The sequence below is a fragment of the Myxocyprinus asiaticus genome, chromosome 6, assembly GCF_019703515.2.
Source record: "Myxocyprinus asiaticus isolate MX2 ecotype Aquarium Trade chromosome 6, UBuf_Myxa_2, whole genome shotgun sequence".
Lineage (NCBI taxonomy): Eukaryota > Metazoa > Chordata > Actinopteri > Cypriniformes > Catostomidae > Myxocyprinus > Myxocyprinus asiaticus.
The window spans coordinates 31,151,230-31,393,310 of NC_059349.1; the positions used below are offsets into that span (position 1 = coordinate 31,151,230).

At 39.4% G+C, this 242,081-nt stretch overlaps 2 protein-coding genes, 1 long non-coding RNA gene and 1 pseudogene across 5 annotated transcripts; 2 read left to right on the forward strand and 2 right to left on the reverse strand.

The window, feature by feature from the left end:
- The first annotated feature begins 28,687 nt into the window (after positions 1-28,687).
- LOC127442381 (uncharacterized) lies at positions 28,688-33,792 on the forward strand. Its single transcript, XR_007897476.1, has 2 exons — positions 28,688-29,236; positions 32,110-33,792. It is a non-coding gene; the product is annotated as an uncharacterized LOC127442381 (long non-coding RNA).
- LOC127442377 (carbonic anhydrase-like) lies at positions 33,356-42,279 on the reverse strand. 2 transcript variants are annotated; one of them, XM_051700363.1, is made up of 8 exons: positions 42,096-42,255; positions 41,264-41,461; positions 39,674-39,792; positions 39,322-39,414; positions 39,170-39,232; positions 38,893-39,048; positions 36,490-36,639; positions 33,356-34,928 (listed from the first exon to the last, which is right to left on the reverse strand). In XM_051700363.1, the coding sequence occupies exons 1-7, from the start codon at positions 42,127-42,129 to the stop codon at positions 36,505-36,507; spliced, it is 798 nt and encodes a 265-aa protein (XP_051556323.1). In that variant the 5' UTR covers positions 42,130-42,255; the 3' UTR covers positions 33,356-34,928; positions 36,490-36,504. The 2 variants fall into 2 exon arrangements, with proteins under 2 accessions (XP_051556323.1, XP_051556324.1); XM_051700364.1 differs by lacking the exon at positions 36,490-36,639 and having other exon boundaries at positions 42,096-42,279.
- A 71,017-nt stretch (positions 42,280-113,296) lies between these two features.
- LOC127443224 (uncharacterized) lies at positions 113,297-113,360 on the reverse strand (annotated as a pseudogene).
- Positions 113,361-116,670: 3,310 nt separating this feature from the next.
- Positions 116,671-240,692, forward strand: LOC127442353 (disks large-associated protein 1-like). Of its 2 annotated transcripts, none has more exons than XM_051700311.1 (11): positions 116,671-116,748; positions 172,702-173,763; positions 183,391-183,602; positions 194,260-194,437; positions 196,823-197,063; positions 231,185-231,579; positions 232,627-232,706; positions 234,069-234,487; positions 237,052-237,143; positions 237,581-237,733; positions 238,440-240,692. In XM_051700311.1, exons 2-11 carry the CDS (start codon positions 172,774-172,776, stop codon positions 238,653-238,655), a joined length of 2,976 nt encoding a protein of 991 aa, XP_051556271.1. In that variant the 5' UTR covers positions 116,671-116,748; positions 172,702-172,773; the 3' UTR covers positions 238,656-240,692. The 2 variants fall into 2 exon arrangements, with proteins under 2 accessions (XP_051556271.1, XP_051556272.1); XM_051700312.1 differs by having other exon boundaries at positions 194,260-194,317.
- Positions 240,693-242,081: the final 1,389 nt, after the last annotated feature.

Genomic DNA, 242,081 nt, shown 5'->3' on the forward strand with positions numbered 1-242,081 from the left:
CGGAAATTCAGAAAGCATAAACCAATTTTGGCATACAAATAATTCTACCTACTGTTGCAGATTGTTTGTGAGATTACACATTAGTCTTGTTTCAACAGACTGCAAGAAGGGCCAGTGTCAAACAAATAGTGGACAGAGAGAGAACGGAGATACAGTGCTGGGCAATAAAAAAAAACTTTGCTCTTCCACAATGAGCAGTTATCTCATGTTACTGATAATATCTTAAACTGTTGCAGAGTTGGAAGTGTTTAATGCTGCTTCTGAAGTCTGTAATCAGCTATAGCTTTTTCTTTCTCTCCACTCTCTCTCTCAACTTTTGCATTTCCTGATTCCAGATTTTATCTTGTTTTTCTAAATAGACTAAAGAGACTGATTTTCTTTAAAGTTACTGTATAGCTAACTCCATAGTTTATCTCTCTAACATCTAAAGTCATTGCCCTTACTTAAATTGTTTTTTACGTTTTTCTTTTTTTTTTTCTTTTTTTTTTTTTTTACATGAAATTGAATATATTTCATTCAGATTAAGTTAGTTTCATTGAGCCAGCATAATTCATGTACTATAGCAGTCTTTTATTTATTTATTTATTTATTTATTTATTTATTATTATTTTTTAGTTTATATATTTGATGGGCCTTGGTGGAGAAAAAATATCTCTCTTCTATCTCTCACATCTGGCTAAATTGTGGTGGCGCCTATCTAAAGACGTTATGCAACTGCCTTGAAATTACGAATTATACTGTTGATTGGTACTTTTTGATATTTAGTTTATTATCAACAAACCTCATTACTATGGCCTGTAAATGAGCTGTAGAACCATGAAATTGATTGGTATTTACACTGCTGCAAGCAAATTAATGGTTTTGGTGTCAAAAATGGTTAACAGAATCTACTGTATATCTGATGTTGCACAAGTTTCATGACACTTGTGTATGTAGCTTGTGTATGTAGCTTTCTAGCTTGTGTGTGTAACTTTCTAAAAATCTACATTTAGTGCAATTCTTAGTTAAGGCCACAAAAAGGTTATTTGCACAGTATTACAATTAGGGTGTTTTTCAGAGCTTTTAAAGCAAATTATTCCCTAAAGAAAAGGCAGCAATTATGATGATGACATAATTGTTTCCAGTGCTGACTGTAACTTAATGGGCTTTATCAGGGCCAGAGTGGGATTCATATTCAGCCCAGGATGTCATTTCCAAGTCAGCCCACACCCAAAAGGGGGGTTGGAGGTGAAGATGATAACAATAAAACAAGATCACAGCAAAAATATGCAATATATGTAATTACTTGAAAATTATTTAAGCTCTCCATGTCATTATACCACATACGGCATTCACTAAGATTTTCACTTTGTCATAAGACATCATTGTATGTGTTGTAAAAATAAGTGAATGTTAAAGAGATATTTGATCATTTCCTCACCCTCATGCCATCCCAGTTGAGTATGACTTTCTTTTGCAGAACATGAATGAAGATGTTTAGAGGAACTGTTGGTCCATTCAATGCAAGTAAATGAGAAGCAGTGAGAAACAGATCAATAATTAAGTAATTTTTTACTATAAATCTCCACTTTCACTGTCATAAGCACTCTTCTCTCTTAAGAGTTCTTCTTCTGTTTTTGGTGATTTACATAAGCATATTGCCCCCTACTGGGCAGGGAGGAGAATTTATAGTAAAAAAAATAAAAAACTTAAATATTGATCTGTTTCTCACCCACACCTTTCATGTCGCTTCTGAAGACATAGATTTAACCCCTGGAGTTGTATGGATTACTTTTATGCTGCATTTATGTGATTTTTGTACCTTCTGAGTTCTGATCACCATTCACTTGCATTGAAAGGGCCAACAGAACTGAGAAATTCTTCTAAAAAGCTTCATTTGTGTTCAGCAGAAGACAGAAAGTCATACACATCTGGGATGGCATGAGGGTGAGTAAATGATGAGAGAAATTTCATTTCTGGGTAAACTAAGTTTATTTTAAAGACTATCTAGGCACATAATAACACTATAGAACTGTAAATGTTTATAACTCTTTCAAGATGTACAGGCTCACACTTTAAATGGTCAGTGCTTTGTATTTTAGATAATTAAAATAGCAACAGATCCAGTGAAACAATTAAGTTTGAGTGATTGTTTTTACATTTTTACATGCCATTCAAAAATGTGCCATTTTACAATGATAAGAGTGAAATAAAAGACACAGTTGCACTTTTCTTTTACTTGGAATGTAAATGTTCAGGACAAAGGCAAAATGGTTACTGTCTCTTTAAGAGGGTTTTATTGCATGATACAACATTGAAAGCACTTTGTGCAGTTTGTTCCGTTGAGTTTATTCTTTTGTGAGCTGTAAAGTCCCATTATATTCGTACCGTGTCATGCTGTTGCATCTGTATTCTAACCTGCCCAATTTTTGACTGGCCCAGCGGGAATTCTCCTGATCTTCCCTATTGCCACTCCGGCCCTGGGCTTTATACTCTTTCATTCTGCTGTTTTCACTCTCTCTCTCTACCTCTCTCTCTCTGTGTGCGTGTGTGTGTGTGTGTGTGTGTGTGTGTGTGTGTGTGTGTTCTATATAATCATATTTTGTGCAAACAGCAATATTTTTAATATTTAAAAGCTATTTAAAAGCCATAAATGTGCTACACAGACATCTGATATATATCCTATAATCCTGAGTAGTATCAGTTGTCATATGGTTATTTGTAAGTAGGTGTTTTGTGTAAGAAAGGGGTGCTTAAAAATAGAGAACAATATTTCTGCACATAATGAGCTATTATACATTTGTGATTTGTAAACATGACTCAGGGTTATTATAACTGTCTCATATTTGTCCTATATTTAGAGGTTCAAACCTGAAGGGCTAGAAACCCTATTGTTTTGCTCGTATTTGCTTTTATTATTATTATTATTATTATTATTATTATTATTATTCTGCCGCAAAACTGATCGTGCAGACCAAAGTCCTAGAGACTTGAAAACTTCAGGGATGGTAGTACACCAGCAGAAACGGTGGACGCAAAGTTTCGCCCCAATCAGTCACACAGTGGCGCTATAGTGATCAAAACAATCAAATATGCAAAATGCCCATAACTTTTGAACCATATGTCACACTCAAGTGCCTTATATCACTGGATTCCTTGGCTCAAGATGAACAAAATTTAATTTCCATCATGAAATTTATTTTGCAATTTGCAATTTTTCGTAAAATCTACTTTTGCAAACTAGTCCTAGGCTATTTGACCGATCAGAAGCGAACCAGTGCAGAAAAATTAATTGGAGTCCCAATATAAATAATTATCAAAAACATGTTAAACTTCATGTTTCGCATGGCTATAATAGACCAATGAAATCTTGTGGGTGGAGTCTAAAACATGGTGGCACTATAATAATAATAAGAATTCTACAAATAGCTAACTGTGGAACCGTTGGTCTGAATTACTTGAAATTTTGCATGCAGTGTGTTTGTCCAAGGTTCGAGCTAGGTCTATGGGGAAATCTGCATATCTTGAAAAAACATAGTTGTCATTGACCAGCTATCTGAACTAGTCCTAGGCCATTCACCTGATCGGAACCAAATCAGTGCAGAAAGGATCTCTGGGGTCCCAATCTCAATAATTATCAAAAAAAAGTTAGAACTTTCGATGCACTGTTGCAACAATATGCCAAAACGTACAAAGTGGGGATGGCCACTTTTTCTGAAATGGTTCAAACTTTTGAACGGAATGATATATCATCACCAAATTTAAAACACTCATGTAGGAGGTCAATCGGAGGACACTTGAAAAACATTGGGTACCTCTTCCTCTTGGTGGCACTATAACAGAAAATTAAGACACTTTATCAATGTTTTAGTTGCTAACAGACTCTCTAATTAATACTTACTATCTGTTAAAAATGTACTAAAAGGACCTTAAAGACTTTAACCCTGCTAATTGCTGCTTGCAGCTATATTTATATAATTGTAATTGTCCTATACAATGATGAGCTTAAACATTATGACCACTTACAGGTGAATTGAATAATGTTGATCATCTCCTAGTCACGTTATATTTTTATTTGTATAGCACTTTTCACAACACACATCGTTTCAAAGCAGCTTTATAGAAAATCATGCATTAAAAAAAAAGAAACTGTAATATCTATTAAGTCTCAGAATGATCATTGTGTAGTTTGATTAAATATGATTGAAAATGTGTATAAAATTTAATTAAATAATAATTGTATTTAGAAAACCTGTGAGCAAGCTGAAGGCGACTGTGGCAAGGAACACAAAACTCCATAAGATGTTGGTTAATGGAGAAAAATAACCTTGGGAGAAATCAGGCTCACTGTGGGGGCCAGTTCCCCTCTGGTTGAACAACATGAATATAATGCCAATATTGATTATTTGTGTGCAGTGCAAGTCATGTTTTAAAATTTGTAAACTTAGTAAGTGTTAAGGTCCAGTGTTTAAAAAAACAAACAAAAAAAAAAACAAATATATATATATATATATATATATATATATATATATATATATATATATATATATATATATATATATTTACAGGTGCATCTCAATAAATTAGAATGTCGTGGAAAAGTTCATTTATTTCAGTAATTCAACTCAAATTGTGAAACTCGTGTATTAAATAAATTCAGTGCACACAGACTGAAGTAGTTTAAGTCTTTGGTTCTTTTAATTGTGATGATTTTGGCTCACATTTAACAAAAACCCACCAATTCACTATCTCAAAAAATTAGAATACATCATAAGACCAATAAAAAAAACATTTTTAGTGAATTGTTGGCCTTCTGGAAAGTATGTTCATTTACTGTATATGTACTCAATACTTGGTAGGGGCTCCTTTTGCTTTAATTACTGCCTCAATTCGGCGTGGCATGGAGGTGATCAGTTTGTGGCACTGCTGAGGTGGTATGGAAGCCCAGGTTTCTTTGACAGTGGCCTTCAGCTCATCTGCATTTTTTGGTCTCTTGTTTCTCATTTTCCTCTTGACAATACCCCATAGATTCTCTATGGGGTTCAGGTCTGGTGAGTTTGCTGGCCAGTCAAGCACACCAACACCATGGTCATTTAACCAACTTTTGGTGCTTTTGGCAGTGTGGGCAGGTGCCAAATCCTGCTGGAAAATGAAATCAGCATCTTTAAAAAGCTGGTCAGCAAAAGGAAGCATGAAGTGCTCCAAAATGTCTTGGTAAACGGGTGCAGTGACTTTGGTTTTCAAAAAACACAATGGACCAACACCAGCAGATGACATTGCACCCCAAATCATCACAGACTGTGGAAACTTAACAGTGGACTTCAAGCAACTATGAGCTTCTCCACCCTTCCTCCAGACTCTAGGACCTTGGTTTCCAAATGAAATACAAAACTTGCTCTCATCTGAAAAGAGGACTTTGGACCACTGGGCAACAGTCCAGTTCTTCTTCTCCTTAGCCCAGGTAAGACGCCTCTGACGTTGTCTGTGGTTCCGGAGTGGCTTAACAAGAGGAATACGACAACTGTAGCCAAATTCCTTGACATGTCTGTGTGTGGTGGCTCTTGATGCCTTGACCCCAGCCTCAGTCCATTCCTTGTGAAGTTCACCCAAATTCTTGAATCGATTTTGCTTGACAATCATAAGGCTGCGGTTCTCTTGGTTGGTTGCGCATCTTTTTCTTCCACACTTTTTCCTTCCACTCAACTTTCTGTTAACATGCTTGGATACAGCACTCTGTGAACAGCCAGCTTCTTTGGCAATGAATGTTTGTGGCTTACCCTCCTTGTGAAGGGTGTCAATGATTGTCTTCTGGACAACTGTCAGATCAGCATTCTTCCCCATGATTGTGTAGCCTAGTGAACCAAACTGAGAGACCATTTTGAAGGCTCAGGAAAACTTTGCAGGTATTTTGAGTTGATTAGCTGATTGGTATGTCAACATATTCTAATTTTTTGAGATAGTGAATTGGTGGGTTTTTGATAAATGTGAGCCAAAATCATCACAATTAAAAGAACCAAAGACTTAAACTACTTCAGTCTGTGTGCACTGAATTTATTTAATACACGAGTTTCACAATTTGAGTTGAATTACTGAAATAAATGAACTTTTTCATGACATTCTAATTTATTGAGATGCACCTGTGTGTATATATATATATATATATATTTTTTTTTTTTTTTTTATGAACTCCAAGATTAAATATAGCTGCAAGCAGCGATGATGGGCCCAAGCAGCATGGGTCCTTTCGGAAAACAAAGAATGATGGACACAGCAACAACTCAACATTAATGTAAACTTGGACCCTAAACATACAATGTGTAACAGATATATGCCACCATTCCAGTTTGACTACAACTTTGTGTAATTTAATCCATTGCCATGACAACACTATTAAAGCTATCAAGCATCCCTTTAAAATGTTCCATCAGCAGCAATTTGGGTAAATGTAAGAGAACTTTTTCAAAGTCTGTTGTAAGTGCCACTCTTCCTGCTGCCAGTTGGTGGCACTATGACCGTGACCCACAATAGCCACATCCATGTGATTAGCCCCCAAGAAAAAACATACAACACAGTTTTGATCTAAATCACACAATGCATGCAGAAGATATGAGACACTACCTGTTTGCCTATTTTTGCCATTAATTTAGTGAACTGCCGTGGCAAAACCATTCGATATTTAAAAATATGTTCGCAATTTAGCATCTTCGATGTCTTGGAATAATGTTGTCTAAATGTGGTGACGGTCTCATGAATCACCATTCAGAGAATCTATCTAGCTATCTATATAAATTCTTCATTCTAATTTTAAATTTTTTGCTAACTGATTAATTTTACATTTTTGCTATAATTTAATATAATAATTTATTGAAAAAAAAATGTAGATCTAAAGATTATGTTGCATTGAAATTATTTACCATTTTTATTTAGCCATAAACCAGCTTTAAATTACATTAACAAATGTAATTCATGGCATTAGATGTTAAGGTAGTCTAAGTAGATTTTAATATGAGCACAGAAGTCATTTAGGCGTGTAATTTCGTTGCAATTCTGTTGTTGCATTTTTTTTTTCTCTGTGCACTGTCAAAATAAATGAAGTACATTAAATCTGAGTCTGCATTCATTATTCATATGCACAACTGTTTAAATAGCCTCTAAATTAATGTAGGGCAAATGAGGAATTAGTTTAGAATACTGCATGTTCACAATGACCACACCCACAAGAACAAATAAATAAATCTGACTGGCTGATGAATCTGACAATCTGACTTTAGATGCCTATTCACTTGCACTGTTTAGGGATTCTGAAGGCATGGGGATGGAGCTCAAACTCATGCGCAGCTTTGGCTAATGAGCATGGCTTCAGGCATGCGATTTGTGAAACAGTTGTCACACTTTGCTTGTAAGCATCAGGAATAAATTCTGATTGGATAATTTTGTTTTTGTTTTTTTCTATTCGTTTGTAGATGAATTATGAGTGGAAAGCGATTGAAAATACACAGGCAAAAAGGTCAATGAGAATGAATGCATGACATTTTTTTTATTTATTAGGCATGTTATGCAGCAGAGAAGGCTTTGCTGGCCCTGAGAAATTGCCCTGAGAAATGAACACATTTAAATTCCACAAGTGTTTAACAAATATGTTACATATATGATAATTGTCATTTTGTTCATCATATATTGCCATTTTCAGATTCGTAGCCTACCGTATTAATAGCACTTCAAATTCTAATCACATTTTATTGTACACACAACTAATGGGGATTTTAAGTGAATGTTAGGGATTCTTTGTATAAATGTGGGTGTTTTGTGTTAAATTCTCAGCACGCAGGGTGAAGATGTGCAGTAACAAATAATAAAGAATAGGCAAGTGTGATCAAACTTTTCTACAAAGTTCTAGTCTTACACTGAGGGGCCATTCACATTGAGAGCATTTATGTGTCAGTCTGTGCTGTTTTATGTAATGATTTCAATGTAAACATGTGCTAGATAGATGTCTTTGACAGCTTGTTTGTATTTTTAGATGCCATGTCAAGTTGAAAAGAACTTAAACTGTTAAACATCTCGAGTTGAGATACATACGTTTTGCTCTTTTGTGGCGCTGCGTGTAATTTTAGGTGTAAAAACAAAGGCATTCAAGCATGTGAACGGCACGTAACATGATTTCAAACACTGCGCTGAAATTTCAAATAAATATTTTGAATATTAGCTAATATATAGGACTATGCAATTACACAAACACCGTCAACACAAGTCGTGCCAGCTTCTAGCAGAATTAAAACTAATAAACATATTCAGAGCTGAATAGCCTACTGTGGCTGTTCACTTGCGAAAAAAACTTGGAATAATTTCAGGGCTCCCAAAAGCTATCTTGTTAAATACAAAGAAATGAATATGTCTGCCACTGTATGTCAGTGGATGGGTGTTACACTTTAAAAATAAAATGCAATAAAAGATGTGGGGAGATGAGAGTAGCAGAAACACAGACACATTTATTGACCGTTCTATATTTGAAGAAAAAAAAAAACAGCAAACTCCGAAGATCAGACAGCGACAAACACAAACTCTATGCTCCAGCAGTGGGAATTTGCACGAGAGCATCGGTGACCAAGATGGCACAGCTCACGAACACCCATCGCACAACCCACTGACACACCAACAAGAACAAATAAATAAATCTGATTGGCTGATGAATCTGACAATCTGACTTTAGATGCCTATTCACTTGCACTGTTGAGGGATTCTGTGGAATTCTGAAGGCTTGACGGGGTGGAGCTCAAACTCACCCGCTGCTTCGGCTAACGAGCATGGCTTCATGCATGCGATTTGTGAAACAGTTGTTACACTTTGCTTGTAAGCATCAGGAATAAATTCTGATTGGATAATTTTGTTTTTGTTTTTTTCTATTCGTTTGTAGATGAATTATGAGTGGAAAGCGATTGAAAATACACAGGCAAAAAGGTCAATGAGAATGAATGGATGAAATTTTTTTTATTTATTAGGCATGTTATGCAGCAGAGAAGGCTTTGCTGGCCCTGAGAAATCGCCACTGGCCATATACAAACAAATACAATTAAAGTTCATATATTTGAGCTTTAATGTACACATTTAAATTCCAAAAGTGTTTTAAAAAAAACCATGATACATATATGAAAATTGTCATTTTGTCATATTGTCATTTTCAGATTCGTAGCCTAGGGGAGTGCAGGGCACAAACTAACACGGGGTTAGTTGTCATACACGTGGTTTAAATGTTTCCACACAGGCTGGTGAGACGAAACTTCATTTGTTTACTTGTTGCCATATCAGCAATGTGTAGATAAATATTGAGTTGGGACACATTTGTTTGCATTTTTCTATGGGATTCGACTGGAAAATTGCTCAAATTCATGAACTCCCAGCAAGGAGGAGCAGTCCCCGCCGTTCTCGACTGAGAAGTCTTATGTAGGGAATCACTGAACAATGGAGCTTGGATGCCCTCTATTGGACATTTCTTGTATAACCCCAATTCTGAAAAAGTTGGGACATTATGAAAAATGCTAATAAAAACAAAAAGGAGTGATTTGTAAATTATATTCACCCTTTGCTATATTGAAAACACTCCAACAAAACATTATATGATGTTTTACCTTGTGAATTTCATAGTTTTTTTTTTTTAAATGATTTTTTTCAAATCAGATGATAGCAACACACTCCAAAAAGTTGAGACAGTCGAGTGTTTACCACTGTGAAACATCACCATTTCTTCTAATAACACTTATTAAGCATTTAGGCACTGAAGACACAAGTTTGTTAAGTTTAAAAAGTGGAATTTTCCCCCATTCATCCATTCTGCAGGTCTTCAGTTACACAATTGTACGGGGCCTTCATTGCCGTATTGTGCGCTTCATAATGCACCGCACATTCTCAATTGGATATGGTCAGGACTGCAGGCAGGCCAGTCTAGCACCCGCACTCTCTGCTTATTCGGCCAGTATGTGGTTTGAAGTTGTCCTGCAGGAAAATGCAGGGACGTCCTGAAAAGATGGTGCTGGATGGCAGTATATGTTGCTCCAAAATTTGTACATATCTGTCTGCATTCATGGTGTTCTCACAGATGTGCAAGTTACCCATGCCATGGGCACTGACACACCCCTGGCCCATGTAGACACTGTCTTTTGGACCTGACGCTGTTATCTGCATGGATTGTCCTTTTCCTCTTTGGCCCGGATAACACGACGGCTGTGTTTCTCAAAAACTATTTGAAATGTGGACTCGTCAGACCAAAAAACACAGTTCCACTGTTCTACTTTCAATCTAAGATGAGACCGAGCCCAGAGAAGTCGGCAGCACTTCTGCACAGTGTTGATGTAGGGCTTCTTCTTTGCATAGTGAAGACTTAACTTGCATCTGTGGATGCAGCGGCGAGTGGTGTTGCCTAACAAAGGTTTACTGGAGTTATCCCAAGCCCATGTTCATGATATCCATTAGAGATGAATGCTGTTTTTAAGACAGTGACGTCTGAGGGATCGGAGATCACACACATTCAGAAGTGGTTTTCGGCTTGCTCTTTACACACCGAGATGTCACCAGATTCCTTGAATCTTTTAACTATATTGTGCACTGTAGAGGGTGAAATGCACCAAATCCTTCCAATTTGTCTTTGGGGAACATTGTTCTCATAGTGCTGGATTATTTGCTGAAGCATATGTTGGCAAATTGACAAGTCTCAAATGATCCTTGCTCCTGAAGGACTAGGCTGTTTTAGGAGGCTCCTTATATACTATGACATGATTGTCTGTTTAACATCTCCTGTTTCACATCACCTTGTTATTTCAACTCGTCAAATTGTAATTAGTCTTAAATTGCTCCTGTGTCAACTTTTTTGGAGCATGTTGCAATCATCTGATTTGAAATTACTGTACATTTTTTAAAAAACAATGAAATTCACAAGGAAAAACATCATATAATGTGTAGTTGTAATGCTTTCAGTATAGCAAAGGGTGAATATAATTTACAAATCACTCCTTTTTGTTATTATTAACATTTTTCATACTATCCCAATTGGAATTGGGGTTGTAATTGACACTCAGAACTATGTTAGACATCTGGCATGTTTTTCTAGTATTTTTACATTTCAGTTTTATATTTTGTTATATTATATTTGTATAAAATTAAGAAATATGTTTATTAACAATAAACTTGAAAATCCAAGCATGCCAAATACCTCAAAACATGTGAATATACACAAAAAGGAATGATGACATTTAATGCATTGTCATGGCAACAGTATTTAAGATATCAAGAATCCCTTCAGAATTTCAAATCTGCACTGTCTTGACATTATTCTAAATTGTTTTGAAGCAATTCAGTTTAACATAATAGGGATATTTCAAAGTCTGTTAAAAGTGACACACCTTCTTCCACCAGTTGGTGGCGCTACGACCGTGACCCACAATAGCCATATCAATGTGATCAGCCTGCAAGGACAAACATTTGGCTAAATTTTCATGTAAATCACACCATGCACGCAGAAGATATGAGACACTTTTTTAATGTAAATTTATCGCGTCGCCATGGCAACACCGTTTGATACATCAAAAATCCCTTCACAATTTAGCATCGTCAATGTTTTGGCATGATGTCGCCCACATTTGGTACCTGTAACATGAAATCCCTTGGAGGAGTATTTTAAATTCCAGAGCATGCATTTTTCAAACAATCCAAAATGGCAAACTTCCTTTTGGGCAGAGCTTATGACTGTCAGCACAAAAGTTGTCCAGCTTGATGAGATCTATATATGTACAAAGTTTGGTGACTGTAGCTCAAAAGGGATATGCTACAAAGCCCCCCGAACATGCCCGTGTTCTAGCATGTGCTACGGAGAGCATGTGTTGTAACTTAGCAATATTTCTGAGGTGGAAAATACTGTTCTACAAACACTGGAAATTAGATTTTCAAAGGACAGATTGGTGTCAAATATAACGCATAAGTTCTTCACGTAACAGTACATCCATCGAAAGTCAAATTATATTTTAGTGGCTTATTTTTAGAGGTTTTTGGTCCAATAATTAGTACCTCTGTTTTGTCGGATTTGAGTAGAAGGAAATTTCTGGCTATCCAAACTAATTTCATTGATACACTCTGCTAATTTGGAGAATTGTGAATTTTCGTTGGGTTTAGAAGAAATATAAAGTTTGGTATTGTCGGCATAACACTGGGAACTTATTCCACGATTCCTGATAATATCTCCCAGGAGAAGCATGCACAGGGAGAAAAGCAGAGGCCCTAAAACTGATCCCTGTGGCACTCCATACTTAACTTTTGTTTGATTTGACAATTACTCGTTTACACAAACAAAGTGGTAGCAGTCTGATAAATAGGACCTAAACCATGCTAATGCAAGTCCACTAATGCCAACATAAATCTCCAGCCTATTCAAGAGAATGTCGTGATCTATCATGTCGAAGGCAGCACTAAGATCTAAAAGCACTAGAAGAGAAATGCAGCCGTGATCAGATGATAAGAGCAAGTCATTTGTAACTCTGATAATTGCAGTCTCTGTACTGTGATGGGGCCTAAATCCTGACTGAAATTGTTCAAATATACCATTTCTCTGTAGAATTGAATATAGTTTGGAGGACACTACCTTTTCAAGTATTTTCGACATAAATGGTAGATTTTAAATCGGTCTGTAGTTAGACAATTCTGTTGGATCAAGCTGTGGATTCTTAATAAGCGGATTGATAACTGCCATTTTAAAGTTTCTTGGGACTTGTCCTAAGGATAGCAAGGGCAAAAGATGACAGAGATTTTTTATTTATATCTGACGGTGTCACATTAATCATTATTAGTTCAAAAGACTTCAACTTGAATCCTGTCATAACACCAAAAACTTCACTGCGCATTGTAGCAAAACCTCCTCCTTGACCCTTCAGATGAGGCTCATGTTTATAACAATAAACTGGGGGAGTAGATTAATTTAAGCTAATATATTAATCTGGTTTAAGCCAGGTTTCAGTCAAACAGAGCACATCCAAACTATGATCTGTTATCATTTAATTTACAATTAGTGTTTTGGTAGAAAGAGATCTAATTTTTAGTAGCCCTACCTTTATATGATGTTTATCTTATTTTTTTTTTTAGTTTTTCTCAAGTTTGAACTTAATCAATTTTTTTCTAAATTATTTAGTGAGGGGTTTGTGTTTGGTAGTTCGGGGAACAGACACAGTCTCTATATGATATCTAGGTGATATAGTCTCTATGTGGTCTTCATGTGACCTGTTTGATGTCTTAAGGCAGCTAGCAGACATTCGGATTTGACAGTTTGTCTGATTCCTGACCTGGGCCTCAGTTAGTCAAATACTATCACTGTTAAGACTGTAACACTGTTATGAGCCAAATTACTAGAGGAGAGTGCACCTTCCCTGGAGGGATGGTGTCTGTCTCTCTTTAGCAGGTCAGGTCAACCCCAAAAACTCTTCCAATTGTCTATAAATCCTCTGCTATAAATCCTCTGCTATTCTCTGGTCATCCAGCCATTCAGTGACACTAATCTACAGTACTATAAACCTCATCACCACGATGAGCAGGAAGGGGGCCAGAGCATATTACCATGTCTGACATTGTTTTTGCAAGTTCACACATCTCTTTAACATTATCTTTAGTGATCTCTGACTGGCGAAGTCAGACATCATTAGTGCTGACATGAATAACAATTTTTGAAAATCTATGTTTAAGATTAGCCAGCACTTGTAAATTTGACCTGATGTCAGACGCTCGAGCCCCGGAAATGCATTGAACAATGGTGGCTGGAGTTTCTATTTCCTTACAATAGAATCACCAAATATTAAGGCTCTTTCAGCACGATTCTCAGTGGGTGCATCACTGGGTGAAGAGAATCAATTGGAAATCCTAAAAGGAACGGAAGAGTGGTGTCGCTTTGCTGAGCGAGTATGCCGCCGAGACGTCACCCAAATGTCCTGCTGCGGGGTCTCTAGAGCCGGAACCAAAGTGTGTGTGTGTTGCTCGTTGTACTGTCCGCATCCGAAACAGTATCTACTGGCTTCTCTTTCTCACTGACCTCCACTAGCATTCGAATGCAAGCATCTCTAAAACGGCAAGGCTTGTGGGGTGCTCCCGGTCAGCAGTGGTGTGTACATACCGACAGTGGTCCGAGGAAGAACAAACCACAAATCGTCAACAAGGAGTTGGGCACCCAAGGCTCACTGATGCATGAGGGTAAGGAAGGCTATCCCATCTTGTCCGAACAGACACAAGATCTACTGTGGCACAAGTCACAGAAAAGTTTAATAATGGTTACGGGAGGAATGTGTCACAACACACAGTGCATCGCACCCTGCTGGGGCCTGTATGGGACTGCGTAGACTCAGACTGGTCAGAGTGCCCATGGTGACCCCTGTTCACCATCAAAAGTGGGCATGCGAGCATCGGAACTGAACCTTGGAACAGTGAAGGAAGTTTGCCTGGTCCGATGATTCCTGTTTTCTTTTACATCACGTGGGCAGCTGTGTACGTGTGTGCCATTTACCTGGGGAAGTGATGGCACCAGGATGCACTGTTGGAAGATGATAAGCCGCTAGAGGGAGTGTAATGCTTTGAGCAATGTTCTTCTGGGAAACCCTGGGTCCAGCAATTCATGTGGAAGTCAATTTAACACTTGCCAGCTACCTAAACATCAATGCAGACCAGGTACACAATGGCAATGGTATTCCCTGATGGCAGTGGCATCTTTCAGCAGGATAATGCTCCCTGCCACACTGCACACATTATTCAGGAATGGTTTGAGGAACTTGATGAAGAATTCAAGGTGTAGCCCTGGCCTCCAGATTCCCCAAATCTCCATCCAATTGTTCATCTGTGGGATGTACTGGACCAACAAGTCTGATCCACGATGGCTCCACCTTGCAACTTACAGGACTTGAAGGATCTGCTGCTAATGTCTTGGTGCCAGATACCACAGGACACTTTCAGGGGTCTTGTAGAGTTCCTTGTTCAGCGCTGTTTTGGATGTTCAATGTTCCATGGTAAGTAAAGTCAGTCAATGTAGTAATTGTAATTTTTTTTTTTATCTAAGCCTACTCCTTCCAAAAGTTATTGCTAGTATAACATCTTCTTTCAGTCCTGAGAGAAAACAGTACAGCAAATTCAATGCATTTCTTTTCTAGTCTTAAATGGGAGGCTATGGTTTTCTGCTACAGAGATATTTGTCCCTTATGCACCGGTGGCCCAAATCTGCAAACAAAGTCTCCTTAAATATAGGAGCATAAAAATGATCTTGAATGTTGAAAAGAATCACTCTTCAGGCTCTGATCTGCTCTGCTGTTCATTTGAAACCTTGTGAACAGGTGTGTTAAAATCTGCAACCACACCAAAAGTTATCTGAGCAACACTTGAACACGTGAACTTGTGAGCTATTCATACTGTATGCTCAAAGGCTGTTTTAAACCAAAATAATAATAAATGATGATTATTCCAACTGTACAATACATAGTGTTGTTTCTATCAGGAAGACTCACAGACTTGAGTAAAGTTTAAGATTACATTTATTTGATGAATATGAAACAGGAATATAATGTCTCTCTTTGGCATAAGACCCATCTGGCGGTCCGAAGAAGTTGTACTCAGAACTGTCAGATCCTGCCGGAGATAGGAGGCAGGGGCGAGGAGCCTGCCCCATGCAGGACGGGACTCAACTGGTGATGGTGGGGTGGTTGAGGTTGCCATGTTGGCACACTGTAGACTTACTGTAGAAAGCGATGGCTGATGCATGATTGCCTAGGAGTTACCTAGCTAATGGTGCGATGATGTACGCTGCGCTTACATTTCCAGTACACTACAAACACAATCTACCTGTACACAAAATATCTTTTTTTATCTGTTATTTTGTACACATTTTTGTAATTGCTATCCAATTAATTCAACAAAATTAAGATTTTAATAGGTTTTAATAGGTTCATCCTCATTCTGTCTTAAATCTCTCTGTGGAGACAGAAAGCTGTCATAACATGCATTACTTTCTTAATGGGGGGGGGGGGGGGCTCTATAAATGTGGTTTATGAGGACATTTCTAGTGTCCCCATTAGAGCCCGACCGATATAGGATTTTTGAGACTGATACAGATACTGATTACTGATATGGTGGCCGATATAGTTAATTTTTGAGCTGGAATGAAAATAGACCATTTCTGTGTGGATTGTTCACCGATTTTGCACCGATAGGACTATGCAAAGGTACTCAGAAGGCTGCTTTCTTAAACAAATATTTTTATCAAAGAATATTTGACATTATTATTATTATACATTGTCAACAAATTCTAGAAATGAACACTGAGAAAATAAAGAATAAATAAAATACAATAAATAGCTTAATAAGCATCAGTATTGTGTAGTATGTCAATTGCTGACCATTTAAATAAATAATAAATACAAATACAATAAATAGCTAAATAAACATCAGTACTGTTTAGTATGTCAATTGCTGACCATTTAAATAAAGAATAAATAAAAATACAATAAATAGCTAAATAAAAAACAGTACTATATGTTTAGTATCAGTCAATTGCTGACCATTAAAATAGAGAATAAATTCAAATAAAATAAATAGATAAATAAACATCAGTACTGTATGTTTAGTATCAGTAAAATGCTGACCATCAAAATAAAGAATAAATAAAAATAGAATAAATAGCTAAATAAACATCAGTACTGTTTAGTATCAGTCAAATGCTGACCATTAAAATAAAGAATAAATAATACAATAAATGGCTAAATAAACATCAGTACTGTTTAGTATCAGTCAAATGCTGACTATATTAATACTGCCAGTCAATTAGGGACAGGTTGTAAAACAAGAAGCATTTACACCTGCCAAAGCAAGAGATATACAATGGCAACGGTGTTACACCGTATTCTGCTATACAAGTTTAGGGGAAACTTTCAACAGCAGAAAACCAGACTTTTAATATTACATTTTATAAATGCAACGACTGGAATTGTTCAGTTGAATGGGGTACCAAACTGTGAATCCTGAACAAAACAGTTTAATGTGAATACATGTTTACACATTAGCTTCCACTCAGCTGACAAGGTATGAAAGTAGCTATGTGGTTAGCTAGTTAGCTATAAGCTTGTTGTCACAGAGAGTAAAAGACTGATGTTGTTTTTTTCCTTTCCAGCACTGCGTCTCACCAACTAGGTAACAACATAGTGTGAAATCAACACTCAACAGACACAATCCACCTCCGCACCATTGTCTGCTGAACTGCAAAAAAGATGATCTGATGCTTACCTTTCAATCTGCTACATTACTGACTGCACTGACAAACTATAGCTGGCTAACACAGCAAACAGATGTGATAAACATGAGTGGCATGGTTGTCAGGGACAGGGTTTACGTTATATTAGTATATTGAAAAGGGAAAATGATGGGGTCGTTGTTTATTAACTTTCCAGTATGTATTTCACAAACTAGTTAGCAACTTACCGAGAAGACACCGCTTAACTCCGTCCTGTCTGCAGAGCCACCGTCAGCTCAGAGTCAGCTCTGTAAACAATGGAGTTGGAGCGCGCTCTGCTGGACAAACTACGTTATGACACCAATTCTAAAGCATTGTTTTCTGCATTATATTTTCGGAAAAAAGTTTTCATATCTGCGCATATCGGTAAACATATACGCCGATACGATATATCAGTGAAAGGCTAATATTGGTCGACCGATATATCGGTCGGGCACTAGTCCCCATAATTCAAATCACTTAAAAAACATACTAAACGATGTTTTTATTTATTTATTTTTTATGTAAAAATGCAGAACGTTTTTTGTGAGGGTTAGGTTTAGGGGTAGGGTTAGGAAATATAATTTATAGTTCATACAGTATAAAAATCATTATGTCTATGGAGAGTCCTCATAAGGATAGCCGCACCAATATGTGTGTGTGTGTGTGTGTGTGTGTGTGTGTGTGTGTGTGCTGTCAACGTCACCAGTGTTGAAAATGCTTGTGGCAGATCTCCACTTGGGTGTGCATTTATTGCTAGGATACAAACTAACCCTAATAGCCTTATGCAAATATGTTGAACAGTATTTTTAATTAGACAAAGATTTAGTATTGTGCTTCAGAAAGAGTCAGTGTAATGCATTTTGGATAGTTCACCCAAAAAATTACAAACCCATATGACTGTACAGATATTATATGGACTGACAGCCTCAGTCATCTTTCACTTTCATTTCTTTTTTTTTCAATACAATAAAAGTGAAAGGTGACTGAGGCTGTCAGTCACTAACATTCTACCTAACATCTCCTTTTGTATTCCACAGAAGAAAGAAAGTCATAAACATTACTTTTTTGCTGTATTATTCTAATACATTATATTATAGGCCTGATTGAGTCTTGTCGCCACTTCACTGTACAATACTGTTGGGCTGTCATGGTGCTGCCCATTACATAAACTGTAGATGTAGGGGGCAGGGACAAGCTACATTGACAAGCTGGTGGTGACATTCAGGTCACGTTCAGAGTGTTGTGAGTGATTGCCTCCCTTCTGGGTCACCTCTAATCTTCAGACCTGGCAGGAGATAAAACATGAGACAATGTGTCTCGGGAAAGAAATCATAACTTCTCCAAATGCAGCATGTTCTGCCCTATAAAAAAGAACAAAGCACTGGATAATCCATGATACGCTGGATGTGTTTTCAAATGTACTAATGAACTAATGCAGTGTTCTGAGATGCATAATGGGATGGTATCAACTGAGCTTTATTGTCATTCCGCTATATGTAGAGACATACAAGGGAATGAAATGTCATGCCTCACAGGACCACGGTGCTACATATATAAACATATATTACACATAGACCTATCTAACATATTTGAGAAGTAATCTAACTGTACATGTACTATACATTTAGTATACATATACTTACAATATATACTTTTGGTTTACAGACAATTAACACACATAGTGCAGCAGTACAGAAAAACAGTACAGAAAAACAGTGCAAAGGAAACATTCAGGGCAAACAGTACAAGTGGAAACAGTGCAATAGGACATTAAGGGCATGAGGACATTAATACGTAATATACACAGGAAATGTATGTAGGTATAATATGCAATTCAAAAAGCCATGTGGCAAAAGCTGAAAAATATATTTAACCTCAAACCAAAATAAAGATAATCAGATTTGGAAGACATGAAAGATAAGCACATGGCTTTAAATTTTGTGGCAATCAAAAATGCTGTGTTGACAGATTAAACAATGACCCCATTATGCCAGACTCTTTGCATTATATTCCACAGTACTTCCAGCTCATGAGAAATTATGAACAGGCAGTTGCTATGACTACCGTCTCCAGTCAAGCATTCAGAGAGCAAGAGTAAGATAGAGGTGGTATAGAATTGAAAAAGGGGGAGGGTGTAAAATGGGGTGGAGAGGGAGACTGAGAGAGAGGTTTTCTGAGTCTTGGCTTTACTGTAGCTGGAAGAGGATTGTATTGTACAGTAAATGCGCAGGTGCTTCAGTTGCAATATGTCACAATATTACACTGAATTTCTGACACACTATCAATCTGTCTTAATTCCACTGATGAAGGGACTCACACACATGCAGACAGGAACACTCATATACAAACTATCTATAATTAGGACTCCTTGCTCTGCCCAAGTGCTTCTACTGTACTCATGTTGGGTTTGAAGAGGTGTTGTGGAGGAGGACTGTTCTTTGCAAGAATGTTTTGTCAGAACAAAATCAGCAGTTTAGAAATTTACCATTTGACCCTCACAGTGAGGTAAATTTGTTTCACTTGACTGGCCACTACTTTAAAGTTACCATGTTGCACAGCTGTACCTTCAATAATTTCCAATGGCCTAGCCATGTATTCTATTCTATTTTATTCTATTCTATTCTATTCTACATTATCCCCTTTCACACATGGTAATTTGCAGTAAAATTGTTGGATTGCCTTTACTGGTAAATGTACAAAATCTGCTATTCTCACATGCAACGGTTTCCGTCTTTTTTTTCCAATGAAACAATACAGTAATAAAAAGGCAATGTTTTCCTACATATATTTTTACAAAACATTTTGGTGAATGTACAGGGTGTGCACAAACGTCCTGGTTACTTTTGTAACCTCCGTTCCCTGATGGAGGGAACGAGACATTACTCTTGGGAGCCCCAAATACCTCTGCTTTTTGAAAAAAGGCCAATGGGAATTGGCGAGTGGAATTTGCATGTCACTCCCCCAGACATACAGGTATAAAAGGAGCTGGTATGCAACCACTCATTCAGGTTTTGTGCTGAGGAGACGAAACAAGGTCCCGGCCATTTCAGCAGGTAGTTCAGTGTTGTGGCAACAGGGACACAATGTCTTGTTCCCTCCATCAGGGAACGGAGTTTACGAAAGTAACCAGGACGTTCCATATCTGTTACTTACTCGACGTTGTGTCGATGTAGTGACACTAGGGGTCCCTATACAAAACGGCACAACTAGCTGAACTGTGTTACGTGGACTGGCGGTGTGAGACAGGCAGACCACTGTTTGCCTCGTAGCCAGTGCACCAGGCCGTCACGTAACCTCCCCCAACGCTCTTATGAGCATCGAACGGTCCTTCAGGAACAAATCGACTGCCCAACAAATAGGGACAGGCTAGCCCAGCCGTGGCCTCTTTTCCTCTTTTTTCCTCCCCAAAAAGAGTGGAATTTGTTAACTGACTGGGGGCCATAAATGTCTACGTCGGGGGGGGGGGGGGTTGTTACTCCAAAGGGGAGGACACCGCGGAGACCACACCCCACCCAGAGAAGGGGGGGAGGGGATTTTGAGTGGAAATATGTCACATGGTCTTACCGAGTCTTGTCAAAAGTATGTCATGTGGAGAAGTCACATGGTAGGTCCTACCCGAGGGGGGAGGAGTTTCTACAAACATGGTGACCGGGGGCAGAGGGGCCTCTGCCCAAGGAAGACGCAGTTTACCAACAGAGAAATGATTTAGTGGAAGATATCACATGGGGTCACCTACGGGGAACCAGCACATGTGGAGCACCTACCCCAGTACAGGGCCCAATTAGCACATGTACTGGGCCGGTAGCGAATTTCTCTGCAAACTCGTTTGCCAGAGGGGTAAGGAGGAAAGTCATCCAGGGATCACAGCTTGTGAACATGACTGGGAGTCAAAAGCGCACGTCTTCACCTCAAGGGAGGGGAAAGGCAATATGCGCAAGCGGTACACCCGGCCAGCTGTCCCGAAACTTACCTGCTCCTACCTGACAATACACGGGACAAAACCGGCTCAACCCGGAGAGTGTAGAACCTCGCAAAGTTGTTGGATGTTGCACAGCCCGCTACTCTGCAGATGTCTGCTAAAGAGGTGCCACTGGTCAGGGCCCAGGATACCGCTACACTCCTTGTAGAGTGGGCTCATAACCCCACGGGGGGCTGCACGTCCTGAGTGTGATATGCCATCACGATGGCGACAATGACCCAGTGGGTGATCCTCTGTTTGGAGACAGCGCTTCCTTTCCACTGTCCACCAAAGCAGACAAAGAGCTGCTCTGAGCTTCTAAAGCTCTACGTGCAATCCAAATAGATGCGTATAGCATGCACCGAACACAGCAACGCCAAGGCTGGGTCTGCCTCCTCCTGGGGCAGTGCTTGCAGGTTCACCACCTGATCCCTAAAAGGGGTCGTGGGAACCTTGGGCACACAGCCCAATTGGGGTCTCAGGATCACGTGAGAGTAACCCGGACTGAACTCCAGGCACAATTCGCTGACAGAGAACACCTGCAGGTCCCCTACCCTCTTGATTGAAGTGAGCGCAGTCAGGAGGGCACACGTGCAGTTACGTGCCTCTCCAATTTCCACAATGTGAATGGCTCAACCAAAATTACTAGGTTTGTAAAAAATGAGGGTGACTGGACAAAGAAGTAGCCATCCAGCCCTCTATCATCAGCGATTATAACAAAAACATGGGCGGTGTTGATAGGTCAGACCAAATTATAAAATCTTACAACATCCTACAAAAAACTCAGAAGTGGTGGAAGACACTTTTTCCACTTCATAGACATTGCTGTCATCAATAGTTTCATATTGTTTAAGGAGTGGCAACACATTCATGCGGCACCAGGGGATAAGCATAGACCGGTGAACTTAATCCAGATAGATTTCAGAGAAAACCTGGCTCGTCAGCTGGGAGGTATCGATATTCACGCAAGTTTCCCTTTGCATACACTAAAGCCTGTAGTCCCCCCTTCATCATCACTCCACACAGCCCATGTCCCTAAATTTGAAGAGTCATTTAGGAGATGTTGGCTATGCTATCGGAAAAGTAGGACTGAAAATAAAACTAAAGTAGCTTGTTGCGCGCAGGAATTTGCTTGGTTCGCGATAGGAACTATTTTAAGTCTTGGCACTCAGCTGAGTGTGACCAGTTTCGCGAAGAGGCCTAGGTTGGGCTGTGTTTACTGGTGTTGTTGTCCTCCCCCTCCCCTCTTTTCTCCCTCTCTTCTCTCCACAGGTATTGCAGTTGTTGAGTACTTATGAATTATATATTCTGTTCCTGCACTCTTTATTAAAAATGTATTTACTGAAGATATATAAGCTATATAGAAAACGTCATGGTTACATGGTTCGGAAGTTTGATTTTGTTTGTTTTGCTGTTTAATTTGTGTGTAATTCTAATGTTCAAATTAAATAAAGTGTGTGTTTTATTGAACATATAAAATGTATATTTCAGTGTCTGTGTCCTTCAATTTCAAATGCAATCTCAATTTATTATTACAGGTGCTCAAAAGGAGTATTTGAGGAGTGGTCATGTGAAATGTATCTTAACATTCTAAATGTTTGTTTTATTCCGTTATGGTCATAACTTTTAAACAATAGATTATATTTTTAATCTGTCTGCTATTCTATATTGCCCACAAAATTATGTATATTTCATACACTCTAAGTTTCCCTCTAGCTTGTAATTAAAATGTTTGAAAATGCAGTTGTCTGGTGAAGTATGGTGGCCGGAGAAGATTTTTGTAAAAATTGCTGTGTGAAATCTTATTGATAATGGATGATTAGGCTTAAATAATCATACATATATTTATATAATTTGAAAGCCCTAGTTCTTCTCTTCAATATGGTATATACAGTTCAGGTGTGTGATGTTATATGAATATTAATGTAATATGAATATGGATATGAATATCATATTCTGGCACAGAATGGAATTTTCTGAATTTTGGGCTCAGGCTTTAAAGGGTTAAGCCAGGTTTCAGTCAAACAGAGCACATCCAAACTAGGATCTGTAATAATTTCATTCGGATTAACCAGTTTGTCTGCTTCATGACTCTGGTACGCCCTGACAGAGGCACCTCTCGGCATAGACGCGCTGGCACAAAGCTGTCCTCCTGGCCTACGCAAATATGCATTTCCCCAGTTAACAGTGAGTCTACTTGCACAGACTCTGTGCAAGGTCAGGGAGGACGAGGAGCAGGTCGTCCTGGTAGCACCCTACTGGCCCACTCAGACGTGGTTCTCGGACCTCACGCTCATCACGACAGGGTCTACAGAGAGCCCTCTTTGAGCCTTTGCAGTCAGCTGAACTTAAGGCACTCTCCTTGAAGACTGCCCTCCTGACTGCGCTCACATCCATCAAGAGGGTAGGGGACCTGCAAGTGTTCTCTTTTAGTGAAACATGCCTGGAGTTCGGTCCGGGCTACTCTCACATGATCTTGAGACCCCAACCGGGCTATGTGCCCAAGGTTCCCATGACCCCTTTTAGGGACCAGGTGGTGAACCTGCGAGCGCTGCCCCAGGAGGAGGCAGACCCAGCCCTGTCGTTGCTATGTCCGGTGCGCGCTTTTCGCATCTATTTGGATCACACACAGAGCTTTAGGATCTCGGAACAGCTCTTTGTCTGCTTTGGTGCACAGCGGAAAGGAAGCACTGTCTCCAAGCAGAGGATCGCCCACTGGCTCATTGACACCATAGCTATGGCATATCACGCCCAGGACATGCCGCCTGTCACTATCTTTTGGGTAGTCGACTCGTGGCCATCGCACCAGGCCGACACGTAACCTCCCCCAACATAATTATGAGTGTCGAACGGCCCTCTGGGGACAAGTCGACTACCCAAAAGATAGAGACAGGCTAGCCCAGTCGTGGCCTCTTTTCCCCTTCTTTTTTTTTTCTCTCCCTAAAAAAAAGGGGGATTATCCGACTGGGCCAACCAGGTCTAGTCGGGGGGTGTCCCTCCCAAGGGGAGGACACCGCGGAGACCACACCTCGCCCAGAGAGAGGGGGGGATATTTAAGTGGAAAATACGTCTCATGGTCTTTCCGACCATGTGGAGAGTCTCATGGTAGATCCTCCCCATGGGGGAGGAGTTACTACAAACATGGAGACTGTGGCAGAGGGGGCTCTGCCCAAAGAAGACGCAGTTTGCCAACAGGGAAACGAATTAGCGGAAGATATACATCGCATGGGGTTACCTTACAGGGAACCACCACATGCGGAGCACCTACCAAAGAACAGGGCTCTTACTTAGCATCTCTGGGCGAGGTGTGGTCTCTGCGGTGTCCTCCTCTTGGGAGGGACACCCCCCGACTAGACCTGGTTGGCCCAGTCGGATAATCCCCCTTTTTTTAGGGAGTGAAAAAAAAAGAAGGGGTAAAGAGGCCATGACTGGGCTAGCCTGTCTCTATCTTTTGGGTTGTCGACTTGTCCCTAGAGGGCCGTTTGACACTCATAGCTATGTTGGGGGAGGTTACATGTCAGCCTGGTGCGCTGGCTACGAGGCACACAGTTGTCTGCCCGTCACACACCGCCAGTTCACGTAACACAGTTCAGCCAGTTGCGCCATTTTGCATAGGGACCCCTAGTGTCACTACATCGACACAACGTCGAGTGAGTGACAGATAGGGAACGTCATGGTTACTTGCGTATCCTCCGTTCCCTGATGGAGGGAACGAGACGTTGTGTCCCTCCTGCCACAACGCTGAACTACGTGCTGAAATGGATGGACCTTGTCTCGGCTTCTCAGCATAAAACCTGAATGAGTGGTTGCATACCAGCTCCTTTTATAACCCAATAGTGGCATGCAAATACCACTTGCCAATTTTCTTTGGCCTTTTATCAAAGACCAGAGGTGTCTCGTGCTCCCAAGAGTGACCCCTAGTGTCACTACATCGACACAACGTCTCGTTCCCTCCATGTTACGCAAGTAACCATGACGTTTTCTATATAGCTTAATGTGCTTCATGCAGTTTGCTTCTAACATGTCCTGTGTTTATTGTCTGTTGCACAGCTGTAAAACAATTTCCACTGTACCTGGTAATGTGGCAGTTCTTTTCTACCAAAAATTCTGTACTATTCTATTTTGGAAAGAAAAAAGAAAAAAGGTCAAATAAGCTAAAAATTGGATTACATCTAAATTAAATGGTTTAAGTCATATGTATTATTTAATATGACTAAATCAACCACAATGCATTACACTGTTTAAAATAAATAAATAAATAAATAATTGTCGGGTAACCTGAAAATTGTGCTTCATGAGGTAACATCTAAATTAAATTAAATTCAAGTAAAAAATATTATTTAACATGACTAAATCAACCTAACTACATTAGGTTACACAAGCAAACATACTTGTTAAGGGTTAGATCAGTTAGAAATAGATCCTTATTTTACATTACAATTTTTTACATTCCAGTTTAAGGGATTGAAAATTCAAAGAGCGTGACTTTTACTTTACAAATGGGAAAATCTTCCCCTTTTTAACACTTTGCATATGTGTCATGTGTGTTTTGACTGGGTGGGTGAATGTGGGTATATTAGTTTTTGTTTGCTTACACCCGGATCTGGGCTCTGCCTTTTGTGCTGTGGGAAAATAGCTTGTGTTTCAGAGGTACTGGTTGTTGCCTGGCACCACTAAATATGTAAGAAAAGGCTTTGCCACAGCTGGGCTCACTGTACCTGCAAAATTGCTATGATCAAAGGCATAAACGAGGAGACTCAGTCTCAAAGGGCATGCTTTGCACATGAAAAACACACCCTCCACACAAACACACACATCTGCCACACGTTTCACAATTTATTCCTCGCTGTTTTAATTTTATTGACTCATAAAACAAATGTAAATTTGTCAAGGGTCACATGTTTCCTGTGACACTGCCTTTAATGTGTTAAAAATCAGCATTGTTTCCTTCCATCAAAGTAATTACCGTGAGACAACAACTCTAAGGGCACTCACCTGACCAATACTGAAGTATTGCGGGTTAGAGTGGTGTGGTCAGCAAGATGCAGGGCTCTTGGTTTTATTGTGCTTGTTTGGTTAGGATTAAGTTTAAGTAATATTAATAAACTAAAGAAGACTTATCTGACTATTTGACACATTATAAACTGTTACATTAGCAAACAGTTTGTCTTAGCGCATCAGTCTCTGAAGGGGGAATTCACTAAGAATTGCAGTAATTGCTCCTGCTGTTTGCATGGTTTAACTGGATTGCAGATGGTTTAGTTTTCGACTGAAGTGCTAAAGTAATTCAACTGTTTAGTAAATTCACCCCTAAGTCTGTTTTATTTTTATTATTATTATTATTATTATTATTATTTATCATCAATGGAGCATGAGAATTCATTTATCTGCTTTCTGGGTTTATATATTTCTTTCAGTAGTATATTCTCTGTTTGTATGTTTACAGCCACTTTCCGTCTCACACTGCTAATAATTTCCCACTCATAATGCCACATGACTAACATGCAGAATTCAGTGCATGTCTGACCAACTTTAAGTGAACAGTTGGTAATTTACTCAATAATGTCGCATAATTACAGCTGTAAAGAGGTAATAGTCAATTTGTGGTGACAGTTTGGGCATAGATAGTGAAATTAAATTGTCTGAGCAAATGTGGATTTGTGCAAGCAGTGCCATCTGTAATCAGTCTTTCTCTGAACCCCAGGCATATTCAGTGGGCATACTAGCTGTCAGATGTTGTCTCTGATATGCATGTTGGTGCCATGAAAGGGTTTTGAGTATTTGAGTATGACTTTTCATTTGTTGCATTTGAGATTTGTTAAAATAAATTGGTTTTGTTCCTTGTTTGGAGAAATGTGCTTATTTACTGCATGGTTTCTTTTTTTATTTTTATTTGCAAAATGTAAACACTCAGTTTCTCTCATAGTCAACTCGTAATTTCTTTGAGTTATGCATTCATTTGAAATATTAATTGAAAAACATACACTGCAAAAAAAAAAAAAAAAAAAAAAATTGTAAATTTACTTAAGATATTACAGGTAAGTCTAATTTTCAGAGAATTTTAACAGCATGTTGTGAGGTTTATGCTAAAAGGTGTACTCATTAATTTTATCCTCATTAAAAAAGTTTAACTCCTAAAGACATGAATTGTAATTTTGCAATATATGTAGGAAATCATGACCACTCACATTAAAATGAAGACTCCTGTCATTTCAGTAACCTAATAAAAGCTGTTTTATTCTACATGGAGAGGGTCCGCACATGGGGCTGCCATGTTAGGATCACAAGACCAGCCAAATACTATTCGCTTAATCTCAGTAACTGTCCTGTTATATGATAATTTAGGCCCTTTCCCACTGGCAGTACTAAAGCTCGTTTTATACTTTCCCCCGGGACAGCTGGACGGCCGTATGCACTGTGCGTACCATGAGCACTCCGACTGACCTGAGAAATATTTACTCTCAGAATATTTAATCAATCATGAAATGTGTCCCGTATTTCTGTTGGCTGTTTAAAAGAACTAGCAATGCCCAATTTGCGAATGAATAATAATTTTGTGTTGGTTCTTTTCAGTGAATTGGCCAAACAGGCTTGCAAAATGGTCTGAATTGATTCGTGATTCAGTACAATTCGTTCGGTCTGTGCTCTCACTGAATCATTTGGAGAGGGTTCTCACACAGTAGAACAGTTTCTGGATATTTACAAATACTGAGAACAAGCAGCACTGGATACAGTGGAAATGTACCAACAATCAACTTAAACAAAAGTCTGTCTTTTTGAGAGGTAACTTTGACAAACTTGAGCTAGTGCTCAATAAGTCAATGAGTGAGTATTTCAGTACAGTCATTTATGTTGAGTCATAAAAGCCTTTATTGTAAAAGATAATGTTGATAAATAGGTTTATAGTACTTTCAGCATGTTGTCCACTAAACTCAGTGTGTGCTGCATGGTAGTCTGACTGCGCATTTCATCTCTCACTCCAGCTGTAACACGCACAACTCTCGCGCGGTTTAAACTATAACCTGAAGACACAGACTTCGTCCAAAAACAGGAAAATGCTGCCTTCGGGTGCTGAGGTAGGATGAAATAAGGTTCTTTTTAAACTATTCCGATACCAGCTTCCTTTAACGTCCATTCATCCAAACAAAAGTATAACTCCGATCCTGGCATCATCCATCGGTGTTGTTGATTACGTTGTTTTTGCTGTTGAATTTTGCGTTCCATCCACGAATAAAAATGGTCGATACTAGATTACGTCACTAAGGTGGTAACTTTTGGCAGTCTCCTTGGCTGTTCTATTCCATCTAGAAAGTTACTAAAGGGCCTTTTCACTCATTGATTAAAGTAATCATGGCTGACTGTGAATGCTAAATTTCGACAATGGCATCTGAAACTGAAAACTACTGATTATAAATTATGATGCATCCAAGCCGCTAGGTGTCAGTGCAAATCCAAGATGACACAAAGACAAAAGTTACTGAGTGCACCTTTAAAACAAGAAAAAACAGAAAAAAACAAGTTTATTTTTGTTACTCTACTGGCAAATAGTTTTGTTTTTTCTTTGAAGTACATTTAATATTCGTACCCACTTGGCATATATTATTATTATTATTATTATTATTATTCGTTTTTGCTGAAAAAAGTAATATCTTGAAATTCTGCTTCTCAAGTTAATGTATCTTGTATTAGGAATGTTCAGATATTTTACTGGACAACAAGACAAAAATACTTAGTAGGAAAAAAAATATTTTTATTTTTGTATTTTTTATTTATTTTTTTGCATTGTAAAGCCTTCTGTAAAGAAGAGGCTTATGTCTGAAAACTAGAGCCTCTACTAGGCCTGCCCAGGTGGTGCAGAGTGATTAGAGTGGAGAGTAAACCCCACCCTTTCCCACCCACCCATTCGGGCTCTGAAGAGAGCCTAGTCTGCATGATACACCTTCCAAACAGTGCACGGACAGAACATGGGGTGACTGTTACTCTAAATGTATGATCCAGTCATTTCCTGGACTCAGAAAATGCAGGTGCGAGTAATCTGACACTAATGAGAAAAAATGGTTGTAATGAGCCATGCTATGAGAGGGATGGCACAAAGGTTTTTTACTTGAAACAAGATTTATCACAGTTGAATTGAAACCTTTCGGCATAGTATGGGTACTTTGTGTTGTTTGTGGCCCTGATGGTAGCAATATTACAAATATAACAATCTTTTTTTCAGTCTAATTTTTACAATCTTATATAACAATGCATGTCTGCATGTATGTAACATCTTGTAGGCCAGTGGAAATTGCATAATTTGCCTTCGTCTGCCTTTGTGAACTTCTGGTTTACTTGTATTTGACTCCATTAAGTTATACATTTAAATGTCATGGGTAATGACTGCTAATATGCCAAAGACGTTTGAGGCAAAAAGCATTATAATTGCTCTCCTTACTCTTTTACAATGTAAGCTTCAGGCTCAATCGGAAATGTGTTTTATATTAGTGCCAGAACCCCCAAAAGAGAGAGAATAATTGCAAATTATTTTTTGATAAAAGGAAAAATGCAAAGTGCTATCTCTCACTCTAAGTGTTTCTCTAATTTAGTTGGCATCTTTGCAAGGCTTTTAATCCTGCATTATGGCCAAAATTTGCAGCCATCCCTTTGGAGCCTGTAACTATGACCATGGTGGCTTAAGAATATCACAAATGTAATGTTTATTTGTGGCACTTGTATTTAGAAAGACATAGTTTATGTAAATGCCCCAAATGCATAAAAGATCGTCTATAGTGGTACTTGCTTATGCAGATTAAATGGGTGACAGCATCATGAGTTATAGTAATAATGCAGAGTGATCTTTTGTAGATTAGCTGGCTGCTGTAGTGTTGCATAAGAGTAGACTTACAGTGACCCACCTTGCTAATCACACTGTTGCCTGCACCCATTATCTTCTGTCTGATAGCCATGAGCTTGGGGTTTCCTAACCTGGTAGGACTCTTTACAACGCACACCATGCATCACATGATTTCATATATAAAAACAGAGCTGCTAATATAAAACCTAAGCTCTTTTACATTTTAAGACCTGATCTCTCAAAATAGTGACAGCAGTAGCAGGATTATACCTGTCGCCATGTAAACATTCAACATGTGACCATGATTATTGTCAAAATACAGAATTATGCTCAGTCTTTAATCTGCAAATTGCATTAGATAAAACTGTTTGTATGTTTTTAATCTTTGCACAAAATTTGTTATATTATTTTTGCTTGTTTTGACCATATAAATCAGTTGTATATTGATCAGTTCCTTTTAAAACTACAAAATATACATTACCCAAAGAAGTTAGTGTAGCCAGTACTTCTGAACAAACAGTCTGCAAGATTACTCTCCTAATTTGTCAGCAGCATTTGTGCAAAGTCATTAGGTTGTATGGTGTCATTGCATGTGAGAGAACAAAAATCAAACAGAATGTGACCACATTTTCTAGTGGTTGTTTTCTGTTGGAGTTTTCAGATGGTGCTTTTAAAGCAGGACAAAATGAAACTGATCTGTCCTCTGAAATCCTGTTTTCAATGGATTTATTGTTTGGATAAAGAGGCTTTCTTCTGGACCACTCATCCACAGTTCCCCATAACTGCCTAATGTGGTGCCGCCTATTTCAGCTAAACTATTAGGATAATTAAAAAGAGGAATTTCACTGATTTAGTCAGTCCCTTTCTTCCTCCGTTTTTTGGTCTTTTTTTTTTTTTTCTACAAAAACAAAATACCTCTGATAGAGTAAATTGGTACAGTTCACATAATTGCAGGTAAAAACATGAATGTTTGGTAGTCTGCAGTGAAACCTCTACAGTATGTTCAGTGTCTACACTGAGCCTGTTATTTAGCCCTTTTGCACACGAAAAAAAGGTGCTAGAAACTGACGCAGGATGTTATTGAGTTTCAGCTACAAGCCATTTCAAGTTACAGCTCTGTTATTTAAAAAAAAAGCTAATATTGGGTTTGGACTTTTTGGTCCATTAAGAACACAGAGTAAACATGTGAAACATCTTGTATGTTTTACATTTTGCCTAGCATCACCAAATGGAATTGCAAAAATACTCACTGTTTTTAAACAGATTCCAAAAAATTCTCCCGTTTTCCATTGGTTGTACAAACAGATAGTCCTGCCCCAAACTCACACTACTGATTGAGCCAATTTTGTCTGTTCAGGCTGCTCAAACATGCCACAGTGTTACACTTTAAAATTAAATCAACCTACAAATGGCTTAGTTGACTCTGCAGATTAAACTGGGATACAAGAAATAATTTTAACATCGAAAAGCAAAAATGACACACATCAGCTTTAAGTGAAAATTTGATCAAATATCAAGTTCTTCCGTTCTGTAGCCAATCTTAACATCATTGTGTTTATAGATCTTTCTTTCATTTATTTATTTCTTTCTCTGAGTAAATTTGTACAGTTTACAGATTTACATTGCAACTTATACCCATGACAATGCCACTTTTTTGTGTGACTCTTACATGACCCTTTCATTTACTTTGGAATATCATGCTGTTGTACAGTACTTTGATTCATTTAATGAAAAAAATCCACACAACAGAGCAGGTGTACTTAGGGAACTACTTAACCATGTTCCCTTGTGGGCTGCCTATGCATTATTTCACCATGCAGAAATAATTATGAGAATTGTAAACACATTGCTGTCATATGTGTACAGAAACTTAACTATCAGTCATTTAAATGTTTTGCTTAGTTGTATGCAGTTTGCTTTTGTATGCAGTTGTTTATTAATTTATGTGCTCTTGTGGAAGAGACACTGGGATTCAGTTTTAATGTTTGCGGATATGCATAGATATTGATGCAATCATTTTTCAGCAATTCAATTTACAGGTATAAAGCTGCATTATCTTATCAGGTGGCTGCTGCACATGTGATCTGAAATCAAAAGGCAATTTTTTGGAGAAATGTCCTCTGGTCTAATGAAACAAAAATTGAACTGTTTGGCCATAATGACCATTGTTATGTCTGGAGAAAAAAGGGTGAGGCTTGCAAGATGAAGAACACCATCCCAACCGTGAAGCATGGGGGTGGCTTTGCTGCACTTCACAAAATAGATGGAATCATGAGGAAAGAAAATTATGTGAATCTATTGAAGCAACATCTCAAGACATCAGCCAGGAAGTTAAAGCTTTGTCGCAAATGGGTCTTCCAAATGGACAATGACCCCAAGCATACCTCCAAAGTTGTGGCAAAATGGCTTAAGGACAACAAAGTCAAGGTACTGGAGTGACCATCACAAAGCCCTGACCTCAATCCGATAGGTAGGACTGAAAAAGCGTGTGCGAGCAAGGAGGCCTACAAACCTGATTCAGTTATACCAGTTCTGTCTGGAGGAATGGGCCAAAATTCCAGTAACTTATTTGAGAAGCTTGTGGAAGGCTACCCAAAACGTTTGACCCAAGTTAAACAATTTAAAAGCAATGCTACCAAATACTAACAAAGTGTATGTAAACTTCTGACCCACTGGGAATGTGATGAAAGAAATAAAAGCTGAAATCATTCTCTCTACTATTATTCTGACATTTCACATTCATAAAATAAAGTAGCGATCCTAACTGACCTAAGACAGGGAATGTTTTCTACTATTAAAGGTAAGGAATTGTGAAAAACTGAGTTTAAATGTATTTGCCTAAGGCATATGTAAACTTCTGACTTCAACTGTATATGTTTGTTTTTTTTTCTTTCTTTTTTTTTTTTATGTTTCGAAATGTATTTTGGACATGACACGGGCCGAATTTGAACCTGTGTCCCTGACCTGTGAGCAAAATTATGTGTTGTGAGGACTGCCCACTGGGCTGTTGTTCCAATAAGAATATTGCCTTTTTACAAATTACACAGTTTTTAATAGAACTTTCACAGTTTAACATTTCAAAATATGACAGCACACAATGCTTCAATATGCAATGGTTCTTGAGAATTACGTCAAACCAACAGAAATTAGGAAGCGGTTCATTCTATCTGGCTTTTGGTCAATACCACATGATTCAGCACAGTGGGTTTTATGTGTGTTTGTTAAGATGCAGTAAAAGTCTACGTTTAGAGTTTTCACTGACCCTGTTATTTAACCCTTTTGTAAATGAAAATGAGTGCTCAAAACTTAGTTAGAATTTTATTGAGTTTATTGAGTATGACTTTTTCTTCTGCAAAACACAAAGAGGAATTTTAAAGGATGTCCTGTTCACAGATTTCCATAAAATAGCAGTTGATATTCATTTTAAAGCTTAAAAAGGATCCAGAAGTGTAATAAAAGTAGTCCATGTGACTTGAGCATCATAGTCCTTGAAGTCTATTGAAGGCATACCGTAGGTTATTGTGAAAAACAACTCAAGTTATTTACAATTTATTTAAATTAATTATTTTTTTTTTTTTTAATTATTATTCATCTGTTTGTGTTCTGCAGAAGCGAGAACGTCATATGGGTTTGGAACAACATGAGAGTATATGTAGGCGAGCCCGGAAATTTAATTCGCCATGGGTTCCCTCTGGATTTTCCTATGGGTTTTTATAATGGGGTTATTGAACTGAGTAAAATAAGGTCTGTGGTAAACATTACTCGACAATACGTGGATGTTTTGTTTTACAACATAAATTACACACTTTCATACCTCAAATGTGAATTTTGAAGTCGCAGTGTTTTTTTTTAAAAAAAGAGTGCAATTCAAAATGGCTTCAAAATTCATGTTTGAGGTATGAAAGTGTGTAATTTATGCTGTAGAACAAAACGTCCATGTATCGTCAAGTAATTTTCATAACAGACCTTATTTTACTCATAAGATCAAAAACACTGCAACAAACACAACCAATATGAAAACCCGGAGGGAACCCATGACGAATTCTCTACCGGGTTTTCGGACTACAACCTGAACAGCTCTATTCCTGTAACTAATTTATTTCCTCCATTGTTTGTGTGAAAGCCAATCTTCACTTCAGGATATGTGTATCACTAAAGCAGTGAGACATATTTAATTGAATGTTGAGCAGTGGATAGAAAACAACCTCAGAGAGTATAGTTTAAAATTCACCTATAGAAGCGCATAGAAGAGCAATCAAAAATGTACATTTTTGCAGTTTGTTTGTGATGATCAGAATTAGAAAAAAAAAAAAAAAAAAAAAATGACAGTGTCCTGACAGATTAACAGTGGTTAAAAAGTCTTACTAACCTGTTTCTGAGGAATTAAGAATACCAGGATAAACTGCTATCATTTGCCAGTCACCTTTTCAATTGAATTGTCTTACACAAAGCACCAAGTTTTTAAGCATTTTAGCTACTTCTCAAGTTTTAGTTTGTTATAAAGAATTTAAGAAATAATATGACATTTTCAATAAAGACAGAGAAGACATCTGTTATACTTTAAACATAAATCTAAAACACCAACTTCCTTGTTTTCAATTTCACATTGTCTTATCAATATTGGTTATGTAAGCAAGGGTTTGTAATGTTTCTGTGACAATTCCATTGGGAATTTGAAAAGGGTTTTTGAAAAGCAGTCAGAAAATGAAGCTCCATGATTATAGCACAGGCCTGTGGGAGGGTTGTGGCATTGATACTGCTATTTACTTGAAGGACGCACGGACTTTGCGTCCCTTGAGAGGTTGAGGGGGTCTGTAGTTGTCAACCATGCAGCAAGGTGTCTCTCCTTCAGAAGTGAATAACAGGCTTCGGAACTTAGCCATCTAAACAAAGACAGAGAGAGGGAGTTAATTGTTCTTCTTTTGGATTGTGGTGTTTAGTGTGTTCTTGGCAGAGTCTTATTACACCCTATATTTACTATATTTAGCTCCATGTTCATTCATAAAGCACTTGCCAGAATTCTTGTACAACCTCTAGAATAGGCTGACTAACCACTGAAGACTAAAATTACTTCTACAGTCTACCAGTTTACAAATGTTTTGTCAGAAAACTGAAAAAAATGTGCTTCTTGTGGTAAATTATTATTTTTTATCTAAATTAAAGGAATAGTTCACCCAAAAATGAAAATTTGCTGATCATTTACTCACCCTCAGGCCATCCAAGATGTATCTGAGTTTCTTTCTTCATCAAAACAGAATTTAAGACTTTAGGATTTCTTTTCAGCGTGAAATTAAATCTTAAAAGGCTTAAATTCTGTTTTGATGAAGAAATAAACTCAGATACATCTTGGATGGTCTGAGGGTGAATAAATTATCTGCAAATTTTAATTTTGGGTGAACTATTCCATTAAGTAAAAAAAATCTTGTTTAATATGGCTGAAGTAATTTTAATTGTTATCAAGTACAAATACCTCTTTAAGGTATCAGCCTCACATTTTCACTTTTACAGTTAAAAAAGACAATGAATGGCAAAAAGGGCAAAACATTTGCTCATTTTTATCTAACACTGACATAACACTGGTATAGATACTTATGCTTTGTTGTCAAGATTAAATTTAAGTTTACTAAGCTCATATTGTCACATGTTGGGAAGACACATGTTGGGAAAAGGAGTATAGGGCCTAATTAATTTAACACAGTGCACAATTATGTTAACACACGGCATGTGGCCTGTGATGTTATATTCAGTGTTGGGTAACATTACTTTTAAAAGTAACTCATTAGAATATTGCGTTACTCCTTAAAAAATAACTAAATTAATTAAAAAGAAATTTTTTATGGAAAATAAAGCGTTATTTTACTTTTGCGTTATTTTTGCATTACTTTTTTCACAGCTACTTTCTCTTCTGCTATGCTATGCATTCCATATAAATAAGCCATGCACTGCATACAATAAACATTACAGGTCATGCTAGCTACTGTACAACACTCATGTCAAAACAACATACTAAAACAAATATTTAGAAAGATACATCATATTTATAATAAAGAATCAATAACATGAATATGCACAGTGTTGGGTAAGTTACTCAAAAAAGTAATTAATTACTAACTACTAATTACATCTCCTACAGTGTATTTAGATTACGGTACTAATTACTCTGTCTGAAAAGTAATTGCATTACTTATTACTAATTACTTTCCAAAACCCTTATCAGCCTGTTTTATATAGAATTGTGTTATAGTCTATTCAGTATTTAACGCAATTACATTAGAAGTAACTGTAATTAAATTACTGAAAAATTAAGGGTAATCCATTACTTTCCTTTTTTCAATGAAAAAGTAATTACTTAGTAATGCATTACACCCAAGTCTGAATATGCATGATTTGTTTTTCAATCACATGGCAGCCAGTATGAATAATGAAGAATAACCACTGTCTTACCGAAAGCAGCAAAGTCTAACACTTGAACCTGCATCGTATGTCATCATGTGCTGTGCCCATTGACAATGTCAGAGTCAACTTAAGATGTTTTTCAAAAGTCAGGATAAAATTCAGTGGGGAATGCCAGCCCAACATGTTCAAGGAATGTGTCTGATAATAAAAGAATATTTTATATTAAGTCATCTCAGTGTAGCTTGTTTTGAGTTGATCCACGGTGCATACAGACACCACAACTTCAAAGGCGCATGTTGATACAACTTGAATGGAATCGTTTTTAATGCTACCAAAATGTCATAAAAACAATTTGTTTCATGAATCAAACTACTTTTTTTATTATAAAACAAAAATTTAGAATATTTTTAGAAGCTAAGACATATTCTCTGTGTACACAATCGATGTAGAACGTTCGGAGCGACTGTTCCAGAGTCTTTTCTCATCCCATTCTCCTAGTTACAGGGAGCTGTAACACGGAGCAGTTCGGCTGCATAAGCTAGTGAATTGAGCGAGTATTTCACCCTGTGTATCATGTCATAGCCAGTGGAAGACTAGTCTTGTAATCCCTCTGCCTAAACACATTGATTTTTTTTATGCAGTGTGTATTAACACATGAATCAATCGCGTTTCACTCAACTGAATGTTGACCTCATTTTACGCTAAAACACAAAATGCACATGCGTGTTAGCGAGTTGATTGACAGGCAATGTCTGTATCTAAAAGGTGATTGGCTATTTTACTAGCAAGGCGGGACTTCCTTTATACATCCATTGACTGTTGAGTGCTAGAGCTTCTTGGTTGGGCATTCCAATTTCTCCCATTCATTTAAATAGAAGTGACTCATCTCTGCTAAATAGTCTCTGGCCTCACACTCTATAGAAATACAGTGCCCATCATGCACTACGTCTCCTCCCCAAAGTTTGCACAATTTTACTCCTGATTTCTCGCAGTACAGGGACATTAGAGGTGTACAAAAGCAACGTGTTACTTTATTTAAAAAGCAACTCTGATATTATGGTCTAAAATAAAAAATATTGTGTTACTTTACTCGTTACTTGAAAAAGTAATCTGATTATGCAACAAGTTACTTTTAGCACGTTACCCCAACACTGGTTATGTTTTACATCTTACTAACATGAGAAGTTAAACAAGTAACTGTACACATAGGATACTTCCTCTTCTAGCTGAAATATAATTATAATTCCTCTTCTTTCTAAATTGAGTAATACCAGTGGTATTTTAATGGATTATAAAAAAGTGTCAGCCTGTAAAAGCCAAAATATTGCCTTTAATAAATACACAAATTAGAAATAACAGGATTAAGACTACAATAAAGACCTCATTCTTCCACAGTACTATATGTATGGGCATTAACTTCTATCTTAAAGGCACAAGCCTACCTCAAATATGTAACTGACAGTCAGGCAAGCAAAAAGCTTAAGATAATGTAATCTAGAAAGAGCAGAAACCTATGGGGAACTGATCTTCCTAGTTTCAAACTAGGTGTGACGTACAACTTTGAGACCTTATTATACTATGTAAGCAGACTATGTATTTGATTAAGGTAAGTATTTACTTATTAATTATCAACTCAGTGAGTGAAAAGTTATTCATTTAAACATTAAGTAAAACTTTAAAAGTAAGATTTCCCCTTCTTAAAGGAATATTCCGGGTTCAATACAAGTTAAGCTCAATCGACAGCATTTGTGGCATAATATTGATTACCACAAAAATTATTTTTGGCTTGCTTCTCCTTTAAAAAAAAAAAAAAAAAAGCAAAACTCTGGGTTACAGTGAGGCACTTACAATCGAAGTGAATGGGGCCAATTCATGAACATTAAAATACTCACTATTTCAAAAGTATAGCCACAAGACATAAACAATATGCATATTAACATGATTTTAGTGTGATACAATCACTTACTAACCTTTTCTTTGTAACGTTATAGCCAATTTTACAACTTCGTTTAAATGACAACGTAACTCCATAAACCAGACGATTTATTCAACTTTACAGCTCAAATTATACATAAGTTTTAACAGAAGAATTAAAGTAAGTGCTTTTATAAAATAATAAGCTTCACATTTCTGCTTTTAAACCCTCTAAATATTGGACCCATTCACTTCCATTAAAAGTGCCTCACTGTAACTTCGATTTTTGCTTTTTGTAAAGAAAAGGGACTAGTCAAAATTAATTTTGTGGTAATCAACATTATGCCACAAATGCTGTTGATTGAACTTAATTTGTATTGAACCAGAAATATTCCTTTAATTAAAAAAAGAAAGAAAAAAAAAGTGGCAAAATCATGTTGACTCTAAATGACCCTGTCTTTACCTTGAAATTTTTACTGCACAAATAACAGTACATGAATAACAAATTATGCTCATTTTAGATGCAAAATTAAGTACCTGAGTGGGGCTGACACTGATTGGTTCTTTCAGAACAATCCAGGTGACACTCTCCAGTAGAGGGGGTGTGGTCAGAGATCCATCATAAGTCCAGTAATCCTGAGAGGCAGGCAGCAAGGTCCTAGGATCAAAGTTGGCAAATGTAGTCTGCCTGCCCTGGAGGCAAAACATGCTACAGTTAGTTAATAAAATAATTAATGTATCAAAGTACAAATGAGAAAAGAAAATATCCTAATTCGTGAGGATAGGTGAGAAGTGACAGTTAGCATGTTAATACCTTAGATTTGATGTCATCAAGGGCATCCAGAACTTTCTGAAGTCTTGGATTGGCAGAACCGATCTAATTAACAGAACCACACAAAATATCAATCATTTCCAAAAAGACTCAATCATTGCAATTCATGACATGCTTTTGGCAAAAATCCTGACCTTGAGAAAAACTCCAACCACCGCAAGGCCATCAGGTTTACTGGCAGCTTCACCAAAGTTTGGGTACTTGGCGTTCCAGTGAACAAGATGAAGCTTTAGAAAGAAGGAGATATGTTATGATACATTCAGTACGTATGAATTTTTTTTACTGAATTAGCTTATCTCTGTATATTTAAAAGAAGGGATTAACAGATTTCATGAGGGTACATCACTGAAATATTCAGAGCAGTCTGAGCTATAATTAGTTTAAAGGAAAAGAAGTTCAAGAATTAGAACACTCTGAACCACACCACAGAAGACTGTTGTCTTTGGTTGCTTCAGTTGTAAAAAGGTACATAGAGAGAACCATTACCTCACAGGGGAACTTTGTTCCAGCAATAGTGTGCTCTGAGCCCCTGTCATCACTGGCTCCCCAGTGGAAATGGAACTGTCTCAACCTGTATGTCCCAGTAATAGGGCCTCCACTCAGAGCTACACACACAAACACACAGTTTACATTTCAGTCATTCTGTTTCTTCTTCAACAGCAGTCCATTAAAATAAACATTTATTTCTTTGCCATTAGAAAAGCCTTCATCACTTTGTAAAACAGATTTTTAAAAACTGTATTTCAGAATCACATTATCTATTAAAGGTAGAGAAATGATAGCCCAAAACACATCTTCTGGTACAAATGTTAAAAAGTCTTTAAATCTGGCTTGTCACACACTGACATTAAAAAATACTAGTCACTGCACATTAATGCATCTCAGCAAACAGTGTGTCAGGGTATGAATAGACTGGAGGTATATCCTAATTAACTAGTACAAGGACTGCAGAAGTCCAAAATATTAGAGGGGACAAGCTAGCATTTAAATGTCAAGACATAACCAAGTGCAATATAGACATAAGAAGAAGAAGAAGAAAAAAAAATTTCCATTGTAAGAAAAACTATTCATAAAGTCAACTACTTACATTTCCTGTTGGGCAATGTTAACATGAGTGGACTAATTTAGAGATTATTTGGAAAGTTCAGTCGCTATAGCTAGCTCTTTTATCTCTTTTCAGAATGCATGTTGTATGCAGTAAGTGTTTGTAAAGATTTTTTTTCTATTGTGTTTCTATGGTACTGTCTTTAAATGCATCTTTTCCAAGCATATGTATGAGCACCCTCTTGAAACAGTCATTAAAATTCAGCACATGGTTCTCTCATTGACCAACCATGGAATACAGCATTGATATGTGGACCTATTCTTTCTCCCATAAAAGAATACATTAGCACTTGAGTACACAGAGGTCTGAGTGCCTCATTGCCAATGGCAGAAGAAGGAAGCCTCATCCATTGCTCACATTTCAGCAGCGATACAGAAATATGAGAGTGATCTTTACATCAGCATCAGTCGCACTGAAACACATTTGCTGCCATACTCATTATGTTTAACAGAAGGTAAATTGGAGTTAAGTGAGATGGATCTCAGTGAGAGTCCCTGTGACAAGGACAGATAAACACTAACATTAGGACTGATTTCCAATATGAGTAACAAAATGCCACATTTCAAGGATGCAGTTGAAGAAATTTGTCATTACATTTTCAAAATCATGCAAATAGCCTTGCAGTGGGTTCAAGGGCAAATACAAATATGCTAACAAGGACATGCTAATAGAGGGGAGCCAAAACATTGTACATGCAAGCCACAGACATACCCCTAGATTATCAATGCACATGAAAGTCTGACTATGTCGAGATAACATATCTGCCTGCTCAAAACTGACTCAAAGGACAAAATAAAATAAAGTACAGCCATTGCTAATGAGCTGCATCAAATTTTTGTTTGGTAACAAAATTGCACAGTTCTCAAAAGGATGTAAAACAAGCACAAGTCTTTACATACATTGTAATAATATGTTACATGTGTAACACCTTTACTTGAGCTTCTGTACTTGAAATGCTGCGATATGCTTACTTGAGCTGTCATCGTCATCAGCAAAATCCACTTGGAATGAATGGCCGTTGTTGAGAATGCCCTTGGCGGTGGCAGGGTCATATTTCAGTTTAAGATGCTTCAGAGAAGGGTCGTGTTGTGCTTGGGTGGGTACAATATCAATAGGAGACTGCCTGGGTCCGTTTGCAATGGGAAAGCTTTCTCCCCACTTTTCCGGCCCTGTAATTACAGAATGATAGGGGAAGATGAAAAACACTAAGATACATTTTTTTAGTATTTTCATGCACAAGGACCTTTTCATAGACTCAAGGTCAGCTACTCTTTATCTAATTTAGTTTGCTATTGTATTTTATATATATATATATATATATATATATATATATATATATATATATATATATATATATTATTTATAAATAATTTTCTGCACAGAATAACCTAGTGGTCATAATCTATCAAAATAACTTTCCTGTGCTACACCTGATGTATGCATGGTCACTTTAAGAGGCTATTCAGCTTTTGAGTTAAGTTTTTTTCAGTATGTAAGATTGTAAAAATCTTCTTGACAGGCATGATGACTCAATATATTCCAGCATGGTTTGTCAGGTAACCTACAAATTTGATTAATGTGGTAACATCTAAATTAAAAGATTTTATTCAGGTAAAAAATATATAATTTAATATGACCAAGTTACACCAACAAAAATAATTTTAAGCGTCAGACAAGGTAAAAATATTTCCTTAAGGTAACAACTACATGTTTTGCTTTTTATTGTGTAATTTAGTCCTAATTAATTACTAAAGACTGAAAGAGTAAATAAAGAGAAAAAAGTATAAGTAAAATTGGTCCTACCATCATGTGATCCATAACCCCAAGAATGAGACATGATTATATGTGCCTTTCTTTCTTTTCTGCTTATAAGACCTGGATGCTTAGGAGCAGTATCTGCTAGTTATCCAAACTATGTCAGCCTTTATATAGATTTCCCTTGCTGGTATCTATCTCAACCGAGTGGGCTTGGCCACATCATCTCCGCGTAGCCCGTGAAGTATAGGCTACAGGAGGAGCCATTTAGAGGACACTTGGAACAAATCAAAAGATCTTCCGTCTTTTTAATTTTTTTTTTCCCTTTCACCATTGCGATGCTCCGATTGATGATGCGGCTCAGAGATGCTCTCGCGCAGGGAGAACTGATGGGATGCGAACATTCCAGATGAGAGATCCTTGACTGATCGTATATTTGTCAGTCGTTCACGGTGCATGTTCAGTATAGCAAACCTCTCCATTCTTGGTTTTTCCAGACAATTCAGAAACTCTTCCTGTATCCAAGCAGCGATACATGTTCGCTTGACCTTCTTTGTCCTTTTGCGATGCTGTATATTAACGCAGGCTGTTGTGGGAGGACAAACGGATGAAGGTCTTAACAGTTTAATCTGTAAACAAGGGTGCAGTTTAAATAAATAAATAAGTAAAAAAATAGAGATACTAATTTCAAAGGAAAATAAATGCACTGCATACCAGTTTATTCGCCTACATTTCATCTGATACCCGTTTAGTGAATTTCCTTCTCCGCGCTCATTTAAAGGGACCACTGCGTTCGATTAGTGAGGGTGTTATATAAATGATGTAGCGTAGGCTAATTTACTTACAAGAGCCGAGAACACATGCTCATTGTTTAAATGACGGTTGCATGTACATTATTTCTTTAAGAGTCTGAGTTAATTTCATGCTTTTGTCTTTACAATTTCAGATCAGCACTTGTTGATGAGAAGAAAAAACCTAGGCTAATGTACTTTATTGTAGCCTACTGCATGTTCCATTTTTATTTATTTTTTTCTAAAGCCATAGGCATATGTCACGGATTTGTCCAATGTTGGACTTGGATAGCCTGTGTAAAAGCGCTGAAATAGGCGCTTGTGTCGTCGTTTGACCTCATTGCATTATTCAGTTGCTGTCATCTGGTGGCTGAACTGAAAAACAACAGTTGAAGGCGATCAGAAATAGTTTGTCTCAGTCTGTTTACATCTTTGACCAAATGTAAATAAATATATAAATAAGTAAGGAAGGATTATCATCCGAAAACGTAGGCAGGCAGTTGACTTGCTGCCTTTTCAGTTACAGTCTAATAGATTGACCATCAGTATTTTTGAATGAATGGAACTCTTTGGAAACTGGTCTCCGAACAGTTTAAAAACCACCTTATTTTCAACCTACCTCCATATACAGCCTCCAAAGGCAGCATTTTCCAGTTTTCTGACGCAGCCAATGTGTTCTATCTTCTTCTTCTTCTTCTTCTTCTTCTTTTTAAGGACAGTGTAAGGGGCTGTTCACACCGCATTCTTTTTGCATCCGTTTCAAGTCCAAAAAACTTTAACAAAAACACATATCGAGACACCTGCTTTCTGTCTCTACTTTTTCAGCACAAGAACGTGCAGGGTTGGGAGGGTTACTTTTCAAATGCATTCCACTACAGATTACAGAATACATGCTGTAAAATGTCGTTTGTAAAGTATTCTGTTAGATTTCTCAAGGTCAGTAACTTATTCTAAATACTTTGGATTACTTCTTCAGCACTGGTAGATTTTTTCACTTGTTTTGACTATAAAAACTCTGCCAGTACAGTAAGACAAAATACACATGTTAAAAATACATTCTCTGAAAAACATAAATATCTTATGCAGTGTTGTTTCTAAAACAAGATCAATCAAACTGATCTTGTTTTAAGGATTTGTAGATATTTTTACAGGAAAACAATACAAAAATTATTATCAAGAATACGATTTTTGCCCCAATATCAAAGGTCTTACTAGAAAAAAAGAAATTATGATCCAACGTGAATTTTCTTGATAAGAAAATATGTTCGTGCCTGGTAACATGTGCATGTAAAATGACTAGAAATAGCATTTTATCTTAGCATAAAGCTGACAATTTACACAAGGTTTATTTCTATTTCTTCGGCTCCAAACTTACTTCAAACTTACTTCTCTGTCTGCTCGTATGAATGTAACACTTCATAAGAAAGTGTTTCACCGCTGTTCAAATGCACTTTCGATCGCATCATTTATATGTATACATTTTTCTATCTGAAAGGACTAAATATTAAATGAAACAAATGACAATAAAATGCAAAGTAATCTCTTCAGTAATCAAAATACTTTTTGAATGTAACTGTATTCTAAATGCCAATGATTTAAATTATAACTGTAGTGGAATACAGTTACTTATATTTTGTATTTTAAATACGTATTCCCGTTACATGTATTTCGTTACTCCCCAACCCTGAGAACGAGTTTATTATGAACGGCCCCTTAGGACTTTTATTTAGGATAAAACTACAAACGTAGATCTCAAGTGCCATAGGATTTAATTAGTTTTTAATAAAAACAATTTCTTCATCGTGCAGCAGGTGGATGGCGCGTCGTGCTCTCACGCTGGATATATGCAGCTGGGACCTTATGTGTAACTGCTCATTCAAACCACCAGGTGTCAGAGCAGAATCAGGCTTTCTCCAACTACAAACCTACAGTTCCACTACAAGTAAATTCAACTGTTCAGTTGTTGTATGCATAAATAATACCGATACATAAACTCAATAACAATTCAGTGACATCAGCTTATAAACAGTCTAAGGGCAGTTGTATTTGCGTTAAGCATTCCAGCAACAAATACTGCTTCATTTTGCAACAATAAAAGATTCATGTGTTTTGAGGGGAGGATTGTGGGCTACTTTTTAGATTTATGTAAAAAATAAAATGATTAACCTACAGTATACTACAGTGGAGCTGATGCTTTTTCAACAGATTAGACAACTGCTACATTTATTTGAGTCTTTCAGAAAACAAACAAATACAATTATATTGCAAATAGGGTACAATAGGGCTAAAGGCACACCTTAAGGAAAAAAAAAAATTTCTGGTCACAAAAGTGTATCAAGTTTGAAGAAAAAATATTATTGAACATTGAGGGAGCAACATAATTTGTGTGAAATTTTTTTTTTTAATTATTTTTATAAAAATAAAAATAATAAAAGGCCTCCAGGAGGATTAAATTGATATCATTTAAATATAGGGACAATAGTTATAGGGCAATTTTTTTATTTTATTTATTTATTTTTTTATATATAGGGAGAATACTTTTGAGACAGCAACATGCTTTTTGAGTAACAAATTAAGATAATACTTATTCAAAATAACAAATTAGAAAAGGGTTGACCATTTCCTGTTAATTTCAATCACATTTGTCATTTCATAACATCTCAAGTATGCTATAAACTAATACATTTTCATTGTGATTGGATCAGTCAATGTAAGCCCAATTTGAACATTTTTCATAACATATGTGTTCGCCCCACGTAAGAAAAAAAGTGTGTTTTATGGAGGCCTTTAGCCCCTGCAACAGGGGGGATTTTTACACAAAATACTATCCTTTTACTTATTGGGCAGTAATTAAAAATCTTTTGATTTAATCACCTTGAACAAAACTGAAAATGATATATTAGGATTATTATTTTGTCTAAAAATAAATGTGGTCATTTCAGGGATTCATGTTAGAAATGATCTCACTGATCAGGAATATTTTGCAGTGTATATAGTTGTAACAAACAGATGTTAAGTGTGGTGGTTTTTGTTGCTGTTTATTTTTTGGTAGAAAACTAAATCAAAAGTGCCTTTTACCCCAGGGGGCCTTTAGCCCCATTGTACCCCATGTGACATATATTACTTACTAAATGACATATATCATTCACAGTCTACATTATGTGATTAAACAAATTATGGTTAATTATTCATTCCTTTTTAAGTGACCCTCATAGATGAATGAAGGCTTTGTTATTTAAGTTGGTAACAATTATAGATCAAACCATTGCTGGGGTTTTAAGGAGTACATTTTTGGCATATGAGGCGGAGTTTTATTTTCCACATGAGAAAAGAGAACGCTTATCAAGCCACCATATGAATGCCACAATATGAATCAGCAATGAAAGGAAGAATGGGAAGAAAATGAGCTCCTTTCATGTCACAAATGTAAATTTGGCTCCCCAGGATCAAATGCATGCTGAGTCTAACTAAGAACAAGAATGGCAGTAGCAGAAGGAGCTTATGAAACCTCTCATTTGGTCCGATTCACTTCCCTGATTGGCAAGTGACATGTGAAAGGACCAGATCATTTTGACCTTCCCTAGACAGGCTGCGCAGCAGGGTTCCACCCATTTCATAGACAGAATCAGAGTCACTGATGGACCCCATTTAGTAATCTCTGATACTTTAAACGGGAACAAGGTGACCTAGTTGGATGGCTCCTCATAATTAATGTAATTTTGAAGCCAAGTAGCCTATTACATGTCCTGCAGAATGTTTTTATTTATTTATTTATCTTTTGCAAGTTATGGTGTTCCCATGTTTACTTTATTTTTCAAGGGGCAAGCTTGGTGCAAGTTGTTTGAAATGTTTTATTGTAAATACTTTTGATTCTAAAAGACATTGGGTCAACTTCAGACGCTTTTTAATTACGCTTGAACCCAATGTGTTGTTTGCACTCATACAGGCGTTGTAAACTTTTTAGTGTAGATATAGTATAGAAGCAGATTTTCAAACTGACATCAGCTTGAGGGACCGATAAGTTCAACCCTGCAACTTGTTTGGGCCCTGATAGCTTAGTTACAGATATGGATACCAGATTAGAGGTTCAAACACTATAAAGGGCAATTAATGAGTGTTATTGCGATCAACATTGTTTCCTTGAGCAAAGCACCTTCAGCAACAGATTTCTCCAGGGATGTACAGTAGAGTTAGTAACTCTAACCCTAAGTCTCTTTGTGTAAGAAAACGTCTGACAAATGATCAGCTCAAGACTATCATGCAAGTTTTAGCTCCATGCTGCTCTTAATATGGCCAGTTGTGAGAGTGTAAACATATCTGACACACTGGCCAAAGATTACAATATCATATTTATTGGCCAAATGTTTATATGAACCCATACGGTATTAAATTGCATGCCTTTTTCTGTTTGAATTCATGGAAGGCTAATTGGATGATGGTAGTCATTTGCATTCCATCCTTCTTTGGGAATATGTGTATTTTGCTTTATGTCAATTAAAATATATATTCATAATTATTAGTGTTTTAAGTCTGGTCGGTATGTAACATAATTAAGGACAACATTCTTTATATATTATATATATATATATATATATATATATTATATATATATATATATATATATATATATATATATATACTACTTTCTTACGTGACGGATCTGCCGTTGATGGTTCAAACCAAATGATGCATCCAAGCCTCTCAAAAACATCACTTTAGAACTACTAGTATCACGGCTTGGGCTGTTTCTAACATGTTATTGGAGAAACAAGGATGTATGTGTGTGTGTGTTAGAGAGAGAGAGAGAGAGAGAGAAAGATGGAGTATGTTCAATGAGATCACCTGTTGATGATGCTGTAGTCTGTTAGTCTGCTTTCTGAAGATAATGTCATTTTGGTGAAATGCATCCTATTTTTCTCAGTGGAAAAATAGCAGTCCAAGCAGGGGTATTCCTCTCTATTTCGTGGTAGCTGGTGTGCAAGAGTCTTTCACTATAGAAACCACAATCTCCTCTGCCATTTTTTCCTCTCCAATGTGGAAAGTCCGTTAAGTGGTAAGCACCTTGAGTTTGTGTAGTTAATCAGTCTGTTGTGTCTCTCAGCTTTGATGAGCCTTAATGCTGAAGTTGTTAGTTTAAAATCATTTAAAGCTATTTCCTAGATTTAGAAGTGTAGTAGTAATATGAGCAATCACAGAGTGCTGTTGAATATAAACACTGAGTGACGCTGACTCACTTCACATCACCAACTGGCTCATTTTACACACAAAAATGGTCTTTTGACTCCATCTGCTGGCTAAAATATGTAATGTCACAATAATAAATTTAGAGACATACACTATATTGCCAAAAGTATACGCTCATCTGCCTTCAGATGCATATGAACTTAAGTGACATCCCATTCTTAATCCATAGGGTTTAATATGACATCGGCCCACCATTTGCAGCTATAACAGCTTCAACTCTTCTGGGAAGGCTTTCCACAAGGTTTAGGAGTGTGTTTATGGGAATTTGTCACCATTCTTCCAGAAGCACATTTGTGAGGTCAGACACTGATGTTGGACGAGAAGGCCTGGCTCGCAGTCTTCGCTCTAATTCATCCCAAAGGTGCTCTATTGGGTTGACGTCAGGACTCTGTGCAGGCCAGTCAAGTTCTTCCACACCAAACTCGCTCATCCATGTCTTTATGGACCTTGCTTTGTGAACTGGTGCGCAGTCATGTTGGAACAGGAAAGGGCTATCCCCAAACTGTTCCCACAAAGTTGGGAGCATGGAATCTCTTGGTATGCTGAAGCATTCAGAGTTCCTTTCACTGGAACTAAGGGGCCGAGCCCAGCTCCTGAAAAACTACCCCACACCATAATCCCCCCTCCACCAAACTTCACAGTTGGCACAATGCAGTCAGACAAGTACCATTCTCCTGGCAACCGCCAAACCCAGACTCGTCCATCAGATTACCAGATGGAGAAGCGTGATTCGTCACTCCAGAGAACGCGTCTCCACTGCTCTAGAGTCCAGTGGCGGCATGCTTTACACCACTGCATCCGACACTTTGCATTGCACTTAGTGATGTATGGCTTGGATGCAGCTGCTCGGCCATGGAAACCCATTCCATGAAGCTCTCTACGCACTGTTCTTGAGCTAATCTGAAGGCCACATGAACTTTGGAGGTCTGTAGCGATTGACTCTGCAGAAAGTTGGCGACCTCTGCGCACTATGCGCCTCAGCATCCGCTGACCCCCCTCTGTCAATTTACGTGGCCTACCACTTCGTGGCTGAGTTGCTGTCATTCCCAATCGCTTCCACTTTGTTATAATACCACTGACAGTTGACTGTGGAATATTTAGTAGCGAGGAAATTTCACGACTGGACTTGTTGCACAAGTGGCATCCTATCACAGTACCACGCTGGAATTCACTGACCTCCTGAGAGCGGCCCATTCTTTCACAAATGTTTGTAGAAGCAGTCTGCATGCCTAGGTGCTTCATTTTATACCCCTGTGGCCATGGAAGTGATTGGAACACCTGAATTCAATTATTTGGATGGGTGAGCAAATACTTTTGGCAATATAGTGTATCTCTTAACACATCTGCACTGCTCTTACACTTTAGTTTAGAATGGCACGAACACAAGCGGAGTGATACACAGTAAAGCGTCCAAGTGCTGATGGTGTGAGACCATCAGTACTCATAGAACGTCTCTCATCCAATCAGATTTGAGGACCGGAACTAACTGTTGTATATGTATATATATATATATATATATATATATATATATATATATATATATATATATATATATATATATATATATAGACACACACTCTGGTGGCCAAAAGTTTGGAATAATGTACAGATTTTGCTGTTTCGGAAGGAAATTGGTACTTTAATTCACCAAAGTGGCATTCACCTGATCACAAAGTATAGTCAGAACATGACTGATGTAAAAAAACAGCACCATCACTATGTGAAAAAAAGTCATTTTTGATCAAATCTAGACAGGCCCCATTTCCAGCAGCCATCATAACACCTTATCCTTGAGTAATCATGCTAAATTGCTAATTTGGTCCTAGAAAATCACTTGCCATTATATCAAACACAGTTGAAAGCTATTTGGTTCATTAAATGAAGCTTAACATTGTCTGTGTTTGTTTTTGAGTTTCCACAGTATGCAATAGCACTTGGTCAATATATGGTCCAAAATGGCAAAAAAGAAACAGCTTTCTCTAGAAACTCGTCAGTCAATCATTGTTTTGAGGAATGAAGGCTATAAAATGCTTGAAATTGCAAACAAAGATGTACATTACAGTCTTCAAAGACAAAGGACAACTGGCTCTAACAAAGACAGAAAGAGATGTGGAAGGCCAGATGTACAACTAAACAAGAGGATAAGTACATCAGAGTCTCTAGTTTGAGAAAAAATGCCGCACATGTCCTCAGCTGACAGCTTCATTGAATTCCACCTGCTCAACACCAGATTCATGTACAACAGTAAAGAGAAAAAAAAAAATGGTTAGAGTGGGCAAAGACACACAGACATTGGACAACAGATAATTGGAAAAGAGTGTTATGGATCTTAACCCCATTGAGCTTTTGTGGGATCAGCTAGACTGTAAGGTGCATGAGAAGTGCCCGACAAGACAGCCACATCTATGGCAAGTGCTACAGGAAGCGTTGGGTGAAATGTCACATGAGTATCTGGGCAAACTGACAGCTAGAATGCCAAGGATCTGCAAAGCTGTCATTGCTGCACATGGAGGATTTTTTGATGAGAATAGTTCGAAGTGGTTTAAGAAGTTCTGAAATCTTTTTCAAATTGTAGTAGTAATTTTTTACATTATTATTGTCCCAACTATACATTGTGATCAGTTGAATACCACTTTGGTGATTAAAGGTACCAATTTCTTTCTATAAGAGCAAAATCTGTACATTATTCCAAACTTTTGGCCGCCAGTGTATATATATTTTTAAAAGATAACAAATCTGAATGAAAAAAAATCATAATTTTATTATTATTATTTATTTATTTATTTATTAAAAGTTAGGCGCTTTTACTAGGCTACATAATGCAACGATGGTATGTGATGGAGCCTATCCGTTTGGCAAAATCTAAAACCCGGTATGGATTGACTCCCGTTAGAATACCGTTAGAATCGCCGACATGATGATGGAGTTTATGAGCCAAAATGTTGGGTTTTAACTGCATTGTGCACAGATTAATATGTCATTCTTCAGGCCAGTATCTTTGGGATTTTTTGCAATTTTAAAGGGATAGTTCACCCAAAAATAAAAATTATCTCATTTACTCACCCCCATGCCATCCCAGATGTATGTGACTTTTTTCTTCTGCTGAACATAAAACATTTTTAGAAGAATATTTCAGCTCTGTAGGTCCATACAATGCAAGTGAATGGTGGCAGAACTTAAAAGGTCCAAAAAGCACATAAAGGCAGCATAAAAGTAATCCATATGACTCCAGTGGTTAAATCCATTGCTGCGTTCGAAACCTCGTAATGTCACAGTATGAACTGTATTTGATGAAGGATGACTTCTTTTAGGTACCCATGCAAGTAATATGAATAGATTTTGGACTCTCTTCACCCGGGGATGTTGGCATCGTCTTGTGACCCGAATATATGATGTAATAACAACAACCACGAAAACTGTCTGCTCTGGTTTTGTTAAACAAGCACCATTTAAGCACAAGGAACAATTATCTTGGTATGTATAGCACTTACAGTTGAGAAGAGCCGTCTGACTCACAGTTCACCGCTGTCTCTTTAATCCAGTGTTTCGAATGTGACGTTGAATCAGCTCCCGAGGGATTATGGGATCGTAAAGTGTCCAGTCGATCTGCACTTCATAATCTCACCGGAAATATTAGGTCATCCAGGTATTTCTCGCGTACTGCTTCATGAATACTGTGGATTCTGACATACCACTCCACTGGCATACTACACTGTGGAGAAGTATGGATATTTGGACACAGCGCATATCTTCAGTCTTTATTCTCCTCTCTGCCCAGTAGGTGGCGATATGCACAAAGAATGCAAATTGACATAAACAAAAGCACCTATCATATCTCTTCTGAAGATTTGGATTTAACCACTGGAGTCATATGGATTAATTTTATGCGGCCTTTATATGCTTTTGTGGACCTTCAAAGTTCTGGCCACCATTTACTTGCATTGTATGGACCAACAGAGCTGAGATATTCTTCTAAAAATCTTTGTTTGTATTCAGCAGAAGGGAAAAAAAAATCATACACATCTGGGATGGCATGAGGGTGATTAAATGATGAGAGAGATTTCATTTTTGGGTGAACTATCTCTTTTACATTTTCATGCAATCAATTCACAGCTGGTCTTTAAACCCAAACACTGGTTTCCTAAATACGACAAACAGAAAAAATACGATGTATGGTATTTAATGCAAGGTGTAGAATCAGATGCCATGTACAGTAGTTTGCCTTTCAGTGCTTAGTGTCATCTTCATTTTTTTTTATTAGAAAATAACTAATTAATAATGTCTCATTCATTCATTCATTCATTCATTCATTCTTAAACAGGTAGTTTTAAGTGTCTTTTTCTTCTTAATTTGCTGTGATAATTAAATAATGAACCGTCAAACTCGTCAATGGAGTCCACTAGCCAAATTCCAGGACGCATTTTCATTGTGTCCCGGCATCACTGAATACTACACGTACCACCTCTGCAGTAACGGAGCTCGCTGTCAGGTGCGGAGCGGACCGACTCCAGTATCATATCAAGCGACATACCGTCTGTACAGTGCTTTCTTTAAAGAATAACGTTTAAGGATTTACTTCTCCACGCTATGTTTATGAATTGTGAGTGATAAAGGTCCTAAGGTAATTATTTATTTATTCTGACATTCTTTTGGTGGAAAAGAATATATAATTGTTTTCGGGTTACAAATGACATTAATTGCTAAGACTGAAGACATCGTGCGTATCCCGCCGCTTTAGTTTACCATGCCTCTGAAATGCTGCCTTCAGAAACTGCAATTTCTGTCCGGTTTGTTTTTAACATCGACTGTTCAAATAGCTGTACACTTCATCTCTCAAGCATCTTATTCGGTATCGCATCTGCTGCGCTGGCGTGCTGGTGAAACGATATGAGTGTAACAAAGACCGGTGACAGCCTAAGCGACATGTATCAAAGTAACAGCTACTACACATTACTGTAAAATAAATGAGTATAATCGAATCAGACAATTGAAGAATTAAGGGGGATGCCTTATAAAATGCCATGGGTTATTGTTTGTGGAAGATTGAGGCAAGTGAAGACGGATTTACACTGAAATGTGCGCGATGAAACCATGGACAGGTTTTAAAATGACAGAAAGATGATATAGTGTATTATGGTGTCTGTCCTAAACTCAAGATGCCAAAAGTTTATCTGTATTGGTTATTTCATATGAGGAATACTTCTACTCACTGGTATATTTGATTGTTTGTTTATTCATTTATTTGTTTGTTTTTATGCATTCATGATTCATTATAAAAATACTTGCCTGCACATTTAGCTGTACAGCACTTTAGCTCAACTTTTGTTGTTTTTAAATGTGCATTTCAACTAAGCATGACTTGACTAAAAACCTGTAGTGTGCATCAGTTTAATGTCTCTATGCCATCATGTGATTCTGCTATTGATCAACAGAATTTGATCGACATGTGTTTTTAAATTGGGTAGATTCATCTGCAAGGAAGAAAGTGTCCTTTATTGGGAATGTCTTCAAAATGTATATTGGTTGTTTAAGGAACTGTAAAAAAAAAAAAAAAAAAAAAAAAAGGGTATGCTCTTGCCAATTACTTACTGTCTTTGAAGTAAATTTTATTTAGTTGTTTGATGTCATGCTTTAGGGGAAGCCAAAAAGCCCTATTTTGAGAGATATAGAGGAAGAGATAGAGAGAGAAAGAGAGAGACAAACTGCAGAGGTGGGTGCATATGAAATTTATTAGATATGAGTCAGTCCACTTTGTCAAGTGCTCTGGAACAATGGGACTTTATTTTTCAACAGCTTGTCTATAAAGCTTGAAACAGTGTCTGGCTTTGCTTTTAGTTGTAATGTGCTTAGATATACACACATATTTGACATAAATACATACATAAATTGAGGTTCTACGTGCATTTTGTCTTTCAACTTTGCAGTTACTTTGCAAGTGGCACAAACAATTGGGCAGAATATACATACAGCACTGGACGTTTGCTTTGATTGTCCATTGATTTTTACATGGGTATCTCTGTCACGCACTGTCGGGATTCTGTCACCTTTGTCAGTCAAGTTTATTGTGGTGACAGGATCCTAACACGTATGTTCTATGTCTCTGTGTGAGCGCACAGCTTTAGTTGTTTTCCTTGCCATGTTCTCTTCTGTTTAGTATGTATTTCTTGTTCAGAGCATGGTGTCAGGATCTTGACTCTTCGGTCTGGTTCGGTCTTGTTTCTGAGTCGGGATCCGGACACTCATGCTCCATGTCTTGTCTTTGTGTGCGCATGGCTTCGTGTTCGGTTTTGGGTCTCTTGTCATGCACTCTTGTCTGGTCTTGTCTCTTTGTTTGAGCACATGGCTAATGATGGCTTCATTGCCATGTGCTCTTCCTGTCCGGTCTGTTGTGTTTTTGTGAGGACATGGTTCTTGTTAAGTTGTTTGCCATGTGCTCCCCTGTCTTTCGTCCCGCCCACGCACCCTTGTTACCTCATTAGTTCATTTGCTTCACCTGCTTTCCTTATTACCCTCATCGTTTTCTTTCCTATTGAACCCCATTGTGTTTTTTTGTCTTTTGCCAGTTCGTTGTGGTTTATCACCCTGTTCGGTTCTCCTGTGTCAGTTCCTGTCTTGTCTGTTCCAGCACGGAGCATTGAGCCCAGTCTGTTCTGCAGTGTTCTGCCCTGCACTTTGAGTTTTCCCCTTTGGGGTAGTTTTTGTTTGTTTTGTTTATTTTTTGAGTATTAAATAAAAGCTCATTCTTCTCACTATCTACAAGTCCTCACCCTCTCTTCTACCAATCCTGACATGCACATACTGAGCTGTGTAACTGCCCATTCTAGCATCAGTGGGCATGGTTTGATGATGGCTTTGTTTGGTAATATGAAGGACTTAACCTAATTAGGAAGTGTTCCGTAAAGCTCAATTAAAGGCATTAATCTCTTTAAAATAATATGCTGAAAAGGCACCTTGAATCTCTGACCATGACTTGCCTTACTGTTGTAAGTCCATCTTCATTTTTATTAGCCAAATCCATTCCACACGGTTTAGTCAGACACGGTGGCACAGAATGACTGGCAAGATAGGGGAGGACATGCCAGCATGTGAGGAGACGATCATTCTAACAGAACTGGACTCTTGATTTGATCAGCTCATTTAACACAACTCAGCTGAGCTGATACACATTTGTAGCCAGTTATCTCAGATGGGTTACAAACCCCACATCTCTATTTTCACAACATGATATGCACTGCTATTCTAAATGCCCTGTGATATCCGATTGTTATAAATTGTTAATGTTTTAATCTTGTAATGCTTTGGCCAGTTCACTTAAGCTTTTAGATACATATCCATTATTTAGCAGCTCTCACTTTATGAAAGTCTTTTTGTATGAGTAAAAAACCTTTTTTTTTTTTTTTTAATCCCTTGTTAATAAATACTAATTAAGAGCTACTTTTTGGGTGGATTTATGATTTGATTAATGTTAGTTTCTGGACATATTTAAGTTTCTCAAAATTACTGCCCCTTATGATACAAGAAAGACCATTTGAGTCCTCTGTAGACAATTTTCTTCCATTAAGGCATCTAAATAATGCTAATAACACTAGATGTTGTGGAGGAAGTGTGTACAGTAAGTATAGGGTGCAGAATTAGCCGCAAGACTGTGGGAGTTTGCATCTTAATGAGATAGTTGTGTGATTTTCTGAGGTTTGCGACCCTCTGCACTCTCAAACAGGTGGTATTGATGCTGCGGAGGAGGCAGAATGATTAACTGAAAATGTTGTGCCATGTATAGCACTGCTTTTACGTCACTAAAATAAGGATGTGAATCACCAAAACTCAATGTTCCACATGTCATAACTATATAGTGATGTATTAATGTACTCATATATATGAACTTTTCTACCTATAGCGGCACTTCAATGGGTTCCACACACCCACAGCAAACTAAGTAGACTTGTTTAAGCAGATTTTGAATATATACTGTAGTGATAATGCTTAAAAGGACAGTTCACCCAAAATGAAAACTCTGTAATCATTTACCCACCATAATTTTTTTAAACCTAAATTACTTAACTTCTTCTGTAGAACACAAAAGGAGGTGATAGGCAGAGTGTTAGGGACTGACAGCCTTAGTCCCCATTCACGTTCATTGTATGGAAAATAGAGCAGCGTCAGCATTCCTTAAAATGTCTCTTCTTGCATTCATGGAAGAAAGAATATCATACTTATAATAATATCATTTTTTTTTTTTTGCGTGAACTAAATCTTTAATGTGATTATTTAAAAACAAAATTATAAAATGAAAATAAAAATGTCATAAACAATATCAGGCCATTGTCCATTAATTTCCCCTTTCAGCTATTTGATATTGGCTTTATCCAATTTTAGGTGCTTGCACCTAAACAAGGCTTCCTCATTTGCACCCACTTACCGAAATGGAAAGCTCTTCCTCTGTTTTCTACCACTGCAATGAAATGAAAGCTAATGAATTGTCCCAAGTGCATTTATTTTGTATTAATTGGAAAATATTTATTTTATATATTTCGAGAGGCGGCAGTCTGTTTTATACATCAGTACAACCACCGTTTCAGAACAACAAAAACTGATGCTGTTGTTAATTAAATAAAGAGCACTTGGCGAGGGGGCCTGGGTATCTTAGTGGTAAAGACGCTTGCTACGACCCCTGGAGTTTGCTAGTTCACTAGTTCGAATCCCAGGGCGTGCTGAGTGACTCCAGTCAGGTCTCCTACGCAACCAAATTGGCCCAGTTGTGAGGGTAGAGTCACATAGGGTAACCTCCTCGTGATCTCTATAATGTGGTTCGTTCTCAGTGGGGTGCGTGGTGAATTGAGCGTGGATGCCTCCACATGCGCTATGTCTCTGTGGCAACGTGCTCAAAAAGCCACGTGAAAAGATGCATGGGTTGACGATCTCAGACACAGAGGCAACTGGGATTCGTCCTCCACCATCCGGACTTAGGCAAATCACTACATGACCATGAGGACTTAAAAGCACATTGGGAGAAACTGGGAGAAAAAGGAAAAAAAAAAAAGAGCACTTGGTGAATGGCACAATTTGCAACACCGAGGATTCCCATCTGAGCTTCACCAACTCCTCTGCAAGTTATCTCAGTCTAACAGATCAACCCCCTCTCATTTTCTCAGCACGATATTGTTGGAACACACACACACATTTACCTGCCACTGGCCTGCCCCCTGAGTACTCTACCTCCTTTGGGCCTCCAATTCACTAGTAGGTCACATGCTGGTCAGTAGTCCTATTGCAGGAGACAAAACAATGTGCTAGCAGCACTTAATTTCCTGGACTATATTTAAGACTTTTGAAGCATTAGATGGAGGAAGAGAAATAAATGGAAAGGTGCTAATTTGTACTCTGTGTGATAGCTTAGCAGCTGTCTTTCACACTCCCCTCAGGCTAAAAACTGACTTGTCAATAAGAGATGACTTAAAAGGGGTCATAAAAAGAAACAGGAGCCCCATGTCATGTCATGTCATGTTTCATAGAACATCAGTCTCTCACTCATATTTTGCCATTGTGCGTAGGTGCATAGTTTAAAGTAGGCAAATAGCTTGTGTAGATATTTCTTATAATCAGTATATATATATATATATATATATACACACTCACTTAGCACTTTATTAGGAACACCTGTACACCTACTTATTCATGCGATTATGAATCAGCCAATCGTGTGGCAGGAGTGCTATACATAAAATCATGCAGACACGGGTCAGGAGACAGAAACACCTTGTTGATGAGAGAGGTCAACGATGAATGGCCAGACTGGTTTGAGCTGACAGAAAGGCCACGGTAACTCAGATAACTACTCAATTTGTACTACAATTGTAGTGAGCAGAATAGCATCACAGAATGCACAACACGTTGAACCTTGAGGCAGATGGGCCACAACAGCAGAAGGCCATTCTGTTGTGGTCCATCTTTATTAGGACCATATTGTTCCTAATAAAGTGCTCAGTAAGTAGGGTTGGGGAGTAACGAAATACAAGTAACAGGAATACGTATTTAAAATACAAAATATAAGTAACTGTTTTCCACTACAGTTACAATTTAACTAATTGGTATTTAGAATACAGTTACATTCAAAAAGTATTTTGATTACTGATGAAATTACTTTGCATTTTATTTTAATTTGTTTCATTTAATATTTAGTCCTTTCAGATGGAAAAATGTATACATATAAATGATGCGATCGAAAGTGCATTTGAACAGAAGTGAAACACTTTCTTATGATGTGTTCATAGGAGAGAAGTAAGTTTGAAGTAAGTTTGGAGCACAAGAAATAGAAATAAACCTTGTGTAAATTATCAGCTTTACGCTAAGCTAAAATGCTATTTCTAGCCATTTTACATGCACGTTACCAGGCATGATCATGTTTTTTTATCAAGAAAATTCACGTTGGATCATAATTTCTTTTTTCTTGTAAGACCTTTGATATTAGGGCAAAAATCTTATTTCCGATAATAATTTTTGTATTGGTATCCTGTAAAAATATCTACAAATCCTTAAAACAAGATCAGTTTGATTTATCTTGTTTTAGAAACAACACTGCATAAGATATCGAGGTTTTCCAGGGAATGTATTTTTAACATGTGTATTTTGTCTTACTGTACTGGCAGAGTTTTTATAGTCAAAACAAGTGAAAAAATCTACCAGTGCTGAAGAAGTAATCCAAAGTATTTAGAATACATTACTGACCTTGAGTAATCTAACGAAATTAACATGTAAACAGTTGAAGTCAGAAGTTTACATACACTTAAATCCACAGATTTCATATAGACAAACTATAGTTTAGGACATCTACTTTGTGCATGACACAAGTCATTTTTCCAACAATTGTTTACAGACAGATTGTTTCACTTTAAATCGACTATATCACAATTCCAGTGGGTCAGAAGTTTACATACACTAAGTTAACTGTGCCTTTAAGCAGCTTGGAAAATTCCAGAAAATAATGTCAAGCCTTTAGGCAATTAGCCAATTAGCTTTTTATAGGAAGTGTACTGGGGGTGGCAGCATCATGTTGTGGGGGTGCATTGCTGCAGGAGGGGCTGGTGCACTTCACAAAATAGATGGCATCATTAGGAAGGAAAATTATGTGGATATATTGAAGCAACATCTCAAGACATCAGCCAGGAAGTTAAAGCTTGGTCACAAATGGGTCTTCCAAATGGACAATGACCCCAAGCATACCTCCAAAGTTGTGGAAAAATGGCTTAAGGACAACAAAGTCAAGGTATTGGAGTGGCCATCACAAAGCCCTAACCTCAATCCGATAGAAAATTTGTGGGCAGAACTGAAAAAGCGTGTGTGAGCAAGGAGGCCTACAAACCTGACTCAGTTACACCAATTCTGTCTGAAGGAATGGGCCAAAAATTCCAGCAACAGATTGTGAGAAGCTTGTGGAAGGCTACCCAAAACGTTTGACCCAAGTTAAACAATTTAAAGGCAATGCTACCAAATACTAATAAAGTGTATGTAAACTTCTGACCCACTGGGAATGTGATGAAAGAAATAAAAGCTGAAATAATTCATTCTATCTACTATTATTCTGCCATTTAACATTCTTAAAATAGTGATCCTAACTGACCTAAGACAGGGAATGTTTTCTATGATTAAATGTCAGGAATTGTGAAAAACTGAGTTTAAAAGTATTTGGCTAAGGTGTATGTAAACTTCTGACTTCAACTGTATCTATATTATTTATCTTGTTTTGATATTTTTAGCGGTGGCATCTTAATTAGCATGCTAACAGTGAGCTGTGCTCCAGCTGTTAGATAGTTTTCATGGTTAAACCATGAGTCTTTAAATCCATTAAACCACACTGTTTAAGACAACGTGTCAAGTCCTTTTTAAAAACACGTCTCGAGACACCTGCATTCTTTTCCATTCTATTGTGAATGCAAAAACGGGTCTTGTGTAAACACCCCTGTAGAAATTCATCTGATCGTTGAGAGTTGAACTCGAAACCAACCTTATTAAAGAGGGCTTCCTTAAAGGTATAGTTTAACATTTAACATATTTTATGTTTGATAGAAGAATGTCTTAAAGGTTTGGAATGACATGAGGTTAAGACCAGTTAGTCAAATAGATGTTCAGGCAACACACTGACTAGTCGATTTTCAAAATATGTAGGCTAGTTTTGCATATTTGGAGAGAGCTGTGTATTTGTGGTATGACTGGGTTGTACTTTTTTTAATTTAGTTGGAAGTTTCTCCACAATAAGACTGGTACGAGAAATTATCTGTCACAGCCTGCTGTTCAGTCTGCCACAACTGAGCAGCCATTTGTGCGACTGGTACCCTGCCTCTTCCAGGGACCCTCCATCACTGCATACTAGATTGACAATTGGCCTGCCAACATCGTGGCAGGAAAAGACTCAAGGACAAGGACAGGTTGCTTCAGAATACTGCCAAACAAATAAAATCTAAGAGAATTGTCTACTCTATGGACTGGATTGAACTCCCCCTGTTTAATGGATTTGTTACTTTGCAGATCAAGCTGCACTGCTTGAAATTAGCATCACCCCATGCAGAGTTCTTCCTGTCAGCAGCACACATCAACTGACATGGCTCATCTTGAAACTTAGTGCTTTTACTTTTAATGCAGGAGAAATTAATTATCTCTGTATGGGAAAAAAAAAGTATTAAATAGTTATCTACAAAATGTAGGATTAGATGTAGTCTTAGCCTCTAATGGTACAGTCACAGACTGCCCACAATTTGTTCATCGACTGTCTGATGCATATTGAACGCAAAACTTGATATCAATCAATCAGCCTAGATTGACTGATTTTACTCAACTTCTGGGTGTTAGGGCACATCGGCTTTTTGTTTAGTTTTTTGTTTTTTTTCGCAAGGAAACAAAGCCCTGCTTTTTAAGATGTAATAATCATGAGACTTACCAAAGTTTGCAAGGTTAGTGGTTTCAAATCTTTAAAAGCACTTAGTTGCAAGTAAACTAGATATCCAAGAGGAGAACTGTATTTTCCACTTGCTTTCTTAGGGTGCTTTCACATTAGCACTTTTGGTGTGCGCACCTGGGTTCAAAAGACGTCAAGGTTTGGCTCGTTTGAATGATGTGAATGCTGTTTCCTAAATTGGGTGTGCACCCACTGGTCTAGGGTGCGGTTCACTTGAACTCTGGTACGGTTCACTGCTATTATGGACACAATCGTACCAAAATGCGGAAGTGAACCGCTTGTGATGATGTACATTTCGCGTCTTTGCATGCTCCCGAATCGCAATTATCAGGGTATAATGCATTTCTCATACCTGCTTTTCTCCTTCAGAAAGCAGCTCACATTCTTCACATCTATTAAAACATATCTGTGGGCTCGTGGCAGACAAAAGCTCACATTCATTACATCATTGCACATTCAATTTATCCGTGGCTGACAAACATAAGTGTCGTTCCTTGCATGTGAAGTTTTGGTGGTAAATCCAAATAGATGGATAATTTAATAACACAGCGAAGCTGATGTCTTCTTGAGTTGTTTTCTAGTTACAGTGGTAAACAGCTGCTGCTTGAACTCACGTTGATGACGCAATGGGCCCACGGTTTAGACCTAAATAATATGATGTGAACAGAGACCAGTGGGGTCAGGGGGAGTGGTTAGGAAACTAACTCAGGTTTGTTCCAAGCAATCAAACCTAGTGTGAAAGTACCCTTAGGTATATGTGTGAAATAATCTGTACAGTACTTTTTAATGGGAACAAATTCTCATCACAGAGTCTATTCATATTTTCCACTATTTTCCTTTTGCTTTCTGTATAACCATTCATGGAGACTGTCGCACCATTAGTTATATTCAGTGTTGGGGAGTAACGTAATACATGTAGTGGGCATACGTATTTAAAATACAAAATATATGTAACTGTATTCCACTACAGTTACAATTTAAATAATTGGTCATTAGAATACAGTTACATTCAAAAAGAATTTTGATTACTGAAGAGATTATTTTGTGTTTTATTGTCATTTGTTTCATTTAATATTTAGTCCTTTCAGATGGAAAACATTTAAACATATAAATGATGCAATCCAAAGTGCATTTGAACAGCGGTGAATGTAACACATACAAGCAGACAGAGAAGTTTGAAGTAAGTTTGTAGCAGAAGAAATAGAAATAAACCTTGTGTAAATTGTCAGCTTTACGCTAAGTTAAAATGCTATTTCTAGCCATTTTACATGCATGTTACCAGGCACAATCATATTTTTTTATCAAGAAAATTCACGTTGGATAATAATTTATTTTTCCCATAATACCTTTTGATATTAGGGCATCATTTTTATTCTTAATAATTTTTTTTATTGTTTTTCTGTAAAAAATATCTACAAATCCTTAAAACAAGATCAGTTTGATTTATCTTGTTTTAGAAACAACACTGCATAATATATTTAGGTTTTTCAGAAAATAAATTTTTAACATGTGTATTTTGTCTTACTGTACAGGCAGAGTTTTTATAGTCAAAAGAAGTGAAAAAATCTACCAGTGCTGAAGAAGTAATCCAAAGTATTTAGAATACGTTACTGACCTTGAGTAATCTAACGGAATATGTTACAAATTACATATTATAGCATGTATTCTGTATTCTGTAGTGGAATACATTTCAAAAGTAACCCTCCCAACCCTGGTTATTGTAATGATGAGTCAGCATAGTTGGGATCCATGTGCAGCTTTATTAACAGTAAATGTAGAAATATAGACAGACAGGGGTCAATCACCAGCAATAGTAGTATCCAAGGTAAATCAGAGAGATAGTCACAAAACAGGCAAGAGGTCAGGGCAGGCGGCAGGCAATCACAGGTAATATCCAGGTAAACAAAGTAGTAACAGTAGGCAGGCAGCAAAGGGTAAAAACAGGGTAAACAGGCCAGGATCATACACAGGTTAGGCAGTAAATACAGATAACGCTCAGAAATGTCAGCCAGGGCAAAACAAGACTTTGCAATGACAGAGAGTGAGAGTGAGTCTTAAATAGCTGAGTAGATAGGCAACAGGTGAGGAGGTAATCAGTGCCAGGTACGGGGATTATGGGAAATGGAGTCCGGAGAGTTAGAGTCAATACTCAGGTGGTGGAGCCCTCTGGTGGTGAGCGGGAGGAACTACAGCAGCAGGATTCATGACAGTTATATTATATATATTTTCCCATGCTAGCCTATTATTGTGGTATAATCTATTTACATTTAGATTTTGTATTTAAATGTAACCATTGAGCAGACTTTTTTCTTTTGTTTTATAAATAGCACGTAAAAACAAAGCAAATTGTGGTTAGTCGCTTTGCATGTTGGTCAGATGATCTCTTCTAGTGTAAGTGGGCGGTTCTTGGCCGAAATCTTTTCATTAGTTTTAAACCATCTGTTCATATAAACTTGGACACAACAACCCTGAAAGCATGTAGTGTTACTGTTTTTAACATTCACATCTCTAAGAAGCACATACTAAGTGTTATTCTACAGGTGCACCCTAAGGCAAGATTTTTCAAGAGATGAGCAAGGTTTGTGCATAACATGTTTTGAACTGTTGTGTGTGAAAATCCCAGGAGATCAGAGTTACAGAAATACACAAACCAGCCTGTCTGGCACTAACAATCATCCATACGATCAACCATCAGAATGAGGAAAAATGTGATCTCAGTGATTTGGACCGTGGCATGATTGTTGGTGCCAGATGGGCTGGTTTGAGTATTTCTGTAACAGCTAATCTCCTGGGATTTTCACACACAACAGTCTCTAGAATTTACTCCGAATGGTGCCAAAAACAAAAAACATCCAGTGAGTGGCCGTTCCGTGGATGGAAATGCCTTGTTGACGAGAGAGGTCAACAGAGAATGGCCATGATAACTCAGATAACCGCTCTGTACAATTGTGGTGAGAAGAATAGCATCTCAGAATGCTATTCTGAGATGCGGGTTGGCGCTGTTTTGGTGGCACAAGGGGGACTGACACAATATTAGACAGGTGTTTTTAGCATTGTGGCTGATCGGTGTGTGTGTGTGTGTGTGTGTGTATATATACATATATATTATATACACTTAGAAATATATTGCATTTAGAAAGTTTTAAAACCCTTTCATTTTTTCAAATTTTTTATGCTGCAGTCTTATGCTAAATGCTTTAAATGTTTTGTTTTTTTCTCACACCAATCTATACTTCATATCCCATAATGACAAAGCAAGAACCAGATTTTTGATAACTTTTCAAATTTGTTAAAAAGAAAAAACTGAAATGTCACATTGACATAAGTATTCAGACCCTTTGCTATGGTACTTGAAATTGAGCTCAGGTGCATCCCATTTCTCTGGATCTTCTATGAGATGTGTCTACACTTTGATTGGAGACCACCTGTGGCAAATTCAATTGATTGGACATGATTTGGAAAGGCACACACCTGTCTATATAAGGTCTCACAGCTGAAAATGCATATCATTATGATATGGAAGATATTAGATGAGCGCTCGAAGGGAAGAAAACACTGGATTATCTTGAGATTTGTGAATTACTTCTGTTTAAATGAGATTTCTGCATATTTGCAGATGGTATATAATAGAAGTTTTATTGATATTTGTCTTTTATCATTAGAAAAGAAAGTTAAAAGTTACAGGGAACTGTTGAGGAGAGACTGTTAGACAATCGTATACATGCTTCAGAGGAAGATTTATGAGTGTTCCACAGGATGCTGGATCTGCTCAAGTTGTGTGAGGTTGGTTTATTACATCTGTTTAAAAGAAATATGTGCTTATTTGCAGACGGTATATGATATTATTAGTATCAATTCGTTTTATTAATATTTGCCTTTTTATCATTAGACAAGACAGTTCAAAGTTACAGAGAACTGTTGTTTGGATCAAAATTGACCAGCCATAGGAAATGAGTGGGAAATACTAAAATACAGAGTTTTTTTTTTTTGTGTTTTTTTTTTTTGTTTTTTTTTTTTTGTCAAATAAAAATCAATAAAACATCCACAATGTAGAAAACATATGCACACCCACACACGTACAGGTTTGTTTGATTATATTAGTGATCTCTCATTGACTTCCATTGATTTCCTATCAGGCTAATGGTATTTTTTTTATTTCTAAATTCTACCCCTAAACCTAACCATCACACAAACATGTGTACATTACTAGATTTAAAGATCAACATCATCTGACCCGTTTAAGAGCTTTTTTATTATTACTTATTTTTTTTACTGATGGGGACATTTGGCTCTCACAAATGTAGACAAACCTGTCTATATATACCAAACATACCACACAGGTCGAAGTCTGAGTCTGACCCCTGTGTGATAAAGTGTATGGTGGAATTTTGATGTTTGATGTTTAAAATAAATTACAGGTAACACAATAATTACTCTGTCTTTTCTTTGTAGCACAATCAGATTTCACTGTGGCAGCATGGTCAGGTTTGACAGCATATTAGAGCATCAGTGCAAAATCTGACACTTCAACACAAGTGGTTATATATTATATATCTCCAGTGCGTAACTTGCGATAATATCTAGAAATTAAGTTTGTTACAGCATTAGCTTATAGAGATCAGCCAATGCATGCAGCACTGGAGCCATCTACTGATCATAGTTGTTATTTCATGTAATTGTTGTTTTTATTCCAGCAAATGTCACCAGAGACCCCCAATTCATGACAAATGTTGATGTTTTGACACTCTTTCAATTTACTGTAATGAAGTGAAGATAGCATGAAATGTGCTTATTTTATATGAAAATGAATGGTGTAATTTAGTAATTTAGAGCTAAATAAGGTCTTAATACCATAAAAAAGTGTTTTTACTTCAGTAAAATGTGTGTTTTACGTAGCTTTAATTATTTACATTTTCTTTTTTAATTCACAAAAAAAGTAAAATATTACACATTTATGTTCAGGTCATTTTTTACCCTAAAACACCACGAATGTGACTCACAAACGAACACCGCACAAGGGTTAATTTCATCATCAAAATGGTGTCTAATCAAATTAATTCTTAGAATTTAACAAGTTAAACATAGAACAATTACTTTTAAACATACCATTGCATTTTTAACAAACTTTTATTCAGTGCAACAGCACTCTTGCTTGTGATATATTTCTTAAAGTTATTATTATTATTGTTAATTATAAATCATTATTATTTATTGTTATTAATATTACTACAGTGAATATTACATTTTACTATAGAGTTGTAATATATTTCTGTTGGAATTTCTTTAATTTCAGGTGTCTAGCTTTTATTTTGAATCGTGATTTTATTTTGACGTGAGCTATGATTTTGACATGTGGTTTGATGGAAGTTTAATTTCTCTGAATAAACAGTTTGCTATATGGCCCAGTGTGAACAATAAAGCACAAATGCTCTAAGTTAATTATATGAATATATAACATAGTCTTCATGTGCTGCGCATGTCACAGTGGATTAGTGCTCTTCTTTGTCATCTCATACAACGCAAATTATTCTCAATGTCTGTGGAGTTTTGAATTATGAGAATCTATATTCACACATTCATTTAAAGCACGCAACTCATGCAGACTAAGATTGCAGGCTTTTGCGGTTTAATAATCACATTGTGCATTTCAGTGTGAAAGAAGTACCAGAGGACATGCTCAAATAAGCATGTGTGTATTTAAAAGCAGTTGTGTGTCAGTCAGACAGCATACTGCCTAGGACCGAATTAAGTTGGTGCTCTGTACTACTGGTACTGCAGAAACACTGGTATTGTGACATCTTTTTTATTTTGTACCAACTTGGTATGGAAGTACTGGTAGATTTGACACTAGTTTCACTAGTTTCTTCAGTTTCAGAGATTATAACAGGTCTTAAGATGAAAGGTTGACCAATAGAGGATTTTACTGATACTGATAACTAAGGTGGTGGAAAAGGCAGATAACCGATTAAATGGCCGGTAGTTTTTAAAATGATTTATAGAAAGTTAAAAAGATGTATTAGTCTGTTGTTACTATGACGGGCACAGACATAGAGGCTACAAGAGTTGAAAATGACTAAAATCCAAGATGCAGTTTATTGTTCAATTAAAATCCCATAATAACCAGAAAAAAAATGAAGATACCTGTATGGTACGTAACTTGGGACTTTTAACTTCAAACGAGCACGAAACTCTTATTTTGTAATGGAGACTTGGCTCTGTTACTATGATCTATATTCATTGACAAGTATTTACCAAATTAAGCTTTTTATAGCCTATATATTCACCAGATGAAGGGTTGCAGCCTATTAATAAATTATTATTATTATTTTTTTTTTAAATTTCGTAGCACCCAACGCACACATTAAATCTCCTCCTCCTCCACATCTGGCACAACAGTTTTAATTCATGTTTCACCTTTGCGGTTCAAATAAGCCATATTTGCGCACAATTTTAAGAATTGAGAAGCACACAAGATATGAAGAGACACAATGTATGTGCTAAAAAGGCACATTTTCTTAGTGTCACATTTTTCTTTGCATGCCCTCACTTCAACAATTGAACACTTGATTATCTAATCAAAATAACAAAATATACATTGAAGTGAGGACAAACATATGAATGAATATTGTCAATAATGAAAGATGTAGCCTAGATACAGCAAATCCCAACGTGATTGTTTTTATTTAACCTCTAGAGTCTGCGGTAGTACTGTAAATATAAAACAGGATAAATCTTAACCACAACATTATGCATTTTTCTTTATCATGGTTAAGATTAAAGTCAAGATGAAATAGCAATTCTGACCAGCTGAGAATTGATTTTGTGGAGCAGTCAGATCCAAGGCTGAGACACACGTCATTGATGCCATGATGAAACCATGAAAACACAATGGCAATGGCAGTAATGCTTTTCACTATCAGATTGTAGACATCTAAAGCTGTGTCTAAATGTGTAGGATTATTGTAGGTCTGAGTAGAACTGGAGGACTCATTATTTGCAAAGCTTGTCCGCTGCAAAGATGGAGCAGGCAGGTGGCCTGCTGGAGAACCAGAACTGGAGAAGATAAATTATATATTGTTCCAAAATATCCTGCAGAGATTATTTCATGTGTCTTCCTTACTTTTTTCTTCCACTCTGTCTGTCTTTACTGCTTTGTTCCAATATGAAAAATGTTATTTTATTGCAGCAGTGTCTGTAGAATGTGTTCTTTTACAAAGGGGTGAAGGTTTGGCTGGTTAGCATGACATTGTTAGTCACTGCTTGTAGATGATGTAACTACACCATCTGGACCCAAAAATATACTTATATTTTTGCTTATCTGCCAACCAACCAACTGCCATTGAGCCATTGGGAAAGCTAACAGATTGCTTTCTTCAGATATGATACACCTTGAGTTTTATAGGTTTAAGAGCTGTGGTGCTTTTCCCCCTGTCTTAACTGAATAACAGCTGATTTGGCTCTTTCTGAAGTCTAAAACATGATGAGGAGGTAGAGTAATTCAGGTGTGTAATAATGGCGAATTGACATTTTCTTGTGCACCTATGGCCTTATTTGTGTGGGGGGTTTGTGTGCAACACAACACTTTTTTCATATTCACTGCAGAAATGTTGGCTGCTTTAATGAGATGCAAATCCCTTTATGCTCAGCACATACACATGCTTGCTTTAATTACCCATAGACAGGTCAATTTTGCTGTTGTTTTCTCTAGAGCTCTGACACTGTTTATACATTAGCTCTTCTCAAAGTGGGCCTCCCTGTAAAACTGCTAAAACAAAAGAGTTTGTGATTAATTGGTGTTCTCTGATACAGTGTCAAGAAGCATCAAGTTTTGTTAGATTTTTAGCTAGTGGAGTTAGGGTGATTGGATAGCTGGTAGGCATAAATTATTCTTGCCATTAGTTTTAGAGAATCTAAGAACAACACTGTAACACAGTTCAGTGGAAAGGAGGAGGCGAGAACTGGCTTGACAATATAAATGATAATTTTATGATAAACTTAACCAAAAAGACATACACACACAGGTGTCGGGCAGCCGCCCGTAACTCTCTCTCTCTCTGTCGCACTGCCCTCTCCGGTGGCCTTTATCCCTCTCGGGCTTGATCAGCCTGATTAGGGGCTGGGTGTGCAGAATCACAACCCGGCCCCTCCCTCCGCCCTGCCACAAACACTATGTTGGGAAGATGTAACAAAGGGGAGGTTTATTCATTAACTACAAATAAAAGTAGACCCTTCAGGCCAATCAGTGCTCCTGAAACAGTAATCGATGTAGCTGTGAGACTTTGTGGTTGTCTTGAATTGAAAATTGTCCAAAGAAAACAATTGAATACCTTTGGTGTATGTGAAAACTGCTAACCTGCTGAAAAGCCTAAGCTGGTTTGCTGGTCTCAATTGATTTACAGTGGTCTAACTTGTCTCCCAGCCTAGCCAAGTTGATGTTCAGCTGGTTTAGTTGTCCAGCTGACTAAGTTGACCAGTTGTTAAGTGTTCAAAATCTCATTAAAACTAGCAAACAGAAAAGCCTGTCCAATCTAAGAACTTAGGCTGGTTTAAGATGGTTTCTTATTCAACAGGGTAGACTATTATCATTTGCTGCTATAAAGTTATTATTTTGCTCAATTCTGTGTTTTATTCATCTGCTTCCTGCAGATTTTGGAATAACTTTGGAATAACCTTACTTCCTTTTAGAGCAATGATTTGTAACTCATTTGAAGTTTATTCAACCTATGAAAAAGTTCTCTAAGTTGCCATACTGTGTGCAGTTATCAGTAAAGGGTTGTATTTGGCCAAATAGTGAATCCTTGCCGGCTTGCAGCCAGCTGAATCTGTCACTTGACCAGGTAGTAACACTTCAAGCAGAGGGCAGGTGGAGAGATGGGCAATTCCAACAAATGGACACAGCAGGGGAAGGGGTTCAGTGACTGCTCTTACTTTGATGAGACAATTGCAGCGGCAGTCATTCCGAACTGACTCCATTGACAGGATTTCCTAAGAACCCAAAGAGTTATACTGTAGCTTCTTGATACTCCTTAGATTTTCAAGAGTATTTTTTTTTAAATAATATAATAATAATAATAATAATAATAATATATATATATATATATATATATATATATATATATATATATATATATATATATATATATATACAGTACTGTGCAAAAGTTTTAGGCACTTGGGAAAAATGTTGCATAGTGAGGATGTCTTCAAAAATAATGCCATAAATAGTTTTCATTTATCAATTAACGTCATACAAAGTCCAGTAAACATAAAAAAAGCTAAATCAATAAGGTGTGACCATCTTTGCCTTCAAAACAGCACTAATTCTCCTGGGTACACCTGGACACAGTTTTTCTTGGTTGTTGGCAGATAGGATGTACCAAGCTTCTTGGAAAATTTGCCACAGTTCTTCTATCTATTTAGGCTGTCTCAATTGCTTCTGTCTCTTGTAATCCCAGACTGACTCAGTATTCAGTGGGGGCTCTGTGGGGCCATGCCATCTGTTGCAGGGCTCCCTGTTCTTCTATTCTATTCTATTTGCAAAAGAAATGTTAGGGAGAATGTATATTTCCTATTTACACACTAAAGCTTAAAATATAAATAACCACCTTAAGACAAATGTTTTTGTGAAGCATCTTATGTGCCTAAGACTTTTGCACAATACTGTATATATATATATATATATATGTGTTAATGGCAACACTTGTGTTAGCAATTCTAACACAATTGCTTGCTTTAGGTTGAAATACTATATACTGTATATACACTGACTGAGCACTTTATTAGGAACACTATGGTCCTAATAAAGTGCCCGATGTGGTCTTCTGCTGTTGTAGCCCATCCACTTCAAGGTTCGACGTGTTGTGCATTCTGAGATGCTATTCTGCTCACTACTTGTAGAGATTGGTTATCTGAGATACCATAGCCTTTCTGTCAGCTCGAACATTATGAGTAAACTAGAGACTGTTGTGGGTGAAAATCCCAAGAGATCAGCAGTTACAGAAATACTCAAACCAGCCCGCCTGGCACCAACAATCATGCCACGGTCAAAATCACTGAGATCACATTTTTTCCCCATTCTGATGGTTGATGTAATGAATAAATAGGTGTACAGGTGTCCCTAATAAAGTGCTTAGTGAGTATATATACAATGTATAATAACTATATATAGGGATTAGATTAATTTATTCTGAAATTCTTTGCCAAATGTCAAGTAATTATAATCATGTCCAAAATGAATGTTGCTGCATACAGAATAACTGGAAATGTTTAGAACATTTTTCGTCTTGCAGTTGGAAACTCTTGCCATGTCATTTTAACTGTCTTGTTAGTGTCAGTATGTCTTAATTACATTCATGGAATAATTATGTATTTTTCTTCCAGGCAGAGATGTTTGATCAATTCAGTTTAATAGAATACAGTTGTGCTCAAAAGTTTGCATATCTTGGCAGAAATTGTGACATTTTGGCATTGATTTTGAAAATATGACTGATCATGCAAAAACAAAACTGTCTTTTATTTAAGGATAGTGATCATATGAAGCCATTTATTATCACATAGTTGTTTGGCTCCTTTTTAAATCATAATGATAACAGAAATCACCCAAATGGCCCTGATCAAAAGTTTACATACCCTTGAATGTTTGGCCTTGTTACAGACACACAAGGTGACACATACAGGTTTAAATGGCAATTAAAGGTTAATTTCCCACACCTGTGTCTTTTTAAATTGCAATTAGTGTCTGTGTATAAATAATCAATGTGTTTGTTAGCTCTCACATGGATGCACTGGGCAGGCTAGATACTGAGCCATGGGGAGCAGAGAAGAACTGTCAAAAGACCTGCGTAACAAGGTAATGGACACTTTATAAAGATGGGAAAGGATATAAGAAGATATCCAAAGCCTTGAAAATGCCAGTCAGTACTGTTAAATCACTTATTAATAAGTGGAAAATTCAGGGATCTCTTGATACCGAGCCAAGGTGAGGTAGACAAAGAAAGATTTCAGTCACAACTGCCAGAAGAACTGTTCGGGATACAAAGAAAAACCCACAGGTAACCTCAGGAGAAGTACAGGCTGCTCTGGAAAAAGACGGTGTGGTTGTTTCAAGGAGCACAATATGATGATACTTGAACAATAATGAGCTGCATGGTCGAGTTGCCAGAAAGAAGCCTTTACTGCGTCAATGCCACAAAAAAAGCCCGCTTACAATATGCCCGACAACACCTTGACACGCCTCACAGCTTCTGGCGCACTGCAATTTGGAGGGACGAGACCAAAATAGAGCTTTATGGTCACAACCATAAGCGCTATGTTTGGAGAGGGGTCAACAAGGCCTATAGTGAAAAGAATACCATCCCCACTGTGAAGCATGGTGGTGGCTCACTGATGTTTTATGGGTGTGTGAGCTTTAAAGGCACGGGGAATCTTGTGAAAATTGAAGGCAAGATGAATGCAGCATGTTATCAAAAATACTGGCAAACAGTTTGCATTCTTCTGCACGAAAGCTGCGCATGGGATGCTCTTGGACTTTCCAGCACGACAGTGACCCTAAGCACAAGGCCAAGTTGACCCTCCAGTGGTTACAGCAGAAAAAGATGATGGTTCTGAAGTGGCCATCACAGTCTCCTGACCTTAATATCATCGAGCCAATCTGGGGAGATCTCAAACATGCGGTTCATGCAAGACGACCAAAGACTTTGCATGACCTGGAGGCATTTTGCCAAGACGAATGGGCAGCTATACCACCTGCAAGAATTTGGGGCCTCATAGACAACTATTACAAAATACTGCACACTGTCATTGATGCTAAAGGGGGCAATACACAGTATTAAGAACTAAGGGTATGCAGACTTTTGAACAGGGGTCATTTCATTTTTTTCTTTGTTGCTATGTTTTTTTTTATTTTTATGATTGTGCCATTCTGTCATAACCTGCAGTTGAATATGAATCCCATAAGAAATAAAATAAATGTGTTTTGCCTGCTCACTCATGTTTTCTTTAAAAATGGTACATATATTACCAATTCTCCAAGGGTATGCAAACTTCTGAGCACAACTGTACATTAGGTCTTTGCTTTCTAACAAAACATAAAAGTGCAGTTTAGAGGAAAACATTATTTTTATGGTGCATTTACATCTGCCCCCATTAATGCTTGGGTGTATTGCTGCCTCATATAAGGCTTAAGTGCAAATGATTAAATATTTTGTCTTTTTAATTGTTCAACCTGACATCTATAAGATTAAATTGATATTAAGGAATATAATACATACCAGAAGTGTGCCTGTACCAATCAAAAAATTGGAAAATTGTGGGTTAACAGGGGGTTCCTATTCAAATCAGCAAGATTGATTGTCTACATTGACTGACCTCACAGATATACAGTGCATCCGGAAAGTATTCACAGCGCTTCACTTTTTCCACATTTTGTTATGTTACAGCCTTATTCCAAAATTGATTAAATTCATTATTTTCCTCAAAATTCTACAAACAGTACCTCATAATGACAACGTTAAAGAAGTTTGTTTGAAATCTTTGCAAATTTATAAAAAAAAAAAAATGAAAAAAAAAAAAATCACATGTACACAAGTATTCACAGCCTTTGCCATGACACTCAAAATTGAGCTCAGGTGCATCCTGTTTCCACTGATCATCCTTGAGATGTTTCTACAGCTTGATTGGTTGATTGGACACGATTTGGAAAGGCACACATCTGTCTATATAAGGTCCCACAGTTAACAGTGCATGTCAGAGCACAAACCAAGCCATGAAGTCCAAGGAATTGTCTGTAGACCTCCGAGACTGGATTGTATCGAGGCACAGATCTGGGGAAGGGTACAGAAAAATTTCTGCAGCATTGAAGGTCCCAATGAGCACAGTGGCCTCCATCATCCGTAAATGGAAGAAGTTTGGAACCACCAGGACTCTTCTTAGAGCTGATGGAAGCCACTCCTCAGTAAAAGGCACATGACAGCCCACCTGGAGTTTGCCAAAAGGCACCTGAAGGACTCTCAGACCATGAGAAACAAAGATTGAACACTTTGGCCTGAATGGCAAGCATCATGCCTGGAGGAAACCAGGCACCGCTCATCACCTGGCCAATACCATCCCTACAGTGAAGCATGGTGGTGGCAGCATCATGCTGTGGGGATGTGTTTCAGCGGCAGGAACTGGGAGACTAGTCAGGATCGAGGGAAAGATGAATGCAGCAATGTACAGAGACTTCCTTGATGAAAACCTGCTCCAGAGCGCTCTGGACCTCAGACTGGGGTGAAGGTTCATCTTCCAACAGGACAACGACCCTAAACACACAGCCAAGATAACAAAGGAGTGGCTCCGGGACAACTCTGTGAATGTCCTTGAGTGGCCCAGCCAGAGCCCAGACTTGAACCCCATTGAACATCTCTGGAGAGATCTGAAATTGGCTGTGCACCGACGCTCCCCATCCAACCTGATGGAGCTTGAGAGGTCCTGCAAAGAAGAATGGGAGAAACTGCCCAAAAATAGGTGTGCCAAGCTTGTAGCATCATACTCAAAAAGACTTGAGGCTGTAATTGGTGCCAAAGGTGCTTCAACAAAGTATTGAGCAAAGGCTGTGAATACTTATGTACATGTGTGTTTTTTGTTTGTTTGTTTTGTTTTTTTCTCCGTTTTTTATTTTTAATAAATTTGCAAAGATTTCAAACAAACTTCTTTCACGTTGTCATTATGGGGTATTGTTTGTAGAATTTTGAAGAAAATAATGAATTTAATCCATTTTGGAATAAGGCTGTAACATAACAAAATGTGGAAAAAGTGAAGCGCTGTGAATACTTTCCGGATGCGCTGTATAGGTAAGGATAGTGGTAATCGGAAAAGGATAATTTTTATTTTAAAGTGACGTGTGCCTTCCCTAATATTTACTATATGGATTCAAGTTAATGGATTTCTGCTTCAATAGCCTCACTGCATAGTGTTAATGAGACTTGTGTAATGATGAATGGCCACTGCTTTAATCTCCGTTACATTGGCCCCCCTTTGTAAAAATCTATCTATACAATTGTCAAAGACAGGGTATCGTTATGGATATACAGTATACTTCCTCCTAAGAGAAAAGGTGCCTTGCATTTATTCATTATCATCAAGCATCATGATTAATATTAGTGTTAAAGACCCCATAATATAAATTGTGTAAAGACTTCATCTTTAATATTGTAATATGTGATATGTGAATATGTAATACTCCTGAGATGTCTCCACGCAGGAATTAATGTCAACTGTTTGAGTGAAGAGTAAAGAAAATGTCCTCACATTCATTGGGTAAAGAAAGTGCATTACCCTTGAACACGTCTCATCTGTCTTATATATATATATATATATATACAGGGTTGGGGAGTAACGAAATACATGTAATGGGATTACGTATTTAAAATACAAAATATAAGTAACTGTATTCCACTACAGTTACAATTTAAATCATTGGTAATTAGAATAGTTACATTCAAAAAATATTTTGATTACTGAAGAGATTACTTTGCATTTTATTGTCATTTGTTTCATTTAATATTTAGTCCTTTCAGATAGAAAACATTTATACATATAAATGATGCGATCCAAAGAGCATTTTAGCAGTGGTGAAACACTTTCTTATGAAGTGTTACATTCATACGAGCAGACAGAGAAGTAAGTTTGAAGTAAGTTTGGAGCAGAAGAAATAGAAATAAACCTTGTATAAATTGTCAGCTTTACACGAAGCTAAAATGCTATTTCTAGCCATTTTACATGCACATGTTACCAGGCACGATCATATTTTTTTGTCAAGAAAATTAACGTTAGATCATAATTTATTTTTTTCTCCTAGTAAGACCTTTGATATTAGGACAAAATTTTTACTCTTGATCATTTTTTTTTATTGTTTTCCTGTAAAAATATCTACAAATCCTTAAAACAAGATCAGTTTGATTTATCTTGTTTTAGAAACAACACTGCATAAGATATTTATGTTTTTCAGAGAATGTATTTTTAACATGTGTATTTTGTCTTACTGTACTGGCAGTTTTTATAGTCAAAACAAGTGAAAAAATCTACCAGTGCTGAAGAAGTAATCCAAAGTATTTAGAATATGTTACTGACCTTGAGTAATCTAACGAAATACGTTACAAATTACATTGTACAGCATGTATTCTCTAATCTGTAGTGGAATACATTTTAAAAGTAACCCTCCCAACCCTGTGTGTATGTATATGTATATATATATATATATATATATATATATATATATATATATATATATATATATATATATATATGTAGCCCCAGAAGGTCATGCCCTTCAGCAATCCACTGCAAAAAAAAACTTACGTTGGAAAAAAAAATAAAATAAAAAGCTTGTGACAGTGCACGTACAATTATAAATAAGGGTATTTCGTAACTTGAGGGGTCTTGCAGCTTGGCTCAAAGCTGTTGTTCACTGGTTTTATGCTTTTGAACACAGAACCACTCCTGCTCGCACTGAAATTTGCTAACCAAGTTATGTTACATATACTGTAGCATCCACTTGTTACAGTAAACGTTAATTGTTAAATGTGGTGGAAAATTTGGTCATACAAAAGGAAAATTTTCTTTTATGTTTTAATAATTTTCCATTGTTTAATCTATAAATTCATTCACGATGGCATTTGAAGGGAATTGTAAAGGGAATGTTTTCTCTATACCAAATTCAATGTGCATCTCTATAGTAATCCTACAGTCATTAATTTAAAAAACAAAACAAAAAAAAAAACAGATGTTGCCATGGTGGCTTATATATTGGCATAATCTTGGGATGCCAGCTGCGCCTTCCTATCATTATAGATCTCACTCTGTCATCTCTTTCTCTATCATTTGCGGGATGAGAGGGATGCAGGGTTTCTTATGAACCACAATGTATGTATTACACAGATTCTCTGTGGTCTGAGGCATGTAGAAAAATCCAGCTTTTGTTTTGGAAGGGCATTTTGTGGGCTGTACGCCCCCTCGGCAGAGGGATCTGGCATACTTAGAGGGAGAATAATGGAAATAGTAAAGACCCCCTTCTTCATGTCTAAATGTCAACAGAGTATAATTGACTACACATCCTATCTTCCCAAGCATTTTATGCTTTGTAAGAAATATATTGGGGTGGAGTTGTTTGTGGAAAGTACAGTAGACATCCAGACAAGCACAAGCTAAATCTACCACAAGACTTACAGTTTGAGTTTAATGTTTTTTTATTATTTTTTTTTTAATTATTATTATTATTAATTTTGTACATTTAAAAAATACAAATAGTATACTAAAATTCCAATTGTTTATTTCCAATATTTTGGTTGAATATTAAGGGAAAAAATGTAATAATCTTTTGAAATAAAGTACTATGAAAACTTTAAGAATTTAAAAGTTCATACTTCGTCCAAAAGGACCATTTATTGAAACTAAGCTACAGCTTGTTCCAAAGTCATTGGATTTCTGACATTAGAAACCCAAAAACATTAACATATGACTGTCTGACCCTAACAGTTTCAGCAGAACATTTAAGTGCATTTTTCTCATTTCACATGACGAGGGCATTTACATAGAAGTCTTTAAGGCACAGCAGCAGAAAAATGGTTTGTTTAATTGAAATGGTCAGAGAGAGAGTGGAAAATGGTTATAAAACAAAAGTTTTTGGCTGTTTTTGGTGTAAACAACACTGACCCCCCTAGCCTCTGTTAGGGATGTGGTGAAGCTGGGACAAAGTGACAAAAGAAAAGTGACAAGTCACATTTGAACACTGGAAACTGGCCTCCGCAGTGTTGTTGGCACCTCCGACTAATACAGATACGATTGAATACGATTTTAAAATAAATCACTGTGGGTCTCAGCAGGCCACTTGGGGTGATCCAGGAGGCTTAAATGTGCACACACAAATCAAGTGTGTCTGGGGTGGTACAAAAGACAGTGCAAGATGCAGAGAAATGCGATGATGTAAGCGGAATAATCTAGTGCTAACTGGGCCACTGCAGACAGAGAGGCATGGTGGGGTGGGGGGAGCCCTCACATGGGGGAAGAGCAAAATGTTGTCACAATAGCTGGAAGGGAGCAAGTGGGAAAAAAGGGTGATGGATGAGTAGGAGAAAAGGGAGGAGCAGTAGTTGCTGTATTTCAACACATCTAACATAGTGTTGGGCGGTATGACAGTAAATCAATGCAATGGTAGAAATTCGTCATTCAGTTCTGCTATACTGTTTATATCGTGGTAGATGTAACCATAATTTTATATATAAATAAATAAATAAAAATTGCGGTTACAATAAGGCAATTTTAAGTGAATGGGGCCAGTCGATAAATATTAAAATACACACTTTCAAAAGTATAGCCACAGGAAGTAAACATTATACAAGTTACCATGATTTTAGTGTTTTAAAATAACTTCCCTTATCAGTGGATGTTATATCCAATATTATAATTTGTTGCCATGACAAAGCACCACTGGTAAACCCTTTAAACAATTTTATAACACTAAAATCATGTAGAACGGAGATTTTATCACACTAGAGACATGTGAACACGTAAAGTGGTTATACTTTTTAAACAGCTTTGATTGTAATGTTTATTGACTGACCCCTTTTTTCTTCCATTTTAAGTGCCTTACTATGACTGCTTTTTTTTTATTTTTTTTTAATTTATTTTTTTTAGCAAGAGTGAAACGTATATTTTGTGGTAATTAATATTATGCCACAAATGCTTTCAACTGAGCTTAACTTGTGTTGTACCCAGAATATTCCTTTAATATACTGTAGAATTCAACTGATGTGTATACAGAGGTATGCATATGTCTACTATTCTGCAGTGGCTTCAAACATCTCATCTAATCAGATTTTAAAATCAGAACTGTCTGGTTTATGTTTTTTTTTTTTGTTTGTTTGTTTTTTACTATTGTCTTGTTTTTACTGAGTCTTTTGTTTACAACTTAGGTGTTATGTAATGTGAGACTTATTTATTTGTCATTTGAATAATTATCTTGGTTTGCACCTATCAAGTTCCAAATAAAAGAGACAATATTCAATTGAGATGAAATATATTTAATTTGTAAAGTATTTAATTCACTGGATTATCCAAATATTGGCAATACCACATGATTATTTAATTATTATTATTTTTTTTTTTTAGTTTTTTTTTTTTTTTTAGTTTTTTTGCATTGATTCTTCAAAAAATAAATGATATGTGTTTAAGTCGCCAAGAAGTTTTATGCTGAAATACTGTACACTGAAGAGGTGCAACTGTTTAGTGAATTCACCCCACTATATTTTGATTTTGATTGAGTCTCCCCTTTTGGCATGGAGTTTTAAAAGCAGGTTATTTTGTCCTACAGAAAAAAAATTGTATACAATATTTACAAAAACCAACCCACTGCCCTAAAAATGCAGACTTAATTTAATAAAAGATCTGCCAACTTGATCATCAGTGTTGTTTCAAATCACATTGGAACCATCGGCATGTGTTTCTGAACACCAGGCACCATTTATTCCCAGCAGATATTTTCCTATACCCTTTAATATTTTTTAGAACCAATCAGAGTTTTTTCTGGCTCCCATTTATATTGTTGTGCTCATTATGGCAGAAATTGAAACTAGTAGACTAGAGGAATGAGAGGGAGTGAGGCAGGTGAGGGTGGCAGTGAGACAAGCAAGAGATTGCTCAAACCTCTAATCACATCATATCCAGGCCTACTGAAGGATGCTGGGCTATTGCATTGTCAGCACAGCAAGCTGATATGCATTGCTTAAGAAAAAAAAAAAAAAAAAAAAAAAACCTTTATGATGTCTTTACTTTTCGGAGATGGTAAATTGAGCAGTCATGATATTAAAGACCGAGCAAATTACTGTGTAATGTTGTGGCCATTTTAGACAAGGATTGCACAAGGAACTTAATCCCTGTTAAAATTCTAAAAAGTTAAATAGCACAGCCTTTGTTAGATTAAGCTGTGGTTAGCATGCATTTGTTGGAAGTGTATCTTGCTGGACAAAGATTTAGATGTATTAGATTGGTCCAAACACACATATTCCTGCATCTTTTATTCATAATCTAGGTCACACTGGGATTAAATATAGCCTAGTGAGAGATCATCTCTTCCAATGATCTTGAAACAATCATTTCAATCAATCATTTGAGATTTTTGCTTGTCTCTCTTTTTTATAATAATCAACCAGTTCAATTATAGCTCTTTAAAAAAAATAATAATATGCATAATAGTTACCTTTCTAATAGCCTACTGATTTGTTACATTTTGACTATTTGTTTTTCTATTAGCATATTGAAGCATATGCTAGCATTTAGATGTGGAACCCATGCAATCATGTAAGGGTTTCAGCAGAAGTCACGTGACTGTGCAGTGGAATTTCAAAGGTTGGGTGACATTTGTGGGCTGTGAGCTAAAAGGTCAGCTTGAATGCAACACTTTCCCCCAATGTTGTGAAATGATGTGCATGGAGAGAGGCTGAGTGGAATAGGCCCTGATGGAGAAAGGCAATTTTGTTTTCTCTCCTTGTTGGACGTTTTTGTTAGTGTAGTTTAATGATAATTTAGTTTTTTAAAGAGTTTAAAGGTGCATTCAGTAATTTGTTTCCTGAGTAAAAAAGTTTAACTCCTAAAGACATGAATTGTAATTTTGCAATATAAGTAGGAAATCATGACCACTCAATTAAAATGAAGACTCCAGTCATATCAGTAACCTAATAAAAGCTGTTTTATTCTACTTGGAGAGGGTCTGCACACGGGGGCTGCCATGTTAGAATCACATGACCAGCCGAATACTACTCGCTTAATCTCAGTAACCGTCCTGTTATATGACACTTTCACTCACTGATTAAAGTAATCATGGCTGACTGTGAATACAACATTTCTACAATTTCATCTGAAACTGAAAACTATTGATGCTGCATCCAAGCCGCTAGGTGTCAGTGTAAATCCAAGATGACACAAAGACAAAAGTTACTGAATGCACCTTTTAATCGATGTGTGGTGTTACTGTGTGAGGCACATCATATCAAAGCTTGAATGTGCCTCTTTCGCTTATTTACACAATATATGGTATAGAGATTACAATTCTATCGAATTGACTGGTAGAGCTCAATACAAGTATGTATCCTGCTGAAATATAAAGGCATTAATGAAATATTTTTCCTCCTTTAGCTCTAGTTCAAAGGGAGTAGCTATGCTGCTAAGCCAAAGAGTACCATTCGATTTAGAGCATACACTGAAAAAAATGTGGAGTGGGGTTTACTCACACTTTGATTGTACATTTTACCTAAGCAATGTAACACTGAATTAAGCCATGCTTTTAAAACTGTAGTAACATTTCAATGCTTTTTAAACATATAGTACTTAGTCTTGTACCACATGACACATGGAAGCCTTCCACAGGGAAGCTAAATGCATACTATGCAGTCTATTAGACAACACCAAATTGCTTAAATGGTGATAGAAACATAATCCAGAGCTGTGTGGTGCGCACACAGACTTGAAAACTTGGTGCACAAAACACAATGACGGTAACAATCAACAGATAATATTTTTGATAATGAACGTGTAATTTTGAGTAGAAAATGAACTTCAGACTTTACAAAACAAGAAGTTCCTGAATGAAACAACAAAATCAACTATAAAAACAGTGTAAATGAACTTGCATACAAGTTCATTAATTATTCAAGCGTAGTGCATGCTGGGAACACCAGCTTCGAAAAGTTAAGTAAAAATTGCTTATTTCATTTACCTGTGAAATGTACTCAAATTTACTCAAATAAATAAGACAAGGCTTTCTACTTTATGATTGGTACATGATTACGCATTGCAAAGATAACAAACAATCATAAATAATATTAATTTATAAGCAAGACCATTAATTTTTACATGTTTGAATTGAGTACAAATTTAGAATTTACTTCGTATTTTCAAGTTCACGCATATGCCAGCTTACTGAATGTAGAAAGTACTAAATTGTTTCTGCTATATTTACTTAACCACAAAATATATTTTTTTTCAGTGTATGGATGTAGATATATTTTGAAGATCTTTTGTTTTGAAAAGATATACCCGACACCACGGTCATCAGCCTCATCCGCGACGGTGACGAGTCTGCATACAGACGGCAGGTTGAACCGCTGGTGGTCTGGTGCGGTCCCCCACCCCCTTACCATCCTGAACAGCACTGTGGCAGCAGTGGAGTCATTCAGGTTCCTGGGCTCTACCATCTCTCAGGACCTGAAGTGGGACACCCACATAGACTCCGTTGTGAAGAAGGCTTAGCAGAGGTTGTACTTCCTTCACCAGCTGAGGAAGTTCAACCTGCCACAGGAGCTGCTGACACAGTTCTACTTGGCTGTCATTGAGTATGTCCTGTGTACATCTATAACTGTCTGGTTTGGTTCAGCCACCAAATCAGACAGCAGGAAACTACAACGGACAGTCAGGACTGCTGAGATGATTATTGGTGCCCCCCTGCCCACCCACCAAGACCTGTACGTCTCCAGAATGTGGAAACGTGCAGGTAGAATCACTCTGGACCCCACCCTGCCCACTCCCTCTTTGAACTGTTGCCCTCTGGCCAGTGCTACAGAGCACTAAGTGCCAGGGGCCGGTCGCACCAGCTGTACGTAAGTTACAACTTAGCCTAGTTGTGCCGTAAATGGGCACTAAGTCACAATTTACGCACTACTAAATATCTGAGCATTGCACAATTAAACTTAGGGAGGATCTAACCCTACGTATAAACTATATATTTACTGAAGACTCCAACCAGGAGTAATGTATTTTATTTTTATGGTATTTTATGACATCAATGAGATCATGTTTTGCGTGACAGGCTTCAATCCTTTCGACATACATTATGATATTGACATTTACACTCATTTACATTTATGAGAGAGAAAACAAATGTACTTTTACGCGGCTCTTCAGCATGAAACCATTCAATCGGTGCAGTTTTCAGGGTGCATCGCCCAGTGTCAAGTTCAATACATTCAGAATATATATAGAAACCTTATCTGACCACTCTCATTTGGATCTCACAATTATGTCCCCTACTATCACTCCAGAGTTTAAATTTTGGTGATGTAGCAATCATTTACTTAATGATTTTGGGTGCATGATGTTCTTAAACACAAATATTGAGACTTTTCTGAATTTGAATGAAGGCTTTGCATCCCCGGGAGTAATTTGGGAATCACTGCAGGCTTTCTTAAGAGTCCTAATTATTTCCTACTCCTCTGGCAAACAGTAAATATATCAGAGTCAACTAAATGCTCTATCTAAGGAACTTATACAAGTGTTTCTAAGATTAAGCACATTGAAGCTAGAGTAGGACATGCTTACAACCAGACAGGCGGAATCCACCCTAATCAGAATCAAACTATGCTATTACGAGCATGATAATTAAATTGGAAAACCACTAGCCAGGCAAATATGCAAAAAAGATTCAGTAAGATCCATTGCTTCAATCCAAACAAATAATATTATCAAAGACCCCAAACTTATCAAATTTATCGAATTTATGCAATAAAAAAAAAAATAAACAAAATCATTACAGTGTATACCCCCCAAGGTGATGATATGGCAATAATTTTGCTTTTTCAGATAGATTAGACAAAAATTATTGCCTGAAGTGCCTAGAGGATGATTATTCTGAGGCTTAAATTCAGGAGTCCATTTCCTACCCATCCATAGGCTAGTAGCCTGGCCTTGATGACTTTCCTGTTGATTTTTTCAAAGCTTTTCTACCCAAACTAATTTACCTACTAATGAATGTGTATATTATAGAAGTAGAGGAACAACAGTTGCCAGATACACTGGAATATGCTATAATAATGTGTCGACTTGAGCCTGGTAAGGATACTAATCCCGATGGTTGTCTATTGGCCTATACCGTTGCTTAACCCTTTCATATGTACCGTCACACATACATCAACCATCACAAACTGGATGACTATTGATAGGGGATTGTGATTGGATAGTTTAATCCAATCATGTACTTCAAATAATGGAGTGATTTTATTGGTTTTACAAGCCGTATCCTTGGCTACCTTTGATTAGAATACTCATGCGACTGAGTCGCATAGGTGACATTTTAGGAGAGGGGAAATATGGGACAAAACATGCCTATACCATGACGGTTAATTACTGGACCCACAGAGTTGCGTCACACATATGTGTTTCTGCAACAGCCAGTTACATTACAAGCTGCCAGATTCAAATGGGCTTTTGCACGACACAGGCTGGGCTGGTCAAGCGTCTGTAATTTATATTTGCTCAAACAGTTACTCATACAGTCTTTAAACCACAGTATACGTTTATTTTATATACATACATCCAACTCATCACCAAAGTACCACGATAAAAAGATTTCAGCTCTTATCTGAATTTGATACATCAAATGTGATCTTCTTCCGATGCGTACTGCCATTTGTTTACATTAGTAGCGGTTGTCATTCGTCAAACAAACAGCTACTCAAAGAGTCTTTTCAATCACATAATATGTTTATTTTATGTAACAAACAGCCTAATTGTCACCAAAGTACCACGATATCAGTTAACAGCTTGTATATGCACAGCCATAATATCTAAACATGATCTTCCCATGCACGCAGCTACGTCTACTTATTAGGTGCAGATCCGGTTTTCATTCACACAAACAGTAACTCAAACAGTCTTTTCAAGCATATAATACATTTGTTTTCTGAAACAGACAGCCAAACTATCACAAAAGCACCACAATAACAGTTTAAAACTCGTATACTCACAGTGAAAACATGCTGATCGAGCGTGATTATCCGATGCATGCAGCCAAGTCTGTTTACATTAGTGCTTGTCACACCCACACACACATGCACGCATGCACACACACACACATACAACGTCTGAGAAGTCAAACAGTGCATATAGGCAAACCAGACTGCAGATATTATTTGTTCATTTGTTTTTTACAGCTATAAAATTTAAATAAATAAAACAAATACAGTACAGCAGACATAACCTTTTTGTTCACATGTTTTCTATACAGTATTTTATTTAATTTTATTATGACAAGAAATAAAACATTTAAATAAAATAAATGTAAAAAAAAAATACTCTACACTCTGCCCACATCTACCGTGTCACATGCAAAAATAACTCACTTCAGGGGAATTTAGACTCTACTCATGAAAAGGTTAACTCAGATTACTAAGTTTTTCTGCAAAAAGAATTTTGCTTTAAAGGTGCTGTAAGCGATTTTTTTTTTCATGGAAAGGTATGCAAAACAATGTCCTACTCCCTAAAAGATATTAATGAAATAAGTGTCCTGAGATGTCTCACTGGTCTCTGTGACAGCTCTAGATTTTGTAAACAGCAAACAAAAATGTGTCCACGGCCGTGGATAATGACGCTTTCTGCCTGTCAATCATTTTTCTCATAGTGTAGTTGTAGTTACAGCGAATTACTGAGGCTTAATTCCATTTTTATGCCATGTTGCTCATAACAGTTGTCAGTTGAGGATGCTATTTTGCTGCTGTTGTTTTTGACAACCGTTTCTGCTCAATATCGGTCTCAGTAAAGCGTCCTGGTTACTTGCGTAACCTCCGTTCCCTGATGGAGGGAATGAGATGTTGTGTCGATGTAGTGACAATAGGGGTCACTCTTGGGAGCCCGAGACACCTCTGGTCCTTGATAAAAGGCCAATGAAAATTGGGGAGTGGTATTTGCATACCACTCCCCCGGACATACGGGTATAAAAGGAGCTGGTATGCAACCACTCATTCAGGTTTTATGCTGAGGAGCTGAGACAAGGTCCCGGCCATTTCAGTGGGTAGTTCAGCGTTGTGGCAGGAGGGACACAACGTCTTGTTCCCTCCATCAGGGAACGGAGGTTACGGAGGTTACGTTCCCTATCTGTCACTCACTCGACATTGTGTCGATGTAGTGACACTAGAGGTCCCTATACAAAACGCCGCAACTGGCTGAACTGTGTTACGTGAACTGGCAGTGTGTGATGGGCAGACCACTGTGTGCCTCGTAGCCAGCGCACCAGGCAGACACGTAACCTCCCCCAACACTGTTATAAGTGTCGAACGGCCCTTTGGGACAAGTCGACTACCCAAAATATAGAGACGGGCTAGCCCAGTCGTGGCCTCTTATCCCCTTTTTTTTCCCACTCCCCAAAAAAAAGGGGGATTATCCAACTGGGCCGACCAGGTCTAGTTGGGGTGGTGTCCCTCCCAAGGGGAGGACACTGCGGAGACCACGCCTCACCCAGAGAGAGGGGGGGGTATTTAAGTGGAAATACGTCACATGGTTTTGCCAAGCTATGTCGGAAGTATGCCATGTGGATAAATCCCATGGTAGGTCCTACCCTACGGGCCCATTCTACACCCCTGGTAGAATGGGCCCGTAGCCCTGCCGGGGGCATGATATGCCATAGTTATGGCATCAATGAGCCAGTGGGCAATCCTCTGCTTGGAGACAGTGCTTCCTTTCTGCTGTCCACCAAAGCAGACAAAGAGCTGTTCAGAGACTCTAAAGCACTGCATGCGATCCAAATAGATGCGTAAAGCGATCACCGGACACAGCAACGTCAGGGCTGGGTCTGCCTCCTCCTGGTGCAGCACTTGCAGGTTCACCACCTGGTCCCTAAAAGGGATCGTGGGAACCTTGGGCACATAGCCCGGTCGGGGTCTCAGGATCACGTGAGAGTAGCCTGGACCGAACTCCAGGCACATTTCGCTGACAGAGAACGCTTGCAGGTCTCCTAGCCTTTTGATGGAAGTGAGCGCAGTCAGGAGGGCAGTCTTCAAGGAGAGTGCCCTAAGCTCAGCTGACTGCAAAGGCTCAAAGGGGGCCCTCTGTAGACCCTGAAGAACTACAGAGAGGTCCCATGAGGGAACGAGGCGCGGTCTGGAGTGATTCAGCCTCCTGGAACTTCTCAGGAACCTGATGATCAGGTTGTGCTTCCCTAAGGACTTACCATCCACTGTGTCGTGGTGTGCCGCTATAGTGGCTACATACACCTTCAAGGTGGAAGGGGACAGCCATCCTTCCAACCTCTCCTGCAGGAAGGAAAGCACCGATCCGACTGTGCATCTCTGGGGGTCTTCCTGTCGGGAAGAACACCACTTAGCGAACAGATGCCACTTAAAGGCATACAGGCGCCTCGTAGAGGGGGCCCTAGCCTGCGTGATCGTGTCTACCACCGCGGGTGGTAGACCGCTTAGGTCTTCCGCGTTCCGTCCAGGGACCAGACATGGAGATTCCAGAAGTCTGGTCGCAGGTGCCAGATGGTGCCCCGTCCCTGAGAAAGAAGGTCCTTCCTCAGGGGAATTCGCCAAGGGAGGGCTGTCATGAGGAGCGTGAGGTCCGAGAACCACGTCTGGGTGGGCCAGTAGGGTGCAACCAGGATGACCTGCTCCTTGTCCTCCTTGACCTTGCACAGGGTCTGTGCAAGTAGGCTCACTGGGGGAAACGCATATTAGCAAAGTCCAGGGGGCCAGCTGCGTGCCAGCGCGTCTATACCGAGCGGTGCCTCGGTCAAGGCGTACCAGAGCGGGCAGTGGGAGGATTCTTGGGAGGCGAACAGGTCTACCTGTGCCTGTCTGAATTGACTCCAGATCAGCTGGACCACCTGAGGGTGGAGTCTCCACTCTCCCCTGAGGGTAACCTGCTGTGACAGCACGTCCGCTGCAGTGTTGAGGTCGCCCGGGATGTGAGTGGCTCGCAGCGACTTGAGGTGCTGCTGACTCCAGAGGAGGAGACGGTGGGCGAGTTGTGACATTCAACGGGAGCGCAGACCGCCTTGACGGTTGACATATGCTACCGTTGCCGTGTTGTCTGTCCGAACTAACACGTGCTTGCCCTGGATCAACGGCCGGAACCTCCGCAGGGCGAGCAGAATTGCCAGCAACTCGAGGCAGTTGATCCATAAGTTGGGCCCGTCCATAAACCGGCGGCTGCGTGCCCGTTGCAAACAGCACCCCAGCCCATTTTGGAGGCGTCTGTCATAACCACGACACGCCTGGAAACCTGCTCTAGGGGAATGCCTGCCCGCAGAAACGTGAGGTCAGTCCAAGGGCTGAAGAGGCGGTGACAGATCGATGTGATGGCCACGCGATGTGTCCCACAGCGCCATGCCCATCTCGGGACTCAAGTCTGAAGACAATGCTGAAGCGGTCTCATATGCATCAACCCAAGCAGAGTGGCCACCGCTGAGGATGCCATATGCCCCAGGAGCTCTGAAAGAGTTTCAGTGGAACCGCTGCTTTCTGTTTGAACGCCTTCAAACAGGTCAGCACCGACTGTGCGTGCTCGTTCATGAGGCGCGCCGTCAACGAGACTGATTCCAACTCCAAACCAATAAAAGAGATGCTTTGAACTGGGAGGAGCTTAGTCGGCTGAGGTGCCCTAGTCGGCTGAGGTGCGAGAGCACCAGGTCCCTGTGTGCACACAACATATCCTGAGAGTGAGCTAGGATTAGCCAATCGTCTAGATAGTTGAGGATGTGAATGGCCACTTCCCTTAGTGGGGCAAGGGCTGCCTCTGTGACCTTCATGTAGACGCGAGGGGACAAGGACAGACCGAAATGAGGACCTTGTACTTATACGCCCAACCCACGAATCCAAACTGCATTCGGGTGCAGGATCTTGAGCCGCTGAGAACTGCTGGGCAAAGTCCTCGGTGTCGCCGGACTAGCCAAGTTGGGAAATGGGGGCAGCAAGGAACCGCGCCTTGTCGGCCTCTCCCATCTGGACCAGGTTGAGCCAAAGGTGGTGTGCCGTGACCTTCGTCACCTGGAGAGCAAGGTCGGTCGCCGAGCGCAGCTCCTGCATCAATCCCGGGGCGGAACTACCCTCGTGCAGTTCCTTTAGCGCCTTGGCATAGTGGACGATGTAAACCTACAGGCCTTGGACGGGAGCTTTGGGCGCCCGTGCCAGGTGGTGGTGCTCTGCGGGCATAGGTGCACTGCGAGCACCTTATCCACCGGGGGGATTGCCGAATAGCTCTTGGCCACCCCCACTTGGACCGAGCAGTAAAAAGTGCCTCCCACGATCTTGTCAGTTCTTCATGCACTTCCGGGAAGAAAGGAATGGGGCGGGGCATGGCTGTGAGCGGCGCCGCAAGCCCAGTAATCAGTCATTGAGCCGTGAGGGTTCAGGGGAGAGTGAAGGGTTCCACTCTAGCCCGATGCTCGCGGCTGCCAGGGAAAGCATGTTGTCATCTCCATGTCAGACTTTGACTGGGCAACCGCACCCAAAAGGAGGAGCCCAGCTGAGGTTTCCGCGTCCGACTGGATGAGCCTGCTCTCCGATGCTGCGCTCGAGAGCTCATCACCTTCGTGGGCTCTAAATAAGAGGTTGAACTCGCCATGAGACGAGCCGGCGGACTCATCCGGAAGCCCGAAGCGTGCTGGGGAATGGGAGGTCCGTGGGGGGGATACCTGGCGGAGGTTGTCCCATTGGGGTCACCAAATCACCCCCAGTGTGTGTCGCTCTTGTAGAGATATATACTCTTTTAGAGAAATATACTCTTTTAGAGAAATATACTCTTTTATTTCTGCCGAAGCACCCAGGGGCATTCTCTGCAGTGCACCAGTGCAGAGTAGGGGGAGAAGCCTCTGAAATGCGCCATCAGATCCAGCAGAGGTGAATGAACAGTCGTGGGAATTCAGCTCAGTGAGCATGACCGTTCAGCTCCGAAGAGAAAATCTGAATGAGTGGTTGCAAACCAGTTCCTTTTATACCCGTATGTCCGGGGGAGTGGTATGCAAATTTTCATTGGCCTTTTATCAAAGACCAGAGGTGTCTCGGGCTCCCAAGAGCAACCCCTAGTGTCACTACATCAACACAACATTGAGTGAGTGACAGATAGGGAACTAATTTGGTATCTTTGGAGTGTAGGTTTTGGAAAGGCTTGGCTAATCCAACGGCTCATCTTGTGGGAATTCTAGAATGGCTAAAATCGCTGACAGCACCTTTAAGGTTTTAAAAGGTAGTTACAGCTGCACAGCTCTCCCTAATGAATATCCCACTCTCATGGAACACTAATAAACTTGTGTATCTAGGAGTACCTAAAAAAAAAAAAAATACTTCAAGGACTATATCAAGCCTACAGTCTAAATTGTTTCCTTGCTCAAAAAAGTGGAAAAATATATGGAAGGCTGGAAATCTCTTTCTCTTTCTTAAACTGGCAAAATGAACTGTATTACAACAAATGTTTTACTAGTTATTTATTTATTATTATTTCAATGTGTTTCAGGTACTCCAATCAGTTTTATCAAGGTTATTTTTTGGGGATGTAGAGAGACTAATCTCAAGATTTTCAACATACAACGGGTTAAGTCACTGTGCAGGCCATTCTGTAAAGGAGGGCTGCAGCTCCCCAATTTATATTTACTTTATTGTGCTGCCCAGATAAGAGCTATGTATGTGGATTTGGCATGCAGAATATGCTGACTCTCCTACATGGCATCACACAGAAGAATTGCAAATTGAAGTTGTCTCTCTTGCTGCTACACCATTTATTCCACTCTATCTATATATCTATTCCAGAAAACAACTGCCAATCCATGTAGATAAATTTTAAGTTTGGATGGAAATCAGGTGAAAGTTCAGTTGCAAGCAAACTCTGTTTAGATCTAGGGATGGAGTCTCAGGGAGGATATTTGGTTGTTTTTTTTATTTTATTTATTTTTTTATGTTCAGGTTTGGCCAGGGTGGTGGAGATGTCTGATCTTTTTGACAATAATTTGTTCAAATAAATCAAGCTGAAATTACATCTGAACCAAATTTGCTGCCATTTATTGTGACCACAGAGATTACAAATGTGGAATCAAACTGCTTTGCAAACAGGGCAACAATACACAGCTAAGCCCTAACTGAAAGTCTCTGTAGAATTTTCAGATAAAAACCTGAAGAGCAGCCAGCATGCCATGATGCCATGATGCCATTATCAGTGGCTTTACCAATTAAGTGAGTGTGATCTGGCATGGTTGCATCAGTGTTGTTGCATTAAAGGGATGGTTCCCCCCAAAATGAAAATTCTGTCATCAATATCTCATTATCATGTTCTCCATGGAAGAAATTTATGGATTTGGATTTCTAGGAAATGAGAGTGAGTAAATGTCAACAACATTTACATTTTGGGTGCACTATCCCTTTAAGAACAGTTACATCAGAATGAGACTACGGGGTATGTGAATCATAAAACGGAAATTTTATTATGTCTAGCAAGCGTGTCTATATAGAAAACTCCACAGCTTCCTGCTCTTTTCTTATTCATCGTAGTCATTATGAGGGTGTGTATTTACTTGAGATAGATTGGAAGATTTGCTTTGCTTCAGGCCTTCACCCTTGTACAATGGGCTTGTGTGACTCACTCAGGCATCCAGAGGTGAGGAGGAGGTCGTTTGGGGTCAGAGAAAATGCTCGGTAGGCGTGCTACTGTGGGATTTAAGCTTGATGTACCCTCATTATTACACTGGCTATGGGTCATTACATCTCTTTAAAAAGAAAGACATTAGCTCTCTGTGTGTTGAGACAGTGCCTTTTACTTAATTAAAGAGATGTTTGTGTGCATGTCATTATGCTTTGGGTTTCTATTGTGAGCTGTCCCTTAAAGCATTTGTATAGTATAGCCAATTGGAGTCTCAGAGATGAGACCAAAAAAAGTGTACAAGAAGTGCTTGAGTGGTGTCACGCTTTCTAATTAGGGAGAATACAAGCCAGGCCATTATGGACAGGAGGATACTGAAGGCAAAGCAAGTATTTGTTTGATTGGTGAGGAAGGTGAGGGGGCATATTCTTTAACTTTGTAATACTAAATTTGGTGCCATACTCTAAAGCCTGCTTAAGTAATGCAACTTTGAATGTGCATAATGTTTCAATAACTGTTAGCATTGAAACTTCAGCTGCTTTATTTAAAATAGTAGTTCACCCAAAATGGAAAGATAAGTTCATGAATCGGACTGATTTATTTCTCAAGTTCAACTCACTGACTGATTATCCATTTGCAGTGGTTCGATATCATCAATTACTTAAATTTTGGTCTGTCCCTCACACAAAGTATGGTTTTAGAAGACTTGAAATGTAGCACAAATCATATAGACAACTTTTAGAGTGCATATTTATAGTTCTGTATTTATTCCGTCCCGTATTTAAGCACTTTTTCTTGTGTCCTGACTTATTTTGAAAAAATGTTTTTTCCCGTATTTCCCCTCTCCTAAAATTTCACCTATGCGGCTTTCTCAGTCATTTGAGTATTCTATTCAGAGGTAGCCAGGGATACGGCTTGTAAAACCAATAAAATCACTCCATTATTTTAAGTACATGATTGGATTAAACTATCCAATCACAATCCCCTATCAATAGACATCCAGTTAGTGAACTGATTGAAGAGTCAGTTTGAAAGAGCAAACAGATGAAATTGTCAAGGAAGCATGCATGTACATTTAATGAGGATCTTCAAAAAGAGTTTACATTTCTAAAAAAGAGTAGTAAAGGTGTGAGATTTTTGGAGCTTGCTTTTCCATCGTCCATTGAGGCTGCACCGACATCGTGCAGCATGTTCTTACAAAAAAGCATGTGGATGCTGCTAAAAGTAAGTGTGCCACACCAAGTGTTAGCGATTTTTTGTGTGTGAAGCAAATTTCCTAATCTGACAAGGTGCATGCAAGGGAAGGACTTTTTTCTTATCATTCTGTTGTGCATGGCCATAGATTTCGGTCGGCCGACTGCACTGCAAAATTGATCAAGAAATTGTATGATCCGAAATTTTCTACTGCCCGCATTAAATCTGAAGTTGTCATATGCAACAAACTTGTTTTTGTGCATCTGGACTATCAGTAATTACTGCAGCATGGCAACACACATTTCCTCTCACTTGGTCCAGCTCTTGAAAGAATACTACACATTTTCAATGGTCTGCATGCATACTTTCTTTCTCAAGAAAAATGCCCAAAGTTTCTAAGAGACATTTTCAGCGATCCTTGCACTAAACTTTGGAATGGCTTCGCACTCAAGCAAACAGCCACTTTTAACTGTGCACTGGAGATATTAGAGCAAGACCGCATATCAGCCACAGAAGTGGCTTTGCACATTCATGACCTGAGAAAAGTTTTGCAGGCCAGGCTGGAGGAATCATTCATACCCTCTGACATTAAAAAGCAGTTGGATGACCTGGTTGAAGCTGGTGACATGCGAGCGGATGATTTCTTTTGTGCAGTAAAAAACATTTATTCAGCATTGGTGGATTACCTCCAAAATTGGAGCCGCTCAACACAGAAAAACATGAGTGGGCCATACTGAGAGACATCCCAGAGTGAAAAGACATTCAGAGCAGCCTCGAACACTTCTACTCCAGAATCCCCGCTCTCAGTTTGATTGACGAAACCACGCTCTTTGATGAGTGGGCTTGCGCGAAAAACATTGTCACTCGTCGCATCACTGAGTGGAACATGAACAAGATGGCCATGCCTGAGAGATGGACAGACATATTTCGTGAGCTGGAGAGCAAGACCATCAACTTCAGAGTCTTAGCCAAGGTCGTGGAATTTGTTTTATGCCTGCCTGGGACATCTGCATCTGTGAAGCGTGTGTTCTCATTAATGAACGCAGCATGGACACCGGATAAATCTCAACTCAGTGTAACAGTCATGAAGGCAAAGCTTTTCGTACGTCTTAATTTTTTGGACTGGACTGCTCTGCATTTTACGATAAACTCTTGAAATACAAGCGCACAATGAGAAAAATTGCTGCCAGCGAAAAGTACAAGGTGACAACAGTTACAGATGCGGATGCACCCTCTACTTTGCATTGATCTGCGCCTAAGTTAGGATACACTACCGTATCCTACGGGCTCCGAACACTTACTCATTCTTTATTATAATTTTTTTTTCACATTTTAGAATAACAGTAAAGTCATCAAAACTATGGAATAACATAAATGGAACTATGGGAATTATGTTGTGACAAAACTGTGTTATATTTTAGCATCTTCAAAGTATTCACCCTTTGCCTAGAATTTGCAGACATGTACTCTTGACATTTTCTCAACCATCTTCTTGAGGTATCACCCTGGGATGCATTTTAAACAGTATTGAAGGAGTTCCCATCTAAGTTGGGCACTTATTGGCTGCTTTTGCAAGTCATCAATTTCAAAAACTTTTTTTTTATTTTGTTTTATTAAATTTTAGTTTTATAATTAAATAAATTAATATGGTGGCACAATTATATTTTTGTCTACATTCTCCATACAGTAAATCTGCTCCATGTTTATTATGTTCAGGATATGAGTAATGATTAAAAGAGCACTGCTCCACACAGTCAGTTTCTGTGCTAGGATGTGCAGACGAGTCGAGTGTGTGTCTTCTGGAAATTTATTTATGCCAATTTTAGCCACACGAAGTGGGGAAAAATATTAGTGAAGTTTCAGGAAGTAAAAAAAAAAGCTCAGAATCTTTTAATACGTGAAACAGTAAACTTTTAATAGCAGAAATTAACCTGTTAAATTCCCCAGCCCTTTATACTGTATACAGTATTGTTCTACTAAAGAAAGAAAGGCATACTGGTTTGGAACACCATGAGGTTGAGTAAATAATGACATAATAATTGTATTTGCATTACTGCTGAGTGATCTACATCTTTAATATGCTAATTCAAACAACCTAGAAAAAAGAGCTCCATTTACCATTTACATCTTAGTTGACGTCATTAATTGTGTGATAGTAGTGTCTGTCAAAATGCCACAGGCCAGCCTCCTTCTGAAGTAATAAGTCTTATCCAGAGGCTGTACAATCAGGTGTGTGAATCTCTTTGTCTCTGTTTGCCAGCAGTGATTATATGCTGGAATGCTGGCGTCAGTGAGGTGCCAGTCTGCACGCCCACTCGGTGGCCAGGTACAGCACAGTGCCGGGGGTGGTGGCTCTCTTACTCATCTAACTGCTGGAGAGCACATCTCATTCAGCCTCTACAGTTGTTTACAAGTCTTACTTACCCAAGCATGGTATCCTGCAGCTGATTTTTTTATGGATTGATAGGTCAGAAGTCATGGGTCCCCTTACAAAAACGTACTGTAGTGGTATCATGGTACAGTGATTTTATCAGATGGTAATACCATGGTACTTTGAGATATACCATGGTACTAAATGATTTCTGTATTAATATATCATCATAGTTACTGTGCATGGTATTCCAAGGCACTTGTGAATAACATGGTATTACAATCATAGTAGTATCCAAAAATCATGGTATACCCTAGAGCTGTGCTGATACAATCATAAACTGTATTTATAGATTGCAGAGCTTTTTCCTCATAATATTGCATTGAATGTTAGATCCTTGTATCAATGTTCTTGTATTAATGTGCAGTAACATTTCAAGTAGTTCAATTAATGAAAAAGCAGGTAATCTAAATAAGCGTAAACTGACAAAATTGTGAAAACTAGCATTAATCTGTAATTTGTTTGAAAACAGTGACTATTTTTGCAGTTCCATTTGGTGGCAGTATTTGTGCAGAAATGACATTCAAACTTTGAACAGAATCATAATTTCAGAACTTGAGCAGTGATAATCGCAATCAATAATAATATGATGATACATCATGATTTTTTGAACTGTGGTATACTGTATGTATTGCAATGTGTATTGTATCCAGGGTTGGGGAGTAACGGAATACATGTAACAGGATTACGTATTTAAAATACAAAATATAAGTAACTGTATTCCACTACAGTTACAATTTAAATAATTGGTAATTAGAATAGTTACATTCAAAAAAAATTTGATTACTGAAGAGATTACTTTGCATTTTATTGTCATTTGTTTCATTTAATATTTAGTCCTTTCAGATGGAAAAATGTATACATATAAATGATGCGATCCAAAGTGCATTTGAACAGCGGTGAAACACTTTCTTATGATGTGTTACATTCATACGAGCAGACAGAGAAGTAAGTTTGAAGTAATTTTGGACCAGAAGAAATAGAAATAATCCTTGTATAAATTGTCAGCTTTACACTAAGCTAAAATACTATTTCTAGCCATTTTACATGCACATGTTACCAGGCACGATAATATTTTTTTATCAAGAAAATTCACATTGGATCATAATTTATTTTTCTAGTAAGACCTTTGATATTAGGGCAAAAAATCGTATTCTTGATAATAATTTTTGTATTGTTTTCCTGTAAAAATATCTAAAAATCCTTAAAACAAGATCAGTTTGATTATCTTGTTTTAGAAACAACACTGCATAAGATATTTAGGTTTTTCTGAGAATGTATTTGTAACATGCGTATTTTGTCTTAATGTACTGGCAGAGTTTTTATAGTCAAAACAAGTTAAAAAATCTACCAGTGCTGAAGAAGTAATCCAAAGTATTTAGAATACATTATTGACCTTGAGTAATCTAATGGAATACATTACAAATTACATTTCACAGCATGTATTCTGTAATCTGTAGTGGAATGCATTTCAAAAGTAACCTTCCCTACCCTGTTTGTATCATGGTAGTTGGCAATTTCCAGCCTTTCTATTACCATGATACCATGTCCTTCAAACATACATTAGGAGTGTGAAAAACTATTGTATTGTATCCAACGATACGACGCTCACTATACAATACCATTTGTATTGTACGATACATAAACAAACACACTGTAGTGTAATTAAAAGCAAGCAGCGCAACACTGAGAGCTGCGAAACAATTTCCTCCATGGTGAGGGGCCGCTGAGCGCTCACAGGAAGCAACATATCTACAGTACATATGCTCGAAGATCGATGGCAAACGGCAAGTAGATTGTAGCATTACAGCTTGTCAAATTTGCCAAACAACGGTGTCATGTCCCGGTTCTACAGTACATAAAACATGTTGTTTTATTTATGCAGACATCACAGTGCAAATCGGTGTATTTGCAATGCAGAAACAGCAGCAGCAAAGTTTCATTTAACATCCAGCCTCTCCCAGACGACACTGAGCATGACACTAAGCAAGACGCTTATAGGTAACAAAAACAAGCTTATTAGAAAATCTGTCAACATAAGAAAACCACGATTACATGAGACTTATAATTCTCTGGATTTGATGTAGAAATGTAAACAGGTATGAGTACAACACATGTTACAAGCTGGTAATAACACTGGTAAAGTTTACATGCAATGTGAAACGGAGGAAGAGGCCAAAAAAATAGCATGTGCCGACTGGTTTTTGCTCAAACTGCTAAATAATATTGGGCATATACATGTACATATATCGTTAAACCAGAGGTAAGGTTCCTCTCGAGTTTTTCTTTCACCACTACATAACATTGAAAGTTTTTTTCCTTGCAACAGTCACTTTAGCTTGATCACTGGAGAATTTAAGACATTAAGGCATGATTTTCTATAAAGCTTTGAAAATATGTGTATTGTGAAAAGTGATATACAAATATGTATTACTTAATTACCTACCTATAAATTACTACATTTTTGTGTTTGTCTACACAAAAATGTGTTTGTGTTCAAATTAGTTTTTCTCATTACAATCAAACAAAATAAATGCAGTGCTGTTGTTTAAGTTACTTTTACTTACTATTATAGAGCTCTGCTTTTTGTTGCCAATGTCAGACATTTATGATTTAAAAAACATTTATGTTGAATCCTTGAATCAAGTTTGAGCAAAACATTTGTGGGCGCTGTTTATTTATTTATTTAATCGTATTGTATCGTATCGTGAGGCTTTGTATCATATCGTATCTTGAAATTTGTTACATTATCATTATCAAAATTATCGTTACATGCCTAATTCACACATCTAAAATACTTTTTTGTAAGTGTAATATCAATAGGCATTCATTTTCCTCTTTCCTCGTGGTCACACACATCACCTGAGCAATGAATCTTTTAGGAAATTGTTTGCATTCTTCAAATTACATGTAGCCAAGTGTCATGATTCACTGTTGTTTGCCTTGTGTTTCTCCCCTGTCATCTATTCCTCCTGGACTACATTTCCCATAATTTCCTGCCCTCATCACTGCCAGCTGTCCTTGATTGTTCTCACCTGTGTTTCATTAACTCATTAATCATTGTGTATATAATGCCCTGTTGTTTGATTGTTCTTTGTCAGTTGTTATGTGTTTGGACTTCCTGTTTATTGACCCGTTCCCTTCATAGATGTTTTGCTCGTTTCTTTTGTTCTTCCCATCGTGGTTGTTTCTTTTGTTCCTGTGTTTACCCTGTTAACCTGTACTTTGTTTATTTTATTAAATACTGTTTCGCTGCACCTAGATCCAGCTCTCGTGACTTCCTTCCGTACGTTACACCAAGACACGTCTTGTATAGATCTCCTCTGATATATGTATTGAACAGTATCTTAAGTCTGTGATATTTCATGTTATTTTTGAGCTTATACTTACCAAGTGTAAAGGCTGTGAGTCCTTGTGAAACAAATTCCAAATCTTGTCTGGAGGCTGAATGACACAGTTCTACCCAGCACTGTGCTATTATGAGCTGCTCCAGTGAATACTTTTCATGAGAGGACTCCATATTCTTCCTCATGTAGTTTTAGCTGAGAGGCCCATTGATCCTGAAATCACAGGCTATTTCTCGCAGAGAGGTTGTGAGCTGTCTCTCTTTACACCTTTCATGCAGCATGTAGACTTTTTCACAGTTTAATGGTTGAACTCTTAGTATTTAAATGAACTATTTTAAAAAAATATATATATATATATTCTAAATGGAGCAAACCCTGCCACTACTGTTGGATTTATGTTTCCTGGTAGTAATGGTATTTATACTAATGATATTTTAGATATAAAAAACGTAAAAGGATTTTTTTGTGTTGTAGGGTTCCCCTTTGTAGGAACTTCGTAGTCGCATTGGGACACTCCCTGAGTGTCACGTGGTCTGAAGCCCTTATACAATCATGGCAATTTATTGGCTGATGGTGCTTAAGTGATGCCCCTAGGGAGCTATATCAAGGGCTCCATAAAGGCGCTCGTTTCACGTCATCGAGTCAGATTTTCTGTTCTTCAGTGCATGATCTCATCTGGCCCATGTTGTACCAACGATTCATGTCAAAGCAAGGACATTACTATTCTCCATTTTGAGTGGTAACACAGGATGCAATTTAGGAAGTGCTTATCTCCGTGCACATGGTTCATTGTCATTGAAGATTCCCATGACATGTGTATTGCCTGTCTGGGTTTTCGCCACACGGAGGCCACGTTGGAGGGTCCAGTGTGATTTATTGGACATCAGGACAGTCCGTGAAAGGCTCGCCTCCTTTGGAAATTTGGTCAAGCCATGTGCTGGTGACGTTTGACTCATGGGATACCTGCGTGGACGCCGAGGAGTTGGGAGTTGAGCAACAGCCTGACCTACGGTTCTCTCTGTCACTCTCCCCGGATTCGGCTAGACATTCTCCCGTGGAGTTTACACTTGGGCATTTGCATCCTAGCCCTGAGGCCCGCACTGCGATTTCCCTCAGCATTGAGGATCAGGACACCATATCTGTGGTGGCATTGGATTCTGAGGATCTCACCGGTGGCCAGGCTGAAACCTTGCCTCTTAGCAGTCGGATTTCCAGACCTTTGGCAACTTATGTGGAATTGCTAGAGGTTATTACACGTGCAGTGAAAAAATTTCACCTGGATTGGCCAGATGAAGTGCAGTCAGAGGATTGTAAATCGATCTTGGACGACTGCTTTTTAACGGCTACGCCTCGTAAGTCACTCCCTATTTCCCCAGACCTACCAGGCCCATTTTATGAGGGATTTAGACGAAGGAGCTGGACTGGATGCTGAGGCTGTCAAAGTACTGCACTGAGCTTCTGATTTGGTGTTTAGGGCTACCAAAAATATTGCTTGTGCTGTTGGTTGAAATATGGTGGGTCTCATGGTAGCAGAACACCATCTGTGGCTTATGCTCACAGATATTCGTGACGAGGCAAAGGCCTTTCTAATGAACACCCCTGTGTCACAATCCGGACTGTTAGGCGATGCAATCCAGTCGGTGGTCAAAAAATTGTGCACTGTGAAACAGCACACTGCCGCGTTCCAGCAGATGCTTCTTCGTAGAGAGAGAGAAAAGCCCACTGCAGCTCTGCTGCATTCACGTTCGGAATCTTCGCAATGTCCCACCAGAGAGCCGCATGGGGCTGGACATGAGTTTTGCACCCCCTCGGGAGGATTGGGGTCCTTGTTCATTCCCGTCATCACGGGCATGTCCGCGTAGGCATTTGGATGTTGGACTGGCCCCTTTTAAAAGCCTGACGGACTTGCAGTGAAATGAGCCCCCATTCAGTGAAAGAAACCGGACTGTAAAAACTTATCTGTGTTGTTCCTGTTTGCTCTTCAGACAGTATCGGGTTGAGTTCACCGTTGTTCACCTTTCAAACACCCAACAGCAAGAATATAGTTCAGTTTCCCCCTGCAGCTTGCGCTGGGGTGTGAACATTAAAAACTTACAATCCAAATTCTGCCTCTGTCTCCATGACCAAGGGTCTCGACTTGTGTTTGATGAACACTGAATTATGTTATGCATGAATTCAGTGTTCATCAAACACAAGTGTACACAATACACACAGTGAACATAAGCACTACAGGTTGTCCCCCCATAAAGAATGCTTTGGCCATTGTGGTGAACCAGTTTTCACAAATAAACATTTCCCCCAATGTTTGTACATTTTTCCTGGTTCAAAATACCAGGGAAAAGGTTTATTCTGTCAGCGTACCTGCTGCAAAGGCATCTCAGGGCACTCATCTTTTATGCCTGAGTACAATAACGGCAAAAACATTATCAAATTCCCTTCAACCAGCCTTAGTAGTAGAGGAGCGAAGGCTTCCCTCCGCTGTGCCGCTGGTTCGGGGACAGTCGCCAAAAGAAAGCCAAGCGCGCCATCTAGTGGTTACAGGTCGCGCTGCATGCAAAAATCATGCATTAATCTCTCTGTCTGCCCATCTGTCGGCTTGGCAGCAGCTGAAGGGCATTTCAAGCTGGGTACTTTGAATGATAAAGCATGGTTACGTAATTCATTTCAGGCGAACTCATCCGGTGTTCAACGGGGTCATTCCGACAGACGTTTCTGTTCGAGAAGCCCCGTTTTTGATTCAGAAAATTAATTCTCTCTTAGAAAAAGGGTCAATAGAGGAGATTCCCCCTTCTCATAGAGAGTGCGGTTTTTACAGCCATTATTTTCTGGTCCCAAAAAACGAGGACAGCTTGCGTCCCATTCTGGATTTGAGACGTTTGAATGCCAAACTAATGAAATGTTAATTCAGAATGCTGACGCAGAAGCAAATATTGTCATAAGTTCAGCCGGTGGACTGGTTTGTGACAACAGATTTGAAGGACGCTTGTTTCCATATTCAGATTGTGCTGAAGCACAGGTGCTTTCTCAGATTCGCTTTCGGGGGTAAAACTTATAAATTTTGCTTCCTACCGTTCAGACTTGCACTGGCACCATGCGCTTTCACAAAATGCATGGATGTGTCTTTGAGGCTTCAGGGCATCCATGTTTTGAATTATCTCGACGACTGGTTGGTGCTAGCCCACTCGGGGACTTTGGCTGCCCAACATCGAGATATCATTCTCAGCCATCCGAGCAATCTAGGGTTGTAAACCTAGACAAGAGTGTCCTGTTGCCAAGGCAACAGACTTTGTTTCTAGGGGTGGAGCTAGATTCACGGGCGATGTCTCCAGCTCATGCTCTGTCATTCCGCCGGTGTCTATTGATGTTCAAATTGGGATGCGTTCTCCCTGCGAGAACATTTCACAGGCTTTTGGGGCTCATGGTTGTGGCTTCCACTGTCATTCTCCTGGGAATGTTGCATGCGAGAGATTTTCAGTGCTGGATGAAATCCACAAAGGGACTTCAATCACTGACGCAGGCATTCCGTCTCTTCAAAGTGATGCGTGGGTGCTACCGAACTCTGTTACCATGGAAACGGACCCACCTTCTGATGTCAGGCGTTCCGTTAGGAGAGGTGTGTCGCCACAAAGTTATAACGACATATGGGTCGGGGTGCTGTAAATGACGGTTGTCCAGCCTACGGGGTCTGGATGAGCCAGTGGAAATATTGGCACACAAACTGTCTGGAGATGTTCATGGTGCTATTGGAGTTAATATTTTTCCTCCAAGAGATTCAAGGTAGCCATGTCCTTATCCGGTTGGACAACAGAATGGTGGTGTCCTTATCAATCACCAGGGAGGAGTACGTTCTCATGCCATGCTGAGGCTGGCATGGCGCATTCTTCTGTAAGCACGGAACAATGTGCGGTCTCTATGAGCCGTGCATTGTCGGGGGTCGGTTGAATTTTAGGGTGGATCTTCTATCCAGACAGGGCTTGATGCCTGGTGAGTGGACATTACATCCTCAGATTATGGAACAAATCTGGAGAAGGTTCGGCAGAGTGGAAGTGGATCTGTTTGCTTCGAGTGAAAAATCACACTGTCCCCTCTGGTTTTCCCTCTCTCCCCCGGCACCGCTGGGCATTGATGTGTTGGTGCATCAGTGGCCGACAATGCACCTTTATGCATTTCCACCAATCAGTCTGCTGCATGCAGTTCTGCAGAGAGTTCGGCTTCTGTTAGTGGTGCTGTTTTGGCCATCTCAAGTATGTTTTTTTACTCTGGTCTCTCTCCTGGAGAAAGTGCCTTGGGAGACTCCAGTCATAACAGAAATTTTGTCTCAGTCCCGGGGCAGTATTTATCACCCCCAGCCAGACTTGTGGAAGTTGTGGGTATGGCCCCTCAACAGGTTGCTCTTTTGAATGATGGGTTATCCCCCGCTGTGGTTGATACCATTCTGAATGCTAGAGCTCCATCAATTAGGAAGCTTTATCCATTCAAGCGGTGTATTTTTGCTACTTGATATACAGCGCGAGGTAAAGATCCAGTTCACTGCCCTGTTGGTTAAGTGCTGGATTTTTTTGCAAGAGCATTTTGGGGCCAGTGTTGCCCTGGCAATGCTTAAAGTCCATGTTGCCACTATAGTGTCTGAGCATGCGTTTATCAGTGGAGTTTCTGTCGGTAGACATTCTCTTGCCTCTTGTTTTATGCATGGGGTTCGGAGGCTTAGACCTTTTTGTCCCATCCGCATTCCTTTATGGGATTTATATGTTGTTCTGGAGGCGCTCTCGGGTGCTCCATGTGAGCCCTTGGCAACAGTCGTTGGTAAGTCTCTGACTCTTAAAATGGCCCTGCTGGTGGATTTGGCGTCATTTAAATGGTTAGTTATTTGCATGCCCTGTCGATTAATCTCTTATGCATGGATTTTGCACCAGGGTGTTCAAGAGTGGTGTTAAAACCTCGTTTGGTCTATTTGCCCAAGGTCGTTTGTACATCATTTCGCTATTAATTTTCAGGCTTTCTCTCGTACTCCATTTGAGTCAGAGGAGCATGAAAGATTGCATATGCTTCACCGAGTTTGGGAGCTGTGAATTTATGTTGACCGTACTAACCAGTGCCGTAAGTCAGAGCAGTTGTTTGTGTGCTTTGGTGGCTGCAACAGGGGTGTTTCGGTGTCCAAGCAAAGATTTTCTAATTGGCTAGTTGTGCAATTTCATGTGCTTACGATGTGCGTGGTTTACCTTCGCCTGGGTATTCGAGCTAATTCTACGAGAAGCATGGCATCCTCATGGGCTTTGGCTAGAGGTACGTCCTTTGGAGGACATTTATATGATGGCAGGATGGTCCTCTCAACATACATTTGTTAGATTTTATAATTTGGATGAGGGTTTGACTCCTGCTTCCCAGGTTCTCTCTGTTGGAACAGGAATAATCTCATAATTCCCTCTTTTTATTCAGTTTTATTTTATTAAGTTTTATTCAGACGTTTCAGTTCACTTGTGTGCTGCTATATGCTTGCCATACGGGCGTAGACAGTTGGCAGCTACTGTTCGCATGGCGTGAATGTATATTCCCAATGCGACTACGCAGCTCAAGTTTCTACGAAGCGGAACGTCTCGGTTACGTGAAGCGTAACCCAGGTTCCCTGAGTGGGAACGAGACACTGCGTAAACTGGCCATACTTTCTAGCAGCTGCATAGCCTTGTGCCTTCGTGCAGAAAATCTGAATCGATGGCGTGAAGCGAGCGCCTTTATGGAGCCCGTGACGTAGCTCCCTAGGGGCGTCGCTTAAGCGCCATCAGCCAATAAATTGGCATGATTGTATAAGGGCTTTAGACCATGTGACACTCAGGGCAAGTCCCAATGTGACTACACAGCATCTCGTTCCCACTCAGGGAACCAGGGTTACGCTTCATGTAACAGAGACGATTTCAAAAGGACTGATAATTCGGAACCAGGTCGATACTAAAATAAAAACTTGTAATAATATCAATTTTTCTGCAGTATTGGTAGCACTGACTTTATTCGGTACCTAAGGACTGTTTGACTGACAATTGGCTGCTTTTGAATGCTCTGTGACTAAACTGACAAGGCATAAAACCTTTGCAGTGTAAAGGCAGCCTAATAGACCCTGCTGTATATTATATCATCACAATATTTGGATGATGATGGAACAGGGAACAGCTGTGGAAGATGGAGGGCAGGTGAGGGTAATCAACAAAGGTGCATCCTGGGAAATTAAATCCATGAATAAGGGGAAAACAAAGGGCAGTTCATGACAATGATATAGTATCTAAGGTAATGTTTACTCTTGACAAGCTCAGATTTCTGAGACATGCACAATAAACTGAGACTGCAACATGCCATCTGATCTACACTTCAGATCACACTTTGTGCATTTTCATTCATAAAGTTTGCATATTAGTCATGTAAACTTCACAGACTCATCACTGCGTTTAGATATGTTTTTCCCCCTTAAATATCACTTTTATCACAAGATATAACATAAAACAAAGGCAAACTGTGTAAACGCAAAATACAGTTTTCAAATATATATATATATATATATATATATATATATATATATTATTGAAGCAAAAAAGATAACCAACACCTAAATCACCCATGTGAAAAAACAAATTGCCCCCTTAAACTTAATAACTGGTTGTGCCACCTTTCACAGCAACAACTGCAAACAAACACTTCCGATAACTGGAGATCAGTATTTCACAATGATGTGGTGACATTTTGGCCCACTCTTCTTTGCAGAACTGCTTTAGTTCACCCACATTGGAGGGTTTCCGAGCATGAACTGCTCGTTTAAGGTCCTGCCACAGCATTTCAATCAGGTTCAAGTCAGGACTTTGACTAGGCCACTCCAAAACTTTAATTTTGCTTCTTTTGAGCCATTCAGAGGTGGACTTACTCCTATGCTTTGGATCTTTGTCTTGCTGCATAATCCAGTTGTGCTTGAGCTTCACTGGCTGAAGACCAGATGTTCTCCTTTAGGATTTTCTGGTAGAGAGCAGAATTCATGTTTCCCTCAATTATTGCAAGTCACCCTGGCCCTGAAGCAGAAAAGCATCCCCACACCATCACACTACCACCATCATGCTTGACTGTAGGTATGATGTTCTTTTTGTGGAATCCGTGTTTGGTTTACACCAGATGTAACGGGACCCCAGTCTTCCAAACATTTCCACTTTCGACTCATCAGTCCACAGAACATTCTCCCAAAAGGTTTGAGGATCATCATGGTGTGTTTTGGCAAAATTCAGACAAGCCTTAATGTTCTTCTGGTTTAGCAGTGTGTAGGGCTTTACTGGTTGTTTAGATCAGTGTTACTATCAGAAATAATTAATAATTATTTCTTTAGTTATTAATTAATATTTAAATTAATTAATTGAATCTAACTCATTAAAACCTCATATGGGGCTCCAGTAAATGTAGTGTGCTACGTTTAGGAGCAGGTTTGGTTATTAGCAATAATTAATAATTATCAAAGATAATTATTAATTATTAAAATCAATAGAACATTGATGAGAATCAATGTTAGCTTTTTTAATCCTTTAAATCAACAGTTATCAAAGATAATCACCAATCATTAACATCTATGATACACTAATCAAAATTAACACTAGCTTATTGATCCTTCAAAATCAACAATCGTCAAAGATAATTATCAATTATCAAAAATCAATAGAATATTAAAAAAGATTAACATTGACGGGGCACCACCCTGGAATCAGGGACTAAAAACCAGATAGGATAACAATATTAGATTGTTTTCTTAGGAAAATCGACATCTGAAGAATATCGATTTTTGGGAAAAAAAAACAATGAATGAAGGCTTGAATCCGAGCACTGACATCCCGTCAGCATGACACAGGTGTATGCAAAACAAACCAAAACACTTCTCTTTGTAATATAACAAAGTTTATTTATGCAGTAATATCAATTAATAATTAATACAGTGCAGTCAATAAACTTCCGACTTACAACTACAAACTAAAAAGTGATATGATTAGATATGGAAAACAAAATAATCCTATAACACATGAGGGTGTGTGTGTGTAAGGAGGGACGCGCACAAAATGGCGGATGTGACTCTTGTGGAGAGTATGTCACACGAGACTTCTGGCCAGAGAATATGGCCGCGAATGTGGGCGGAGAGAAACCAGTCAATGGTAGCTTAGGGACAAAACTGAGCTTTATCACGAAGCTATCTACTAGCCAAAAATGTGTGCGAGAATGTTTGTGAGGGGTCGCGTGTGTGTGTGTGTGTGTGTTAGTACGAGAGAGAGAGAGAGAATTAAGTGACGGCCTCAATGCCGATTTCGCGATCGTGGGAGAGAAAGCAGCTGTTAGTTTACCATTCAGAGACGTGGTGGACGGCTCGTAAACCGTCCCGCGGTCTTTGATTCTTTAATGGATAAACTCAGTTTGCCGGTCTCACCCGCGATGGTGGAAATGCACAACAGTCTAATGTGGTTGGACTACAATACAGCAAATCAAATTCGTGATAATTAATACCCTGAGTATTAATAAAGAGTGGACATGGCGGTCCGTAAACTGTACAAGCAATAACCTTGGTACACAAGAATAGCACACTATAATATTCTATCTCTGCTCAGACGTAAACCTCTTACTTGAATCGTATGAGGACGTTGAATGTGTGTTCATCCATCCTTTAACTCTGACTCGGTTCCTCGAGGCTCGGGTGATGATGGGAGGCCGTTTCCTCACTCTGTTGGCGGGCGTACGGCTGCTGATTCTCGGCGGGCTGGCGGAGAAATCAGCAACGTCGACTTGATTGAAGATGGAAGAGAAATCTTTTCTCTTTTCACTTCTGCAGACAAACGGATGAAGATTGCTCGGCGGTCTCCTTCGGATCCGTTAGAGTGTTCGGTGGAACGCAGAGTAATCTCAACTCGTCCAGCGAGATGGAGATTGTATGGCCACAGTTTCAAGTCAGATGTTACTTCCTTGTGCCACGAGGCTGCACCTGAGAGCAGCGATGAGCTGCGTCTACTTACGGCGAGCAAAGTTGCTGGAAGCAAATCCCGGAAGCATTTCAGAGGTATTTCTACTCCTGATGATGTCATGGTTAAGGGACGTTCTGTTGTGTGCCTCATCCAATAGGAGTTGAGAGTTCGATCCTTTAGTGAGCAAGGCTTCATGGGATTTGTAGTCTGTTTTGGACTCCCTTTGTTTGATTTTGGCGTGATTTTTATCAGTATAATTTATGACTTGGTATGTGGGCCTGAGTTAGGTTTTACGACTGTGTTAGGCCTGCTTTTGTCTTCTATCTGAATACATGAGGCCCAACAAGTGGTTTTCGCCTCGCCACTCTTCTGTGGATGCTATTTTTGGCCAGTGTCTTTCTGATAGTGGAGTCATGAACAGTGACCTTTATTGATGCGAGAGAGGCCTGCAGTTCCTTGGATCTTGTCCTTGTCTTTTTTGTGACTTCCTGGATGAGTCGTCACTGTGCTCTTGGAGGAATTTTGGAAGGTCGGCTACTTCTGGGAAGGTTCACTACTGTGAAGTTTTCACTGTTTGGAGATAATGGCACTCACTGTGGTTCTTTGCAGCCCCAGAGCCTTTGAAATGGCTTTGTTACCTTCCCAGACTGATGTATTTCAATCACCTTTTTTACTCATAATTTCTGGAATTTATTTCAACCCTGGCATAGCGTGCTACTGGGTAAGACCTTTTAGCCAACTTCATGCTGCTGAAAAAATTATATTTAGGTGTTGATTTGATTGAACAGGGCTGGCAGTAATCAGGTGTGTCTAGTCCAGCTGAACCCCATTATGAATGCAGTTTCATAGATTTGGGGATTTAGTAACTAAGAGGACAAAAACTTTTTCACACAGGCCCAGTTGGTATTGGATAAAATTTTTGCTTCAATAAATAACATTATCATTTAAAAACTGTATTTTGTGTTTACTCAGATTGCCTTTGTTTTATGTTATCATACTTTTTCACAGCACTGTACAAGCATTAGTACCACAAAGCAAGCTGCATGATTAAACAGCATTTTACATTTTAAACAGCAATATCTACCTATATCCTCGTGCGACCCTGCATCCACATGCGTGGACATTGTATTTTGGCTTCACTATATGCAACACGTAACTTAAATCAATAAAAACCGGCTGAATACTGTTCACAAGACTCTAGACTGTCATTTAAAGGGTTAACTTCTGCTGCACCGAGTCACGTAATACAACAGCATGTCGTTGATTTCCTTAAAGCGCTCCTACGGACGCAGCGCCAAAAAAAGTGCCTCTGGAAAGAAATATATTTTACGTTTATTCATTGAAACCTGTTTGGTTGTAAAGAGTGGCGTCTCTAGTTTCGCTTGATATGCCGCTTTTTTTAAAAATCTGTACATTTTTTGTGCGTCAGCACATGGATAAACATGATGTCTGCATATGTGGACACTGGCACCGTGTTTCCTCAAAAATAGCTTTCTATGCAGCTAAGTGCTTTCAATCCTAAAATCCAACCAAAAGTTCAGTTTCAGGCTGCAGATGATGTTTGGACCCCTCAACGTGTTTGGCAGACATGGAAGAATGGTAATCAGTACATAGATTCAGAATTGTATAATGCTAGATTTTATTTTAACATGGTTGGCAGTGATTGGATGATGCTGGACATTACATTGAATAAGAATGATTTATTCAGCTTTACAGAAAATCAGCTGTAATGTCTGTAACATCTCAAAAACATGAATAACTCCTGGAAACATAAACAATTTGATGAAAAAAAAGAAATATATATATATATATATATATATATATATATATATATATATATATATATATTTCTATAGCTTAGTGTTATTTAAAATTTTACAATGTAGTCTCGCTGTCCACATATGTGGACATTAAATTTAGGAAAATATTTGCTCAAGAAATGTTTTTATTAATTTTTTTTTTGCTTGTTCATTAGGTGCTACTAGTCACAAATCAAAAAAGGGAAATGGAAAATGCACACAGCAGTCATGCTCGGATATCATGAGAATATATTTCATCTAAGACATTTAGCATAAAAATTTCACATTTTAACTCTAACATTAGCACTTGAATGTATTAAAGTACTAATATACTGTACCAGCATCAGTAGTGCAAAGCAAGAAGCATAGTAAATAGACGATTAGCCTGTAGAGGTATTGCTGCTTTTCGTCTTTCATCATCGTCACATGATCAGACTGGGTGTCAGGTGAACTGGGTTGTGGTTGTGGATCTGAGCTTTACTTCAGACAGCTGGATTAAGCAGCAAACAGCGTGGGTGAGACCCCAGTGGTGATGCAGCCTACTCAAACTCATGTTTACTTCATATTCACAACACAAGATTCATTGTTTAAAAAAGAGAACCATAGTCCTACCTGCAGAAAAACACTGGACTGCAAAGACTGGACCTTTATTTTAGTCCTTATGGCCATGATGGTGTCTTTCCATGTACTGTGTTTATAAGGTCATGGTTTTATTATGAAACTGCCATGCAACTGCAACTCCTTGCAATTGACTGACTGTAACACTACATTTGCTAACATAATTGAATATGGTATTTGTTAAAGGTGAAGTTTATAATGCTTTCAATGCTTACATTTTCTTCTACAGTTTAGAGTTGAAGTATGTAATTTCTGCACCACTAGCGCCATCAAACGGAATTGCATAAATAAACATTAATTCCGAAACAGATTTCTGAATACATCCCCTTCTGTCGTTGATCGAACAAACAGATAGTCCCGCCCCCAGCTCATGCCATTGGTTGAGTCAATGTTATTGTCTCTTTTGAGACTAGTTGTTTGAAACAAATAGAGGAATTTTTATACCGCCACAGAGACACAGTATTTATAGTTTTTTTTGTTTTTGTTTTTTTTTAAGAAAATTAACCTATGGATGGCTTAACTATGGATGTCTCTTCATATTAAGCTGGGATAGAAGAAAGTATTTTAACACTGAAAAATTTACATCAGCTTTAATAAGTAGAAACAACTATAAGTAAGCTATTCGTAGTAGATTGACTACTATACATTCTTCAACTTTAAAGCACAATGAAAACATTTTTGTTTTCCATGCATAGTAACAAATCATTCACATAGCTTAATTTATGAGCATCTCTGATGTACCTGACTGACCATTGATTCCCTCTGCCTATGTCACCTTCAATCCCCCTTCCTGAATCCGCATCTGTTTTTTCAGTGGTAAAAAAAGTCAAATTTTATATAAATTAACCTGTGAGAAAAACAAACAAGAAAATACACTCACACACACACACACACAAATCACTTTTGAGCAGATGATGCATGTTGCCAGAGTTCTGCTGTCTGAAAAGTGAGGCATGATAATTGCAATGAGCCCCGGCAGCTGTTACTAACACTTCTTCTCAGTTTATGCTCTCTCTCTCTCTCTCTCTCTCTCTCTCTCTCTCTCTCTCTCTCTCTCTCTCTCTCTCTCTCTCTCTCTCTCTCTCCCCTCCACAGCACTGTCCTCTTTGCAAGGACTAATACATAAAATTGCAAATAATTAACTTTAAAAACACACTTTTTTTTTTAAGGTTTGCTGGTTCTAAACCTTTTTTGACTGTCACTGTTAAGAAATGTTGTTTTTCCACACTTATTGGATGTTACAAAAGCTTTTGTATGAATATTGTGACACTATTTGTAACACATACAGTAGTAAAGATGTTATCGGCCTATAAAGCCATTATCAACTAGGGACTGAAGGTACTGCAGGGAAATACTGTATACATTTCTTTAAAAAAATAATAAAATTATATATATATATATATATATATATATATATATATATATATATATATATATACACTATACACAGTATATTTCAAAATATATTTTGAAATGTGGTAAAAATGTATGGTTGAAATGAAACAAAAAAAGCTTGCCATCTGATTTGAGTGATTTATATAGAGCGTACAAATGTGTGTTGACAAAGGATGTAAAGTTAGTTAATTGAGAAACTAGGTCAACACTTTTTTGCATGATGTAAATATATTTAATAATTTTATTAATAGAATCTTATACAGTTTTCCAGAGAAATTGACACATTTAATATATGTGGGAGTCAGCTGCAATCAGAGCTCTTAAATCTACTGGCCTGGTGTTAAAACAACACTAGCTACATCATGTTCACAATGAACTTCAAAATTGGTTGGTCTGCAGGGTGGAGAAAGGCAATCTGCGGTGCTCCAAAAGTTAAAATATTGCATTATCATGGGTTAGTCATCTGCCGGGTAGCCTGAGGCGGTGCCATATATCAGTGAGACTGTCTGTTTGGGCTCCTGGCCTCTCCTGAACTCAGCTTTCTTACCACATCCCTGCTTCACACAGATGCCCGCATCATGATAATGGATGTAGACTGATTCATTATCTCTGTCGATCACAGATGCTTACACACAGGAATTTGGTACAAGGTAGAGCCTCTAGAATGAGAACTGAGTATAGCGGACAATTGAATTATCTTGTATTAGTGAGGCAGGAAGGTTTTGGTGGTTTAGTATTGAAATACTAAGATATTGAAATAAGGACAAAAGAACAATGTATGTGCTTTTTGTGTCAAGGTTACTTTGACATCATCAGAGCTTCCCTGTGTGAGTGTATTTCACTGTATATGCTAATGGACTTAAGTTCTCCATAGTAAATTGTTTGTTTGTTTGTGCCTGACACGTTGGGCAGTGTAAGTGCAATCTCTATGCAAAGTAACAGCAGCACTTTATTATCTATGAAAAATCTGTTATCAACTTAGCAACAAAGTAAAATTTAAGCACACATTTGAACACCACATCAATAGAGCCCTTTACAGAAGGGTAGGACTACAGTATACAGTATTTAATTACTTTGAGTCAATGAGGGTTCTTTAGTGAGCAAATACATACTTTATTCAGAAATACTCTTCAGTCAGAGCTTTGGTTTTACAACTTGATTTAATTTTTATCAGGATGAATATCAGGCAAAACATTGCTAAAAAAAATATTGTCATTATTTAGCACTTTATTATAGCTATAGATATCATATACAGTACTGTGCAAAGGTCTTTGGCACATTTTTGTTCATTAGTTTCACAAAAACATTTGTCTTTAGATGGTTATTTTATATTTTAGTATGTCAATAGAAAATATGAAATGTAATTTACCCCATTTTATATTAGCTGTTTTTAATTATTAGGTACTAACATTAAAATACATACAATACAATAGATGACATGTGTTTTTTACACAATGATGACTCTAAGACATTATAGATATTACAGTTTCATATTCTGTTAATGCATGATTTTCTGTAAAGCTGCTTTGAAACGATGTGTGTTGTGAAAGGTGCTATACAAATACAAATGACTTGACTAGTGAGAATTTTGCAGAACATGTAGTTACAGTACACAATAAGTACACTGTATGTTTGTTAACTTTTAATGCCATGTCAGCAACAAGGCTTTTAACATGGCAAGCACAGGGTAAACTGAAAAAAATATATACAGTTTACAAAGCTACAGTATATAAGACATTTGAGATTAATACAAGATAAAAATTCTAAAATACGTTCAGGTGATACCTTTCTAAATATTTGCATTAAGTATATCTCTGAATAAAATCATTGTCTGATGGTCTAAATGTGTTACAGTTCAGTAGGATATGTTTGACAGTCAAAGTGGTTTGAAAGGGAAGGCATGGTGGAGGACCTTCACAAATCAGCAAAAACCCATGCGTGAGTTTTAAATGACCCAGATGGCACCTGATGAACATGCCTAGACTTGAAGTTTGAAGAGAATCTTCTTCTTATACTGGGGTTTATTTCATATAACTTATTATTGTTGCATTCGTCCCATTCCATCTGCCACTTGTTAGAGATATATGTGCTTATTAATTATCTAAGGTGGGAAGGTGGCATTTGACATTCAGAGATTTCCAGGTTGAGGGCAAGTACAAGGGGTCATGCTAAACTTCTCTGTATCGTTCCAATTTTAGTATATGTGCTGCCTTAGCAAGCACTAGATTCACACTTGCTGCTTCTGAGGTTGAGGTATGGGAAGGTTTAGCGTTAGGGTTTAGGGTAAGGATTGGGATAGGGTTAGGTTTAGGTTTAGGGGTAAGGTTAACAGTGTACAGATGTAATTAAATGCAGGTACTTTAAATGTAATTACAATGCAACAACACATATGTACATAATAAGTACATTGTATCAAATGCTTAAGTACATAGTAGTTAAAGACACCTAGTATAAAGTGGGTCCAAAATTTTTAAATAGAATAGAATAGAAGAGGAACAAATAGTGCTGCAACAGATGGAATGTCCCCCACACAACACAGATCTTAACATAATTGAGTCAGTCTAGGATTACATGAAGAGACAGAAGCATTCAGAAATGTGGCAAGTTCTCCAAGATGCTTGGAACACCATATCTGCCAACAACCTTGAAAAACTGTGTGCAAGTTTTTACTGCACTTTGTATGAAGTTAATAAAAAAATTTCATAACTGCCTAAAACTTTTGCACAGTACTGTATATATATATATATATATATATATTATACTGTATATATAAAGTTTATATATTTATCATATATTAAAAAAAGTTATTTCATATTTATATTTATTAATTTTGCAGAAGCTTTTATCCCAAAGAATTTACACTGCATTCAAGGTACGCATTTTATCCATATAAGCCTGCCCTGGTAATTAAACCCATTATGTGATGTTACTTGCACTCTAAAAGTTGCATGTCAGCTATATTTAACTGTATTTAAAAGTGCTGACATTTGGCTAACTGTACTAGAGGTGCAAAAGTGAAAAAAAAAAAAAAAAGGCTTTGTGCGAGACGAATAGATTACATCTCAGAAATGTCCTATAGAAATTGCTGTAACACTTTACAATAAGGTTCCATTCGTTAACATATCACAGTGAACAATATATTTTTTAAAGCATTTATTAATCTTTGTTAATGTTAATAAAATACAATTGTTCATTGTTAGTTCATGTTAGTGTATTAACTAATGTTAACATATAAAACTATTGATTTTAGCAATGTAGTAGTATATGTTAAAATAAGCATTAACCAAGATTAATAAATTATGTAAAAGTATTGTTCATTGCTAGTTCATATTAACTAATGTTGTTAACTAATGTTAACAAATGGATCTTTATTGTAAAGTGTTACTGAAATTGCTGTAGTCAACCCCCCTGAAAGTCACTGATTAAGTTGCAATCTGTACAAGGTAATAGTCAGCCGAGATGTCATATAAGGACTTAGTCATGTACAGTATATATCACTTTAAGAGCCAGTGTACTTTCTATAATATCTCAGGATCATCTATGGGATTTAGAGAGATGGTACAGGGCAGAACACCCCCATAAGTTCAGCTCAACTGGGAAATCAATGCAGCACTTCCGACTCATTATGCCTCACACAGTTTATCCATTTGTGTTACAGAGTTTCATAAAAGATAACATCTAATGATCAAAGCCAGCGATGCTCATCTGTGTGAATAATGATACAGAGGATATCTCATCCTGAGCTGCATCAGGAGGTTCAGGAGGAGCCTTGCTTAATCATACGAACGTTAATTTGCTTGTGTGTGGAAGTGTGTGTGTGTGTGTGTATGTGTGTGTGTACACGTGCTTTATCTCATGACAAATTCATGGCTATCTCAAATGCTCTAAAGGACTGCTACTGTGGAGAATAAAGAGCCTGATATGCAAATGTTGGCTAGAAATCTGAATATTGATCTGATATCTTCCCACAGAGCTTGCGAAGGGTTCTTTGGAATCTCAGTTAAATGACAAGACAGAGTGTTGCCCTACAAGTACTATTTTGAAGGCTGGTGTGATATCAAACTTGCCAGAAAGCAAATGTGAAAGTCTGCTGTATATGTTTTCTATGACTGTAGAAATGTTAATTGCAAAGGCACTAGACTGATATTCCTCAAACATAGTTAGGGGTTTGTTCTAAAAGTTGTAAACTTGGAATTAATTCAGCCCACACTGCTTAGTATACAAACTTTTTGGTGATAATTTCAGCCTTTGGTGTGCAGTCTGTTTTTTGTAGGCATTATACTTTTTAAGAAAATTAAGATTACATTTTGAAAATCTCCCATTGACCATTGCTAGAATGTTCACCATTCTAAATCTAGTCGACAACAATCTCATCTTAATATTTGCATACTGAATTGAATATTGATTGGTCTTGACTTACTTGCATATATGTAACTAATTATAGCAATCTTTGCACTGCACAGTGACTATAACACAAATCGGACGGGATTAGTTTTCTATAAGACATTTTTTTTTCTATAAGACATTAGTCTCAGTTAATAATAGAAGTCTGCGATTTCATGTACTGATTCAGAAAGGATTAGGATCTCTTTAATCATTACTAAGGTGGGAGTGTCTATTGGGTTATAGGTGAAATCAACCAAATTTCAGAAACTTCCCAGGCTGAAATAATTTTAATCCATTATTTTTTAGAGGGGGTCAAAATGACAACTTTCACCTATGATTTGGAGCAAACCTACCAGGCAAAAAATAAATAAAAAATAAATATTTATATATATATATATATATATATATATATATATATATATATATATATATATATATATATATATATATTAATTAACCCAAAAAAGGTGGCAGTGTAATTGTTTTATCTTAACACAGAAATAGGTAGTTCAAACTTTCCTTTTGGTATTTCAATTTCTAATAGATAGGGGGCTGTCAGTGTGACTTTATCCGTAATGTTTAGATTTTAAACATTTTCAATGGTCGGATTGCCAGCAGTACTTGAGCCATCAACTGTTATTTTGTCCAAAAATAACCAACATTTATAAAGCTAATGGCTAATGAAGATAGAACCATTGCACTGCACTGCTTGTGAAAATTCTTGGTGGTCTGAAAGATGTTTTATTTAACAGTACCATGCGTATCTCCAAGGGCCAACATCTATCTTCCTGTACTGCACATTTTCTTTGTTTAGTCATGTTTGTTTACAAGCTGCATGTCTTTTTTCTACAAACCTTTTAAAGAGTGTGACAGCAAGAATTCTCTGCTCATTTTCTCTCACCCCATGTGTTTGATGTCTCAAAGCTCCACTGTCTATGCCTTCAACCCTTTCTCTCTTCCTCTGTCTCCATCTTTATCTGAGATAATAAACACTCATGTACCATAATAAAAACCATAAAGCCTCTCCCATCTTATTCTTTCCTGATTTAAATTAGGTAGGAGTATTTTTTCTGGCTATGTGAAACATCCCTGTTGGCGTGCTTTCTAAATTCAATAACCTCATTTCTGTTTCTCTTTATCTTCACCAGATTGGGGTGGAATTTTGTAACAAAAGGATTCTTTGTGCCCTGGATTATATCTGCCTAAAATGAGGAACTGTTAAGCGTGAGTAAGATTTCATGTGTTCCCCAAATGTTGTGTTTTATTATGAGTTTTGTGGAAATCCACTTGGTTTACTGATGCTGTTTGTTTGGTATGATTCGGATTAACCTCATTCTTGACCTTACTGTAATGTGCGTAATAATGATTCGATTCGACATTTTTAATATACAGCTCTCTGTTGGACGATGTGTGCTTGGTGTTGCCTTGTAATGACACAAAGTTGTCCATGAGAAACCACAGACAGATGGGGCAATACAAACACCTACGCTCACATACACTCATCTCGTCATGGAAAACACAGTCTGTTTAATACATTTGGACAGGTGAAATTATAAATCTCTGGTTTTGGTAGATATTCTACTATAGGGTTCCCATGCTTTTGTCCATTGATTTCCTTGACTTTTTTATGATCTTTTCAGTCTTTCATGATTACTAGATAAGGATTGTTTTAGAAATAATTTTATAACAATTGGTCAGGTGGGTTTCCATTTGTTTGTCAGGTACCAATTTTTTTTAAATTAGATTTAAACAGTTATATTTCCTAGTATACAAATGTCTCCAATAAGACCCTCAAAGGATGTGAATGCAAAGTTTTAATCCACAGTTTTAGTTTTAAAAGCAAATCTTGCTCATTAGATATTTTTCAGCAGAGCAAAACTAGACAAAAACAGTTATATTTATGTACTATAGAAATTTCCATAACATTTCTGAAACTTAAGATTTTACTTATTTCCATTACTTTTCCAGGCCTGGAATTTGCTATTTTAAAATTCTTTGATATTTCCAGGTTTTTTATGACTATGGGAACCCTGTGTTCCTAAACACGTTAAACACTTCAAAAAGTCTTCAGGAATGTCCTCCACTCTCACCTGGATGTAGCTTTAGGTTTGTACCCTCACGTGTGTTATTAGTCGAATAACAAGTTCTGTTAGGAACCATGGTCCACCCTTGGCATTCTCCAGTGGTCATGACTCCTGTGAATCGGCAGAGTATGTGCAGGTTCACTGGATGAGAGTCATGGCTGTTAAGTTATCTGAAAGTACTCTGTTAAGGGCTAATCTGACACACTCCGATAAGGGCTTCTGGAGTGCCGGAGCCTGGCTGGTTTCATTAGGATACAACTGTTTGTTACACTGGAACTTGTGTAAAATGGAGGCAGCACAGGGCCTAATTTAATCACCCTCATGTGCTGCTCAATTGTTAAATTTAAAGCTGCCATACCACAAGCAAAACAACCATTTCAGTGCATAGTGGGTTTGCAGTTTTTGATAAGCTTTGATTTGATGTTTAATACTTTTGGTATTCGATTTGGCCCTTGTAAAATGTTTAATATTTTTATTATTATTATTATATTATTATTATTATTATTATTATTATTATTATTTATTCCATGAGAATAGAAGTTATTTTATCCATAAATTCTTTCTTCTGCAGAACACAAAGGTTTTTAGAAGAATATTTCCGCTCTGTAGGTCCATACAATGCAAGTGAATTGTGACCAGACCTTTGAAACTCCAAAAATCACATAAAGGCAGCATAAACGTCCACATGATTCTGCCATCATGTCATTCCAAATCTGTATGATTTTCTTCCTTCAAAAGGGGGATTTTTGAAGAGTATACTGGCCACTCTTTTCCATATAATGAAAGTGAATGAAAACTGAGGCTGTCAAACGGCAAAAAAAAATAAATAAATAAAAAACACCATAAAAGTACCCATTTAAGTAGCCGATAGGACTTATTTGCTGTATTCCAAGTCTTCTGAAGTCATATGATAGATTTGTGTGAGGAACAGAATGAAATTGAAGTCACAGTTTTAGTTTAAAGTGCTTTTCTTTTGTCTTTTAGGATCTTGGCAACCCCAGTCATCATTCATTTTTACTATATGGTAAAGAGTGTCCAGGATATTATAAAAAAAAAAAAAAAACGTTTGTGTTCGACAGAAGAAAGAAAGTCATAGGGGTTTGGAACATCATGAATGTGACTAAATAATGTCAAAAAAAATAATTTGTAGAAAGAACAATTCTTTTAAAATACAGAGCATATAAATTCTTTCTACTGCTTTTTTTTTTTTTTTCTAACACGTGTACTCTGTTTAGAAAGGACTCTTGAAACTAGAGATTGTTAAATTTACAACCATCTATTGTCTAGATCAACTATATATTTTAATAGATGTTATAATCCCATGTTGCCTTGACACATAATGGCAGGAGCAATTTAGACTAACCATGACATCTAAAAGGAAACATCAATCAGTCCACAACAGGCACCTGAGTCTAAGTCAATCCGAAGAGCAGTACTCGATGACTAAATTAAAATGACGTCCACTGACTGTTAAGTGACAGTCATGAACTGAGTAAGACATGATGCCACATTTTTAATATATATATATATATATATATATATATATATATTTTTTTTTTTTTTTTTTTTTTTTTTTTTTTTTTTCACTTCTTCATTTGAAATTATGCTAAATCAGTATTATTTTGTTAAGGTCATGATGAAATGAAGGATTTACTGGACAAATTAACCACATAGTTAGACGAAAAACAGAGAACACTGTGATTTAGTTCACTAAAGATGTTTTTTTCTTTTGTTTTTTTTAAATGGCAAGTTAAAGGCACACATATCAATACTTAAGTCCTTTTTTTTTTACCATAAATCTTCACTTTCACTTTCAAAATGTGAAAGAATTTCAAAGTGAAATTGGAGATTTATAGTAAAAAATTACTTAAATTTTGATCTGTTTCTCACCCACACTTATCATATTGCTTCTGAAGACATGGATTTAACACTGGAGTCATATGGATTACTTTTATGCTGCCTTTATGTGGTTTTTGGATAGTTTCTTCAAAGGTTTCTTCTAAAAACCTTTGTATGTGTTCTGCAGAAGAAAGAAAGTCATACACATCTGGGATGGCAGGAGGGTGAATTTTCATTTTTGGGTCTTTAAAGGAATAGTTCACCCAAAAAATGACAATTCTGTCCTTATTTACTCATCCTCATTTTGTTTCAACAATACGGGATTGTTATCCCATTTCTTTAGACAGTTTCTCTCCACAAACCATGTAGATTTTAGAGAGATGAGAAAGAAACTCTCATTAAAGATTAAATGAGGGGTCTTCATAAATAAAGGATCCCTCAATTCGGTGATAGCAGTGCCTGAGGTTGCCGGGCTGTTCTAAAACATAGGCCATGTTTTGCTGTTCATGTGTGCAGTTGCCCATCTTTTGTGAGCGAGAATGAAAAGAGGCATATTTTGGCACCAGCGAGTGTGTCACAGCAGAAGGTGAAACACGTGGTGCGAGATGCACTTTCTCAGAATGGTGGCTCTGTGTTGCCCATGGCGAGAGCTCTGCTCATTAAAATTTCATTTTAATATCTCCATATTTCCTTTCATCCCCCCTTTTCTGCTCTCTAGTTAAAATCGGTTTATCTGGTAAATGCATGAAAATAAATTTTTTAGAAGAAGGTTCGAAGAAGGTTTTTTTTGCTAGTTTTTGAACTAAATTACAGTGGAAGTATAGTGGAGGTGAAACTTAAAAGAACTTTAGTTTATCAAAATCAATCAAATAGTGTGTTTTCGAATCTTACAGGAGTGACTTATCAAATGGGCAAGTGCTGTTTGAAGATACATTGTCCAAAGGCTATACTATTTAAGTATGACTTTTGAAGAAGCTGCTAGAGAGGAAACAACTTACATCTGTCAAGCAGCAAAGAAGCTTCTCCACTTTGTAATGTCTCAAAAAATAGGCTCGTTGGAGATGAGCAAGTTCTGTGCAGAACCGATTACCGGTGATCACCGGCAGGTGCATGCTATTTAGAAGTCTGACTTGCTGTGATGTCATGCCGACATATGTCAAAAATAATCTTGCGAAAGCAAGGCAGGCGCTCCCAGCTGCGCAAACTGCAAGCACTATGAGGACACAGCTTAATGCTCATTGGCTTAAACAACCATAATGTTTCGTTCTTTTCTAAAATGTTGATTTCTTAACTCTGATATCATATTTTTATGTGTATAAATTATTTTTGAATATTCCCAACACTCTGACAGTGCAATCTCTGTATGGGATATGTGATTGTTATCATATTTCTAATACATTTAAAATATGTGTTTTTATTCAACTAAAAATGGACATGGCTTTTGGAAGAAATAAATTAAAGGTACATTGGATGACTTGTTCATCTAAACCATTTTTCATTTAAAAGCAACAGAATTTAAATTACATCCACTTTATTAGCAACAAAGCACATGAATCACTTGATATCTGCTTTCGATCTCATAGCGGCTGATCCACTATAAGAAGTGAGAACTGTCCAACTTGACAGCACTTATTTCACTCCTCCCCTGACTGCAGCCGCATACTCTCATCTATTTTCAAGGCGTAAACATTACTTAACGATACTTGGATGTTTTGTTCTACAACATAAATTACACCATCATACCTCATTTCTGAGGAATTTTGAAGCTGTATTGAATTAAATACTTTTTTTTTTGTTAAATCACGGCGGCTTCAAAATTCATGTTTGAGGTATGAAAGTGTATAATTTATGTTGTAGAACAAAACGTCAACGTATGGTCAAGTAATGTTTACCGCAGACCTTATTTTACTCATAAGTTCAAAAAACCATTATAAAAACCCATAGGAAAATCCAGAGGGAACCCATGGCGAATTAGACTTCCGGTTTCGCCTACAAATTGACGTCACGGCTGAACAGCTCTATTGGTATCGGCCGAAATCGGTGGTCTCTAATTTGGCTCTTTGAAGACGTCAGCAACACTGTCATGTCATCACAGCTGTGTGGAGAATGCTGGCAGAATGATGTAAGACCATTAACATGATTCAACAGTTAAGAGCGATGCAGTGTGAGAGGTATGGCGAATATAAAAACATGTGTACAGTATATGGTGTTCCCTATCTGTCACTCACTCGACGTTGTGTCGATGTAGTGACACTAGGGGTCACTCTTGGGAGCCCGAGACACCTCTGGTCTTTGATAAAAGGCCAATGAAAATTGGCGAGTGGTATTTGCATGCCACTCCCCCGGACATACGGGTATAAAAGGAGCTTGTATGCAACCACTCATTCAGATTTTCTCTTCGGAGCCGAACTGTCATGCTCACTGAGCTGAATTCCCACGACTGTTCATTCACCTCTGCTGGATCTGACGGTGCATTTCAGCGGCTTCTCCCCCCTCTGCACTGGTGCAATGCAGAGAATGCCCCTGGGCGCTTCGGCAGAAATAAGAGTATATTTCTCTAAAAGAGCGGCACACTCGGAGCATCTTTTTAAAGACGCGTCTTTTTAAAGATACCTTTCCGATTGTGTGTTATTCCTAGTTGCGCTCGTTATCTCTCGCCTTCTGACGATCACGGTCGCTGTCTTTCATGCCTGGGCACTGCTCACGCGGAGACAGCATTCGTGGATGGTCATGTTCTCATTGCGAGGACCTGTCCATGGCAGCGATGCGGTCGCGGCTCGCCTTGTAAGGAAAGCAAGCCACCCCAGAGGCTCCCTGCCTCGGTCCTTTTACCCAGGGGTATGAGGCCAGCGCGGCTAGCACTGGGGCGATTTGGGGACCCCAATGGGACCGCCTCCACCAGGTATCCCCCCGCGGACCTCCCATTCCCCAGCATGCTCGTCTGCCCCGATCGGGCTTCCGGATGAGTCCGCCGGCTCGTCTCATGGTGAGTTCGACCTCTTATTCGGAGCCCGCGAAAGCGATGAGCTCTCCGAGCGATGGTCACGGTGCGGTTTCTCGGGCGGACGATGTCCACATTAGTGGTCCAGGAGCGCCACCTTTGGCTCAACCTGGTCGAGATGGGTGAGGCCAACAGGACATGATTCCTTGCTGCCCCCATCTCCCAGGCTGGCCAATTCGGCGACACCATCAAGGACTTTGCCCAGCAGTTCTCCACGGTGGAGCAGTAGACGGAGGCTATCCAGCATATCCTGCCCCAGCGTGGCTCAAGATCCCACACCCCATCTACTCATCGCCAAGGGCAACCCCCGGGCTGGTGTTCCCCTAGACTGGTATCGTTCCCTCCATCAGGGAACGGAGGTTACACAAGTAACCATGACGTTTCACACGAGACACGACAAAGGAAAAGCAGTCTTTATAAGCAGCTGCATAGGTCTCATAATAGTAATGCTACAAGATGAGGTATAATTCAAACATCTTTATTAATTAACTCCAAAGTAAACTGCAATAACAGCTGCATCTGTTCAGTCTGCAAACATACAGTCATTCTCTGCTCTCTTCTCATCTCTTCCATCACACAAGAGTGTGTGTGTTCCACTCATTAATGCTCCAGCGGGAACCATATTAAAGTGGAACAAATATTACCAACATCCAACACAATGAAAAGGCAGGGAATGTAGTTAGGAATAAAATAATTTGATACTATGATGCAGTAAATATGATGCAAATATAAATACAATATAAATAATAAAATAACGAAGAATAAAATTACTGTAAATAGTGACAATAAATAAATAAACATATCTGTCACATTAAAGGAATATTCTGGGTTCAGCATAATATTGATTACCTCAAAAAATTATTTAGACTCGTCCCACCTTTTCTTTAAAAAAAAAAAAAAAAAAAGCAAAAATCGAAATCACAGTGAGGCACTTACAATGGAAGTGAATTTGGCCAATTTTTGGAGGGTTTAAAAGGCAGAAATGTGAAGCTTATAATTTTATAAAAGCACTTACATTAATTATTCTGATTAAACTCATGTATTATTTGAGCTGTAAAGTTGTTTAAATGGTCATTTTTTCAGTCATTTAGGGTTTCAGGGTTTGTTGGCATTACATCGTCATGACAACGAAGTTGTAAAATTAGCAATAACTTTACACAGAAAAGGTTTGTAACCGATTTGATCGCACTAAAATCATGTTAACAAATATATTATAGTGAGTATGTTAACGTTTACGGATTGGCCCCAGTCACTTTCATTGCAAGTGCCTCACAGGAACTCAGATTTTGGCTTTTTTAAAGAAAAGAAACGTCAAGTCAAAATACATTTTAGTGGTATTCAATATTATGCCACAAATGCTGTCGATTGAGCTTAACTTGTATTGAACCTGGAATATTCCTTTAAGTTTAATCGCACCCATCGATTATCAGTTCGACTAATATAGAGAATGTTTAGTGTAAGCCTACTTGTTTTTAAGGCCTGTTAAAACTTTACAGCTATGGTATTATCAATAGAATAATCCAGTTGACAGTGACAGTGAGCAGAAACCTTATATATAACCATTTATGACAGAGCTCCTGATAAAAGGTTAAATGGTTGGTATCGGCCATTCAGATGACAAAAAAAAAATCGGCAATCATATCGGCTGTAAAAATTCTAATCGGATCATCCCTATCATTGACTCTCCCTTGTGTTGATCCAAATCTTTATGACATTCTTTTTTCTGAGGAATACAAAAGGAAATGATAGGCAGAATGTTAGCCTCATCACCATTCACTTTCATTGCATCTTTTTCCAAATAATACAAGTAAATAGTGACTGAGGCAGAACATTTTGGCTAACTTTTTTTTTGTGTGTGTGTGTGTGTTCCATGGAAGAAATTACCTAAATATATATTTACTAAAACAATGTGATACATGTATAGATGTAAAGGTCAGCAAAATGATTGTGAATACTTATATATCGCCCAGCCCTAGTTACTAATGTGTTCACCCATATATTAAAGCTGAAGTGTGTCATTTCTGCACCACCAAATGGATTTGCAAAAATAAACATTGTTTTCGAACAGCCTTCCGAATTCCTGTCCCCAACTCACGCCACTGGTTGAGTCAATGACCTCATTTTCACCTGATATTACAATGCGTCTCCAGTGATCCGATCACATGTGGTTAGGTGAGACACATTGCTGTTTACATCTGGTCACTTAAATGCATCTCCTGTGACCACTTGTGTTCAGATTTGGAGGGCAGTGTCTCTGTTTCATGACAACATACATAAATCAATATGTCAGTGTGTTAGTGCATGATATTAAAGCGCAACAAAGTCAGAAAAGACAAAGAAAGCACGAAAGCACAAACGCAACATGTCAAGCAGATGTATCCGTTATTTTAGTGGATTATCTGTATTAAAGAAGCTTCAGGTGTTCGTGCTTGTCATCTGTCTTGATATCAGACACACTAAAGAAGATCCGTGAAGCTCTCGTGATTGTGTATGTATTAGTTGGTGGCGTAGTGACTCGCCTTAATCTGGGTGGCGGAGGACGAATCTCAGTTGCCTCCACGTCTATCACGTGGCTTGTTGAGCGCATTAGTGTGGAGACATAGCGCGTGTGGAGGCTTCACACTATTCTCTGCCGCATCCATGCACAACTCACCACGCGCCCCACCAAGAGTGAACCACATTATTGTGACCACGAGGAGGTTACCCCAAGTGACTCTACCCTCCCTAGCAACCGGGCCAGTTTGGTTGCACTGGAGACCTGGCTGGAGTCACTAAGCACCCTGGATTTGAGCTCGCGACTCCAGGGGTGGTAGCCAGTGTCTTTACTCACTGAGCTACACAGGCCCCCTGTGTATATATTCGCTTTTTTAAATTTTCCGATCGGACGGTTATTTCCTTTTAAAGCTGCTCATAACTGGCGAACTTAAAACGCTTGTTTTAGTGTAGCGATTGATTGACAGGTGAGGGGTGGCACTATACTGCTATCAGGATGCATACAGGATGGATTAGTATTTACACCTCAGATGTGATGTGGTCACATGCATTTTTAACCACATTCTTATGTGGTTTTTGTGATCCGATCACAAAAAGTTTTAGACCCCATTTAGACCTGTATTTAGCGCTGACCACATGTAATCGGATTACACAAAACCCATCTTAATACCTGGTCAAAACAGGGTCAGTGTTGTTGTGTTGTGCTGGACGGGTCACTCAAGACAAAGGAATTTTTTAATCGACACAGTGTTCACAGTTTTCGTAAAAATTAATCTATGAATGGCTTACTTAGAGTTGTCTGTTAAGGTTGGATAGGAGAAAGTATTTTAACACTAAAAAAGTTACACACTTCAGCTTTATACATATTTCATCTTCTGAACCAAAACTCTTCTGAAACTTGGTCCAATTGCTGAACCAAGACATTTTTGAGACATTACTCTGCACTAGAAATAACGCCTCGGACAAAAGACGATTGAGCACTTTACGAAAACCAAGTGACAAACAGTCTGACAGCAGAGGCTTCCTTTCCCCACTATTACCTCTTACCTACAAACACACGTGCGAGTTAAGCTAGTACTCACAGATTCAGTGCTCACATGTGAGGCAAGGGCACCAAACTTAGTGAATTCTTAAAGACCCTATGAAATCAGAATAGAGTTTGCATAGAGGTCATCTAAGCAATATACAAGCAAAAAGGTCATCACTATATACTAGTTATACTAGGGATAAACTAGGATTCCTGTTCTTGTTTCAATAGGAAATACCTGGTCCTGCGCCAGCTGAGCAACTGCCAATGAGATTAATTGGAATGCTAACAGTTTGCTTTCTCAAGGCATTATAAACCTCCTTGGTGTTTGCACTAGAGAAGCAGCATTCTGTTTGGCTGTGATCTTTAAGGCGGTTTGCAGCCACACATTTCTGGACGGTCCATGTTTGTGCAACCTTTCTGCTATTACAGCAGTGAGCAAAAATAAGGGGAGTTAGCCATGGTGCTGAAGTTGGAGTCTTGGGACTGACTTAGGCTGAAGTGTAGGAGCTGTCCACGGTAGGCTGTCAGACCACAACTGTAGCTTTGTATGAACTGCTTTGCTGACCTGTGCCTCTTTAAATAATACACAATGTAATGTGGTTGTCAAAGAGGTAGAAGTAACCACATAAACAGACTCAGAAAGCACGGTTTTGAACTGTCTGAAAAATGAAAACAGGAAAATCAAGTAAAATGAAGTAGAAATGAAAATAAGAAACTCTTCAGAGAAAATGTGTGTCTTTGGTCATTCCATCAGCTCTTATGTTAGATTTCCCAGGGGACTTGATAGATGTACAGTGCAATTTACGTCTGTTTATGCAAATTGCATGATCTTTTATATTCCCCAAAGTCATCTAACTCAAGGCATTGAACATTAATGGAGGACATTTGCATCTGGAAAATGCGAAGAGGGTGCCCGTTTGATATTTGTTTGCTTGTTTCTTTTTCTTTATTTTTTATTTGTGTGTGCATGTGAAAGATAGAGAATCACATTAATGAAACAGTTGTGGCCTAAAGAAAACATTTAATGAGGATTGCAAGTGGCTAATGCCAGCTGCATATCAGTGGTAGAAAGAGTACTGATTTTTTTACTTAAGTAAAAGTACTGCTACTGAAGGAATAATTCACTGGAGTACAAGTAGAAGTACTGAGAAATATTATGACTAAAGTAAGAGTAAATAGGTAGTTTGCCAAAAATCTACTAAGTAATAACATTACAAGTTACTTTATGAAAATTATATTATATACAGTATAGTATATATGCTTCCATTTTTAGAACACAAAGACATTTTTGTTCTTGAAAGATATTGATGCTTCATTTCACCAAGGATGCATTAAATTGATCAAAAATACTGGCAAAATCATTAACTGCAAATTATTATTACGGTTTGAAATAATTGTTTTAAGTGGTATTTATTCCATTTTTTTCTTTACCCGTGATGGCAAACATATACTGTGTCACCTATTCCTTACAAAAACATTCTAAAGTGCTAATTTGGTACTCAAGAAAATGTTCTTATTATTAGAACAATTGAAATTGGTTGCGCTACCATGCGTAAATCACAATACAGTGTTTTCCCCCCATTTGTTGAGGTATTGAGTTCTTACTAGTTGCTTTACACTTGCAAGTCAAATTTTGGTTTTAAAAATAGGCAAAAAGAAACACATTTCTCCTGAAATTCTATTTTCTCCTTGTGGCGAGGATGTGGTTGAGTGTCCGTCCAGGGAGAGGGGAAGAGTAAAGGATTCATCCCTGGGTTTCAGCACTACTGTAAAAAGTCTGGACGTTGCAGAAATGAGGAAGCGGGGTTCAGGTAACGTCACACTTTATTCACTCACAATATTGTCTGTATAGTTTTTTAAACACACTCGAACACACTCATGCTGTTTCAGCTGTATAGCACTCTCTCTCCCTGGGCTCTGGCATGGGCTCCTCTTGTCACTCTTCCCGAATTACTGCAACAAGAAACAGCTGTTAGAGCTAATTATCACCCAGGGATGAATACTGCTTCCCCTCTCCCTGGACGGACACTCAACCACATCCTCGCCACACACCTAAAGTCTATTGTTTTAGAGAGATGAATGCTATTCCATGCATTACTGTTTTAAAAAAAAGAATCTCTAACCAGGATAGAGAGGGAAGTGGATGGCCCAGATGCACAACAAACAGACAAGTAAATCACAGTCTCTAGTTTGAGAAACATACTCCTCACAGGTCCTAAACTAACAGCTTCTAAATGCCAAAGACCTGCATTGCTGCAAGAGGATTCTTGGACAAACAGAAAATTTTATATAGAAATTTAAATAGAAATAGCCATTTGTAACATTCTAAATGTCTCTTAATTGTCTCTAAACTACATAATGTGCATTGTGACTGAAACATATTCCTATTTCGGGCTTCCATCATGCTGCGCACAGCACGTTTTAGTTTATTAACAGATTTAGTTCTTATAACTTTCTACTTCCCAACAATTCTGAAATATTATGTATTTTTTGTACTTTGTAATTGTGGTGAAATATAACTGTAGCGAAGTTGAATACTTCATTTTTAATCAACTCAAGTAAAAGTACTATTATTTATTTATACTTAAAGTAGAAACATTTGAAAAATGTACTCAAGTACTGTAACGAGAGTAGTTGTAATTCGTTGCATACTGGCAAGACAGTTTCTATGCTGAAGTACAGTAGCAAGAATGCACAGTCCATCCTCCCTATATACAGTAACCTGAGTTTCAATCAGCCATTTCAGCATAGGCAGCTGAAATGTTGTCTTTGAATTATGAGTCTGATTTTTGGCGTTTGAAATGACAGACAAAAAATTTGAAGAGTAATGACTTTACAGTGATCTATGGGGACACCTGACTGACAGTGAGTGGCACCACCTGACTGGGACTGATGTTATACACTCATAGTCTGTCAGAAAGAGACTTGCCATCTGTACCCATCTGTACCCATTTCACATGTTCTTGTCATCAGTTGTCTCTTTTTCTCAACCCAGATTCATACTTGTACTTGCTCTAAAAAGTCTGTTTAACGGCATTGATTTTAGTGTCACAAGCCTAGACTTCATAACCGAGTCAGTCAGGTTCACAGGTGTCTTCTTACCTAATAAAGCTCCACAATGTACGTATTAGGTCTAGGTGTGAATCAATTGTGACCACATTTTAAATTAAAGGAATAATTCACACAAATTACAATGCTGTTATTATATGCTCACCCTTGTGTTGTTCCACCCTTGTATGCTAATATACAGTATGTTCTGTGGAACACAAAGTATTTATTAGGAATGTTCTCATAGACCATTTTCTATACAACAACAGTTCATAGGCTAAGAAATATGGGACATCAATACCATCAAACATTATTATCCTGGTGTTTTTCCTAACCAAATATCATGACGTCAAACCTACGCCCGAGGCACCATATTTTATTTAAGAGCTGTAGTGGATGTGAAGATAATCAATAATTATTTAAATTTCACTCTGTTCCTCACACAAAGCTATTGTATGTTTTGAAGAATTTGAATACTTTATTGTGCTTTTTTTTTTTAAATAATGTGACTTTGACGACATTTTTGCAAATTACATTACATGGTACATTACAATTATCGAGGCAGTTCAGAGGTGAAATGTCCACTGTGTAGCACTAAAAATGATTTAAATGTTCTCCAACACAGATGAGGTTTTTAAGGTTAATGTTCTATCGAGTTTTAAATTCTGGATGGACTTCAAAGACTTATAGTCATTAATCTTACAGTTCATACAAAATCAATTTGTTTAAACATTGGCCACCAACATTTACTTAGTTAACCAATTTAACCCATGACTTGTACTACAGGTAGTTAACAAATATTGGCATTATATTCATGCTGTTTCGGCATAATCTACAATCATATTTTCATCAAACCACACAATGATGACATTACAGACATTACAGCCTCATTTTCTGTTATTGCATTATTTACTGTAAAGCTGCTTTGAAATAATGTGTGTTGTGAAAAGTTATATACAAATAAAAATGACGACTTTTAAATCAACAAAACCTACCTGCCTACCCTAAATCTTAAACCTTAACCTAACCAAAAGTGTGATAAAAGCAAATATAAGATGAAAAATGCAATTGCTGAAGCAGCCATGCCATTTTGTGGCCTTCTATGACAATTCTGTCTCACATGTTGACGTGTGCTCGTCAGGACTCATATCCAAGTCTTTGGTGTTACCAATGCAACACTCTATCTGTTGAGCTACTGCACAACTTGATCACACATGAACACGCTTGTAAATATAGTTGGTTATGTAAGTGTTATATAAGTAAGTGTTTATAAACTGATAATCTGCAGTTTTATTCATGATTTGTGTGAAAATTAATAAAAGTCGTTGTTGTAGCTCATCAAAAAAATTATGTATATGATGTAATTCTATGACACCAGGTTGTCTTTTTTGGAACTTGGCTGCCCATGGTCACTATGAATTGTTATATGGAAAAGATCTTTGAAGATTTTCTAAAAAAATATATACAGTACTGTGCAAATGTTTTAGGCACTTGTGAAAAATGTTGCATAGTGAGGATGTCTTCAAAAATAAATAGTTTTCATCTTAGTTTTCAACATGACATCTGTTGCAGGGCTCCCTGTTCTTCTATTCTAATCATTTCTATTTGCAAAAGTAATGTTTGGGAGTCTAACATTTATATTTCCTATTGACACACTAAAGAGGAAGATATAAGTAACCATCTCAAGACAAATGCTTTTGTGAAACATCTTATGTGCCTAAGAATTTTGCACAGTACTGTATATATTTTTGTGTGCTTGTTCTATGAAAAAATAATAGCATTCAAGTTTGGAACAACATGAAGGTGAGTAAATAATGGCAGAATTTTAATTTCCAGGTGTACTATCCCTTGGATCAGTGGGTAGCACTGTTGCCTCACAGCAAGTACGTCCTGGGTTTGAGTCCTGGCTCAACTGGGCCTTTCTTTGTGGAGTTTGTGTGGGTTTCCTCTGGGTGCTCTGGTTTCCCCCACAGTCCAAAAATACATGCAGGTTAAGTTAATTGGAGACCCTAAATTGCCTGTGAGTGAGAGTGTGAATGTGAATGTGCCACCTGTCCAGGGTGTTTCACTGCCTTCAGCCTGTGACAGCTGGGATAGGCTCCAGCACTACCCATGACCCTGCGTAGAACAAGTGGCTATAGAAGATGGATGGAGGTGTACTATCCCTTTAAGATGTGCTCTGAACATATCTGGATGTCTACAGTGGATATCTGGATGTTTCTTCTCGTGGAGCTGTTCCTCTTTCTAATTTTCCAGTGAGCTGTATCCATAAGCTAAAACACTTCCCACCCCACCTTTCTATCTACCCTTATTCCCGTCCCCTGCTCAAAGCCCTGCCTCAAAACCAGCTGAAAACAACACTGTATAGTGGCATTGAGTGGATAGAGAAATGGTCTCTCTCATTGTGTCCCTTTTGCTTGATTCTTCTCTCTTCTTTCCCCCACCATGTCTCTTCTCTCTCGCTTTCTCTGAAAGAGAGCTCTTTCTCTGTCACTCTTTTTCGCTCTCTCAAGCCCACGCCTGGTGCAGAATCAGTTGAATCATAGGATTGAGTGGGTGGGAATGTGCTCCTTTTCTCCCAAACACACGCAGACACATATACACACTTGCACACTCAAACACACACTCTGACGTATCCCAGGCGGACTGGAGGTTGCAGCCTGCAGCTCAGCTTTCTGACATTTCTCCACCCCTATCTCTTCTTTTCCTCTGCATTTCCTCGTTTTCATGTGCTGATGTATAATGGATTCATGCATACTGTCCAATGTATACAGTTATGTGAACATGTCACCATGAAATCATTGTGGGTGGTATCAGATCTGAATAACAACCCAACTGGTCTTATTTGAGGTGAAACTTCTGCTCATAATGAAAGGCAGTTCTTCCTGTCCTGTGTGATTCAGTTTTGAGAGACTGATGATGCTGTTTTGTATCAGAATTGTACTAACAGTCATTGTTTTTAAGACTAAGCCTTTTCGATATGCACCATTCCTGGTAGTAGCTGAACACATATTATCCAGAGGTCAAGGTTGGCTGGTTAGGTTATGAATAAAAATTATATGTTTATATATAGAAAATTAAGCCTATATTTAGGACCATTACGATTTCTTTAAATTGGGACATGACTTGGGACATGATTTTCAAGACAGTTAAAGTCCCTGTGAAGTGCCTTGATGATCACAGTTTTCTTTGGTCTTTATATTAGCAATATTAGCATATCCGATTTTCATCTTCATTTTTTCATTCCGTGGCAATTCCCAAGCCAGATTTAAAAAAATGCTATATATATATAATATATATATATAGTTTATATGTATATTAAGTTGGGGTTAAATATGAACAGGACATTGTAAGGGGGTTCAGTGGAAAGGAGGAGGCGAGAACCGGCTTGACAACTTAAATAATAATTTAATAAACAACTTAAACAAACACACAACCAAAAACCACACAGTACAGCTGTCTGTCATTCTCTCTCTCTCTCGAACTGTCATCCCCGGCCGCCTTTATCCCTCGCGCACCCCATCAGGCTGATTGGGGACCGGGTGTGTCTCATTCCATCCCGGCCCCGCCCTCCTCGGCTCTACACTCCTCCTGGCGTTGGAGGGGAGCCCCCGGCATGACGTACATCCCCCACCCTTCCTCTCCGGGGAGTGCCGGTGGGTCATCCCCGCCTTCCTCGACCTGGGAGGAGACAGGAGGGGAAAAACAACAAAACAAAATGGCGAGGGCAATGCCAACACGGAGCGACAGAGAGAGAGAGAGGAGAGAGAGAAAAAGAAACTCACCAGTTCTCTGATGCGCCGTCGCGTGGTCCTCGATTACTACTCCACCCTCTCAGGCGGACTGCAGCTGCTCCTCCCCAGGCGGACCGGAGTCAGACCTCCGACCCCCAGTGGACAGAACGCCCCTCCGCGTTCCCGGCGTCCTGTGGGGACACTCCTCCGCCCCTGGCAGCGGCCCTACCACTCCAGGCGGTCGGGGAGTCGCTTCCCTCCTCCCCCCACGGACGGTGGTCTTCTCTCGACCCCTCCGCGTTCCCGGGGGAACGGCAGGGCACTCCTCCGCCCCCGGCAGCGGCTCCCTCGCTCCAGGCGGTCGGGGAGTCCCATCCCCACTCACCTCGTGGACGGCGGCCGTTCCCCGCATCCCGGTGGTCGGGCTACTCCGTCCCCCGTCGGACGGCAGCGGTGCTCCCCTGGGTGGACGGCAGTGTTGAGGACCCTGTGACAGGAATCCCTCCTCCTTCCCGGGTTTCGGCACCAGTGTAAGGGGGTTCAGTGGAAAGGAGGAGGCGAGAACCGGCTTAATAATATAAATAATAATTTAATAAACAATTTAAACAAAACACACAACCAAAAACCACACAGTACAGTTGCCTGCAATTCTCTCTCTCTCGAACTGTCGTCCCCGGCCGCCTTTATCCCTCACGTGCCCCATCAGGCTGATTGGGGACCGGGTGTGTCTCATGCCAGCCCGGCCCCACCCTCCTCGGCTCTACAGACATTTTGTTGACTGGTTTCATGAGAATCACCAGCCGAGCAACTGCTATTGATATGAATGCAGTACTTACCTGATTACTGACTGAACACCTGAGACAACTTCTTTGAGCAGGGGAGTTATGTTGGTAACCTCAAAGTGTCTGATGCTTTCCCTAAAGGCACATTACAGAGGAACAGCCCTATGAAAAATACACCTGCCCTGTTTGACACAATACAAAGATCTGATGCATGATAGAGAGAGAAAATAAATAGCTTTGTGTCATTGATTATTATAGCCTAATACTTGGGCAGTTTTAGTACCCAAAAGAGATATAGAAGGGGGAAATAGAAGATTTAAGTAGATTTATTTAAATGGATTAAGTGGAGAGGTTAACATACATATCCGATTCCCATCTTCATTTTTCATTCTGAGGTAAGTCCCAAGGTAGATTTCAAAAATGGATATATTTTAGATAAACACAGTTTCTCATTTCATTTCATTTCATTTAGATTTATTGCCATTTGCACAGGTAAAAAGCAGTACAGGTACATTGTAATTCTTGTGCGTAACTCTTAGAGTCAAATTTGATAAGAATGACACAATAAACACAATATATATATATATATATATATATATATATATATATATATATATATATATATATATATACAAATAACAAATTTTAAATAAATTATTATATAAAAACTCTATCTGGCATAGCCAGTAAGATAAATAAAAATGCAACCCATTCATAGATCATCGAGAGTATGAATTAAGTGTCCCTGCTATGAGTAAGATGAGAGGTGTAATATTTCTCTCCAGCATCAATGTCTTTTGCAATCAGTCTGACAGTGGCTGGAAAAAAACTATTATAAAAACGTGCCTTATGAGTGGCGATCCTCATTGGCCTTTGATGTCTTAAGTTATATCCTGAGTTATTCCACCTGAACAAAGAGTGAGCTGGGTGATTTTGATCACTAAGAATGCTCTGCGCTTTTCTCCTGCAACGTTGTGTGTATAATATTTCCATAGAGGGTAGCTCAAAGCTGATGATTTACTCTGCATTTTTAATGACCGGTTGAAGTGATCTTTTTTCAACCTGGGTGGTATTTCCAAACCACACAGTAATCAGCTGGTGAGAATACTTTCAACAAGTCCTCTGTAAGCCTGAGTGAGGGGCTGATGGCTGAGTCCGGACTTCTTCAACAGCCTGATGAAGTAAAGCCTCTGCTGTGCTTTCTTCACTATGGCCATGGTGTTATCAGCCCAGCTCAGGTTTACCGTTATGTGAAGGCCTAAAAACTTGTGACTATCAGCCTGCTCCACCTCAGACCCTTTAATGATAAGAGGCTGCAGAGGGGGAGCTTTCCTCCTAAAGTCAATAATTATTTATTTGGCTTTATCTATGTTAAGAACCAGGTAATTTTCCTCACCATAGACTATGATTCTGCTCACCAGTTCCCTGTATGATGACTCATCCCCACCTTTAATGAGTCCAAGTATGGTCATGTCATCTGCATATTTAATGATGAGATTGTTATCCTGGGTAGAAACTCAGTCATGCGTGTACAGGGCATAAAGTTTAGGGCTGAGGCAACAGCCCTGTGGAGTTCCAGTACTGATAGTAAGCTCAGCAGAGACATTGTTTCCCATCCTCACCACCTGTGGTCTGTCTGTAAGGAAATCCAAAATCCAGTTACATGTGGATGTTGGCACTCCAAGGTCTGCCAGCTTCACAATCAGTTTCATGGGTCGGATAGTGTTAAAGGCAGAGCTGTAATCCAGAAAAAGCATGCGTACATATGTTCTATTCATGTCCAGATGTTCCAGTGTGGGGTGAAGTACCAGTGCTACTGCATCATCCACTGATCTATTTCAGCGGTAGGTAAATTGTAGAGGATCCACTGTATCTGGCACCGTAGAGTTTATGGATTGTAGGATGAGCTTTTCAAACCATTTCATGGCAACCGATGTAAGTGCCACTGGCCTAAAGTCATTCATTGTAGATGGGTTTGGGTTTTTTGGAATCGGTACTATAATAGAGGACTTAAAAGATCGTGGGACTATTGCTTGTGTGAGTGAAATGTTAAAAATGTCTGTATACACACCTGCCAGCTGGTCAGCACAGGCCTTCAGGACTCTCGGCGACACACCATCCGGTCCTACTGCATTCCGTGGGTTTACCTGCTTCAGGGCCCTGAGAACCTGTGTGTGTGTCACCTGCAGTACTGTCTCCTCAGGGTTACACAGGGATTTTGAGGGGGTGTCTTCATTCAGTCTGTCAAATCTGGCATAGAAACTGTTGAGATTGTCTGGTAGTGTGGTGCCTCTGGTCTCTATCCTACTTCTGTTTCTCCTGTAGTTAGTAACAGATTGAATTCCCTGCCACATACTTCCTGTATTGTTGTCCTGGTAGCATTTCTCAAGTTTTTGGGAGTATGCTCTTTTTGCAGCTTTGATGGAGTTTTGTAGCTCGTATCGGGTCCTTTTATACTCTACCACATCCCCTGACTTGAAAGCTATACACCGTTTCCTGATCTTCATGTGTATTTCCGAGTTGAACCAGAGCTTTTGGTTTGGAAAAACATGAAAAGTTCGGGAGGGGACACAGATGGAGGTACACCAGTTAATGTATACTAATATTGTTTGTAGCCTCCTTAAAAATGTTTATATCTGTAGCCTCCAGGCAGCTCTGCATGTCCGTCAGAGCACTGTCAGTCCTTGTCTTTGCAGTTCTAACTGTGACTGGATTAGCTTTCAGCCTTGTGATGTAAATAGGCTGTAATAGAATTGCCAAATGGTCAGACTTACCAAAGTGAGGTTTAGGAGCAACAATATATGCATTTTTTTAGTTACTGTAGCAATGGTCCAAAGTGTTGTTACCCCTGGTTGGGAAAGTGACATACTGGTAGAACTTCAGAATGTTTTTCCGAAGATTACAATGATTAAAATCCCCCACAACAACAAGTACAGCATCCGGATAAGTATTTTCATGTCCTCTGATCATATGATGTAATTCTTTGAGTGCGTTATTCTCGCTGGCAGATGGAGGGATATACACAACACTCAGTATCATGCACTGTAATTCTCTAGGTAAATAAAATGGACTCCACTTTAAGGTGATATATTCCACATCTTCAGAACAAGACTGGGATATTATCCTATCCTACCAGGAATGTTTTTTGAGGATCGCTGTTCCTCCCCCATGGGTTTTTCCTGTATCCGCAGCATTACGGTCAGCTCTAAAGACCGTGTAGCCTGCCGGTGTTATAAACTCATCGGAGGTCCTCTTTCCGAGCCATGTCTCGCAAAAGCACAGCACAGAACAGTCCTGAATATACCTTCGTGTAGCCATCCTACTAAGGGGATCATCCATTTTATTCTCCAGAGACTGGACATTGGCAAAAAGTATTACCGGGAGGGATAGCCTTCCTTTGTTAACCAAGTGCCGGAATCTCCGCTGGACACCTCCTCGCCTGCCTCGCTTCCGTGGCTTCCCTACTGCTGCCTGGCTCAGTGTCACTCTAACATGGCGATTTAACTACGGGAAGGATTCGAGCACATTCAAATTAAAATTTACTCTTTGACCCCTTTTGCCTAATTATATTAGTATTACCCGATCATACTTAATATGAGCCTTCGTGTAACCAACATGAATAAATAAAAATAAAAACATAAATAACAAAACTAAGTAAAACTTGACTCAGCGAGTTCTGCGATGTCGCACACAGGGAAGTGCCATCTTGATCTTCTATTACTTTTTAGTCTCATTTATTGTTAGTATGACAACAATATGCTTTTGAGATGTCTCTGCATTTAATTAAACAGCTACATTTGAAAAAGACCTAAAATGTTTCTTGAAATAGTTGATTTGTGTATGTTTGTGAGCATCTACGCACCTGTGTTTCTGTTTGCACATGTTTCTCTCTCTCTCTCTCTCTCTCTCTCTCACACACACACACACACACACACACACACACACACACACACACACACTCACTTGAGTCTTCAGTTGATTGGCTGTTATAATTGATTGGCTAGAGAGAAGTCTGCCTGTTCTGTAATTCCCAGGCTGCAATCAAGGCTTGATTGAAAGCAGAGATGGAGAAGCGTCGCATACATGCAGGGCCCAGAGAGAATGCTTAATCCTTGCGGGACCTGCAGCTAATCAGTGAAGAATATGTTTTGACAGATAACATCTTAAAAGAACTCTCATGTGGACCTCACCTCAATTCTATCATCTAAAACAGCTTACAGTTCATATACAGTACAACACTGATTTCCCCTTCAGACTGATCTCACAGTAAATTCGGAAACAGTAGTTTGACTTTTCTTGATCTAAATCCAATGCATAATGCGAAGCACTGCCTCCAGTGGCCGAGGTGGGAAATGTTTATTTTATTTAAGTTCATGTGTGATCTCCAGTTCCCTATCGATTCAGTTTACTCGACATTGCAGTGAAACGCTTTGGGGAATTCCTTTTCCATGACCTAGCTGAAGCCCTTGTATCATAATGCCAATCTTATGATTGGCAATGGTGTTTGAACCCCGCCCTTTTAGGCACGCATTTGCCCTATATAAGCGGCCACTCAAACACCATTTCTTCAGAGTTTTCTTCCTTCAAGACCGACATCGTCTCATCTTGACTACGACAATCATCTCGTATTGATCAGCCCTCTCTTAGCCATCAACGGACTCCTTCCAGCGGACGGGATTTCCCTGCAGATGCATCAGGACATTCTTCACCTCACTCTTAGCACCTACATGAATATATATATATATATATATATATATATATATATCACTCTGTCAGACCAACATGAGAGCATTTGTGGCCTGGGCCGCAACCACACCGAAGCAGTTCTCATGGGGACAGACTGCCCTCACTGTGAGGACATGAGTCTCAACATGCTCCGCTCTAGTGTCGCCCTCGTTCTGAGGGACTATTTCACCTCCCACGCCCTCCCAACCGCTTCCTCTGTGTTAAGTCTTGAGGGACCACATGAGGAAGCATGGCGGGGCCATGAGGTAGAGATGGAAGAAACCAAGGAGGATTTAATTCCGGCGCAAGCCCCATGAGCCCCTCGATCTTCCCACACAGCGTCTTCGCCAGTGCAGTACGCATGTGATGACCTCCGGCACTCTATGAATGAGCATGGCTTTGTCATATTAGGGAGATCTGACAATGATAATAATGCCATGTCCCTCGCAGCATCGGACATGGGAGAATGGTCCATGGAATATGTTGCAGCCCCTTCCCCCAGCGAGGGTAAGGAGCACGCACTGGCCATTGATATGAGTTACTCCACGTCATTGCGCGGGCGGTCGAGTCCTGTTGAGCCGGAAAATTCTCATCTGAATGAATGATTCTTGCACACGTCTGCCGTCAAAAGACCGTGGTTTGGAAAGCAGTGTTGCTCTTCCCTGAGGTTCACATGGAGCTTTCTGAGACCTGGCGTGCGCCCTACTCTGCGCGTGCCCAGATCGGTGGGGCTGCCATCCTCAGGCATATTTTAGTGTCTTTGTACTGTGATGCAAATAGCACTGTCAGACCCCAGTGGGAAGGAACCCCCTGAAAGTATAGCATTTATAGGAATCTAGAGATCCTGCCTTTTTCTATTATGTTTTGACTCGCTCTTCCCCACTATTCTTGCTGGGAACGAGTCAGTTTTTATTGCAGTGCTTCCTTGCATTGCTTGAATAGTGCATGTACCTTGTCGCAGCTGCTCGACGCGCCCTGAAGGTTGAAAAACTCTTTCTTCCTCTCCATCCAAACTCACTCACCATGATAACCGCAGGTGATTGCCGTCTTTTGTTAGCTCGCTCGAATCTATTAGCGCTGTGCATGGATGCATGATGTGCTGTGAGTGAGAAGCTCCTGTCTGATAAGCGGCAGCTATCTGTACCCATTATCCGCACCCACCCATTATGACACCACGTTTTGCGATCACGTGGCACGCTTCCGGGCATCTCAGAGAAAAATCAACCCACACTCCACACAAAATGCTCCTGTCTTATAAACGGCAGCTCCCCTCAACACACACGCAAAATTTGGCACCCACCCACGCATTACACGGTCGCGTGGCATGCGTTACCAAGCATTTCTCAGTGTGTTAAAAAAATGGTAGTGTGCGGTTATACATTCCAGTTCATGACGTGGCTGCCTCAATTCAACAGCATTCTATCCTCCACGTTACAGTGCATGACATGCCCATTCTGCGCTCCGAAGTAGGAAATCTCCTTGTGAGAGATGCAATAGGGGTCGTTCCCCGTACAGTGCACAGAGAGAATGTCACAGCCATAATTTTCTCATCAAAACGCAGAAAGATAGTGGCCTCCGGCCTATCTGCATATGTGATATTTGAATTGAGCCCTCTTTGGTTCTGTTCCTAATAATCACATACAAACATTTCTCTCTCTTATGTTTGCACAATCATAAACCATACCTTAGTTTACTTATTAACTTTGGCTCAGGCCATTCTTGAGAATTTGCCTTGCTTCCCCATTTCACACACTGTGTACAACCGCTTCCCACTGGTGAGCAACGCGCTATCACAATTAGTGTCAAATATAAAGTGTCCGCTATCCTGTTACGTGAATGCATGGCGGGCGCTCATGGGCATGTCAAATTGGGTGCTAAAAATGATTGAACATGGGTATTCAATCCAATTCGTAGGCAGACCACCTTGCTTCAACAGCGTTTTGTCCTCGACGGTTCCATACGGGATGTACCTGTCTAACGTTCAGAAATTCACATCTTCTCGCAAAAGATATGATAGAGATTATTCTGAGCTGCCACGTCCGCAAAGGGTTTTACAGCAGCTACCTTTTTTTTCCGAAGAAAGATGGCGGGCTTCGGATGATTTTAGATCTGAGACACTTGAACCGCGTGTTTGCAAAACACTAATTCAAAATGTTAACTTGGAAACAAATCTTATCACACATCCACCCACGGGACTAGCTTGCAGATCTAAAGGACATGTACTTTCATATCCAAATTGTATTGCATCACAGGCTGTTCTTGAGATTCACGTTCGAGGCGACGACATATCAATTCAAAGTTCTTCCTTACCCTTAGATTGTCTCCGGTCCTGCGCACGTTCATGAAATGTGTCGATGCGGCACTCACCCCTTTGGAGATGAATGGTATGCACATTCTGAATTACTGGCCCGATCAGAGGCTCTGCTATGCGAGCAAAGAGACTTGATACTTCACCATTTAAACAGTCTAGGTCTCAATGTCAACTGGATTGAAAAGCACACTTTCTCCCAGCCAACAAATCTCCTTTTTACATTTACATTTACATTTACATTTATTCATTTGGCTGATGCTTTTATCCAAAGCAACTTACAAAAGAGGAAAAACATAAAAACAGTCAAGCACAGTTCCTGTGATGCCCAGCGAAGAGAGGGTGGAGAGTAAGATCTGATGGTTGACTGTGTCGAAGGCTGCAGAATGGTCCAGTAGAATCAGGACGGATGATCTGGATTCAGCTTTCGCCTGTCTCAGAGACTCTGTGACAGACAGCAGGGCAGTCTCTGTGGGGTGTCCACTTTTGACTGATTGTCATCCACCAGCTTTTTCTGTGAGAGATAGGCAGAGATTTGACTGAAAACTGCCCTTTCAAGTGTTTTGTCATGAATGGGATGAGAGAGACTGGTCTGTAGTGTTCTATTTGTGTGGGGTTAAGTGCGGGTTTCTTCAGCAGCGGGGTTACTCGAGCCTGCTTAAATGTAGTGGGAAAAGTGCCTGTAAGTAGAGATGTGTTAATTATGTGAGTGAGTGCAGGTAAGATGGACGGAGAGATGGCCTGGATAAGGTGAGACGGAATGGGGTCAAGGGAACAGGTGGTGGGGTGGTTGGAGAGGAGGAGTTTAGAGGCCTCAGTGTCAGTCAGAGGAGAGAACATAGAGACAGAGGAGTTGCATACAGGAGATGGGTGTTTGACAGGGTGAGGTGCTGAGAATGTATTGCTGATGGTTGTAACCTTATTAGTAAAAAATGTGGCGAAGACATCTGCTGTCAGTGATCTGTCAGGTGGTGGAGGAGGAGGGCAGAGAAGTGTGTTGAATGTTCTAAACAAGCTGTGAGTGTCTGTGGTGCTGTTGATCTTGTTCTGGTAGTAGGAAGTTTTTGCAGATTTAACGTTATCTGAAAAAGTTGCAAGCAGAGACTGATACTTACCAAGATCTGCTGGATCTTTAGATTTCTGCCATCTCCTCTCAGCTGCCCTGAGGTCAGTCCGAAGTTCACGTAGGACGTCAGAGAGCCAGAGGCTGGGTGGTGTAGTACGTGCTGGCCTTGAGGAGAGAGGACAGATGTTGCGTTTTGTCTTGCATTTATATCGTGTAACCGGTTGTTAAAGTAGTGCTTAGTGTGTCTGTGGCAATGTTTACATCAAGGGTGGAAAATACATTTTGTGTGGGAAGAGAGGTAGAGAACGGAGGTTACGGCAAAAGGAAACCAAAGGTGGAGACTGTTTTAATGTAGATGGGAGAGTCATGTTGAATTTAACAAATTAGTGATCAGAGACATGTAAAGGAGTAACAAGAATATTTGAGTTGGTACAGTTACATGTAAAAATGAGGTCCAGCTGGTTGCCCGATCTGTGAGTTGCTGTGGTGCTTAGTCTTTCCAAGTCAAACAAGGCCAGAAGAGCATTCAGTTCAGTGGCCTGGGGCTTGTCTTGGTGTATGTTGAAATCACCAAGAACCACAAGTGGCTTACCATCCTCCGGGAAGGAAGACAGCAGGACATCCAACTCCTCGAGAAAGTTTTCCAGCTGACCTGGAGGGCAATAAATGACAACAACATGTATTTTTGTGGGTTGCATTGTAGTAATAGCATGGAATTCAAAAGTAGTATTGTTACATAGAGAAGAGTGTGGTGAAAAAGTCCAGTTGTTATGAATGAGCAGACCTGTTTCCCCACCCCTACCGATGTGTCGAGGGGTGTGAGAGAAGGAGAAGTTGTTGGAGAGAGCAGCAGGTGTTGCTGTATCCTCTGGACGTATCCATGTTTCTGTCAGTGCCAGGTTGCTGAGGGTGGACTGTGTGGCAAAGGCTGGAATGAAGTCAGCTTTGTTCACAGCTGACTGGCAGTTCCAGAGTCCCACTGAGAAAGAGAGCGGAGCAGGTGCTGAAGTGCAAAGTGGCCGTAGGTTCTGTGGGTTTAGTTTTGTCTTGCATTTATATCGTGTAACCGGTCTGTAACAGATAACAGGGCTGTGCTTGAAGGCATATGTTATTCGTGAAGTAGACATGTTAGTATGTACAAGCAAAATAAGAAAAGATATAAAAATAAAAGATACTTAAGTGCTATGGTGAGTGGCGCCTTGTTGGTGTCCTTGCTCGGTGGACTCGCACAGGTAGACTCGCTGGTCTTTACACAATTAGGTCTTCACACGAGGAGGGCTTTACACGAGGGCTACCTCTTCCGCTGCCGCTTCCGTGCCCCCTAGGGCACTGGTGCCGCCTAGGGATGTGTGCTCTCCCCACTGCTCTTCTCCCTGTATACCAACGACTGCACCTCCAAGGAACCTTTGTCAAGCTCCTGAAGTTTGCAGATGACACTACTGTCATCGGCCTCATCCAAGATGAAAATGAGTCTGCATACAGAAAGGAGGTTGAACGGCTGGATCACTGGTGCAGTCAAAACAACCTGGAGCGCAACACCCTCAAAACAGTGGAGATGATTGTGGACTTTAGGAGGAAAACCCCAACATTGACCCCGCTCACCATTCTAAACAGCACTGTGGCAGCAGTAGTGTCATTCAGGTTCTTGGGCACTACCATCTCACAGGACCTGAAGTGCGAGACCCACATTGACTCCATTGTGAAAAAGGCCCAGCAGAGGTTGTACTTCCTTCACCAGTTGAGGAAGTTCAACCTGCCACATGTGCTGCTAATCCAGTTCTACTCAGCAGACATTGAGTCTGTACTCTGCACTTCAGTAACTCTCTGGTTTGGTTCAGCTATAAAATCAGACATCAGAAGACTACAAAGGACAGTTTGGACTGCTAAGCAGATTACTGGTTGCTCCCTGCCCTCTCTTCAAGAACTGTACACTTCCAGAGTGAGAAAAGGGGCTGAAAAATCACTCTGGACACCACTCACCCTGCCCAGTACATTTTTGAACTGTTGCCTTCTGGATGGTGCTACAGAGCTCTGAGAACCAGAACCGTCAGGCACAAGACCAGTTTTTTCCCTCAGGCTATCCATCTCATGAACAGTTAAAACTGCCCCATTGTGCAATAATTACATGCAATACACAGCTTAGTCAATTATATTTATTTAACATATCCTACCTCTTCTGAATTACATTCCCTTGCACTGTATATAACAAATTTGTATTTGTACATACGTATATATATTTTTTGTCTTATTGTGTATTTCTGAATACACTTACATTTTCTATTGGCTTTTTTGTATTATTATTATCTCTGTCTTGTTGCTGTATTGTTTGTGCACTGGAAGCTTCTGTCACCAAGAAAAATTCCTTGTATGTGTAAGCATACTTGGCAATAAAGCTCATTCTGATTCTGATGATAAAAGGGCTTCAACTAGGTCATGGAAAAGGAATTTCCCAAAGCATTTCACTGCAATGTCTCTATCCCTTCATCTCAATGAACCAAGGTTACATGTGTAACCGGAGATGTTTTCCACACCAAAAACGAGTTGTAAAGCCAGTTGTTTTTAACTGTAAAGGAAGTAATACAGTGAAGAGGAATGACTATTTTATTAACTCTACCCCAAACCTCAATCCTAACCCTAACCGTTAGTGGAGTAAAAATGTAATCATAGATAGAAAATAGAATTTGCAAATTGTCGAACCTCTTTATGTGAACACGGTTACTTTCTGGTTTCAACATGGGATGAGAACCTGGGTCTCCCACACTGCTGAAACAATGTGCCCCTGGTTATGCCACAGGAGAAGGTAAACATGTTTGTGAACTTCAAACCAAAAATGTCTGATGGAAAATGGACAACCTTGTCTAACAGAATGAATGTTACTATAACTAAATATTTGCAAACTCAGTTTTACATGACACTTTCTACGTTTTGCTGCAGTTTCCTGATGAAATTAACACTAGAGGCGCTACAACATCTGTAGTATATTATGGGCAGAAGAACGAACAATTGCTATGCAAAATCCAGGATCAAGACTCCAAACACCAAACAAATGAGCCAAAGGCCTGAAAAGAGTCCATTAAAAGCTGCTCTGTTGAGTGTCAACCATCTCGAGAACAAAGAGAGTTCTATGGACGCACCGAGACCTTTCCTCGTACATGTGGTAAATCAGAAATACCCCCACACTTAATGGTCACATGACTATTCTTGTGAAGAAACCCCCATGCCAGAAATCCAAAAGAAGCTCCTTTGTTTCATTCATTCAGTAACCCACGAATATTTAAAAATTATAAACTGAATGGCAACCATGAGACATTTTCTGTGTGTCACATGCTAAAACTCTGTACAATACAAGAGAGAGCTTGAAAACATCCTGGTTACTTTCGTAAACTCCATTCCCTGATGGAGGGAATGAGACGTAGTGACACTAGGGGTCACTCTCGGGAGCCCCGAACACCTCTGCTTTTTGAAAAAAGGCCAATGGGAATTGGCGAGTGGAATTTGCATGCCACTCCCCCGGACATATGGGTATAAAAGGAGCTGATATGCAACCACTCATTCAGGTTTTGTGCTGAGGAGCTGAGACAAGGTCCTGGCCATTGCAGTGGGTAGTTCAGCATTGTGGCAAGAGGGACACAACATCTCGTTCCCTCCATTAGGGAATGAAGGTTACGAAAGTAACCAGGACCTTCCCTATCTGTCACTCACTCGACGTTGTGTAGTGTAGTGACACTAGGGGTCCCTATACAAAACGCCACAACTAGCTGAACTGTGTTACGTGGACTGGCGGTGTGAGACGGGCAGACCGCTGTGTGCCTCATAGCCAGCACACCAGGCCGTCACGTAACCTCCCCCAATGCTCTTATGAGCGTCAAAAGTTCCTTCGGGAACAAGTTGACTGCCCAACAGATAGGGACAGGCTAGCCCAGCTGTGGCCTCTTTTCCTCTTTTTTCTCCCCAAAAAGAGTGGAATTTGTTAACCGACTGGGGGCCATAAATGTCTACATCAGGGGGGTGTCACTCCCAAGGAGAAGACACCATGGAGAAAACACCCCGCCCAGAGAAGGGGGGGGGGGTTATTTAGAGTGGAAATACATCACATGGTCTTACTGAGTCTTGTTGGAAGTATGTCATGTGGAGAAGTCACATGGTAGGTCCTACCCGAGGGGGGAGGAGTTTCTACAAGCATGGTGACCGGGGGCAGAGGGGCCTCTGCCAAAGGAAGATGCAGTTTACCAACAGGGAAACAATTTAGCGGAAGATTTATCACATGGAGTCACCTATGGGGAACCAGCACATGTGGAGCACCTACCCCAGTACAGGGCTTAGTTAGCACATGTACTGGGCTGGCAGCGAGTTTCTCCGCAAACTCGTCTGCCACAGGGCTAAGGAGGAAAGTCATCTATGGATCACAACTTGTGAACACGACTGAGAGTCAAAGGTGTACATCTTCACCTCATGGGAGGGGAAAGGCGCTATACGCAAGCGGTACACCCGGCCAGCTGTCCCGGAACTTATCTGTTCGGACCTGACAACACATGGGACGAAACTGGCTCAGCCCAGAGATTATAGAACCTCGCAAAGGTATTGGGTGTTGCCCAGCCCACTGCTCTGCAGATGTCTGCCAAAGAGGCGCCACTGGTCAGGGCCCAGGAGGCTGCTACACTCCTAGTAGAATGGGCTCGTAGCGCACGTCCTGAGCGTGATATGCCATCACGATGGCGTCAATGACCCAGTGGGCGATCCTCTATTTGGATATAGCGCTTTCTTTCCGCTGTCCACCAAAGCAGACAAAGAGCTGCTCGGAGCTTCTAAAGCTCTGCGTGCGATCCAAATAGATGTGTAAAGCACGCACTGGACACAGCAATGCCAAAGCTGGGTCTGCCTCCTCCTGGGGCAGCGCTTGCAGGTTCACCACCTGATCCCTAAACGGGGTGGTGGGAACCTTGGGCACATAGCCTGGTCAGTGTCTCAGGATCACGTGAGAGTAGCCCGGACCGAACTCCAGGCATTTTTACTCGTCGAAGAACCACGTCTGGGTTGGCCAGTAGGGTGCTACTAGGATGATCTGCTCCTCATCCCCCCTGACCTTGCACAGGGTCTGTGCAAGTAGGCTCACTGCGGGAAACACATATTTGCATAGTCCAGGGGGCCAGCTGTGTGCCAGCACGTCTATACTGAGGGGTGCCTCGGTCAGGCCGTACCAAAGTGGGCAGTGGGAGGATTCCCGGGAAGCAAACAGGTCTACCTGTGCTCCACCGAATCGACTCCAAATCAGCTGGACCACCTGGGGGTGGAGTCTCCACTCTCCCCTGAGCGTAACCTGTCGTGACAGCATGTCCTCTGCAGTGTTGAGGTCATCCGGGATGTGAGTGGCTTGTAGCGACTTGAGGCGCTGCTGACTCCAGAGGAGGAGATGGCGGGCTAGATGTGACATGCAACGGGAGTTTAGACTGCCTTGGCGGTTGATGTACACTACCGTCACTGTGTTGTCCATCCGGACCAACACGTGCTCACCCTGGATCAATGGCCGGAACCTCCACAGGGCGAGCAGTACTGCCAACAACTCGAGCCAGTTGATGTGCCAACGCAGCCACAGGCCATTCCAGGAGCTGGCAGCTGTGTGCCCGTTACATATGGTGCCCCTGAAGAGGCAGCGACAGATTGGCGTGATGACCACGCGATGTGTCCCGTGGTGCCATGCCCATCTTGGGACTCGAGTCTGAAGCCAGTGCTGAAGTGGTCTCATATGCATCAACCCGAGCGGTGTGGCAACCGCAGAGGATGCCATATGCCCCTGGAGCCTCTGAAAAAGTTTCAGTGGAACCGCTGTCTTCTGTCTGAACACCTTCAGACAGTTCAGCAACGACTGTGCGCGCTCGTTCGTGAGGCACGCCATCATCAAGACTGAGTCCAACTCCAAGCCGAGAAAAGAGATGCTCTGAACCGGGGAGAGCTTGCTCTTTTCCCAGTTGACCCGAAGCCCTAGACAGAGGTGCCTGAGCACCAGGTCCCTGTGTGCGCACAGTAACTCTCAAGAGTGAGCTATGATCAGCCAGTCGTTGAGGTAGTTGAGTATGCAGATGCCCACTTCCCTTATTGGGGCAAGGTCTGCCTCTGCTACCTTCGTGAAGACGCGAGGGGACAAGGTCAGGCCGAAGGGGAGAACCTTGTACTGGTAACAAGAGTGACCCCTAGTGTCACTACATCAACACAACATCGAGTGAGTGACAGATAGGGAACTGTCTTACTGTCTTTGGAAGGACCCCATTGAACTCTTTTTAGCATAACATCTCATCTTAATCCAGGAACTTTAACACAATCGCAAAACTAACTTTTCTTGGGTTTTAACAATGCATATACATGTATTATGAGGTAAAACACTATCAAAAGACTTCATTGTATTGTTCTACACTGCACAATGCACAGTCTATTTTTGATAGTAAAATGTTATCTTGCACAAATGATTGTAGCCTGATGTAATCTTTAAAATATGTGTAGTGATTTGTAATCATTATAATTGACAAATTGATAATTATAATCATTTATCCTTATTCATCTCATATTACTAGAATGGTATACATTCATGATAAAGCACATCATGTTTATTATTGTTGAGATTCTTTCAGCATTTCTGGAATGTTTATGTTTATTAATTTATGATATATTCAGTTGTATCTGAGATATAAAATGTCATGATTAAACATTGCCCTATTTTGAGTGGGAAACAGGAATCTTCACAGACAAAGGCTCATTACTCACCTTCAGAAGGAGGGACAGGGAGATGATCACATGGCATCTGAAAAGACACTTCTGATTGGCTCAAACACCTTTGGGGTGCGGCCAACCTCAACAGTACAAAGCCTCCCCACCTAGGATGAACGCTCACTTCTTCTTCGGCTCTTCCTCCTCTGCCCTCTTTGCTCTGGGCTCTCAGCCCTTCCTAGAGTCCAGGAAAGCTCGGAACGCAAAGTTCTTAGGAAGCTATTCTCCCTCTATGCTCTTCAACACACACACGTGACGGGAGTCGTGAGTCTTCCTATAATTTCTATTCACCAATCTGTTTCATGTTTGTCTATGTATGTTAGTTAGTTTGTTCATTTTAGATCAGAAATAAAGTCTTGTTTGTATTCAGAGATAATTTGACTTGTGGTATATTTTGATAAATAAACTCATCACCATATCAGACCATATCTAAACATATTTGTGATATTATTTTCAATAAGCCATGAGAATAGTATTACTCTAAAGAGTTAACAGATGCGTCATATCAACTCAGCGTGGCCGAGTGATTAGACGTATACAGTAATTCTTTCAATAAGTGAATTAATCATAATTCCCTTATTAAGCTAATTCCTTACATATAAATTGTGAGCGGACACAACGAGCCTTGTTGTATTACATTTTAAATGGTGGAAAATCTTTTATTCAGATTTATAATCTGATCATTTGTCATTTATCCTTCTTAAAATGGTGGTCGAACGCGGCTAATTCCATTATACAATTTCCTACATATTATTGTTGGAGATATGCAAAATCACTAAATTTTCCTACATATGGATGGTGGATAAATGCGGGTATATTTAAATCTGGCCATTACATTTAGCATTTTATTATACAATTCTTACATATGAATTGTTGGAGGTTCACGGGCACTTCAATCCATACCGTGTACATGTATACTACCAAATTTCCCTACACATCTGTGCTTTTTATTCACTTTCATACAGTCATGGGTACTATGGCTGATTATGACTTTATAAACACATATTTTTCACTTTATTACTCACACCCTGCCATGTTATTATCTAAAAACACTTTTACTCTAACGCATTATTTTAAAAACAATAAATTCAATAAACAATAATGCTTGAACCTACATTTACACACTTATTCCAATGTGATTAACTTCTGCAGCAGCTCACCAGAACCCGGATACCCAGTCCCAAGCCCAGCCAAGGATGCTCAAAACGAAAGTTAAAGTGGAGTGAATGTGCCATAGAAGCAACACGGAATGATGTGGTTGCTTCAGTAAATGTGCTTTTATGTCGAATTTGCTTTTAAAACACTATCAGTTAGGTTTATGCACAGGTTAAGGGTAAGGATGTCTTTTTTTTTCACCTCTCATTTATCTTTTACTTACATATTGGTTAGGTTTAGGTTTAGTTTTAGGCTACAGAAGTAGGTTTTACTTGTGAAAACATCCATCTAATATTCACCCTGAAAACCTTCACTGAATATAGGTGTTCCCCGCTGGACAATTGCAAAACTGCAGCCAAATGTGTAATGAAGCATGTCATTTTGATTTGCAAAAATCGTGCCATTGTCACGTAAATTTCATGGGATCAGGCTGAAAGTGGCACTTGTCAGTAACATGGTGATCACAGGTAAAACCGTGCTTCTTATTACCATATGTAATTATGGTTTCTAAAAAACAAACTATGATATGGAAAGTTATGAAAAAAAATATCCATGTAGAGACTATAAAAAACAACTGCCATAAAAAAAGTGACTTATATTCCCCTAAAATACAATATATAATTATTATTATAGTGAAATATACAGTATCTCAAATATATACAATATTTCTGCCAAAACACCATAGTTTCTACAGTTAGTGTTACTAACTACAATGCAGTAAGAATGGTGATGTGTGGATGTAATTACCACTGAATGACACAGTGTTTTCCTGTTTACCTTGTCACTGCTCTTTAGAATGTCGGGGCTGTTTTATCTAGTTTCAAAGAGCTTTGCACGGAGCCTTTAAGGTTTTCATATCTCGTGCTGTGTTTATCATGAGACTGCACGGTGCAAGCGCAGAGCAGGTTCATCAGCGTTGCGCAGGAGGGTCGGTCCGGTTCAGCTCTCGCGCTGCAGCCAGTCGATGCATTGTGCAGGAGGGCCGGTACGGCTGAACTCTCTGGCACTGCACAGTCTGTTCTGTTCCGGTCATGTTCCGATTCAGCTCTCGCGTTGCAGCCAGTGGACGCATTGCGTGGGAAAGCTGGTCCGGTTTGGTTCGCCGATCGGGTAGCACCATTTCGTCACACTTTTGGAGTATTTGATGTTTTCCATGCACAGCAGTAAATGGCAGGGCTTAATAAATAAGAGTGGGGTGATTGACTGACCCAATACTCGACCGGCCCACCGGGAAAGGTCCCGGTGCACCAGATGACCAGTCCATCACTGAGACTATCCTTACTGCTTTTCATTTCAGGCAGTGTTAGTGAGGCCAGAGCTAGCATTTATTTGAAATATTCATAAGCCTTCATCCTTTTCTAGATGGTTAGCGATTCAGTTTACTTTCCCAGCACTATTTGTGCAGGGAAGGATGAGGGAAAGTGTACTAAGATGTATTTCAGTAGGGCGGACAGAGAAACCCTCAAGGGGGACTTTGTCTGCTAAGTGGGGACTTTGTCTGACTTTGTCTGCTGAGTGTTAGCCAAGATACAGTATATAACTGTTTTGTTGAAGTCAATGGATCCAGTCCAAGAAGCTATTGCGGAAGGTTTTTGTCTGTCTTGACCATCTAAACCTGGCAAATTATTCTGATTTCAATAGATCACTGAGACTATGATTCAAGTGCTTCAATAGCTACAGTACATAAAAGGACTGAACCCACTAGGGACAGAACACACCATTAGGGGATTTAGCCACATAATCTTCCTTATCACTCCACATTTTAATTACCCGCATTCAAATAGTTGGCCCGTCAGTAAAAGGTCATTTGGAAGTCAGAAAACCCAGTTGCGTACCCTTTCCCTTTGGGTAAGTTCACACACTTCTCAGTTTGAGGTCATCACTTATTGTGTTACATTAAACAACATTTGCATTACAAAAGATGATGTTATGGAGCCAAAAGAAACAGAACTATAGCCAGATGACAATGATGACCTGCAGTTTTGAGAAGGTTTCTGCACCTGACACTGCCCCTCTTCCTGCATAAAACCTCATATTACATGTTGGTAATATAGGCTTTATTTATTTGAACATACTGTATGTCTAACATAAATTAACATATTTCTTACCTATTATTTTTTCATTATTTTTTATTTTTATTTTTATTTTTATTTTTATTTTTTTTATTTAATTGTTTTTCAAATGAATGCAGTTCTTTATTACATTATTTTCATAACTTTGTTCAGTGCACAATTAGCAAAGTAAAATAAACAGCTTTGGAAATTACTGCAGATGGCTAGATGGATTGAACACTTGATAGTTGAGGTTAATGCATTAAGCAATTAATAATTAACTTCCAAGTCATTGGGCCTACACAAAGTCTGTCCAATTTGTATTTATTTATTTATTTTTAATAATAATAATAATTATTATAGTTTTAGTTGGAAATTAAAGGCATGGACTTGTGCTCTACTTGGTCACTGAAATCATTATCAAATTAGTTAAACTCAACAAATATGGAAGGAGAGGGGGATATTTTGCATTTTGTGAATAAATTGTAATTCTGCTGTAGTCTGTAGCGCTTTCTGTGGAACTCTGCTGATGCAGATTCCGTGCAGGCATATGTAGAATTTTCTGCGACTGTATGTCACAATATAAACATTTATTTTCTGTATTATGAAAATATTTATAATACATTTGTTCTTTGTGTTCAATCACCCACCTCCAGCCTTTACATCTTTTGTGCCGGGCAGCAACCTCTACAAGGCAACACAATTATTATTGCATTTGTATAGTAAATTGTTCACAAGGAATCTAATGGATAACACCACAAATAGTTATTTATAAAGAATAATGGGCATATTTAGGCAGCTTAAAAGAACATGTCCAAAACCTTTTATGCATTACCTAAATAAGTGCTGCTTTATTGTGCCATTATCATTAGTAAGTGCCTGACAGAGCACTGACTTCTCAGTTAACAACTATAATTTTGTATACTTTTAATGGAAAATATATGATTGAAAATACTTTTAATTGTGTTTTTTGTTTTGTTTCTCTATAGTGTATTTTTTGTGTGCAATTCTATGGTAAGGCTGGATTGACTATTGCTTCCAAACAAATTAAAAATATATATTTTAATATTTTTAAAGCCCTTTGTAATACTCATCTGGCTAATTTGAAGCCCTTTAAAATTATAAAGACACATGCTAAAAAATAAAGATATGAGCTAAGCTGAAACTATCTACCCTCTCCCGGAGATACTTTACATATTCCCTCTAAACAAATCGCCTTGTTCCCCATGGCTATTACTGTCCTTGTGATGATCTCCTTGATGCAGTTTTCTGGATAAGTTGTTTTAATCAGCTAATGCCAATTTCTGAAATTGAAACCCTTCAGCTTTAAAGGAAAGGACTCTTATTTATTGCTTTGACTTTTGAGTTTTTACATACGGTAATTACTTCTGTATTCTTTTCCACTGCGTTTCCATTCAATACATGGGAAAAGGCAGACATTCTACTAGAAATGGCTGATCACTTTGACATATGCAATTATTAGTGTGTAATATTGTGTGGCTTTGTGTATGTGGCCTTGTTGAGATGATATAGCTACTGTGTATGTGTAGCGGCTACAGTTGACACAAATTTAACAATATTTTTGAAATCAGTTAATTTAATTTAATTGAAAATGTTGTTTTGTAAGAAAGGCCATGTTCAATATAGGGATGGGCACGAGTACTCGAATATGTGCTTAAAAGTGACAGCAATGATCCATCATAAAATAATGATCACGTGTGACAAGACTTGTCACTAAATTCGAAATTCAATGACAACTATACACAAACGTGTCAAAGAGGGGCTTTATTTTTGATTTTGAAATTGATTATGTCTTGATTTTCGGCGGTACCTTGCAGTCTGAATCATCGTAGCACCAAGCAGTGCAGGGCAGAGACAGCGCTGAACACTCAAGATAAGTACACACACACACCAAGCGCGTGACAGCACACAGACAGCACTGGAGAAACGTACACACACTTGGCATGTTTCTTCCTATCATACAGCTAGATGGAGCACAGCTGAGTGGAAAAGGACATAGGGTCTTCAAAACTATTTTCAACTTAACTTGGCGCATTAAAAACTTGATGATTATGGCTTCTCCGGTCAAGCCAACCACTGTTTGAAAACACACAGTTCAGCCAGCCAATAAAAAAATATGGTGGGGGGTACATTGTCTAGTGGTCAGGTAATCACTTTGAGTACTCAAGTAGACAAAATGACCAAAATGCCCAATCCTAGTTCATTGATGTTTTTTCCAGAAATCAGTGCCTGGTACAGATCATGTCAAACCCAAGCTGTTTTTAGAAGGAGCAGGAATGTTTTGTAGAAGGAATGTTTTGTAGAAGGACTGCAGCAATTTATATTAAAACCATCTGTTACCATGGTGACATTCACCCCTAATCTTTTGAGATATTTCTGGAACAGAATGTATTTGTGCACATACACACTGAAGCCACCAGTAAAAAGACACACACATCATAATACTTCCACTGTATGAAATCTACTGATTTTTGCTACTGTGCCTATTTGAGTTTAGAAGTCTGGCCTGTGTACATAAAAGGTCTTTGTTGTGTACTGTTCTTACAGTATATGAGGGCATATTTGAGGTCACATGGAGCAAAATTACCCAAAAGGCCAGTGAGAGTCAATATGGAGGCTTAACAAATTTTTACAGTGGCACATGTTACAAGGAACATGATCTAGGAAAACATCCTGGTTACTTGCATAACTTCCGTTCCCTGATGGAGGGAACGAGACGTTGTGTCGATGTAATGACACTAGGGGTCACTCTTGGGAGCCCAAGACACCTCTGGTCCTTAATAAAAGGCCAATGAAAATTGGCGAGTGGTATTTGCATGCCACTCCCCCGGACATACGGGTACAAAAGGAGCTGGTATGCAACCACTCATTTAGGTTTTATGCTGAGGAGTCGAGACAAGGTCTGGCCATTTCAGCGGGTAGTTCAGCGTTGTGCCAGGAGGGACACAACGTCTCGTTCCCTCCATCAGGGAACGGAGGTTACACAAGTAACCAGGACATTCCCTATCTGTCACTCACTCGATGTTGTGTCGATGTAGTGACACTAGGGGTCCCTACACAAAACGCTGCAACTGGCTGAACTGTGTTACGTGTACTGGCGGTGTGTGATGGGCAGACAACTGTGTGCCTCGTAGCCAGCGCACCAGGCCGACATGTAACCTCCCCCAACATAGTTATGAGTGTCGAACGGCCCTCTGGGGACAAGTCGACTACCCAAAATATAGAGACAGGCTCACCCAGTCGTGGCCTCTTTTCCCCTTCTTTTTTTCCACTCCCTAAAAAACAAGGGGGATTATCCGACTAGGCCGCCAGGTCTAGTTGGGTGGTGTCCCTCCCAAGGGGAGGACACCGTGGAGACCACACCTCGCCCAAAAAGAGGGGGGAATATTTAAGTGGAAAATATGTCACATGGTCTTGCCGACCATGTGGAGAAGTCTCATGGTAGATCCTACCCAACGGGGGAGGAGTTCCTACAAACATGGAGACTGGGGCAGAAGGGGGGCTCTACACCAAGGAAGACGCAGTTTGCCAACAGGGAAAGGAATTAGCGGAAAATATACATCGCATGGGGTTACCTTACAGGGAACTACCACATGCGGAGCACCTACCCCAGAACAGGCCTCTTAGTTAGCACGTGTACTGGGCCAGCAGCGAGTCTCTCCCAAAACTCGATTGCCACAGGGCTCGGAGGAAGTCAACCAGGGAACATAGTTTGTGAACACTACTGGGAATTAATGCCGCATGTCTTCAGCTCAGAGGAGGTGAAAGGCGCTATGTGCAAGCGATACACCCGGCCAGCTATCCCGGGCTTATCCACTTGTATTGCGTGCCACTACCTGGGACGAAACAGGTTCCACCCGGAGGTTGTAGAACCTTGCAAAGGTGTTGGGTGTTGCCCAGCCTGCTGCTCTGCAAATGTCTATTAAAGAGCCATCCCTGGCCAGGGCCCAGGATATGCCATAGCTATGGCATCAATGAGCCAGTGGGCGATCCTCTGCTTGGAGACAGCGCTTCCTTTCCGCTGTGCACCAAAGCAGACAAAGAGCTGCTCAGAGATCCTAAAGCTCTGCATACGATCCAAATAGATGCGTAAAGCGCGCACTGGACACAGCAACGACAGGGCTGGGTCTGCCTCCTCCTGGGGCAGCGCTCGCAGGTTCACCACCTGGTCCCTAAAAGGGGTCGTAGGAATCTTGGGCATATAGCCCGGTCGGGTTCTCAAGATCACGTGAGAGTAGCCCGGACCGAACTCCAGGCATGTTTCGCTGACAGAGAACACTTGCAGTCTCTTACCCTCTTGATGGAAGTGAGCACAGTCAGGAGGGCAGACTTTAAGGAGAGTGCCTTAAGCTCAGCTGACTGCAAAGGTTCAAAGGGGGCTCTCTGTAGACCCTGAAGACCTACAGAGAGGTCCCATGAGGGAAAGAGGTGCGGTCTGGAGGGGTTCAGCCTCTTGGCGCCTCTCAGGAACCTGATGATCAGGTTGTGCGTCCCTAAGGACTTACCGTCCACTGTGTCATGGTGTGCTGCTATAGCAGCAATGTACACCTTCAAGGTGGAAGGGGACAGCCGCCCTTCCAACCTCTCCTGCAGGAAGGAAAGCACCGATCCGACTGCGCATCTCTGGGGGTCTTCCTGTCGGGAAGAACACCACTTAGCGAACAGACACCACTTAAAGGCATACAGGTGCCTCGTAGAGGGGGCCCTAGCCTGAGTGATCGTGTCTACCACCACGGGTGGTAGACCGCATAGGTCTTCCGCGTCCCATCCAGGGGCCAGCCATGCAGATTCCAGAGGTCTGGTCGTGGGTACCAGATGGTGCCCCATCCCTGAGAAAGAAGGTCCTTCCTCAGGGGAAATTGCAGGGGGGGAGGCTGTCGCGAGGAGCGTGAGGTCTGAGAACCACGTCTGGGTGGGACAGTAGGGTGCTACCAGGATGACTTGCTCCTCATCCTCCCTGACCTTGCACAGAGTCCGTGCAAGTAGGCTCACTGGGGAAACATATTTGCGTAGGCCAGGAGGCCAGCTGTGTACCAGCATGTCTATGCCGAGAGGTGCCTCGGTCAGGGCGTACAAGAGCGGGCAGTGGGAGGATTCTTGGGAGGCGAACAGGTCTACCTGTGCCTGTCCAAATCGACTCCAAATCAGCTGAACCATCTGAGGGTGAAGTCTCCACTCTCCCCTGAGGGTAACCTGCCATGACAGCGTGTCTGCTGTAGTGTTGAGGTCGACCGGGATGTGAGTGGCTCGCAGCGACTTGAAGTGCTGCTGACTCCAGAGGAGGAGATGGCGGGTGAGTTGTGACATACAACGAGAGCGCAGACCGCCTTGGCGGTTGATATATGCCACCGTTGCCGTGTTGTCTGTCCGAACTAACACGTGCTCGCCCTGGATCAACGGCCAGAACCTCCGCAGGGCGAGCAGAATTGCCAGCAACTCGAGTAAGTTGATGTGCCAACGCAGCCGTGGGCCCGTCCATAAGCTGGCGACTGCGTGCCCATTGCAAACAGCGCCCCTGCCTGTTTTGGATGCGTCTGTTGTGACCACAACACGCCTGGAGACCTGTTCTAGGGGAACACCAGCCCATAGAAACAAGAGGTTGGTCCAAGGGCTGAAGAGATGGTGACAGACTGGCGTGATGGCCATGCGATGTGTCCCGCGGTGCCATGCCCATCTCGGGACTTGAGTCTGAAGCCAGTGCTGAGAAGCAGTCTCATATGCATCAACCCGAGTGGGTTGGCCACCGCTGAGGATGCCATATGCCCCAGGAGCCTCTGAAAGAGTTTCAGTGGAACCGCTGTTTTCTGTTTGAATGCCTTCAAACAGGTCAGCACCGACTGTGCACGCTCATTCGTGAGGCGCGCTGTCAATGAGACTGAGTCCAACTCCAAACTGAGAAAAGAGATGCTCTGAACCGGGAGAAGCTTGCTCTTTTCCCAGTTGACCCAAAGCCCTAATCGGCTGAGATGCGAGAGCACCAAGTCCCTGTGTGCATACAGCGTGTCCCGAGAGTGAGCTAGGATTAGCCAATCGTCGAGATAGTTGAGAATATGAATGCCCACTTCCCTTAACGGGGCAAGAGCTGCCTTTGCGACCTTCATGAAGACGCGAGGGGACAAGGACAGGCCGAAAGGGAGGACCTTGTACTGATACACCTGACCCTCGAATGCAAACCGCAGGAAGGGTCTGTGTCGAGGAAGAATCGAGATGTGAAAGTATGTGTCCTTCAGGTCTACCGCCGCGAACCAATCTTGATGCCGGATGCTCGCCAGAATGCGTTTTTGTGTCAGCATCTTGAATGGGAGCCTGTGTAAAGCGCGGTTCAGTACTCACAGGTCCAAGATTGGCCACAACCCACCACCTTTTTCGGTACAATGAAGTAAGGGCTGTAAAACCCTTTCTTCATCTCGGCCGGAGGGACAGGTTCTATCGCACCCTTCCGTAGGAGGGTGGCGATCTCCACACGCAAGGTAGCAGCGTTTATGTCCTTCACCAAGGTGAAGTGGATACCGCTGAACCTGGGCGGATGCCTGGCGAACTGAATCACATAGCTGAGTCGGACAGTCCGGACCAGCCATCGCAACGGATTGTAAAGCGCAAGCCACGCATCCAAGTTCCTCACGAGGGGGACCATAGGGACAACGTTGTCAGACATACTGGCAGGTGGGGCCTCGTGGCGGGGCGGAGCTCGAGGTGCCACACCATGTCGTGGCCATGCTGACTCTAGGGACATCGAAGCACTTACCTTGCTCCTTGTGACCACCCCCGGAACAGCCTGGGATGGGGGAGGAAGAGGCCTGTCCTCGCAACCCGTGGAGACTGTCACATCGGGGGCGGATGTGTGCCACAGCTTGGCGTGCAGGGGCAGGGAGACCGCCGCTGGAGCGCCAATCCTGCAAGGGAAAAATGGTGGATGGTGGTCATGATGACAACCGTGCACACCGGGTATGTGACCCAGGGAAGGAGGAAACCGCTCTTTTGCTGAACTGTTGGGTACCGCAGCCACTTGGGCATGTGGCGAAATCAAATGAAAAGGCAACAAAAGATTCTCCACCTGGCCCTCCACTGGGGGATGGAGTGGTCTTACTACCATCTCCAGTGCAGTGGGTTCCGTCGCCTGTCTCAGGGGCGCTTTGATGACCTTCGTGGGTTCTTGGTGGCCGGCTGTGAGACGGGTGGCGTCTGCTTCCTGCGGTGGGCTCCACACCGGGGCCGGGCCAAAGGGGCGGGCTGCGGCGGAGCCGGTACAGTCGCTGCAGGGGGACGCCCTTGGCGATGAGCAGATGGGGTGCGGGATCTTGAGCCGCGCCGGGGCAGGATATGCCGGATAGCCTCCGTCTGCTGCTTCACCGTCGAGAACAGCTGGGCAAAGTCCTCGACGGTGTCGCCGAATAGGCCAGCCTGGGAGATGGGGGCAGCAAGGAACCATGTCTTGTCAGCCTCACCCATCTCGATCAGGTTGAGCCAATGGTGGCGCTCCTGGACAATTAATGTGGACATTGTCCACCTGAGAGACCGCGCCGTGACCTTTGTTGCTCGGAGAGCGAGGTCGGCCGCCTAGCGCAGTTCCTGCATCAGATCTGGGGCGGAAATTCCCTCGTGCAGTTCTTTTAGTGCCTTGACTTGGTGGACCTGCAGGAGAGCCATGGCGTGCAGGGCAGAGGCGGCTTGTCCAGCAGCGCTGTAGGCTTTGGCCATCAGGGATGACGTGAACCTACAGGGGATACCTGGCAGAGGCGGTCCCATTGGGTTCCCCAAATCACCCCCAGTGCTAGCCACGCTGGCCTCAAATCCATAGGTAGAAGGACCGAGGCGGGGAGCTGCTGGGGTGGCTTGCTTTCTTATGAAAGCAAGCCGCGACTGCAACGTTGCCATGGTCATGTTCTCATGGTGAGAACATGAACCATCAACGAACGCTGCCTCCGTGTGGCTCACGCCCAGACATGAAAGACAGCGATCGTGACCATCTGAAGTTGAGAGGTAATGACCGCAACCAGGAATAACACACAATCGGAAAGGCATCTTTAAAAAGACGTGTCTTTAAAAAGACGTTCCGTGCTTTTTTAGAGAAATATACTCTTTCAGGAAAATATACTCTCTTTTTTCTGCCGAAGCACCCAAGGGCGTTCTCTGCAGTGCACCAGTGCAGAGGAGGGAGAAGCCGCTGAAATGCGCCGTCAGATCCAGCAAAAGTGAATGAACTGTCGTGAGAATTCAGCTCAGTGAGCATGACCGTTCGGCTCCGAAGAGAAAATCTGAATGAGTGGTTGCATACCAGCTCCTTTTATACCCGTATGTCCGGGGGAGTGACATGCAAATACCACTCGCCAATTTTCATTGGCCTTTTATCAAAGACCAGAGGTGTCTCGGGCTCCCAAGAGTGACCTCTAGTGTCACTACATCGACACAACATCGAGTGAGTGACAGATAGGGAACCTAGCAAAACATATCAGCAGGGTCTCTCTATTTTGTCAGGTAACATAAAAATGTGCTTCATGTGGTAACATCAAAATTATTATTATTTTTTTTAATTATTATTCAAGTCAGAAGTATTATTTAAAGGTGCTGAAAGTGATTTGTTTTTATGGAAAGGTATGCAAAAATATTTACCACTCCCTGAAAGATATTAATGGACAAAAGTGCCCTGAGATATCTCACCTGTCTCTGTGACAGCTTTAGACTCTGTAAACAGTAAACAAAAATGTGTCGCGGACAATGATGCTTTCTGCCTGTCAATAATTTTGCACATTCTCATAGTATTGTAGTTGCAATTAATAATTGAGGCATAATGCCATTTTTATACCATATTGCTCGTAACATTTATCAGTTGAGGGTGCCATTTTGCTGCTGTTGTTTTTGACAACTGTTTCATGTCTCAATAAAGCTTATTTGGAGTGAAGGGTTTTGGAAAAAGGGGGCGTGGCTAATCCAATGTCTCATTTTGACAGCTTGTGGAAATTATAGAATGCTAAAATTGCTTACAGCACCTTTAATAAGACTGAAGCAACCTGACTACATTAGGTTACATCAGCGTATAGTTTTAAGGGTCAGATAGAAATAGCTCCTTAAGATAACACATACATCTTTTAACTCTATACAGTGGTATTCATAGCATTTGGGTTGTTGATATGTCCTGTGGTGTGGCGTGCTTTACTCTATGTAAAACAATTTAATTATTATGCATTTGGTTTTATGACCTCATATTAGTGCTGTAAGCAATTTTCTCATGGAAAGATATTTCTGTTTCTGAAGACTTGCAGACTTAAGTGAAATTCAAGATGACATTAATTTGATGAATATAAACAGAAAATGTAATGTCTCTCTTTGGCGAAAGCCCCGTCTGGCGGTCCGAAGAAGTTGTACTCGGAACTGTCATATCCTGCCAGAGATAGGAGGCAGGGGCGAGGAGCCTACCCCAAAAGAGAGAGAATAGAATACTACCCCCAAAAGAGCAGATCCAGTCAGGTACGACCAGGTCTTGTGTTAAGCCGTGCATTTTTGTTTTTGTTTTCCTTGTCCTGTGTGGGTTTTTTTTTTTTAGTTTAATTTTATCTTTGTCCTTGAGTACAATTTTGGGCTCTCCGTCGGGGAACCCCTGGTTGTGCAGAATCTTTGGCAAAGACAAACAACCTGGTATGAGGCCCTACATTAGGCCAGCGTTGTTGTGCAGTATCTTTGTTGAAAGATAAACAACATTTGATTATGAAAACCCTCCGATGAGGGAAGAGTTGTTTGAGATATCTTTGCCGAAAGGTGAACAACGTAGTGTAAAGCCATACAATAATGGCGACGTTGCATGCAATCCCTTCGTTGAAAGAAAACAACGTTTGATTATGAAAACCCTCCGACGAGGGAAGAGATTGTTTGATGGTTATCTTTGCCGAAAGGTGAACAGCGTGCATAAAGCCATACGATAATGGCGACGTTGCGTGCAATACCCTGTTTGAAAGATATCCCATGATAGTGTGAGCTTTCCAGCGAGGGCGAGCTGGCTTGTGCAATACCTATGCAAAAGAAACCATGCTTGAGATTATGGAAGCCCTGGCGAGGAGGGTAGACATAGTTATGCGTTATCCTTGCGAAACTATGGATGTGCTTGAATTGAATCGTTGTGTAGGGAAGGATGTGATGGAAGAGAGCCACCAACCACCACCAGATAGGTATGAAAACTTATGGCTGATGGAGAGTTGAGCTTGTATTATGATTTGAGTGTTAAGTCAAATATATTTCAGGTAGGATGAGGAAGACCGACGGCCGAGCATCTTGATAGTGGATTCTGAAATACCTCGATGAGCAGCAGTAGTAGCTGCTCCGATACAAAATGAGTGCCTCGAGAAGACATGAGGGGAGAGACCACAGTGTTTGAGGGTTGCGGTGTGGTGGTTTCTGAACCAGTAGTGTGACATGGGGGCTAGAGTTGGAGTGTTGAATAGGGGAGGAAATTGAGATGTCTAGTGTGAAAGCAAAAAGGAAATGAACACACACACTGGGAGATCAGAACGGAAAATAGTGGAGTACTGTGTGATTGGCAGGAGGAGGAATAGGGAGCCCAGGCGGAGTTGTAGGAAGTGAATGTGGACCGGGCAAGTCCTTTCTGCATGAGAGTTGGAGTGGAATTTAAATGGGGTAGTGAGTAGGGGCTTAATACAGCAGGAGGTCTGAGAGGGGAAGGCAGGGAATTTTTTTTTTTTTTTTTTTTTTAACATTGAAAAACCCAGGAATGTGTCTGGCTGAGATAATGGAGTTGCAGGAAATGCTCTGCCATGTCAGATATCTCATAAGGGAGATGATGAGGCTAGAGGAGGACCAGCCTTAATGATTATAGTGACGACTGCGGAATTGTCGCAAAACTACGATGCGTTTGTGTGTCCAAAGGGCACCCCATATAACGCTGCCCATGACGGTGGGATAAATTTCAAACAGAGTGGAAGAGGGGGCATAGGAAACTATATTGAAAAATTCATCTGGCTAATTCCCTGTGAACCATGATCCTAGAAAATATCCCCCAAATCCTACGGTGGGAGCCGCATCCGTGAAAAGAGACGTTATCCGGAGAGTCAGGTTTTTTTTTGTGTGTGTGTGTGTGTGTGTGAAAAGGAAATGCCATTCTGGTGATTTAATAGCTGTGACCAGAAGAGGAGGTCTGAGCAGCAGCCGTCATCGATTGATATGATGTAGGAGAGTTGTCTACAGAATGGGCTAGTGTGAGGAGGTGGGAAACTAAGGAGCAGCCTTGAGGAATGATGTGCATGGCAAAATTGAGGTGGCCTAACAGGGACAGAAGATCGCATTATGAGACCCAAACTGACCGGAGGATGACGTGCAAATAGACCTGATCCTGTCGAGTTTATCTTTAGGCAGGGAAGCTTGCATGTTTAAAGAATAGAGCGTGATGCCGAGAAATTCGAGAGACGTGGCAGGGCCGGTGTTTTGTTTTTTTTTCTTCCTCAACTTGAGAGAGGAACACCCAACTTGTGAAAAAGCTCGATAGGACATCCAAAAATAGGGGTGGGGCAGCGGGGTGATCGATGAGCAGGAAATCGTCAAGCAGGTGTAGTACAAAAGGGAGTTTAATGTGATTGAGAAGGATCCAGTATAGGCCTTTCAATAGAAAATTACAATGTGAGGGCTACTTCTGCACCCGAAAGTGGGTCGGACAGCAAAGTAAAATTTTGACTACCATGGAAATTTAGAGAGGCCAGTCGGCGGGGTGAATGGGCATGATTTTGAAAGCATCTTTGATATCTGCCTTTTATAGATATATATATATATATATATATATATATTTTAGCCTGTAAAACCAGCAGACCATGCATGGTCCATGACATGCAGCTCCAGTGGACTGAATTTCGGTATCTGCTGCGAGAACACCTATCCTGCCTGTGATGTCCAGAGGAAGTAATCCTACTGCCTGCTGCTGACGAGAGCTGCCCTGAATATATATATATATATATATATATATATATATTAGACCAACAAAACGGGATATCTTACTGAATGGAGTGATGAGACCCCATACAATAAGCACTGTACAACATAACATGCCTGAGTATTGATCTTAATCCCCCGATGGGGAACACTCAGGCATGCAACACGGTGAATGACATGCGAGTGAACCAGACCGAGTTACCCTCATGTGATCACACTATGGACGCGTGGTTGCCTGCCGTTACTATGAGATCGAATGCGCTGTTAACATGAAATATTGCCTTTTGATATTGATGCAGATGTGTTATGATGAACAGACAGCATAAGCAACAGAAGGCTAATGACTAATGACCCATGACTAAATCTGAATGCATTTGATGGATATGATGAGAACTTAACTTATTTCTGATGGAAATCAGCTGCTGCCTGAGCCGATGATTTTGACAGACTTGGCGAGGAGCGCACTCCTTCCGCACCGGGTCATGCATTCCAATTGAGGATGCGGTGGCTCGATTGAGGGAGATCTCCTAAGTGAAAGACATATGGATGAAGATCTGGGTTTGCTGATTGTTTACTCCCCATGGGTTTGATGCTGGCAGAGGTTGAGATGAAGCGTCATTGGGAAGGGAAGGCGGGCTTCCAGAGATGTTCTGTGCATGGGTTCTCCTGTGGCTTGGAGAGGTCAGAACATGTCTATTATGATTCCGAGAGGGCGCGATCCCACTGAGAATCAGGAAATTTGCGGACGTGTGATGCGCAAGGAACTGCTGATTCTGAATAAGGTAAGGAGCAGTGAATAAGTCCATGTCCATAGCTGGATGTTAGCTAGTCAGAGAGCGAATTGGACTCGACGTCAGACAGTGCTATAGAATGATGTTGCCGTGTTAGCACACTGAAATAGCAATGTGATAGATTGTGAGCAGACTTATATGTGATTGGCTAGGAGTTACCTAACTAATGGTGCGATGATGTACAGCTGCTAGCCTTCCCGCTAGAACTGAACTGAACGAAAAAAATCCTACTCCCTGAAAGATATTTATGAAATAAGTGTCGTGTGATATCTCACCTGTCTCTGTGACAGCTATAGACTCTGTAAACAGCAAACAAAAATGTGTCCACGGGCCACGGTCTCTGACGCTTTCTGCCTGTCAATCATTTTGCACATTCTCACAGTATTGTAGTTGCAGTGAATTATATATATATATATATATATATATATATATATATATATATATATATATATATATATATATATATATTATATAAACTTGATGAATGTTCATAACAAAGCTCATGATTTTACGTTTTTTAAATGGCTACACCTTTACTTCCCTGTGACAGTTTCTTATGTGGTTTGTGGCTGTGCAGGTAGTTAATTTGTTGTGAATTGAAAGTGAAGGAATTTCTAGCAAGGTACAGGACTATACAGACTGTAGATCTTCTAAAGCACTTAACCAAACATGGTTGTGGACTCAATAACTTATAAAATAACACATAGTCAGGAATGTGCTTAGGTTAACACCATAAGTAAAGCCATTGTATAAACTCTTAGAGGATCCATTAAACAAGATTAAAAAAATAGCTTGTAATACAATATATTAAAGGAGCCACACGTGAATCTATAGTCTGTAGTCATATCCAGCTAGTGCACATGAACTTTCCATCTTAAGAAATGCAGGCACATAAACATCAGATCAGTCTGACAGCCAATGAGCATTACAAGCTCTTCACCCCTTCTCTCTTTCTCTCTCCTCTATCGCCTCTTCTCTGTTTCTCTAATGCCTGCGTGGGAAGAGAGGAAATCTATTCAAGTTGAGTTTATTTTTGGCTCACAGGAAGTCTGCAAACAGAGGCTCTTGAGTCACCAAAATGCACAATAGGCCTTTGCATCAATTTAGTAGCTCCTCTATCCTCACTACAGCTAAAGCGGTGCCAACTAATTACAGTAGTCTTGCAACGACTATAGCCACATTCAAGCTTCGCTTCTCTCTGCACAAAAAATTGGAAAAACCTAAGGATAACCCAGATCCCTGCTTAAACGATCATCTAAGACTAGCATAATTCCCATACTGGTTCAAGCAGTTTTATGCTGGGGATTGCTGGTCTTGTGCTGGTCTAGCTGGTGGGCCAGCATAGCCATACTGAGCTAATGAAGCTAGTCAACTAAAACGTCTTGCTGGTTAAGCTATTTAAAATACCTTTTAGGGACACTAGCACACCAACATCCAATGATGGGAACCAGAATCCAAAAACAACATATGCAGTCATGCTGGTCTTCTGGGATGTCTTCACAGGTTATTATGAACATTATTTTTGTTGCATTATCATTGACCATAAGTAATGTATTTGTCCAAGAAGGCTAATCCATTTTTTTTTTTAAACAATGTTTTTTTTAAATTTCAGTCTATAAATCTTGCTATGTGTATGCCATAATGCCTCTAGTGGTATACTGCCATTGGCTCGTCATTCTCCATATGAGCATGTGTGTAACTATAGTGAGTGTGTATAAGCATGAGGGTCAGAAATAAATAGGTATTTACATTTTAAAGCTTAGAAGCTCTACTTTACAATGCATGTAGGCATTATGACCAAAATTTGTGCTTTGAAATTTGCAGACAAATCAGAAGTGTTCCTTTTTGATAATTGATTACAAAATGTTGTGCTGTACATATTATTGTGTTCGTTAAAAACGAATCAATACCATGTTACCATTATCAAGTAACCATGTTTTATATTTTGTTGGAAAGCTCTCAAAGAGTAGAATACAACCATCCTATTTGTTTTACTCATAGACAAAAATATAGCGAGAAATAGCTAAGTATATGTCTTTGACATACAGTATATGTTTCAGGTGAACAGGTGTTGCTCATATGCCCGGTTTTCACTTATAACTTCACAAAAAATAATCAGAACATAAAATTCACATATGATTACTTAGAGGAGGTGATTATCTTTAAATCAAGTCCACACACAAAGTAATTGGATGCCTAGATCATGAGATAACCCACACAAAGCACATTGTGCACACTAAAAAATGCTGGGTTATTTTTTCTACCCAAACGCTGGGTTGAGGCTGTTGGGTGAAGAAGTTGGGTTGATTTGACCCAATATGGGTTGGTAAACATTTTAAACCTGGAACCCAGCACTGCTGGGTTGGGAAAGCAGATGTGAAAGAAACCATATACGTCATATGTCGTTACGTATGGTCTCAAATCTTTGTGAAAGCTGCCGAACGAGAGAAAGAGCACCAACGCTGGAAAATGGAAGATGTAAGTATTCTTATTTGTGATTCTCATTAGATTCTTATTATTGTAATACTGACACTAATACTGTATTACAGTTGCTTTAAAATGACTGTAATACAATGATTTAAAAATAACATAAATAAATAAAAAGCAGTACAACATATACTACCATGATTTGTAAATACTTAAAATTTTAATTTTAATAATATATTTTATTTTATTTTATTTTTGCATTACAATAATGAGAAATTATTTGTCATGAAAATAATGTCACAATGCAAAAAATCTCAAAGGTCCTAAAATAGATTTTAATTGTATTTATTTTAATTTGGGGTAAAATATGACCCTGACAAATTCTTGACAGTTTTTGTTACCCCAAAAGGCTCCACCCACCTGGATTCATCCCAAACAGCTCCAAACACCATGACAGTTTTTCAGAGGCTCTAACAGATGAGGTTGTAAAAATAGCCTTAACTTAATTGAATATTGAATTGTGAGTTGCATGGACTTTTTCTGAAAAAAAAAAAAAAAAAAAAAAAGACCTTTGAATGTAATGTGTGTATGGGCATACAGTGTTACCAGAGCTACTATAACTTTTAAGGATTTTTAAAGATATACTGTATGTTCAGTTGAGAGCTTTGAGCTATGCCTTTTACCATTTATACCAATAAATGTCAATGACTTGAAAAGCTAAAATAGAAAAACAAAACGTTGATTCATTGCATCTGTATATCAATTCACTTTTGTGACAAAAAATTCTGCAGTACTACTAGAAAGAATGTTTACCTACATCTAGATCTCAAATCTAGTCTCAAGATTATTTTACTGAATCTCTGTCATCCATATTATATTACAGTTCTTTTTTTTACACTGTGCAAATGCTCTGGGAATAACAACAATGAAGGAACACAGAAGTTGTGTCATAATAATATGAATGGTAGTAGAGGATTCACCAGCAGAGGGAAAGGTGGGTGGCAGGTGTTGGCCTCCCTTAGAAAGCTTTTAAAGGGAATCACATCAAGGCCAAGCCACACTCCACCTGTCAGAATGACCAATTTCCTTTGCAAAATAAATGTGATTCCAGAAAGCAAACTGCTGGGGCTGTTAAGTTTTTCTCATTTAGCATCTCTCCAGAGTCGACAGAGGGAATGGTTTTATTAAGATGTGCCTGGTTACCTCCCATCCCCCTCGAATCTACACACAAAAATGTACAACAATTATTCCCATATAGAAAACGGAGTGACTGTTTGCACTAGGTGTAAATAGCACCTGTCACACAGCATGGCTATTTGCACTCAAACTGCCCCAATTTTTGCTGCAGTGGTGTAGTGTGTAAAGACAGTGTGCATGTGCTTTACGACCTGGGTTCGAGTCCCCCTTTTGTCCTACTTTTTACCATTCTATTTCCTTTTTCCACTCTTAATATTTATTTTAATACTACTTATAATAATAAATAAAAATGTATATAAAGGTTGATTGCCTCCCTGTGATTTGATCATGGTGACAGTCGGGGAGTTGAGAGAATTAACCATGATTTTACTATAGTATACAAAATACCATGGTCATACTATGGTTTAGTGTTGGGTTCAAGTCCACCTGAGTTGAGTCTGACTAAAGATGTGCTTGCATTACCTGGTGGTTTACAAAAAAAAATTAACTTTAAAATAAAAACATCATAACCAACTAAATTCAACTCGTTACATGAAGTTTAGCTTCATACACAAACTCTGCCATCGAATAATAAATTATATAGTCTATAATTAAATTATAAACAAAACATTTTGCTGCCCAAAATATCCTAATATTTTATCGTGCATGGTTGAATGTTGTGAATGGTTGAAAAAGCTGTTAAAGAACATATTCTAAGCTGTTCGTCAATGCTTTGAAAATAGTAAATCAGTAATAAATAGGTGCTGTTTATCTGTTTAGAGTTGCTGTCTGCTTTAGCAATAATATTTTTTTTCCCCGAATATTTAAAAAGTTACAAAGTTAATTCATCTAGCTATTAGGGAACAGTTCAAGCTGACAACACTGCATTGACCACAAGATACTACAGAAGCCTCCATGTATGGATACATTATGCCTAAAATGACTTATTAACCCAGTATTAATTAAATGTTTCTGAATTTTTATTTTGATATGCGAAACTGCCTTGTTTAGTTTTTAGTACATTGGCTACATACCTGTCTTTATGTTTTAGACGTGCCAGCCACCTAATCTATGTTATACAGTAGTCTCAGTAGTAACATTCAAGCATATTGGTTGACTGATGAGTGTGCCTGTGGGCGTGCATATGTGTGTGTGTGTTTGTTTGCTTAAACACAGTGAAACAATCTCTGGCTACGTCTACGACATCAGGGGGGTGCTACAGCTGCATGTAGACAGAAATGTGTTCATTTATTTCTGTTTTGTTATTTTTGTTTTGTTTATTTTTCATTGTATCACAAATGCAATCCCGAGTCCCAAAGGCTTGAGTCTGAGTCAAGTCTGAGTAAAAATCCAAGTCCAAGTCCATTAAAATTTGAACTTGAGTACCCCAGCTCTATTATGTTTACTGTAATAAAACCTTGGTAAATTTTTAAGCTACGGGTTAGGTGTAGGGTTAGGGGTTGGTGTAGGGTGTCTGTGAGACTCTAGATAATCACAATAAGCACACTGCAGTGATACTGAATGTTATTATTTAATTAGGAGTAAAAATAATATCTGCTATTATTTGCACTGGCACTATTTGCACTTAGTGCAAAGAAGATGCTTTTTGTTGCTATTTACACTTAGTGCAAATAGCATTTGCCATAAATAAATAAATATAAAATGATTAACCAAATTTGTTCACTGATGTTGCCTTTCTTAAAATAAAGTTTTGGATAGTTAAGCTACCTAAAATCTGATGCCTGTAGTGTATTTTTATTTTATTTTTATTTATTTTTTATTCTGATTGTTTGTCTTGGGAATAAACATTGTATGTAAAGCAGCATAAAATAAAGACAGTACAACAAGTACAACCATGATGCACGCTCTACAGTTTATGTAGTGTGCCATTTTTCAGTATTCTCTTGTGGTAACTGATTGTATACTGTTGATAATGTAGATAACTGTAGATAAAGATTGTATATAATATATGTCTTGCAAACATGTTTTTCATATGTCAAAACAAAAATTATAGATATGTCTGTTGTTATGAATAGGACAGATGTTGTCGGCATGCCTGTGAAAGACATTCATACAGCCCATATAAACCCCATTGATGTGGCTTTGCGTTTGGTTGTCTAAAAATTTGCTGTAAATTAGCTCTCTTCCTGTTTGTTATTTTGTGTGTGGTATGCGTGTGTGGCACGTAGGTGTTTAAGATCTGTGGCTTTGCGCTCCAAGCTGCAATAGCCCCCTCCCATTAGACTGTCACAATGCCCAATAATAACCTCTCTAATAACAGGGTTTACTCTCTCTCTCTCTCTCTCTCTCTCTCTCCCCTCCCTTTTTTCTTGAAACGGATGTTCTTCCTAATATCTGACGTCATGCAATTAGTGGGGCTGTATGAGGACATGCTCACCATCTGCAATTACCCAGATTGGGGTGTGTGCCTTACAAAAAGTCCACCAAAACTGGAATGACGAAGTTGGTCACACCAATGATTCTGTTCATGTGGCCACAATAATTTTTACCCACAATAGGCAAACCGACTGCTTGAAAATAAGACAATGAGTATTAAAGGAATAGTTTACCCAAAAAGAAAATTCTGTCATTATTTACACTCATGTTGTTCCAAACCCATATGACTTTATTTCTTCCGTGGAACAAAAAAGTAGATTTTGGGCTGTAGGTCAGTCACCATTCACTTTCATGACATCTTTTTGCTGTACAATAAAAGTGAATGGTGAATGAGGCTGTCATTTTGCCTAAAATCTCCTTTTATGTTGCATGGAAGAAACAAAGTCATAAGGGGGTCATAATGATGATGACATTTTCATGTTTGGGTGCACTATCCCTTAAATTTTTCGAATTTATTACAAACCATTGCAGGAGCTTTCCAAAAAGAGCGTTGATGAAAAGCTGAGCTCTGACAACTGAAAAGACATCGGTATAAAAAGAAAATTTTCTCAAATCAGAGGCTTTTCTCAAATCAGAGGCGGTAGGAATAATGATCGGGCTTCCACACTAGCATGTGTTGGGAGGTCTTAATGATGACTAAATCAAGGCAGGAGCCCATCATAGCACACCTCTTACAATTCTTAATGACTCAGACAGAGAGCAGCTTAAAGTCGTTGTGACTTCAGCTTGTTCACTGAGGTTCTAAATAAAATTATTATTTAATTATTTATTTTTATACAAAATTTACAATCATATTTAATCAAACTACACAATGATGACTCTAAGACTTTATAGATATTACAGTTTCATTTTATGTTAATGTATGATTTTCTGTAAAGCTGCTTTGAAACGATGTGTGTTGTGAAAAGCGCTATAAAAATAAAAATGACTTGACTTGACTGGAAACCTTGTAGGATTTCAGTGCTGTGCTTAAAGGAATAGTTCACCCAAAATTGAAAATTCTTTCATCATTTACTCACCCTCATGCCATATCAGATGTGTATGACTTTCTTCTGTTGAACACAAATGAAGATTTTAAAAGAATATCTCAGATGTCGGTCCTTTCAGTGCAAGTAAATGGTGGCCAGAACTTTGAAGCTCCAAAAGCACATAAAGGCAGCCCAAAAGTAATCCATACGACTCCAGTGGTTCAATCCATGTCTTCAGAAGAAAGATTATTTTTGGTGATTCATATTCTTCATGCATATTGCCACCTACTGAGGTGTTGTGCAAAAATGATTTGTTTATTCTTTTCCTTTCCTTTATCCCTCTCTTTTTTATTTCTCCTCCTTTACTATTCATTTACTATTCTTTTAAGATCTTACTTTAAATTCAGAGAACCCTCTCACAGCTCTTTAACAGAGTTGCTACGCAAAAACTGCGCTAAGCAAAGGAGAGGTCTGAAGGACAGAGTTCCACATGACTGAATGTTTGGAAGGGAAACTCACTGTGATTCTCCACACTACATCACATATTCTGTCTATCATCTTTCTGAATTTTAGCTATCTCTCCTGCACTCTGAGGACAACAGAAAAGCATATCGAAATCTCTCAACCTTGAACAATCCCTTGTACATGTTCCATTCAAGTGCTGTCAGACAAAAGCATTTTTAAAGTCTGACTGTTGCTGGGTAGTGGCAGAAACATTTTAACATTTAAGTAACAAGGTATTGCTACAGGTGAGCACTGTTCTTGCACTGTAAAAAGTTAAAATATGCATTTGTTATGCTAAGAAAAAAGTTTCTACCTGATCTGAGTCATAAATTACTTTGGTTGGTGTAACTCAATGTTGTCAGGTTGATTCAGTCATGTTCACTGTAAAAATTAAAAGATTCTCATGGAACCGTTTAGGGTTCTACAGATGCCACATTGGCGGAACCCACTGGAGATCCTCCAGACACCCTTTGAGTTCTCAAAGAAACTTACTTTTAGTTTTGCTTTAATGACAGTCAACTTTTCTTTCATTAACCCCATCATTGGAGAATGGTTTTTAGGCTTTTCAAATATATATACTGCAGTTTCTGGAGTACATAAATAGTATATTTGAAGATCCTTTAAAGGGAAAAATAAAAACATAAATATATGTATATAAAAAATATAAACAATATTTTTGACTTGAGTAAAATCAGTTAGATACCATTTGAAGTACATTTGTTAAAGTGTGGTAATGTTAGGATACACATTGTCCAAAGTGGCCTTGTGTACAGAGTCAAACTTTTGATTGAAGCATAAATTGCTGATTCTGAACAAAAAGCATGAGTAATTAAAAACTTAAGCACTGTGTAGTCATGGTTGTTTATGTCTTTCTTTGTATTCCTTGCCAGACTGTCAGGTCAATTTGAAGCCATACTGTGTGTGGATGCCTCCGACTCTTGCTGGATGATTCCATCTCTGTGATGAAAGGCTTATCCGGCAGCCGCAGCCACCACCACATGGTGACCTGCGACCCCTCCTTGGACTCCATGGGTCACCACTTGGACCACAAGCCCTACCTCATCAGCCAGATCGACAACCCCCACCCAACCGATCACTCTTACTACTCCCAGAGGAGCCCCTACCAGCCTGACTGTGTAGTGCCTTACGGGACCTTCCCCCGCCGACACTACAGCTCTCCGCAAGATTCGAAGGACGAGACTGCTGTGGTTCCCTACACTGGGGGAGGGGTTCCAGCCAATAAGGGCCAGCGACTTCCCGTTGCCATTTTGGATCAGTTTGACCGCCAACTCCCAGTGCCTCGGGACGGCTACCACACGCTACAGTACAAGCGCGCTGCCGCTGCCTTGGAGCAACGGAGTGACAGCCCTGGCCGAATTCGGCACCTGGTGCACTCTGTTCAGAAGCTCTTTACCAAGTCCCACTCGCTAGAGGGCCCACACCATGCTCATGCCCATGGCAAGGGCAGCATCAACGGGGGCAAGGCCAGTCCTGACGGAGACCCTCCCGCTATTCGCCACCGAAAGCGCAGCAAGAGCAGGGAGCGCTGCAAGTCAGCTGAGCCCAAGAACAGGACGCCACCATCTGGCTACTGGAGCTCTGATGACTTGGAACGTGAAGCCTGCCTGTTTCAGCACGGACCGCCAGGCATCATGACTATGGGCCGGCACCCGGACAAGTCCCAGTCACAGTACTTCCTGGAGGCCTGCAACACCATAAGTGACCAGGCGCTTAAAAATTCCCGCAGCAACAACAATTTGGGAAAGTGTTCGACGTGCACGAGCATACCGCTGAGCGTGGACGCGACACAGCTCGTGAAGAAGAGCTTGTGGTCGTCCTCTCTCACGGTGAGCAGAGCACGTCAAGTCTACCAGAAGGCCCCGGTAAATGTAGATAAGGCTCTTGTGAAAGCAGAGGCTTGTCAGCAGGAGCGCTCATGCCAATTCTTGCAGGTATGCAAAAAACCTTTTGATTCTCCCCTACACCCACATGCTCACCAAACCCACCTTCACCTTTCCACCACCCCTCCTCGTCCTCCACCACTGGAGAGAGCCTCCAGTTTTGATTTGAGTTCTGCTGAGAAGTAAGTGCAAACCACTAGCTGCCTTACTTTCTGTTTAGCTGACAAGCATCTGTTTGGATCCATTCGATCTCTGGCTAGTATTATTTCTCTAAACCTAAATTTCACTTTGTTTTAACAAGGTTTTCCTCAAAGTCCTTTTTTATTGGTGTGAGTGTGTGTGTGTGTGTGAGAGAGTGTGTGTGTGTGTGTGTGTGTGTGTGTGTGTGTGTGTGTGTGTGTCTGTGTGTGTGTGTGTGAGAGAGAGAGAGAGAGAGAGAGAGAGAAAGAGAGAGAGAGAGGGTGAAGACTGGCAACACTACATTTACTTTATCAGTATTTTTTTCTTGTTTTTTAAGTCTTGTTTTCAGAGAATTCTAACAGACTTCAGTCAAATTTATGCTTAAAACAAACAAACAATATTTGCCAATGGATTAAGAAAAATAAACTTGTGTTCCCTTTGAAATAAGTTTATCTTAGTCATTGGTGACAGTTTTTCCCCTTGTTGTAGGGAAACCTCAACAAAAAAGATTTTTGTTGGATTTCTTAGAAAACAAGACTTAATCTTATGCCATTTTGCTTCTTAAGTAAATTTATCTTGTGTAGATATAATGTATTTACTAGTTTACAGAGTAAGAAAAAATATTTTTGCAGTGAACTGCGTGCTTGAGAAAGTGTATGAAGAGGATAATGAATAGACTGAATGTTTTGTTTGAGAGGAAACAAGAAAAGACTAATTTTGTGTCTGCATAATTAATTGCTGAGTCTTCACTTCCATTCACAGGGCATTTATCCATTGTTAGAACAATAATTAATATAAATCACTGTGTGAGCGGAAACTTGAAGTTGTTCTTATTCCTTTAGTATGTACGGCTGTAGTGTTAGATTAAAAAGACAAATGATGTAACATGTTACGTTATACATGAGTTAAATGAACAAACTACAGAAGATCCTAAGACCACCTGCAGCGGGCAGTGAATCAGAGTTTGCATGTGGGCAGCCACATACTAATTCAGAGGCTAAATTGAGATGGCAGGATGTCTCACATGTTCTCTATCATGCTCTGTCAATACAAAGAATAATTGGCATCTTTCTTCAGGGCTAAATCTGGCCCCCAGTTGCCATAGAAACCGTGAGTGACAGGGCTTGCACTGTGCAGTTCTTGTTTTCGAGGTTTGTGGAAAGATTCTTTAGACATTCAGCAAGTTGTGATTTCCCTTCAGTGTCAAGTTAGAATGATTGTGCTAATTTTGTCGACTTTTAACAGTGTGTGTGTGTGTGTGTGTGTGTGTGTGTGTGCTCACTTCTTGAGCTGTTAGGTTTACCTGTATTAAAGTAAATTGAAGCAGGGCTGTAACAAAAATAGACAATGAGGGGGACATGCACCCACAGTGGTCGATCAATAGTGGTTTTTCAATGACCAATTCTTTTTTTTTTCTCCCTAATTTGGAATGCCCAATTCCCAATGCACTCTAGTGACTTGCCTCAATCCAGGTGGCAGAGGACGAATCTCAGTTGCCTCCATGTCTGAGACTGTCAATCCATGCATCTTATCACGTGGCTTGTTGAGCACGTTACCGCAGAGACCTAGCGCGTGTGGAGGCTTCACGCTATTCTCTGCGACTTCCACACACAACTCACCAAGCACCCCACCTAGAGTGAGAACCACATTATAGCGACCACAATTACCCAGTTTACCCCATGTGACTCTAACCTCCCTAGCAACCGGGCCAATTTGGTTGCTTAGGAGACCTGGCTAGAGTCACTCAGCACATCCTAAATTCGAACTCGTGACTCCAGGGGTGGTAGTCAGCGTCAATACTCGCTGAGCTACCCAGGAACCTCAATGACCAATTCTTAAACTTTTACATTGGTCTCCAATTTTTGATAGTTGTTTACATATTGGTCGACCACTAGAGAAAAGTGTGGCTGGAATATGCTAAAAACCATAAAATACACTGGAATTCTGTTAATGAAATGAAGTCTTTCGTTCTTTCAAACAAAAAACTGAGGCACAATCTGCTCTTTGTTGAGATGACTTTGAGCCCTGTACCTTGGTCTGCTTAACAGAGGATTTATCCTCATTTTCTGCTCATCAAACTCGACTTGACTAAAGGCGTGTGTGGGTGTTGGTGGTGTCTTTGAAGGAAGTTTTTGTGTTTGTCAGGTCTGTGAGCATGTGTGTGTGGGCACAGAACCGGTTTTACTGGAGTCATTCTGCCTCCTCTGACTGCCTTTTATACACTTCTTGACGTCAAGGCCAGCCATTTCCCCAGTAACACAAGCTCTGCAGTGATTCATATAATCAGAGTGAAATTCTATAAAGTGGGATTTTCTCTTGTAGCCAGTAGAGAAGCTCTTTCCAAACCTTAAAATGAGCTTTGTATTGGTCTTATGGCTAGTTCACACTGACAGTGATTTTACAGATGGAGTTTGCCAGGTTGCTGTATTTCTGGTCGACATTAGGCGTTCTTGCCACTGGATGCCCTATTGTTATTGGTGGGGTGCTTAACTGGCCATAGCTTTTGAAAATCGGATCACTTATAGTCTCAGCCTCAGACGGCACGCCCACAGACCGCCCGCAGTCCGTTCTCTAACCGTCTGAAAAACTGGAAAACGCTTTTTCAATCAACTCTGATTGGCTGGTTCGATGCAACTTCCAAGAGTAGACATACGCAGGATGTTTTATCAGTCTGCCTGAAAGCCGAGTTGTGTTCACAAGGTTCCACATTGAATGAATGAGTGCTTTTGAGGACTATTTAATCACAGAATTTGCCCAAGTTTACCAGGTTAGTGACATCAAATCTGTTAAAGATATTCAGTTTCATTTGAGGCATGTAGCAGAAAGTAAAGTGGATATCCACGAGCAGAGCTGCATTTTCTGCTTTGTTTACTTATTTATGTCTGTAAAATTCTCTATAATGTCTCTATATAAGTTGTCTTTGCTGTACCCAGACTCTCTGTCAGAGTGACCTCATTTTCTGCTATTCTCCCATGTGTATTCTGTGCAGTCGTTCGCGGAGGCTCGTGCACCATTATATAAATTTTTTGGTAACACTTTACAATAAAGTGCCATTTGTTAACATTAGTTAATGCATTAGGTATCATTAAATAATAATGAGCAATATATTTATTACAGAATTTATTAAGCTTTGTTACTGTTAGCTTATAAAATTGCAATTGTTCATTGTTAATGTTAGTTTATATTGCATTAACTAATGTTAATAAATACAAATTTAGATTTTAAAAATGTATTAGTTAATGTCGTAATTAACATTAACAAACATTCATAAATGCTGTAAAAGTGTTGTTCATTGTTAGTTCATGTAACTAATGTTGTTGACTAATGTAAACAAAATGGCACTTTATTGTAGTGTTACCAATTTTTTACCCCCATGTCGGTCTTTTAATAGGGCATGATACAGTGCATCCGGAAAGTATTCACAGCGCTTCACTTTTTCCACATTTTGTTATGTTACAGCCTTATTCCAAAAATTGATTAAATTCATTATTTTCTTCAAAATTCTACAAACAATACCCCATAATGACAACGGGAAAGTAGTTTGTTTGAAATCTTTGCAAATTTATTTAAAAAAAAAAAAAGAAGGAAAATCACATGTACATAAGTATTCACAGCCTTTGCTCAATACTTTGTTGAAGCACCTTTCGCACCAATTACAGCCTCAAGTCTTTTTGAGTATGATGCTACAAGCTTGGCACACCTATTTTTGGGCAGTTTTCTCCCATTCTTCTTTGCAGGACCTCTCAAGCTCCATCAGGTTGGATGGGGAGCGTCGGTACACAGCCATTTTCAGATCTCTCCAGAGATGTTCAATCGGGTTCAAGTCTGGGCTCTGGCTGGGCCACTCAAGGACAAAGGACATTCACAGAGTTGTCCCGGAGCCACTCCTTTGTTATCTTGGCTGTGTGCTTAGGGTCGTTGTCCTGTTGGAAGATGAACCTTCGCCCCAGTCTGAGGTCCAGAGCGCTCTGGAGCAGGTTTTCATCAAGGATGTCTCTGTACATTGCTGCATTCATCTTTCCCTCAATCCTGACTAGTCTCCTAGTTCCTGCCGCTGAAAAACATCCCCACAGCATGATGCTGCCACCACCATGCTTCACTGTAGGGATGGTATTGGCCAGGTGATGAGCGGTGCCTGGTTTCCTCCAGACATGACTCTTGCCATTCAGGCCAAAGAGTTCAATCTTTGTTTTATCAGACCAGAGAATTTTGTTTTTCATGGTCTGAGAGTCCTTCAGGTGCCTTTTAGCAAACTCCAGGCTGGCTGTCATGTGCGTTTTACTGAGGAGTGGCTTCCGTCTGGACACTCTACCATACAGGCCTGATTGGTGGAGCGCTGCAGAGATGGTTGTTTTTCTGGAAGGTTCTCCTCTCTCCACAGAGAAATGCTGGAGCTCTGTCAGAGTGACCATCGGGTTCTTGGTCACCTCCCTGACTAAGGCCCTTCTCCCCCAATCACTCAGTTTGGCCGGGCAGCCAGCTCTAGGAAGAGTCCTGGTGGTTCCAAACTTCTTCCATTTATGGATGATGGAGGCCACTGTGCTCATTGGGAACTTCAATGCTGCAGAGATTTTTCTGTACCCTTCCCCAGATCTGTGCCTCGATATAATCCTGTCTCGGAGGTCTACAGACAATTCCTTGGACTTCATGGCTTAGTTTGTGCTCTGACATGCACTGTTAACTGTGGGACCTTATATAGACAGGTGTGTGCCTTTCCAAATCATGTCCAATCAACTGAATTTACCACAGGTGGACTCCAATCAAGTTGTAGAAACATCTCAAGGATGATCAGTGGAAACAGGATGCACCTGAGCTCAATTTTGAGTGTCATGGCAAAGGATGTGAATACTTATGTACATGTGATTTTTTTTTTTGTTTTTTGTTTTTTTATTTTTAATACATTTGCAAAGATTTCAAACAAACTTCTTTTACGTTGTCATTATGGGGTATTGTTTGTAGAATTTTGAGGAAAATAATGAATTTAATCCATTATGGAATAAGGCTGTAATATAACAAAATGTGGAAAAAGTGAAGCGCTGTGAATACTTTCCGGATGCACTGTATATCTCAGATAAACACCCCGTAATGACAAAACTGACTGTGATTGGTCGCTTTTAGTTAGATGGCTTTTCCTGTCTAAATGGGTGGTTCTTGGCCAATTGAAGCAGCTATAAACCCCAGACTTATGCCGTAGTCATAGGTCTGGCTACGTCAAGGGCGTAACAGCCACAAGTGATTTAAAAAGGTGATTTTGTCCCCCGCACTTTTTCAAGCTAAACTCATACCGAGTCCAAATGGTGGATTTGTACACAGTATTTTTTGTGTTTTGTTACTTTGGGCTGATTGAGCAACTATCCAGCCAGTCACAGGTGAGTTTCATGAGCCGAAAAAACCCTTACATAATAGGCAGTCAGTCAGACAGTCTAATCAACGTGGCTCCGTTCATTTCTACAAAATTGCTTTCAACAATGCTCATTTATCCATGTTTTTTATTAATAATCTAGAGATGAGGAACACACAAACGAGAGTTACTGATCAGCATATCAATAACAATAATATCAATAAGTGTCTTCAATAAGTCATTCTTTTTACATTATGTTTGTGAGGTAAAATTTGATCGGTTCCTTTTACCAATTTAAGCAGATCACTAGATTTGTGTTAAATATGTAAACTATTTTTAATATCAGCTCCAGTTTTTCCCTCTATGTTGGTGTGCAGTCGACAAACTGTAGGAAAAAATTGATCTGCTGTGTTCTTAGAACACTTAGGCATTTTACTGAAGTCAGTAGATATGTAGACCCACTTTTTTATACATGAAAATGTATGGACATGTTGAAACTCATAATTATAAGACTATTATTGTTGTCTTTTGATAATAGTCATGCTCAGCAACTCACAAACTGTAGGGAAATTATAGATTTGCTTTGTTCTTATAATGTTTAAAACCTCTACTAAAGTCTCTTTGTAGGTCTGTAGACATACAAATTTTAAAGGATTAAAATTTTCTTTTGATTGTTTATTCAGTGACTAACTAATTTTACACAAGACCTTCATTTGTTGTCACCTTCTGGCATCACCAGAAATGGTCACTGAACAAATCATTAAATGGATCTGAACGAATTTTGGTGAATGTAGTCAAAACACTCTAACCACTTGGATACATTTAAATACCGCAATGCACAAGCACTGTAACGATGCTGGAAACAGGCAGACGAAGAGACGATGGTGAAGTGATGAACCCAAGTGCAGTTTATTTCCAAACGGGAGATCCAAAAACCCTGACTGCTAGCGTGAACAAAACAAAAACATGAATGACTAGACTTGACATAAACAAAACATGACTTAAACTTAACTTGGCTTGGCTTCAAGATACAAAGTTGCATACACAATACCTGACACTAGACAATGGAAAACATGAGGGCTTAAATACAAGGACATGGGTAACAGGAAAACAAGACAACCTATCACAAGACTAAACTGTAAACAAGATAACAAGTCTAAATGAACTTAAACCAATGGCCTGGAGCTGACTCTGGTGTGGCGGTGACATGGCCTGGAGCTGACTCTGGCGCGACGGTGACATGGCCTGGAGCTCGGGCTTGGCGGCCATGACGTGGAGCAAAGTCGTGGAAGGTGGAGCCATGGGAGGCTCAAGGGACGAAGCCATGGCAGGTGGAGCTGTGGTAGGCTCGAGGAGCGAAGCCATAGAAGGCAGAACAGTGGTAGGCTCGAGACTAAGAGTCCTGGATGACTGGGAAAAAACCTCAGTGGTCGTGAACATAAGCAGAGTCTTGGGAGTGACCTCTGTGGTGGTGGGCATAGACAGAGACTTGGGAATGACCTCTGTGGTCATGGGCATGGACTGAGACTCGGGAACGACCTCTGTGGTCGTGGGTGTAGACAGAGACTCGGGTACGACCTCTGTGGTCGTGTACATGGGCAGAGACTTGGAAATGACCTCCATGGTCGTGGACATGGACTGAGACTCAGGACCGACCTCTGTGGTTGTGGGTGTAGACAGAGACTCGGGTATGACCTCTATGGTCGTGTACATGGGCAGAGACTTGGAAACAACCTCTGTGGTTGTGTACATGGGCAGAGACTTGGAAACGGAAGCCTTTCTCCTCCTCCTCCTACAGGAGGCCAAAGTTGGCAACGCAGGCTCTGGGACGGACGAGGCTGGCAACGATGGCTCTGGGATGGACGAAGCTTCTAGCTCACTGGCCGTGGCAGGCATGGGCATTGACTCGTTGGCCGTAGCAGGCATGGGCGTTGGCTTGTTGTCCGTCTCCCCTACGGTGAATGGTGAACCACCCATCTGTAGGGCAAGGTCGATATACCAAGCAAGGCCATCAGTACACCGACCGTCAGGCATTAAAGAGGAAATCGTCTCATTAAGCTCGAAACGGAAACAGTCCTTGAGGGCCACCTCATTCAAATCCACCCTGCAGGCCAGAGTGCAGAATTCCTCCACATACTCCTACAGGGGACGACTCCCCTGGCGTAGACGAATGAGCTGAACTACTGGGTTCATTATGGGCGGTCAGGTATTCTGTAACGATGCTGGAAACAGGCAGACGAAGAGACGATGGTGAAGTGATGAACCCAAGTGCAGTTTATTTCCAAACGTGAGATCCAAAAAACCTGACTACTAACATGAACGACTTTGACTTTGACTTTGCAACAAAGTTACATACACAATACCTGACACTAGACAATGGCAAACATGAGGGCTTAAATACAAGGACATGGGTAACAGGTAAACAAGACAACCTATCACAAGACTAAACTATAAACAAGATAAGTCTAAATGAACTTAAACCAATGAAAAGACAAGACTAATAACAAAGTAATCAAACAATGAACCAATGAAAACAAGACACATGAACAGGGGAAACACATGACAAGATCACATGAGGGAACAGGAAATCACATGACATGACAGGAACAGGAACTAAACCTGAAAATAAAAGACATGAAAACAAGAACAAAACACATAAGCATAAGCACAGAGTAAAAAATAAATAAAATTGTGCACATGCACAATTGTCATTATTGTAATTGATTAAATAATTTATCAGGACCAACTTGTGCTCAGTCTTTTATTGTCATTTGTGAAACAGAAGCAAGTGCTCCACAAGATGAACAAGACATTTTTTGGCAATTAATTTGCAATACTTGAATCTTTAAAATACTACAAATATAAGTATAGAATACTTATATATTAATGTAATATATCATACTTATAAATAAATATATACTGTAATATATTAATACTACACTGTATGTGTTGGGTCTGTGCGAGCCACCTACAGACAGCTGTGTGTCCCCCCACATTTAAAATGACTGCAATGCCCCTGGGCTAGCAGTCATGGGACAAAGAATCCGTTTCTTGTTGCTAAAAATTTACATTCCGGAGAGGAAAGTGTTAGTATATTAATTGCAACAGTGCAGTAATTTATATAGAACAGTGCATAATATAAGATGAACACATACTAAATGCGTGAATTAAACTTAAAATGCACTCAGAATGCAACCATTTCTGAAATGGTTTTCCATGAGTCATTCTTATATTATATTGTGCTATGTAGGCAGAGACAATTATAGAACAGTGCAATCACTAACAGTAACACAGAACTTAACAAATTGCTCACAGAACATAACTTCTGTCTTGCCTACACTCAACTACAGTATCTCACAGGAGACATATCATGTGTACTTCAAAGTCTTCACTCCTGTTGCTGATCGCCACATTGCGTCACTGCTCATTTACATGAAGCTAAAGTTTTCTTTACTTTGTTGAATCGCTGGACACACCCACGTCTGATCACCAATAGTCACTGTCGCTCATGTCACTGATCAAATCGGCAATTCTTTTTGAGAAGTTCACTTTTTCACTGCAGATCACTGTTAGTTTAAACACCACATTAGAGTGAACTAATGTAGCTGTAATTTTAAATGCTGACTCTTAATAAACATTAGATTTTTACATATAAGTAGTGCTTTAATAAGATGATTGTAGTATATTTGATTATTGGAGACATGCTTAAATCTTGTAGAGTCTTAATGAGCATTTGTCAAGGCTTTATTACAATTAGATTGTTAGCATTTAATTTCAACTCTTTCATCTTTCAGAAAAATGAGCAGTTGACAATTAAAGCCTTTGCCTTTTGCAAATCTGAGTTGATCCTCTCTCTTAGAACCCCTGTCCAACTTCTCATATTTTTAGAGAGTCCTACTCAGGAGAGTTTGCCCTGGGAGAGCTGCACTGAGACAGATGCTTAACTACCCAGGGAGGCATCATTAGTGTAATCATGCAAGCTCACACCAGCAGCCTCATTAATTATCTCTGCTGGCTCAAAGAGAGGAAGTGATGATGAGATTGTGTGTGCATGTGTATATGGGTGTTTTGTGGATCTGAGCACATGGAAGGCCGTTCAGATGTTGACAGGCACCTTTTGACAGAGGTGCCTGACACTGTCACCTCTGACTTCACAGGTCCCACAAGACGAGTGGGGGGGCTTTCCACTAGGCAAGGATGAGGATATTCCATGCAGACGCATGCGCAGCGGCAGCTATGTGAAAGCCATGGCGGAGGAGGACAGTGAAGACTCAGACGGGAGCCCTAAACCCTCGCCCAAGATGCAGGCACGACGGGCCAGCTACCTCAAAGCCACCCAGCCCTCACTGACAGAGATGACTACTTTAAAGTAAGAGTTGTAATATTTGCTAAATCTCTTTCCTTAGTATTTTATTTATTAGTATTTGGAGTGTGAAAGTAAAGTGCTGACTTAAAGGTGAAGTGTGTCAATTTTTTGGATGTTTAAGTACATTTTCCTGTCCTAGCTAAATAGGCAGAGTCAACTACAGTATAAATAAGCCATTTGTAAGTTAATTTCCCCGAAATGTGTAAACACTGTGGCTCTGTGGCACTATAAAAATATTGCTCTTTTTGTTTGAGCATCTCAACCAGCTCGACACAGCAACATTGGCTTGACCAATGGAGTGATTGTGAGGTGGGACTGTCTCATTGGTAAAACCTGTTGAAAACCGTAATTATTTTTTGCAAATATCAACATATCTGGCTCTATATTCATGACTGCGCTATGTACAATGACCGTGTGGTACATCCTATCCAATTTTTCGTGAGAGTGCTAATTCTAAGCACATTTTTAGTGTTTGCGCTATATGTGGGTGTATGTGTTCAAACTGTGAGTTAATTGTATGTTAATGAAGTGGCGCAAAGCGCAGTTTGCTAATTTGCTGAGACATAGGTCATTGCTCTAAGACGTTCCAGAAGCACGTCTATTCTCAGTTCAGAGATTTTACTAGCAGATGGTATCAAAGAGTTATCGATCACTTATAATACTAGCTATGATTGTTGTGTCAGTAAATCAATATGATTAATAATACAGTTAATAATGTAACACTTTACAATAAGGTTCCATTTGTTAACATTAGTTAACAACATAAGTTAACATTAACTAATAATGAACAATACTTTTACAACATTTACTAATCTTGGTTAATGATATTTTCAGCATATACTAATACATTTTTAAAATCAAAAGTTGTGTTTGTTAACATTAGTTAATAAGTTTATTTTGTATAGTGCCTTTTCAAAACTCAAGGATGCTGTACAGAAATTAAACAGAAAACATTAAACAAAGAAAAAATATAACAAATATACAGTACATTACAAAGCAATGAACAATGTAGATAAGCAAAGCGTATTTCAAGCAGGTGAGACAAGGGCAAGCAGGACGAGAGCCAATAGAGAACATACAACACGTATATACATCTCCGTCCGAAGCAGCACAGGCCACAATAAAGTCACAGAGCAGGGGATGCATTGCATAGACAGCCCATTTACAGTATGCTACCAAATTCTTATGATTGGCTGTCTTCATGTATTTAGACGTTGTTTGACAGGAAATGGAATATATAATAGGACGCAGAAGGTGCAATAACCGGAGAAGGACCTTTGAATTAAATTGCTCTTGACCCAGCTCATTAGCGCTTTGCTCATGTGATTTCACCAACCCGCTTGCGCCTAGACTTAGCACATACTTAAACTAAAATATCAAAACTCCATGGCCATTCCCACTAACTTTACGCATATGACGTATCACATAGTGGTACGCTTAAGGCATAGTGCCTTTGAAATAGGGCCCATCAAGTGTGGTTTCAAGTGTTGTCTGTTATATTTCACGTTTAAACAGTTATGGCTTGTTATTGTTGTTTAATGTTCCAAGAAACTGATAATGATAAATCTCCTAATGATTGCTTTGGTAAAAGAATGTGGGAGATCTCAGCTTTGCAAGACTTTCCCATAGTTGCGTTGGCTAAGACAAGTTTAAATCTGCCAGTGTTTTTATTTATTTTTTTTATTTTTTTTTTCAAGTCAGACATTTTTTGATTATAACATTTTTAGAGGGAATTCAAAAGTGAATTGTTCCTTAGAATAGGTGCTTTTAACGATTCTGTGGAACTAGTTTAGAAATCGGTCTGAACACAACTCTTGAGTTATTAATTGAAGTCTAATTCAATCTTTTGAACAGGATAAACTGATTACTGAGTGTAATCATATCTATTTTGTAAACTGCAAAGCAGTTGAAGTTCAGTGAAGTAAAAGTAAGCAATAATAAGCAGTTGGCAACAGCTCTGACAATGTTCCTCTGCCCTGGTATCCAAAGTTTGCATTTCTCTGTGCTTTCAGTCCACCTCTCAATACCCATTTCAAAGCATACCAGAGCTCCTTCAATACACCTTCAATGCAATGATGTTCATCTACCCCTTTAACACCTGCTAAGCTTGCAGATCTGTTATCTTTTAGCTTTAGAGTGTGAAGAGTTTATTAACTGTTTATGTTATCTGCTTTGTAGCTCTAATCTCTCTATGGAGAGGCGCAGAAAAAGTAGTTCCCTATCTGTCAGTCACTCGACTTTGTGTCGATGTAGTGACACTAGGGGTCACTCTTGGGAGCCCCAAACACCTCTGCTTTTTTTTAAAAAAGGCCAATGAGAATTGGTGAATGGAATTTGCATGCCACTCCCCCGGACATACAGGTATAAAAGGAGCTGGTATGCAACCACTCATTCAGATTTTCTCTTTGGAGCCGAGCGGTTGTATTCAGTGCACTGAATTCAATTCCCTCCAAAGACACACCTCAAAACTACTGGATTTACGGCGCATTTCAGCGGCTTCTCCCCCTCTGCACCCGTGGAGTGCAGAGAACGCCCCTGGGCGCTTCGGCAGAGCGAAAATAAGAGAGTATATTCTAAAAGAGTATATTTTCATTCACAAAAAGAGCGGCACACACTGAACGTCTTTTTAAAGATGCCTTTCCGTTTGTGTGTTATTCCTGGTTGCGGTCATTATCTCTCCACTGCTGAGGGCCACGATCACTGTCTTACGTGTCTGGGCACTGCCCACGCAGAGACATCGTTCGTGGATGAGTCATGTCCTCATTGCGAGAACATGACCATGGCAACGTTGCGGTCGCAGCTTGCTTTCGTAAGAAAAGCCTGCACCGGTCCTTCTACCTCCGGGTTTGAGGCCGCGTCGGTTAGCACTGGGGGCGATTTGGGGACATCAATGGGACCACCTCCGCCGGGTATCCCCCCACGGACCTCCCATTCCCCAGCATGCTCGCTTGCCCCAATCGGGCTCTCGCACGAGACCGCCGGCTCATCTCAGCGCGAGTTCGACTTCTCGATCGGAGCTCGGGAAGACGATGAGTTATCGAGCACAGCATTGGAGAGCGGGCTCGTCCAGTCTGACGCAGAGGCTTCAGCTGGGTTTCCTCCTTTGGGAACAGTCGCCCAGTCTCACGCCGACGCAGAAATGACAGACATGCTTTCCCGGGCTAGAGTAGAACACTCCATTCTCCCCTGAACCCTCGTGGCTTGACAATTGGTTCCTAGGCTCAGGGTGCCACCCACGGCCATGCCCCGGTCCGGTCCCTTTCTTTCCGTAAGTGCATGAGGAGCTGACAAGATCGTGGGAGGCACCTTTTACTGCCTGGTCCTGGTCTTTCAGCTCCCCCACTCTCACTACCCTCGATGGTGGAGCGGCCAGGGGGTATTCGGTGATCCCCCAGGACTTCTGTCCCAAGAGCGCCCCCACCTGGCACGGGCGCCCGAAGCTCCCGTCCAGGGCCTGTAAGTTTACGTCGTCCCTGACGACTGTGGCCTGCGGTGCCACTGGACAAGCCACCTCCGGCCTGCACGCCATGGCTCTCCTGCAAGTACACCAAGCCAAGGTGCTAAAAGAACTGCACAAGGGTAGTTCTGACCCGGGATTGATGCAGGAACCACGCTCGGCGACCAACCTTGCTCTCCGGGTGACAAAGGTCACGGCCCAGTCTCTCGGGCAGGCGATGTCCATCCTGATGGTCCAGGAGCACCACGTTTGTCTCAACTTGGTCGAGATGGGAGAGGTGGACAAGGCACGGTTCCTTGACACCCCCATTTCCCAGGTTGGCATGTTTGGCGATGCCGTCGAGGACTTTGCCCAGCGGTTCTTGGCGGTGAAGAAGCAGACGGAGGCCTTACAACATATCCTGCCCCGGCACGTCTTAACACCCCGCACCCTGTCTGCTCATCGCCAAGGGCATCCTCCTGCAGCAACAACACCGGCTCCACTGCAGCCCACCCCCGTGGCCCGGCTCCGGCGTGGAGCCCTCCTCAGGAAGCAGACTCCACCCGTCTTGCGGCCGGCCGCTAAGAACCCGAGGAAGGCTTCGAAGCCCCCCCGAGACGGGCGAACCAGGGGCGAGGAGACCCGCTTCTCTGGAGCTGGTCGACAGACCACTCCATCCTCCGGTGGAGGGCCGGGAGGAATATCTTTTGTCGTTGCATGCCCAGGAGGCTGCAGAACCCAAAAGCCTGACAAAAGAATGGTTTCCTCATCTCCTGGGTCACATGTCCGGTAAAAAAAAATGAATGTGAAAAATGTACTGTAAGCTTTTTCTCTCTAGGTTGGTTGGTACACAATGCACCTTAAAATTAATCATGCCTTTGTCATTCAAATTAAAATGCAGAGAAGACTCAAAAGAGTTCTTTCACATCTGTATAAATTACATAAATGTGCTTGACTACCACATTGGATTTTATAGATATCAAGAGTCATTTAAAGTTCAAGAGGGACATTTTCCATCGTCATACATTTCCTTATTATTTTATCATGAAACTGCATGTTTGCGCTCTTTCACAATCCCCCCTAAACTGTGTTCTTCCCAAATTGTGTTCTCCCTTTAATTTAGTCCAGCTCTATGCTTAGATTGTTTGGGTTAGACTGTTCTACCTCCATGTCCTGCTTCCCCATGGGCACCTGACTCCTGTTCATTTAGGTCACCAGGCCTTTCTGTTATTGTTGAGTAATGAGTGGTTAATCAGCCAAGGTGCTAATTACCAACCTGCCGTATGACTTGGGGCATTTACATGTAGCACAACTTGCATTAGCAGAACTGCTATGGATATGCCGATACAGGATTAACACAAATACATTGAGGGGTGTGAATCATACTGACAATCCTTTTTGTGAAGCTGGTTAAGAATCCTCATGAGGACACCAGCACACCAGCCTCCTACGCAAGTGACCAGCATTCAAAACATAACATATGCTGGTGAACAGCAATGCTGGTCAATAGGAAGATTAAACAATCTATAAAAAATTGTACCTCAGCTGAGATATCAGTCAGTATTTCCACGGCAACACACCACCATCATTCCTGCCTGTCAGAAGCTGAGTATAGTTTTAATAAGGATAGTACAATATGCCACACCACTGCCGTGGAAAGGGTACAAGTAATTGCTCTAATTAGACTTTCTTAAAAGTGCAGCACTTGCATCATAAAACACCCCCCATGTCTGTTGACTTTGGGGTTTTAAGCAGCAAGAACTCTAACTCATTACTTGCAATAACATGGCATTAATAGATTTACATGTTCTCCACAGATATATTTAGCAGCTTTAATAATACACATTATGAATGCATCATTCTGGTTTTTAAGAATCCAACACATTAAGGCACATGTGAGTACAGCGTGTATGAACGGGGGATGGTTTACATTTAGGTAAGTCATTGTGTGGTTGCCATAGTAACAGATTTGTGCTGTAATAAGTCTAAAGAGGCTGGCTCATATGGTTTGTAGGTGGGCTGAGGTCATTAAATCAGTTGTATGTTCTTCTCATTATTATATCTATCCTTATTTCTTGTATCTTTCTTGTTTCAAATATAATTTCAAATGGAGCTATTTTTAACCTCATAATAAAGTAATAGTTCACCCAGAACTGAAAAATCTATCATCATTTACTCACCCTCATTTTATTCCATGATTGTCTTCCATGCATCACAAAAGGACAGCCTGATCTCATGAAATTTAAGTGACAATGGCAACATTTTTGCAAACAAAAATTATGTGCTTCTTTACACGTTTTGCTGCAGTTTCCCAGTGAAATGTCCAGCGGGGGGTGGCAAAAGTGAATGAAATGGTGCCGTGATCAGACAAGGTTTTTAAGGTGAATATTGGATGAATATTTTAATGAGTAAAATGTACCTCCCTAACCTCAATCTTTTGCCTAAACCTAACCAATAGTGTTTAAAAAAAGATAAATGAAAGGTGAACAAAACAGACAATGCCTAAACCTAAACAATAGTGTTTTAAAAGCAAATTCGACATTAAAAGCACATTTACTGAAGCAACCACATAATTTCATGCCTCTTCTATGGCACTTTCGCTTCACTTTCACTTCTGTTTCGAGCATCCTTGGCTGGGATCGAGGCTCAGTTTCTGAGTCTAAAGTCCAACACTCTGTCAGGTGAGATAGAGCTGAAGTTAATCACATTGGAATACGTGTGTAAATGTAGGTGAGTCTCTAATACAAGCATTAAAATGTATAATTTTTTTAAATGATAACGAAGTAAAAGTGTTTTAATATAATAATATATTAGTGTGTGAGTGATCGAGTGAAAAATAAGTGTTTATAAAGTCATACATAGTATCAAAGTATCATCTATAGTATCTGTGATTTGTGTGAAAGTGAATAAATGCACAGTTGTTGTAATGCCTCTAGTGTTAATTTCACCACAAAACTGTTGCAAAACATAGAAAGTGGGGCGTAAAACTCAGTTTGCAAAAATGTAGTTATAGTATAGTTCATTCAAAGAGACTAGGTTAAAAAAGGAGATTACAGGCAGAATGTTATCATTAGTCACCCTTCACTTTCATTGCTTCTTTTTTCCACACAATGAAAGTGAATTGTTACTGAGACTGAACATTCTGCCTAACATCTCCTTTTGTGTTCCACGAAAGAGAGTCATAGGGGATTGGAACAATATAAGGGTGAGTAAATGATGACAGAATTTTCAGTTTTGTGTGAACAATCCCTCCTTAAAAAAAAGACTTAAAAAAATGATTGTCAGTCTTGCGTATTACTTGTAAGACAGTGTAATATATTCTGTTCAAATCAAGATTCATATCTGCTCAAGCTTAACCAGAGTGTTCTAAGATTCTAACCCTAAGCACACTGGAATGCCCAAACAAGGATTGGAGGATTTGCAGATTTGTGAATTTGTAATACTGTTCTGGCATTATGAATGTTCATAAGTATTTCATCTTGTGGAATTTCCTCAATCCCGCATTTTGATGGTTTTATCTGTTTGTTGATGAAGAAAAGCTTTAAAAGCCAGTGTTACATCTGCACATGCAAGGGAGGTTTATTTGCTTTAGCATACCATCACATTCTCTTAAACCGACTAACTCCATAAATATATGCCATGGGATGGTGCTTTGACCTTTAAATCCCTCTATTTATGGTTAATATTCTGTGTGTGCTTCTATGATGTATATATTTGTGGACCCTGTACTTTACATTTAGTAGGAGTCGAGCTACTGCTTATTTTATAACTCAGGAAACCAAATAAATCATGTGTACATTAGTCATCAGAGACAATTCTATATCTTTGTGAAGCATGAAAATAGACAGTCTTAGATGACTCCGGGAGCTGTCACTGCAGCAGAAAAGACGTGAGGCACAGCACTGTGTTGTGAATGGCTGACGTAATTAACAACCAACAGAGCGACCAATCCATCGAGATGACCACGACAGTGGGGTGGAAACTTATTGGCTTATTCCACAATGATGACATCATGCATAACTAGCTCCCCAAAGCCAGCTTCACTGTGGGGGGAGCGGCCCCCCTCCTCCACCCCCTAAGAGCTTCTTGTGAAGTTTAGCCATTCTGTTCTCCTGTAGGGTAGGGAAGTGCCCTGGAGCTTTTTGGACTGGATTGCTCCACAAGAGTTAGTGTGTTCACTTCTTATGTATATGTGAAGCCATGCAGATGATGGTTGGGAGATCTTTGCCAATGCTGGAGTTTCCACTAATGCCTGTACTGCTGATGATGCTGCTGCAGTGGATGCAAGGTGTCTGCCTGTCAGCAAAGTGTCAGGGCAAGTGTTGCGCACGTGTGCGCTGGGTTACATGGGTGGCCTTAAGTGAGTTTAGCTGTTTCGCTCTAGCCCATGTACTGCATTATCGTCAACTACGCAGTGCTTAAGTGACCTGATGGAGTAATTGCTTTCTCTATTTAAAGAGCCACATACATAATGTAGGCTCTTATACACTGGACACATGTAGCGGCCACCCACACCCACTTTGATGTGGGAAAGCACTGAATGTGGCGTCTAATTGATTAAAGCATTCATGACGTCAAAGAAAGGAGCATATTTCTTGACGTGCTACACTCTTGATTGGATTAACATATGGGTCTTAATATACCTCCAAACTATCTAACGAAAGATTCCCTAAGCCACGTGCATGTCTTTTGTAATTACAATGTGTATTTTCGCCCAAAATGTATTTGTCGCCAAACAGTTGGCATGACATGAGATAATATAAGTTGAAAGTACGAGTCTCCCTTTGAATTTCCATTTTGAATCTCCTCATGAAATCAAATTGGAATTTTATAGCTTTTTGAGGTTGTCTGTATGCTAATCTACTCCCAAATGTTGACAAAATGTACCTTAAACAGATACACACATTTAAAATGTCACATTCTTTTTCTTCTGGGAAAGTGGACCAAAATGTTGATGACTCATGGGCCACGTTCACACTACAAAATTTTGGGAGTGTCAACTGCATTTAAATGCGATAATTGTCAAGGGATAACCATGGCAATGCTTCAACGTCTCACACCTGTGAAAAAGAAACATGGATGGCACTAGTTTAATACGTTTAGTATTCACTATTTTTTTTAAACAAAGAAATGTTATCCACCGGAGATGTATAATCATCCAGCAATTTTTAGTAAAATGTCGTCGACAGAGTTGCCATGTTTTGTTTTTGCTCATTAGGGGCTGTTCATTCCAAATGCGTTACTTGCCCTAAAAAAAAAAAAAAAGCTTAAAGGACAAAGGTATCTCGAGATTTTTTAACAGTTTTTTTAGACATGGTATCTAAAAAATGTGGCGCTCCTAAAAAAAATGTCCTTGGAGCGCTGTTTACATTGAAAAACAACTGAACACAGCACGGACAGATGCAATAACCGTTTGGTGTGAATGGCCCCTTAAGCAACTGCTGTTAAACAATGCACTCACTCAGCACTGTAATGTACAGGTTACCCTGAGACCACAGGGCTGATTAGAGACAATGGAGTGAGACAGAATTAAATATGTGAATGAGTAAAGACACATACCTCTGTGGAATTGACACCTGGAAAATACAGACATCTCACAGGTTGGGTTGCCACCTTGGCCCTGTAAAATTCCTGGACACCTGATTAATGACCGAAAAACGTATTGCTGGCCAAATTATAAAATTTAAAAAAAAAAAAAAAACATTATTTATGATTGTTTACTCCTTATTTTAATATGGAAATTACAGCATATATAGCATAAAATTCAATCAAACAATATCATTAATACACTCAAAATATATATATATTAGCCTATTTTTAAGTAAGCATTTCAATTTCGTAACAAAATTCCATTAAAATGAATTAAATACATTAAAAAAAATTTTTTTTGATAAAGATTACTCAATTCAATTTGATGGAATTTTGTTATAAAATTGAAATGTGTAAAAAATTATGTTTCAGTGTAATTTAGTTTGTGTACAGATTTAACACATTATTTACTTATACTGGCCCTAAGCAGTTTTCTTGAGTTTATGGTTATACAAATGTATGTTTAAAGTATAAAGTTATGTATAAAGTTAAAAAAAAAAAAAAAAAAAAAATTGTACATTAAAACCAAAGGAAATCAAATAAATGTACATAAACATTTACTCAAAATATATATTTTCAAGGTTTACAGTAGGCAATTCAAGATGTATTAATTTCAATTTTATAACCAATTACATCAAATTGAGTACAGTAATCTTTGACAAAATTAAGTTAAAAAAAAACTTTGATATTTTAAGTTTTACTAATTTAATTTTGTTAAAGATCACAAAATTCATTTTGATGAAATTTATGTTTTAATTTTTTTTTTTTTTTTTTTTTGTGATGGGCATTATGAACGATGAAGAGATCTTACTGTAAAAGGAAGGACAATGTTTTCCAAAACATTAAATCATTATAGTAAGCATACTTTTAAGTTTAAAGGATTGTACACACAAAAGGGAAAAAAACCAATCTCAATCATTCGAACAAACCAGTTCACTAAAATGAATCGGACTTTCTTATGATTCATACGAAAATGTGTTTGATTATAGTGTGCTTATAAAAACAAGGGTTCATATGTGTTAACTCGTTGGGAAAATATTGCAATTCCAGGACATTTTGCGTCCCGGAATGGAATTGAATTTTTTCAGGACAGATGCCCAAAAACCGGGATGATCTTGTAAAATCCTGGATGGGTGACAACCCTACTCACAAGTGATATTAATCATGTCATTAACTAGTTGTTCTGTTCAGTTCTGTACACGGTACGTGGAATTTATGAAAATGTGGTTATTACGCCTGTCAATTACTAGACGGGATTAAGCATTGAAAAGGGGAGTGATAACCTTATTTAGCTTCACTGTGTACATATCCATACAGCACTCACTCATTTTGTCCAGTCCGTCCCTCTAATATGACCTACTTTTGACCAGCAATAGCAAGAAGCAGATCATGTTCATGGCTCTGACATAAACAAAGGACTATCGGCTATTTTAAAAATAGGGATGAGCCCTTCGAAATGTCCTGCTCAAACTTCCTGCCTTAATAAGAAATACATTAACACAGGAAGGAAAACTACATTCGGCAAGTGATTCCACGGAGTCTTTAAGTCAGTGTCTTAATGGTTATCCCATTTTCCAACAAACTCTTTCCCCTTAAAAAATAAATAAATATCTCCATGTTCTCCTCTGTCCACAGCATCTCTTCAGAGCACTCTCCAAAGCTGCAGATCCGGAGTCATAGCTACTTACGGGCGGTGAGTGAAGTTTCCATCAATAGGAGCCTGGACACTCTGGACCCCAAAGCTCTGCTAGCCTCTCCCCAATACCGCTCGCGAAACGAGAGCTACATGAGGGCTATGAGCACCATCAGCCAGGTTTGTGCCCCCCCTACACACCATCTTTGGAGCCCGCTCCCAGTTGGGTGCAGGGGGAGGAAGGTCAAAACCAGCCCAGATTATGCCAAACAAGTCCAGTCCAGTGAAATATCATGAAACCAATCTACAATTCATCCACTAGTGAGATTAATTTTAGCCATCACATTACATCGTTCAATCACAGATGTATATGTCTAACTAACTAACAGTGACGAATAACTCAATGCATCATGGTCAATGGAAGTGGAATGGCTTTTTCAGAACTAACACAGTTACACATCCTTAGGACAGACGTCTCAGACACCCATTGATTTGTTATATGACATCATTGTCCTTTGGTGTCTGCATTAACTAGCAACCCTAGAGAATGATTCTCCAATATAAGCCCAAATTCAAATGTTAAATGGAATGTAAGGATTCTAATATGTGTTTGAATGTGTGTGTTAAAAAGTGATGTTAATACACTTTGGACCTTCCTGTATAGAGCTTTTTGAGCAGCACGTGACTGATAAGTTAAAGGGATAGTTCACCAAAAATGAAAATTCTGTCATTATTTACTCACCCTCATGTTGTTACAGGCAGGTGTTAGGCAGAATGTTTACCTCAGTCACCATCCATTCTAAAGGTGGCACGGTGGGTAACACTGTCACCTCAAAGCAAGATGGTCTCCAGTTCAAGTACCGGTTCACCCAGGAGTTTGCATGTTCTTCCCTTGTTCACATGAGTTTCTGGGTGCTCCAAAAACATGCAGGATAAGTGAATTGGAAACTCTAAAATTGCATGTAGGTGTGAGTGAGAGTGTGAATGTGTACTGTATGTCTTTGCATGTTATCCCTGTGATGGACTGGGCACCTGTCCACAGTGTTTCCATGCTTTTGGCCCGAGACAGCTGGGATAGGCTCCAGCACTACCTGCGACCCTACATATAGTAGGACAAGTGGCTACATAAGATGGATGGATGGACCATCCATTCTCATTCAATATTTTTGCATACAATAAAAGTAAATAGTGAATGAGATTGAAAATTCTGCCTAACATCTCCTTTTCTGTCCCAGGCCAGAAAGAAAGTCAGACAGGTTTATAACATTATGAGGGTGTGTAAATAATGACAGAATTTCATTTTGGTGTGACCAATTCCTTTAAAGAGGCCTGCATAGCTCTCATTTGTGATTGGGACAGAGTTTCGAGCTGTAGGACTTGTGCAAAAGTACCTTGCGCATCATTTCTACAATCCTCTTCTTTCCACATCTGTTCCATTACAAGTCTTCATAACCCCCCACTGTCCTTCACCCTCCACAGTTTCTGTTATGATCAACTGTTTATTCCTTGTAATGCAGAAATGAACGTTGATCCTAGTTTCACCCAAACCAAATTCAGGATTTCCTCCTTATACTGGTGTGGCGTCCACCTTCATTTACCCTGTATTGATTCTGCAGCCCTGTACCAAATGCTGCCCTAAGCCCTTGTGGTCATCCTTCGAGTCCTCACTTTAGTGATATAATGCCACATAGATTGTCAGGTAGTAGTCCGCCTTGTTCACGTCAGTACAGGCTTGGCAAAACAGTGCATCAAGGGCGTAAAACAGCTGCTAAGGGGCACTAATGAGCACCATTCGGAATCATACAGTAAAATGACAAATAGGACAGCCTACGCTGCCCTGCAATGGTATAATACCGTAACTACGCATTTTGTCAAAACTAAGTTATGACTAAAAACGGGTCTCTTAGACCAGTGGCTTTCAATCCTGGTTCTGGATGACCCCAGCAATGCCATGGATGTCTGAGACTATGATCTGTCCTGTGACAGACAGGTTTGGCTCTGTTATGCTCTAATTCAGAGAAGATGTAGTGTGAATATTTCAGTAACTACAAAGTCCACACTAAAATCAAAAACCTTGAAGCCTTTTTTCTCAGTTTCAGTGTTGGCACAGTTACTGTGTTTTGCCTTTGTAGAGCAGTATGGTCTCATAGACTTCACAGCATGCAATGACAATTTCAAGTCTGCAAGACCACAAGGACATATCAAGTGTGTAATTTGTCACAGGGTCTGCGTAAATCTTTCCTTCAAGACCCACAATATTTATTTTTGACTCTTCCTCCTCTTGCCACTGCATTGTGTAGTTCTCACCTGCTCCTAATGACCTCTTTGCAATCTCTGGCTTTCTTTTCCCCCCTCTGCTTTGATTCTGCACACCTATATATGCCCATAGTAAGTGGGTCTATTTCAGTGAAAGCTCATGGACAGATGATACCCACTCTCTTTCCCAAACTCCCCATTGCCTTTTCATATTCTCCTGACTGTTCTTTTCCAATCTGTTCTTTATTTCTTTTCTCCTACCTTCTCTATTTTCTCCTCCACCAACCCTGTGGCTGGGCTCTGTTGCAGGTGAGCGAGGTGGAGGTTAACGGGCAGATGGAGGCAGTGTGTGAGAGCGTGTTCAGTGAAATGGAGTCGCAAGCAGTGGATGCTCTGGACCTGCCCATGCCCAGCTGCTTCCGCATGAGGAGTCACAGTTACGTGCGTGCCATTGACCAGGGCTGCTCACAAGATGAGGAAGGGGGGCCTCTGCTACCGGCCTCCCCTCCACGGACCACCACTACTGTCAGAACCATACAGAGCAGCACAGGTCAGCCTGCAATTCAAGTACACACATTCTTACCGTAAAGCAACTATCTATCTATCGATCGATTGGTCGGTCTCTCTGTCTGTCTGTCTGTCTGTCTGTCTGTCTGCACTGAAGATAATGTACAGGACATGTATTACATCAGCAGTTCCCTCTACCAGTATGTAAAACTACTCTCATGTGTATCAAGGAGGCTGCCAGTGGAAGAATCAGTATTCATTTGTTGTTCTTTGGTGGGTCACAACATGATTATCCTCACAATCCCAGACAGGATGTGCCTGATTTGCTTTTTATTAGCACCATGAGGTGATAACAGCAGTAATGGATGAACTAAATGACTGAATGAAATTTAGTGTTTTCATTTGAAATATAGAGGAAGAATACATCGGTTTGTGTGTGTGTGCTTTAAAAGTAGGCTATCGTGTTATTTTGTAACTAATAGACCTCATGAAATCAAAATTGGAGTTCTGCAGCTTTTTGTCCATGTGTATTAACTTTTATGCCATCTACACTATATGCTAGTGTACTCCTGAAAGTTTACAAAATTAACTTTTAGCAGATACACACATTTAAAATGCACAGTTATTCTCCACTTGGAAAATAGACAAAAAAATATTTCCTCGTTTTGTACTTCACAGATTTTTGTAGTCAAATGCTCTCCAGAATGAGAATGTCCCTCCCCCTGCAACTGACTAGCAATTAGCAAATCAATTTTCGTGGCTATGATGTAACTAGCCTATAAGCTATTTTTCAAACTTCCTTCTTCAATAGGAAATAGGTCAACCCAGGGCAGAAAACTGTTCTTATGAAGGGATTTCATTGGGTCTTGAACATGTGGCCTCTCAAAACCACATTGAGTATCCTAAAAAAGTTTGTTAGAGTCACTTTGACTCTATGACTGCTTGCAGTCCCTTTCTTTTGAACCTATCTGAAAAAGCTGTTTAAATATCTCCATGCTGAGATTTGAAAATGCAACAGCTGTATTATGGATAAGATTGATTGAGAGATTTCAAGTGACTAACAGCGTTCCAGATGTCATGCCGGATGTGTAAACTCAGTGTGACCTACGTGTGCTGTTCCTATGGGGCTTTCTTTCATGTGAAGCCCCAGTCATCACTAATCCACCCCTAGCACTAAAACCTGGTTTGATTTCATCATAGTTGATATCTTCATAGAAAAGTGCCCACAGTGGCTCGAAAAATGCAAGGCTTTTTGTTTTCTAGTGAACTAAACCACACTGGTGTGGACAAACCCTTTGATGAAACCAGTCTGTGCTCAACTCTGTGTCTATGCCCCTAGTGTGAGTGCAGCTTACACAGATAATTTGGCAGCCTCTTTGATGGAATTTTCACACTGGCAATTTTGTTTGCTAAAAGCGAAAGTATGTAATACTTGTCAGTATAAACATCAAATAAAAGATTATCCACAACGCTGCAAACTTTGACATTGTGAATTTAAATAAATCAGGGAGCACGAAGAACTGTTTGATGTCTTGAGCCTTCATCGAGTGTTGCATTTCTACTGTATACTGTTTAGACTGTGCTGCAGTCTCTCTTTGGACTAGTATTGCAGATTTGAGTGCTGTGTTCCCCACTCATGTTCCTGCTGTTCTCCAAATGCCTGGGGCTAGTCTGAGAGGCGAGAGCTAACATATGGGCACCAGTCCTAGCGCATCTATGGAGAAAAGACAGCTGGCTGGGGCGGAGGAGAAATGAGCTGAGGAAGAAAGTGAAGAAATGTGAAAAGTTTATTGAAATCTTCTACGATAACATTTAGGATCTAGTTGCAAATTACTTCTTTGTGCTCACTTTGGATATGCAAAACTACATGTTTTCTATATTTGTCAGTTATTTGCCTGAATGACTAGTCTAAAGGGTGGATTTAGTTTAACCTGACCCTGATTGAAAACGTTTCTTGAGTGGCATTGGGGGAGGGGGGTGTTCTTTCACCATTTACTCACCCTCATGCCATCCCAGATATGCGTGACTTTCTTTTTTCTGCTGAACGAAAAAAAAAAAAAAAAAAAAAATTGAAAAATATCTCAGCTCTGTTACTCCACACAATGCAAGTGAATGGGTACTAAAACTTTGAAGCTCCAAAAGCACATAAAGGCAGCATAAAAGTTATCCATAAGATCCAATGGTTACATTCATATCTTTAGAAGTGATATGATAAGTGTGGGTGAGAAATAGATACAAATTTAAGTACTTTTCTACTATCAATCTCCACTTTCAATTTAATATTCTTATTTTGTTTTTGTTGATTCACATTCTTTATGCATATTGCCACCTACTGGGCATGGAGGAGAATTTATAGTAAAAAAGGACTTAAATATTGATCTGTTTCTCACCCACACTTATCGTATAGCTTCTAAAGATATGGATTTAACAATTGGAGTCATATGGATTACTTTTATGCTGCCTTCATGTGCTTTTGGAGCTTCAGAGGTTTAGTACCCATTCACTTGCATTGTATGGACCAACAGAGCTGAGATACTCTTCTAAAAAACTTTATATGTGTTTAGCAGAAGAAAAAAAGTCATACATATCTGGGATGGCATGAGGTTGAATAAATGATGAGAGAATTTTTGGATTAAATATTCCTTTAACGCAATGCTCATGGCATTTTTAATGCAAAGCTTGGTGCATTTACATAAGATACATTCTTGTGTTAAAAAAAAGCTAGACAGAGCAGCACTGGAATGGAACAGAATACAGGGGTATCAAGGAGTGCTTTAGAATTTTGGATAATTTCTAATTTCACATGCAGTCTTGTGGTGTTTTTAACGCAATGCTCGGTGCATTTACGTACATTAGGCCCATTCTTACATTAAAAAATAACTAGACAGGAGAGCAACAGACTGAAACAGAATGAGCATTTTTTTAAAAGTTGGACTATTTTTAACTCTACATGCAGCCTTAAAAACAGCGCGAGACGCGTGCAACAGCCAAAACGTTTGTCTGAAAGTGCATGGCTGTAGTGGCAGTACTGTAAAGGGATGAATTTTATGATCCAACTTTTCCAGAAGTGTTTGACCGTGCAAATTGTCTAACAGCTAAAGCACAGCACACTAATTAAAGCATCACCACTAAAAATATGAAAACGTAAAAATGTATATATTTAAAACAAATCTAGATAAATTATTCGACCTCACTAATCGACTACGACTAGTTGGTTGTTATCCAATCCTCCCTAGTGCTCATGTCACCTGTGGTGCTGTTTAACTGAGTGGAAGTGCATGCTTTTGAATGCATCTTTGAATCACAGCTTCAGCCACAGCCATTAGCATGGTGCTCCTATCAGACTGGATCACAATGCAGGGGAATACACACTGTCAGAACTGACAAACTGTTTTTTCAAAGCTTTCATTTGCTTTTTGTATCACAGTGAAAGATGCCATATCACTCTTGAAAAGCCACCAGGCCTTGTTTTATGAGGAGATTTTAAGAATTAGAGAACAAATATGTTATTATTGAAAAAGGTTACAGTGTTGGAAATGTGAATAGATGATTATAAAGAAGTGTTATAATGTTTAGTTTTTTGACTTTTTGTTTCTGTAGTATTTTAGAACATGGCTTTAGTTTGTTCAATGGCTCTGTTTTTAGCTGCAGTTAATTTGTTTCATTTTTCATAGATGTCATAGCATTAATTGCCCATTGGTATTGGTTTCTTCAAAGTTGTAGTAGGTGCATCATATGTCCTCAGTTAAAAGTGAAGTATGTACCTTTTTTGATGTCAAAATACTTTTCTTTTTTATAGTTCATTGACAAATATAATTAACCCATTTGTGGGTTTACCTCTCCCAAAAGTATAAACACTGAGCTTCCCAGGCACTATCAAAACACTGATGTTTATATTTTGAGTGGCCCACTCAGCTCCACCCATCCCTTTCTAGCTTAACCTATAGCATGAGTTTGTGGTGTGGCTATGTGTAGTAAGCTGTTCAGTCGGGAGAATTTAAACCATGGCAGACGTGTACAGAGGAAAATACATTTACTTTCACCAAAATTCAAAGACTTGCTAAATGGCACAGAGACAGAGAATGGAGTAAAACCAGAGTGAACATTGCTGTTTTATTTACAAGGTGGAGGACTTGAGGGAATATTTGGGGTTCGATGGAGACGCCAAATTTGCAGAGTTGCTTCTCGACAGATAAGCCACACACAACGTATTGCCACACAAGTTAGCTCATTACGGTCGAGCTCCAGATAAATTCATAAGATACTCGGAATATGTATCGTTATGCTTAGTTACCAGAAGAACAATCCTACCTCATGTGCTGGATCCCTTGCACACCCAGCTGCCGTTCAATCCAGCGATTTTATATCGGCTGACCCGATTCCTCTGCCACACCTTCTTTCCGGTGTATATATGTTATAGTGGTCTTGTTCATTACATAATTTATTTTTGTAATTCTGTAATTCTGCCACTAGTTGCCCAGAAATTAAATACTTCACTTTTAAATGGCAATCACAAAAATATTACAAATTAGATTCTATACTGATTCGATGCTGTCTTAGACTGAGAAAAAACTAAAATTTGCTGTACAGTTTGTTTGTTTTTGTTGTTGTTGTTTTTTTTTTTCAATAGCAAAATTAACTATTTTCTTTTCCAAATGTTTCTTGAATTTCAATGGTTTCATGCTCTTAGCAGCCAATAATTCACTGCTATAAATGCATTGCGGTCGGCACAAACCGTGTTTATGCTTACAGCAAGTGAACCTATGTTGAATGTAGTCTGGGTTGTAATTTTTTTTTTTTTAGCTTGAATCGGTTTTTTTATTATTTCTGAGCTTGAAGACATGTCATGCAACCTGTCCATGTTGGCATCTGCCTAATCTGACTGACAAAATACCATAGTTTTATTGGGTGTATGGCTTTTAATGTTAAAAACAAAAGATATGGGAAGCATTTTCTCCCTTTGTTGGGGGAAGGGATTTTCTCCCCTTTTCTCCCCAATTTGGCATGCCCAATACCCAATGCGCTCTAAGTCCTCGTGGTGGTGTAGTGACTCACCTCAACCCAGGTGGCGGAGGACGAATCTCAGTTGCCTCCGTGTCTGAGACAGTCAATCCGTGCATCTTATCACGTGGCTTGTTGAGCACGTTACCGTGGAGACCTAGCGCATGTGGAGGCTCACGCCATTCTCCGCGGCATCCATGCACAACTCACCACATGCCCCACCAAGAGCGAGAACCACATTATAGCGACCACGAGGAGGTTAACCCAGTGTGACTCTAACCACCCTAGCAACCGGGCCAATTGGTTGCTTAGGAAGCCTGACTGGAGTCACTCAGCACACCCTGGATTCGAACTTGTGACTCCAGGTGTGGTAGTCAGCATCTTTACTTGCTGAGCTACCCAGGCCCCCTCTCCTCCCTTTTAAAAGTTGATAAGCCAATTTATTTTGCTATGCACAACTATCCACAATGCTATGTTTAGTCGCAGTTTATTATTTAGCCTTGTTCTTTCCCTGCTGTCCGCGACACTATCAGAACAGACCTACAATCCATTTTTGGATCACAACCACTGATGTAGATCATTATCAATAGTGTTCTTTTCCTCAAAGAGGATGACAGAGACATGAGCTGCACCTGCCTGCCAGAGGCAGACATGGCTGGGCAGGACTGCAGAATTGATAGCTGCTGTTTTTCCCCGTTGTTTGAACTTCACACGCTGACAGAGCTCAGAGGAAAGCAGCAGCAGGGCCGGCCTGTCCTACAGGTGATACAGGCAGCTGCCTAGCGCCCCAACATACCTGGGGGACCCCGCGAAGAAGAGCAAAGTAAATGAACAAGTCATAAAATTAAGAAACATTGATGGCTTTTATTTTGAAATTTTCCAAAGTTCAATGATTTCTAATTCGCACACACTCAAGGGAGCATCAACAATGCGCGTGGGCCTGATCATTAAACATACAATTCACAATGATGGTGAAAACTGAAAACATCCTATTAAGTATAAAATGAGCTCTGAATCTGAGCACGGTTTCTTATAACAGTATTATTAGACGCAGATTGCACACCTTGCTGACTAATGTGCACACCTGACAGAAACGCAGGAAAACAATTATGAAAAATATTGCTTTGTGACTATTTGAGCCTTTGAAGCTAACTTTGTGTAAAGGATAGCAGAAACAGTGCTTGTCAAATCATTAGGACTTTTCACGTTTTCTCAAGAATAATCTGCTGGGGAAGGAATTCAGACACTGTCGATATAGAGATGCAAAAAACTCACACAGAATGAAAATATGAGCAATTACTCTGCAAAGAGCTCTGCTCTCTAAGAAGTATGCATTTATTCTTTACATTTTTTTTACAAATATATATATAATTCGAGGTATTGTGTTTATAGGCCCTATTTAAAATATGTAATTGTTTTAACTTTTATTCACTTTTGCACACATTCTGGCCAACATTTTGTTTTCATTGATTTTGTTGCTCTAAGTAAACTTTTATGCATAGTTACAATATGTGGGTTGAAATGGAATTTCAAGCATTGTCAGCAGTGTCCTGTACAATTAAAACTATCTTAAACTATTTTAAACAGCATTTTCTCAGTTTGTGTTACTTTAATGGGTAACACTTATGGTTGTGAAAGTTAACATTAGTTAATACAGTATGAACTAACATGAACAAACAATAAACAGTTGTATTTTTAGAAATTGACATTAGCCAAGATTAATAAATGCTGGAAAACTGTATTATACATTTTTAATGATACCTAATGCAAACCTTATTATAAAATGTTACCCAGTAATTATCGTACTTGAAGTTTCCATGACCTCATATTAATTGAGAAACTAATTTACCTCTAGAAAAAAGTTGAAAGGAGATCAAAATATGGCGATTAAATGGTGACTTGTCATAGCACCTAAAATACACATATTCCTTTATGCATGCATGTTAACCTGATGTTGGGAAAAAAGTTATTGGACATGTTATTCGTCATCTACTGAGCTATACAGTATAGTGTTTATTTTTTAGTGCTTTCTATTTAAAAAAAAAATCTGCTCATCACATTTGCAGTGGTTCTATGAATGTATAAAGTTATGATAATTTTCATGATTTCGCCTTGGACCCCACAAACCCACGGGCCAGCCCTGAGCAGCAGCCTAATCCCATCTGTGTCTGACATTGATTTGAGAATGAGAATTGGTATGCATTTGAGAGAGTGATGTTGGTTAAGGTTGGAGCCAGTATATACCCAAAACCAACTGTCCTTGTGCTCACAATATTCAGTTATACAGTACAAAAGTTTGTTCAGGTCCTCTAATCTGATTAGATATAGTACTAATGTATAAAATCAATATCGCACCTGCAGTCATGCTGAGCCGTATTGATATTTAGAACAACAGCATTCTTGCTAATGTGATATTGATGAATTCAAGTACAAATATGAGATTTAATGTGCATCTGATGTGATGTGTTAATTGAGAGTGTGTTTATGGTCTTGATCGGGTACAACGGAGTGGTAAATAGAGTTACACGTCCTGTCATCCCATTCCAGTGTGGGATCTTCCAGATGTCCTCACCACGGAAACCCGGCCAGACGAATTATTGGATAGCTAATAGAGGGAGCTCTCAGGGCTGACATTGAGAGGGCACATACCTTCCCTTCATCCCATTCAGAACACCACTGTGTGTTCAGACTAACAGAGCTGCACCATCTGCCTGGTACGCAGCTGGCACTTATCACACACTGCAGTGTCTCCTCTGCCTTTGGGGTGATGTGCAAAGTCTTTGAAGTGGAGTGAAGCAAAGTTTAGGATTTTTCGCTTATTTGTTTATATTCAAATGCTCTACTGAAGATGTTATTTATATTTAGTTTTTCATTATAACATGCAGTTCTCCATTCTCAATTGGTAATGGCTTGGCATTGCTCCGCATTTTGTCTTTTTGTATAATTAATTACAAACCATTAGTGTGCAATATCTCATCTTCACCACAGGGGGCAGGCATGAGTAAGAAAACATAACGTCATTAGTGTGGCTGAGCTTTTTTAACTCGTTAATGTGCATTGTCCTGTTCTTGCAAACATGCTCACACATTAAACAACTCATGAAGAAACATGATAGGCAGTTTCATCTAGTATTGTCAGCATTCCCCAGTATTACTTTAACAAAAAAAGGCATTGCATTTTTGTGCATGAATGGACAGCCTTTAATTCCTCTGTTGAATGTGAACAGAGCCTCAGTTACTGTAGCTGAACTCTCTGCTTTGTATAAGCCAGGTTGTGGCATTACAACTGAGAGCATGTGTGTTTACACTGTTGTGCTTTCTTCTCTTCAGAATCCTTAAATATTAATGTGAGCCTGAGCTCTACAAAACGAGTGTTTCTTAACCCCAACTGGCAGAGAGAGAACGAGAGATAGACAGGACATTTAGAGAAGCAGCCAGTGGTCAGACGTTGACAGGTGGGCTGTTACAGTGCTGAGCATTTGTTTATTTGATGTAAGGCTGGCTGCACTGATGACGCTTAAGCTGTGACGTCTCTCAGGCCAAAACTGCTAAATCCTCCCACTGTCTCTAAACTGTTTCCGATCCAGCAGCAGCTATCATGTAGACTCATAGTCAAAGGATGTAGGTTATTTTGGAGCTGTCCTTAATCTACCTACGACAGGAAATTACCAGAGCTGCCAATACTGGGACTGATGATCAATGTTTCCTCCATGATCATTCTAAGCTATGCACGTGCGGAGCTGCGCAGACAGAAAAAAAATCCATGTAGAAGGCAGAATTAAATATGTGCATGAATGCTGGATGTTTCATAAATCAGAGCTAAATGATTTCAAATAGAGTCTATATGCATGTCCAGTGATTTTCACTATGGAACTGAAGCTGTGGGAAATCTTATGTGCAAAAATACGCAGCACTGATTAACTCACGGAACAGACTCAAGGAAGTGGACATGCTCGGGGAACTGGACAGGCTCGTCAACAGCCTTGGGGAACTGGACAGGCACATCGACAGCCACCATCAGCGCTGGCAGCAACTGAGAAATGGCCTTCGTTGTCGTGGGCACAGGCAGCGGCAGGGAAACGGCCTCCGTGGGCACTGGCAGCGACAGAGGAACGGCCTCCATAGGCACTGGCAGCAACAGGGGAACGGCCTCTGTGGGCACTGGCAGTGACAGGGGAACGGCCTCTGTGGGCACTGGCAGCGACAGGGGAACGGCCTCCGTGGGTACAGGCAGCAACTGGGGAGCAGGAGCCCTTCTCCTTCTCCTCCTCCTCCTCTTCCGGACGGCCAGGGGCACTGCTGTGGGAATGGCCTTGGTGACCGAGGATGCTGGCTCTGGGATGGACGAGGCTTCAGGAATTAGTTCGTTGACCGTGGCAGGCATGGGCACTGGTTCATTGACCTTGGCAGCCATGACGGGGAACTCAGGCTTGGTGGCCATGACAGGGAACTCAGGCTTGATGGTTACTGTAGGAGGAATGCTGATTTCCTCTTCAGTCACTCTCACAGTCAAACCACTCAGGAGCAGGGCAAAGTCAATATATTTTTGCAGAGTCCAATCTATTCCCCCTGGTGGCATCAAAGAATAGATGGGCTCATTTAGTCCTGTGTGGAAAACCAGCTTCAGCAATCTCTTCAAAACTGACCAGATGGCAGAGTCCACAGAATTCCACCACAAATTCCTCTATGGAATGATCCTTTTGCCGTAGGAGAATAAGTGCCCCTGCTGGGTTCATCTTTGGTCGAGTATTCTGTAACATTCTGGCAGGCTGAAGACACGGACAGATGGAGATGAAGTAACTGAAGTGTGAACCCAAGTGCAGTTTATTTACAGTGCTGGTAACGGAACAAAACAAACATAAATGACCAGACTTGACTTAACTATAAACTTAGACATAACTAGGAATCAGACTACTAAACAGGAACCAATAACAGAACAGAACTTAACAAGTTAACAAGACAATAAACCAATGAGAACAAGACACATGAACATGAGGGAAACAGGATATCACAAGACTAGAAAAGGGAAACACAGAACTACAAACTAAAAGTCTCTAAACTCTTAGCGACCTCTGGTGGCCGCTAGGGCAAAAAGGTGTTACAACAAGGAGTGAAGCATGCCCTGTGGGATTATTTCATCCTTGAAGATGGCATGTTCCAATCCAAATTGTAAAAAGGACTTTACATTTTAGTAGCAGCACGAGTATAATACGGTACCATTTAAAAAACAAACATCTACAAGCCTTGACATGTAAGAGCATACGTTTACAGACCCACATTTCACTTATATTGCATGAGAGATAGGACCCCTGCCCATGATACAAATGAAGAAAACGTTGCTTGAAGCTTTTCAGGTATCAAGCAGTGTAAAGTGTTTGTTCAAATACACATTCAAATCAACTGAAAAAGAAAATAATAAAGCTTATGTTTTATTTCAGTTTTTCACTTACTGTAAAATGGCTTAAAAAGAAATTAAGTCTTCTGCTTGAGGTGTTTTTATTTTTTTAAACATTAAACATTGTTTGTATAGAATGACCACAGTGAACACTTGGGCTGGATATCACCAACCACCTCACGATACAATACATATTGCTCTCTCATCAACAAGGCATTTACATCCACAGAACTGCCGTTCACTGGATGTTTTTTTTTTTTTTTTTGGCACCATTCTGAGTAAACTCTAGAGACTGTTGTGCGTGAAAATCCCAGGAGATCAGCAGTTACAGAAAAACTCAAACCAGACCGTCTGGCACCAAAAATCATGCCACGGTTTAAATCACTGGGATCAAATTGTTTCCCCACACTGATGGTTGATGTGAACATTAACTGAAGCTCCTGACCCGTATCTGCATGATTTTATGCATTGCTATGCTGCCATATGATAGGCTGATTAGATAATCGCATGAATAAGTAAATGTACAGATGTACCTAATAAAGTGGTCGTGAGTGTATGTGTGTGTGTGTGTGTATATATATAGTGGTGTGAAAAAGTGTTTGCCCCCTTCCTGATTTCTTATTTTTTTTGCATGTTTGTCACACTTAAATGTTTCAGATCATCAAACAAGTTTAAATATTAGTCAAAGTTAACACAAATAAACACAAAATGTAGTTTTTAAATGAAGGTTGTTATTATTAAGGGAAAACAAAATCCAAACCTACATGGCCCTGTGTGAAAAAGTGTTTGCCCCACCTGTTAAAACATAACTTAACTGTGGTTTATCACACCTGAGTTCAATTTCTCTAGCCACACCCAGGCCTGATTACTGCCACACCTGTTCTCAATCAAGAAATCACTTAAATAGCCTGACAAAGTGAAGTAGACCAAAAGATCTTCAAAAGCTAGACATCATGCCGAGATCCAAAGAAATTCAGGAACAAATGAGAAAGAAAGTAATTGAGATCTATCAGTTTGGAAAAGGTTATAAAGCCATTTCTAAAGCTTTGGGACTCCAGAGAACCACAGTGAGAGCCATTATCCACAAATGGCGAAAACATGGAACAGTGGTGAACCTTCCCAGGAGTGGCCGGCCGACCAAAATTACCCCAAGAGTGACCAAGAGACGACTCATCCAAGAGGTCACAAAATACCCCACAACAACATCCAAAGAACTGCAGGCCTCACTTGCCTCAGTTAAGGTCAGTGTTCATGACTCCACCATAAGAAAGAGACTGGGCAAAAATGGCCTGCATGGCAGAGTTCCAAGACGAAAACCACTGCTGAGCAAAAAGAACATTAAGGCTCGTCTCATTTTTGCCAGAAAACATCTTGATGATCCCCAAGACTTTTGGGAAAATACTCTGTGGACTGACGAGACAAAAGTTGAACTTTTTGGAAGGTGTGTGTCCCATTACATCTGGCATAAAAGTAACACCGCATTTCAGAAAAAGAACATCATATCAACAGTAAAATATGGTGGTGGTAGTGTGATGGTCTGGGGCTGTTTTGCTGCTTCAGGACCTGGAAGACTTGCTGTGATAAATGGAACCATGAATTCTGCTGTCTACCAAAAAATCCTGAAGGAGAATGTCCGGCCATCTGTTCGTGACCTCAAGCTGAAGCGAACTTGGGTTCTGCAGCAGGACAATGATCCAAAACACACCAGCAAGTCCACCTCTGAATGGCTGAAGAAAAACAAAATGAAGACTTTGGAGTGGCCTAGTCAAAGTCCTGACCTGAATCCTATTGAGATGCTGTGGCATGACCTTAAAAAGGCAGTTCATGCTCGAAAACCCTCCAATGTGGCTGAATTACAACAATTCTGCAAAGATGAGTGGGCCAAAATTCCTCCACAGCGCTGTAAAAGACTCATTGCAAGTTATCGCAAACGCTTGATTGCAGTTGTTGCTGCTAAGGGTGGCCCAACCAGTTATTAGGTTTAGGGGGCAATCACTTTTTCACACAGGGCCATGTAGGTTTGGATTTTGTTTTCCCTTAATAATAACAACCTTCATTTAAAAACTGCATTTTGTGTTTACTTGTGTTATCTTTGACTAATATTTAAACTTGTTTGATGATCTGAAACATTTAAGTGTGACAAACATGCAAAAAAAATAAGAAATCAGGAAGGGGGCAAACACTTTTTCACACCACTGTATACTAGGGGTATAGACGGTTAAGCAGTTTACCAGTTAGGCAGTCTGCTTCTTTATTATTGATCCTTTGAACATGGGCATGGTAACATGCTCAACAGAAATAGGTTTTGCTCAGCAAGAACAAAAATTAGAACCTAGCTGATGATTTTGCTGCCTGTTTTTTAACCCCCAAACTCCCCTCTCTCTGGCAGCATTGAGTATGGTACTTGGCAAAGTATGCGTGGGGATGATTTTGTGTATGTGTATATGAGGGGTGAAGTGTGATTCTACATGACGTGCATGTTATACTGGTGCAGGCTGAGCTCGGGGCTGAGATATGGATGGGATAATACTGCTGCTCAAGAAGAAGGCCTGTCACAATCATTCTTAGTTGATGCCTGACTCATACACACATACACAAAATACACTGAAACACTTTTACAATTACAGCAGTGGGAAGCGATGCTGCCACAGTATTCCTCATTTTCAAACTGGAGAGTAGCAACAGTACTTAGATACTTTGGATTTGTCAGCTTTTTGTCATCTGCCTTGGTTGAGGAAATTATTCTCCCTTCTTTTCCTTTTTTCTTTTTTTATTACTTGGGAGTTATTTTATTGCTGACAAAGTGATTGGGAGAGAATTTAAGTACAAATACCTTTGCATATTCATACACACATACACAGCGAACGACATTTCCAGGGCAGAGTGGGATTGGTAATCTAAAACTAGACAAAATCTATGATGTGCACATACACACAAAAATGTATAAACAGGCTTTTATTTACCTTTTTACATTGTTAATACACATGCAATAGATTTGTGTGAGCAACAGACTGAAATTTAAAGGGGTAGTTCACCCATAATGAAAATTCTGTCCTCATTTACTCATCCTCATGTTTTTCTAAACCCTTTTTTTCCAAAAAAAAAAATGTCTTGCTTGAAACATAAAATGTGGATGTTAGTCTCTGTCACCATTTACTTCCACTGCGTCTTTTTTCCATGTAAAGAAAGGGAAAGGTGTCTGCACATAAGAAAGTCATATGAAAGTCAAGTAATTTTTTTATACAGTTTTTTGTTTTAGTCATAGTTTTAGTCTTTTGATGAAAATGTCCTTTAAAATTAGTCAATATTTCGTCATGTCATATTCATTTATTTTATTCAGTTTTACTTTGACTAAAATGGCATATAAATTTAGTCAACAAAAATAATATCTTTTAGTTGATTATAAACAAAATAAAAATGACTAACAAAAATGTGTGTCAAACTGTAAAAGACCACACTATAATCAAATATTCAAACATTTAGAAACATATCAAAGTTAGGCTACATACAAAATTATCCTTGTGAAAACCTGAGCTCCTGAAACACTTACTCATGTTTTTGAAACACTTACTCATTCTTTATATATATAGTCGTAGAGAGCAGTTTCACATTTTTTAAAGTGCAGGAGCAGCCAGTTTGCAGCAGCAACTTCGCGCTATAAACTGCTTCATTGAATGGAGCATAGAAAGACAGACAGGGTAAAAAAAAAAAAAAAAAAAAAATATATATATATATATATATATATATATATATATATATATATATATATATATATATATATATATATTATAGTTTTGTTTTTTTTTTAGTTTTGTTAGTAAAGTCATCAAAACTATGGAATAACATAAATGGAACTTTGGGAATTATGTTGTGACTAAACAAAATCCAAAATAAATCATAACTGTGTTATATTTTAGCATCTTCAAAGTAGTCACACTTTGCCTAGAATTTGCAGACATGTACTCTTGACATTTTCTCAACCAACTTCTGGAGGTATCACCCTGGGATGCTTTTTAAACAGTATTGAAGGAGTTCCCATCCATGTTGGGCGCTTATTGGCTGCTTTTCTTTATTATTATAAAACTTATAAAACTTTTTTTATTTTATTTATTTATTTTTTTATTAAATTTTAGTTTTATAATGAAATAAATTAATATGGTGGCACAATTATATTTTTGTCTACAAAACTAATTTCAAGCATTTAAGCATACGCCTTCAGATCAAAAGATTTTTAAGATCATGAGAAACATTTCAGTCAAGTGTTTCAAAACTTTTGACCAGTAGTGTATAATGAATACTGAAGCATTAGTGACTCTTTAGAAATTAGTCTACTGTATTCCAAATTCTTTAGAAAATATTATTATTATTATTATTGATTATTATTAATTACTTTAATAGACTTTTATTAATTTTTTCATGTTTAGCCAGTTTAGGACATTTCACTGCGTGTTGCGTGTTTATATGGAAACAGCATATTCACAATGCAAGTTACACATAATATTATTGGAGTGTAACTAAGTTTACGTTCACCCGCTTCATTGTCTGTGCAGATGTAAGTTGTAATTATAGTGATTAATCTCATGTATAAATAGAATGCGTTTGAGTGAGGTATTTAACCTGTTTTAAAGTGGTTCATTTTGCCAGTGTTGCGTCGATTATACTGGATTACTGGATTAGATTAGTCCATATCTTCTTCTATAAAAAGATGTTTCTCTAAATTAATTTCTTCTTCTGTTTATCTTGCACTGTTAATATCTTGCAGTATTATTCTTTCTCGTCATATTTTTGTCAACAGTATGCTTCAATAAAATCTTTTATTTTATTGTCACAATGCATCTTTTTTCATCTCGAATTTGTTATCGTTGATGAATGAAAATTTGTGTTTGGAGCAATTTCAATTGAGATCCAGTTATGATATTGTGAAACATTGCGATATATTGTTTCATGACGTGCAGTCTAACAAATTGTTAAAGCCAGTCAATCAGTTAACTGTCTAGATCACACCTATTTGACACATTATCTGATGCATTTAGATTTATGCATTTGGCAGATGCTTTTATCCAAAGTGACTTACAGTGTACTTATTACAGGGACAATACCTGGAGTTAAGTGCCTTGCTCAAGGACACAATGGTGGTGGCCATTAGCCCACTACACCACCACCACTCCATGGTGCACACTGTCTACATTGTACATGCACATATTTTCTGCAGCTTTTATTGATGTCTACACACACTGTTTATCGTGGGACAATCAACGATGTACTCTGTAGATGTATAATGGGTTTGTGCAGTAACTCAACTTACTGAGCTGATTTATGGTTTGTGTTTAACCTTTTACCAACAGACTGTGGTCATCAGCAAGTCATCCTCATAACTCTTATATTTTCACTATGGAGACCAACTGGAGACTCCTTGTCACACTGACTTTTTGTACTCTTCGTTGTATCACTGTACTTTAACAAACACAAGGGCAGACAACCCTACAGAAAAGACCAACTTAGGCCAACTTGAAATTCCATGCTCGTTCAGGCTGGTGTATTCTGGTTAGTCTTGGTTTGGGGGTGGACCATCATAGTAATGCTGTTCACCAGTAAATGTAGCTGGTGAAGATAGTCGACCAAGGAGGTCTTGCTGTTTAAAACCTTTTTGCACACGAGTTTCTACTGTACTGACGGACCCCCCAGTGTGAGTTCTTTAATGCACGCTGTAATTAAAAAAAAATCTTACATTACACTTCACAGCAGATGCACTGAAGGACAGATTATATCACAGCAGGGACACTGAAGGTCAGATTGTATGTTATCAAACATATAATGTGGTTTTTAGATGTTTATAATAATTGATTATGACAGAAAAGATGCGATCGCAAATGCGCTTGCCAGCTATGCACGCTACCATATTGTTTACATGCAAAGCAACATGGGATTTTGAGTTCATGATAGAAGCATAGAAGGTTCTAGAAGCTTAGCCCTTCCACTTTGCCAGCACCGGAAGTGGTTAGAATGAGTGGCGGACGAAATGGGAGAAGGCTTGAGTGGATTTACCAGTATGTATATTCTTTGTTTGACGTCAGAAAACATGGCCACATCGCTGTATCAAAACAGTTAGCTCCAACTGTAACGGCTTTAAACTTTTATTTAGTTTGAATGTTTATAACATATAAAAATAAAGATATTGTGATGTTGAAAAGACTTTGAGCAGCTGGTTTATTATAACAACTGCTTCAGTCTCTCTTTTGCTGGTAAACAGCCGTTTCAGTCCCTCTTTTGCTGGTAAACAGCAGAACAAATGCAGATCACACCGGTTTGATCGTATGTGCGAATGGGTGGGTTTGTTCACCAAAAAAATGAAAATTCTGTCATCATTTACTCACCAAAACAACTGACTTTATTTCTTCCTTGGAGCAAAAAAGAAGATCCTCATTACAACATGAGGGTGAGTAAATGATGACAGAATTTTCATATTTGGGTGAACTATCCCTATAATTTAAAACCTGTTGGGGACACCTACACACTAGCATCCAACACAAAATATTCTGGTGGCTATCAATCACTTGACCTTTCTTCTTATATGGCTGCTTGTGTGTGTTTTTAGTGAGACAACTTCAGTTAATTGCCTCTTGTGGGGCAAAAAGACAGCAAGCTCACTCTTTGTCCTCTTAGTTCTCATCTGAGAAGTATTAGACAGTATTGAACACTTTGACAGCTTTAGACATTGAAATAAAACCCAGAGATTCCTGTCCAGACTGGATGGCTTCTTTATGGTCTTGAAAATCACTCAGAATTATGCTCACTAGCTGAGCCTATATGACTCTGTTCTTGAAACATGATCTGATATTAGAGGATGTAAAAGTCACTCAAAATGCATATGGATACTTGTGATTATTGATGTAGTGTATAATTCATTATGATTTTTCTGTATTGCTGAAAAACCATTAGCCTGAAGAAATGTAGGTTGGTTAATTCTGTCGGTTTGTCATGTAAAACACCTCTGTCAGCTGTTTAAGAACATGAACGTGCAGTGAATGTTTTGTCAGTTTAGAAGGGACAAGTTCTCAGGCTTGAATTGATTTCATTGTGTCGTTGATATCGACTTGTGTCGATAATCTTATCATTCACCTTGTCATCTGAGCTCAGGGTCAATACACAGCAGACACAATAGATCTGCAATCAGTGATGGGAGGTCAAGGTTTAAACACAGAAACACACACATACATTTTATCCTCTTTCATACAGTTTATAGTGATACACAATGGTTTACAAGAGCATCACAGACACCAAATTTGCACCACAATAGAGAGAACTATGAATAATATTTTAAAGGATTAACAAAAATGGTACAGTACAGATGGAGCAAATAAAAATTAATCCTTCTGATACTAAAATCTACTGTTATGTATCTAATGCTAACATGATGGACTCCCATATCTAGTAAGACATTTTGTCATCATCATACACTCATTTACTGGCCCAAACAGAATCTGCTGACTTTTCTTTGACAATTTTTGTGCTTATTTTGGGGGTTAAATCTGCAGGATTCTTTGTAATGGAATTAAAAATATTTTTTTTTTTAAATGTTTTAAACAAAAATGTGTTAAACAGAGCAGAGATAATTATTATTGGTAAACTTATTGGTAAGAGTATCACTCTTATTGGTAGCTGAAAACAATCAAATTAAACAAAATATTTAATTGGGATGTTCCAATACTGGTATTGGGTCCGATACTATGCTCATGTACTTGTTCTTGTGCTCGTAAAAATGCTCAGATACTAAAAACCGAAACCATTTGACATATAAATGTCATTCCATAAACATTCAGCGCACAAATTAAAATCACGTATGTCAGTGTGATTATTAAACCGCAAAGGCTGCGATTTAATGAGATAAATACAGTTTGCATGTACTGAGCATTTAAAATGTGTGTGCTTATGAATGTGTGGAGCCGGTGTTGTGCAGACATAAAGACACAAAGACCTCATACATTATAGAGATCCTTGGCTCATACACGGAAAACACCACCATGAACATCGCACGCAGTGTCGGTAGCAGAAAAACAGTGAGCAGAGCGGTAAATCACTTTGTAGAGCAAGGCACATACAGACTACATGTTTATTCAATTAAACAGCATCCTTTTGCGGTTTAATAATCACTTTGAGCCATGTAGCAACCATCTTTTCAGATTTGAGAGGCTACCATCATAACACAGAAACACAAAAAAAAAAAAAAAGCTCCATCAAAATAAATATTAATTTATATGGAAAAAATATGACAGAAATGTATCACTACTGTATAGTAATAGTCACTTTAATACTACTACTTCTAATAAGAATAAATAAATAGAAATTGTATTATAATTTAAGCAATCTCTCACATCTGTGATACTGTTATGCAGCACTTTATTTGACAAAATATAGCAGGAAGTATTTAGGACAGCAAGCCAGCAACAATCCTATTTGGCAAATTGGCTTGCTTCTGAATTGTTTCCCCCCAAAAAAAAAAAATTGTACAGAGGGAGTGCTTTAAGCATTTGTTTGAAGGTGCGTTCTTGTACGATTGCTGGTCGAGAGGGCTACGCTGCAATTCGAACGAGAGATCACCTCTCGTCGTAGAAGTGGGTGGGCTCACGGCATTCGAACTGGGAAGGTGAAAACGAGAGTTGGCTCGTGCTGCGTTCAAAAGGGAGGGCTCACACTGCGACTCGAACGGGAGACTGTTCAGAGAGAGAGAGAGAGAGAGAGAGGGGTTTAGCTCACGGCTTTTGAACGGGTAAGCCCAGCAAGCAGTAGAACGGGGAAGGTGAGAATGAGAGTTGGCTCGCACTGTGTTCGAAAGGGAGGGCTCACACTGCAATTCAAATGGGAGACTACTCTATAAAGAGCACGCTCATGGCATTCGAACGGGTAAGCCCAGCAAACAGTTGAACAGTGAGAATGAGAACGAGAGTTGGTTTGCGCTGCGTTCGAAAGGGAGGGCTCACACTGCGATTCAAACGGGAGACTGCTCTATAGAGAGGGAGCGCTCACGGCATTAGAATGGGTAAGCCCAGCAAGCAATCGAACAGGGAAAGTGAGAACGAGAGGAACGGGGCTTGTTTGCGGGGGTAGCCTCACTCAATAGACTACCCATAGATAGGGAAATATGGTGCTTTGAGAAGAGGAGGTGGTGACCGCTATCTCCTGTAATGCTAGCTGCTGAGATGCGAAGAAAAAAAAGCTTAGACGGAAGCATGGTAAAAAGCTGCTGCGGCAGTAAAGTAAACTGGGCCTTCTGTGGGAGCGGAGTTTAAAGCACTACGGCAGCAGTGGATTGAGTATTTGGGGGCATAGTGAAGGAGCTCCTGTGGGAGCGCTGCTGTGTTTCCATTGCTGTAGATGCACTTCTATGAAAGTATGTGAACTAAGACATTGAAAGCGCCTGTGGAGAAAATATTAACAACTGTGTACACACAATTGGTATGGTTGGGGCACTGTTGCTGTGGTATCGAGTAGGGCACAAAAGACTTCATTATATTTATTAACACCTGTAATGGAAGCAAAGGTTAGTTTGTACTTACCTGTAGGGGGAGCAAATGGTTAGTTAGGAACACGTAAATGTATTACCTTTTATATACGTCTGTAAGGGAAGCAAAAGGTTAGTTATAGAAAATGTGTCAATTACATTCATATGCAGCTTTGAGGAAAGCAAACATTTTGTTAAGAATACAACTTTATTACGTTTGTCATGGCGGGGCACTGTTGCTGCGGTATTAAGTAGGGCACAAAAAACTTCATTAGAATCATCAACACCTGTACGGGAAGCAAAGGTTAGTTTGTACTTACCTGTAGGGGGAGCAAATATTAGTTAGGAATATGTACCTTTATATACGTCTGTAAGGGAAGCAGAAGGTTAGTTATGGAAAACGTGTCAATTACATTTATATGCAGCTTTGAGGGAAGCGAAATGTTAGTTAAGAATACAACTTTATTACGTTTGTCATGGCAGGGCACTGCTGCGGCAGTATCAAAATGCGAAAGGGGAGATGCTGTGGCATAATTGAGAGTATGCAGGCAATGCTGCAGCAGTATCGAGCGTGGGTGGGTGCTGCAGCACATTATCTGGTGGGGCACTATGGCTGCAGTATCAAATAGGGCACACATAGTTTCACATTTAGGCACACCTTTTTGTGTGTCAGGCTCATTTAGACCACGAGCAAAGGAAATACCAATGCCACGGTTAACGGGAAAAGCTAAAAGGCTCTTAAGATTACTGCACCACCACTACACTCGAACAGGAGAGCTCATACTGCATTTCAGACGGGAGAGCCCACGGAATGAATGACGTGAAATCACAAACTGCATTCAAATGGGAGAGCCCACCCTGTGATTCGATCGGGAGAGCCTGCATTGCGGTCGAACGGGAGGGCCTACACTGCGATTCGAACGGGAGAGCCTGCGACCAATGCGCTGAGGTTCACACTGCATTCGAATGGTGGGTGGCGCAGAGTAAAAAACCTTGCTGAATAGCGGTTTGATGGGTATACATTTGAGCTGTGCCCCTCGAGTCTTAATAAGAGGAAACAGGAAACATGATTGCAGTGTTGTGGGAGATTTAGTGGCAGGGCCTAAAAGGTTCCGCAGTTGCGGCACCTGGAAAAAAATACATTTGCGCTGCTTTGCGGTGTGGTGGGAGTTTGTCGCATGGTCCGAAGGACACTGCAGTTGTGGCACCTGTACGGCATGTTTGCGCTGCTTTGCGGTGGGAGTTTGTCACATGGTCCGAAGGACACCGCAGTTGTGGCACCTGTACACCACATTTGCGCCTCTTTGCGGTGTCGTGGGGGTTTGGTGCATGACCCAAAAGACACCGCAGTTGTGGCACGTGGACAGCACATTTGTGCTGCTTAGGGTTGTTTTGAGCCGAAGGCAGAAGCACCGCAGTTGTGCTTTCTTAACTAAATGGTTGCCATCTTTGGCTCCTCGGTAGGTAATGGTGAAGTCTTGGAAAGACACCTAGATAGAGAAAGTGAGAGGTAAACCTGCGTACAATCTAGTGACAGGAATTTAAATGGGCTCTCGCAGAGACCTGCTGGAAGTAATATTGGTGAGACCCTGCGGAAGGCACAATTTCAGGCATTGCTGTAGAAAAGACAAAATAATAACATTTAGATGAAACTTTAGAAAAAAAAAATGTTTTAGAGAATACAGTACATCTTCATAAACAATGTGAAAAAAAAATAGCATAAAATGATCTGAGAAATAAGAGCTTTGGCTCTGTATTGCATGCAGATATGCAGGAGAAATGGACTTGCAATCATTACTGAAGGATACAGTTGTGGTCATTCGCTCCTTAGGAGTATGACTGCCCCCTGCTGTACAATTTACGTCAATATATGTCAATAATGCTGAGAGGAAGTGAGACACGTTGCAGAATGATTTTGAATAAGTTGGAACGCGGCGCATGATCCGCCTCTTGCGGAGCCGAATTCAGCTCGTGTCTGTTCGGACAGAGGCCGTGTATATCTGCAGTGTGCTGTGGAATGGTCAGAGCCAGTGCTGCACGGCAGCGAGCTTTGTTAAAATGTCTGCGTTGGTTTGAAAATAATTTGTCATTAGATTATCGGTCGATTGAAGGGAGTTCTGTGTTCCATGATGCCCCTGTGTTCAGAATGAAATCACACTCCGAAGGGCACTTTGGAGGGAGAAACAATCAGGATATTCATGTTAGAAGATGAGGAACAATCGCTGAATAAAGCACGCCCCCTAAAAAAGCTGTGGCGTGGTAATGAGGCTGACAGGCATCACCTGTGCGGCAGAACCTGATTAAAAATGCTGGGGGTTGAAATGGAGGTTGGATTGAATAGTTAATCTTCGTTTCTTTCGCTTTCAAATACAATTGAATTCTAATGACAAGAAGCCGGAACAGTGCCCATTCGCGGAGGCAGCTGGCTCTGCTTTCTGGGTGGAAAGTTTAGATAAGAGAATATATGAGCAGTCGTAGAGAGCAGTTTCACATTTTTTAAAGTGCAGGAGCAGCCAGTTTGCAGCAGCAACTTCGCGCTATAAACTGCTTCATTGAATGGAGCATAGAAAGACAGACAGGGTAAAAAAAAAAAAATATATATATATATATATATATATATATATATATATATATATATATATATATATATATATATAAAACACTTAACGTGGTAGCCGTCAATACTGTTAAAAAACAAAGAGCTGCTGTGGCAGCTTCTGTTGAATAACGAGACTGTTTGGATGGAAGAGCTGTTCTGGTGGAGCCGAATGCTTTGCAGGGAAGTTGTATCCGATGATCCATCTGCCTGGGTCTGTTCGTGGGGAAATAGGCGGGGCTGAATGCCGGAAAGACTCTCATGTCAGGAGAGTTGTTACAGGAAGCAGGTAAGCAGCGGCTTATATACTCCTGCTCGTGGGCTGTGATTTGTCATATTAAAATTAACATGCTCCTCCCGAACCTCTGTTAATTAACTCCATTAGTAGTATGAAAAGTGCGATCAGTGACAGGAGTAGTACCAAGGCCAGTCTGTCCTACAGGCAGCCACCTAGAGCCCCAACATGCCAGGGGTGTCCCGTGAACACGAGCAAAGTAAATGAACAAGTCATAAAATTAAGAAACATTGATGACTTTTATTTTGAAATTCTCCACAGTTCAATTATTTCCCTTCTCTCATTTAAGGGGGCGTTCAACAACGCGCAAGGACCTGATCATTTGACATATAATTCACAATGATGGTGAAAACTAAACATCCTATTAAGTGTAAAATAAGCCCTGAATAATCACGAAAAGACAAATTACGGAAAGTTACATCAAATAAAATAGCAGTATATCTAAAATCGGCAAGAAGTAAAGCTAATCAGTACACACTAATCTGCATTATTTATACCTAATGCAAAGTATTGCTAGGAACTGGAGCGTGGCTTCTTATAACAGTATTATTAGACACAGATCACACACCTTGTTGACTAATACGCACACCTGACAGAAATGCGGGAAATAAATTATGAAAAAATATTGCTTTGTGGCTATTTGAGTCTTTGAGGCTTATTTTGTGTAAAGGATAGCAGAAACAGTGCTTGTCAAATCATTAGGACTTTTCACGTTTTCTCAAGAATAATCTGCTGGGGAAGGAATTCAGACACTGTCAGTATAAAGATCACAATAAACTCACAGAGTGAAAATATGAGCAATTAATCTGCAAAGAGCTCTGCTCTCTAAGAGGTATGTGTTTATTCTTTACATTTGTTTACAAATATATATGTCGAGGTGTTGTGTTTATAGGCCCTATTTAAAATATGTAATTGTTTTAACTTTTATTCACTTTGGCACACATTCTGGCCAACTTTTTGTTTTCATTGATTTTGTTGCTCTAAATAAACTTTTTCATGATTTCGCCTAGGGCCCCACAAACGCACGGGCCGGCCCTGAGTAGTGCGAAAAGTGCTGCATTACAAAGTTTCAGTTGCATTATAAATGTATTAGCAAAGAAATATATATATATATATATATATATATATATATATATATATATATATATATATATATATATATATATATATTATTATTATTATTTATTTATTTATTTATTTATTTATTTGCATTGTCAAGTGCTCATGAAGTTGTTTCTTTAACCGTTTTTGAAGACAGAGGGAGTCTGCTTCACGGATTGAGTTGGGAAGGTTGTTCCAACACAGTGGTTGTGTATAAAAGCATGTCATGTGATTAAAAATAGTACAATATTATGTTGAAAATTAATTGTTATATTTTCATTTGATTTATTTAAACACCATTTTGATGATAAAATTGAAATAAACTGTTGATGTGGAATTCAGAAAAAAAAAAAGAAAAAAAAAACAGTACTGGGACATCCCTAATATGAATAAACAAAATATTTTGGAAGGAGCATGTGCAGAACTTTGTGAATGGTTCTTAAAGTGTTCTGCAAGTGCAGATTTCGTATGGACCTGCTCATTAGTCTTTATGGAAACTTAAGGAAGCAACATTCAAAAGCATGAAACACGTCTCTTTATTCCAAAAACTAGAATTTATGATTTTAAACTATTAAATTATGTTCAAATTGTAGTCTGTTACAAACATACAGATTTTATTGGTATTAGAGATGCAAGCATGTACAGTATATGTTCAAACATCACATAAAGAGTATTGTAAGAAATATCTGTTCTTTATCTCTCCGAACATTTGATTCCAAAGTTGAATGCATCTCATATTTTGAATGTTTTCCAGACAGATTCTTTATGATGTCTGTGACACACAACCTGTATGAAGTAAATTGTGCAGAATGAAGTACAGTTATAGTCAGTAAGCGCACAGGCTGACAGGCCACTGACTTGAGCATTGCCTGTATGTGTGGGTGTGTTTACACTGCACATTAGCAGGAGTGCTAACTCAGGCCATCTCTTCTTTTTACATTTACATTTTAGTCATTTAGCTGACACTTTCCATTAGTCTAGATGCAAAATGGAGGATATAGAAAGGGAAATATGGTATGTTGTAGCAGGTTTCCTATGAGACAAAAGGCAGTCTTCCTTATGGGGGCACTTGACGGCTTGGAAAGCTGATTCCTCATTGCAGCGCATTCAGATTTCTATATGTTTTTTTTCCTCTTTTCTTATTAGAGACATTTGTACAATAAGAATAATATTTGTTTAACTATTAATTGGTAGCTAAGGATTGTATCGGACAATGATTTTTTAAAAAATCATTCTAAATTCACGAGTAACAGTGATCGTTCCATCCCAACCAGTGCTGTGAAAAGTGGTACCATGAGAGAACATCATTGATACAGTAATTTACACCTGCATACTGACACAGAGAAATCGTTGAATTGAATATACATGAGCTAACCAATTAAACAGCATCCTGTCTGCTAAGCCTCACCATACTAATTGGCATACTGTACCTACTAATTAGATTTTTATATGTTAAACCCTTTATTAAATAGCACAATCTGTGCTTATGGATTCCATTTTGGCCCTAATCAAAATGACCTTTTTCACAGTGTCAGAAGAGTCTGTTTTTCTCTTAGCCAATTATTCTAGTGTCAACTATTAGGATGCTGTTGGAAGTAATTGTTAGGCACTCCTGTGAACATCTGTTTTTGTACAACAACAGAAAATGCCAAAGATAAAGACGCAATCAACTGCGATTTCGCTGGTAATTATATTAAAGCAATCACAGCATACAACAATGCAGCTTTAGTGATCATCCATATCACTACAAACCCAGGTGGACCATGAAGAGAGAAAGTTGATTAGAGAGGGAGGTAGGAAGGGAGGGGGTGAAATTAAAAGGAAGCAAGCCTGTGTAACAGAAATCTCTAGAGCAGTAGCAGCTATCTCAGCAGCACACACTTCAGCTCAAGGAACAAAATGTGTCCTTAACTTACCAACTAGGCAACCTGGGCACAATGCCTCTCAGAGGCTCAAGCAAACTAAAACGAACCATTTGTTTTGGCGGCAGAGTCACTTATTATCTCTGTTCCAAAACTTAGTGAGCTGACTTGCTATCTCTACTGCCTACCTTGGCAGCTATCTTCTAAGGCAGCATCCTAACTGAAATCAAACCTTATAAGGGATTGATTTTGGAACGTTCTGCATAAGCATCATATCTGTGCGTCATAATGCACAACCAGCACTACAGTAGACGTGACTCACAGTTGATTTTAATATAGAAACATTAGCATGTTGCTAAGCTAACACTGTGTAATGCATAAGCTTAATGCATAGTGCACACAAATATTGGGTAAAAGAGTAATTTTTTTTATTTAAACTGTTTTTCATCAATACTTTACTAAATGAATTTTAAAGGGTTAGTTCACCCAAAAATGAAAATGCTCCCATAATTTACTCACCCTCCTTCCATCTCAGATGTGTATGACTTTCTTCTGCAGAACACAAACAAAGATTTTTAGAAGAATATTTCAGCTCTGTAGGTCCATACAATGCAAGTGAATGGTGATCAGATCTTTGAAGCTTCAAAAATCATATAAAGGCAGCATAAAAGTAATCCATACAACTCCAATGGTTTTAGATATGTTTTCTAAAACAATATGATAACTTTGGGTGAGAAACAGATAATTATTTAAACCCTTTTTTACTATAAATCTCCACTTTCAACTATCCAGTTTCACTCAAATATTAAATATTGATCTGTTTCTCACCCACACCTATCATACTGCTTCTGAAGATATGGATTTAACCACTGGAGTCGTATGGATTACTTTATGCTGCTTTATGTGCTTTTTGGAGCTTCAAATGTGTGGTCACAATTCACTTGCATTGTATGGACCTAAAGAGCTGCAATATTCTTCTAAAAATCTTTGTTTGTGTTCTACAGAATTAAGAAAATTATACACATCTGGGATGGCATGAGGGTGAGTAAAATCTGAGAGAATTTTCATTTTGGGGTGAACCTTTAAGTACATTTATTGACATTTATCTCTCTCTCTCTCTTTTTTTTTTTTTTTTTTTTGAAGAGCTTGTCGATTCATTACAAGATTGTCTTCAACACGAAGGAAACATGTAATGCTGACTTAGAAGGTGTCTTAGAAGGCAGCATAAATGTTTCTTTTTTTTGTTTTTTTTGTTTTTTTTGGAACAGACTTTTCGCTCAGGATGCTTTAAAATCCTGTGTAGGTAGGCAGCTCACTAGGTTTTGGAACAGAGCCATTGTGTGTACATGAAACTTTACATAGATGGAATGCATGTGTTATGAATAAATGAGGAAGTGCGAGAGGGAGATTAAGTCATTAGAAGCAATTGGGTATAGTACACACACTCTTTGATACACTGTAGCTTGCGGGGATGAATTCAGCTGATCAAACACATGCCAAGGCTTTCTACGTTTTACTGGTTGTCAGAAGCAAACAAGAATGGGCCTCTTCCCAGAGAAAGTGTGATGTTTCTGTTAACAACACAGTTTTATCTTGCAGAGGGTAACAAGGCAACTCAAGAGGGTGACTTGTTTGGATGCCTGCAAATGTGTGTTAAGCATTAAGGGTTTGTTTAATTGCTAAATTTTAGTCAGCAATATCTTCACTTCTAGGAGCATGTGTCATATAAATAGAAATCACATATTCAGTCGGAGACTAATACAGCTTTAGTGGGGTTTATGCTGTAGGGAAGACAGGGAAGTTGTCACAAGGACTATATCTCAGTATCTCAGTAACTTTAAAGTTTTGAGTCAATAGTCCAAATACATATCACACTGATACCAGTGTGGTTTTATTGTGTTCACTTCTTTACCTAACAGCTACAGCAAAAAATATCATGATATTTATTTGGACTTTTGTCTCAAATCCTGTAAACAACACATATGGCATCTGCCATTAAACTCTTCTGGTCCTAAATGTATGGCAGATTCCACCGTGACAACTTGACCCATATAATGCCCCCGTTATTGGGGCATATCATCATAAAAGGTCACTGTGAATTCAATGAACTTTAAGAAAAGTGGCTTGCACACTTTCTTTATGCTCCCAATGTGATATTTAATACATAACCATGTAGGCTAGTTGTTTTTCTTTTCTTTTTTTTTTTTTTTTATCCCCTTTTCTCGCCAATTTGGAATGTCCAATTCCCACTACTTAGTAGGTCCTTGTGGTGGCACGGTTACTCACCTCAATCCGGGTGGCGGAGGACAAGTCTCAGTTGCCTTCACTTCTGAGACCATCAATCCGTGCATCTTATCATGTGGCTCGTTGTGCATGACACTCCCAGCATGTGGAGATTCATGCTACTCTCCGCGATCCATGCACAACTTACCACACGCCCCATTGAGAGTGAGAACCACTTAATCGTGACCTCGAGGAGGTCACCCTCCCTAGCAACCAGGCCAATTTGGTTGCTTAAGAGACCTGACTGGAGTCACTCAGCACACCCTGGATTCGAACTCGCGACTCCAGGGGTGGTAGTCGGCGCCAATACTCGCTGAGCTGCCCAGGCTTGTTGTTTGTTAAGGTACTGGCCCTCTGAACAAGAAGACCCATGTGAGGGTGAATAACTTATTTTTCTGAGCTAAAATGGGGGAAATGTTCAGTAGATTTTTGCAGTGAAGACTTTAAGGTTTGTGAGTTCACAGAGATTAAATTTCTAAAATAAATTGACCCTGAGAAATACTCACTAGAGTTAAAAGTCTCCTACAGTATGTGTTGCAAAATTTCAGTGGCTGCTGTGACTATATGCATCTTGTGGCTTTTTCCATAATATGAAAAGTGAATGGTATGCTGTTTGCATGAGACAGAGAAAATAAGTTACTGAATATGTGGGGAGAGAAAAAGCAAAGACTAGAAGAGAGAAACCAGAGAGAGGACAATTTAATGTCTTTGTCTTCCTCTAATCTGCCACCTTGTGGCTGTTGATGCTTTACAGAATAGAATATTCCCTGTCCACACTAACTCGTTCTCTTCTTATCTTTATCTCACACACACACACCCACGCTGTCCCAATACACACACTATCAACAGCCTTATGCAGTCATTGGTAGATTAGTGATTTCATGTGAGGCCTTTTATTTTTCACTCTTTGAAGTGGAGTGTTGAGGGAAATGAGTCAATGCTGAACACTTGTAAGCACTGTGTAAAGCAGTAGCACTTCAAGATAACACTTTCAATGTCAACAGATGGCCGACTGATATGATGGGATTCTTCCATAGATATATTAATAGGCGCATATTTACCAATGTCCTGTATTAGAAGTTATTTAAGGATTAAAACTAGAATTAAAATTGCAATGAATATTATACAATGGTGGCCTCTGCTGGAAATATAATATATTGTGGAACGATCACAAATGCATAGTGCATCGTTTCTTTTCTAAAAGAGTCATATAGAAACTAAAGAAGTTTTTATTTATTTATTTATTTTTTATTTTTTATTTTTTATTTTTTATTTTTTATTTTTTTTATGGCTAAATGTCTTTTTCATGACTTGTTTAATAGAACACACTTAAATGCTGGGATAACATTTCATTTTTAGCTCTCTGTGATGATTTATTTGCTCATAAAGTCAAAGTTTAAATAAATAATTAGCTTAAGGGAATATTCCAGGTCCAATACAAGTTAAGCTCAGTCAACAGCATTTGTGGCATTATGTTGATTATCACAGAATATATATATATATATATATATATATATATAAGCAAAAATCGAGGTTACAGTGAAACACACTGGAAGTGAATGGGGCCAATTTGTGGAGGATTTAAAAACAGAAATAGCTTATAATTTAATAAAAGCACTTACATACATTTTTCTGTTAAAACTTGTGTATTATTTGAGCTGTAAAGTTGTTTAAATCGTCTTTTTTGGGTCATTTTACGGTTTACGGCATTACGTTGTCATGTCAACAAAGTTTGAATTGGCTATAATTTTACACAGAAAAGGTTAGTAAGTGATTTTATCACACTAAAATCATGTTAACATGCAAAATGTTTATGTCTTGTTGCTATACTTTTGAAAATGTGAGTATTTTAAAGTTTACGGATTGACCCCATTCACTTACATTGTAAGTGCCTCACTGGAACCCATTTTTCTGCTTTTTTATTTTTTTTTATTATTTTTTATTTTTTTTGGTAATCAGTATTATGCCACAAATGCTGTCGATTGAGCTTAACTTTTATTGAAACTGGAATATTCCTTTAAGGATGGTATTTAGGTGTAATTATTTGGACTGTTTTTGCTGTGATCAATTATGTGGAATTTACCACTCATGTTAATGTCAGAATATGACAACATTTTTTCCAGTTGATTATTATCATTGGCTAAAACTGCTACAAGACACTTTCAGAAACTGAAAACGCACAAATATGCACACAGTCATTCAGTTCAGCCTCTGTCTGGCTGCTGGAACATTTACCGACATCCTGTATACATATATGTGTTAGGGATACCATATCATATGTTTGTTGTATATTGTTACTGTTTTAGTTTGAAGATATTGTTATTTTTGCTGATGTTTATCTGGGTGTTGTCTGAGGCAATTAATAAATCAGGATATATTGCAGGTAAAAACGAAACGGGCAATGGTCTGTCCCAGTGCTCAGTGATGGTAAAGCAGCTCCAACTGCTTCATTTTGCTCATACAGCTACTGAAACATGAAGAATTTGCTGTTTCATCCCATCTGTTGCTGAATCACAAACAGTTTTTGTGTGGCATTTGAGCTTGACCTGAAATTTTTTTACAAGACTTTGTCTCAAATCTCATTCAAATGCATGGTTTGTGAAATTTTTATTTATTTTTTTCACTAGATTTACAGTAGGTTGGTGACAAATCATGGGATGAGCAGCAGAAGATTAGTGTGCAGAGTCATGTTTGAACCATTGTCTATTCTGGGACTTATCTCTTATTCCCAGTGACTCCAGCAAATCATTTTTGCCTTTTTAATGTGCTCAGTGTGTTGCAGACAACTTTGAAACCCCCAGCATAATGGTGCACAGCTTTGAATTGTCAATGATGTAATGGCAAGTTACTGCAAAATATGCATTCTTGGGCATAGAGGTCCACAGCTCACATGTTAGAGGTGCACTCAGTTCACGTAGTCTTGGACTTACACTGACACCTAGGGGAGTGGATGAAGCATCATTCAAATGCAATAGTTTTCAGTTGCAGATACCAATGTAGAAATTCTCTGTTCACAGCCAGCCATGATTAACTGAATCCATGAGTGGAAGTGTTCAGTAACATGGTGGTTATTGAGATTAGGCGAGTAGTATTCGGCTGGTCATGTGCACTGTGTTTCTGCAACAGCCAGTTACGTTACAACACAGGCTGCGCTGGTCGCTCAAACAGTTACTCGTACAGTCTTTTAAACCACAGAATAAGTTTATTTTACAGTATATACATACAACAGTCATGGAAGTACCATGATAAAAAGTTTACAGTTCTTATAAGCACAGTCAATACATCAAACGCGATCTTCCTCCAACGTGTGCTGCCATTTGTTTACATTAGCAGCATTAGTCAAACAAACAGCTACAAAAAGAGTCTTTTCAAGCACATAATACACTGCACAAAAAATTAAGAGAACACTTAAATCACACATCGGATCTCAATGAACAATATATTGAAGATCAAAATTTTTACTGTGCATTGTGTAAATCATTGAGTACAAAATGACGTGATAACAGTCAATGGAAACCAAAATCACCAAACAATTGAGGGCTGGATTCAAACTCACACCGAAAATCAAAGTAAACAATTGAAATCACAGACTGTTCCAACTTGCGTGAATTTCATCACGGCAACTCATAATGTGACTCAGTAGTGTGTATGGCCCCCACGTGCCTGTATGCACTCCCGACAATGTCTGGGCATGCTCCTGATGAGACAGCGGATGGTGTCCTGGGGGATCAGGACATCAGTGAGCTCCTGGACAGTCTGTGGCGCTACTTGGCAGCATCTGATGCACCGATACATAACATCCCAAAGGTTCTCAAGTGGATTCAGGACTGGGGAACGTGAGGGCCAGTCAGTGGCATCAATGCCTTCGTCATCCAGGAACTGCCTTCACACTCTGGCCACATGAGGCCGAGCATTGTCCTGCACCAGGAGGAACCCAGGGCCCACTGCACCAGTGTAAGGTCTGACGATGGGTCTGAGGATTTCATCCCAGTACCTAACAGCAGTCAGGGTACCGTTGGCTAGCATGTGGAGGTCTGTGCGACCCTCCAAGGATATGCCAAACCGGTCATACTGGATGATGTTGCAGGCAGCATAACATTCACCACGGTGTCTCCAGGTTCTTTCACATCTGTCACATGTGCTCAGTGTGAACCTGCTCTCATCTGTGAAGAGAACGGGGCGCCAATGGTGGACCTGCCAATTCTGGTGTTCTCTGGCGAATGCCAGTCTAGCTGCATGGTGCTGGGCTGTGAGCACAGGTCCCACTAGAGGACGTCGGGCCCTCATGCCACCCTCATGGAGTCTGTTTCTGACAGTTTGGTCAGAAACATGCACACCAGTAGCCCGCTGGAGGTCATTTTGTAGGGCTCTGGAAGCGCTCCTCCTGTTCCTCATCACACAAAGGAGCAGGTACCTGTGCTGCTGCTGGGTTGATGCCCTTTTACGGCCCTGTCCAGCTCTCCTTGTGTAACGGTCCGTCTCTTGATATCTCCTCCATGCTCTTGAGACTGTACTGGGAGACACAGCAAACATTCTTGCGACGGCACGTATGGATGTGCCATCCTGGAGGAGCTGGACTACCTGTGCAACCTGAATGGGCTGCAGGTACCGCCTCATGTTACCAGTAGTGACAAGGACACTAGCAAAATGCAAAACTAGAGAAGTATCAGTCAGGAAGGATAAGGAGTTAGCAATTGTCTGTGGCCACCACCTGCAAAACCATTCCCTTTTTGGGGGTTGTCTTGCTTTTGCCCCTCCAGTGCACCTGTTGTCACTTTCATTTGCACCAAGACAGGTGACATTGATTCAAAATCGCTTAGGCTTCCTAACTGGACAGACTGATATCCCTGAAGTTTAATTGACTTGGTGTTATACTGTGATTATGTGTTCCCTTAATTTTTTTGAGCAGTGTATGTTTATGTTATGTAACAAACAGCCAAATTGTCACCAAAGTACCACGATAACAGTTTAAAACTTATATACTCACAGTGAAAACATGCTGATCGAGCATGATTATCCGATGCACGCAGCCAAATCTGTGCTTACATTAGCGCTTGTCTCACACACACACACACACACACACACACACACACACACACACACACACACAGTGTCTGAGAAGTTAAACAGAGCATATAGGCAAACCGGACTGCTGATATTATCTGTTCGTTTGTTTTTTACATCTATAAAAATGAAATAAACAAAACAAGTAAAGTACAGCAGACATAACCCATTTGTTCACATGTTTACTATATTATTTACAGTATTTTATAAAAACATTTTATGACAAGAATTTTTTTTTAAAATAAAATAAATAAATAAATACTCCTCTACACTCTGCCCAGCTCTACCGGCTTTGCAGTGTCACATGCAAAAATAACTCACTCCAAGGAGCACTGCAGGGGAATTTAAACCATACTCATGAAAATGTTAATGAGGAAAAAAAATTACTAAGTGCACCTTTAAATTCAGGGGATTCACTTTCCTCACATCAGCCAACACCTTTTTCTTGTTTGCTTGTAGCAACCATTTACTTCTATGATGCAAATTATTGGGGTTAAGCTTTTAAACAAATGCTGAGGTATCAATGTTTAATTGGTATTATTAATTATCCCACTAAAAAAAAAAAAAAAAAAAAAAAAAAAAGACAATGCAAAGTCCCCACAAGCCCCTCAAAATCCCTCCAAGCTGTTTACATCCTTCAAATCCTTATTAGTTGCATTGGAAAAGCATCTGCTAACAACTGGGAATTTGAGAATTCTTAGGGGTTTGTGATGGAACTGCAAGGGATTTGTTTTAATTTGGGGAGATGCTGAATTAAAATTAGTAAAAATATACAATTTATAAAACATACATGTCTAAAGTAATAGCTGTCTAAATAGAACACCTACATGATATTATAAAGATGATTACATTTGTTTCCAAATGTATTTTCAAATATTAACACATTGTGAAGTTCATTATGTTTATCGATAGGTTCCATTAAAATCTCATGGGGTAATTCAAGTTAATAATTTAGATCATAGGAGTTCTGCTGACAAAAAAATTAAAAATAAAAATAAATAGGGAATCCCTGTGCTAAATAAATAAATGTAAATGTTAATGACTGTTCCCTGTACTTTCCTACCTTCAGTATCGTCTTGTATCACCACCTACAAAAAGACTCCTCCGCCGGTCCCTCCCCGCACCTCCACCAAGCCCTTCATCTCCATCACAGCCCAGAGCAGCACTGAGTCTGCGCAGGATGCTTACATGGACGGTCCCTGTGCGCGGGGTGAGCCAGCCCTCCATTCCGGTCTGAGCAATTCCACTGAGAGCATTGACAGCATGAAAGCCCTAACAGCAGCCATAGAGGCGGCCAATGCTCAGATCCATGGCCCTGCCAGCCAGCACGTCAGTAACAGCACCGTCACCATCAGCACCAGCCCCTCTCCACTACCCATGCCTCTGCCCATACCCATACCTGCTATGGAAGATGTCCGCAGGGATATGCTCAGGAAGGGCAGGTGCCTTTCTATTGGCATCCAGGTGAGTGAGATACAGGAAGTTTCAAGCTTTCCAGATACTCTTCGAGATCTTTACCCAGATAGCATACGTACAGTGGGGTCCAAAAAATCTGAGACCATTAATGAAAATGCTTCTATTTTCTGATTCAATTCAAATGTTTTCAATATATATTAATATGTTTTAGGTTGTAGTATTAACATAAAAAAATTGAGTGAAAAGTTTAATTGAAAAAGTCCTGAATTTAATAATTTCTTAGCATTTGGTATGGTGCCCTTTTGCTTTAATGACAGTATGCACCGAGCTGCCGTGGACATAAACAAGTTTGTGCAAAACCTGATGATCCATGTTATCCCAGAATGATCTGAGAATGTTCCAAAGAGCATCTTGTTTGCTTCATTGGATATCTGACCTTTTGAACGAAGGAGTTAACATTATCAATGAGCATGTTACATGCACAAACTTACACTGATTATGCTTAATAAGCCGACAATATTTAAAGGGCTAGTTCACCCAAAAATAATAATTCCCTCATTTACTCACCCTCATGTCATCCCAGATGTGTATGACTTTCTTTCTTCTGCTGAACACAGACAAAAAAAATGTGGAAGAATATTTCAGCTCTGTAGGGCCCACAATGCAAGTGAATGGTGACAAAAATTATGAAGCTCCAAAAAGCACATAAAGGCAGCGTAAAAGTAATCAAAGAATAAAAAATAAAAGAGAATTATCTGATTATTGCTCATGTAAATGCAGGTTTCTTACGTAGTCAGTTTTTTTATGAGATGATTTTTGATAGTTGTCAGCATATTGTTGTGCATGTAAACATGCCCAGTGTCACAAATGTGTTTACATTTGATAAGTAACTTTTATATCTTACACATTTCTTATAATTTTAAATAACTTTTTAAATAAATAATAGTATATTTCCAGGTTTAAAAAAAAAATATAATATATATATATATATATATATATATATATATATATTTTTTTTTTTTTTTTTTTTCAAAGTGGTCTAAGACTTTTGTATCGTTATGAAATTGCTGGTTTTAATGTAATGTGTTTAAACAGGTGGATGGGCCTGATGACCAGGAACTAGAGGACCAGTCCAAGTTTCAGTCAGTGGGGATTCAGGTTGAAGAGGAGCATGGGTAAGTCTGGGTTCATGTGTGTTTGTATGCTGTTTAAAACAGCTATTTCATGTGAGGACAACAATACAGTGGTGACTCACTCTAGCTGTTGCTAGGAATGCTTTTGCTTTGACGTCTTGTGTTAGTATGGTTTTGAATGGCACATTTGTTCCACTCTGCAGATGCAGTGTTGTTTATATTTGACTAGTGGGCACCCTAAATACATGGACCAGTGTTGGGTCATTTTGTTGATGCGGGCTTCATGTAATCTTTCCCACTCTCCATAATACACAATTACAAAGTGCCACCTTCACCTGCTCTTTTGCTGCCATTACTTTCTCTTGGCTTCTATTTAATCTTAACTAATTTATTGTGATTGGAATGTGTCTGATTCCTGTGCATTATATCAAATAGCTTCAATCAGTTAGATTAGTGAAGTGGTTAGAAGTGCATATTGCTGCTTTCTGAATATTGTATACTGCATATGATAGGAGTGTGCATTAAAATCCAGGATTAAGAAACTATGTATTAAGGAGACACTTTCACTTTATTGAACTTGTGGAGCAGGGACAGGATTGTCCTACTGTTATAAAGCTGGCATGCTATGGCTCTGTCTCAGAATTGCCTAGCTGGACAATATTGTTAGCCATCAAAGGAGTATTCCTGACCTAAAGACTGCCGTAGACAACAGATTACGCTGCCTCCTAAAATGCTTAATTTTTGCCAAAATCTGTGGTAGCACTACAAGTATCTTTAAATAAATAACAGTCTTATCAAAACAATTGCATCCACATTCAATGTTGATAGTAAATTGTACCAACTATTGAATATGTATTATTTTATCCAATATTCATGTGGTCTACATATTTTTTGGTAACACTTTACAATAAGGTCCCATTCGTTAACATTAACGCATTAGTTATCATGAACAAACAATTAACAAAATATGTTTTACATAATTTATCAATCTTTGTTTGTTAGTTAATAAAAATACTATTGTTCATTGTTAGTTCATGTTAGTTCACAGTGCATTAATTAATGTTAAGAAATACAACTTGTATGAAATTTGAATTTTAAAAAATGAATTACTATTTGTTGAAATTAACATTAAGATGAATAAATGCTTAAGTATTGTTCATTACTAGTTCTCTTAGTAATCTATAGTATAATCTTAGTTTTTTAGAAGAACAGTCTTGGATGACTACCAACATGTTGTGTGCTCATGACAAAATTCAAGAAAAAGCCACTGGTTCCATCTTGCATTGTGGTCCTACTATTATTGAAAATTAACAGTTAAAAGCAGTTCTTCCTTTCTTTCTTTCTTTCTTTATTTCTCTCTTTCTTTCTTTCTTTTTTCTTCCTTTTTCTCTTTTTTTCTCTCAGTCACCGGCGGTTCACGCGCTCTAACAGCATGACAGCAGCAGTACAGGCTGATCTGGACACTCCAGACTACACTCCAGCTGATTCTCCTGTCACAGGTTTCCCCTCTTCAGGCTGTATGTCACGGCAGTACTCGCGTGATGCCGCCACCTCCACTGTCAGCATCCAGGGCTCAGGGAACCACTACCATGCCTGCACCTCAGATGACTATGAGGACGTTGGGTTTGACCCCTCTATCTTGCCCCCACCTGACCCATGGATCGACAGCGTGACGGAAGACCCCTTGGAAGTCGTGGGCCGCTCAGTGTGTCAGCGTGATGGCCGCTGGTTCCTCAAGCTGCTGCAGGCGGAGACAGAGCGCATGGAGGGCTGGTGCAGGCAGATGGAGCAGGATGAGAAGGAAAACAAGCTACCTGATGACAGTGAGTGACTAATTTAACCACAATGCCATAATGACCGGAATGGACTAATTTCAGAGACTGTGATGACATATTTCACCATTATTTAACAGCATAAATCTAGCAAACGTTTTTATATTTAACATTTTTTAATCATTTAGTACAAATTTATGCCATTATTTTTTGTTAAATTAACCTGGAATTAAATAAATTAAAAATATAAAAAATAATTACCAAAATATTAATAACTACAGTCTTGACCAACACAAAATAGGTATCGTTTTAAAGCTTAGAAGCTATACTTTACAATGCATGTAGGCATTATGTCCAAAACTGAATAAGTGCTTTGAAGAAGTGTTCTATTTCAATAATTTATTAATAATTTTGCACAGTACAAATTATTGTTGATATATAATATACATCGATAAAATCATCAAACTGATCAAATAGCCATGTGTCATAAGTTTTACTTACGGACAAAACTATAGCGAGTATTAGCTAAGTACATGTCTTTGTCATACATATTACATGTTAACAGGTGTTGCCTATAAGCTGAGTTTTCGCTTATAACTTTATGAAAAATAAACAGAACAGAACATATCACATACCATTCCAGTTAAAACGAGCCCACACACAACATAATCGGATGCATAAATCATTCGATAATCTACACAAAGCACAATGTGCACACAGCACATCATTTGCTATCTGGCTAAAAACACGATAGCTTTCCTGGATCAGATGACTTCATCGTAAAAGATGTAGTACATTTTTGTCATGGAATGCTAAAACTATCATATTAGGAAGCAGCTGCAACCAGAGGTGGAAGTCATCCAAATATGGGCAGAGAGGATTGTTTACTCTAATTACATATGGCCACCAGGAGATTGCTGTAAGTACATGACACTGACTCAGTGATGGCTGAAATTACACAGAATGGAACTGAATGAGATCTTGTTACTCATGCCTGCATGCTTTAAAGAAAGAGCATACCTTTAGTCATTGTTGTATTTTTATGTGTAATTAGTTCTTATATACAATTATTATATTTATTTGTATGGAGAGGCTTTTGGACACGATGTTTTTGGACATCAGGATAAATTATTTTTGTAATGCTGTAACTTTTGATTGCTTTGACGTATCAACACAAAATTTTACTTAGTTACAGATTGCATGATTGGGAACAAAATAAAAGCAGTTCTTCAGAACTTCCTTATTTACACCCTGAGATATATCATGTCAAATCAGGAAAATAAGAAAAAAGTTACAAGAAAATAAATAAATATATAAAGTTTATATATATATATATATATATATATATATATATATATATATATATATATATATATATATATATATATATTGTTTTTTGTTTTTTAGGCTGAGAGTCTAATAAATTATCATAATCTATATCATTAAAAAAAATTGAAAAGTTTTCTTTAAAATTATACCAACAACATAATACCTTTTGTATTTTTTGTAGAGTTATAAGGCTTTTATTATGGGCATGTCACTGAAACAGGAAATCTTTAAAAACACCTTCAGAGCATAAAGGGTTAAATAAATGTAGTTAACACTGCTGAGATGGGGTTTTATATACAGTGGCTAAGGGAATGACAGTAAATTTGGCATCTTTATCTCTTCTGACTGCCATAATCCATCTCTTTCTCTCTCTCTCTCTCTCTCTCTCTCTCTCTCTCTCTCTCTCTCTCTATTGTTTTTTCTGTTTTGGAAAGCTGTTGGAGCAAATGGGAATGCAAAAATAATACTTGCTGCTGTTTTCAATTCACTGCTATAGAAGTTTACCCTGCTATATTTTACACCTGTGTTTCAAACTCAGAAATGTTAAAAGGGTCTCTAATCTCATGTACGAAATAAAGAGTCCTTTTGAATTCTACTGATCAACTAGTCTTAATTGAAACTTTAAAATATCTTTTTGAACATTATACTAGTCTTTTCTTACCCATCCTAGTAATCAATTTATTTCTGTAAAATTTTAAGCATCAGTTTTAAAGTGCCCATAAATCGTTTTGACGAGCGCAGTTTTCTTTCCTGTGTTGACGAATTTCCTCTTGAAACAGGGAGTTGAGATGGGAAATATCAAAGGGCTTGTCGCTTTTTTTTAAATAGCAAACAGCCTGTTTACAAGACAGTCGTGAACCATGATTTTCTACTTTGTGTTGCCAATCAGAAACAGGTGGTATTAAGGGGAGAGACATTCTAATTCTAGAGACCATTTGATTGGACCAGTTGAGTGAGTGCCGTATGAGTCATCAATATTTTTTGTCTGTATTCCTGGGAGAGAAAGACTGTATACAATTAAATGTGTATATCTGCCAAAAAATGAATGTGTCAGCATTTAGGAGTACAATCTTTTAAATTCATGTTTAGGAAATGCTTGCGTCACACCCTTCGTTTTTGTCACTATAACTATAATAATCATAATAGAGCTCATATTCTTTGTTTCCAAGACTATCAAGTGGCAAAAGGAGTAGGATTCTTCATCTCCAGTGCTCCCGCTTAGTGCAGTGGGTTGTGATGAGTGTATATTATGCTTATGTGTCTGTTTGTGTGTGTGTGCTGTGCAGTCCTGGGGAAGATCTGCAGTGCAGTGGGAAGCGCACAGCTGCTTATATCCCAGAAGTTCCAGCAGTTCAGGGAGCTGTGTGAGGAAAATCTGGTGAGAACTGCTAACAATACCAACAATAAAAGTCATAAACTTCTATTTGAGAGAAACTTATATTTGGGGCTGTGGATCAATGAAAAGGAAAGGAAATGTGGGTGATTTTTACCTTGGCAATTTTTGCAAGCACAACAACAGTTGAAACAACTTGGATCAGAATGAATTTTCAAGCTGGTCCAGGCTGGTTTATGCTAGACAGTGCTTGTTCCGTGCTGGTCTAGGTGGTGCAAGAGCATAAAAGTGGTATTTCTGGCAAAGTTGAGTGACCAGTTATGTTGGCCTTTTTAACTGGCCAGTGCTTGAGAACACCAGCTTACGAGAAGAAATAGTTGTCAATAGTTTAGTAGAGCACTACTGTAACAGTGAACACCAAGTTTCATAGAGTTAAATTAAACAGTAGGCAAATGATGACTGACAGGCTTTTGACCCAACAGAACCAAAATGCTCATCCACGGCCAATGGCTCAGGATCTGGCAGGGTTCTGGGACATGCTCCAGCTCTCCATTGAGAATATCAGCCTCAAGTTTGATGAGCTGCACCAACTCAAAGCCAACAACTGGAGACCCCTCGACCCCCCTGAGAGAAAGGTACAACAAACTTGCAGAATCAGTATGGCTTGAGTCATTAAGATACTGTATGAAAAATGTAAGTGCAGGCATACCAGATGCCCAATAGAAGGGTTCATCAATACAAAGGAAACCATAAATTTTTTTCATTCATGTGCATGATCTGTTGCTTTTGTAGTGTGATATTATGCATTCAGTGGTGGGGACTGGCAACACAGAACTTTCAAAATCCACAGATTGTGAAAGTAACAGAATATCACTATGCTGAGAGCAAATCTTGCCTTATCTGTTAGTTTTCAGAAACAGCTAAAGGTTGTAAATTTTCCATCTGAAGTGTTGCTTTTGCCTCCCTGTGCCTCATGTATTGTACTGTTGTTGGTCTGTTGGTCTAATGTGCTGTTAATCATGACTGTAAATGTTTCTCTCACTCTCTTAATTTCCTGACATCCTCTCCATGTTTGTTTTGTTTGTTTGTTTGACAGTGAGCTGTTTTCAGAAGTCATTCCATCTGGCACACACCATGGGGGCGCCGGCCCCCGACCTCTCACCCACGCCGGGCCGCACTCTTACTGCACGCAGTCGGCCGCGGAAGCATTAGCGTTGCTCTGTAACGTTAACCGCGGCTGGCCTCAGTGCTGTCTGTGTGCAGGTGTGCCATATTGCTGTCTCAGCTCCTCTCTCTCCACCCACCGCGGTGGCTAACTGACTGTTTGTCGTCCCTGTTCAGGAGAGAAGGCTGCCTCCCCCAGTGCCAAAGAAACCCCCGAAAGGCCACCCTCCGCTGGCCAGAGACCGCTCGCTGGAGAGCACAGAGAAGCAGCGTCAAGAGGCCCGCAAACGTTTGATGGCAGCCAAGCGAGCTGCTTCAGTTCGGCAGAACTCAGCCACAGAGAGTGCAGACAGCATCGAGATCTATATACCCGAGGCCCAGACCAGACTATGAAACTGCCAAACAGAAATACGCACTCACACAAAAATGCTCAAGTGCAGAATTCCACCGTGAGCAAAGCACATCACACAGATATATATTTGCCTAATGCTAAGATCACTGTATATTAAGAACAACATTCACCAGCACCATGATAGCACAGTAGTAGTAGTAATTTGACCTTTCATTAAAAAATAAAAGACTTCCAATGTAGACATACATCATATTTCCATGACCCCAAGCCATTATCAATCACACGTATGGCAGACGGCACGTTCAAATGGCACATTCCATGAATATGGTATATTTGAAATACTGTGACTTTTTTGTTTGAATCATTTTAAGCACAAATCCCTTGTTTTTGTTGTGAGAACTATTAGATATGTTGAATAATAGTTTATCTAGTATATCTTGCCTGTATCCAACAATTAAAATCATAAAACAGTGTCATAATTTTGACATTTGTATACTTGTATTCTATTTAATTTGTTGTTTAAAAAAAAAAAAATGTTACTATTTTTAATTACCAAAAATACAATATATACCTGGATTCCACATTTTGTGTGCAACCAAATTATGGCATGATTTTTCACGTTACAAACAAATATTACATTCTTTACAATTGTGACACACAAGAAGTAACATTATTTTGACCATTCCTACCACATGGCAGAAAGACAAGTAAATAATATAATTAAATTTGTTCAATTATAAACAATTTATACAAATTGCATGTTGACTACATTCATAAAGCTCAGCATGCAATCCTGTTACCCTATGTTATTGTAAGATAAAAATATCATTTATCTTTCATTTTTGTGGAAAAATAGTTTACCAATATACTACTGAGTGATTGCTTAGTTAGGCTAAATTTGTAGCCCTGTTAGCCATTCTGACATACTTTTATTATACAGTATATTGTTTATTGCTAGACAATTACGAATCCACAGAAATCAGGTTTTTAAACTGTATGTAGACATTACTAATATTTAGACACCCAAAATTTGGTAACAGGGTTGCAAACATTAAAAAATCATTAAAAAAGAATTTAAAATAAAACATACTCATATAATATTACGTTTAACCTCCTGAGCTTGAGGATCAACGTTTTCTGTGGGTTATGCTCCTTTCATGACCATTTGCTGAAAAAAACGTAACTTTTGAGTTTCAGGTCCTATATTGTACCCTATTCGTGGAAAGTGCCAAACACATTCAAATACACAGTTATACGCTTTCCCATATACAGCACTAACCTCTCTTAGAGTGATTGGCTCACCTTCATTCACCATGTAGATTAACGTGGGCATTTACACAAAACTTTAACATTTAACAGTTCTGCACAGACATATAACAGTTGAACATATTCACTCTGAGTGTAATGGACTGGGTGTTTGTAATATAATCTGTCTTACCTTTTACCTTAATGGTTGAAGGAATGCTATAGCAGGTTTAATGTTTTGCTTCTCCACAGTCTTTCCCATCTGTCTATATTTTACATACTGTCTTAATCTATTGATCTGAAGAGATGTGATCATAGTGAATTATGTTCCTAGTCATGTGAAGTAGGTACTCTTCAGAAGTAAACCCTCGCTTTATCTGTCTCTCTTACCAGTGCCATCTAAGTATCCTCTTTGAATCATTGTCATTCAGCCTTTTAGCATTTCTGTTTTCTTAAAGAAATAGTTCACCAAAAAATGAAAATTCCCTCATAATTTACTCACCCTCATACCATCCCAGATGTGTATGACTTTCTTTCTTGTGCTGAACAAGAACATTTTTTGAAGAATATTTCAGCTCTGTAGGTCCTCACAATGCAAAGTTTTTACTATAAATTCTCCTCCCTGCCCAGTAGGTGGCGATATGCATGAAGAATGTGAATTGCCAAAAACAAATTAAGAAGAATGTGTAAGTGAAAGTGGAGATTGATAGTTAAAAAGGACTTAAATATTGATCTTTTTTCTTCTGCTGAACACAAACGAAGATTTTTAGAAGAATATTTAATCTCTATAGGTCCATACAAGGCAAATGAATGGTGACCAGACCTTTGAAGCTTCAAAAAATCACATAAAGGCATAATAAAAGTAATCCACACAACTCCAGTGGTTTAATATATGTCTTCTAAAACAATATGATCACTTTGGGTGAGAAAGAGTTGATCAATATTTTACTTTACATTACATTACTGATCTGTTTCTCACCCATTCTTTTCATATCGCTTCTGAAGAAATGTATTTTACCACTGGAGCCTTATAGATTACTTTTAAGTTGCCTTTATGTGCTTTTTGACCTTCACAATTTTGGTCACTATTCACTTGCATTTTGAGGACTTACAGAGCTGAGATATTTCTCGTTTGTGTTCAGCACAACTGGGATGGCATGAGGGTGAGTAAATGATGAGAGAATTTGCATTTTTGGGTGAACTATCCCTTTAAACAGAGCAGAAATGCTTGCAATTTTTTTCTTCCAACCCTGCTTCCTCTCTTTCTCTCTTTTTTATTAAATTGGAAAATATGGCCACATAACAGGGTTTTTAAGTAAAAAGCAATACTCAAAATTCTAACAATGTTACACTACATTACTTTAATGTAGAGATTCTGTAAGAAGTGATTCAATGCTAATGAAAAAGATGCCTTCACTTTTCTGTAGCCATTTCTGTTTCTTTTCATTTAGATGCTTGCTATTGTAAACGCTTATCAATGGCCACTCTTGAAGAATTATTATTTTGAAACCTTTTTAGTCATATATGGGACATTTAGGCACATTATATTCTTTTGTGTGTAAAATACAATTAAACTTACTAATCATTTTTCTAATGTAGATTTGGGGCCTTCTGTGGATTTTTATGTAGACAAGTAGTGATAATTTAATGAGATGACTGCAAAACAATTACACTAGAAGGGAGTTCTAATAAAATGCAAGCTTTTCATCATTGTTCACAAGATTATGTCTTTCAGTAGCAATTTCAGTGACTTAATTTAATGTGTGTTTTAATACTGTGTTGGGGCACAGGGGCAAGTTTTCTGTAAGCTTTGTGCTCAAAGGGGTTGTGACTCTGAGAGGACCATGTGACTGCCTGATCAGTCATGTCAGGTGAGCTAAACTAGCATTAAACTCTCAGGAAAAGACAGAGGAAGACAGGAAAAGTGAGTGAAGCAAAATCAGGGTCTCCCAGTGGTGTTCTATGCGTGTTAAGTGCACACAGGTGTGTGTTCTACAGAATGTATGTATCTTTATGGTGAATAAGTATGTGTGTGTGTGTGTGTGTGAGAGAGAGAGAGAGAGCCTGTGTGCATGTATGTGTGTGTCTATAAAAGTGCTTCCTACTTTCATTGGTTAACACAATCTTTGAATCTTTCTGTTGGATGAAGTCTAATAGCCTCATTAATGTGTGTACAGTATCAAAGCCCCTTGTTCTTATTTTAGTCTATATTGTTTGTACAA

What these genes read in the sequence shown, in the direction of transcription:
- LOC127442377 (XM_051700363.1), bottom strand. Translation starts at nt 42,129, where the DNA reads ATGTCTCATTCTTGGGGTTATGGATCACATGATG. An exon ending in GGGTTATGGATCACATGATG is followed by an intron (nt 41,462 to 42,095) that starts GTAGGACCAATT and finishes CTGTAATTACAG; the next exon opens with GGCCGGAAAAGTGGGGAGAA. An exon ending in GAACAAAGTTCCCCTGTGAG is followed by an intron (nt 39,415 to 39,673) that starts GTAATGGTTCTC and finishes TTCTTTCTAAAG; the next exon opens with CTTCATCTTGTTCACTGGAA.
- LOC127442353 (XM_051700311.1), top strand. Translation starts at nt 172,774, where the DNA reads ATGAAAGGCTTATCCGGCAGCCGCAGCCACCACCACATGGTGACCTGC. An exon ending in ACAGAGATGACTACTTTAAA is followed by an intron (nt 183,603 to 194,259) that starts GTAAGAGTTGTA and finishes CTCTGTCCACAG; the next exon opens with CATCTCTTCAGAGCACTCTC. An exon ending in AAACAAGCTACCTGATGACA is followed by an intron (nt 234,488 to 237,051) that starts GTGAGTGACTAA and finishes TGTGCTGTGCAG; the next exon opens with TCCTGGGGAAGATCTGCAGT.